Source organism: Suncus etruscus, chromosome 8 (genome assembly GCF_024139225.1).
Source record: "Suncus etruscus isolate mSunEtr1 chromosome 8, mSunEtr1.pri.cur, whole genome shotgun sequence".
Taxonomy (NCBI): domain Eukaryota; kingdom Metazoa; phylum Chordata; class Mammalia; order Eulipotyphla; family Soricidae; genus Suncus; species Suncus etruscus.
In genome coordinates, this window is record NC_064855.1 from 84,892,419 (window position 1) to 85,180,776 (window position 288,358).

At 33.4% G+C, this 288,358-nt stretch overlaps 2 non-coding genes across 2 annotated transcripts; both read left to right on the top strand.

The window, feature by feature from the left end:
• Window positions 1-51,317: 51,317 nt before the first annotated feature.
• Window positions 51,318-51,424, top strand: LOC126017048 (U6 spliceosomal RNA). The gene has a single exon (XR_007498724.1). It is a non-coding gene; the product is annotated as a U6 spliceosomal RNA (small nuclear RNA).
• Window positions 51,425-100,095: 48,671 nt separating this feature from the next.
• Window positions 100,096-100,172, top strand: LOC126017226 (small nucleolar RNA SNORD47). The gene has a single exon (XR_007498861.1). It is a non-coding gene; the product is annotated as a small nucleolar RNA SNORD47 (small nucleolar RNA).
• Window positions 100,173-288,358: the final 188,186 nt, after the last annotated feature.

Here is a 288,358-nt window from a genome sequence, read left to right on the forward strand (position 1 = left end):
TCTTTATGCATTTATTCTGTCAGAGGAATGTGTACAGAATTTATGTTGTGTATATTTAAGATCTAAGACATATTGTTTCTATGTGTATGTGTGTTAGAATTTCTATCAGAGTGAACACACATAGCCTTTACTACTCCTTATAAGCTCATGAATGTTGACATGGAAAATCAGTTTCACAAGTATATATTTCAAGAGGAGTTAGAGATTTAGACATATTTTATATGACATTATGGTAGAAAATATATATGGTAATATAGTACATCTAAATTAAGATTTCTCCTAGCAAGAATATAGGTATTACTATAAAGACTCTACCTCCATATTAGATAGTTTTCTTACAGGTTTATCATTAAGGAATTGCATGTAAAATTAGTATTAAGTTTACATAATTTAATTTTATTTAGATAGTTAAATTCTAAACTTTAAGCTCACCGTGTAAAGATGTATCAATATCATAGCATGACAAGATTGTGAGTATTCTAAATGTTGTAAATTAGCCAAGAATTAAAATGTGGAAGCAGTTTCTAAATTATCACTAAAAATGTTACATTTTTTAATCAGGCACTTGTGTAATCTCTAACCCTTAAGTATGACTTGTGCCTTGCAAGTTCATAATTAACAAGTAAGATATAACAAAATCATAAAAGTAATTCTGTGATGAGTTTACAAAACAGTAATTTCCTATTTCCTTGACTTTCCTCTCTGAGTGCAGTCAAGTACCATTTTCTGCTTTGTTAGTTTTGATTTGGTTTGTTGTTCTTGCTGCTGATTTTGTAGGTGGAGCATTCAGTGTAGTGCTCTGGGTCTATTTTGATTCTTTGCTGAGCTCCTTGCCCTGGAGGTGCTCAGGAGGCTGTGTATACTAGCTGTGATCAAACCAGATTCATAGCAAGTGACAATAAAAATTTTTATGATAATCTTGGAAAAGGCCCACATGGTAATAAATTGCTACCTTTAGTCAATCTACAAGAGGACCAAAAATCTTCAGAAACAACATGAACTAACTTGACATCAGATATTACACTACTTGAGCATTGAAATGACTCCACGGTGCTCAATATCTTGATTTATTGCTTTATAAGATATTTTGTTTCAGATGCTCCAAGTTAAATTGTATCCAGATTAATGATTCAATCATGAGACAAAGAAACAAACCATTAATTGAGAAATGTTTTGTGGTAGTTGTTGCTTAAAATTGCTAATTTTAGGTTTTATTACACTTTGCTTGTTACACATATCAACCAACATAGCCTAAATTATATACTATTTAAGTTTTATAAATCTATAAATGTGGACATACACTGTAATAATTATATTTTATTTCTCTTTGGTGATTTTTAATGGAATGTGTACATAGAAGATGATAAAGCATCTTGGGTTCTATTAATAACTCGATGCTCAAAAACATGCATGGCAAGTGCTTTAACCCTTGTACATCTTTTGTGTCCTGAAATATGCTTCTTCAAATAGAACTATCAAATCTACCAAAATTAAAGAAACAAAAAATAATCATGGTATATTTAATGAGCACCTCTATTTGAGTTGAATTTTACATATCATTTATCTACATGATACACCAACATGATATATGATGCATATTAAATCTATTCAAAATTATTAAAATGGTTCAAGGTAATTAAATAAATTATCTAAGATTATATTACTATGTATTAAAAACTTCACAACTACTGAAATAAAAACTACTTTTTTATTTTATAATTTTATTTTTTAGAATTTTTGGTCCAAACACGATGGGAGCTACTCCTGGCTATGTGCTCAGAAATCATTCCTGGCTTGGAGGACATTATGGGATGCCAGGGGATTGAACCAAACCTCTGTCAATGTCCTAGGTAAGCGTGTGCAAGGCAAAAGCCCTACCACTTGCACCACCGCTCTGGCCCCAGAAATTTTTTAATTTTTATTTATTTATTTTGTTTGTTTTGGGGACACACCCAGTGACACTCAGGGGTTACTACTGGCTACCCAGTCAGAAATCGTTCCTGGCTTGGGAGACCATATAGGATGCCAGGGGATTGAACCCAAGACCATCCTAGGTTAGCACATGAAAAGCAAACTACCTATTGCTTGCACCACTTGCTCTGGCCCCAGTATTTTATAACACTTTTTATATATTTCTACTACAACATCCTTCTACTTTTAATAGTTTATATAATTAATTTACCTTTACCATCATACTTCCATATTTTACATAAAAGCAATAAATTAATTATTTTGAAGGTGGATCTTCCAGGCAGTGCCCAAGGACCCTAGAGGTTCTTGACCAATCAGTCAGTCATTCAAACATGAGGAGGTGAGAGTGTAATGCTGCTCAGAGCCCTGCATTTTCAGGAACATCATGCACACCCTAAAGATCTCAGGGTCTTCTTTAACTACTACTATGCTGGTGGACTTCAGAGATACAGTAGGACATTTGGTAATGGGGACAGATCACAGACTAGGCATGTACCCAATACTGCAATATCTCCCAGCACTAAAAAGCTTTTAACTCTTTTATCTTTTGTTTTAGGTCACACCCTCTGATGCTAAGGGGTTACTCCTGACTATGCACTCAGAAATCACTCCTGGCTTGGGGGACCATATGGTACACCATGGGATAGAACCACAATCTATCCTATGTCAGTAGCTTGCAAGGCAAATGCCTTAAAGCTGCACCACTGCTCTGAATCCCAAAACTTTTAATTCTTAAAACGTTTTGTTGCTATACAGTTTAACTTATGAATAAATAATAGCTTTATTTAATCCTTAAAAATAATTGTATGTTTAGCCAGGAAAATAACAGAAGAGGCTACCTTTCAAATACACAAGTACCAGGTTTGGTCTCTAGCACTTTAAGTTATATCTACCACTACTGGATAGATAGATAGATAGATAGATAGATAGATAGATAGATAGATAGATAGATAGATAGATAGATAGATAGATAGATAGATAGATATAGATAGATAGATAGATATATCTATATCTATCTATATCTATATCTATATCTATCTATCTATATATATGTATATAGTGCTGAAGGTCCCTAGACAGCTTAACTTAGAAATGTCTGGCCCTCAATGACCATCTATCACTAGTTGTGGCCTCTGGGCCCTAGAGCACTGTTTGAGTGCATGACCACACACAAAAAATATTGCAACAGGTTGCATGACACAACTATGAATTTCACATAAATTGTTGTGAAAGTTACAATTATTTGAAGATTCACAAGACTCCATATGTTTTCAACAACATTTGTTTATTTATAGGTAAAGAATACAAAGCAGGGATTTCATTAGAATATAGAATAGCAGTCTCCAATTAGCCAAAGCCTCTCCTGAGTTTCTTCCAGACAGAACGTGATCAATTGCAAAAGAGGCTAAAGTGGGCAAGATTCAGCAGCCATATGTGGGAAGCAACACTTCCAACGTATATACTATTTTACAGTGAAGTCTTTCCAACAGTATGCACCGAGTTGCATCCTTTCCAGGGAAACCATAACGCACATAAATTTGAACAATAAGAAGTCATGAAAATCAGTTATAATGTGCTTGGTACATTTATCATATTTATAACATGGCTTAAATTTTTCTCAATAATCAAGTGGGAAGAGTTGGATAAAGATAAATTTAGAGATTTTACTTCCATTTGTTTATAACTTTATAGCATGAACTTAGAATCATTGACAACATTTAGTAGTCATATATCCTGGAATATTGAATATAGTGGATGCATGTGTAATTCTAACAAGACTTTTTATATCTCTTTTGAAAGAGTTATTTTTGATGTTGCAAACAAAAAGACAGATTTTCTTGTCTATAGACATCAGGACATGTAAAATTCAGTGAGCATTAGTATGATTGACTAGATATGATAATCTTGAATACAACTTTTCATATGGCTTTTAAATGCTTTAATCCATTTTATTTTATTTTTATACTTTATTTTCAAAAATAGCTAAGTAGAAATAAGCTTTATTTAAATGCATATTAATGATTAAGTAATAAATATGGAATGTATTTAAATGTATATTAGTGATTTAGAAACTCAAATACATTTTCTTTTATTTCAAGTCAATATACATGAGAGCTATCAGAAAAATTTTGAAAGGAAGTCTCCAAAAATATATTTTTGTGTAGTTTTTATTAAAATACAAATCTCCCTCCTGATCGAGTTTTTTCAAAAATGTTGAGTATTCTTAAAAATAATTAATAATTAAGTACTATACCAAATACTACTGATATTGTTTTAATATTTAGGCACTGAATATATTCATGATATTTCAATGATGTCTCATTATGTACTTATATATAATATATATATTATATATAATGAAACAAATATTTATTAAAAGTCATTTTTGGGCCCGGAGAGATAGTGGGTAAGCTGTAGGGTGTTTGCCTTGCATGCACTGACATAGGATGGACCTTGGTTTTATCCCCCGGTGTCCCATATGGTACCTCCAAGCCAGAAGCACTTTCTGAGTGATAGCCAGGAGTGACACATGAGCATCACCAGATATTGTCCAAAAACCAAAATAAATAAATAAATAAATAACAATAAAAAATAAAAGTAATTGTTTAGGAATTAGAAAAATAGTACAGTACGCAGAGCTTTAGTCTTATATGTGACCTACCAGGTTTTAATTCTCAACATGCATTATGGTCTCCCAGGCTCTACCAAGAGTTAACTCTGAGAGCAGAGCCAGAGCAAATTATGAGCTGGGTGTGGCCTACAAAGAAAAACCATCACAGATAATTAAATCTTGGGCCTATTAGTTCTACTAACAGTCATAACTCAGCTATAAAACTCAGCTTTGACATATATTTTATTTTAAGTATCATTGTGTACTATGGCCCATTTAGTTTCCAGTGGAAAGACACATTATAGATTACTTTTATCCTGTTCCTTGCAACTGTCTTTCAGGAAGCTTTCTCTAGTGAGTGCTTCTCTATAACATTTCATAGCATGGCATGTTTACATTATTTGCACAAATGTGCTAGTCTAATTTACACTTCTACAATGTATGGGTATTATCCTCATATGTTTAACACTATGTTTATTAATGTTTAAAACAGCCCATCGTAAACAAGGGTTTATGTATCTCTCAAAGCATCACCTTGAAAAATTACCTAACTTTTTTTTCTTTCATTTTTGGGTCACACCTGGCAGCACTCATGAGTTACTCCTGGCTCTATGCTCAGAAATCACTCCTGGCAGGCTCAGGGGACTATAGAGGATGCCAGGATTCAAACCTTTGCCCTTCTACGTGCAAGCCAAATGCCTTACCTCCATGCTATCTCTCCAGCCCCCTAACATTTTAAAGATAGGTTCGCTCCACTATTGAGCATTCATTTTACTTCTAAGTGTTACAAAATCGGAATATTGTATTACCAAATAAAATTTCCAAAATTTCGCTATGTTATAATATGTTCTTTTCAACATCATGGCAAGTTTCCAAAAAGTGCTATCTCTGTTTGGACCTGATTCTTCAAGACAACTCTATCATGCAGCATCACAACTACGCATGCTATTGCTACAGTTGAACACGTGTTCAATCTAGATAAATCATTTGAAACTCCTAATTGTGCTTTTTAGAAAGTCCTAATAGTGTAAATTTAACTACAACTAGCCATTATACATATACCAGAAAAATAACTAGAGGGGCCAGAGCGGTGGCACAAGCGGTAGGTCGTTTGCTTTGTGTGCACTAACCTAGGACAGATCGCAATTTGATCCCCCAGCATCCCATATGATCCAACATTCCAAGAGCAATTTCTGAGCACATAGCCAGGAGTGGCCACTAAGAGTCACTAGGTGTGCCTCACCCCCCCAAAAAATATCTAGAGGGTGTTTTTTAAGGGCCTTAAAAGAAAAGATTAGTGTGAACTTTGTATGATTCTTCTATTAGCCTCATCATAAGCCTCTATATATGATATCGAGTATTTGGTATTTATAATAAAAATATGTTTAAATAAAAATTTAATATACTTATATAAATATACACATACATATGTATATAAACTGCATAGTATTTTCAATATACCGAACAAGTTTCATAAATATAACATACTTCATAGTGCACTGAATCAATCTGGATCAAAGCACTATTATCCACAGCTTATCAAATGTCATGTAATCATAGATTTTTGAAAATCAATTAGTCATAAGATGCCATCAGAATTCATTAGCCATTTAAACATTCTCTATTTTCATTAACACACTATTACAAGTGAACAAAAAACAAAATTTAACAAATAATCCCTCTGTTAATTTTTCTAAGTGTCTTTTTTCACTATAAGAAAGATATCTATTGCAGGGGATCTTATGAGATTTGACATAGATATGTCATGTTGTTGGCATTTATTTATCAAGAAACTAATAATGACAATTCAGCATGGGAGGTGGAAGAAATGAGATCCTAAATTGGTTTGATTGATAGGAAAATAACTGTCATCTGGCAAAAGATACTAGCAGGCCAACAGGCTATTTGTGATAAAAAAAAAACCCGCAAAAAGTTTCTTTGAACCCAGCACTTTCTTGGGAAGAGAAGGACTAACCCTATGTGTGGAGAACAAGGAGGGTTAACAGACTAATAAGAGATACTTCTAGTCTGAGTGGCAAGCACAAGCAAAGAAGAATTATCTGAATACAGTAAAAACTGGTTACTCCAACAACTCCCCCTTTTTAATTTAATAAAAAATGCAGTAGAATAAAATAAAACAAAGTAATTGATGTCCCAAGGTTCTTTGCAAAGACAACAGCCCCTATCTGAAAGATAAAAAGGGTGGCTTTCTTTTTGTTTTGTTGTTGTTTTTGCATAGGCATAGCAAGATTGGGGAAATAAAACTAAGCATGTTTAACCTAACTTCTCAGTTTGTCACAGTCAGTTGTCACAGTAGGGCTTAAGTAATTAACAACCTTGGGTTTTTTTACTGATACTAATGTCGATGTCAGGGCATCATGAAGCATCTCTTGATATAATTTCACTCTTAGGTACCATGGGAAGGAAAACTATCCTGGAAGTTTTGTTGCTTTTTCCATTGTCATCAGGGTAGCATAGGAGCCCCCTTGGTACAAACTGTTTCTAAGCCAACACTAAGGCTTGCCCAAGGAGATGGTCAATTCCTGGTGATGATGCAGAAACAGTATCAGTTCCAATGATGGGACCCAAAGTACAGGGATGAATGGCTGATTTCTAGCAACTGAAGCCTAAGTCAAGTCACTATGACAAATGTTCAGGGTGGAAGGCCCCTCCACAACATAAAATTTTGGAGTTCCTATCCATATTAGATAGGAACTTCTCTCTATACTTAAGATTTTCTCATTTTATTGTGCCTATGCAAAAGGAACAATGACACAGGATAATATTGTGCATAATATTAACATACTAAAGAACCCCTATAAACTGGTTCTAGCAGAAACACAGAGCTGAAGAAATAAATATCTACTAGAATTTTCTACTAAACAAGTCCAAAGGAAGGAGGAAATACATATACATGAAAAGTACACAATAAAGAAATAACCACAGGAAAGAAATACAACTGAAGAAATATGCAAAAAAATACATAACCATTTAAGTCTTTTGAAATAGTCTAAGGAGGATAGAATCCAGAGCATAGTTTTAGCTGGCAATGTAATGTCACAGTAGAATATGGCTTGCAGAAGTCATAAATCAGGAAATGTTCCTAGAGGTAAGTGGTGTGAGCAGCAGTCCACAATAAAGAAAGGTGGGAAGGTACGGGGTGGGGAGAATGTTCTGGATCCTGAGGAGCAAAATTGTGGGTGAATTTGGCTAAATTTACCCAAAATTGATTAAATGGGACTAATAATCAATGTGGTATTAGAGAATGAAAGGAAAGAATAAAGTGGTAAGCTGGGGAGAGAAAAAAATAGAAAGACTGTATAAAACAGATACTGTCTACAATCAATACAGAGGGCATTAGACAGACATAAAGGTGGCCGCTACACATACACATACACACACACACACACACACACACACACACACACACACACACACAATGAATTTGATCAATATCTTGCAGTTGTAAAACTGACTTAGCTGGAACAGGTCAAAGTGCTTTAAAAAAGTATAAAGCTAGCAGGTCAGATGGAAACGTTTTCTAGTTCCTAGGATTCACAATTGGTGAGGATAAATTTGGCTGAAAAGCTTCATAGGTTAGATTGTGCACATAGCATTGTCAAAAAAAATCATATTGTCCAAGTCCAGCTTACTAAGTAAAGTGGTAATGACCACTATAAAAGTAGTCTACATCATAGAGTATTATACTTTGAGTCTAAAGCACTCAGTTGTTTTTCCTACAGACAGTGAGAACACATACATTATGATATTAGTAAACTAGTTTGAATAGAAAATAAGTTTCAAAATCAGGCTCATAAGTGAGCGCTGTAGCAAGAGTCTATGGTATGAGTATGCCTTCTCTAAATATACCTATAGACAAAAATACTAGATCATATTATGAAGCATGATTAAATATAAAATGAATAGTTTAAGATGTAGTATACTTGTAAAAACATTATTATAATGATCACTGTAATAAGAATCTAAAATGCTAGATCACTGTAATGAAAACTATGGCATCCAACCTATGTTTCTGTGAACCACTGTGAACCAAAACATTAGAAATTTATTATAAACATGTTGGTTTAAGACACTAAAATATTCTTAGTGTGAGCACTATAATGGGAATTCATGTGCTCCAAAAGCGTTCTGCAGATGTTTCTGTGAGAAAACATATGAGGATATTATTATAGACATGTAAAAAAGGCAGTTAGTTGAAAAACTGCTTTAATCTAAGATGCTGTGTCCATTGCTTCAGGAACCTTTGAAGTATAAAAAAGGTATAAAAGCTGCTGGAGATTTCACAAATGAGGTGGAGATTTTGAAAACTTCTTGATCATCAAATTTAAACTAGGGCCAGTGCGGTGGTTCAAGGGGTAAGGCATCTGCCTTGCCCATGCTAGCCTAGGATGGACCACAATTTGATCCCATCCAAGCCAGAAGCGATTTCTGAGCACATAGCCAGGAATAGCCCGAGTGTCTCTGGGTGTGGCCCCAAAAACCAAAAGAACCCACAAAACTTTAAGCCAGCAATTTCTTGCTGCATTTTTACAATGAATCATGTAATGATCTTTGTCCATTTAACCATCATTGTTTGAAACAGAATAAGTGTTTAATTCAGTGTTGTTCTTAGAATTCATAATGTATTCTGACAAGTCAAGATTTTCTAAAGGAAAGTCCACATAGGTCTGTGATTTTTTTCATCCACTTTTCATTGTAGGGACAAAGTTTCAGGTGCATTTGAAGCACAGGTGGAAATTTCCAAATTTTTTTTTAAAAGAATCCCTTAATGACTGCAACAAAACATCTTATAGTCTTTAATTTCTTCTTTAAAAAATAACTGAAGATAATATTGGAGCATGCTTTTATAATAGTAAATGTATATGTAGATGTAAATGGCAAAGATAAATGTGTAAAAATCTCAAATAGCTGAGATACTTTGTGACAGGTGAGACACTAGACTGTAGACATGAACTGACCTTGGAAAGGTGTAACAACTCATTAAACTACTTTTATCACTGACAAGGTTGCTCTGCAGGTTTTAAATCAAAGAGATAATCATTATGTTCCTCCTTAAATCTTTCCTGCCTATCAAATCAGATTTATTCAGGACCTCATGAAGACCATTCACCATGAATAAAAGCAGTTCATGTGAATACTGTTGACTGTGCCTTTTAAACTGGGCATTTAGCTTTCCAATGGTTATATTAAAGTCTTTTGAGTTGATATACCTGTGTTGTCCTGAGCACAAAGCTTTCATGATTTTACCAAATTATTCTGCCTCTTCCATTAAGTCCCAACTGATATGACCTGTTAATACCCTTCTTGTAATGGTTCTTGTTAAAATAATCAGACATGATTGGAGCGATAGCACACTGGGTAATGCCTTGTACAGAACTAACCTGGGCTTAATCCCTAGCAATCTATAATTCCCTGAGGTTTTACTGTTGTAGACAGGGCCATTGTCTGTTTTTAGAGATTTGGGAATGCCTATGACAGAGAAACTTTGTAGCAGGAAGATACAAACACCCTCAGCCCTTTTTTTTAAATCTATATGCCCTATACACAATAAGAGTAAGTCTCCAAAGCCACGTGGAGATAGTTTATTTGGAAAGAAATTAACATATATAGTCTCCATTTTCCATAATTATTTTGTCTAAAAACTTCTGGAGTTGGCCTAATCTCCATGTGATCATTTATGCAAAGGCATGCAAATTTATTTATTTATTTATTGCTATACATCTGGCTTGCCTTTGTATAATATAGTTAATATGATGTCAGCATGCATCTGCAGATGACTTAATTATTGTTATTACCAAATGGTCAGCATTTCATTTCCTTGAACCATTGGCCCTTGAGAGGTCAAATGAGATCTTACATAAATAATGAAAATTGAATAGGTGCATTTATTTAAAGGGCTTGTAATTGATGAAGCAAATCCTACACCAACTGGTTATGGGCTTTTAAAGAAGCAGTGAAAATTTCTGGAAATAAGCAGACAATGAAGTTGTCTGGTTCTAAGACATTGGAGAGTAAGTCAATTAAAGTAGCAAGTTCCACTTGTTGAGCGAATTTGTAATTTGTATATAGGGTTGTGGTCAGTGAGAGACCAATGATACTGCCTTTTCCTGAAGATGATCCATCAATGTAAAACATGGGGACATCAGGTATAGGGAAGAAATGGATTACTGAAGAGATTACAAAATTTGGCCTTCAGAAAAAAATCCCAGGCCTTTTCAGTGGGATGATGAAAGGCTATTTCAACTGAGAATCAGAAGTTTCTTTGAAAGAGCTCACTGAGAGTTAATATGCATTCTAGTTCCATTTTGCAATTGGTAGGACTTTAGCTTTAGGATTAAAACCTAACTAAAAGGGGGCAGAGTGTCTGCCTTGCTGGCATTAGACTAGGATGGACCACAGTTTGATTCTCCTGTGTCCCATAAGGTCCCACAAGCCAGGAACCATCTGTGAGCACATAGCCAGGAGTAACCCCTGAGTGTCACCGGGTGTGACTCTAAAAAACCCCCCCAAAAAAACCAAAAACCTAACAAAGGAAGTGCTTTGAGCTTTGCTTGGATAAAAAGTGCAGTGATCAACTCTAAGTAGGGTACACATCTTCAAGGTTGTTTGTCATGTAAATAAACCCATTTCAATAGCCCTGATAACTGAACAATACCTCCTATAGGAGAATGAGAAATTTAAAAAATTAATAGCCGTACTGTATTTTCAAGCATTAATTTGGAGAGATAGGACTTTTGGAGCCAGTCCATGAAAAAAATCCAATTCCCTTTTGTAATTTTGAGTTAAAGATATGGGGATATTTATGACTGAATATGCATCAAGGGTGCTAAATATGTTGCTAAGTCCTATTTTTTAAATCCGAAGAGAAAGGCATATCCAATTTATGTCACATAGAGTTTTTTAAAATCATTAATCATTCTTACATATTTCTAATAAATACCAAAGTTTTTTGGCGGTGTACTGAAGAACAATCCAACACATAATCCAAATATTGACATGGGGGCAAAGTGTGAATTTTTGTCCTGTGGCTACTTTTAAACCAGCAGGTAAAAAGTCATGTGATGACATATTCATGAAAATATTATAATTTTCAGTCTGTAGATCAGGCCAGCAATATGTCATTCATGTAATGTAGCAATAATGCCTGTAGAAACTTTATGTGAATTTGATTTAATATCATATCAAAAATATTAACAGATTTTGGGGGAGTTTTCCATACCCTAAGTTAAAACAGCCTATTGAATCTGCTTCTTGGGAGCTCTATTTTAGAGAAGGAACTAAAAAGGTGAAAAGCTTTCTGTCTTTGAGGTGTATGAAAATATTATGAAAATAATATTTTAAGTCAATTTCCACTAGGTCAGTTTTTTGATATATCTGCTGTTGAGAGGAAGCTAGGCTGTTATTTCCCCCATGGAAATAAGACAAAAGTTGTTCGTTACCTAACTTATTTTCAATAATAATAGTAAAAGAAAATTACAATCAGAGAGCCATCTCTCAATGTGTCCCAATATTTTATGTCCCTGAGCCAAGATTTTTAGGGACTCTAATTTTGTATTTTTCATGAGCTTCCGAAGTATCCAGATTGGAACGTTTGATTTTCTTCAATTCTAGTAGGTGTTAGGTGCTGTATCTCAGATACCCCAATTAAAAACAAGAAGCCTTTGAGCTACTAATCTAGAGGGGAGTTGTGTGAAAAGGTCAAATCTGATATGGTAATGTCATATTGGGTTGAGCTATGGATGTGGCATTTTTTCTTCCATCGTTTTTGCAAGACATGCCTCAAAGATTAAAGCAATTAGAGCCACATACAATAAGAAAGCAGCTTGTTGACATTCAGGGTCTATGCATTTTAGCAGTTTTCACTTAGAGAATAAAGAAAAAACACCACCTATTATTTCCATGCCCAAATTATACCTTGTAAAGTCCAATTATAAGGCCAAAGTAGTAAAGATACCAGAGATACCTCTGGGCTTGAATTTAACATGCTTTAAATTTTTTTCTGAATTTCAAGGGTTAACAGTGGATGTTCCTCTTTAAGCTTAGCAGTAAAGGCTATTAAAGAGTTAACAGAGGCATCAGGGTTTATACTTCCCAAACCTCCAATCCTGGGGCAATATGAGATGCTAGGTATAACATAAAGATGAAATAAAATGTAAGCTATGTTCTCACCTTTTTCAAAAGTCCATACTGTGGGCACAGAACTAAGAACTATTATTTTTCAAATATGATTAGAATCTATAATTCCTAGATGAACAATAATACCTTTAATAGTCAGACAGCTTCTCCCAATTATCAATGTTGCAGTTCCTGAAGGAATTGGCCCTTTTAAATTGGTCAGATTTTGAAGTTTAAGTGCTCTGGACTGGTATTAAGGTCAGCTTCTCAGGACTGAAAATATTAGGAGCAAAGCTGTGTTTAATGAATCTATGGCTTGCATAGACTCTAGGCCCAGATTGTAAAGCTAAAGTGTTGACAAAAGGTTCCTGATTTGTGAGGTATGGGATTGGCCAATGACACATTTTCCTGAGACTAGATTATTAAGTCTCAGCCTCAAGAGGGCAGGCCTGTGAGAAATCCTGCAGTCTCTCAACAAATGTCTCAATTTTTTTACAGTTAAACCATCTTACCTGAACTATAGGGCTCGGGTTAGACCACTTCCTCAGTTACTAGAAAAATGATAAGATTAGGACAATCTCTGACCCAATGAAATATTTTGCCACACCTTAGACAAAGTCCTGGTGGTCTTTTGATGGGAAATGTTATGGAGTCCTCCTATCATCTGGAAGGATTGCTAGATTAGTTCTGGTTCACTGCAAATTGCCTCTGTATAGATAGGTTGCTAAAACAGTCTCCAGGGCATTTATACAGGCTGTAAAACTAATTGACTCAACATTCCCATAAGCCTGTAGAAATTTCATCACATTTCCCTTCTCACTAATGAGACATAAAATAGCCTGACAATCTTCATTGGCATTTTCAAAAGATAACAGTTTTGCTGGATCTGCTGTAATTCCATGCTTTTAACTTGCCTGCAGATCACATCTGTTTGTTCCCCCCAGAAATTTTACAAATAGCTCACAAACAAACAGAAAACTTTTTGTAAAACTGCATTTAAATTCTGCAAAGTCCTCAACCTTCTTCAAGCACATGATACAATCTTCCTGATCAGTCCCAAAACAGCATGGGGTAAAGCCAATCAATTGTGGGTATTGAGAAAGCCCCTTTACCTATCAAAAGTTTATAAGACAGCTACAATATTGTAAACATCCTTCTAGAATAGCCTAGATTATTAATCTTGGTTTTAGTCAGTTAGAGAGACATAAAACTCACCTTCACTTCAGGTAATTAGGAATTCAACACAAAATAAAGAAAGTGAACCACACTGTGAGCTTGCCTTTTTAAATTGACCAAGAGGTTTTAAGTTTAAGACCATATAGATTGGAGTTTGGTTATGTTCCTGATAGGTCTGGTTTGTGAGAGTTTGGTTTATTTCACACTCTCCACATTCTTCACAGTTTCTGTGGAGGAATGGGAGATAATCTTACAGATTTATTTTTGAACTTGGAATCCTTAAAGGCTATTGCTGGCTCTTATTCTGCATTTGTCTAATCTGTTATATTAAACTCAACAGATGGCAATTCCCTTGACCTAGCACCAGTGGAGGATATCTAGTTATTGACCTCAGTGCTTTAGGCCTGAGAACATGTCACTGATGGGAATGGAACCTTATTTTCCAAAGTTGAAAACAAGAAAGTGTGGCCTAGGTTATTAATGTAATGTGAATCCCACATTATAGCATACATTAGGAGGTCTATTAGGATCAATACCAGAATGACTAATATGTAAATTACTACTTTGGTGTTTTTATATTGATTGTTGGAATAAAGAAGGTATCAATATTTGTGAAGAAAGGTCACTGTCCCTCAACCCAAAGCCAAGCTATGGTCATAATTTTGAACTAGGTCTACCTAGAATCCTTATCCAAGGAGGAATTACCCACTTGAGTAACCAGTAAATCTCCCCTAGAAATGTGGCACTTCCTTGGTGCCAGGTGTATTGGACATATCATCCTGTAGGCCTGGGAGTATTGGGAAACATGGGTCTGGAAGCAACTCTGACATAGCAAACAATTCACAAAATTTTTATGGAAACTTACACCACAAGCTATCTGTTAGCTGGCAAAACAATCTAAGCAGGCAGACTACCTGTGGTACAAAAAGGAGCTCATTCTATTTTTTTAAATTGTCTTTGAGATTATTTTTTTTCTATTGTGGGATGTCCTTACTGCAGACTCATCCATATCCTTGGATTACAGCAAGGGAAGGAACAAAAATAAAGCATTAAGCATTATTTTTACTTTCTTTTTCATTTTAATAATGTTTTAATGGAAATAATACAATAATTGAACAAATACCAAGCCCAAATCTCTCCTCAAAAAAGTATAACATATCTTAGAATTTAAACTCATGTGACAATGTGCTCCAATACTTCTAATATTTAACCATATAGGACAAACTTGAGTTTTATTTTATTCTTTATGAGAATGACATGAGATAATCTCTCTTCTTATAGTCATTTTTTAATTTTGATTTTGGGCCACTCCTGGTGACGCTAAGGGATTACTCCTGGCTATGGGCTCAAATATCGCTCCTGGCTTGGGAACCATATGGGATGCCAGGGGATCGAATGGTGGTTTGTCCTGGGTCATCTGCATGCAAGGCAAATGCCTTACACTATGCTCCGGCCCCTCTTCTTATAGTTTGTGGAGATAATCATATTTTATTTTTACTTTTACTCTTGCTAATTTCAGTTTTCTTTTGTATTTAATTTTTATCAATTTAACTATAATGTCTATTGAAATTCTCTCTTCACAACATTTTCTTCAAAATATTCATATTTTTAAAACAATAGGCTCCCTGAACTTGGTTACTTAACTACTTCCATGTCTTACAAAAATTCTCATACATTATTTCTTAAAATGAAAATTTTACATTTAGTTTTCTCATAATGGATCCATTATGATGTAAATATTGTTTCTCTTGTTGTGCTCCATATACTAGTTTGAATCCTCATTGTTTCCAATTATTATTATCAACTATCAATAGTTAATTAAGTATCATTATTAATTATAAGTTATTAATGTTTTATTAATGGTTGTAATTAATTGTTTGCTGATACTTTGTCTTGCTTATTAGATGTTTAATTTCTTTTATTCTGCTGTTGTTTCCCGCTATTAAATTTTTCAACCCAATTAATGTATTATTCAATTCTGTGATTACTGTATGGATGTTTGTTAAGCCTTCTTTAAGACTACTGTATATATATTGTAGTTCTTTCTCATTCAATTCCTCATTTAAATTAGTATCAGATTATGGTTGTTTTTTCAGGTAGACTTTAATTGGTTGTAGCAAGAACTATATATTGTCTGTTGCTTTAATCTACCAATGTTAAATAACAACTTTTTTTATTGTATGTAGTTCTTGTTGAGAGAATGGTTGGAAGCTGGGGTTCTATGTTTAATAAATCTTTCTGACAAAAGATATTGTAATAACAAGTGCCTGATTATGGCTGTAACTTCAAGTTTGAAAAGACCTGGGGAGTGACTTGGATTTCAGAGTCATGGATGCTGCTACTGGATATAACACCATGAATGAGTGAAAGTGGCAGGAAATTTGAGATTTTTGAGTTGTAGGGCCACTGGTTAATCAATTTTTGAATGGCTCTACACAGCTTCCAGCACTTCAAATCTCGGAATCTAACCATGAATAAACTTCTGTTTTTTATACCTAAGATGTTTCTATTGAATCTGTTCTGAGAAGGGTTTACTAAATTCTGGCATTCAATCCCAAATCATGCTAGAGTTTTGTACTGCCAGAGAAGTCTGACTGGACATCAGCTAACATGGAAGTACAGCAGAAAGTGGTGACCCCTGTCAGAGGTTTTTTCTGACGGCCCACAGGGTATTTTGTTATCTCTATGGTTGTGGCCTGTTTTGCACAAGGCAATACATGTACTTGCATGGGTCAGGGCTTTTTTCTAGGAGTAAGCACTCTTCATAATTGTGTCCTTCCCCAACAAATATCTTATCTATTTGCCAAGGATGAGTGGAGCTCTCCTGAGAGATTTTCCCCTGGGGTCTGTGCAGTGGAGAATGAAAAACAATAAGGCATCTACAAAACACTTGTGTCAGCAAAGATGAGTATTGCTGTCAGTTGAGAAAATCATCAAGATGACATTTACTAATGATGCAAATTCCTATTTCTATTTTACAGATTCTTATCTATGTTCCTTGTTTTATGGTTAGAATAGTAGGTTATAGTGGCAGTTATTTGCTGCAATTCTAACTACTAGCTGTACAGGTGAAAGTTAACCCTTAAGTTACTGTTCTGGTTGCTTCTTTTTATCCTCAGAGTGATTCATTTCTTGGAGGCCATATTCTCTTCAAACCATGTATTTGCTTTCCATTTGTTCCATACTATGAAATATTTGCTTAAAAATCTCCAACTCAGTTTCTTTGTATTTTGTGGATTTGTGTATAATTTGTTATTATTGAGGAGGGTGTAAACAAATTATTCACATTTTGTTGTTTTGGTCCATATGATTTTGGGGTTTATACACCAACTTTATCCTGAAATTATGTTTTTAAAATGTGTAATTATTGTACCAGAGAGATAGTACAACAGGTAAGGTGCTTGCTTTAAACAAAAAACATCCAAATTAGATCCTTGGTACTGTATATAATCTGGAACCTCAAAAAGAGTGATCCTTTAGTGCAGCGTCAGGACATTGAAACTTCCTGGCTGTGACAAGAAAAATAAAATCTCATTTTACTGCTATTCAAATTTTCAAATAATTCTTTTACAACTGGGTTTTTAGGTTTCACATATTTAATTAAAAAAATTAGAAAGTTTTGTCTAGTTAACCATAAAAGCAAGACACTATAAAGGACTTAGAATTTTATTTTTTGCATATTGCTCAACTAAAATGTTTTTCCTTTGGTATTTTGCTGGAAAATTTATGTACTAAGAGTATTCCTTTAGATGTTTCTTTTACATTTTAAAGACTCTGAATTTATTATTATATATTTTCGATCTAAAACAGATTAAATACACACATATGCTGAAAAATGTATCTAACCTCGATTCGATCAATAGTTTTGTAAGTTATACATCTACCACATTTAAATAAATAGAATGAATGAAGTCAATGAGTTTTACATACTTTAATTTTATGTATTCAAATATTCACATATAAATTTACTTATTTTTCTTCTCTGTTATTTCTTATTTATTTAAGCACTTAGGTTATAAGGATGTTAATAACACAAGGCTTTATTTTCCATAGATACAAAATAGTTCATGATTGTGTTTTTGTCATGAAACGTAAAACACCCTTCACAAGTGCACATTTCCTACCATTGATGTGCCAGTTTTCTTCCTGTCCTCCCTGACCTGCAAATGGGCAGACAGTTTCCATATGACTCTATGTGTGTGTCTCACACTTCCTCTCTTCTTGGACATTGTGGTTTGCTATATTTTTAAAAGGTACCATAACTCTAACTTTGTCTTCTTCCAGCACCCAATTCTTGTTCAAAATGATCATTTCCAGCTATAATTGTCATAGTGCTTCCTTCTCTGACCTAACTGCATTTTTCCACTATTCATGGAAAACTTGGTACCATGGACTGGTCCTCCTGACTCTTGTCCATTGTATCTGAATACTATTATAATGCTATCATTTTTAATGTATCACAAATGAGTAAATCATTCTATATTTCATTTTTCTTGACTCATGTTGCTCAACATAATATTCTCCATATCCATCCATGTATAAACAATTTGCACGACTTCATATTTTTTCTAACAGCTGCTTAGAAGTCCATTGTGTAGATGTACTACTGTTTCTTTATCCATTCTTCTGTTTCAGGCACTTGGGTTGCAAAAATCCTCAACAAAAAGCTAACAAATAGAATTCTACAATTCATCAAGCCCATATTCCTAGAAATGCTATGTTATATACATATATATAACATTTATAGTATGTATGTATCTTCCAGATCTTTGCAGATATACCATTTCAGAGCAGTTTGGGGCCAGATATCAAGACAAATAGGTGAATTTCTGGCCGAAAGGCTTGTAGTGGAGTGCAGCAGCGCAGCTAAGGGCCTAGTCTTATGTTGTCAGATTGGAACATTTAGTTTTAGCTTCATGAGGGCAGGTACTCATTTAGTATTTTTGTAGTGTTTTGTTTTGGGGCTATACTCAGTGACGCTAAGGGGTTACTCCTGACTATGTGCTCAGAAATCACTCCTGGCTTAGGGGACTATATGGGATGCCGGGGGATTGAACCATGGTGCTTCCTAGTAATCTTACTACTGAAGACTACTATCTACTTCTATTGCCTTTAGATATCTGTTAATAGCCAGCTATGTTTGTTTGTTTGTTTGTTTTGTATCCGATATAAAAGAGATCTTTCTATGTCCTTTTCCTCCTGGTAACTTTACTTAGTCATAATACTCTCCATATCCATTCAGATAGTACCACATTTAATAATTCAATCTTTTCTAAAAGCCTAATCATATTACACCACGTATTAAACAACTAAGATACTTCTTTGCATGTAAATAAAGAAAATAATAATTACAATTAACTGGTGGCTGAACTTTGAGATTTTATTTTTATCAGATTTTAGCATTTTCTGGTAACATAAAAATCCTTTACAATAAGACCCTAATTTTTTATAACTGTGAAACTAAGAAATGAAAAATATATTCCAAAATTATATTTTTATAGAAGCAATTATTTTAATTTTATAAGTGATTTTATCCACATTATTACTTAAAATCAAACTTATTTATATTTTATATTAAATACCACAGTTGTATTATAAAAATATAACTTATTTGTTCTGTATTAAAACATATGAAAATATACATATATTCATTCATATATTTATATTAAAAAGATAAAATTAGTTATTTGTCTCTAAATTTAATTTGAACTTCTTTTAAATGAATATTTTTTCAGAAGATATCAGCTTTATTCAGTGGATATGGCTGAAGCCAAAATTTTCAGAATCAGCCCCCGAAAAAAGACCTTTTAAGTAAATTTTAGTTCATTCATTTCAAAAAAATATATTGAATATATATCTAAATTTGTCTTACTTGTTTTAAAAAGCTAGTGTATACAATGATAACATTGGAAGCAAACTATGGGTCACATATTTCCTTTCTGCTTATACTATATATTACAATAATTGTCTTTGATTAAGTAAGGGTGGTTGCAACTGGTTGCAAATTCTAACTGTAACATTGGAAGTCTGGCTGCTTTAACAGGAGGCAAGTTTCTGGATTATTGCTCAATAATAACAGATTCCAACAAGTGCAATATTGACAGTCTTTAACTCTGTCCTTACCAGGTATACAGCTTCAAGAACGCAAGACAAGAAACATTTTCCTGAGTTTAATGTAACTACCCTTTTCTGACTTTTGCTCCTCTAGCCCTTTGTTCTGCAAACAATCCCATTTGAATCATTCTCTTTCTACACAACACAGTTGTTTAAAATAAACACAATTGTTTAAAATAAAGAGTAACTGTCAGTGGCCAGAGAGATAGCACAGTGAGTAGGGCTTTTGCCTAGCACCCGGCTGACTCAGGTTAGATCCTCAGCATTCCACATGGTCCTTCGAACCTGCCAGGAGTAATTTCTTAGCTCAGAGCCAGGAGGTACCCCTGAGCACTGAAGAAGCTGCCCTAAAACAAGCAAAACAACAATAAAAAAAATATTAACTATCAAATGTTAATTACAGAAAATGGAACAGTAAGCCTGTACCCCTAAAATGGGTATTTTCAATTGCTTCAATATGTTGACATTATCATTTTAAAAATGGCACATGTAGTTTCAAGCATGCAAAGGCAAAGGATGCTTATATTTGCCTTTGATGCCTGTGTTGATGTGATTAATGAAGATAAGTATGCTCTAGACTCTGAGGTTTGCATAATGCCAACAAAGATTGTGCAATGCATTGATTACTTCTTAGTATACTGAAGATTTCACTGGAAAAACATATCAGGGGATTTAATCATTAAACTCACAGACAAATTCCAATTAGAGAATGTTAGTATTCTAATGATTTAAATGAAGATAAAATATTAAAACAGGAGTAAATTAGATTCTCACACAGAAATTTATGTAAAATATTAATTTTTAAGAAATGAGGACATTAGAATAGATGCCAATAATTGCAAAATTCTTTCAAGACCTTTAAGCCTTTTTTATTAGAAAGTGACCATTTTGACCTTGGCAATATATCAGGCATGTTTTAATTTTCTACAGCAACCTTATTCTCGCAATTTGCTTTTTTAATTATATAAATATTATAATTTATGACAATTTATTTTTGTATTATTCTCCCTTAAATTTATTTTAATTTATTGCTAAAGCAGGTCTACAAATGTTATTTAAAAACAAACACAAAATAATGTCTTAAAGAAGGTAATTTATATAGTAAAGATTAATCTTTACCAACTTATATATAATCAGACATAGAGATATTATTTATAACTGTAGAAACTAGGGGCAGGTATTAGGTGGATGCAAAAAAAGGAACAGACATATTCTTGTAATAGCACAGCAAGTAGGGCATTTGTCTTGCAAGCAGCAATATGGGTTTGATCCCCGATATCCCATATGGTCCTTCGAGCCTTCTAGAGTGATTTCTGAATACAGAGACAAGAGTAACCCCTAGAGCTGCTGGGTGTGCCCACCAAAAAAAAAGTTATATATAAACATTTCAGCTTAATAGATTTTGTGGGAATGGCACAGATTCACTGTATATTTAAAATTCAATAATGAATAGACTTTGTAGATCAAAATGGTTTCAATATAATAAAATTTAACAAAAAAAAATCTAAAAATGTACATACATAAGCTTAGATCTAAGTAAACTTAACATTACAAATTTTGTAGGTTATGTTATGAATTCTGATATAAATGTTAAGAACATAGACTGACTTTTTTACTTTTGAAAGATGTTTGGATGTAATAATTCTTATTTAAAAATACTAAAACTATGGTTTTGTGCCTCCAGTTTTTGCAAGAACTGAAAAATTGGGGGTTAAATAAGTCAAGGCAGACTAAACTAAAGGTGTGGGGATATTGTGACAATACCTTCAAAAATTTAGCTACACAATTTCATTATATCTACTCTGATTTGATTTAGATAAAATGCTGACAGAAACTCCAGAATCTCCATTAGTGCAGAATACACACTTGATCAATATTTGTGGAGTTTTTGTTACTATAATAAAGGACACAGCATGGTGACATGTCTATGTCATATTCTTTACTTTTTTCTGCCATATTTTATATGTATAATAATACATGTGTTTCCCCCCGGTATGTTCCAGAGAATATATATTAAACATTTCCCTTTATAAATATACATGATCTCCCCCTGGAAAATTCCTAAATGGGCCTAGAATAATATAGTTGCTAACTCTACTTACTCTCAAGCATCATCCACTTTTCCTTTCTCCAAAGCTTATTCTAAACCTGTGTCAAGAGGACTGCTACCCAGTTATATATAGTTTTTTTTTCCAAATAAAGTCCGTTTTTCTATCTTCAAATAAAGGTCTTTTTCTTCAAATAAAGTCCTTTATTCGGACTTAATAGTTGAAGTGTGATTTTTAACATTGCTCTCTACAATTAAGCAGCATTTCCTTAGTATAAAGAAGGTTCTATCTAAATTATTAGAAAACATACCTTTATAAAATTATGCAATGTGTACACATAACATATCTGTATATATTTACCTTGAATAATGATAGGAGGAATACAAACAAATCTGTGGAAATATTTTTAAATCGTTTTTTTAAATGTTCTTCAAAACATTTATTAAAATATTTTGAAAATATATGGTCAAAACATGTAAAGTTTATTTTTTTTACTATTGGAATTGTAGAATATTAATTATACTAATAGTAATAATAATGGAATATTATTAATATCTGCTGTTCTTGATATGTGCTCACACCAGAAGATTTCATTTAAACATTGAAAATACAGTTATACTGTTTATAATGGGCAAACTGGTGAAATAATTTGATCAGACTTATAGATCTGGATACAGTATCACAGATGGCTGTTTTAAGGGCTTAGTTCTAGCTTTGTTCTCAGGGATAATTCCTGACATACTTAATGGACCATTTCTGGAATCTGGAATCAGATTCTTGTCAAGTTACACGCGAGAAATGTGCCCTAACTACTGTATTATCTCTCTGGAGTTGTGCCTAAAATAAACCATGGCATCCTGCTTGACATGCTTATTATAGGATTATTTGGATATATAATTAGGTAAACTTGTTTAGGTATTACACATGAGTATTTATTAACAATTGAGAGTATGTCAAAACTGAGCCCATTCTGCCTTTAATAATATTTTTATGGTGGTAAGGTCATAATGATGCTAAATTATGATATACACTCTTTATTCAATGTCACCGGAGTTTAATTATTCATCGAGACAAGAAATTAACATCATTTAGAAAAGAATACAATAATTGATATGACAAATGTACTCCATTTAGGAAAGAGGAGTACATCATTTGCATGTGAATAGTCGCATCTTGTGTGGCATAAGTTTGAAGATATGGATGTAGTTGTCACATGCAAGTCTAAATATTGATAGAGGAATTTAGATGGTATTGAATATTCATAAGAGGAAGTGTCAAAAAGAGCCTCTGTTGGATTTTACCTCCATTTACACGCAACTATTTGTTTTATGTATTAATTCAGACAATGTTGAAGGAGTATGTTGTACGCACACATGTCAAACACTGGAAAATTCAAAGTTTAAATAAGAGCATCACAGATTTAGTGTATATTGTTTCAGTCAAAATTAGTGATTCTTGTGGCATCTGGCATTGTGAAATGATTTTAAAGCAAAAAATCATAAAATATAGAAGATCATATGAAGTTTTCTAAATCAAGAAAAGAAAAGGAGGCAGAGAAAAAAAAATAAGAAAGACTGAGAGATAAATGTGAATCCTGAAATGTGTGTTCATTTTACTAAGGCTTTTTATGTATGTATGTATGTATGTACCTATATTTTAGTGAGCAATCATATCAAAAAATGAGACTCATTTTTTTATGCCTTTCATCACTTACTGATGAACACATAGGATTTGAATTTTATTAAAGATACCTTAAATTACTACTTCCCATAGATTCTATTAAAGAGACAAGCTTATTCTTGAAACAAGACTTCAGATATCCTTTCTATGATGTAATAGTTCAACTACCTATTAAGTTCTCTTTCCTTTCTTATTTTAGCTTTGAGCCCCTTATTTCTTTTTATTTTAAAGTCAAAGTAGATTTTCTGTTATGCTTTAATCTTACATTAAGGAGCAACTCTGTTACAGACAGTTAATAGCACCTTTCTGGCATCAGGGCTTATGAATGTTACCATATTACTATTTTTCAGAATATTCCTACTGTATATGGCAGTTTTCAAATTATTTAATCATTGGATTTAATTATTACTTAACTACTAAGTAATTAAGAATTGGAATTTACAATTTTCTTTTGAATTTATAGTTGTTGGTATTGCATTCTGTTTACAACACAAAATGAAATGTCTTAAAAGACTGGCATTCACTTTTATTTACCATTATGTTTAATAAAATATTCAAATTTCAAATAAAAAATTTAGGCATTATTTAATGGTAGATTTCTCTAATTAATTTTAATTTTTTGATTATCACTGTTAGGTGTTAAAAATCTATGATTTATGAATAAACAACCTGCTATGGCGGCATGAGATAATATGGAACATCTTGATTTCTACATTTTTCTTAAAAAGAATTAAACTATTAAAACACATCATGGCTTTAATTTACACTTATAATTTTGTGAAAATATGTGATATAAAAGCTCTATATAATAGAAAAGTATTTCCATTTCAATTGTCAAAGGAGCAGAAAAATTTCTCCAAAGGTCTATCAGAGGGTATCCAGGTTGAAAAGGTCTATCAGAGGGTAGCCAGGTTGAAAAGGGCAAAGTTAGTTTTTTAAACAAAATTTTAATTGTTACATGCATTCTTTCAAGTCAGTGAAAAACAATCACCTATCCACTCAGAAACTTAATGTTTACAGACGATACTATGCTACTATAGTTTTAGCTGGTACATAGACAAGTTGAGCTGCTGTTGAATAAATGCTTTTATTTTGGATGTGTCAAGGCCAAAATTGCATGCTTTATTTAAACGTACAGTGAGGTACCAGTTTTTTTACACTTTAAAGTAATCAAATTAATGATCTCTATAATAAAAATGTTAAAACAAATTGACAGTCAATATTTGAAATTTTAACATGATTGATCATGCTGTAGCAATTGCTCTGTTGCATTTATGTAACACCTTGATTCTGCACTCAAAAACCAGTATGTTTTTATATAAAAGTAAATTTTAAATGCTTTTAGGTTCTACAATATATCAATGATATTTGGAAATAAGAAGTTCAACAGACATTATATTCCTTTGTTATCTGTGACTAAAATAGTTTAATATAATCTCATGTGAATATAACTTTAATTTTAATAGGTATACATAATTTTATCCTTTATATCATAAATAGTTATTACAACAGAAAAAGAATGATACAAACACTTTTTCACAGTGTAATTTCTATCAAAAACTGATATATTTTAGTAACAGAGATAAAATGTCTATCTAGAGGACAGATACAAGGACAGACTACAAATAGAACTGTACTATTAGCTGACGTTACTTGCTATGACATAAACCTAATGTTTTCCTTGTCACAGATCTCTTGACGTTTTTAGCTCTCTTTTATTGGCATTACATATTAATCATATTTATAGTGAGTTTTTTCCTTAAAAATAAGGAACAAATTCTGAACATTTTCATTAAAGTTATGATATACTTTAGAACTAGAAATGACTGACAATAAATTAAAATATTGGAGGGTGTTTTTTTTTCCAGAAAATGATATCCCTGGTCAAATAGTGCAAAAAAGAAACATATTAGCCTCTTTTAAAACAAACAGAAATTCATGAAACTATTTTTTAATATGTTTGCCTAATAAGAGCACAAGATAGAGATCATCACTGCAGCTATGAAAGCTTTCTATCTGTCAGTATGCTTGCATCAATATAAATATTCAGAATTGGTTTAATATACCTGAGATTAGTAGGTGCCTTGAAAAAATTCATCCCAAGTGACATTCTGAGAATGGATAGGAAGCAGATGGTGACCTGATTAAAGACAGTAGGACAATTTATAGTAAATGTTGATGGTCTCCTTTATGTAAAATAAAGAAAATCTTTTGCTTAATTTAGATCCTTTCTCTTAGTATATGGCATTGCTCTAAATTGACTTGAGTTTTGTTGTAATCTTTATATTTTATACAGTTTAAATGTTATGAGATAGAAAACTGAATATGCAACATAGCAAAACTATGAGAGGTCATTTTTTAATAAACTTCTGATGTTAAGTGTTACCAAAGTTTTGTCTTATATATTTTTTTTGTTTTTGTTTTTGGGTCATACCCAGTGGCACTAAGGGGTAACTCCTGGCTTTGTGCTCAAAAATTGCTCCTGACAGGCTCGGGGAACCATATAGGATACCAGAAATTGAATCCTTTCTGTCCCGGGTTGGCCTCATGCAAGAGAAATGCCCTACTGCTGTGCTATCCTTCTGCCCCCATATTTAAATTTTTAATAGTTATTTAATAGTTTTAAAATAAACACATACATGCAAGCAGGTATAGACAAAGTGAAATGCATATTCTGTATCATTTTCTCTTAAGAGAGTTTCACATATTTAGTATTAATATTAGATGGTTTTATAGTTGACAACATATCTCAATCTGATACAAAAAAAATTCACCTATGTTTTTCAAGTTGACAGTTGAAAAGTTAAATTCTTGCTACATCACCAGGGTTAGAATTTCTGTTTATTGGGTCTCACTCTCATATTTTTAAAAGTTTTTCCTTTACTCTTCCTAAAAATTTAAATCAGTGCAAAAGACAATACAATTTCCCCAGAAGTTCTTTGCTTTCATTTTTTCTTCTATCTGATGATTCAGTAAGCTTGTAATTCAGTAAGAACAAGAAACAACACCAGCTGTTTTCTTGAATTACTTGTATGCTTCAGTATTTTGTTCAAGTTTTGTGCAGCAACGATTTCTAATCAAACTCTGAAGTTTAAAATTGAGAAAAAATATACATGCATATATTTTGTGCCACGAAAATGCTTTTTTAATGGTAGTTATTCCATTTTTTATTTTAAAATAATTAAAATGTACACATTTATAATAAAATGTCATCTCTGTTTCAGCGATGATTAGAAGCATTTATACTATGAATTTGGTGCACTTTTAAATATAGACTTATGAGAAATTAAAAGTATAATGAAATAATAGTGTTATGGGTGATTGTCCTTCCACTGTAACTTTACCTTGTCCTCTTTCTTTGCACCCTTGTTCTCATAATAAAAAAATAAATAAAAATAAAAAAAGAAATAATATTAAATAGTATTTTGTTTAGCCACAAAGTCTTTAGTTAATAATATACTATATGATTTTTAACTAATGACTCTACTAACTGAACTACATTACTGATTTATAAAAGCTATTATACAATATGGCATTCATAATAGATAATTTTTAGAATTGTGTTATCCTTATTTCACAGAATCATGTTATCTTAAGCCATTAAACATTCCCTTTAAAAATAAAAAATAGTCTAATCTAGATAGCCTAATAAAGTAGAATAAAAAGTAGTCAGTTGAAAAAAGTAAAAAATGTATTAAAGGAGAATGAGAAACATAGTTATTTATATGAACAGAGTAACTTAATGTATTTTAATTCATTCATTTATTATGATAATGCCAGTGATAGAACCCAGAAATCCACACATGCAGAGTGTGTTCTCTAACATTGAAACAAATTCCTGGCTTCAGAATAATGTTATTTCTTAAAAAAATAAAGTTTAGGTACCAGCAATATTACAGTGAGTCTGGCTCTTTCCTTATATATACCTAATCCAGTTTCTATCCCTAAGACACCATAAGGATTCACCATTCCTATCCATGAAGAGTGATACTTCAGCAAAGTGCCAGGAGTAAGCCTTGATCACAGCCATTTGTGACACCAAAGCCAAAAATAAACAAATAACTCAGAAACCTAGTGAAAATATAGTGTTGATTAATAATAACTTGATAATGTGGAAAAATAAAAAGTAAACTATCTCCAGATTCTATAATGGCATACTTATTTATTTCTCCAAATTAATATTAAGTGTACATTTGTCTTGCTAAATAATCAGATACTCTTAAATATTAATAGATTAATGGCTTATAAAATACTCCTGTTTGATAAGTATATGGTCCATCAAATTAATATATCACTATATATTCATAAAGACTATTTTTACATAAGAGTGTATTTATATAAGAAAATGCTATGGGGGCCGGGAAGGTGGCGCTAGAGGTAAGGTGTCTGCCTTGCAAGCGCTAGCGTAGGACGGACCTCGGTTCGATCCCCCGGCGTCCCATATGGTCCCCCCAAGCCAGGGGCGATTTCTGAGCGCATAGCCAGGAGTAACCCCTGAGCGTCAAACGGGTGTGGCCCAAAAACCAAAAAAAAAAAAAAAATAAAAGAAAATGCTATGATTCAAATAAAATATAACTTCTTGATAAACAATTATGTCCTACCTAAAGAAAGATTAAAACTATAAGGCAACATTTTGATGGACTTTAAATGACATTCATAAAAATCTTCAAAAGAGAAAAACCCTCTTGCAAAGAGAGATGGATATAGAGGTAAAAGTATAGGTATAATGAAAATTCACAGTTCTCAAGTTATTTTTAAAATGACCTCCCATATAAATATTTATATTGAATAAAGAGAGAATGTAGATTTAGAGAATAAATGAGGTTAAATTAAAATAAGAACAAAGAGTGAAAAGTGCAGAGTCACTTAAATATGGATGAGGTCCAGGTTAACTGTTTTGCCTTGTTTAATATAATACAGTTTATGCATAATAGAAATAAAAGTTTAATTTGTATACATGGAATAATGTTCTCATCTGTTGATACAACTAATGAATATTATAAAATGCTGCAGAATATTTTTCTCTTAAATGATTTCTCTAGGTGCTGGAGCAGTGGCTCAAGCAGTAGGGCATCTGCCTTGCATGTGGTAACCTAGGAAGGACTGTGGTTCGATCCCCTGGCATCCCATATGGTCCCTCAAGCCAGGAGCTATTAATGAGTTCATAGCCAGGAGTAATTCCTGAGTGTAACCGGGTGTGGCCCAAAAACGAAAAGAAAATAAAATTATTTTACTGTTTGCAGTAGGTTACTCAAAAGAGTTTCGAGAATTAATATTAAATTCCAAATTTAGACTACAATCTTAATTATACATCATAAACAAGGTAAAGGCCGCATGTCAAACAATTACTTTAAGAGCAACTTTCAATGAGTGTAAGTTCAGATTTCAATGTAGTGAAAAATTTAAAAATATATCTATTAAAGTGGGTGATATTCAGTTCTTTTGAATTGTTGTTTTGATTGTTTCTCAATTGAGAAAAATTACTGCTTCTAATTATTCCTCAAATAATGTTGCAAGAGGGATTTCATAAAATGCACAACCCAGGATCACTTACCAGCACCCTATGTAGTTCCCTGAGTCCTGCCAGTAGTAAGCACCGAGCACAAGACTAAGTGTATGTCCTGAGCAAAGCCAGGTGTGGTACCAAAAAAACACCAATATACATCACAAATGTCTTGCAGCAAACTTTTAAATTAGCAAAACATTTATTTTATATAAAACTAGAAAAAATTCCTACAAATGAGATAACTAATAATCGCAATAATAAACAATGTTATATATGATACCTAGAGTAAAGTTTTAAAGACAAATCAAATACTTAATTAACTTTGTGCTATATGCTTATCTCACTGACATTTGTTACTCATGCTTATGTTGACACTCTGGAAAAACAGACAATAGAGTATTAACATGTGAATTTTCTCTTATAATAAAGAGTTATGTTGATTAACAACATAACAAAGGAAATAATTCCTGGAGATAATAAAGATTAAGTGACATATACCTTGCATTTTCAGGCTTTGTGTACAATTTCTGGCATCCCATAACCTGATGAATACCACTAGGTATAACCCTGAAGGAAACCCAAGCACCAAAGTGGAACTCCAGAGACCCCCACACTACCAACACAAATGTGATCATGTAGCCTAGCATGTAGCAATGGATCTGAATTAGCACTCTATATAGTCACATTAACTAAATATTTCAAGAGGTCCTTGGGCCTGCTTAAAATTGATGGGTTTCGTATAACTTCCAAAGGCATATACATTTTAAATGAAAAAATACAATATGTAAACTAAATATTCTAATTAATAAACACTATATCAGAGTGAATATTTGCTTAAAATTTGTGATTTTAAATATGGTTACTAAACATTATTAAACCCAGTTCTAGAAACCATTTTTATATGAGTTCATTTAAATAATTAAATTCATTTAAATAAAAGTATATGTTTGATGATATTGTTGGATAGCTTTTATAATTAAACTCAGTTTATTTAATAATTAATTTTTGTATTTCTTTTATATTACTATTTTGATACTATGTTAATATTTTCTGGTTTTCACATATATTTGTTTTAATATTCTATATATAATGGAATATATTATTTAAACATAAGTACATATATTAAATCTATGCATATGATAATATATGCATGTATTATTCTGGAAAGCATTGGATTATAAGATAATAAGAAACAAGTACTCAGAGATGTCTGGTAAAGGAAATTGAAGAAAAATAAGTAAGATCTACAGAATGCTTGAGGTGTTCTGGATGGAAATCTAGGGTGCCCCAAATCAAAATTTATCAAAGAAAATAATTTCTGCTTGCCTATTACTGCATATCTCAGAAGACAGGTTCTAGATTCTTAGTAAACTTTAAAAAAAGAATTAAATTGGTCTTTTTGAGGTTATTTGACTCATTTCATATATATTTTCTCCCTTGTGTTTCTGTTTCATTGGATCTTTAATCAGATTACTTTAAAATGTTGTAAACCCATGTTATAATTTTACATGAAAATAAACAAAAGAAGAGAAAAGTAACTTTTCTAATCAGAAAATTTCAAATATCTTGCTACAGTAAAGGAGATGGGGACTTTGAAGGGCAGAGAAAAGAGTATAGAAATTCATCCACCTGACACAAGTAAAACAATAACCAGAAGAATTACTCAAGGGAAAGGCACTGGGGAGAAAAGGTCAGCAGCAACTCCTTAAGGGACTGCACTCTGAAAGCCTAAGATACAGTACAAGATTCTTTCATTAGTTTAAGTGTTTCAGCACAAATGACTTGTCATTACAATTTGGTTTAATCTTAGAAATTGGAGGGGCAATAGACTAAGTTAGGTCACAGTTCTTGTCACTTTAGTGCAAAAAATGGAAACAGTGGCTCTTGTAACAAGGGTCACTAAATTAGCACAGAAATGAAAGAATACAGCATTATTTTTTCTTATAAAAGTATTTTGGATGTGTACTGATTTCATTCTAGCTTTTTTTTAGTGAGATCTTGAGGCATAATACTCTACAAAACAGTTTTGGTTGAGCAATAATCGGAAAACTGACAATCAAGATCATAGGAATGTTAATAAGCATCATAGTGTAAAGACCCATGAAGAAGAAACTGACTTATTTACTCTCTAACTTTGATAACGGAGCTTAAAATTTCTCTGCTAGGATTGCAATTAAAATAGCAATAGGATGCAAGCTCAGATCATCACTATGGAGAGCATTAAGCTATAAACTATGCTTTAAACCACTCTTTAAGTTTATTTTGCTCAAAGAAATCCAGATGGTGTCATTTATATTACTCTTACAGAGTGGAAAACAATTGGTGTAACTGATAAGAAAACATGATTGATTGATCGGTGTATCCAGGTATGCTGAACCAAATGTTTGAGTCATACAGTAGTTTTTCTTTGTTGTTTTACAGTGATAGTCAGGGAAAAGAAAGCATATTAAATCACAAACAACAAACCACTCAACCCCCAAACTGCATAAATATTACAGTAGACTGAAGATGCAAATTATCTTAAACTTGTTTCTATGCTTTCAGTATAAAAATGTGACATTCATAAACAATTCTATATTCTCAGCATTGTTCTTCTGAAAGTTTAGGTTGTGGAATTGCTTTTCATCTCAAATTTCAGATCACATTTATTTTACTTACCTATTCATTTTGGCTGGCAGTGATAACATACCTATATAATATCACTTTTGGATCATGTATATTTGACAGTTTTTTGTTACTTTTCCCTATTTTTCTAACAAACTGTTCAGTATATGATGATGTACCCCTGTTGTTGGTTATGACAGTTATCAAACACTATAAAAATGATGGAAAATCAGAAAAATAGAAAATGGTTTAAGTGATCAATCAATTTAATATATAGGTAGTTGGTCCCAACCATCTGCAGCTTTCCTGGTCAAATTTAAATGTATGAATACATGTTTATTAATTAAATGATAAATATTACCTGGTGAATTATATAGCAATTTTATATTTAGTGAAGTTTAATTTAATTACTATGCAATAAAATGTCTAAATATTTTAAGAACTGTCCCATTGTAGACATAGTAATGACTCTATAATTTACATTTTTATGGACTCTTGAAGAGAATATGAAAACATAAAGAAAAATTTTACACAGAAAATAATGTACAATGATAGTATTTTTAAAATAAAAGTTTATTCAAGTCTCAAAAATGTCACCATTTAATTTTCTCTGAAACTGAGTAATAAGAATCATAAGGAAGGCCAATCATGAATATAAGGACTATTCATAAGCTCTTATGTTGCTTTCTCATATCACTGGTGCAATCAACAGGAAATTTTAGCTTTAGAGAAATAACAACAATTGTAAGGTCTGTAGGGAAGCATAATAATTACAAGTGAAATGAGTATTTTTCAGAAAAAATCCTGAGATAATTGGAAGGTTAAGTTATTAGGGTCTGCAAAATGCCCTAGTGTATATCAAAGAACAAGTATAGGTTACGCTCTACCTACATAGATTGTTAGTAATTTAATAGTCTTTTCATCTTCCCAGAGAGAATAATCATTTAGTGTTCAAGTTGAATGTGAATTGCTGCAATCTACAAAATAGGTTTCTATTTTGACATTTATTATATAATAATCATTCAATTTAAGTTTTTGTGTTGAGTTCAAGTCCCTCTTGTAACTTACAAAATCTCCATTAATTTATTTTGTTTATTATTTGTATGGAAATTCTTTATGCAGAGTGCTTTCTAGTCCCACTAGTAAATATGCCTTTCTTTACTATTCTCTTAAGACTTAAAATGTACCAGAGCTCTCAGAAATCAGATCTGAGTGAGAAAGCAGTTCTTCACTGCTCCTACTGAAAGTCTGTTTTTTTTAGCAAATATGACTTTAGGATCTTCTCTTTCAGATTGCTGAGTGAGTTTGGAATACCATTTTTGTAACTAGTTTCTATGCTGTATCATATCAACAACTAATGTGATACTGTTAAGTAATTTGGAATATTTATTCAATACAAAACATTGAATGCATTTGTACAAAATGTCTAAAGTTCTATTTTTTCTAGACATCTTGCATTTTAGCTGATTTCTATTAAGGGCTAATGCAAAATGAGACATAATATAAAATGAGATGTAATTCTCCTTATTTACAGTAAGGAAAGTATTTCCATCCTCTTTTTGATTTCCTAACATTAACTTTAGAAGCTTATAAACACTTCAAAGTACATGAAAATTACACAAGCCAGAAAGATCTGTTTGTACCTTGCTTTTTGTTAAAATTGGGATCCATGAATGACTTAGTAAGAATAAGGAAATTAATTGATAATAGAGACTTGAGAAATTTGTATGATTTACCAATTATTTTAATATTTAATGTCATAGAAATGCTATGAAAACATATGTGATTTTTAAATATTAAAAGCATCAGTTATCCTAAGACTGATTCAATTCAATTATAGTAAGATTCAAGAAAATCTTATTTATAGCCTTTAATAAACTTATTTTAAATATTTTTGGAAAATAATTCATACAAAATAGCATTAGAAATAGATGAATAAACCTATCATTTAACACAATTCATCATCATAACTTTATAATAATGCTATAGTATTAATTTAAATTATGAGAAATTAACATATTCATCTGATAACAGAAAAATAATTGAACAGAATAGAGAACTTGGAACAAATCAATACTTATGATAATGTTCTATGCAACCAATATTTTTGCAGAGATCATTGAATAAAAGATAACTATTCACTAAATTACATTGTGAATAATTATTGTTGGAAATCAATGCTCCATGAATATTTCCATATTCAACATCATCTAGGCTTTATTAATAAATGCTTGGGGCTGGTGAGGTGGCGCTAGAGGTAAGGTGTCTGCCTTGCAAGCGCTAGCCAAGGATCAGGACCATGGTTCAATCCCCCAGCGTCCCATATGGTCCCCCCAAGCCAGGGGCAATTTCTGAGCGCTTAGCCAGGAGTAACCCCTGAGCATCAAATGGGTGTGGCCAAAATAACAAAAAAAAAAACAAAAAACAAAAAAAAATGCTAAGCATGTCTTGGAAGAGATAGTGGTTAGAGAGATTTAAAGACTCATCTCTCCTGAATCCATTGGAACAATTTCCAAAAGTAGTAGTCCCAGAAATATTTTCTTCTCAAATGTTTTATTTATAGTCTGGAACAAGATCCCTTGCTATTCTCCTCAAATAAGTGAAAATATACATAAAACACTTATATTACACAAATTCAGAGTCTCATAAATCATATCATTTAGGATTTTTAGGGGTTTAATAAATAATACATAGGATCAGGGACTTGATTTGCTCAAGGACTATCTATGGTTAATCACTGTCATTTCATATGATTCCCTGAGCACTGTCAAAAATGATTCCTGTGTGCAGAACAAAGACTAAGGCTTCACAATCTCTGGGTGTTCATTCCTCCGCCCAAAATAAAAATATTAGTTAATGATTTCTCTGTGGTAATAAAAACCTCATTGCATATGGAGGTTTGTTTACTTGAACCTCACTATTTAGAATGTTCTCAGGATCTATGGTCTTTGGATTATAGTGTTAATGTTTTTCTATTAAATATGAATTTTATTAATTTTTTTCACTTGAAAATGGCTGATATCTAGAAATGTTGTGGACATTTGTAATGTTTCTCTGTTTGCTTTCAACATAGGTATGATGTTGTAATACTAAAAATGTAAATTCTCTATTGTATCATAGAACTTTCATGTTTGTACTTGCCATTTTTAGTATGCCTATGCAAAAGGGAACGTTCTCATAATATATTGCTGGTGCATTTGGGGGTAAGATTGACAGGCACAAATTCTTTTGGTGGGATTAAAGATAAATGATTACTCTCAGAGATGCTCAAGGCAAATTTCTGTCTCTATCCAGGCATAACTTCTGGTTACACCAGGACAGTTTTCCATGCCAGAGATTAAATTAGGTTCATGCAGATTCTAATTATCTAAAATCTCTGAATTATAAAAGTGTTTTGATCTTATATTTTAGAATTCTTTTTACTCTTTTGCATAGATATTGAACAGGAGTCCCATCAATATATAATAGGATGTTTTTATTCACCACACTACTGTTAATTCTTACTAATTCTAAGCTTTGTTAATAAGTTTCATGATAAGAGTAATTGATTAATCGGAGGAAGAAATGAAAAGACAATTTCTTAAAGAAGAAATACAAATCAAATCAAAAGGCACATGAAAAAAATCCACATCACTAATCATCAGGGAGATGCAAATCAAAACAACAATGAGGTACCATCTCACACCACATCACAAAGAACAAAATCAATCACAGCTGGCAGAGATGTGGGGTGAAAGGAACTCTCATTCACTACTGGTGGGAATGTCATCTACTCCATCCTTTATGAAAAATAATATGGAGATTCATCAAAAAGCTGGAAATGGAGCTTCCATAAGATCCAGCTATAGCACACCGAGGGGTATACCCTAGGAACACAAAAACGCAATACAAAAATCCCTTCCTCATACCTATATTCATTGCAGCGCTATTTACAATACCCAGTCTCTGAAAAAAAATCAAGATGCTCTTCAATAGAGGAATGGCTAAAGAAACCATGGTACATATACACAATAAAATATTATTCAGCCATCAAGAGAGACGAAGTCATGAAATTTTCCTATATATATATATACGTGGAATCTACTATGCTGAGTAAAATAAGTTACAAGGGACACACACACACAGAAAGCCTGTCTCGAATACAGATGGGGGTGGGTGAAGGCAATGGGAACAGAGGGGATGGGAATGTTGCACTGATGAAGGGGGTTTCATTTTATGACTGAAACCCAACTACAATCAGGTGTGTAATTAAGGTGATATTATTTATTTTATAAAATAAATAAAATATTTAAGTTGGCCCTAACATATCTGGGTTAACATGATCACACTGTTCAGTGTCATTTTGACTTGCATTTACTTTTAAATAAGTGTTAATGGAAACTCTTTTTATATGCTCACTCACCATTCATACATACTGTTAATAAATACCTATTTATCTTTTCTCCTATTGAAATATTTGGACCCTTGGACTATTTAGACTCTTGGTCTACAGTCACTAAATTCTGGCGATACAATGCATACAAAAATATGCATACTAGATCTTAGAAAAAGAAAAAAGTAAGGAAATAAATAAAGTCAACTTGACAATGGTGAATGATACTAGAAAATTTTTGTTGGCTATTATCTGACTGATTAAGATTTGAAAGTATCCTCCTGGAACAAAATTTGGAAAATAATGGTAAATGAATAAAATAGATTTAATATTATTAACTTTTCTTTTGTCATCCTAAACTATTTTCACATTCCTAATGGAACATAAAATATTATGTTGCTAAGTTGAGATAATTAAGAAATACTGTGGATGTTTACAAAATAATTTTGAAACATTTAATTGATGAAACACTGATTATAATGCAAAGATTGAATTTTATACAATTTTAGTTTATGTTTATATTCTATAACATGAGTTTCTTAGTTATATTAATAGTTAACACTACATTTAAAATTGTAGTTTTAAATATATTTTAATCTTTACTAAGCCCTAGACTAGACAGAGTGTCTTGGGGTATTGTTAGGAGGAAGGGTCGTGAAATTTATAAGCACTGGTTGGGTGCTTGTTAAGAGTCGTTGTGCCTTATAAACACTGCTGGGGAAGATGAACAAATAGCCAATTTTTTTTTTTTTTGGATCAGGGATTAGAGACCAAATGCTAGAACACATTTATTACATTTGAAAGGTCCTGGATTCTTGTTTGCTTTTTATTGGGGGGCTGTATCTTGTTATCATGGATAGTCATATTTATCAATCAGTCCTGGTGAAGCTCAGAAAACTATATATGATGCTGGATATCACTTCTGGATTTCTAAAGATAATATAAAAACTTAGCCTGGTATGCTGCTAGATATACTCCTTGTGACATCTGCTATTAATAAACTCAAAATTACTCTTTAATGGTTTTTATTACACCTATAACAAATCATCTGCAACAACCTTAGTTTCTTATGCATTTCTTATATATTATTTTATGATTTTGGAAGTTAAAATGTTTTACAAAATGCTAAAAAAAGATATTTTGCCAAACAAAATGCCTCCTGAGATGTATGTACAGAAGAAAAACTGTAAGGTTGCCTTGCTCAAGTTCCAAAAACTACATTTGACACAAATGAGTTTCAAAGATAATATCTATATAGATATAGATATTTATATTTATTTCTATATAATCTATTATTTATATAATAAATAGTCATGTATATAACATATATGTATATACACATATAACTAGCCTCTTATAAAAACAGAGTGATAATTAGGAGACAAGTAGTGTTGAAGAATATTGCTAGAGCTAAGCACAAACTGATAAATGGATTGATATCAGAACACTGTATGCCTGAAACTTAATTTGGTAGAATTAGTGGAATATTATATGTCTAAAACTAAACAATTAATAGCTTTGTAAATCACAGTTTTTCAAATAAATAAAAAAATAAAGTATTTTTGTAAGAAAACTTTTACAAAGTTTTTGTAACCTTGTAATTTTGTAAGAGCTACATTTAAAAAAGTTTGCTGTCAACTCTATGTAAAATTCAAATAAATATGTGGAGATAAACTCTTCCATTCTCATCCTATAAAATGTTATAACTATGAGCTATTGATTTCGCTGTTTTTCTTAGATAATATGGTCTTTTCTGCTAAATGGATTAATTGAAATTCTGACAGCACTGCTGCAACCTTTCCTGCAAAATAGTGAATACACATCACACAGATCTGCTGAATGTACTCTAAATTAACTGTAACTTCTGAATGGCCTCTTCAGTATATTTTCTTATTTGAAGTGAATAGTATATAGACTGTTCTTGTACTACATCACAAGAATTAGTTTCTTGGGATTAGCATAATGCAATTCTCTGGATCCTCCTTTCTGCTTTACTGTTTCTATGTGCCTGTTTGTTTATAAGAAAACGCTATCTTTCACTTCGATTCATTAAAGAAATGCCTAAACAGCATAGTTCTGTATAATTTTGAACATCGTTTTAAAAATTGTGCATGAGAAAACAGGATCTGTATGATTTTTATTCAGCTTTAACATTTTCCGTTGAGACATATACTAGATTTATTTCAGTCTGATTATGCCAAAATATGATCAAACTTCTATAAAAGTATGTAAAAGCAGCCACACTTTTTATTAAATAGGTTCATTTCGATAGGAATATTGTTTGTTATGGGCTAACAGGGAAGATGTTTTTCTATTTCTATTATGGAAAAATTATATCCAACTGCTCTCGAGCATTTTATTGCAAAATATAGCTCAAAATGGAAATATATTGTGTGACCTGCTGTGCATAAGTTTCCTTACCTAAACATTGTGTTCAGTGGTAGACATGAGGACCAAAGATCAACATATAGTTTGAAAAATTCAGAATATTGTTCTGAACTAATAATTAACTGCATCACATTTGGATATACACTTCTTTATACAAAACCTAGTTTGGGGCAGGTAAAGCATTTATAGCATATTAGAAATTCTTCATTTATAAAATTTTGAAAACAGCTACTAAACCCTATCTTAAAATATGCAAATACCTATATATATCATGTATTTGAAGCTACATGTCTTTTAACACATGTTTGTGCAGTTATTCTTGTCATTTATTACTGTAATACGTACAATAACATTTATCACAGATACTATGGGGAAAGTTTAGTTGATGTTTAATAAACTTACACTATATAAATATATGTATGTGTGGAATGAAAATATACTTGATAACAAAGAGTACAATCACAAAGTGATTTATAATATGTTTGATATAATTTTATTAACAGTTACCACCTGTTCTTTGCCACATATTCTGTTAAGTACTGGAAGTATATATAAGCAATTATTAATAAAAAAAGAAGACACTTAACCTGGATAGAAGAATTTGTAGTCATATGGTAAATGACATTTTAATGTCAGAATATAAAGATACTTTTTCAGAAAAGTAAATGTTATGGATGAAGCAAACACAAAAGTGTAAGGAAAGGCTGAAAATATATAAAATGGATGATTAACAAGATTTTTGTGGCATATGAAGAGATAAGAAAAAATATGAAATAATTATCTAACTAGTATAAGAATATTTCTTAAAAACACTTAGTGAAAGCATATGAAGATGGAAAAACTGACTTATGCACTTTCAGAAGCATTTATATTGCCTCTTCACTTGGGGAAATATTTTCCTTGATAATGATTTGTTAGGTTAAATAACCCAAAGAATGCTGAACTGCTTTCGTTAAATTTTTTTCTTAAAAAAACAAAGCAAAACAGTAAGACATGGAATATATTAAGCATAGTGATGATGGGTACTTTTTCATATGCTTTACAAAATTATTTATGTCATCTTTAAAAATAAAATTTCATAGGATTTATTCTATTTGAGGTTATTTTGGGGTTTTGAATCACCTTGTCAATCATGGATAGAAAATGTCTGTCGTTTTATATGTGCCTTTTACTTGTGTGCTGAGAATTAATGTATTTTTAAATATATTCTGTTATTTAAAAGTAACTGTAGTAGTTATATAAATACAGATAAAATTCAAAGTATTGGAATAAAATACACCTGTTTGGGTATATTAGAATTGTTTATGCAAGAGGTAGTTACAATCTAGACTGTCATAATATGTAATTACAAGAAAGAAAAAATCAGGATTAGGCAACATAAGCTTTTACAAACTTATGTTCAATAAGTTTGTAAAAGAAGACATTTTAGGTATAGGTGCAAAGATTTTTAGCTGTTTGCCTTGAAATGCTCTTGAAATAACCAGATGGATGTATCTCATTTGTAGCCTGTGATAGATAAGTGAAAACCTAACCTGCTGGTGCCTAAATTGTTAAGATGTGACTGAAAATTGAAAAATAGACCACGAGTCCTACAGTACTCCTTTACTCTGAAAATAATAAACCAAAGCAAACTCCAAACATAATGTTCTTCACAAGTTTTTTAAAACACACATGGATTTCTTAAAACAAAATTTCTCTCAGAGCCATATGGTCCAGATGATCATAGACAAATTGATCTAAGGTTTATTCTAAATAAATTCATGCATTCTGTGAAACTTATTATACATTTAAATAATGACCAGGCCATGAATGACAGTAGAACTCTAATCCACATGTCATGCATCATTCATTCAGAACAGTCAAAATATTGTGAACACCTAATTATTGCACCTAATTTCAATATAGAACAAATAGAAAAGCAAATAAACAAGTTTCTCAAACTGTACAGAGTGATTTTCTTCTAGTTACTGCTTCCAACTCTCTCAGGCACTCCCTCTCCAATCAGAGGATACTTGTAGCCTTCCATTTTTTTATGTTATATAATAATTGTGTTTATTTTTTCTGTCTCTCTCAATGTGTCTCTTTGAAACTCAAGTGACTGTGGAAATTATTTTTGCTTAACCTATTATTGAAATATATACTATCTGTTCTTAATTGAATATATATCATAAAATAACAATGCAAATCTACAATCTTAATCCTTGCTAAGACTTTTCCATTTATTCAACTGTAGTAAAATTAGAATTACCCTAGCCTTATATTAATATGTCCTTAATAAATTCCCCTATTTAGCAGGTACACACAGTACCCTATATGAACACTTATTGCTTAAACTTTCTTCTTATAAAGAGTGAACATAAATTTATTGACAATAATATCATTCCTAATGGTATTTGACTGAAGAACTCTACATTTGAATATTTATAAAATGAATACATATGTCAGATAAAAGAATAAATGGATAAAAGAAGTTATATATAAAGATCACTTTAGAACAAATTGTATACATATGTAGGGTGTTTTATTATGTATTTCATAAATAAAGATAAGATTCCACTTACCTGTGTATATACATTAATCACTGAAATCAATAATTTTCACAATCTCACAATATACATTTTACTCAAGAGCAATATAAGAAACTAAATGTTGTAGGACTAAAAATTATATACTAATTACTAGTTTGTGTGAACTTTTTAATCCATATTAATTTAAATACAGATTGAGAAAGTCAAAATATAATTTAATTTTATAGTTAACTTTATTTAAGTATAAGTTTTTGCTAATGCTTTTAGAGAAAATTTAAATGAGTTGTGGTGACCAAGGCCAGACTGTTGGGGAAGATGTGACGAGAACAAGTAGTGTTGATGACAGTCATACCACATTGATTTTAAGTATTTGTGCTTAGAATTTAGTTTTAATTGTTGACATTTTTAGTATTTATATTTATTATCATTGAAAAAGAAGCATGTAATAAAAAATGTATTAAAACATTCATTTAATTTTAAAGGTTTTGGGGTCAACCCATGTGTTATTTGGGGTGTTACTTATTGCTGTACGAAGTATCACTCCATCAGTGCAAAAGGAGATTAGATGTCAGGGATACTATGTTAGGTGTTCTATGTCAGGAATACAATGATAGAGATAGAGCTTTGCTTTCTTGCATGCAAAATCTAAACTTAGGCTGCTGACCTTCTCTTCATAGTCATTTAAAAAATAGGTACATATAATATACATATATTTTTTGTTTCCAGTGATGGTGAGAGAAGTCAGGATCTTACTGATGCAATGCTTGTGCACTATGCCTGAACCACATTCCAAGTATATATATAAAGCTTTAGTAATAAAAGTATTGGCTAAAGGAATGTTAACTTAGGGGGGAAATATTATAACTTAGGGGGAAATATTGCAGTATAGGTGCAATATTACAGAAGGTAAGGTGCTTGCCATTCATGGTGCCAATCCCAGTATCAAAATCTGGCACCGTATATGGTTCCCATAAATGAAAGACCAATGCACAAATCAGAAAAATTTTCCTATTTTTCTGAACGGTTTTATTCTGTTTATATATTATTTGTGAGTATTTATTGGTGCAGAACTAAAGCCTGCTGGTGATTTAGTTTCTCCTCATTTTATTGATTGCAAAGAAAACTTAAAATGACTCCTAGGCTGCCAAAAATCTTTATTGTTAACAATAATTTGTTAGCACAATAAACTATGAATATAGTTGGCTCCAATTTCAATAACAAGCATAAAAGATGATTGAATAAAAAGGCTGCTAAATAGAAAGATACAATGCACTGATAATTGGAGAAGATACTGTGCTTGAAATGTATTCAATATATACATCAGAATGAGAATAAAATCTTACAAAGTTAGATGGTTTCAGTTTCAAAGAAATTGACTTTAATGGAGCATTTATGTCATTAAACAACCTTGGTATGTACTCCTTTTGTCATTGTAAAATGCCCGATATATGCTATGCTTTAGCTAAAATAGCTATTTACAGATATTGCCATAGGCCATTTACCCTGTTAAAAGGTATGTTTTGACAGTTGATTTCCCTCAAGAATTCCATGTACCACCCTTATTAACTCCTTTCAGTCTATCAATCTTTTTGTGACTAGGAATTAGTTAGATGTGTGTTATGGAGGCAAACATGAATAGCAATAATAAAATTGCTATGATAATTAACAAACTTAAATAACAAAAAAAATCTGCTGTTTTTAGTTTCTTTAGCTTCATAAGTGAACAAAATACTTGTTAAGAGATTTCCCTTTTGCCTATTTATTTGTTCATTTTTAGCAACACCAGAAGTTACTCAGGGCTTACTTCCTATTCTGTCCCTTGTAACTAACTATATGGAGTTCCAGGGTTTGTATATCTATATGCAAGGCAAGAGCCCTAACCACTGTACACTCTTTCCAGTCACAGATTTACATTTTTCCTTTCAGACTACATGATCTTTTCTATTTACTTTGTTTTAAAATGTTGATGTACAAATGTCAAGTAAATATTATAATATTAACCATTCTTATTAATATTTTGGCTATCGTTGTTGATAAAAAAGTTTTAGCTTATGTTTTTACCAATAGCTTTACCCATATCCTAACATGAGCTCTGAAAGTGCTTGAAAAAAATAAGAAATTGCCTGTTAACTTTAAAAGTAATTTAAAGGTCTTTCCTAGCCACCATTCTATCTTTTACCATTACTCTTTGAGACCAAAGTGATATTTCAATAGTAATTTATGATTACAGGGATAACTATGCCTGAATTTTAAGTATCTATGAGGCAGAGAATTATTTTTCTTAATTTTATGCATATCTCCAGAAAAGATGTTCCATATTTTCTCTTTTTTGGGGGGTATTGGACCATACCCGGTGACACACAGGGGTCATTCCTCGCTATGCATTCAGAAATCACTCCTGGCTGGGGGGACCATATGTGACACTGGGAATCAAACCAAGTTCCTTCCTGGATCGGCAGCATGCAAAGCAAATGCTCTACCACTGTGCTATCCATAGGTCCCCCATTTTTATCTTAAAAAATGTATCCAAAATATTAAATACAGTTTTAAGGTGCCCATTACTAGAGAAGTGGACCAACAATGTAGGCTTAATGTATTATGGCTGGTAATGGATGTGTACTGTTCAAGTGTTATTGCTGCTGCTATCATAGGTATTCCAGCAATGCTAGGAGAAAATGTATTTTGTTCTAAATAACTAATACATAAATACACTTAAATCTATTAATCTTTCATAGATATTTTATGATGCATATATTAAACAACGTTTTGATATAATATTCAGTGTTCAACTTAGAAGCTCAAATAACCCTGAATATGACATCATTTGAGAGAAAGACATCAGCAGGCAATGGTCACAGTAAATAGGTTTTAAGTCTTTGAGCATAATTTGTTTTATGACAAGTTAAAGCTTTCATATCAGAGTCAATATGAGTTACTACAAAATAAAATCTTGGCAGTCTAGGCATTTAAATTTTTGTTTGAATGCCATTAAGGTAGATTTTTAAAAATATAATCACTTATGCATAAAGTAGAAGAATGTTAAAACAAGATAAAGCTTACTGACCTATTTTAACTGTATTTCAATATATATTTTGAAATGGTTTGTAATTTTATACTTATAAATACTTAACTTTTTTAACTTTATAGCTTGCTACATATAAAAGTCTCCAGTCTCACAATTTACCCATGCACAAAACACTGAAAACATACTTTTATAATATAATTTAAATTATTTTAAAATATGATTTAAAATAATGTAGCTAATTAAATTATATATACATATATCAGGAAATATATGTATATGCATATATGTATATATACACACATACATGTCATTCATGATATATGTATATATACTTAAATTATATATATTATATATATATGGAAAATGCTGAGTAGATTACAGTATATGTCCTTCATGCAAGAATTCTGGTTGTTTGCTTCTTTCAATTTTTGAGACAAAAATATGTCTCAAAAATATTTCCCATTGGGGCTGAAGTGGTGGTGCAAATAGTAAGGCATTTGCCGTGCATGTGCTAACCTAGGATAAACTGCAGTTCCATCCCCTGTGATACCAAAAGGTTTCCCAAGCCAGGAGCGATTCTGAGCACATAGCCAGGAGTAACCCCTATGCCTTATCAGGTGTGGCCCAAAGAGAAAAAAAAAAAAACGTAAGCATGATTAATTTTGAGTGAAGATATTTCATTTCTGGTAATTTCTAGAAAATAATTAGCAATACATATAAAATAAAAATAAACTATAGGATAGCTGGAGGACACTCTTAGTTATCTAAAGGTTATGTAAATTAGAAAACATTTAATATTATTTGTTTATCTTATGTATGTATACCTTCACTATGTACATCCTAAGACCTCAACATTTTTGTTATTTTAAGTCTTAGTCTTGCAAATTATTCAAACAACTTTTATTAATAATTTTAATCTAATCTAAATATAATCATTTATATATGCTTATGTAAGTTAAAGTGGTCAGTCTAACTCGGACATTTTATTATTTACTATAATTTCACATAATATCAATTAATTAATTTACTAAAATAGTGAAGGGGCAGAGTTATTACATAATAATAAGTAATGTCCTGAGTACTACCAGAAATGATCTCTACACTGGAAGTCAGCAACATACCTGGATCACTGTTTAAGCCCCAAAATAAATTAATAATACCAAAATAATTAAAATTAAATGAAAATAGTTAGTAGGAGTTTTAATGGTTTTTATATATCCATAGCTAAATTTAAAACAACATTACTGGGGGCTGGAGTGGTGGCTCTAGAGGTAAGGCATCTGCCTTGCAAGCACTAGCCTAGGACTGACCTTGGTTCGATCTCCCAGCTTCCCATATGTTCCTCCCAAACCAGAAGCTATTTCTGAGCACATAGCCAGGAGCAGGAGTAATCCCTGAGTGTCTGCAGGTGTGGCCCAAAAACAAAACAAAACAAATCAAAACAAAACACACAAATAAAACAATAAAAACAATATTACTGCAAAAATATGAATTGAGTTTTAACTTCAGTAATTTAAAAAGCAGAAATGAGGATTTTTTTCACAAATTGAGTTTGAAGGAGAATAATCCATTAATCATGCATATTTCCCTTTTGGATATAGAAAAACTCCACATATATGAAATCTTGACTTCGATATGAAAGTATGTCTTGGAATTTGATATTTCCAAAGTAACAGTGGTTCATTCCTGTCAATAATAAATAATAACAGTATCCATTAATATATATTTTGGAATTTGAAAATAGTGCCATTATACACAAAAAAATCTTTAAACTATCTTAGATAAGGTCAAAGATATCATTAAGGTGGTTCTCCTCTACAGTCATTGATCTTCAGAAAAGGTCCTCTGAGAACCTCTTGATGTATCCTGTACACCACCAGTGGTATTAGATTCTGAACACCACGAGTTAAACCCTGAGCAGTGGCCAGTGTGGCTAAGTAAAATTAAATAATTTATTGATTGATAAATATTCTATTGTGTTCCATTGAAAGACCAGAATTATCCTCATGAGTGTGAATATTATAAGTGATGATACATTTATATAATCAACACAAATTTTGAAAATATTTTAGAAAATGAATATTGTAGGTATGTTAAGTATATAAATATAAATAACATATATAAATATATATGTTAAGTATATAAATAAATATATGTTAATTATATAAAATGACCTTTTGGAAAGGTCCACAAACTTTAATAAAAACAAAATTATATTACTCCAGAAATTTATTTATTCTTTGGGAAAATATGACCTCTATGAAGAGATCATTGTGCTAGATATCAGATTGGGGTCATCTTCATGCAAGTCACCTGTCTTAAAGTCTAATCACTCAACCATAATATATTGTGAAAATATTTTCTAATTTTATGTAATACTCATTTCAATTATATGTAAAACATATTATTTATTTCATTAGTCAACTAATTTGTATTTGTATTCCCTGTAGTGGCTCCCTAGTCTATCCAAGCAAGTCTTTGCTGTAATTCAATTCTGATTGTCATTTCAAGATGGACCTTAATTGAATAGATATCATTCATTACTTCCACAGCACTATTGTGAATAGGAGGAGGATGTGGTAGCCCAGCAGGAAAGGTAGCCAGCAGGAAATTTGGTCACCACATTGAGCTCCTGGTTTCAGTTCCAAAAGCCCTCATGAAATGTATGGCATAATACACAGTATGTTTTAAAGTAAATCATAATGATAAATACAATAATCCCTTTACAATTATAATTTCTCCAATATGAAAAAAATAATTCTTGATTTTACTCATGTAAGTACTATGCTTTTTGAACTGTTACTTTGGAGATTAATTTTTGCATTTTTGAATTAATTGATTCAATGTGTCATGCATAATCAAAGTGTGTTAGAACAGAAAAAACTGCCAAAATTTTTTCAAAATTATTTCTCTGTCTACTTATAGGAATGAAGGAATACATGGTAATCTTGTGTCCTATCCAATGTTGTCTGAAACTGAGATGACATTTTAAATGTCTAGTTATTTTAAAATCATCAGTTTAACTTGCCTGAGCAATCTATGCTTATCTAGTGTCTGTAAAAATGCCTAGTACTAGATATTTTGCTTGTATCACGGGCAGAATACTCCAAGACATTTTAAAATTTCATCATCCTTATGTTGTTTTGCATGAATTTTACCCCTCCAAAAATTGTCATATAAAAATTCTTGATTTTTTAAAGTATTTCTATATTTGTCACTTCATATATTTGGGAGTAGCAACTGCAATCCACTTAAAATTTCTCTTATCAGAATACAAAACTTCTATTATGCAGAATATAGGACATTCTATTTGCACAATTTGTGAGATGTCTGAATTTCCGTTACCAAAGTTTAGTTAAGAAGAACCAGCCCTCAAAATAAAAGTTAGAAATTCATTTACAATGGTAGATAAACTATGAGAAATGGTGTGAATTGTCAAATTTGTTGCTAGCACTTCAGTCTACAAATCATTATGTAAATAACAGATGCAAACCAGTTTGTCATCAGTCACATTACTTCTGTCAGTCTGTAATTCACTGCGAATCTGTTATTCAGTACAGGCACAGACAGCAATGTATGTGATTTTATTGCCTCCTCATATCCTAGTGATAAACCAAGGTGGCATTTAAAAAAGATAATAAATAAAGCTACCCAATAAAAAGGAACGTACAGAAGTAAAATGAAAATGTTATTAGAATCAATGGAGATGCAAAATTTGACAATTAAAATACCAGCATTGTTACGAGGTGACAATTTATATATTTGCAAACAGAGAAAAGTATCAAAGACAAGCTATGTGATATTGATATATATATATACATTTATATTTAAATTGTGATATAAAAGATGGAAATGCAGTATAGAGACATACTGGGGGAAAGTTTCATAAACAGAATTTTTTAGTTATAATACAGTAGTAAAATTGAAAAAAGATAACAATTAAAATATGATATATGTTGCATGACAAAATGACAAACACTAGTGAACAAGCAAACCATATTAGGTGGGGCATTTGCCTTGCTAGTGGCTAACCGGGGTTTGATTTTCAGCATCCACAGGAGTCTGCCAGGAGTGATATCAGAGGACAGCACAAATAATAAGCCCTGAGCAATGCTGAATGTGAGATTAAACCATATACATATATATTCTTTTTTTTTTACTGCCTTTTATGTTGATGTCACTGGTGTGATGATTGGTGAGAAATGTGCCTAGTTGTACTCCTCACTCATTAGTAGATATATGGTGCTTGGTAAGGTAGATATATTAGGCCAATTATGGGATTGGTAAGAATACTCACCAAAGTTTGCATTCATTCTTAAACTGCATACACAATGCTTCCAGGATTCACATTATTTGTGATATTCATACATGCTTGTTTTAGAGATCATGGGTATGCATTTATATACTTACAGAACTCACACAATACTACTGCAGTACTCATGCTCATAGTGCCTTTGCCATACCTCCTGATTATTGTGATTGCACATATATATTTTATTTTAGTGTTCATAGTACAGATATTACCTTTTGATATGGTCCTATACACTGCCAGCTGCAGTAAGGTCAGGAATTTTGTTGTTGTTAGTTAGTTTTTTTTTTTTTTTTTTTTTTTTGCTTTTGGGCCATCCTGGTCCCACTCAGTGGTTATTCCTGGCTCTGTGCTCAGAAATTTCTCCTGGCAGGCTAGTACACCATAAAAAATGTCAGGGCTCAAACCTGGTCTGTCCTGGGTTGACTGCATGCAAGGCAAATGCCCTACCAAGTGTGCTATTGCTCCAGCCCCTGAAATTGCTTATTTTTCTGAAGATGACAGACAGGATTGCTGCTAGTGACATGGTCAGTCTATATTGTATAAACACAAAATAAAACTTCAGTTGCAAACTGGTAAACAGGTATTCTAAATAATGGGGCTTCTTTATCCTGGTCCCAATCATAATTTTTAATAAAATGAAACACTTTGATACTTCAGTATCTTTATTGATTCCTATTACAACATGCTTAATAAATAGCATTTTTGAGATATAACATTGCTTCTTCTCTATATTGTAAGCATCAAAGTGTTTAACATACTGATATAAAATAAAATTATTTAAAATCATTTAAAATTTTTTCATTTCCCCTTGATTACTATTGCTTTGAATGGCTTCAAATTTTGTAGTGTTTTTTTTTTCCTGGTCCCCACATTATAACTGGGGGATATCTTTAAATAATTTAATTTGGAATATTTTTATTTATGCTCCAAATTGAACACCTCAGCAAAATTTGCCGATTCCCTTATAAAAGATGTCAAGAATCTCATCACTTCTGACAACCTTTCATTTTTCAAAATTGGTAATAATTAAACATTGTGCCTTGACTATTTGTGAAGATTTATTATTTGTTGTCATTTTACAGACTCGGTTCTCATTAAGGATGCAAAGTAGTTTCCTTAATATTGGAAACTGTCTATGCTATTTTTTCTATTTAAACTTCTATGGCTCCCAGGTTAATCAGAGCGACTATTAAATTCCTTAATTCGGTTACAAGGCTATACAAGCTACATCCTCCTGGGCCCTTATAAAATGGCATGTCTTTACTACCTACACCATTTTCTTAAATTACATTGTTAATTTTCTGGTTTTGACCTACTGAAAACACAACATATACACTTAAGAGATTGTTATTTGTTTCTATGCATCCCTTTCTGGAAGCAAAGAATATATATAATCACAAACGTTTTTTCTTAATTATATCATTATTAAATGACAACATTCTTATAAAGCATACGTTAACTACTTAAACATGTTACCCATACTTCTATTATTACTTTCCCTTCCTCAAAAAAACATTTCCCTTTTGCTTTGTTTTATTTTGTTTTGTTTTGTTTTGTTTGCGCTCCACACCTGGCTGCTCTCAGGTGTTAATTCTAGCTCTGAATTTAGGAATTGCTCCTGGAAGGCTTGGGAGACCATATACGGATACCAGAAACTGAACCCAGGTCTGCCACATGCAAGGCAATTACTTACACACTGTGATAGCTCTGGCACCTACATATCCTTTTTATAATATACAAATATTCCCTAAATACATATTATCTTATAATATAAAAATCTCTGCATTTTAACAAACTATGAGAAAGAAGAAAATGAGGAAAAGGGAGAGTATGAGAGAAAGGAAGAATGAAAGAAAGAAAAAGAAGGAAGAGATGGAAGGAAGGAAGGAAGGAAGGAAGGAAGGAAGGAAGGAAGGAAGGAAGGAAGGAAGGAAGGAAGGAAGGAAGGAACGAAGGAACTAAGGAACGAAGGAACGAAGGAACGAAGGAACGAAGAAAGGAAGGAGAAAAAGAACAATAATCCCTGAGTCAGAACCAGGAGTAAGTCTAAGCATTATTCAATGTGGCACTCCACCAATAAAAAACGAATGAAAAAATGCACGAACCAAAATTGGCAAGCAAAGCAGAAAAATAATTTTAGATTGTTGATGCCTGAAACTTGCAATAATTGAAGTAGTAACTTTAGTGATAACTTCTTTTGCAAATGATCAAAAAATTACATCATAGTTAATTTTGTGTTTCTAGATTCCAATAGTTTAAAGATCAGAAATAAACATTAATTTATTCTTTAAATGTTTTAAAATATAGAAACTAAGTATAATAATTTCATTAAACTATGTGCAAAATGTAGGTGTGATTTTGTTTCAAAATTATTTCTGTAATATTAGATGTTGTAATCTATGTTAACTAAAACAAAATAAATATAGATTAGCAATGAAAGTGGGAAGTATTGCATAAATATGTCTTTAAATGTTTGAACATGAGTAAAGTGAATGTATTTATATTTACATTATATGTCTCTAAAAATGAGAAGCAAAGCTATTCATGTAAAATCTTCAAAAAATGCTGCAATAATTAAATAGAAGTAATTTATTATGGAGTCAGTAACTTCCCAATTATTAGAGATATTCATGTTAGATTTTGAAAACAACATCATGGAATGCATTTTAAAATAGAATGAAGTTTTATTTGCATATAAGTTTTTCATATTTATTATTTGCTGGTTCTTAAATTCTCATCTATATCAGTATTCATTAACTTTGTTCTATATTTTTCATTCTTAAAAGATCAAACATCCACTCTGAATATTTCCATAGTACTCCAATATTATTAACATGATGTCTTCTGTGCTTGCTTCGGCAGCACATATATGAAAATTGGAATGATACAGAGAAGATTAGCATGGCCCCCGTGCAAGCATGACATGCAAAATTGTGAAACATTTCTTATTTAAAAAAAAACAACATGATGCCTTTTAACAAGGTAAATAAATTGTTGCAGATTCTAGAAAAATGTATACTGCATTAGAGGAGATAAAAGCATGTTTTGATTATATTTTATTATATTATACTGAATTATACTATTATTTATACTATACTATATATAAATATACTATTATTTTAACAAGGTAAATAAACTATTGTAAATTCTAGAAGAATTTATACTTAATTAGAGGAGATAAAATTATATATTTTATTATATTACATTAGAGAGTTAAGACAGAGGAAATTTTATATTCAGCATTTCTATGGGTTTTAAATCATAAGTTTTATTATTAGATTTTTTTTAATTAGTCTTAGCTTTCTTTGTTTTTAATGCTGTAGTTATTGTAGTTCTCAGAACTTAATCCTGTATTCAGATACTGCACCCAATTACCATTGCTTTATAAAGAATGAGTTTTTGTGTGGACTACCAAGTTACAAATACTTAATAAAAGTTTGATGGAATGACCTGAAACCTGTTCAAAATTTAACAACCTAATACTGAAATTTGTTACAGTATTAAGTAGATATCATCTACATATGTCCTAATATTAGATTAATATTTTATGATATTTTACATTGTAGAAATAGGTATCTTCCTGGCTTCCTTCAAACCAAATAAGTACTTCTCATGGGTAATGATTTTTCAAAACACCATTTGCCTTAAGAGTCTATTATTGTGATTCCAATGATATATTGATGTGGAAATTAGTATGCCACATGGTTTATATAGGTTTTGAATTAACTTTCCAATACTTTGTTATGGGGAAAATATAATGGTCTATTTCCTCTGAGCACACACAGTCCATTATCCTAGACTATTATAGGACTCTATAACTTCCTATTATTTAACAAAGGAAACAAAGTAAATGAGATTCTTCTGAGCTTACTGGATCAGTGGAATAGAAAGACACTTGTAAACTCAAGTGCTTATTACTTGCTTTTCCATTTAGTATTTTTGATATTGCATGGTATATAAAATTACGCTGATTAACATTTTTCATTTGAATTATTTGATAACTTATTATACTTCAATGACATACTACAAAACTTAATAATTCCAATTGTTTAAGGGTTCTTTTTGTGTCAATATCAAAATATTAATTTAATTTTTAACTAAATATGTTGAATTTAGTATAAGATGTAAATTATATATAACAAGACAGAATTAATCAGGATTAAATGAATAAATTTCAAATATTATGTATTATATAATTATATTAAATGCATTTTAAATAAAAATGAGTCAAAATAGTAATTTAAACATATTGCAAAAGTGATGCACTTTGGCTTTAAATGCTGTATTTTAATGTAAAATATGCCACATTTTTTACTTATTCATTTTATACTTTGTAACTATGGAGCAAATATGTCAATATAATACATTTGAGGAAATCTTAATGCATAGTGCTAACATTGACAAAGTTGCCCTTTTTTGAGTCAATAAGGTATTCAAAAGGTACATTTGCCATATTAACTATTCGTATTCTGTCTCTAGTAATTTAGTCAAGAAAGAAGCAGTCGTAATAATCACATATATTTTAGTTAGAGTGATTGTTATGAGTCAATTACTCCAATCAATATACATATCAAAATCTCAGAGAAAGTTTGAAAATAAATTATGTCCCTAACCTATATGTTTTCTCTCTCCCCATTTGATGGATGAGAATGAGAAACAAAATAAGAGGATAAAGTCAAATAGAAACAAAGCTTTTATTCTGACCACAGAACTGTGGTTAACTGAGGACATAGACAGAAGATTGTGGTGTCCATAGATAGAGAACAGTGGGCAGAGTGCTTGCCTTATATGTAGTTTGACACCTTGTATTGCATGAAGTCTCCTATGTTCTTTCAGGAGTGATTCCTGAGCACAGAGCCATTCATCATAGTTGTGATCAAAAATGAAAAGAAAGAGAAGGGGCCGGGCGGTGGCGCTGGAGGTAAGGTGCCTGCCTTGCCTGCGCTAACCTAGGACGGACCGCGGTTCGATCCCCCGGCGTCCCATATGGTCCCCCAAGAAGCCAGGAGCAACTTCTGAGCGCATAGCCAGGAGTAACCCCTGAGCCTCACAGGGTGTGGCCCAAAAACCAAAAAAAAAAAAAAGAAAGAGAAGAAAGAAGAAAGAAAAGAACAAAGGAAGGAATTAAATATGAAAGAAGGGAGGGAGGGAGGAAGGAAGGAAGGAAGGAAGGAAGGAAGGAAGGAAGGAAGGAAGGAAGGAAGGAAGGAAGGAAGGAAGGAAGGAAGGAAGGAAGGAAGGAAGGAAGGTAGGAAGGAAGGAAGGAAGGTAGGAAGGAAGGAAGGAAGGGAGGGAGGGAGGGAGGGAGGGAGGGAGGGAGGGAGGGAGGGAGGGAGGGAGGGAGGGAGGGAGGGAGGGAGGGAGGGAGGAAGGACTGTGGTGACATGACATGTTTTAAAAAGGGTGATTTGGGAGCCAGAGTGGTAGTGCAGCATGCTTGACTTGCACGCGGCTGACTCAGGATGAACATTTATTTGATCCCTGGTGTCCCATATGGTTCCCAAGCCAGGATCTATTTCTGAATGCATATCCAGGAGTAACCCGTAAGTGTCACTGGGTGTGTCCCACAAAAACTCAAAAACCAAAAAAAAAAAAAAAGAGGTGATTTAAGCCAACAACTCAATAGTATTAGGAACCAATGTCCTTTCATAAAAATAAATAAATAAAATTGAGTAAATGGAATAATTTTGTTTTTGGGCAGGCAGAAATCTTGGTTTTGAGTAATATTTGTATCAAGTGAAGGGATATATATATATATATATATATATATTCACATCTATGTGTATATATATATCAGTATACAAAACATATACATGTGTAAGAATATATACATATATTGATTAGAATCTATATAAATTGAACAAATGGGAAGAAATATCAAGTCAATTAGTGTTGTATATGTAAACATTTTTATGGGATTATTATGTTACTGACCCTATCCTAGGGTGTGACCTGGCATTCTGCTCCCACCCTAGGGTGGTACCTGATTCTGCTCCCACCATTGGGTGGTATCTGATCCCACCATTGGTTGGTACCTGATTCTGGGGCATAAAAGCAAGGGTCTGTGGAAGGTGAAGGGCTCTTTTCCTGGGGCCTATTCTTAGGCCTTTTGGCTTTGGCCTCTTCACAGAATAAAGAGCTGTTTTCTTCAGAAGCCTGTTGGCTTTTTTCCCACCGCATTCACCTCAGAACCTCCAGCTGAACAGGGTAACAAATGTGTGGTCCGAGCTGGAGGAGAAAATCCTCATCCTCCATCCCTCCATCCCTCCATCAGTCAACCTTGTCAGGGGCTGATTTGCAACATAATGGCTTCTGAACAGGCTGAACCTGGACCCTCAATAACTGTAAGTGAAGTACTTCATTGGAAATTTCCTCTGCTGACCATTAAATGGTTTCTGTAGTTAGTTATGTGGATTCTGCCACCTTTTTGCATACATATTGGTTCTCTATTACACAAGTGCATTATTCCATTTTGTTTTAAACTAATTGGTTTGGATCTAAGGACAATCACTACAGTTGGATGGTTGTGGTCTATATTTCAAATGAAAATTGCATTGTCTCCAGCTGTCATAGTTTGTGGAATTTCTGTGTTGGCTCAAATTGTTACAGTGAGCATAGTTATTGGCTGGTATTTAGGAAATAGAAAGTGTAGAAATGTGAGGCTAAAACCAGTATGGATAATAAGGAAATCTTCCAACGAAAATTCAGACCAAGGTGCGGGCTGACGAATCAAGCCCCACCATCAACAATATAGGAATTTTTCCTGGAAGAAAAACAACTCGGATAGTTGAGCCTGATTCTAGCGAATCGCATGACAGTAGTGACTCAGACAATGATCAACCTTCTGTGCTAACTCCAGAAGTGAGGCCTGATTCTATTCACAAAATTGAATCGCACAACAGTGCAGATTCAGACGATGAACCACACGTATGGCCTCAGAGCTCTATTCAGAGTAATTTTGCTAATCCGGCCTCATCCCCCTTACACAGGGTAAATGTTTCTAACTATGTACCCTATCAGATGGAATAATTACATCGGTTTAAAAAAGCATGTAAAGAGTATGGTCGAAAATCACCATACAGTGGGGAGTTACTAAAACTTTGGAGTCATAACTCATCTTGACTTTGTATGATTTTAAAAGAATCTCTGAAATATGCCTGTCGTCTAAACAGTGAACTGAATGGGAAATGTACTATTCAGAAGGCATAAAAGCCAAATTATATAGCCCAGAGGTATGAAAAAACAAGTGGCAGGTGTTACTTCATCATATGAATTATTGATGGCAGAAAATCAATTTGCAAATATTCAGACACAAGGGGCTTTACCTAAAGAAATCTTAATTTTTTTGGGCCACACCCATTTGATGCTCAGAGGTTACTCCTGGCTAAGCACTCATAAATTGCCCCCTGGCTTGGGGGGACCATATGGGATGCCAGGGGCATGCGGTCCTTTCTTGGCTAGCATTTGCAAGGCAGATACCTTACCTCTAGTGCCATCTTGCTGGCCCCATGGAATCTTAAATTTAATTAGGGATATTGTATTGTCATCATGGGAAAAAAATTGATTCTAACAGCATTGGTAGAGGAAACTTTTTAAAAATTACCCAAGGCCCTTATCAGCCGTATTCAGAGTTTGTAGGTAAGATTAACAATGCACCAAATTTACAAGTTGAAGATGAGAAGATGAGAAACTTCCTCATAAACCTTGGCTTATCATAATGCAAATTCGGCCTGTAGATTAGTATTGAATACATTAAATGAAAAGGCAGATGTGAATGATTTTCTTTATGTCTGTCAGGATGTCTATGGGGAAGCCCAACCCCCACCCCACTTAGACTCGGTACAAACCTTCGCAGTTACCAAGGGAACAATGCCTTTCTACCCATGGGGACAAAGCAGTTCCCAAAAACCAGGTCTTTGCCCAAAATGCAAAAAGGGTCACCACTGGGATAAAGATTGAAGATATAGAAACCTCATTGATAATAACATAAGAAGAGGTTTCAACATAATCCCCAGGAGGCAAATCGTCTGCTACCATTGTGGAAAACAGGGGCATATCAAAATGAATCCATCTTTTTTTAAATTCAGCTCCTCAAGGACACACATACAAGATGCAGGAAAACGCCCACAGGGCCTCCCCCCCCCCCCAGGCCCTTCCAAATCAGGGCCAAAGTTCACAGACAATAATCCTTCCAAGCCCAGCCCAAGAAAATTCATCACAATAAGAGAATTAATTCATGCCACATCAGGGAGCACCGGATTAGACATATTATGCCCAGAGGACATTACAATTTACCCAGGAGCATGCCCTTACATGTTAGAAACTGGCATTGTGGGCCCACCACCCCAGATACTTTGGGTTTGATTCTTGGCAGAAGTTCCCTCAACATAAAGGTTTTATCAGTATAACTGGTGTCATTGACTCAGATTCTATGGGAGAAATCATTGTAGTTATTACCGTACCAGTTACATGGACATTTAAAAAAGGAAAAGTGATTGCCCAGATAGTAATAGTACCTTATGTCGAATTTGGGACTTCAGATAAGACTAGAATTGGAGGTTTTGGAAGCACAGGTCCAGGTGCTGCTCAAAACCCAATCTTGGCTCTGATTACTAAATTTAAAGATAAAAACCCAATGATCAAACTTCACTTGGAAGGACAACCCTTTGACCGCATACTAGATACGGGTTCTCAGGTTACCGTAATTTCTGATAAAGAACGGCCAGAAAATTGGCCTCTCCAGGAAATCCCATATTTGCTAGAAGGAATAGGAGGCCTGAGCTGTTGAGTACAAGAACTATGATATTTTATGGCCCAGAAAATCAAAAAGTGATAATTAGACCTCACATGGGCCCATTTTCACCATCCCTGTGGGGCCGTGACCTACACAAACAATGGAAAGCAGAATTCCACATCCCATTAGCTCCAGAAGAGCCCTAACCTTCTTTTGATTTAAAAACACAAAATTTTTAGTAGTGCCACTACCATAAAAGCCCCAGCACCAATAAAAATAAAATGGAAATCTGACGAACCAATTTGGATAGGTCAGTGGCCCCTTAAAACTGATAAATTAAAGGTGCTGACAGAATTAGTGGAAGAACAGCTAAGTTTAGGACATATTGAACCATCTTTTTATCAATGAAATTCACCTATATTCACTATAAAAAAGAAATCCGGTAAATGGAGACTTTTGATGGATCTTATAGCTGTAAATTTATCCATGATACCTATGGGCAAGTTGCAAACTGGTTTACTATCACCTGTAGTTATTCCAAAAAATGACCACTAATTATAATTGATCTGAAAGACAGCTTCTACCATATTCCTATCCACCCAGATGATAAAAAACGTTTTGAACTCTCAGTTCCTTCTCTCAATAATACCCATCCCTGCAGATGTTTCTAATGGACTGTTCTCCTCCAGGGCATGCTGAATTCCCCAACAATGTGCCAGTTTTTTGTAGATAAGGCTTTGAGTCCTGTTCGTGAAAAATTTCCTCAAGCCATGGTATTTCATTATACAGATGATATCTTGCTGACAATGAACAATAAAACATATTTACAGGACTTATACTCTTATGTTATTGACTGTTTACAAACATCAGGACTAAAAATAGCTTTAGAAAAAATACAGTTAATCCCACCATATCAATATTTGGGTTTTATTTTGGACCGAACGTCAATACATCCACAAAAAATTTCTATCAAAAAAGAAAACCTCAGAATGCTTAATGATTTTCAGAGACTCTTAGTTGATATAAATTGGCTCTGCCCTGAACTAGGAATCTCAAATGCAGAGTTGTCTAATATGCTTAAAACTTTGGAGGGTGACCCTGCTTTAGTTAGCCCGAGAAACAACAACAGCTGCCAAAAATGAATTGGACATCTTCTTGAACAGATTACAAAAATCGTTTCTTTTAAGATTCATCACAGGAGAAAAGGTATTTCTGTTAATTTTCCTTACTATAGAAACCTCCACAGGGGCCTTGACACAACAGGCAGGAACTTTGGAATGGTTGTATTTACATAACAAACAACCTCGCTCAGTTGTCCCCTACTTGCAATTGATTTCAGAGATTATTATTAATCTATATATCAGATCTATATCTTTACTAGGTTTTGACCCAGATATAATAGTTTTGCCAATACCAAAAAAGGAAATTGGGTCAATATTGCCTCTTAATGAATTTCTACAAAGGGCCCTCTCAGATTTCACAGGAGAAATATTCTCCCATTATCCAGCACAAAAAACTTGGGACTTTTTAAAGAAAACTCAATTTGTTATTTCTTCAATTGTTCAGGATTTCCCTGTTCCCAATGCCAAGGTTTTTTACATCTATGGATCCCAAAATAGAAAAGAAGATATAATCGGAGACAAAATTAATATGACCATAGATACCAAATATAAATCTGCACAGAAAGTTGAATTAGCAACGTTAATTTACCTATTAGAGAATGTATCTGAAACCATGAATATAGTTTCTGATTCTTTGTATGTGGTAAATTTATGTCATGTAATAGTCACTGCCTCCCTTAATGCTAATAACCCAATCATACAGAACTTACTTAAACGATTACAGCAGCTTCTTCAAAAGCGAACTGAGCCCATCTTCATCATGCATATTAGAGCCCACTTGGATCTTCCAGGACCGATGGCTCAAGAAAATAAAACTGCTGACTTTCTAGCAATGCCTATATTTAAATCACCTGTAGAGGAACATTCAGTCCTACACACAAATGCTCGCCGTTTATATGTGAATTACCAAATTCCATGGAGGCAAGCTAGAGAAATTGTAGAAAACTGCAACATATGTGCACTGTTAGCAAAAAGACTCACATAGCAGGAGCAAACCCAAGAGGCTTACAGTCTAACAAACTTTGGCAAATGGATATAACTCAAACAGATTTATTTCCAAGAAAACCTTATCTTCATGTTGTGGTGGACACTTATTCTCGGTTTATGTGGGCAATTCCTATGTCTTCTCAAAAATCTAAGGCTATTTGTAGTTTTCTTTTACAATGTTTTTCTGTGATGAGTATTCCATATTCTATAAAAACTGATAATGGGCCAGCCCATGTTAGCAAAACTTTTGAATTTTTTTTATAAAGAATGGCAGATAAGACATCTGAAATGAAGGATAGCTGGATAACTTTTCCTGAGAGGAAGGGGTTATGCCTATGTTTCTACAAATGACAACCCTCCCAAGAAATTTTGGGTTCCACTGTGCCTTCTTAGAAATCAGGCTAGCACAAATGATCAGGTTCAGATTATAAACTTCCCTTCAGAGCAAAAACAGAATACTCAAGACACTAACAACAGTAATATTGCTGAGGTCTCTGGGGCAGGGAACAAGGATTTAGCTGTCACACACCATACATTGAGTGAGACTGACGGTATTGATAAACCCTTATACTCCGAGATGCAAAAGGAAAGACAGGAACCTGTCTTAACTGGGCTCCAAAATATAGTAAACTCTTGCTACATGAACTCAATATTGCAATGCTTGTATAATAGTTCAGACTTGACTTAGTATTTTCATCAAGATCATTATAAAAAGGATATTAACAAGAAAAATCTAATGGGGCATGAAGGTAAATTAGTCAAAGACTTTGGTCAGCTCATCTAAACCATCGGAAATGGATTTCATAGATATATCCGAGATGCAAAAGGAAAGACAGGAACCTGTCTTAAATGGGCTCCAAAATATAGTAAACTCTTGCTACATGAACTCAATATTGCAATGCTTGTATAATAGTTCAGACTTGACTTAGTATTTTCACCAAGATCATTATAAAAAGGATATTAACAAGAAAAATCCAATGGGGCATGAAGATAAATTAGCCAAAGAATTTGGTCAGCTCATCAAAACCATGGGAAATGGATTTCATAGATATATCCGAGATGCAAAAGGAAAGACAGGAACCTGTCTTAAATGGGCTCCAAAATATAGTAAACTCTTGCTACATGAACTCAATATTGCAATGCTTGTATAATAGTTCAGACTTGACTTAGTATTTTCACCAAGATCATTATAAAAAGGATATTAACAAGAAAAATCCAAATGGGGCATGAAGATAAATTAGCCAAAGAATTTGGTCAGCTCATCAAAACCATGGGAAATGGATTTCATTTAACTCTGAAAGCTTCAAAGTAACAATTGGTTTACCTAATGACCAGTTTGCTGGACACAATCAGCAGGTTCCACACGAATTACTGATGTTTCTAATAGAGGGACTACATCATGACTTGCTTACTATAAATCTAATGACAGATAAAGTTACACATCCTATGAAAAATAAAAATTATGAACAATTTAGTCCAGAACAACAAAGGCTCACATATCTATTATTTATGATCTCTTTCAAGGACAATTCAAGTCTATACTACAGTGTCTCACATGCCACCAAAAGTCTGAGGTTTATGAGACATTTGTTCATTTGTCTCTGGCTGTTACATCTACAGATAAATTCACATTACAGGAATGCCTCTCTGATTTTTTTTTTTTTTGTGGAGGGAAGGGCACACTCATTTGATGCTCAGGGGTTACTCCTGGCTAAGCACTCAGAATTATCCCTGGCTTGGGGGGACCATATGGGACGCTGGGGGATCAAACCATGGTCCTTCCTTGGCTAGCACTTGCAAGGCAGACACCTTACCTCTAGGGTCACTTCACCGGCCCCCTCTCTGAATTTTTTAAAGAAGAAGAGTTAAGGGATGACAACAAAGTTCAGTGCAACAGCTGCAAAAATAGAAGGGATTTTTCAATAAAAACATATTTATGGAAACTGCCACCAGTACTTATATTACACTTGAAATGTTTTGCTTTTGATGGCAAACAAATAAAATAATTGCACATGTATGTGGATTTTTCTATAGAATACCTGAATTTAGTAGAATACACATCAGAGAATAAAGCAAGATTATGAAATACAACTTACCATCAGTGTCAAACCATTATGGTAAAGTTCACTATGACCACTGTACTTCATACTGTAAAAGTGCTGCAAAACAACACTGAATCAATTTTGATGACAAGAAGATTAAAAAAGTCCCTAATACCTTGGTGAATTCCACAGCAGCATACATTCTGTTTTATACTTCTTTAAGATCTACAATGAACACCAGATAATCATCTCACTTCCTTATCAGTTGCTATTAATGCTCTATTATTCTTTCCACAGGCATGATCAATGAATAGGATTGAAAATCATGGACCCCCAATGTGTTTCCTTGTATGGTGGATTTATGTCTTAATTTCATTATTGCTCTAGGTCTCAGTTAATCGTGAAATCTTACAATTTAATTTAGTCAAGGTTCACCTGAAAGAAAAATTTCTCATCATATTAATGTTGTTTTTTTTCTAAGTATACTCATTTAACGACTTTCACTCTTTTATTTTAACATCATTGCTTTATTTCCCTCAATTTAGGTTTTAAGACACTGACATAATGATACTTTTTAGGTGGACTTTATTCACAGCGTTTCTTGCCTATCATAGAGTTACTGTTATACAATAATTTTGTATATATACTGTTATACACTTATAGTAGAGTTTTCCATGTTTGTATTATGCATGAAATTCTCTTTCATATCTGCTCTGCTCTGCTATTAAATTTTTTTTTAATTTGAAATGATTCATCTAAACAGTTGCCGGCTATTACATTTTAAAGCGCTTTTAGTTGATTCAGCTGAATTCCTTTCTCTTTTGCTCTATTTTGGATACTTTCCAACAAATATTTTGGTATGAGTGAGTGTTATGGCCATATATTTTGTGAAGTCTGTATGTGTATGTCTTGTTCAGTGTCTGTTTGTTTTGCAAATTTTATATATAGTTCCCTTTTTCCTAACTTTATCTTCCCCAATTTAGTCTTCCTTATCCTTCCTTCTCTCTTCCTAGTCCTTAACTTTTAATTTTCAGGTTTTCCTTCACATGTGCAAATATTCTCCTTCACCCACAACTACAAGCCGCTTGATCTCGGCCTGAGGAAGAAATCCATGAATGTTGGAGTTTTGTACCATGTTTGCTTCAAACTTGTTGAAAATGAAGCCACCTGGAATTTTTGTCACAATGTAACCCCAGAAAAAAAGATCCACAGATAAGCCCACAGTCTCTGGATCCCAGTTAAACTGTACTGTCTGAATTACTTTTTTTCCATCCACATAACCAGTACAATTGTTGACCATTTCTACAATGACTACCCCAAGATTGCACTGATCCCAAAGGAAATGCAGAAGCCCAACCAATTCATGATGGCAATGATGTAATGCTTGGGGATGCCCCAACACATGGATGACTGTACTGGCCTTCCTTCTTCATTTAGCTTGATGTTATCTTCTGTACCAAGCTTCAACCCGCTTTCCCAGACCCATCCAGTGTCTTGCCGGTCTTTTCAGAGTTCCAGACTCCTCATCTTTATAGATTTGTATTGGACTCTGTAGAAATTTCACCTTTTGTATTTTTCTTATAATTGTAATCCTTTGAAATTATTTGGTACTATACTTCTTTTGACTATTATAATTAATGTTTTTCTATTTTAGTTTTTAATCTTAGGAATTGCTGTTGTATTACATTAGAGTTTTGCTTTCTTGACTTTAGGTTAGTGGGTTAGATATTGTTGTCTATAATTTCCTAAATGATGTTTTATTGTTCTCCTGATTTTTTTGCGTGGGCACATCATAGGCAAAATACTAGGTGTATAGGATGTTCTATCCATTTTGAATGGGCCCTCAAGTTGTTTATTTACACAGGGAGGTTCTTTGCCTTAGACATTTTGTTCTGGTTTGTGACTTAAGTTCCCATCTATAAATAATCGGCCATACTTGGTACATCAATTTCAGACCTCATATGAACTTCTGCCTGGACTAAGAACTTGGATTAAGTTTAGATGCCTATTGATCATCATTGCAGTGGCCCCCCACTGTGCAGGGGGTATGTGCTTCTTCCTCCAAAATAAGGGCCTAATTCAATGCCCTCAAAGATGGGCTTTCTGGTCTACCTGGACTTGAATAAAAAATGAGTCCAGAGAGATAGAATGGAGATAAGGTGTTTGCTTTTCATGAAGAAGGTCATTGGTTCGAATCCCGGTGTCTGCCAGGAGCTATTTCTGAGCGTGGAGCCAGGAGTAACTCCTGAGTGCTGCCAGGTGTGACCCAAAAACCAAATACCAAAACCACCACCAACAACAACAAATAAAGAAAATGTGCTTCTTCTCGCCTGCTACACAACTTTTCTGGCATCTCTTTGAAGGATCTACGTCTACGGATTACAATTGGGCTTTCTGATTGCCCCAGGAGCTCCTCATTGCCTATTAGATCCTTGATCATTGAATTTCCGATTGTCCATCTTCTTTTCCAAGGAAGAACTTACTTGAAATTCTTCATCTTGTATGTCATAGATCTATCATCTCAGGAGCTTTAGTTGATTCCTTGACACATGTTTTTGGCTTTAGACACCCTGTGTTTAGGTTAGAAGTTTTTCTTTCTGTGATGCGCTTATGCAAACAGCCACTCTTTTATTATTGACTAGTTTTTCCTTTAATAATTGTAGAAAATATTAATTACTTTTGTATATTTTTGTCTGGTTAATAAAAACAAAAGGCGGAATTATTGTGTATGTAAACATTTTTGGGATTATTATGTTATTGACCCTACCCTGATCATGACTGTGCCCTATCCTAAGGTGTGACCTGGCATTCTGCCCCCACCCTAGGGTGGTACCTGATGCTGCTCCCACCATTGGGTGGTATCTGATCCCACCATTGGGTGGTACCTGATTTGGGGGCATAAAAGCAAGTGTCTATGGAAGGTGAAGGGCTTTTTTTCCTAAGGCCTATTTTTAGGCCTTTTGGCTTTGGCCTCTTCACAGAATAAAGAGCTGTTTTCTTCGGAAGCCTGACTGCCTGTTGGCTTTTTTCCCACGCATTCACCTCAGAACCACCGGCTGAACAGGGTAACAAATGCATGGTCCGAGCTGGAGGAGAAAAGCCTCATCCTCCATCCCTCCATCAGTCAACCTCATCAGGGGCTGATTTGCAACAATTAGGAGCTTATATACCATATTATTGGATTGCATTTGTTAATTTTATAGAGTATTCAAAAAAATCAGTGGGGATCTTAACATCTGTTAGACTTTAATTTTCATCAAATAAACTTTACTAGATAAAAACACAATATATGAGTACCTTGTACTTAGATTTAATATAAATGATTTACACAAAAGAAAAAGTAACAGTTTGATTAATTTTTTTATTTGATTTTAGGATTTGCATATAAGATGGATTTACTTACACACATGCCATTGTGTCTATATTTTTACATTGCATAATATTTAGTACAAAAGAAGCATTATTTTCATCTTGTCTGATTAAATTATATTGTAGCATCATGCTTACATCACGTTTTCCATTGTTTTACAAGTATTATTCTTGACATTAGGAAAAATTTTTTTATTTAAACACCTTGATTACAAACATGATTGTGGTTGGGTTTCTGTCATGTAAAGAACACCCCCATCACCAGTGCACCATTCTCACCACCACTGTCCCAATTCTCCCTCTTCCCCACACCACCCTTGCCTGTACTCTACACAGGCTTTCTATTTCCCCTCATACATTCTCATTGTTAGGATAATTCTCAATGTAGTTATTTCTCTAGTTAAGCTCATCACTCTTAGTGGTGAGCTTCATGAGGTGAGCTGGAACTTCTAGCCCTCCTTTCTTTTGTCTTTAAAAATTATTGAAAAATGTCTTTCATTTTTCTTAAAACCCATAGATGAGTGAGACCATTCTGCATCTTTCTCTCTCTCTCTGACTTATTTCACTCAGCAAGTTTTTTTCAGATCTGTGTGAGTTAGTTAGTAATGGAAGAATGCCCTAAATTTATTGTTAATCAAAATATTCCAAAATTTCCAAGCTGTACATTCCTGTGTAGCTCCTGTTGCAAAGTCAAACTATGTCTAAAAAGAGAAAGGACAAAGAACTCTACTGACATCAGATTGAACAAAACATTATCATTACTCAAGGGAGTGCTTTGCGTTTTCTGTGTCTAACAGTGTATTATTATTTTTCTGCATTACCATTAATAGATTCTCTTATTAGTGAGATTACACAATAATTTGAATACCAAGTTGTTCTAATGCATAAGACTGAGATGGGTGGTTTTTACAGTGAATTTGTGGATACCATGCAGCTAAGTGGCTGTCAGGTATCAGTCAGTTCAATAAAATCTTTTATCATTGTCCCTGGGGAAGTTCAGTTCATTCTTTTGAAAATGAAAAAAAAATGTTCCCCACTCCTATTGCATATTTTGAAGCCCACCTACAAGCCATTATTCAAAGAATGAGTAATCCTGAAAATTCCTCTGGGAGCATTGTGCTGCTTACTGAACACAATACAAGACAGAAAATAACTTTTTTTCTGTGAAGAGCTGATTTTAAAAGAATATTAAAAAAAAAAACCTTTTGAGTTAGTTATATGTATGTTTGTTTATTTTACTACAAGACAGACAAATTTTAAAAGGCGTTCCTTAGCTGCAAGATTCAGTTTCAACTATCTTTTTTCAACATTGTAACTCATTTCACATTTCAACCTAATATTTTTCACCTGGGTCTTAAGCTGTTTTATGAAACTCCATAAAGTACATAGGAAATATTTAAAATTGACTGGACAGGAAGGGACTTGGGTCTGCCTTTAGCAGCAGGAAAATATATTGATGAAACAAATCTAAGATATGCTGTGTTAAAAATTGATTTTTAGCAAACCAAATCCCCTATGAATACGAATAAAAAAGATCTATCAATATTCAATCACTGAACTTGACGAGTATAGATTTTGTTCAGTTTCACAGTATGTTTTTCACAGTAATCTATAAGGAATATTACTCTAACATATTTGGATATAAATATTGTATTTCACAGTTGGGAATTACTAATAACAGATTTTTTTCTCAGAAATATTGGATTAATTTCTTCTCCATGACTCAACAGCAGCAGCCAAAGCATCCTAGTGATGATCACCACAAAGTATTAAGGTTACCTTGATTCAGGTTTTATACACCTTTCAGAATTTACAATACCAATTTACTTCCTATGTGTCTGAGCTTCATTACTTGTTGTTATCTGGGGGGCAGAGAAGAAACACATTTTAAAGATGGGTTATGTTCTATCCTTATCTTTATAGTCAAGAAATTGTTAGAAATTATATCTAATAATGACTTAAAATCAGAACAACAGTCTCTGTCACTAACTGATAATTATACTTGTGTATCATTTAGTATTTTCTAAGAACTTTTTAAGAGCACTACATTTTCTAATTTACTTTGTTCTCCCAAAAATCATATATGATAGACATTATGTTTATTCTAATTTTAGGATAGCAATAGAGGCATATGAGCATTAAATAAATTACACATAGATATATAAAGCCAGATTTTCTGACATTTCATTATATAATTTGAAAATATTTGTTCAGCTATATAGCTCCGGGGTAGAAAGAATACTTGCTTTACATGTAAGAGGTCTGAGATTTAATTCCTGTAATCACAAAAAATAAAGAAAAACAACAAGATTAACCAATTAAGCACAAGTTTTGGGGGGATTAAAAAATATAAGCATTATATACTCTATTTATAGGTAGTTGCTAAAATATTTTTCTGGAAGCTGGAGCGATAGCGCTGTGCTAGGGCATTTGCCTTGTACGCGGCTGCCCCAGGATGGACCTCGATTTGTCCCATATGGTTTCCCCAAGCCAGGAGCGATTTCTAAACACATAGCCAGGAGTAACTCTTGAGCGTCACTGGTGTGGCTCCCAAAACAAAAACAAACAAAAACAAATAAAAAACAAATAAAATACCTTTCTAAAATAGACATTCAGCTATTGGAAAAATTTTATTTGTAGTAACTAATTCTTCTCATTCTATTTAGTTGTTAAGTGTTTATTAAAATATTTATTTTAGACTTGTGAAGTCATCAATGAAGAAAAACAACAAATATTCTTACCTTCATTAAATAATGGTTTTCTTTAAAGAAGGACATTATTTCTTTTCTTCTTTTTTAGAGGAGACCAGAGGGCTTACTGCTGAACTTGTGCTCAGGAATCGCTCTTACTAGTGCTCAAGGATCAATCCCAAGTTAGAACATACATATAAGGCAATCATCATTATCCACTGTAAAATCTGCTCTCAGAAAAAGGGAGCCATGGGGGGAGGAGGGCAAGATCTTCTTTTTCATCCTTTTACAACATGTAGAAGGAAACAACATTAACCTCACAGTGAACAACTAGTGGATCCAAAACTTAAAGGTAAATTTCATCAGCTATGCCTAAAACACAAGACATAATACTATACTTATGATTCTTAGTATACAACCAAACAGCCTAACTTCATGAATGAGAGTGAATTGAAATTTAAACCAATATTAATCTATGAGTACAGCATGGAAAAGACCATTATATAATTTAATATAATTATATAACCATATGGCTTTATGGTAAATAATGTTTGTTTATTTTTAGTTTACTTTCATTAACTTTGTGTAGTATCTGTAACAATGCAGAAAATACATGAACTAATAACTTGATAGCTTTGGGATAGTCATTTTTCAAAGAAAAATTAATTTAAAATTTATTTGAAATGAAGAAGGTACTTCACTGATTTCCTCACATTTGGGGCAAGGCAGAATGACTGACTTTTGAGTATGTTGTATCATCTTCAGACATCGAGAGAAATTGTAATGAATTACTCTCTTTAATAGGATTCTGGAATAGCAAATAATATTTGATATCAAATATCAAATAATCTGTGCCTGGAATGTCTTCCTTCAGGTTTTACTCAATGAGTAATTCATTGTGTAGATTAAATAAGGGGTTTACATAATGTTGTACTGTAGTTTTGAACTGATAATTTTTTAATGTAATGGATATTTGTCTTGTTTAGATAGCAGTGGTTATTTATGTATGCTGTCCAAAGACTAGATAGAAGAGGTTGTATATTTTAGACAAATCATAAGAAGAGTCATGCATACATAAACAAAAAATAAATCTGCACAAAACTTTTTCTATGACCCAGTTTAGACTTATATTTTTATCACATTTCAATGTTTAAAAATATTTATAATCATTAGGATTTGATATTTGAAGTCTGCATGGCTTTAAGCAGCAGTTTGTTGAAGGTCTTGTGATCTCTTAGCAGCACAAACTGAGTCATTGTAGAGAACCATTTTCACATCTTTCCTCTCTATTTTTATTAGTAACCTTGAAGCTCAGAAAAAAATATCTCCTCTGTGTGAATTGACAGTGTGCCAATGACACAGTGTGAAGATTCAGTATGTAACTTTGCCCCAAGGAATTTAGCAGCTTGGAATTGAACTTTGATAAAAATGAATGGATGATTTCTTCCCAATGAGTAAAACTGATGAGCTGGCATGCAAAACATTAGAGAATGAGTCAGATGTTATATCCTTGTTGCTTCTTTGCTGTGTGACCTTGGAAAAAATCAATTAACTTCTCTGTGCCTCAGGTTCTCTATTTGTACGTATAATATAGACCCTGGTACCTAAGTCAAAAGAAAGGTGGAAGAATTAATGAGGCAATGTCTACAAAACACATTTAGTTCCATAAAGGAGAGATATGCTCTAATTATAAGCCATTATTATTGAATTAAAAAAACAGTAAAATAGAACCATTATTTTATCTCCACCTGCTTAAGTTCCTTCAACTGAAACAGTATAAGACAGAATCTTATAAAGGTTTTCTGATTTGAAAACTTTATATTTTAAATTATTTGTCCTAATTATATTAAAATGCCAAATCTTCAATATAATAAAGATATTAATTAGGAAAATATTGTCCATTGGCAATCAGTAAATTGAACTGTAGATGGTCTAATGTTTATTCTTGTATCTAGATATCAATGATCCTAATTCAGCTTAGAGAAATCATTATCTATTTAATCTTTTAAGCCTTTAAAGAGCATTTTAAGAACTCCCAAACTAAACGTTTCTACTTTTAGCAAAGCATGCTTTCACATTTAACATAATTTTCCTAGTTTAACTATACTTTTTTCATTCTCAATCAAAATGAGAATAATTTTATATATCACATTATATTTTAAGAAATTGAGTTGTATTTTTGTCTCACTATTAAATAAATATGTTTTATTCATTCTTTAAAATCCATATACTGTAAGAATCATGGTTTTAAAGAATATGCCCTCTACTAGTTTTTGTGATCAATTATATTGTTTCTTTGTAAATAACAGAATTTTCAATGTGGTTCAACTATTTACTTAACACCCAAAAATGTAAGACTAAATAATAGGGTTTTTCTCAGCTCTCATAGCTTATGTTGCATACATTTTTTCTTTTAAACCTCTAATATTTAATATCAAACAAGTGTTCAATGCATTTAATATAAATTTACATATTTAATAATTTAAAACAATATTTGAGCATGGGACAGAATTTACCAGCACCATGAAACTTGTCCATTCTGAGTTCAGAAATTCTCATTTGGCATTGAATTCTATCAATTAAGTTCACAAAGCTTCAATTTCTTATGAGCTCCAGTTATCATTTATAAAGAGTTAATATGAACAAAACAAGGTAATATGTAGTGTCTAGCATAATGTTTGTTATGTTAATGCATGTTAACTTTTTAAAATTTTAAATGAAATTAGGTTGTGTTCCATGGTCCCGATTATTTCATCAAACATATCCAGAATGTAGAGTTAGAATTTCATTTCAAGTTTATATAAAGAATAAATTCCTCTGAAATATCTTTAAGTTGGGTTTTAAGAGGACAACAAACATTTTAGAAATAATTTGTAACTTCTTCCTCTATATACAAATGAATAATTACATAAATACTTTCTATCTCTTTTACTCTACTACTCAACAATTAATTAAAAATATATGTATTTTGCATCTCTTGCAATAGTACATTGTGTAGGGCATATGTCCATATTGCCAACCATTCCCAATTTCCACTACTCAACTTTTTTTTCTTTTAGTAAATACCAAATTCTATTCTAATAAACAGAAATCCCCGGCTGGAGAGACAGTATATAACTTGTAAATTACTTAATTTTTAGCCTGCCAATCCAGTTCCTTTTTTTAAAATAATATCTTTATTTAACTACCATGATTACAAATATGTTTGTAGTTGGGTTTCAGTCATAAAAAGAACACCCCCTTCACCAGTGTAACATACACACCACCAGTGTCCCCCAAGTTCCTCCTCCCCAAAATCCTGCCTGTATGAAAGACAAGCTTTCTAGTTTTCTCACTTATTGATATTGTCATGATAGTTGCTAAGGTAGTTATTTCTCTGAATGCACTCAATACTCTTTGTTGTAAGCTTCATATTGTGAGCCAGTCCTTCCAGCGGTCCTTCATCTCTGTTGTCTCTGGACATTATTACAATAATGTCTATTATTTTTCTTAAAACCCATAAATGAGTGAGACTATTCTGTATATATCTCTCCCTCTGACTTATTTCACTCAGCATAATAGTTTCCATGTCCATCCATGTATAGAAAAATACCATGACTTCATCTATCCTGATGGCTACATAATATTCCATTGTGTATGTGTTCCACAGTTTCTTTAGCCATTCATTTGTTGAAGGGCATCTTGGTTGTTTCCAGATTCTGGCTATTGTAAATAGCACTGCAATGAAAATAGTTGTGCAGAAGGAATTTTTGTATTCGTTTTTGTATTACTAGGATATATCCTAGGAGTGTGCCATTCTCTGTGGTGTGAGGTGGTATCTCATCATTGTTTTGATTTGCATCTCCCTGATGATTAGTGATGAGGAGCATTTTTTTCATGTGCCTTTTGGCCACTTGTATTTCTTCTTTGACAAAGTATCTGTTCATTTCTTCTCCCCATTTTTTGATGGGATTAGATTTTTTTCTTCTAAAGTTCTGTCAGTGCCCTATATATTTTGAATATTAGCCCCTTATCTGATGGGTGTTGGGTGAATAATTTCTCCCACTCGATGGGTAGCTCTTGTATCGTGGGCACTATTTCTTTTGAGGTGCAGAAGCTTCTCAGCTTAATCCCATTCACATTAGTGCCATATAAACTCAAATATCTTGGAGTCAACTTGACCAAAGACGTAAAGGACCTATACAAAGAAAACTATAAAGCCTTGCTCCAAGAAATAAGAGAGGACACATGGAAATGGAAACAGATACCCTGCTCATGGATTGGCAGTGCTAACATCATTAAAATGGCAACACTCCCCAAAGCATTATACAGATTTAATGTGATGCCTCTAAAGACACCCATGACATTCTTCAGAGAAGTGGATCAAACACTTATGAAGTTTATCTGGAACAATAAACACCCTCAAATAGCTAAAGCACTCCTAGGGAAAAAGAATATGGGAGGCAATACTTTCCCCAACTTTAAACTGTACTACAAAGCAATAGTTATAAAAAAAAGCATGGTATTGGAATAAAGACAGACCTTCAGATCAGTGTAATAGGCTTGAGTTCTCAGACAATGTACCCCAGACATACAAGCACCTAATTTTTGACAAAGGAGCAAGAAACCCTAAGTGGAGCAGGGAAAACCTCTTCAACAAGTGGTGCTGGCAGAACTGGTTAGCCACTTGCAAAAAAGCGAACATAGACCCCCAGTTAACATCATGTAAGAAGGTAAAGTCCAAACGGATTAAAGACCTTGATATTAGACCTGATATCATAAGGTATATAGAACAATACGACATACGTAAAACACTCCATGACGTTGAGACTAAAGGCATCTTTCAAGAGGAAACTGCACTCTCCCCTAATGTTTTAACTTAAAATAGTATGCTATTGAAATATTTAAGCTAAATAACTAATTGATTTGGTTTTATGGTCATTTTCAGAGAAATATTCCACATGTTTTTTGTCACTAACATTGTGGGAAGATTAGGAAATCATTAATCAGTCTTTTGCCCTCTGAAACTCCACTGATACTTGATTCTTCTTAATCCTTATTTGAGGAAGTGCTCCACAATTTCTGAGCCAACTTGAATTTTCTTATGGGAGAGTTTAACCAAACTTGAGGGTAGCTCATATACAAACATGATTATGGGACAAATGTCAATGTCACAATAAAATTGGTGGAAAATGATTTCCTGAATTTAGAAAAAAATTTTCTCTAGAATATAGAAAACACTTTTTTTGAAAAAAAAATTAAGTGGGATATTAAGAGAAAGATAAATTTATGAGGAACGTAAGTAGATAAAAACGAAAAAATCAGGGAAACATGCTTGAACATTCAAAGATAATGTTTAGGAGGGGAAATCTATTTTTCTTTCCTCCATCAGCAAAAGACTGTTTTTAGTTTGCTATTTTGTTTGTTTGTTTTTTGTCTGCCTGTGTGGTTAAAGGCACTTCTACTATGTTATGTTGACTCATTTCACGAAGGAGATAACAAGTTCAGAAAATAGAATATACTTAATTAGTAGCGTTCTAGAACAAACTGAATTTGTTAGGGTTCATTTTGATCATCAAATTAGTTTCTAAGTTTCAGAGGGATTAAGGGAAGGAAGGAAAGAAAGATACAAAAAACACATTCCATTCTTTGATATTCTTATTTATTATGGATCTGCAAAATATTTGTTAAGGTTATTTGCAAAGTCAAAAACATTCTCCCTCAATCCCTGATGACAATCTGAAATGAGTGGCAATGAGCAATTTTTAAATTTAGTTTCATATAATGCCTAATTGTAACAGTTTATCCTTTATAATTGTAGGCAATTTTAATAAAAATATAATTTAACATTCTGTCAGGCAGAGATAATAGCTTTTCTTCTTTAGGGTTATTTTGAGATTAAAATAGATAAGGTAAATGATGAAAGTGTTTTGCTTCATAAAATACTTGTAAGACACTGAGGTAAAACATCACTCCTACAAAGATATATATGCATATGTAAAATATATATAATATACCATAATATGTACATATACATATATATGCACACATATATAAAACCTCTTAACATTGTCTGGTTGCTATTTTATAGAAAAGAAACTTGAAGGCCATGCAATTTTATTCATGTTATCAGGTATAATATACTTTTTGTTAAAAATGATGGTTTTAACTATAAAAACTTGTTTTTTCCATGTTTGCTTTTTTTTAGGACAGAGTTATTTTTGCAAAAACATGAAATTGTTAGACTAGCATATATGTGTATTTTTAGGATTCTCTTATATTATTTTAAACTGTCTGTCAGGAGGAATGTCCTGTCTTATTAGCCAACAATCTTCATTTTTTGGTACTATTTGAAAAAGACCTTGAATCATTTTCCTTTTGTTCTTTTCTATCCTGGCAACTCATCTAGAACTCATATAAATTATTCTGCTTATGTCAAAGCTCTGAAGATCATTCACAAAAATTTCTGTATTAAAAATAATGTATGTGTTGAGATATTAGGAAATGTTTGATTTTTGTTTATTGAGGTTTTATGTTAAAATATTATGTCATTAAAATATTTTTCTCTTAAACGGAAGATTTGTCCCTAAATTCTAAATTTAAAATTGTCTTATATGAGCAATTTAGCAAAGAATAACATTTACTTATAACCATTTTATTGATTTTATTTTTATTTTTATATATATTTTTGGTTTTTAATACCCAGTGGTACTCAGGGGTTATTCATGGCTCTGTGCTAAGGCATCATTTTTGGCAGGCTCATGGGACCATAGAGGATGCTGAAGATCAAAACTGAATTGGTCATGTGCAAACAAAACCATAACCACTGTGCTATTGCAGTGGCTTTCCATTATATTCAATTTAGATTAGAATTAATTATGTCACTAAAGTATCAGTGTTATTGTCAAAAGCCTAAAAATATTATAAGAAAATGAGATTTCGAATTCCTTTGACACCTAGATTTTTTTTAGCAAAAATTTTAGTTTTCTGGGACAAATTATTATGCTTGTCTTTTTGGCACTGTCATGCCCCATTCTAAGTCATTTCATTAACACAAACTATCTATGGGCCCATCCTGAGTCACCTTGTTAGGATGTACCATCAGTTGTAGTAAAGGGACCCTCAAATAATAACAAAGGCATTCTGATGACCTGGAAAATCCTGAGGATTCAGAAATGACCTTCCAGGAACCTGGGATCAATGTCAGTCAACTATCTTGTTACACACTAACAATATAATTTTGTAGGAAACTGAATCAATGAAGTTTTTGCAGCTTCAGATAGAGATAAGCTTTTTAAGTATCTGCATGTAAGTGGTTTTAGGACCACACTAGAGTGTTAAGAACAGGAACATTCAATACTTAGTTTGAGAAAAGATAGCTAATAAGGAATGGAAACATGTAGTTGGTAAGGAATTTAGATAAGATTGTTAACCAATTTTGATTCATTCCCTCTGGGCAACTTCTTACGGTCATTTCTTGCTTCTATAGCTAGAGAAAAGAGAATAGTACAGGACATATTTTTGTTTCTCTGTTGTTGTTTTTTTTTTAAGCAGAGAATTGTAAACATAATAAATACATAAGAAGAACTAGCAAAAAGAAAAATCATACTCATTGAAAATCTATGTTTTATTTCAGAAGTTTTGAAGTAAAGGAACTAGAGAGCCCATCAAAGAATAGTTTCATTAAGAGAGGAATAAAAGATGACAGGATTTTAAGAGATAATGGCAATTATTCTTGGATCTAGGCACAGAGCAATAGAAGACTCCCCTAATGAGATTTACCTCCATAGGACAGAGTTATAACTGTAAAGTAGCACATTTTTACTGCAAAATTAACTAGACATTGGCAACTAATCAAGTACATACATGAAATGAATGAAACCAATATTACCAATGAAAACAACAATTTCTACAGAATCAAACAATGTTGGACAGTAAACAAACATCTGAGTCAAAAGTGAAAGCATGAGAAATAAGAGAGCATCTCACTCATCACTTGGTGAGTAAACTGTGTACAATGTTCTGGATAGAATTCAATGATGATGGTGCATGAGAAGAACTGAAAGAGACCAATGAAACTTGATATTGATGGCAAAGTGGGAAGGAAGAAAAAGTGAAAACACTGAATAATCTATTGTATCATTATTTCTATCACCGTGGTATTCTTTACTTATACTCTGTAATTTCTTTATAGCCACTTGATTCTCACTGATAAAACTTCCTTTACACAATTAAGGTCGCTTTTAATAAGAAAAAAACTTTACATTTTTGATCATTTAGGAATGCTTGATTTTCTCTGTACTTCTCTGAGTTAATTTCACTTTATATAGAAATTGCTATTGACAGTTCTTTTATATCAGCACATGCAAGATTTAATGAATGAGCCAAAATGCCACACTTTTATTTTATAATTTTTCATGTTTTAAGAAAATTTGTAGTTGATTATTGAATCATGTCCTTGTAGTAGATATTCTAAGTATTTTATTTATTACAGTAATCAGGCTAAGTTGATTGCATATTTTAATCAAAGTTTGTATTTTTTGGTTCTGGTATGTCAGATGTTTTAATTGTATCCTAAAAAAAATTATATTATGTTAGGAGAGTGTTGACATTTTTAATGTTTTCAGTGGTGGCTGTTACTTTGTATAGAGACATAGATGCATAAGCTGGTTGGCATTAGTGATTTTGTGCCAATACAATTTTATTCTTTCTGATACTATTTTGCTTTCCATCTCTGCAGAACTATTTTTGGTTAATTTATTTTATCTGACATCATCAGGGAATTTTCTGTCCCTGTTGGCACCCTCTGATGGAGCAGAAAGAATTTATTCAAGGTGAATAACCATAATGTATCAGTGGGGGTGGAGAATCCCAGGCCAGACTAAAAAATTAAAAGATTTTCTTGACCAGAAGGATGATGTGGTGATACTATTTCCATTCAAATCTTCCAAGTCTCTGAACAGAGATGTGTTTTCCCCAGCACTTGAGAAAATAAAGTGACCTTTTGTTTTTTTTTGTTTTGTTTTGTTTTGTTTTGTTGGGGAGAGGTTACATGGCTGTCTTCTTTTGTTGGTTTGTTTGGCTTGTTTTTTGGTCGCACCTGGATGTTCACAGAACTTACTCCTTTGCACTCACTGGTCACTCCTAATGAGAAAAGGCACCATAAGAATATTCCCTATTTAAAAGCCTAGTTTAATGCATACAAGGCAAATACTCTTTGTGGCCCCGACTGGCTGTTTGAATCAGGTTGCAACAATGCAGGTTCATGCTTCTTCATTCCACTTGCTCATTTACCTTCAGATGTTCTCATAAGAAAATAATTTTTATGGCAGTTTATCACTTATGAACTTACATTGAAATAATATAAACACATATATATTTTTTGATATAGATATGAAAGTCAATATATAAATAAGGAATCTTTTATTACTTAAAGATAATTTTTTAAAAATGGTTGAAAACATGTATATACATATATATTCAATTATAATTTATTTTATGGTCGTAAATTTAATCATGGTTTTATTAACTGAGATAATTAATTAGAGAAAATGTGATCTCTAATTTACATGAAGAGAATGAGAAAGTAAATTAAACTGATAAAACCCTTTGCTTCATTAAACACATATTCCTGGGAGAGAAAATTGTTTTTCATATTTGTTCAAAATAATGCAATTTAAATATTTATTGCCTTTAGGCTTATTATAATATAGTAGAACAGTCTCACAAAGGTTACTTAAAATGAATATAGAAATAATCTGTAGAGAAAATAATTTTATATTTTCTATTATTTATTTATAGAAAATTGATAAACATTTAAAAAATTACATTTTGCCTGTTTACAAAGTTTATTTTTATAATACCAATACCTTCAATTAATGGTCTTTATAGTTTAACAAATTTTTGCAGGAAATTTCTTACCATGCTTAAATATAAATAAACTAGTCAAATGAATTATGCCTAAAGTTATTTCAAAAATAATAATGCTTTAATTTTATTTTTCTATAACTATTTCAAATTATTCCATTATTTCTTGTTCAGGTACATTTTGTTTAATTCTATCAATGGTGATACAGCATATGTGACTTGCCTCGTAAATGATTGAATTTATAGATGATTACTTAGCAAGTTAATAGATGAATAACAAGGGCAATAAGATAAATTTTGCCCTAGGGTAGTAAGCCTTATTAACAGAGATGCAAATCTGACACTTATAAACCAGACTTTAAACATTTTGAGAACTTGATTTTTATTTTGGCAAACTACTTGCTGCCTCCTGCATTTGTGAGGCTCTTGCTACTGCTTTCAACACTATAATTTAACACTAGGAAACTCGTCTTTCTTAATGACACCATCTTTTGAGCCAATACACTAATAGATCATGGGTTGCTGATGTTCATTAATGATGAATCACACCCATATATCATTTTCTCTGTCACGCAGGTGTTTTATCAGATTAATTTCATCGGTGCAATGACCTGTGATGATGATACATTGCTTAAGGATGGTGCAATTCAGAAAGAAATGAAATTTCGAATTAAACCTTGTGTATAGCAGTTTTCAAACTCTACTAAGAAAAGAACCAATGCATTTAATGAAATTATATAATAAATATTAAGAATAATTTATAGTGTTTATGTATAGAATAAGGCAGTTTTAATTTTTATTTCAAAATGTTTAAAAATTGCATTGAAATAGACACTATACCTTTGAGTTCCTGACATGTAAGTTTCTCTCTGGGGAAGAACAAACCAAATTCATATGGTGTCTGTAAATGGATTTTTGTGTTAAAGTAATGTTAATGGAATATTTTTTTAAGTTCTTAATTTATATATATATATATAACAAAATATTTACTTAATGTTTGCCTATTAAAATATCAAACATTTTCATATAAATTTGTTAATTTGTAAATATTTTTAAAAGTTTACTAAGTAATCTATTTAAAAAGTATGCCAAAGGATTATTAGAAATTTGGTATAAGTGAATATAATTTATTTCAATTTATGAGGTAATTTTCTTTAGATTTCTCATGGTGATGAGAAAGAATTAAAGTTATTTCCACTATACCTTTTAATTTAAATTATAATATAAATTTATAACCAGCTTTATTTTATCATTTGGGATCTTATTGCAAAATCATCGTAAAAGTAAAACCAAAAATTTAAAAGAAGAAATACTTCAGATTCCTACAAAACAAAGAAAAGGAAGCAATTAATAAATAAAAAGCCAACTTACTAACAAGAATAAACAAGCTAAGGATCACATATATGATAGATAATATTTGAAATGTTTAATGAATCCAACACTCAACAACAAAAATATAGTATCTAATGCTTGAAAGGAAACCTCAGTTAAAATGTTTCAAAGGAGACATAAAGATGGTCAACAGGGACAGATAAAAGTGTTTACTAAGACTAATCATCTAGAAAATGCACTCAAAGCCACAAATGATATTACCTCATATCTGTTAGAAATTGTATTGGTCCAATTATGTTATTATAAGCTGAGTGTAATAGTGACAGCATGGAAATACCACCACTTTCCAAAGACAAATAAATGGGTAAGTATGTATACATATGTGCATAAATATATAAACTCATACTAATAGTACTATGAAAGAAAACTTGAAAGCTTGCAGTTTATTTAAAACTTGATGTCCCCCAAATCTTGATGATCAAAAGAGTATTATTTTAAACAAAATTAATTAGATATCACTTATGTAAAGTATAAATTGAACCCTATGTTAAATACAAAACAAATAAAAAACTCTTTTCCTTCGATTACATGATATGTACTACCAGGTAGTTGTAGAATTATAGGAGAAAAGATGAGGTACAAACTAGAAATGACTAGTAGTGAAGATTCAGGGCACTTTGGCAATGGTGATTTACAGTCACTTTGTATGTGAGTGCTGCTCACATACAAAGTGGACTGTAAATCACCATTTTGCCAATTCAATGCTTTGAATTCAGCACTGTTTTAAAGTCATATAGACATAGTATATTAAATAAATTACTTATGTTATTAGTTATATAGTATTGAAGATTTTAAGAATACAGCTAATTGCATATTTCAATTTTTCTACAGTAAACAAGTTTTATTTTTCTTCAAACAAAGCAAAAACTTCCTAATGTCAGGAAATAATATTTATATTATAATTACTCTATGCAGCATAATATCTTTCAGTATTTTTGTAATCATATCTAGGTAATATAAGTACATGCCTGGTAAAAGACTGATTCTTTAAAATTGAAAATAAATGTTATTGAAATACTATTCTAACAAAAAATATATTTGCATGTTTAAGCCAGTGAACTCATTTATTGATTTAGGACTAGATGGTCATTGAGAAAACATCCATTATTTCTTTTATTTTTTTTTATTTCCTCTTGAATGTATCAAAAGAAAGAATATCATGTCTCATAAAGATGATGTCTTATATTTCTTATCCTTCATTTGTTATTACCTGACACAATTAACCATTTTATTTCATATTCCAACATATTGGGTAGTTGCCCCATGGAATAAAATTTATAGTAGTAGTAAAGGGCATATGGAACCTCTTAAATTCTTCCATTCCTGATCAGGACAATAAATCTGAAGTTATAATACATTTTTGCTTTTTTTTTTTTATTTTTTAGGCCACACACAATGACTCTCAGTTTACTCCTGGCTATGCACTCAGAGATTGCTCCTGGCTTGGGGGACCATATGGGATCCCGGGGGATTGAACCGCAGTCTGTCCTAGGTCAGCCACATGCAAGGCAAATGCCCTACCACAGCACCACCACTCCTGCCCCAGTTATAATCCATTTTAAAGAGGCTAAAATAAATTGGTGCAGAATCAAATATTAAAATTATGCAAGAATTTTATTTGCCTTATATATATTTAAAGGTCTTACCTGGTTTTAGAAAAAAATTTGGATAGTGGACTACACAAATTTTGTCAAATGACTTTCAGTCACAAATAGTGTGTTACAAGTGATAGATTTTTTTTCTGGAGCAAGATAAATAGTTCCTATTGCTTACTTTATAATTGTTGATTCAGAACATTTGTTCTTCTCAAGACTTGACAGTAATGAGAATCCAAAGCAAGAGATATATCCCTGCTGTGATAAAGTCTCATTCAGAAGTGACCCTCAAGGACAGTGAAAGAAGAATATCCTCCACAGATGATGATTGAAACAGATAGTCTATGTTAAAAACATATAGCTATATGTTTCTAGTCCCCTTTGTTTAAAAAAAGTGGAAAGTTATCTGAGATTTAAGTATTTATGAATTTGGATGTACTTTTGCACTTTTTATGGTAAAATGAACTAAATTAAATGAGGAAAAAGAAAACAATCTTAGGTAGATGCAGATAATATTGTAGTGAGATCAACTTAAAATTAATATTTTTTTCCTCTGTTACTACTCTATAGAAATGAACCCCTGGAGCTATGTAAGTAGGATGCTTCCTTATGTAGAAGTGAACCAACATCACTTTCTGCCTTCTAAATACTTGCACAAGGTATAGGACTATCAGTGGTTCATAGTACTAATGATCAACTATGCTCTTAGTTGCCATGGGTTTTCTCTATCAACACATTACTCTATTTTAATAATGAAATAGAGAATTACTATTTAAAATTATACCAGTTCCTGATTCTTAGAAGAATCTATTTTTGTTCATCAAAGTCAATCACTTGGAGGCCAAGTATATTACCTTGAGAAGGTATGTTTTTAGTTACAATTAAATCTTTAATACAAGTTTAGTGTTCTAGGTGTTACCTTTCCTGACTGTATTGTTTGTCCCTTCCAAACAATAATGATTTATACGTCAAGCCTAACCATTACTAGCAATATGAGTCCTAGTTTTTAATTCACTTTACAGAAGTATGTGACTTTGTGTTCATAATTTCTATTGAATTATCAATGAAACCCCAAATCAGTGAAGGGAATTCTGTAGAGTTTTAAAAATGCTCAGCTAAGGTATTAAATTGAATAGCCTGGGAAAATAGATGTATAAATATAAAGTTTACAACAGGCTGCTGATAAATGGAACTGTGTCCTAACAATAAATCCAAGGTCTGAGAATGGAATATGAACTTATATATTCCTATATTATAATATATGTATGTATGAGTGTGTGATTGCCTCTTTGCATGTGTATATGTGTGTGTGTTATTCTAAAATGTTCATAACTAACACTAGCTTCAAGCTCAGTAATCATTACTACCATGCCTCAGGAATTCCTAGCATGTGCTCATATATGGCATCTGGAATAGAACACAGGTTGGCTTACTACCTACTATACTATTTCTCCAACCCCAAAATAACCTTTAAAAATAAATTAACATGGACATAGAGATGTAACAGAGTTTATCACAAGTCTCAATTTAATTTAGGGTAATATTTTGTCCCCCAAGAAATGACAGTACAGCACTGGTGGCACCAAGAACCACAAGGATGAAATAGTGTAAAATCTAGGGCCAGTCAAAACAAGTAGGGCCTTCACAGTTAATACTAAGTAGTTAAATGCCACTAAAATCAAAGGAACAACTTGGATCTCATGAATAATCTCCTTGGGATACCAACATAAGTACATAAAATTAAACTTATTATTCATATGTCTTTGTCCACCTATACTTTCTTTGAGGACATTTATATTAATCATCTATTTCCCTTTATTGTTTTATGGATAGAATTTTGTTTTATTTACAGAGTCCTTCCAGTGCCTTATAATTTCTTATTTATTAATCCCTTTATCAAATTGGTGAAGAGTAAAGATATTCTCTATGTTGTATTTTTGGATCCTGGTCATCATTTTATTTGAGATGCAGTAGCTTCATAATTTAATATAACAACAATTTGTTTTTCTTTTCTTCTACTTACTTGATTAATGGCAGCCACGCTTATATTCCTCTAACTTCAGTGTCATGGATAGCTTGCCTATGTTGTCCTCTATGTTCTTTATGGATTAAGGTCTGATATTGAGGTTATTAATCTATTTTTGGTTTGACTTTTTTAGCTTACCATTATATAAAATGGTCTGAGTTCACTTTTTTTCGTTGGTCAAATAGTTATCCAATACTAGAAATTGAAGAGGTTTCCTCTATCTCATATTTTTCCTTATCTATTGAACATCAACTGATCATATATCTGAGGTTCTATTTCTGAAATTTCATTCCATTGATCTTCATGTTATTCTTATTCAGACCTGAACTTTCTAAATTACTACCACTTAAAAGCACAGTTTATAGTTGGAGAAAGTGCCTCCCATCTTAACTTTTCTAAGAATTGTTTTAATTATTCTCAGTGGAGTAGGGATTTTTATATTTATTTATTTATTTGTAAAAATAGTATGGGTACTCATATAATGACTGCATTGAATCTGTGAAATATTTGGAGAATATTGCCTTTTATTTCCTTTCGGGGTGGGGGGCTTGGTTCACACCAAGCAATACTTAGATGTTACTCCTGGATCTGGACTCAGGAATCACTCCTGCAAGGTACAGGCGAGAATATGGGATTATGAAAATTGAAGCAGAGTTAGCTAGGTGCAAGGCAAATACCCTACCTGCTGTAGAATTTCTCCTGCTCTGAGTATTGTCACTTCATTATGTTAACCTCCTAATCCAAGAACAGGGAATTTGTTTCAAATCTTTTATTTCTTGAAGTAGTGTGTGTGTGTGTGTGTGTGTGTGTGTGTGTGTGTGTGTGTGTGTTACTTTGTACTGACAGTTTTGTCTTTTTAGTTAAACTGATTCTGAGGTATTTGATTTTCTGAGGTACAACTGCCATGGGATTTTTAAAAATCCGTGCCTTTGCGAAAAAAATCTCTCTTCTCTTTCATTGTTTTCATATAGGAAACCCATAGACTTTTGCATATTAATTTTTTAGTCTGCCACTTTATTTTACAAATCTATTTCTTCTTGTGATTCTTCTTTGTGGAGCTTTAGGATTTTCTATATATAGTATCTAAAAATGGTAAAAGCTCGACTTTTTCCTTTCCTATTGGTTGTCCTTACACTTTTTTCTTGACTAGTTACCATGTCAAATATTTTCTATACTAAATGGAATAGAAATGATGAGAATAGGCAATTTTTTGTTGTGCCTAAATTTAGAGGGAATATTTTAGTTTTCATCATTAAGTATAATATTTACTGTGGGCTTAAGGTAATAGGCATTCGTTATGTGGAGAAAAAAATTAATTAAGAAGCTTAAAACAATGGAATTACGACTCAACAGGAAGAAAAGATAAAGTCAGGGAATTTGCTGATAAATAATTGATCCTGAAGTATATTTCTGAGTGAGTATATTTCAGATGAGAAGTGCACAAACAAAATGATTTTAGTCACATGCAGGTAATAGAGAAAACATGTTAATGAAATAAGTAAAAGCCCACATTCAATAGAAAGAAAGAGCAGGGGAACTCATCCTTTGGAAGCTTGCCCCTTGATTGGGGGAGGAAAAGTTGAAAAAGTCTTGGAAGTTTCCAACAATGATAATGATGGTGACTCCAAACAAGAAGTGCTGTAAAGAGGTGAAATGACATGCATGATATTCTATCAGTTATAGTGCTGTAAACCACAGTGCCTAAAACTGTGGTATATAAATCCCTGGCAACAGTAGGAAGTGCCTGTCATAGAGACAGAATGTGGGCTGCAAACATATGGGAACATTGGTGGAATGAAGTGGAAGAGATTTGTATTGGAAACATGGCCATATACTTAAAGTGAATGATGACTATCTTTTGTGATGATATTTCTATAAAAAATTTAAAAAAAACAAATATTGTTCAAGGAATGCTCCCTATTTACTAAAATAAGCCATTTTTTCTTTATTTTTATTATATACTTTAAGTTATTAACAACTCAAAGAAGCCCAGTGGCTCATGGCCTTAGAAAATGTGAATGATACAAATAATTAACTGCATAGGACATCTATTGTCACTAACCAGATTGGCCATTTCTTACTTTCAGTAGTGGATATTATCCTAATATAAAATGCTTTCTGTTCATTATTTTCATTTTCAGAAATTTTCATTCTCTAAAATTTCACTGTACTGTATCTTTGGCAATCCACTTAATATTACTGAATACTAAAAAATACATAACCTTGAAAACTAATGACTTAAAGTATGTAGGACTATACTTTAATAATATTAAAAGAAATACAGAAAATAAATATTTGTGTATATTAACAAATGAAAAATTATAAACTGCATTAAAAGACCCCAATGAGGTCAAGCTGAGTCATCATTAAAAGCTAATTTTTAGTATATTATGATTTTGTTTATTAGTCTTATCTTCCTTCTTCTAGTCTTTTAAATGCTCATTGCAATTTCTTGGAAAAGTAAGCCAAATTAATAACTGTATTATGAGTGTGTGTCTTAGACTTACTTCTTTTGTGGATGTAGGAAAAAGCTTAATCAAACTTAATGTACTTTTCCACATTTGTGGTCAAGATGTAAATATAGGTAAAATATTTTAAATAAAATGATGAAAACATAAAAGAAGAAAAAAGTTTGTATAATACCATGCTTGTATTAAACATAAGAGGAATTTACACAATTCAATAAAACAAACCCTTGATTTAGCAAAATGTTTTCATATTAAAATAACACTAAAGTATACTATGAATTAAATATATATGAAAATTATACAATGAAAATAGTATTTTAGGATTTGTTATATCAATATAACTTTTTAAAGATATATTGATAAAATTAATTCAATTCAATTAATTTAATTTAATATCTATCACAACCAAAGAAAAGCATGAGGAGAAACAATATTTAACATTTATTAAACTGCAATAATAACAAAACATTGAACTATTTATATTTATTTAAAATAATTTATAAAAATATTATATACGAAGCCTGCTGAACTCTGCTGGAACTCAGATGCCAGCACTGCTATCAGCCTGTCTTCTGTGCTGTGCTGCATTTTCGGCCTGATTTCATCCTGTGTGTGGCTCATCTGCAGATGGCTCACCTTCCCTGGAGCTTTCCCTGGAGATGAGTTTACAAGCCCAAAAAGGGAGGAGCCAGAGGAGCACAGCCACTCTGCTTCATGGCCATGCACATCATTTAGCCAATGAATACAACCACAACACGTAGAAAAAACCCACAATACAGTGTGACAATGGGGGAAACATTGCAGGCCAGCACCAGACATAGAGAATGATGATGACAACTCTGATGACTTGAACATGATCAACCAACTAGTCAGTTCTCTCTGATAAGGAGTTTAGAGTCGCAATATGGAAGATGTTCAAAGAACTTCAAAGAAAAATATAGAAGGAGAACACTAATAAGAATCAAGAGAATATTAAGATAGAAATCAGAAAACGTCCAAACTGAAATTTCAGGTCAAATAACAGGTCTGAAAAAGTCAGTAGATGAATTGAAGAAAAACATGGTTGAGCTTTCCCACGGGTTTTAACAGCAGCTGAGGATACAATTAGTAGCACTGGAATATGAAGGTGAAATAACAATTCCGATACAGCAGAAGAAATTGGAAAAAAAGCCCTTAAAGCAAATGATCAAACAATGGAAAAATTACTCTAAGAATGGGAACAGATGAAAATAGAAGTCTACAATAAGCTCAACAGAAACAACTTAATAATCATTGGAGTCCCAGAGACCCAGGAAGATAATCTCAAGGATGAATCAACAGTCAAGATATACATTAAAGAGAAACTACCAGAGCTAAAACTACATGCGACCAAAATTCTGCATGCCCAAAGAGTACCAACTAAAAGAAGACCCCAGAAAAAACCACCCCAAGACACATCCTAGTCACAATGATGAATCCCAAGATAGAGACAGAATTCTGAAGGCAGCAAGATTGAAAAGAGAAATTACATTCAAGGGGAACATCCTGAGATTTACCTGCAGACCTGTCACTGGAAACACTCAAGGCCAGAAGACAGTGGTGGGACATAGTGACAAAAATCAATGAAATAAATGCTTCGCCTAGAATACTGTATCCAGCAAAAACTAACTTTCAGGTTTGAAGGAACAATACATGGTTTCACAGGAAAAACAACAGCTCAGAAAACCGTTACAGACTCAAAACCATTCTAAAAGAAAAACTGAATGCCTACTTTAAGACAAGACTGACCAACAGACACACCAAAACTTCGATACAAAGATGGCACCACTCCCAGGGACAATTCTTTCTCTCAATGTCAATTGACTAAATGCACCAGTTAAGAGACATGGGAGTGGCTAAATGGATCAAAAAACTTAACTCCAACCATCTGCTGCCTACAAGAAGTGCACCTGGGGCCCGGAGAGATAGCACAGCGGTGTTTACCTTGCAAGCAGCTGATCCAGGACCTAAGGTGGTTGGTTCAAATCCCGGTGTCCAATATGGTACCCTGTGCCTACCAGGAGCTATTTCTGAGCAGACAACCAGGCGTAACCCCTGAGCACCACCGGTTGTGGTCCCCTCCCCACAAAAAATAAGTGCACCTGAATAGTCAGAACAAACATAGACTCAAAATAAAAGGCTGGAGGAAAATCATCCAAGCAAACAACACCCATAAGAAAGCTGGAGTGGCCATATTAATATCAGTTGATGCAAACTTTATACTTAGGAAAGTTTTTAGGCACAAAGATGGACATTTTGTATTCATCAAGGAATATGTAGAGCAGGAAGAAATTACTCTCCTAAACATATATGCACCAAATACAGGGCCAGCAAAATTTTTAATAAAATTGTTGACAAATCTGAAAAATAATATCAATAACAACACAATAATTGTTGGAGACCTCAACACGGCATTGTCAACACTTGACAGGTCAACCAGACTGAAACCCAACAAGAATATATTAGACCTGAAAAGAGAAATCGAAGAAAGAGGCCTACTAGATATATACAGGACACTCCACCTCCAGAAGTCTAGATACACATTCCTCTCTAATGTACATGAGACATTCTACAGGATAGACTACATGCTAGCACATAAAACATACCTCCATAATATCAAGAGGATAGAAATTTTGCAGGCTGCCTTTGCTGACCACAAATCCCTGTAATTATATGTGAATTACAAAGTGACACAGAAGAAAAACTTTAATATCTGGAAGTTAAACAGTCTAATACTGAATAACCAGTGGGTCTGAGATGAAATCAAAGAGAACATCAAAATCCTCCTGAAAACAAATGACAATGGAGACACAAACTATCAGAACCTATGGGACACAGCAAAAGCAGTACTGAGAGGAAAATTTATAGCTTTGCAAGCCCACATCAGGAAAGAAGGGGCATACCAGAATACCTCAATGATGCAGCTCATAGAATTAGAAAGTACTCAAAAAAGGACCCAAAAATAGGGAGACAAAAGGAAATAACAAAGCTGAGAGCAGAAATCAATGAAGTGGAAAACCGAAAAACAATCCAAAAGATCAACGAAAGCAGAAGTTGGTTCTTTGAAAAAATAAACAAGATTGATAGGCCACTGGCAAAACTAACAAAGAAAGAGAGAGAGATAAATTTGATATCTAATATTAGGAATGAAAAAGCAGAGATCACTACTGATCTGGTGATCAGAAACTACTTTTAGAAACTCTATGCCACTAAAAATGAAAACCTGGTAGATATGGACAAATATTTGGACTCATAATCTTCCATGGTTGAATGAAGAGGATGTAGCATAAATAAACACATGCATCACTATTCAGGAAATTAAGACAGTAATCAAATATCTGCCCCAAAACAAAAGTCCAGGCCCAGATGGATATACTAATGAATTCTTTCAAACCTTTCAAGAGGAACTACTACCAATACTGGCAAGTCTCTTTCATGAAATCGAAAAAACAGGAATACTTCCAAATAGCTTTTATGAAACCATAATCACCTTGATACCTAAACCAGACAGAGATGCTACCAAAAAAGAAAATTACAGACCAATATCGCTGATGAATACAGATGCAAATTCCTCAACAAAATCCTGGCAAATAGGATTCAATGCCTCATTAAGAAGATCATACACTACGATCAAGTAGGTTTAATCTCAGGAATGCAAGGATGGTTTAACATCTGTAAATCTATCAACATAATACACAACATCAACAACAAGAAAAATAGAAATCACATGATCATATCAGTAGATGCAGAGAAAGCATTTGATAAGGTCCAACACCCATTCTTGATCAAAACTATCAGCAAGATGGGAATGGAAGTAACATTTCTCAATATAGTTAAGGCCATCTACCACAAGCCAGAGGCAAATATTGTCCTCAATGGAGAAACACTGAAAGCCTTTCTTCTAAATTCTGGCACAAGACAAGGGCTGGCCCTCTCTCACCACTTCTATTCAACATAGCACTTGGAAGTACTTCCTATAGCGTTTTAGGCAAGAAAAAGATATCAAGGGAATCCAGATAGGAAAGGAAGAAGTCAAGCTCTCACTGTTTGCTGATGACATGATACTTTATTTAGAAAACCCTAAAGTCTCTACAAAAAAGGCTTCTCAAAACAATAGACTCATATATAGGCAAGGGGGCAGCTACAAAATTAACACACATAAATCAATGGACTTTCTATACACCTATAGTAATAAGAAGAAATTTGACATTAAGAAACAACCCCATTCACAACAGTGCCACACAAAACTCAAATATCTTGGAATTAATTTGACTAAAAATAGTGAAGGACCTACTACAAAGAAAACTATAAAACTCTTCCCAAGAAATAAGAGAGGACACATGGAAATGGAAGCACATACCCTGCTCATGGATTGGCAATATTAACATCATTAAAATGGCAATACTCCCCAAAGCATTGTACAGATTTAATGCGATCCCTCTAAAGATATCCATGACATTCTTCAGAGAAGTGGATCAGGCACTTTTGAAATTCATTTGGAACAATAAACACCCTAGATAGCTAAAGCAATCATTGGGAAAAAAGGAATATGGGGAGGAATTACTTTCCCAACTTTAAACTTTACTACAAAGGCAATAGCTATCAAAACAGCATGTATTGGAATAAGAGACAGGCCCTCAGATCAGTGGAATAGGCTTGAATACTCAGAGAATGTTCCTGAGACATACAATCACCTAATTTTTGATAAAGGAGCAAGAAATCCTAAATCAAGCAAAGAAAACCTCTTCAACAAGTGGTGTTGGCAGAACTGGCTAGCTACTTGCAAAAAAATTGAACTTAGACCCGCATTTAAACTCATGTATGAATGTAAAAATCCAAATGTTTTAAAAGACCTTTGATATCAGACCCGAAACCATAAGATATATAGAAAAACACGTAGGCAAAACACTCCAGGACATTGATACTACAGGCATCTTCAAGGAGGAAACTGTACTCTCCAAGCAAGTGAAAGCAGAGATTAACAGATTGGAATATATAAAACTGAGATGCTTCTGCACCTCAAAATAAATAGAACCCAGGATACAATAGCCCCCCCCACTGAGTGGTAGATTCTATTCAAGCAATACCCATCAGATAAGGGGCTAATCTCCAAAATAGACAAGGCACTCACAGAACTTTACAAGAAAAAAAACATATAATCCCATCAAAAAATGGGGAGAAGAAATGGACAGACACTTTGACAAAAAGAAATACAATTGGCCAAAAGACACATGAAAAAATGCTCCATATCACTAATCATCAGGGAGATGCAAATCAAAAAAACTATGAGGTACCACCTCACACCTCAGAGATTGGCATAAGTCACAAAGAATGTGAACAAGCAGTGTTGGTGGGGATGTGCAGAGAAAGGAACTCTTATCCACTGCTGATGGGAATGCCGTCTAGTTCAACCTTCATGGAAAGCATTATGGAGATTCCCTCCAAAAACTGGAAAATCAAAGCTCCCATATGAACGCAGCTATACCACTCCTTGGAGTATACCCTAGGAACACAAAAATACAATACAAAATTCCCTTCCTTATACCTATATTCATTGCAACACTATTTACCATAGCAAGACTCTGGAAAAAGCCAAAATACCCTTCAACTGACGAATGGCTAAAGAAACTGTGGTACATATACACAATGAAATATTATGCAGCTGTCAGGAGAGATGAAATCATGAAATTTTCCTATACATGGATGTACATGAAATCTATTATGCTGAGTGAAATACATCAGAGAGATAAAGATGCAGAATGGTCTCACTCATCAATGGGTTTTAAGAAAAATGAAAGACATTCTAGCAATAATACATTTCATACGCAAAAGAGAAAAGAGCTGAGAGTTACAGCTCACCTCCTGAAGCTCACCACAAACAGGGATGATTTTAGTTAGAGAAATAACTACATTTTGAACTGTCCTAATAATGAGAATGTATGAGGGAAATGGAAAGCCTGTCTAGAGTACAGGCGGGGTCGGGTGGGGAGGAGGGAGATTTGGGCCATCAGTGATGGGAATGTTGCACTGGTGATGGGTAGTGTTCTTTACATGACTGAAACCCAAACACAATCATGTATGTAATAAAGTTGTTTAAATAAAAAAATATTATATACAACTTTGAAACACAAATCATAAGATAACAATTTATGTGCACATATATTTAATTTTATCTATGTATGTTCTACATATATACCTATATAATATATGCAGTGAATATTTTGCATATAATTTTATATATAAGCATATTTTTCTAGGTTCTATGCTAAAAATAATATTTTGTACTGTATAGTTTATTTTAAAATTTTATATTTTGTAATATATTAGAGTATACAATTATAAAGCCTGAAGGTATTTTTATATGAAACCAGGATATTATTTGGTATGATTTATAATAATAATTGGGGTCATTGTTTAAGAAAATATGGGACAACCCCTTAAACCATATTTTGTCCTTTATGTATTAATATACTTTTGTAATTTTTGATTTGTTTTGTAGCTAAACTGTTTAATCCTATTCTTCAATATTTTATAGTCTTTCTTAAAGGAGAAACTATACCCTTACCCCAATTTTAAAATATCCCTGATTTATACTTTGATCTACTGCACATATTTTATATCATCTTTATTGCTTGTAAGAATTATACAGAAGGGAGTAATTGTTCACTGTCAGATCACAGTGTATTTCTAATCATATTCTATCAGTGACACATGTTTTACATTGTTAAGACATCCTGTCTGAAAAACAAAACTCTGGAATGGAAAGTAAAAGCCCATTCTTTAAGATGGCTTGAATTATTCATGAACACAGCACCTTGCTGGTACTTAGAATGTAATCAAAGTATAAATGATGCATGTGAATATTGTACCCAAGTTCCATACTAGATATTTCTAAGCCTTGTACAATTGTAGCTGTCTTATAAATAGCAGATAAACTTGCAACTTGGTGATAGTTTAGTCAAACTAATTAATTTTATTTTAGAATCCATGTATTATGGCAAATTATTAATAATATCCCATTAAAATGTAAATATGGTGATACTGCATAATGAATGACTATATCCTTTCAGGAAAAATAATTCATAGAGTATTAATTATATTTAGAAGAACACATTTTTATGAAATTGTCTGAATTTCCTATATGTTGTTAACTCAGTTAAAAGAAAAAGTTATTCCATTGAACTTCTCAGAGGTTTAAAGTGAAAAAAATTAATGATGTTATTATGATTACATAATTTCACATAAATTTGTCCTTCCATTAGTAAGTAGTGTTATAAAGGCATGCTATATAGTGAAATTAGTAGTAAATTTTATTGGTATGTTAATCTAATATCTACTATCTAAATCTGATATTAATATTAGATAAATGATAGGTAACACACATATTTATGTATAATTATTGTATATGTGGAAGATGATAAATATATAAATAGATGGATAAATGGATTAATATTGAACTCAATATTATAAAGGGCAAAGAAAAGTTATTTAAAACCAATAAAACTCCAAACAAAATTGACTTTAATCCATCCCTGGGTAAAATCATTTCTATTCAAAAGAGAACAAAAGAAAAATTGTGATAGAAGATGTGATAACAATTGCAAAACAATACTTAATAATTAAAGTCATTTACTCTATTAATGAAATAATTAAGTAGCAATTTTAATATTTATAATATGCATTATCAAGTTATTAGTAAAATATGTTTTGCAAATAACTAATATCTGACACTACATAGAAGATTGGAAACTAAGATTCAGGTACAGAGAAAGTAGTATATAATTTGTTTATAAGATATTACTTAATCATAAGTATAATAATGTTAAAAGTCAAAAAAACGGTTAAAGCTATATTCTGCAAAAATAAAGTAGAACTAACTCTATGGTAATCATGCTTAGTACATTTTAAAGTAAAATAACTCTAATGATAAAATGGAGTTGTTTCTAACATTAAGAATGTGTTTCTTGTGAGTCCAGAGAGATAGCATTAGATGCGTTTGCCTTGCAAGCAGCCCATCCAGGACCTAAGGTGTTTGATTCGAATCCCGGCATCCCATATGGTCCCCAGTGCCTGCCAGGAGCTATTTCTGAGCAGATAGCCAGGTGTAACCCCTGAGCGCCGCTGGGTGTGGCCCCAAAACCGAAAAAAAGAAAAAAAGAATGTGTTTCTTGGGGCTGGATCCATAAAAGTGGTAGGGTGTTTGCCTTGCTAACCTAGGACAGATTGTGGTTCGATATCCCTCGTCCCATAGGGTCCCCCAAGCCAGGAGCGATTTCTGAGAGTGTAGTCAGGAGTAACCGCTGAGCATCACTGGATGTGGCCCAAACAAACAAACAAACAAACAAAACAAATGTCTTTCCTTAGGCTCCAGTGATAGAACAGTGATACAAAAACTTGTATTGCACACAGATAACTTGGTTTTGATCACTAATATTCTAAATAGTTCTGAGAATACCACCAGAAGTAATTCCTATGTATAGCGCCAAGAGTAAGTATGAGCATTGCTGAGTAAGGCCCAAAAGTGGAATAAAAAATACAAATAAAAAGAAATATGCAACTACAGAAAAAAAATTCCACATAGCTTATTTTTATATAAGAAATGTCAGAAGAAAGACATATTGAATTATTAATAATGCATTTATAATATCAATGTCCACAATTAGTGCTTTATAAAAATTGATATGATAAATCAAATTAAAATTATTAGACATAAAGTATTTGCATACCATGATTATTAAAATAATCCTTATTGACACATACAAAATACCTGACATCTGGAAGATTTGTCTCATTTATGATTTGACCATATACTGAGCCATAAGTATAAAATTTAAACAAATTTTTAAGTTTTTAAGTTGCACAGTTAAAATCCATGCCGATGATAAAATAATAAGCAAATATGCTTACAAAAATAAAATTGGAAATTTGAAAATTAGAAGATCCAAATCTAAAGCAATCAATGTACATAGTTAGTTTAATATGTCTGTTTAGCAGATACCTAGATATTACCTAGATATTACCTAGATGTTACCTAGATGTTACCTAGATATTTGACTAGTTAGTTACCTAGATATTAAACATTTATTCTACTAATGTCTTTGGGGCTTTTTCTGAATGAAGTCAACATTTGAATGATTTTGAGTGATTTTGTTTGGATCTCTCAGTCATTTAATAAAACTTTGACATTTCCTCAACTTCTGCTTACTAAAAGGGTGTAAAATTTAGTCTTAAATGTCAAGACTTCCCAAATGTCTTTTATGTAGAATATTCACCAAAATTAATTATAAAAATGTACTTATTCATATACATTTCTGTCTATGAGCACACATGCAAAACAATTGGGAATGCTTCATTATTAACTTTTTTATAATTTTTAAATAATTTTTATTGTGATTGATGTGAATTACAAGTCTTTCACAGTAATGTTTAAAATATATAGTGACATTGAATCAGGGGTATTATTTAGTCGCTTAGAACTAGTATTTAAAAATACTTAACCAAAGTGATCAAATGTAGTGTTCTCTTATTTTTTCCATTTTTATTAATATCTTTATTTAAACATTTTGATTACAAATATGATTGTTGTTGGGTTTCAGTCATGTAAATAACACCCCTCTTCACCAGTGCAACATTCCCATCACCGATGTCCCAAATCTTCCTCCTCTCCACCTCTTGCCCACCTATATTCTAGACAGGCTTTCTACTTCCCTCATTCATTCACATTGTTATGATAGTTCTCAATGTAGTTATTTCTCTAACTGCACTCATAACTCTTTGTGGTGAGCTTCATGTCGTGAGCTGGACCTTTCAGCCTTCCTCACTTTGTCTCTAAGGATTATTGCAAAAATGTCTTTTATTTTTCTTAAAACCCATAGATGTGGGAGACTATTCTGCAGCTATCTCTCTCCCTCTGACTTATTTCACACAGCATAATGGATTCCATGTACATCCATGTATAAGAAAATTTCATGACTTCATCTCTCCTGATGGCTGTATAATATTCCATTGTATATATGTATCACATTTCTTTTGCCATTCATCTATTGAAGGACATCTCCAATGTTTCCAGAGTCTGGTTTTTGTAAATAACATGGCAATGAATATAGGTGTGAGGAAGGATTTTTTGTATTGTATTTTTGAGTTCCTAGGTTATATATCTAAGAGTGTTATAGCTGGATCGTATAAGAGCTCAATTCCCGGCTTTTGGAGGAATCTCCATATCACTTATTGTTTTGTTTTTGTTTTTATTTTGTCTGTTTGCTTTGTTTTGGAGTTACACTCAGTAGTGTTCAGGGACGAGTCCCTGTACTAGCTCCAAAGTTACTCTTGGAGTGCTCCAAAGGTAACATATCTGGTGCCAAGAAGTCAGTCTTTTTTTGGTCAAGTGCAAGACCAGCTCTTACCTTCTCTATTGTTTATCCAGAACCAAAATACAAGCATCTTTAAAACTAAAAACATGATTAAGACCATATTGAGATTCAAGAAAAATCAACCAAAATAGTTTAAATTAATAAATTTGTTCATTTTAAGACCATAATATAATTTTGTAAACATCAAAAATAAAATTATAGTAATTTTTATAATTTTATTAATCTACCTCTTCTGTTTTACTATTTATATTTCTCAAGGAAATAATGCAATATAATGGAAAATGAGAGTAGCATAAAGTACAATGTATATGATAAATACTTTGAAATTTAAAGTTATAAGAAATTTTTCATAGCAATAAAAAGGAAATGATATGATCAATAAGAATTTATAATGAGTATGGAGCACAAGGTCTTTCCTCACTCCCTGAAGAACAAATTACTTTCATAATAATTTTACATTGTCATTTCCATCAGAACACAATAAAACTGTAGAATCTATAGAATGATATAAAAATATCTTTCATGATCAAAATGTATACTAAAGATATACATTAGAATATAGATTATAGGAGACAAGACCTATGTCTCCCAAGTATTCTTTTCAGCCTGGAAATAAAGTTTAAAACTATAAAAACCTATTTGTGAAATAAAGATTCTACCTAATATTTGTCTAAACTTAAAAAAAAAATAGTGAAAATTCACCGAGACAATTAGCAGGCTAAAGTTGTAAGAAAACTATATTCCCAAAGTGCTAAAGAGAAACAAAGTATAAAATCACCCCAAACCAGATAACTTCCGACATGAGCAACAATAAAAGAATTATGTAGTGTCTGTTGAAATATGAATTAACATTACGTTTTTATTCTGAATTCTATTAAGCATAACCTGGAAGTTGATGTAAAAAATAAGGTTAAGAAAGCTGAAAGGGAGACCAGAACAATAGCCCAAGAAATTGGTTAATTTTGGACATTTCCCTTGAACACAGCTTTACCAGGTTAGATCCCCAATCACCCATATGGTCAGCTTGAGCCAACTAGGAATGATTTCTGTGCATAGTCAGGAGTAATGCCTGAGGGACTATGGGTCTGGCCAAAAACAAACAAACATAAAGAAAAACTTTAAAGCTTATTTGCAAAGGAAAACAAAGTGATAGGATTATAGGAAAATAAATGTTCTGGAATACAATTTTAGGACTACCATTAGGGCCAAATATACAGTTTAAAAGGGTTTGACACATACCTGGCATATATGAGGTCTTCAGTTTAATTGGTGACACTACAGAGCCTCTCTAGAGTAGCCAGGGGTAGGCCTAGAGGTTCTTGAGCAAGCTAGGGTGCTGCTAGTGACCCTAAGTATTACTGAATCCTGAGCAGCACCACACTGATCTTTGCCTTTCAATGAAAACTCCAGGTTAGGCTGGAAAAGCTAGATTCAGTATCAGTGGCAGCGTCCTCCATTCTTGTCCTCTCATCAAGCTGTCTCTCTTCGCAGCACCACTGGGTATTGGACCTATTGAAAAAAATATTTCTGAATTGTACTCTGCCTAAAAAAGATATCTAAGGAGATAATATGATATAATCTAAATAACTTTTTGTTTGTATTTTGGTTTCGAACCACAACCAACTGTGTTCAGGGTTGATCCTATATTTGTGCTCAGAGATAACTCTTTGTGGGACTCATGGAACTACATGGCGATTGGTGATCATACTCTGGTTGGCTGCAAGTAAGGCAAGTGAGCTACTCCTGTACTGTTCTAGACCTAAATTCAAATAGTTTTAATGGTTATCTAAGTAAAAGGAGGATCTAGTCAAAGATGTTTTAGATGTTAACTATTTTCATGAATTAAAAATCTGTGAAGGGACAAAACAACATTAATTATGAAAAATTAAGTAAGGCAAATAAAACAAAATAAAAAACTGTACCATAATTAATACAACTAAAATGTAACAGAATAAAAACACAAATAATTTAGTATTATGTTAATTTTGCAATTCTCAATTTAAGGTTAAACATTTTTTTTTATATTGGTACTCACAATTATTTGAAAGTTATTTGAAAAAAGATCATTTGAACTTTCAGACCTTAAAAGATAGTTTGCATTTCCATAAAGAAATATGGGTTAATTTGAATTATTTTTTTCTCTAAAAATCTGCTTAAATATTACAATATGTATTTTAGAGTAAAATTTATGGAGAGCTGAATTATGAACATAGAATGGGAGTTTCACAAATGTAATTTTCTACATGAATACATAATTACAGGTCAAGTTTTAAGCTGATGAGGTGATGCCACAGCAGGGTGAGGAAATGTGAAAACTCTAAAGAGCCTTTATGAAATATGCTGTAATACCCATCTAAGTGAATCTGTGGATAATCTACAAATGTCAATAGATTTCCCCATTCAAGTCCTTTGCCAGTTTAATCAGAAGATAGAACACCAAAGCTCACATTTTCTTAGTAGATAAATTCCCTAAAAATCCTTTGCAATATCCTTTCTATACTTTGTAAAAATCGCCTACTAGTTGGGCTCTAACTTTCAACAACTGTTTTAATTTGAACAGCAAAGGAAGAGAAGATAGGCTTTTTATATAGGCTGCTTCATACATATTGGCTTTGTTGGCGGGTATAGTCAAGGAAGCTGTTTTTTTTGTTTTTTTGTTTGTTTGTTTGTTTGTTTTTTGCCTTTTTGCAGCAGTAACAATGAGTTAAAGATTTAGTACTGAATTTTGAGCTTGATGAAATAGGACAAACAGCAATACCCTGCTCATATTTAAATTTGTGTGACCCTAAATCCTAGACCCAAGATTCTATAACCTATGTCAACATAAACATCCACAGAGAATTGCTACTATCTATGAAGCAGATTAGAAATGAGTATAGGAACCTTTGGGTTCTCCTTACTTATTCATAAGACTCAAAGAAGGTCTTTCTTTGTTGGGAATATTGAAAATTCTTCAGTATAAGTTAAAGAAAAGGAAATAATTTTTCTTAACAGGGTTACAGCCATAAATTTAAATATTGTTTATTATAGGAGTTAAGAAGACATCCAAAGTATGTGAGCTGGTGGATTTCTTCAGTATGCCTTTGGCTACACTGCACTTTCTTCTGAAACTTATGGGAAGTTCCATGTAGCAGGGGCCTTTCAAAGACAGATTTGGCTTTATTGAAATTTCTCCTCTAAGCAGGACAGACTCTAATGAAACACCGATAAGAAAGCCCCCTTTAGGCCCAGTAAAGCGCCTGTTAGAGCAAACACCTGCCATGTCACAATGAATCCCATTTCCTGTGCTTTCCCAGGCCTCATAAGTCAGGTCTCTCTAGTTATATAGTTACGTCCCCCTTATTACATATGTCACATCTGCAGGCCTATGTGACTGTTTAAATACTCATGCTCCCTGATAAAAAAAAAAAAATAATAGTCTCACTGCAGTGGCTCCAGAAGGCATTCCTCCTGAAACCTCTGATCTCTACTTTTGACCCTGCCCTAGGATGACCTGAGCAAGGTTGTGAACTTGCTACAGGATTTAACACCTCAGGCCATACCATTTACATCTTAAACAGTTTTAAAGACCAATTTGCTGAAGAAAAAATACTGAGTATAGTTTGAAAATAGTTTAAGCAGAAATATTCTGTGAAATAAAATAAAGCTACCTAGAAGGGGACAATGATACAATGGAATTCATATATAATATAATAAAAAAGAGACGGAAAATTTTCTATTAATGGGGAAAAATTTGCGTATATCACAAATTATTTGATGATAATAATACTGAATTATTTTGTCATTAAATATGCACATTTAATATATTTATTATATGGTTTCAAAAATATTATACAATAAAATATAAATACTTTAAGAGCTAGAAAGTTTATATAGGGGATAAAAAGCATAACTTATATTCAATTAAACCTTGTTCAATCTCCAAGACATTTAGTGTCTCCAGAGTCTGAGCATGGCCGAATCCTGTGCACAGTCAGAAATAGTCCATGAACCCTTCAGAGGGACCTAATAAGCACCATATCACACATAAGCACACACACACTAATAAAACAATACATAAATACTTCAGCCTGTAGTCACTATGTATTGGGTACTCAAAAATTTTGAAAAACAAGATTGAAGATTGTGACAGGTGACATAAAGGCCTAAGAATGAGTGTCAAGTTAAGCACATTTTGATAATAAAGACTTTTGTAAATACCAACTCAATGCATTTACTGAAAAAATATTTTTATATTCAAGTAGAAATGGAGACCCAACTAACATACTGAGCTTGTTTAATCCATTAGTGAATGAAAAGGGATATCCAGGTGACATGTACCAGAGGAATGTGTGATTATAATCAGCATGTCTCATACAAAGCCAGCTGGCAAGGAATAATTAAATATGTGTTATCTCTGGAAATTATTATTCTACAGAGTGCATATCTACCACCAAAATTCAGTAGTACAGGTTTGTAGTAATAATCTCCTCTTTGTAACTTTTTATTTGTTTGTTTGTTTGGTTTATTTCCAATATTGAGCTCAAGAAAAGCTCCTAGAGAAGCTTGATGGACTATGCTAAAAATCAAACCTGGGTACACTTTGTGTAAGACAAGTGTCTTGACAGGTATACAATTTCTTGTCCCCTATCATATGTAATTTGTTCTCTCTTAGAAAAAAAATTAATTTGACTTTGTTAAAATCTATAATTATCTTCTTAGTATTCCACATCATATTTTTCTGATACCCTTCTCTGCTATAAATTTTGTGTCTTTTTTCCATTTTATTTTGTCCAAATCTTCTTTGAGCCTGACTAAAGGCTAGTATGGCAATTTTGAATGCAAATTAAAAGGGGATATGCATGCACTCATTTATAATTTTAGTGTGATAATTTAAAATGTGTGATAACAGAAAGAGAATTTATGTATAACCATAATGACTACTGGCCTTTTGTATTAGTGTGATATGTGTAAAATGTTAATAGTTGATTCATTTGGATAAACTTCTGCCAAATGAGATAAAGTGATATTACTCAAAAACCGTTCCATTTTTATTCTGAGGTTACTTGACTTTTTAAGTGGGTGAAGTTGATTTTTCTCCATTACTAATATGTGTAACATTTGCTCTTAGGGTGTAAGAGCAATCCTGTGAACCATTGGAAAGGAAGAGTTCTGGAAGAGCCTCAACTCAAGATAGAAGCATTGTTTTAAAAGATTAATTTGACTTTTAATAAATTTGTTAAGCCATAAAAAAAAAAAAAAAAAAAAAAAAAAAAAAAAAATGTTAATAGTTGATTCATTTGGATAAACTTGTAAAATTGATATAAGTTATACATATATATTACAAAAAGTTATTATCTTAATTTTAAAATCATCAAAACTAAAACTTAACTTTTTAAATTTATGTCACTAACATAGTGACATGTACTTTCTACAGAAAGCACTGTGTAAATACAGAACATTTTCCCTACAAATATTTCTGTCCCAGTGATAATTTCAAATTTATGTTTGATGGCTAAATAATATATAAAAATTACATTTACATCAAGCTTTAATAATTTCTATGACTATGTGTTCAATACTGATATTTGTGGCAGATCTGAAATCTTTACTCAGTTATGACTTACTCTTTAAAGATTAAAAATAAAATTATTTTCCCACAATCTACAGATCTTAAAATCAACTCACTTACTTTTTGAAATATAAGTGCAGTTTGAAAGAACTTTTTAATAAAGTAAAGTTTAGCTTTAAATACATGAATACAACGTGTTTACATAAACAAATCACTTTTATGATTATAGATACATGCATTATCCAATATAAATACATACACAAACTACCAATATCAATGCCAGATATATTATTTTTATTAAAATATTTTTGAATATTTTTGTAACTGCAAATGTTTTAAATTTTTTTAAATATACATATTTTTAATCATCTCATTCTCTTAGTTTCAAAAGCCATCATCATGAGAAGTTAAAGGAATCCAAATTCCTTTAATCAACAAGCTTTTATCAACAAACTATTAAGTGCTATTAAAGGTTTGCACATGAACTTTGCATTTGCTACATCCTGCAGAAAAGGCCTCAAGAAGAATTGATAGAATTTGATATTAGTTTAAATGAATAAGGATGATGTTATGCTCAGATAAATTAAATACCTCAGTAATTTCACAAATTGACATATAATTTTTATGAATATCGTAGTTTGGTTAAATAAAATAAATTTCTGAAATGAATTACTCCCAATATTCCTAATAAAATATTTTTTTCTATTTTTGAGCTTAAAGGTAGTCAGATAAAAGCACAAATTATTACATAAAGATAGGATAATCAGTCTAAACTAAATGCTTGTGGCAAAGATAAAACATCTATGCAAGTCCTTATTAAAAACTAATGCCAGAGAAATTAAATACACAGGACAGCTCAAACATACTATTTGGATGGGAAATACTCATTTTCAAGTATGGCATAATGCAATTATACAATTTTTCTCCACTTTTGACCTAGTCCAATTCATTTGTGAAGCATCCCAGAAGTATAAATGAAGCCAGAGTCTCAGTATTACAGGGCAGGAACTATCATCTATAATTAAATTATATATTATGATAACATAATTACCCCTAAACTTGGCATTAAACAGCATGATTCACAGCATGGGGTTTTTGTCTTCTAATACGCTTGGGATGAGAATTCAGTGAAACCATTGGAGCTAAAAATAAAAGCTAACACAAGATTTTGGTCAAGAAGATAATGCTTTCCCGGTTTGTTTAAAGTAAATAGAAGGTCAAGAAGTTGAAAATATATCTTTTCATTGGGCATAGTTTTAAGTTTGGGTCAAATCTCATTGTACTCAGGGGTATTTTCAGGTATATTTCTGCACTCAGGAATCATTCCCGGAGGTTGAATCCTAGTCATTTGCAAGAAAGACAAACACCTTTAACTAATGTACAATTTTTATTGATCTAAAGATTTATTTTTTAAAAGTTTTCAATGAACTAGAACGCCAGAAAAATAGATTAATTGTTGTATTTTCATTAAATTTATGTAAATATATATTAGATATATATTTATCATATGTAAATATATAAATTATAAAAATATAAAATATATATTTATAATATATAAAATGCTTCTTCAAGAAGATGGTACTTTATGAACTAAAACACTATTATACTGTATTACTTTTGGAGCATACTTAAAATAACATAAATAATAGCATCAAAGTAAAAATGTCCCCAAATACACCAACTATGATTTTTATCAATTAACCCTTCTCATCGCGAGTTTATAATGAAACTAATTTATGCAACTACAACTATAATTTTTAAATGTGAATGATTCTTGATACAAATGCCTAAGTATGGTTTTATTTTTAAATATAACCAAATAGTTACACAAATACTTTATCTTCCATAGGTTAAATTTTACTACTTAACCATGTTTTATGCTTAGTTATAGGTTTAATTTTAAGTTGAATATTGTTTTTATTTAAAATATAGAAACATGAGCAAATGAGTTTATGACCACAGTCAGATGAAATACATTAAAAAGTAGGCATTGAAAGTGGAGCTTTTATTAAAAGCTACACACAAGTACATGTGTGGTGGTATTAGTTTATCAATGCTATGCATTTGTTCATGGATCATTCAGTTCTATGTTTTTAGGAAATGAGGTTGATAAGTTATAGTAAGTGACAATTCTGTACACACAGAGTGTACAGAAGCATAGATTTTATTCTAAACTTTTATGACAGTGAAGTTTTTTTCTGTGAAATAAAAAAATACCAATACATAAAGGAGTAAATACTTGAAGAAATAACTATAGTGATGACAGTTCCCTGTCAGGAAATAAAAAATGGTCACTTTTTTTGGACAAGCACAATAATTAAAATACTTAGTGTATGTTATGGAAAATGGTGGTACACGGGGAGCAATGGATTTAGTCAAAGGTATTTTGCTTTATATGTTTCATCTTTGATGAATTCAAATTCTAAGCAATCATTCAAAAGTGACTTATATATCTCACTAATCTATTTGTAAAATTTCACAAAAAAGAATTTATTGGTAATCTAAGAATTAGATTTTTAGAAAATTATTATAGTTAGAAGCATCTTTATGTAAAGAAATTGATCCTTAATTGATTTGCAGTAGGGTGCTTTACCACATCAAAAACAATAAAGCTCGCATAATCAATGAATATAAATAGTCCATATTTATCAGATTGGATTTTACCCTATGATTGACACAATTTATTAAAATGAACCTTGGAATTAGGTATGTCATTGTGCAATTTTAATTGTTGAAGATCCACTTAATGCAACGTTTTTAGTGTCTTTAATACATTAAATCTATGTTACAGACAACTTATACATAAATAGATAAATGATATAAAGAATAATGTGTCTAAAGTTATTCATGCTCCTTTATTTGAAACAAGCAAAACCTATAAGGCAGCACTTTAAAATCAAAAGTAAAGACATGAAGATTCTTCAGTTCTGATTCGAAAAACTTCACATTTGAAAATGCCAGGAACAGAATGATAGACTGCAGAGATTTATTTGTTTTTTACACCTAATGTCTTAAGCTGTAAATTTACTTAAAGCAAAAATAATACTGTGGAGATCTGAGACCTAATATATATTGATGATATATCTTAAATATATTTGGACAGAAAATATCCTAACCTATGTGTCTAAGTCAAAGTGAAAATTATACAGATGGAACATCTGATATATTTAACAGTAAAAGCAATTGCTTTTTCCCAAGGTTATAAAAATAATAATCAGAATTTTATAGAATTTTCTATTTTATTTAATAGTGTATTTTCTTTTGTTTAGTCATTATAATTGTTACTTGATCATTTTTCAGGATTAATTGGTACTATAGAGAATCTCATAATTGCTTATATAACAGTAGAAAATGTCATAAAATAGTAAAAAAAAAAAGAAAAGAAAAACCCAACCGATGAAACATGTTATTTTACATAAATAGCATAATTGAATATGTACTTAATATATTAAGTAAGTATATACTTATTTTACTGCTTTAAGATACAACTTTAATCAGTGTCTATTTTTGTTTAATAATTTTATACTATGGTCATATAATGCAAAATTCAAACAGTTGTATTATAAGTAATATAATTATACACCTGATAATATGTTCACAAATGTCAAATCATTCCTATTTAAATATTTTGATTCGAAACACGTTAATTATTTTTTGACTCAATCTTTGTATGACATATATAGTTTTCCAAATGTCCTTCAAGAGTCAGGCATCTGCTGCTAGTTCATTTTGATGAAGGTGAGTTACTTTACATCATCTGGAAGGGAGTTGTGCTATTCTTAGTTGTTATAACCAGCTGCATTACTGAAAGCAGCCTCTGTCCTTACACATTATAGATGGATAGCTTCAGATAAGAAAAAGCTATCTTGGTGAATGGTGGCCAGAATTTTGATGTTTCTGTCTTGTAGGTGATAGGGTTATCATTCACATCTCTAGGTGATTTGGGAAGATGGCTGTCTGGAGCAATAGATAAAGGCTCATTGGACTGTTGCAGAGAAAAAGAAATTCAGGAGAAGCATGTGAATTCATTACAAAGAAACAAGTACCATAGTTTTCAAGCTAAAGGGCGAAAATAGAAATAAAGATGTGAAAAATCACTTGCATTTTCTTTTTTGATAATATGTGTGGTGTTATTGGATTATACAAAGAGATAAATATAAGAAGGATATATTGAACTTCTTGGTTATTTTCTTTTAATCACTGGTATGACAACATATTTATAATAAACTTAAAAAGTAAGACATAAAATTATATTAACTATAAATGATAAAAAGGTTATAGTATATAATATAAATTCTATTTATAAAAGACTAGAGAGGTCAAAAGTGCTTCAATCATTATTATTTCTATAAAATTCTTACAATTCATTTTTATATAGTATGATTATTTAAAGAAAATTATCACCTAATGGTCACTTGGAATATTTAAATTACACACAAATATAAACTATTTCTTTTTTTTTGAATTTCTCTTTTTTATTTATATATTTATTTTTTGGTTTTTGGGTCACACCCGGCAGCAGTCAGCTGGTTACTAGCTCTATGCTCAGAAATTGCCCCTGGCAGGCACAGGGGACTATATGGGATGCTGGAATTCGAACCACCATCCTTCAGCATGAAAGGCAAACGCCTTAACTCCATGCTATCTCTCCAGCCCCAAACTATTTCTTTATTAAATATTTTTTAATGTATAGAAAAGAGTAATTAGTTGAGAATATAAAATCTGGGGCTGGAGAGATAGCACAGCGATAGGGCGTTTTCTTTGCATGCAGAAGGACAGTAGTTCGAATCGCAAATGTCCCCCGAGCCTGCCAGAGATGATTTCTGAGTGTAGTGCCAGGAGTAACCCCTGAACGCTGTCGGGTGTGACCCAAAAACCCAAAACCAAAAAATATATATATAGAGAGAGAGAGAATATAAAATCAAATCAGTGTTGGAAATATAAAAACAAAACTGCAATGAATATTTTAGATGAAATATTACTCTTTAAATTACAAGAATTGTGGACTTAACTTAGAAGTGTAAATTTTAGAAATTGAATTTATTTTGTTTTTGGCTTTCTTGACATAAAAATACAATGGATTTTCTTCCTTATTCATGAATATTATAGACAATATCATATCTATAGGTCATGTTTAGAATTTTACAAATCGAAGTCTGGCTAAAATAGTAAAATCAGATTATTCTACTAATTTTGCAGAAATAGTTGTTTTTTTTTTTTTTGTTTTGTTTTTGGTAAGGAAGAAACCCTTAGAATCAAAGCCTTGTTCTTACCTCCACTAGTTCTATGGCCCTTGAGAAGCCTTCAAGTTTTTATTAAGCTTCATTTACTACTGTTTAAGAAATAAATGAGAATGTATGAGGGAAATATAAATCCTATCTAGAGTACAGGTGAAGGTAGGGTGGTGAGAAGGGAGATTTGGGACATTGGAGATGGGAATGTTGTACTGGTGATGGGTGGTGTTCTTTACATTGCTGAAACCTAAACACATCATGTATGTAATCAAGTTGTTTAAATAAAATATATATTAAACAAAAAAAAAGAAAATAAAAATGTTTTAACCATCGGCTTAGGTTTTTTAATTAAAAAGCATTATTATAAAGTGCTCGGAAGAGTGCCTGGAAAACAAAAAAATTTATAAGAATTATTTCATATTGCATGTGCTTTATTTCAACATATTGAATGGTGACATTCTAAGTTATTTGAAAATAAAATATAAAGAACTAAGGGTGGTAGAGTAAGACCTTTCTTGACTCGGCCCAGTGGCCTGTAGACCCTTTGGCCAGTGGGTTTAAAGGTTCTGGAGTGATGGTGGGGAAATTCACAAAGCAGTCAGATAAAGTTTAGGAGACAGATAGTTTTATTACATGGGCCTAAACGCCATGTGCGTTTCTCCACATGGCTTCTAAGCTAAGCATTATAAAGCAGCCTTCTTTAACTGCCCTCCATCCATCCTACTGTGTATGCCCTCGCACCTCCCTCCCTCCAGACAAAACCTTATTACAACCATAGATCCCTCCCAGCTGTGAGTGGGTCTGACATCCATTAATAACATCCAGGTGTTATTAGCATATGGAATTGGGGGGAAGGGTAACATTTCCCCCTTTCTTGTTAAGAAACAAAAAATAATGAGAAAGGTTAGCTTTTGTTTTTCTGCCAAAGGCAGAAAATCTAATATAACCCAAAGCAACCAAATTTGAAGTGCACACAATTAAAATATCAACCTTTTCTACCATATCTTATAGATATCACAACATTTTTACCTAGACTTCTCAGATCTCTCCCCCCAATTCCTATGCTAATACCACCTGAATGGTCATACCCACTAACAGCTGGGAAGGGTCTGATGTAGGTAATTAAGTTGTTTAATGGGGAAGGGGGAGAGGGCATACCAGATAGGATGGGTGGAGGGCAGTGAAGGAGACTGCTTAAAAAGCTTAGCATAGAGGCTATGTGGAGAAATGCACATGGCATTTAGGGCCATGAAATAAAGCTAGGTATTTCCTGAATCCTCAACTGACTGACTTTAGATCATTTCTCAGCAGTTACTCTGCAACCTTCAGACCCTCCAACCGAAGGGGCTACAGGTGCCTGGCAAAGCCAAGAAAAGCCTCACACTACCAACCCTAGGACTTTATATTTTATTTTTAAACAGCATTAAATACCATGATTTCCATAAATAATTACTCTGTGCCATTTATATAACAGAAAAAGCAACTAAGAGACTCTAAAATAATAAGTTTGTTACTTAAAAAATTAACACCATCCTTTTCTTTAAATACTGCATATTCTTCCTCAGCAAATTCTAATGTTAACATAAATTTTTTACTTATTATTTATTGTGTTTTGGGGACACACCTGGTCGCAGTGTGGTTACTCCTGGTTTTGTGCTCAAAAAATTGTTCATGGCAGGCTTGGGGAACCATGCTAAATGCCTGGGATCAAACCCGGGTCCTCCAGGTCAGCAGTATGTAAGGCAAATGCTCTCCCACTATAATATTATTCTGAATCCTTTTAACATCAATTTAAATAGTTTGTGATATTTAAGATAATGGAATGTTGGACTTGCCCAGTTTAGTCCTGGTTTATACTGTCTGCAGAGATTTTCTAAAATTAATGCTTATTAAAGATGTCTTTAATCAAACAAAATTTGTACAATCTCCTAAATATTATTTTAATTTAATATTTAAAATATGTTGAGATCCTTTGTTTTAGGAGTTGACATTGTGTATATATATTTGATATTATAAAGGTACTCTCAGCACTGTAACCATAAACATTATGATTATTATTTATTTACTTTTTGGTTTTTGGGTCACATCATGCAGCACACAGGGGTTACTCCTGGCTTTATGCTCAGAAATCACTCCTGGCAGGCTCGGGTGGACCATATGGGATGCCCGGATTCGAACCACCACCCTTCTGCATGCACGGCAAACACTTTATCTCCATGCTATCTCTCCGGCCCCAAACATTTTTCTTATAAAATTTTTTTCTTTGCCAAAAATATATCCAAGATATAATAACTCAGTAAAAAAAAGTATGCTACTTCCAAACTTTTGTTTATATATACATACATATATATTGTTTTTGGGTCACACTCGGCTGTTCTCAAGGGTTACTTCGGGCTCTACACTCAGAAATCACTTCTGGCAGGCTCGGGGAACCATACGGAATGCCGGGATTTGAATCACTATCCTTCTACATGCAAGGCAAATGCCCTACCTCCATGATATCTCTCCTGCCCATATTTTATATTGTTTAATACATTTACAATTTGTTTATCATGATGAAATTGAGTTGCTTTCCAACATGTTTTCGGGTACATGTCTTTCATGCTATAATTGTATAATACTATTGTTAGCAAAAATACACTCAAAACAAAAATTTATCTATGACAAATTGAAAAATATGGACATTGCTTTCTATTTTATCAATAGAATGAACAATATAGTGTTAAGTAATCAAATTCTGCATCTCAAAAAGTCCTTTCTCCAAAATATATTTGAGAGAAATTTATTTTAGAATTTGTATTATTAATAAAAAACTTGCAGATTTATTTATTTTTTTTTTGGTTTTTGGGCCACACCCGTTTGACGCTCAGGGGTTACTCCTGGCTAAGTGCTCAGAAATCGCCCCTGGCTTGGGGGGATCATATGGGATGCGAGGGGATCGAACCGTGGTCCTGCAGTCCTTCCTTGGCTAGTGCTTGCAAGGCAGACACCTTACCTCCAGCGCCACCTACCCGGCCCCTAAACTTGCAGATTTATATATGTACCAAATATATAATGTATTTTGTGTTAAAGAATAATTGCAGTTTTTTTCCTATCCTACTAATGTTTACTTGTGTTATATCACCTAGATCAGATCCTTATATGAGTGTCAATTTACAATTATGAATATATCTAATAAGGCAAAATAGTGTCTTCTTATTAAGTGCCAATGATACATTCATCAGAAAATCATTACCAAATTACAGAAAAGAAAGTTGCCTTTTACCTATGATTATATTACTAATAAATGAAAATAATGGTAGTTCACCTATTCACATTCTCAGCCTTTTTTCTTATTATATGGTAACTCTATTCTTAAAATTAAATAAATCTTCATGAGCATTTAGTCTCATAATCATACTAAATTATTAGAATGAGGCAGATATTAATATTTCTAATGTGCCTTTCTAATGAAAAATATCTCTCTAATTTTACACCTGAATACTTGTTATCTCAAATATATTAAAGTTATTTTGAGGAAATATTATGAGATGCTTTACTTCCTAATGTTAAAAGTTTTTTTTCTTTTTCTTTCTTAATTTTATTGTGGCTGAAGTTAGTTACAAATCTTTCACAGTAATATTTAAGGTATATAGTGACAATGAATCAGGGGCGTTCCCACCACTAGTGTTGTCCTCCTTCCACCACTGTTCCAAGCATGCATCTCCTCTCTCCCTCCTTTACCCCCCAAAATACTAGTGTAACAGGTCCCCACTTGTATAGCTTGCTGCAGGTAAGGTATAGATTCTGTTGTAGTTGATTTGGGTTTGATGTTCAGGTCTGATCATTTTTTATTTCCACTAAATATTCATGCAAGTGTCTGAACCTAGTACCATCCATTATTCCCCTTCAATATATGAGGCTGAACAAAATGATTCAAGTAACGTGGTTCTGTTGAAGATATAGGAAAAGAACAAGGAAAAGAAAAAAAAAGAACTAAGAGGAGTCCCTCTAGGTGTTAAAAATATTAATGTAGAAGAGGAAGGGGGCGGAGAGATAGCATGGAGTTAGAGCATTTGCCTTGTATGCAGGACAATGGTTCGAATCCCAGCATCATATATGGTACCCCAAACCTGCCAGGAGCAACTCTTTCCATTTGAAATACTTAGAGTTTATAAGTGAGATGCAGCAAAACTAATTTATCTGTTAACAAAATGTTAAAAGAAAGCATTTTAATATATGACCATGAACATACTTTATTCTAAAAAGTGAAATGACAAAGAAATTGTCTTCTTTCAAATTCATAAAATGATAGTTTTGTAGCTCCAGCTGTAATTGTGTTTTAGCTCCTGTATACTCATTCTGCTAGAGAAACTGGTCAAAATAAAGTCTTATTAATGAGAACAATACCTTTTGTTTGTTTTGTTAGTTTTTTTTTAGTGTTATCTAAACAGTGTCCCAGGCAGTCAATTGATTTCTATAAAAAGAAAACTACTTTGTTAACTGTTACAAAATTTTTTAAAGACTTGGAACTCATTGGAGAATTTTTTTGGCACCTTGGTAACACCTTTTAATCTGTAGTTTTAGTTTTTTAAAGATAAGCAAGTTGAATATCCTGTAGAGAGATAAAGCATTATTTGGCTTAACAGTGCTATCATCTCTGCAAAAGATCTTAAAATGGGGATAAAGTATAAAATATAAGGTTCATTAAAGGAAACAAAATTAAAAAACTTGTCATATTCACCTGTTTATTTCTTATCCCCAAATTTAGCCCTATTCTTATACAAAAATTTAGTTCCTCTCAAAATCTTATTACCAAACCCCAATGCTTTTCCTGATCTCCCTTTTCATCTATTATTCACAGTTGCTTCATTTCCACTGTCTTGAAATAACTGTGTCCACATCCACTGTAATTGAGAGATTCATCCTGCCTGCAAAATGAATATATAGGAAAATATATAATTTGCAGATCAGAACAAAGCTAGATTTTGTTTATTTAATCCATGCACTGGTAAGAAGGGAATGAAAATGCTCACCAGAAAACATTGTTATCAGATTTGAATAAAATATTATACTTGACAAATTTTGCTGAATATATATTTAATAAATTTATATGGAATCTTTATTTTATTGCTTTGCTTTAATTATATTTATATATTACATATTTCTTGGAATTTGTTTTCTTAAATATTAATATTAAGTGTCCATAGTGATTTCTATAGCTGTAAGTAGAATCATTGGTATATACATTTTAATAACTTCCTTTTCTGCTTCTGTATCTATGAATCTTTTTTATTTATATGCTTGCAAATGTCAGAAAAGTACAGTAACAAAAATTTGTAAGTACTAACAACAAATCATTACCTTGTTAAAATAACTGAAACTTAGTCAAACTTGAACAATGAAGCATTGATTTGCAACTTTTTCAGCAGAATTCTTTGACCAAAGCTCATTTCCAATTACCTCTGGAATGCAACAAGGTTAAATAAACAAAAACGAGGAAGGATATCACATCCACATCTGTGATAATTAGAATGGAAATCAGTTATGTTCTTAGTGGAGATTTATTTAAGCACTCATTAATAACGTTTTAATTCCTGGATATCTGTAACAGGCAGTTTTGTGTTCTCTCTCTCTCTCTCTCTCTCTCTCTCTCTCTCTCTCTCTCTCTCTCTCTCTCTCTCTCTCTCTCTCTCTCCATCTCTCTCTCTCCCTCTCCCTCTCTCTCTCCCTCTCTCTCTCCCTTTTTCATTTTTTTAAATTTTGGCCACACCCAGTGGTACTTTGAAATGAGTTCTATCTAGCTCTATGCTCATGGGTAGCACTCAGCGTCATTTGTGGTGCTTGGATATGAATGAGGGTGGCCACATACAAGGAAAACATTTAATCCCTGCAAAATCTATCCTTTTCCTACTTTGATTTTTGACTGAGTAGAACACCAAGCTTCTGAGCACGGATGCTTATGCACAAAGCTTACTAGACATTGTTTGAGACTACAAATGGCTAATTATTTCAGATTTTTCAAACTCAAACAGCTGCATTTAATTTATTTTTTGGAAATCATGTTCTCCAGCAGTGCTATGGACTTGGTGCTGTGGACTTAAATGAAATTATACTCCCAAAATTATCTGAGCTGGTGACGTAGTTCTACTGTTTCAGTATATGTATGAACCAAAGATCTAAACAGTGATGCTTAGACTCAACAGTGTTAATGTCTATTGAGATTATACCTGCTTTGCTCAAGGAAATCTCAGCACCAAGATGTGCTGCTAGGGATATATAGAGCTGGGGATACAATTTGGGACATTGGCAGATCCAAGGACTACTAAGGGATGTATTCCTTTCAACTGCCTCCATGAATCTTTTATTTTAATGCTTCTTATAAATCTGTACAAGATATAAATTGCTTATATAAAATCAATTTAATAAATTATATTTGCGATAGATAACAGAAATTACAGTGCTCTGAGTTTATCTCTTGCTCTCTGATTAGGGGTGAGTCTTTGGCATGCTTGAAGATCTATGTGAGAACCCAAGAGAAAACTCAGGTTACCTGCACAAAAGACAAGAACCTGCCTTTTGCGTTTTCTGTAAAATTCCAAATGGTATAAAACAAGTTATCAGTGAAGACAAGTGTTTTACCAAATCTTAATACTATAACAAATTTTCAGTCTCATTGGCTTGAGAAAACTTTCATTTTTACATTTGTTCTTTTCTACATTATAACATTCATAATTGGCGTCAGTAATATTTTAGTTTGTTTTCAACTTTAAATATATAATAAAAAGGTACACTGGTACTTTTGATATTTTCCTTTCTCACTTAATACTATTGGTGATACAGTCATATAATACACATCAATGATTAAATTAGCAGGTATCTTATTCATCATAAAATTGTATATTTTAAATAAATCATTAATTTTCAAGGCCTATTGTTTTAAACACAGTATTATGATAAATGTTTAAACAGTTAGGATAGAGAAAAAGACCACAGAATAGCTTACTTATAAAATAAATTAAATGATTATATAACCCAAACGAACAATGAACAGCCCAGCAATATATCCACAAAAATTCAAGAAAAATAGAATTTAAGTTTAGAAATAATGTCAGAATTTTCAGTTTGGTAAGGTTGCACTTTCAACTTAGTACTTTGTAACTTTAGAATCACTTTTTGGAGTATGTAAAGCAATGTCATATTTCTATTTATTTATTTATTTATTTATTTATTTATTTATTTATTTATTTAGGACTTACTTCTGACTCTGTGCTATTATTGTTCTTGGCACTACTGAGGGAATCAAGTGGAATGCCAGTGATCAAGCCCAACTTGGCATCATGCCAGGCTAATATCCTACCCACTATTTTATTGTTCTGACCCTGTTAATTTTTATAATAGTTTGGTTAATAGTGTTACAATAGTATTCCAATTTTCTGATATTAATGAAACCATCTTCATCAAAAACTTTGTGATCTTACACTTAATAACTAATTCACCTTCTCCTGTTCTACATTCTTTACATTCTATAATCTATTACTTGTATATTGACATTTATGGTTTTATTGCATACTGTTACCTCTCAGCACCACCTATGTGCTCCTGATCCCCCCCTTCTCTACTTGTGCTTTGTTCTCACTATCAAGAATGATCTCTGAGCATGAAGTGAGGAGTAAGCCCTAAACATTGCTGAATATGGTCCCCCAAACAATAAATAAATAAATAAATAAATAAAGCCCGTTATTTCCCCTGTTCTCTTCCCCTAAGCCTGGATTACTCAAAACTTTATTCTATTATCCAATGTTTATTGATTGATATTTTATACATGCTTGACTTATTTCTCTATATACCACAGCTGAGTGAGAGCATCCTAATTTGGTCCCTCAAAGGATGCATTTCTTTTTTTTTTGTTTTGTTTTGTTTTGTTTTTTGGGCCACACCAGTTGATGCTTAGGGTTATTCCTGGCTATGCACTCAGAAACTGCTCTTGGCTTGGGGGACCATATGGGGTGACAGGGGATCAAACTGATGTCCATACTAGGTTAGCATGTGCAAGGCAAATTCCCTACCACTTATGCCGTGGCTCCAGCACCAAAGGTTGCATTTCTTAAAAATTTCACCTTGTATCGTCTTGAGCTTTGTGGAAAAACTAACATTTAGATTAGATCATAGCTATGATTAGTGTCACATTATAGATTTACATGTAGCTTTATTGTATAGTATTTTATATGTATTTCTAAATACTTTGATTAATTATAAGACCACTGCTCATAACAATAAGTGTCTAAGTACAAATAAACATCACATATGTGCTCCCAATCTCAGCTTTTCAGACTATCATTCCACTACTTATTTTGATGGATTTTTATATTCAGATGTGTTTGCATAAATAGTATATTATTAATTGATTATTTTTGTTTTTCTATAATAGCTGTCAAATTTGAACAAATTTCCCAGCAAACATTTCACTTGACCCTATTTAATGCTGAGAATTTTGCAAAAATATTTCTCAATATAATACTTTTATTGTACATTTTTTCTATGTATACCTTTCCTGAAACTGTAGCCTGTTTTCCTGTTTTTCATTCTCTTAATATAGTGGATTTTTTATTCAGAGAAAACATTATAAAATGCTAATCTAATCTAAGACCTATATGTGTGTACATATATTTATATGTATGTATATTCTGATTTTGCTGATTTATCTAAAATTGCTTTGTCATGCTCACAGCTCAAGAATATCTCCTTTATTTCTAGAAACCTTAAGTTTTCCATCTAGCTCTGGAATTATAGAAGTGGAGAGTTGAGAGTAGGTTTTGTAGTAACTGTTCTTTTCCCTGAGGACAGAGAATTTCCACTACAAAAATTTTGAAGGTATATTTTTTGTGCTTATCCTGAACTATGAAGTTTTTTTTTAATAGAAGAGGGAATGAGGTCCACAAAATTTCATGATTATCTTCTCTGTCAGTACTAAATGAAGCTTCAAAAGTTTCAAGAAATTCATGAAAGATAGTAAAATGCATGTCAGGGCTATGGCATAAAAGTGACTACATATTTTAACATTAGCAAATTATGATGATTTCTAATTACAACTATCAAATGGAATAATCCTCTTCATACTATCTACTGGAATCTTCCTATTAGCAATACATTTTTATATTTTCTTACCTCAACCCTGTCCAATTTTTTTTTTTTTGGTTTTTGGGTCACACCTGGCAGTGCTCAGGGGTTATTCCTGGCTCCAGGCTCAGAAATTGCTCCTGGCAGGCACAGGGGACCATATGGGGCGCCGGGATTCGAACCGATGACCTCCTGCATGAAAGGCAAACGCCTTACCTCCATGCTATCTCTCCGGCCCCAACCCTGTCCAATTTTGATGCACATCTTTTTATATTTATTTTTGTTTATGGGACCATACCCAGCATTCATAGGCTTATTCCCAGTTATAGCTTTATATTTGAAATTCTCCAGATTGGGCACTGTGATTGACATGCAGGTGGCACAAATAGAATCAGCATTAGGTGCACAAAAAATAAAGGCCTTACCTGTTGTCCTCTTAGGACTCATGTTCACAGAATTTGAAGCACCTTTACCAAATCTTTCCATATGGTGATTATTTTGATTTCCAATCAAATAATTATGATATGTTGTGTTAAAATCAACCTCATTGATTTTGAGGAAGATCATGATGTATTTTCACTTCTAGACAGTTTTAAGTTACTTTCTTATTCATTATAACTGCATTATTCTCTTTCACTAATAGACACACTCCCTTTTATTTCTTTAAATTTATTAAATTACAAACATGATCATTTCTTCTTAATATCTAATATAGTGATTTAGTCTACTCAAATGTTTTTCTACTCAAATTAAATGATACAAGATCTGATATAGTTCGTTTAATTATAATCAGAACTTAGTATTTACATTAATATTATAATTTCTCTGTGAACTATGTGTGATTAAAATAGTTTCTTACATTTTAAATGACTTCGTTTTTATTAGAATTGGCATAAAATTTTATAATAAATGGCCAGAAAAAAATAAAAATTGATGGTTTATATGCCTACTAACTTGACTTAAAATATTTTATTTGGGTGAGAGATGTAAAATGTTTGTCTCGAATAAGGCGGGGGGGGGGGGAGTGAGATTGGAGACATTGGTGATGGAAATGTTGCACTGGTGAAGGAAGGTGTTCTTTTTATGACTGAAACCAAATACAAACATGTTTTTAATCAAGGTGCTTAAATAAAGATAATGTCTGCCATAGAAGTAGGCAGTGGAGAAGTGGAAGGTAAGCTGGCTATTTGGTAGCTAGAAATGTGCACTGATGACAGATATAAAAAGATCAAAATCTTTTCCCTTGTCACTCAAGTGACTTTCCTAAGTTGGGTTATCATTTTCCTTCTTTTCAAAGTATTTAACTTAAGGATTGAATTAAAAGTTTGGTTCACATTCTTAGTAGACTATCTTTAATATGATAGACATTTTATGACTAAAACTCAGTCATGAAAAACTTTCTGAGTATCTCACAGTGATTGTAATAAAATATTTAAAAACACAATTATCAGCATGTGGTCTTATAAAATAACAGGGAGTAAAGGAATAATGTGAAAATTATTTTTAAGAGAAATAATGAGTACCTTTTTAATTTTTGAATGTTTCTAATAGAAGAAAACTATATTCCCAGTTTTATATGAAATATACTCTTGTATTTTAAGAAACTTATTTTTCAGAATTTAAAATATTTTAGTTATCTGTATGTGAGCATGTATGAACATGAATACAATTACTTTGAAATAACCGAGCACACACACTTTTACCAGGTTTCCTTAACTTATATGCCTGATAACAGTTCTTTGTTGCAGAGCATTGTCAAGGAAAAAATAATTTTTATCTTTAGTGTTCGATAGTTCCTGTTGAAATTTTTCATGTAAAGTGATTCATTTCTTGTCACTTATGGGTTGAGTCATCAACATTGAATCTTAGACTGATCCCTAATGTGGATTTGATCATTTGATAATCTTGAAGAAAGGACTGGGAAAGAAAGGGGCAATTCTTTTTCAGAGCATATTTGGCTCTTTACTTTATTTCTGAAATTCTTCTATCTTAATCACTTACCTCACTAATCAGATATCTTGTTATTTCTGTCTTAAAGTCATTGCACCCAGTAAATAGCATCTGTTTTTTGCTCAATATATTTGTGATAAAGGCCAGGACCGAGTGATTGGTACATCCAATTAATTCGAAGGCAAAGCTCTTCCCTGACACATAAAATCACAATCAATTCATCACTCCACAAAACATTTTATCAGGTCAAAGTCTTATCCTCATCTAATGAGGAAAAAAAACCAGCATTGGTGCTAATTATCTTTATAATTTAGCAGGCCAGAAAGTTTATATAAAGTGTAAAGCAACATCCTAGAATGAGTGAGTCACCATCATTTTCTTAACTATTTTCAAGTACAAGGATGTTGTGCAGAGGGATTTTTGTCCTGCAGTGTCTAAACCAGATCAGACAACAGGCACACATCCAGGAAATGCATTTTCTAAGAAAGTTGTGGAGGAGCTGCAAAAGTAAAGATGTTTTGTTGTATTGTCACTTATTTGTTTCTTTCTCCATCTAATTCATTAATGCCTGATTATTTCTGGTTTTCTAAGGCCTAAACTTTCACCTAGATATGCAAAAAATCAAAATCTTTTTCCTTGTCACTCAAGTGACTTCCCTAACTTTGGGGAAACATTTTGCTTCTTTTCAAATTATTTCTAGGATTTAACTTAAGAATTGAATTAGTAGTTTGGTTCACATTCTTAGTAGACTATCTTTAATATGATCAATCTAAATAATAATTAAAGATTGAAGAAAAGCAAAGGCCATTTGGCTAAAGTTAAACAAAATCTATGATAATATAGCAAATAAATGGTTTAAAAGTTATTAGCTTATAGGGACGGGAAGGTGGTGCTACAGGTTAGGTGTCTGCCTTGCAAGCAGATGGACCGCGGTTCTATCCCCCGGTGTCCCATATGGTCCCCCCAAGCCAGGGGTAATTTCTGAGCACATAGCCAGGAGTAACCCCTGAGCGTCAAACGGGTGTGGCCCAAAAAACAAAAACAAAAAAAGTTATTAGCTTATAAAGTTACTTATGCAGAATCTCAGATATAAAATTTTCATAAAAAATAAACTGAATAGGTGTATTTCTCAAGGGTTTGGAGAAGTAATTACTTTTTATTCTAGGTATTGAAAAATTGATAACTAGGGAAGACAAGAGACTTAGACTAAAATTTGAATCAAGGGGGCTGGAGAGATAGCATGGAGGTAAAGCTATAGTTGGCATCCAATTTATGCTGTTCTCCCTTTATATCTTGACCTACTAGACATTGTTCTATCCCAGTTACTTAGTGCAGAGTCTAAAAGCAATGAGGACTAAGATCCAATTAGATTTATTTTATTTTTCAATTTTATTTGTTCAAATTTTAATCATTCTTGTTTTATATACATGCCCAGAGTGCTCAGGAACTACTTCCAGATCAGAGCTTGGGAGATGTTCCTGACAATGTTTAGAAGATCATAACTTACTGAGGATTAAACTCAAGGCTTCAGTAAACAAAACATTTATTCCAGCCATATAGGTACCTCCTGTGTCCCAGCCATTATTAGAATTACTTCAACACGAGTTCCTAAGCAGCAACGAAGGTCTGTGTGTCCTCAGCACAATAGAAGCTCTCAGACAATATTAAATGTTAATTTCTGATTAATTCCAAGATCTACTATACATATATACATTTTGCAGTTGCCACCTGACACTTGGGAAAATAATCCCTATCCAAGTTCCTTCCCAGAAAGCATGGAGAAACACACATAATGGGAAGAAAGAAAACCTGAACTAAGATGAAATATCAAGAAGACAAGCCTAGAGGAACTAAAAATTATATATAACTACATATAACTTGACAAAACAAGAAAATATTCAAGTACAGTGCTAAAGATACTGAAATAAGTTATCAGAAAGAAAGAGTATCAGAAAAAGAATGAGAAAGATCCAAATAAACCAGTATCCTCTCCCTAAGAAATACACACGGATTTTCTAAGAATGGGAAGAATGTCATTTGAAATAGAAACATATCTAAAACCTGTAAACTATAGAATAAGAAAGTGGTAATAGGAACACAGAAAAAACTCAAGATTTAGTTGATTTAAAACAGGTCATAAGGTTATGGTTTTAGTTGGACTCCTCTTGGTAAGCCTATAACAAAAATACTTAGAAAGGAAATGAAAACCAATCACTAATGAAAGGGCAGTTAACACAGTAAGAAAGGGGAAAATAACACAGTACCAGCGATACTGAGATAAGAAACATAAACTGCTTAGAAAAATATTAGTAAATTTTTATTCACCACTTAATTAAAGGTCAATGACCTAAATGATACAATAAATCATAGGGAACATGAAGAACAAAAACAAAACCTGGCATAATGTTTTCAGGAGACCCACTAGGGCCTCAAAGATAACATACATTCAAAGTAAATGAGCTACTAAGTATACGAACTGTTAGGCTAATAAATCTACATAGAAATATTAGATTAGGTCACCTACGAAAAAGCTAACTTAATATGAAGATAGGAGTATGCAACTCCCAAGGATCCAAATGGAGTTTCCTTATCACTTTTTAAAAAATTACCCCATCTTGAATCATCCATCATAATTAGGCCAGCAGATGACTTTCTCTCTCTGTCTCTGTCTCTCTCTCTGTCTCATCTCTCTCTCTCTCACACACAGACACATACACATACACACACACTCACCACACACACACACACACACACACACACACACACACACACACACACACAACAGTTTATCTTTCCAGTAGTCAGTATTTATCTTATTTTGAATGTGTGAAAACTAAATAAGTTAGCCTAGGAGATACTAAGTGGCTAAATCACAGTTCAATTTTCTTGGCAACCATGAGGCTATAAATTTTTTCTCACTGACTCTGCATACAAGTTCAATACTGACATCTCTGTTCTTTGTGTCTGACAGATGTGCTGTCTGTAGTTCCCAAAGCTCTGAGCTATTTTTAACTGCATCGGTTTATCCATATTGAATCTAGGTTAGCCATGTGCTTGTTTCCAGATTAGCAGGAAAATGACTGTAATGTTAAAGATGGGATTAAGAAAGTCCTAAAACGCCTATCTTTTAATCACGAGGCCATGGATTTGATCACTGGCTCAAGTGCATGCACCTGCCAACTCTCAACCTGGAAGTTCTTGTGACTGTGATCTTCAGTGTCTGCAAGCAATTTCAGGTTGCACCAGGAAGGTGGGTGGGGACATTGCATTTTAAAAGGGTGTGAAGCACTGATGACCACTGAAACAAAAAAAAAAAAGTAAAAAAAAAATAATTATGACTGTTTTCATATTTGTGACACTGATGCAATGAGTGAGATTTTCCTTGAGCAACACATTTATCATTGATTCACAGAGTACCACAATCAGTGAGAACAACACAATCAAGTATATGCAATCCATGGTCATTGCAACAATGCTACCAAACAAGGGAAAGGAAGGGAGGAAATAAATAAGAATAATAATGAATGCAAAAAGAGTTTGCATTGTCACATGTATGGCACAGGTAGTAAATAAAGGAATGAGTAATATTGTTATTTGAAATTGTTATGTATAAAATTATTATTTTAAATACAATGACTGAAGAAAGGAAATACTATTACTGTCTCTCTATATAATGAAGAACCTAAAAGAAGCTATTTGGAAATATTTTTGTGTACTCCATGGAAATTACAATATATATTTACATTCTATCATATATTATCTTTCTTATGAAAGCATAATGATACAACTTTTTGCATATAAATACCAGAAATTATTTGACTTAAAATGAATACATTATAATATGGGTAAATGTTATGTAGATTAACACAATTTTATCTTTGCACTGGATGTCAAATACTTATAAGTCAAGTGGAGGTCTCCCTCTATCATGTAAGTATTCCAGATTTATAGCAAACACTTTATAATATAGACTTGTTTATGGCTTTAGGCGATAAATATTTGCATTTAAAAAAGATTCTCTCTAAAATTAAGCAGATCTCTATTCAATCCCTGTCCATTTATATGAATATGTGTGTGTGTTTTAGTTTTTAGAGTTCACTAAGCTGGAAATTTATATAATGTTCAGAAGATCGTGTTATACTGAGTATCAAATCCAGGACCTTGAACAAAATACACGTACTTAACTATTTTAAAACACATCCCCAGTTTTTAAAGGACAAATAATATGTAGTCACTTAATATTGACATGGTTGTAACAGACTAACTAATGCAACCTGAACAGCATAAATCTGAATGATATTCTATGATGTCTAAATATCATAATTGATCAATAAATAAATATAGAATAGGGAAATAAGAGTTCAATGTTGAAGTACTAGAATTAATGTTCAAATGTATCTTTTTTGTCATTTTTCCCCTACATTTTGTTAGGACAGGATTTTTTGGAGGGCAACACCCAACGGTGCTCAGAGGTTACACTTAGCTCTGCACTCAGAAATTGCTCCTGGCTGGCATGGGGACCATATGGGATGCCAGAGATCAAACCTCTGTCCTACCTGGTTAAGCTGCATGCAAGGCAAGTGCCCTTCCACTGTGCTACTAATCCAGCCCAGGACTGGACTTTTGTAAATTTTGGGGAGGTGGTTACAACTGGCAGCACTCAGGGTTTACTCCTGGCTCTACACTCAGAAATCATCTCCGGCAAGCTCGGGAGACCATATGGGATGCCAGGATTTGAACCACCCTCCTTCAGCATGCAAGGCAAACCACCCTACTGCTGTGCTAAATCTCTGGCCCGTAAAAAAATTTTAGGATAATTTAAGAGACTAAATTTCTATTTTGAATATAATTTTGCTTTCAGAGATGAACATAAACACACATATGTATAATCCGTATTTTAGATGTATATATATAAATGTATCATAAATTATTATAATAAGGAGTTATGCAAAATATGAGCTTTATAAATCTATTCATAATTTCAGACAATTAATTTTTTAATTTATATTCTTTTTTTATTTTTTATAATTATTTTATTTTGACTAAAGTGGATTACATATCTTTCACAGTAATATTTTAGGTACATATTGACATTAGATCAGGGGAATTCCCACCACCAAAGTTGTCCTCCCTCCAGCCCTGTTCCCAGCATGCATCCCATATTTCTCTCCCTTACCCCCCCCCCCCGGGCTGCTAGTGTAAGTGATTCCCTCTGTGTCTATCTTGTTGTAGATTGGGTATCGATTCTGTTGTTGTTGAATTTTTATTAAGTCCTATCACTTTTATTACTACTTAGTGATCATACAACTGTTTGGTCTTGGTGCCCTCCATTGTTTCCCCCTCAAATTGAAACGCAGATCAAGTTGGTTCAAGTTATGTGGTTCTATTTGAGGAAAAGAAAAATTAATAAATAAAATGGGGGTAAGAATCAAACAAGCAAATAATGGGTGGAGTCCTTCTAGAGGCTATAAATATTAATTTGAGAAAAGAAAAGTAAAAAGAAAGAGAAACACATCAACAGGGGCCGAGAGATAGCATGCAGGTAAGGCATTTGCCTTGTATGCAGAAGAACAGTGGTTTAAATCCTGGCATTCCCCCAGTTGCCAGGAATGAATTCTGAGCATAGAGCCAGGAGTAACCCAGAGTACTGCCTGGTGAGAATCAAACACAAAACAAAACAAACAAAAAGAAAAGAAAAAAGAAACACATCAACAATATAAAAAGAAAAATCATACCAAAAAAATAAAAAAATGCACCACAGCAATAAAGACAAACATCACACACTAACCACGGTCTTGAAATAAAAACAAAACAAAGTGCAAAAAATGAAAACAACAACATCAATAATAACACCCCCAAAATATATATATATATATATATATATATATTTTTTTTTTTTTTTGGTTTTTGGTTTTTGGTCACACCCGGTGGTGCTCAGGGGTTATTCCTGGCTGTCTGCTCAGAAATAGCTCCTGGCAGGCATGGGGGACCATATGGGACACCGGGATTCGAACCAACCACCTTTGGTCCTGGATCGGCTGCTTGCAAGGCAAACGCCGCTGTGCTATCTCTCCGGGTCCACCCAAAAAATATTTTGTGCAGCTTTTTTTTCTGCCCTGACACCTTAAAGAAAAACTTCAGACAATTTCTTAAATTCCCTTGACTTAAATATTATCAATAGTAAATATGAGAGCATCCTTTTCATATAGAAGCTGAAAAAGTTTCAATTGAATTTTTTTAATAAGATAATTCATTAAATCCTTTAAGAACAGTATGAAACTTCAATAATCACATCTGATATAACATTTTTGCTATGTATTTAGGACAAAATTAGAAAGTGTTTTAATTCTTTCAAATGTCAATTATAATTTGTTAACATAATAAAGAAGTCATCATCATTTTATTATTTTATTTGTTCTCATTATTTTGTCTTTACATATGCATAAAATTTAATTTGTTTTGCATAATAGTTTCAATTTTTATCTAAGTAAAACATATCCTATCTCTTTCTAGTTTATTATTCACGTTTTTTCAGTTTTTTCTCTGATTTTTCTTTATCATTTGAGAAATTTTTTTCTAATAGTCTTATTTTTTGTAAATAAGGGGCTTTTTGAAAAATTTTATAAAATATTATATGAATGTTAAAGAAGAAAATTATCATAGATATAAAAATATCTTTAAAATACTAAATATTATAAACTATATACAGTTCCCTACATATACATGCATATACAATATATAAACACAAATATATATACTAGTTCATATTTACATATATACACATAGCATATACATATAAATATGTATTAATAGAGGCTTAACTTTTTTGAAGACCAAGTCAATTTATTCTGAAAATGAAAAAGAAACCTGTCAATATTGTAGTCACTTCTACTAAAAATAAGACTGTAAGAAGTAACCCTTACGTGTTGATTATACTACTTAATGAAAAAAGTTCAGGCTATATTTTTGTGAAATTGTCATACAACTAATAATTCTGTGATATTGTTATTTGGGCCACTAAAGATGGTGAGACAAACATCTTTCAATTATATGTGAAATTTTCTTGCCTCTTCCCTAATCCATTCCAAGCACATTTAAAGTTTTTGTCAAATATTAATATCTTTTTTTGTGAAAAAGAAAATTCTTATATTATTACCTATTTAAATAAAAATTATGGTAGCAATTTCTCTTTCACTGTGTTCTCTATTCCTTTGTTTATTGTAGACAAAATACTAATGAAAATTATGTAATTCAATATGACATATTTGAGGTTTTAGTATTTGAACATGTTTTCTAATTTTATAGATAAGTTTGAAACATAAAAGTTTGTTTACTAATTCAGTCAGAAACCTAATTCTAAGCCGCTGGCTTTTAAATGTCTTCTGTGACTTTTGTTGCTTTGTGACAGTTACAGCAGATATTTTAACTCATCATGCAGTGTAATTGGCACTTTGCCACAATTACTAAACCCTGCAATGGATTGTTAGCTCTAGGGAACTGCCAGGATAAAGTAAATCTTTTTCAAACTCCAAGTAATTAACAGAAATGTTTACAAAGGGGAAAAAGTGGTATATCAAAGTTTCCTTTTAAACATCAGTAGTTAGGATTTGAACTTGCTTTGAGATTTAATATTTCAATAGATATGCTACAATCCAATTGTATGAATATCTTTCTTCTGTATAAATCTTGTCAGCCCTTTCTCAATTAGCTAGATCATGTCATTGTATTTGTGAGTATACACAGAATAGCATTCATAACAACTGTATTGTTTTCTGTAACTGAGTGTAAGGAGACAGGGAAGGATAAGAACTATTTAATTAAGTATTATTGAGTTTGTATAAAAACTGCTTAAGTAGATGTGTGAAAAGAGTGGTCAATGACAGTATGAAACTTTTCAAGATCTATTTTGAATAATTACTAAGGATTAACTGGATTAAAGTTCATTGAAACTTTTCTTATAAGCAGTAGCAGGATCAAAGTAGATTTTGAATTCCTCAAATTTTCTTTTTTCTCAAAAGCACAATTATTTATAAGTTCTGATAACACTCAGAAAATTTATCTAAAATTAAGCACATAGAATCACAGTACCTATATTTTACTTCACAGAAGAAAAAAAAGTGTTTTTGTTTGTTTTTGTTTTGTTTTGGAATTTGGGCCACACCAATGACACCCAGGGGTTACTCCTGGCTCTGTGCTCAGAATCTGTTCCTGGCTTGGGGGACCATATGGGACACCAGGGATGGAACCCAGATCATTTCTGGGTCAGTTGCTTGCAAGATAAATGCCCTACTGCTGAGCTATCTCTCCAGCCCCAGGAGCTATCACTTGCAATATTTATTATTATTGAAAATTTTCAGACTTTTTGCCCTTTTTTTAAATATTGAGTTTTCAAATTTAATTTACTCATGAAACATTTTTTACTTCAAATTCAGCTTGTAAGTATTAATTTTCTCTTATATCATCTTAGTTTTCTTAAAAAAGAGGCTATGACTTTTATTTACTTGGTAAAATATGCTCTATAAAGCAAGAAAACTTTTAGTTGAAGTTGCTTATTTGCTATTTTATTAAATTTCTTACACTCATAAAAACCTTATATTATGCACAGATCTTATAAATTTAATTAAAATTTTTCTATATGGGCCAGAGCGGTGGTGCAAGTGGTAGGGTATCTGCTTTGCACATGGCTAACCTAGGACGGACCGTGGTTCGATCTCTCAACTTCTCATATGGTCCCCCAAGCCAGGAGCGATTTCTGAGCGCATAGCCAGGAGTAACCCCTGAGCATCACCGGGTGTGGCCCAAAAACAAACAAAATAATGCTATAAAATATACCAAAGAAACACAAAAACAAAAAAGTTCTATTCCATTAGTTTAAAAGTATAATTGAATGCTAAAAAACCCACAATTTAGGTTTAGCTGAATTTTCTATTATGTAGATGTAGCTGGGTTTTTTTATATACACTGATTTTAAGCGAAATAGTTAGAAGCATACAACTTCTTATTAGTAAATGTATATATGAAAAAGTCTGGAAACCACAAATCTTGATGTGCAAATGCTGGTGAATTTGATCACAGTTGGTGGGATAGTCATCTGGCTCATACTGCAGAAAGCAGTACAGAACTTTTTCAAAAAAGTGATTATAGAACTATCATATAACCCAGGGTTTCCACTTCTTGACATCTAACTCCAAAACTCAACAACAAATTTGAAAGAATATTTATGCATCTGTATGTTTGAAATGCTTAGTAAAATAGTCAATATATGGAGACATACCAATTGCCCAGTATAGATGAATGTATCAAGAATGTGATATACATTAAATATAACATACATATATATGTATATGTTCAGTAGAATATTGTGCATCCATAGGAAGATTCTGTGAACTCATCTAAAGGATACCATGCTCAATGAAATCTGAAGATGAATATACAGAAAGGTCGCTCACACATATATAATATAAAAATACATTGTAAGAAAGCAACAAATATCAAAAGCAATGGAATATAAAGTTTGTTTATAGAACTAAGTTTATATGCAGATGACAGGATTGGTAGGTTGTCTTTGGAAAATTGGGTAAAAGTGATGAGACAATGTTTATGGTGGAAGTGATGTTGGAATGATACATTATTAAAGTATAATGAGCAGTATTATAAATCAGAATACCTCAACAAAATGAGTATACCTTAATTTACAGAAATCTTATAAGAAAAATCATACAGTTACCATTTATAATTTAGTTTGCATAAGAATAATATAGATGTACTTATAATTTCCATTCTCAGGACACTATAGCAATACCTAGTCATCAAAATTAAAGGTATCTATTCTTTAGAGAAATGTTTTGTGCCTTTTATCTCAAACATAAAAAGTTTTCCATTATTTTTTCATTTATGTTGAATAGCAGCAGTAAAATTATTCTATAAAATAAAAATCTATTTTAACCCTTTAAATTAGCATATTTGGACAAGAAATATATAATTCTCCATTCTTTTATATTAACAATAACTATGCCTTTTCTCAATAAAGTATAGAAATTTCTGATAGACTGAGATACTCCTGCATAAGATTTATGACAGGGATAATAAAAAGGGGCATATTTTAAGTTCAGAGCTCAAATGTATTTTTACCCAAGCTGTGCCAGCACTCATACTAGAAATAATACATAACAATACCTAACAATATCTAACTGACAATACTTACCTGACAATCAGTTGTCATGCAAGGAGTTGGAACATATACTAGTAAAATATAGAAATAACATATAAAACAGATTTGGTAGAGAAAACCAATGAATCTTAAAGTACACTGTACCTTAGTCTTTAAACATCATAAAATTTAAAAAATATTAAGATATTTAAGATGATATTAAGAGTTTTTAAACAAAATGTTTTACATCCTAATAAAATTTTCCAATCAAAGAGAACCATTCTCAAGAAAGACATAAGAATGTCCATGTGGAATATAGAACACTGATCTGTTTGTTTTGTTTTATTTTGTTTATTTTTAGGCCACAGCTGGGGTCACTCATGTTATTTCTGGCTCTACATACAGAAATTACTCCTGGCTGTGCTGGGGAAACCATATGTGATGCTGGAGATTGAACCCGGTTTGGCTGCATGTAAGACAAACACACTTCCTGATGTGCTATCACTAAAGCACCAGAAAAACTATTCTGCATCACTGGTCTTTAGGAAAGTCAAAAGAACAATGAGTGATCGTATCACCTTACTGAGTAGGACTGGCACACATCAAAAAGAATGAGAGCAACAGAGGATGGAACGTAGTTCAATCCCCTTTTGTCCCATATGCTGCCCCAAGCCAGGAGTGATTTCTGAGCCTAAAATTGAAAAGGAAAAATAAAGAATAAGAGCAATAAGTGCTGGCAAGGATATGGATAAAAACATTCTTACCCACTTTTGATGTGAATGTCAGCTGTTTCAATCATTTTAAAAATAGATACTTCTTAAACACTAAGAATTGAGCCAATGAACTCACTCATGGAGTCAATAGTATCATATTTTGACATCTTAAGATCCCCAAAAATCAGCACTGATAAGATATTTGAAACACTATATAAATTACCCTAGACAATAAAGACAATTTTAGGGAAAATGTACTAGAAAAGTTAACTACATAAAAAGCATTTGATTTTTATAGGTATACACAAAACATAAACATATGTAAAATGGAATATTACTTAGCTATAACAAAATGTCAGAATTATGCAATTTGTCACTATGTGGATGAAACTTGAGAATAATACATAGAATGAAGTCTGTCAAAAGATAGACATACCCAGGCTTCATTTATCTCATGCGGAACATATGAAGTCAGGGGAAGGGAACAACACATGGACCAAGGCAATAGAATCAAAGAAATCATCTACAGAAAGGAGATTCCCAAGGCAGAAAGATATGAGTAATATTGTGGTGATATTAAAGCACATGGGACCTCTAGATTGTGATAGAAAGAAATATGTCCTTTTGTAGAGTGTCTATTAATGGATAAAATGCATAATGTTATGCACAAAACCTTACCATTATATTATTGAAAAACTGTAACTCGTGGTGCCAAAAAAAATTATAAAGAAATGGGGCTGGTGTGGTGGCACTAGAGGTAAGGTGCCTGTCTTGCCTGCGCTTGTCTAGGACGAACCGCGGTTCGATCCCTCGGTGTCCCATATGGTCCCCCAAGCCAGGAGCGACTTCTGAGTGCATAGCCAGGAGTGAACCCTGAGCGTTACCAGGTGTGGCCCAATAACAAAAAAAAAAAAAAAAAAAAAAAGAAATGAAGTCAGGGACTGAGAGGTGGCGCTAGAGGTAAAGTGTCTGCCTTGCAAGTACTAGCCTCGACAGACTGCGGTTTGATCCCCCAACGTTCTCCCAAGCCAGGAGCAATTTCTGTGTGCATAGCCAGGAGTAACCCCTGAGTGTCAACGAGTGTGGCCCCAAAACAAAACAAAATATAAATAAATGAAGTAATGTTTTGTGGACTGAAAGTCTAATCTTTTATCAGACTACATATCATTGTGAACAACTTGGTAGTGAACTTTTGAAGAGGGGTTTTAAAAGTCTTGTAAATAGTTCAACCTATTCTTTCTGGTATTTTGGGTCTATGCCTGACAGTCTTCAGAGGCTATCACTAGCCTCTTGATCTATGATCACCATTGAGTGATGTCAAAATATTATGTGGAATTGGGAATTAAACCTGAATATTATCCATGCATCCAATATTTTGAGCTTTATCCCATGTCTCTAACAATTTTTGAATTGAAATGTTGAAAAAATAACTCCAATTAAATCAATTATAAGTGGCTCCTCTGACTTTTGAAGACTGTATATTTGTTTGAATTATCTGTTGTCCAGATTATAGAACATTTTTATTTCAGACTAAAGGGAGTTCTACAATTTGTCTAAGAGTTGATCAATAAGATCTCTGAAACATGAGGTCAGAGAAAACATGTGTTGATCAATATTTAAAGTTCCAATTATGTGTTAATTTGGTTACATTTGGGGAAAGTGTTTGTGACACTTTGTCCACAATTGTAATAAGAGAAGATGGAGCGATTTACTTTCCTATTCCCCTAACTTTTAAAATGGTTAATGGTACTCATATTCAACAAAGTAAAGACTGCTATCTACTCTAGCTGAGAATATCCCCTTGATGGATAAACCAGGAATTTGTTGTTTGTGTTATGGGGAGAAAAGGCTCATAGCAATCCAAAATTGACATTTAGTTTTTGTCATTTTAAAGAGCTTGTGAGTAGAAGAGATGTTATTTTACTTCCTGATGGACTGGGGTGGGGTGAGAAGGTGGGGAGAACATTTTTCAAACTCATGTCTCTCCATAATATGAATATGTATTTGATATGATCAATGCAAATTACTCTTTCCTCTTTGACTTATGAAAACTTTCCTCTCCTTTATTCATAATAAATTAAGATTTATGGCAATGAGGCTTGGGGGATTTAAAATAAAGAGGAAAACAGGGAGAATGAAAAGAACTCAAACTTTCAGTCTGCGGCCAGGCGGTGGCGCAAGAGGTAAGGTGCCTGCCTTGCCTGCGCTGGCCTTGGACGGACCGCAGTTCGATCCCCCGGTCCGATCCCCCGGCGTCCCATATGGTCCCCCAAGCCAGGAGCAACTTCTGAGCGCATAGCCAGGAGTAACCCCTGAGCATTACCGGCTGTGGCCCAAAAACCAAAAAAAAAAAAAAAAAAAAAAAAAAACTTTCAGTCACTTCAAAATCAACATGTAGGATTAATAAACAATATAAAAATAACAAAAATATTGGAGCTGGAGTGTTAGCACAGTGAGTAGAGCCTGTGCCTTGCATGCAACTAGCCAGTGTTTTATTCTTTGTATCCCATGAGGTCCCCAAAGCCTGCCATGAGTGATTTCTGAGCACAGAGCCTGGAGTAACCTTTGAGTGCCTCCTGGTGTGGCCAAAGCCAAAACAATCAAACAAAACACACACACACACACACACACACACACACACACAAATACCACCAGAACTTGAAATGTTTTATTATGCAGGTTTTAATTGTGGAGTAGTAGTGGGTATGGCTGGCAAATGATATTGTCTATGGGGTAATAAGATTCCTTTTGCCATTTAGTTTATTATAGTATTGTTGCTATTATAATTTTTCTTATTAATTTATTAGACAACAAAAATTCCAACTAAACAAGTCTTTCAGCTCAAGAGCAGGCAAATATAGAACATAAAGATTAATTGCCCTAATAGATGGTTGAATCAGTTTTTTAAGCAGAATCCTATATGCATGTTCATTAGTTTTTAAATATTGGTTGTCTTCTCAACATTATTATTAATTTGTACTATTTATTTAGATGCATAAATCTATCTTAAAGTGCATGTCAATATTTATATAGATAGGAATGCAATATAATACTAGATCCATTATAGCATTAAAGTTTATGTCTGAATACAGATAGAATAAAAAACCAAGTGATATTACTCTATTTTATAATTTACCATGCTTCAATCCATAGCACCACATATTTTCCCCTCAAGCACCAACAGAATTAATCCTGAGTATATTACTAGGAGTACACTCTAAGTATTGCCCAGTGTGAGACTAAAAACAAAACAAAATAAATAATAATTAAATTATATTTATGTGGAAATACTTTGCTGTTATGATACAGCATATTCCATAAGTTATCTAAGAGTTGGGTTGTTGTAAGATTGTCTCATGTTTTAATATGTGTTATCTGCATATTTGTAAAAGTGGCTAAAGTTCATAAAACCAGATTTGTCTTTAAATTAGAAAAATTACTTTCTTGATTAAAAAGAATCTATATTGAATTTTTCCATATAATATGATTTTAAATTAGAAAAATAACTCAAAGTCAGAGAGTTGACATAGGTATAACTGGCTCTGCTACAATTGATATAGATGTATACAATTTATATGTACACAATATATCTTAATTAGTATACTGTAACAGACCATTTAGTTACTACTAAACCAAGAATAGAAAACTCTAGAATTCCAGTCCCCCACCTCTAAATTGGTCAAATACCAGTTGAACCCTATGGACAAGAATCATAGTCAGTTGTAAGTTTAAGCAACTAATATCACAATTCTAAAGGGACCAAAAGCTAAAAGACTCCTTAGAAGAGCTGAATTAATCATTAATTTAAAACTTTTTTTTAAATTTTTATTGTGACCAAAGTGCATTACGAATCTTTCACTGCATCATTTATGGTACATAGTGACAATGAATGAGGGGCATTCCCACCACCAGTGCTGTCCTCCCTCTGCCCCTGTTCCCAGTATGCATCCCATATCTCCCTCCTCTACCCCCCAGTATGCTAGTGCAACTGGTCTCCACTTTACAGCTTATTGTAGATTGAGCATCTATTCCACCATCATTGGAGATAAAAAGGATAAGAAAAAGGGGAGAAAAAATTTGGTGACAACTACCAAAAAAAGAAAGAAGAAAGAGAAAAAAAAAGAAAAGAAAAATGGAAGAAAAAAATGGACTGGGCAAATAAAAATAAAAATAAATCTCTAAATAATAACCAGAAGAGTGAAAAGGGAAGAGAAAAGTGGAAGAAAAAAGAGAAGGAAAATAAATTCAAAAATTAACAAATCAAAATAAAACAAGAAAAAGTATGGGTGCTGGAGTGGTAGGGTTTGGGGTTCCCCCCACTTTTTTTTTTTTTGCATAGGCAAGTATGCATTGGGGAAGAAAGGGAATTCCCGTGGCCTAAGAGATTCAGGGTTTCTTCATCTTTCAAGCATACCATCATGGGATCAATCCCTGGCTCCATATATACTCATTAATCCCATCCCAAAGACTTTTTTGTGATGCCAGGAAAGTTTCCTCTTGGTTGTGTGTGAGAAAATTAAGCCACTGTAACTAGCAATCTTGGTATTTGCGAAGGTTATAGGTCAGGGTCTAGGATAGAGTCTCTAGGTTCTAGAGGTTCCCATCCATTGTTGTTGTTGTGTTCAGTCTTCTGTAACACTTGCTCCCTGTTTTCGCCTAGGATATTATGGATCCAAAGGTTCTGCTCAGTCTCTGTTGTCCAATTTGGACCTCTGCAATAAGACATCTTGTTGTTTTTGTTGTTGTCTATGTGTCCTGGGCTACAGCCTAGGGTAGGGTTTTCCTTATTAGTCCTAAGGTAGGCTCTGTTCAGTCACGGTTGTCAAAGTCAGTTTTCTGTTGTTGGTGCTCTTATTCTAAGGGATTTAATAAATATTTCAATATATATATTTAAAGGATGCTATAAAATTTTCTAATATAAAATGTACTGCTTACAGCTTTTATTCATTTAGTTTGGTTTACAACTGTGAAATAGGCTAGTTGGTCTTATTTGCAGTTTATTTGTAGTTGGTGGCTTAAGGGTCAGTAGTTTGTCTTCATAATTTCACTCAGAATACAATATCTTTCCTCATCCTTTTATTGGCAAGTAATTGGTATAACAGGAAAACATAAAACATCTTATTCTGTTTTCTTTCTTGGAGGTTATAAGAAATAAAGACACAGCAATAATTAAAGCCAAATATTAATCAGACTACTTTTATTATTCAAAATTATAGAATCAATATCGAAAGTGCAATGTTGACTACTTTCTTAATTAAATCTCTGCAGTCCACAGAACACTTTAAGAGTGCTGGTCTTCAAAAGACAGGCAGAGTTATAGTTGAACATCGGCCAGAGTTTTTATAATAAATGTTTTGTGAGAAAAAAAGATCAAGTTAGTTTACTCCATCCAACTGTGGAATTATCTGTATCATAATGAATACACAGTATTGTCAGATTTTTTTGAATACAAAACATTATAATCTGTTTTTAAGTCATATTTTAGTAGATAAAAACTATAGAGAAGAATGGGGCACTGAATCCATGAATCAATAGATGTTCTTCAAGATTCGTCTTTGTTTTTATGTGATTTTGAAGAGTTAGTTTATGATGTCCAAGTGTGTTTAAAAGAGAAACAAATTTCTTTCAAGTACTGGACTTCCAAAGTTTTGTATTCCTAACCAGCTAGCTCTCTGACAAGGTAATTTTCATTTTTAAATAGTTATATGAATAGTCTATAGTCTGTAAACATAAACTATAAAAAGAATTATAAGTAGATGAATATTTATCTACTTGAGGTCTATCATATTTTTATCTATGTTATGTCTAAGCCAAAGATTCTGAGAATGTGCATGATTTGATATCCTATATAGGAAGTTATCTTCACATAAGTTTTTTTATGAGTCATATATGTGAGACATATAAGTAATTTTATTCACATACTTAACATCTGTTCTATTTATAAATAGGTCTTCAAGGTTAAATAAGCTGGGTCACCATATGAATTAGATAAATATTTTGTAGGTCAATGATTGTCATGTGTTTTCTTACAGGAGTAAAATCTATAGATTTACTCTGTAGTGTTTTTCTTCAGTATTTCACTATTTGCATGAATGATTTAGAAAAAAAATTACCTGAGTCAGAATAGACTTCTTTCACAAAGTCTGCCCCTTTTTCCTGAGTTATCTACAGTAGGACCTCTCACTCATCTTATGAGAAATATATTAGTCTACTAAAAAATATACATTAGAAATGAGTAAGTGCCCCCATTCATTGTTAATTTATAATAAAATACAACACTAATGTTTTATGACAGTTTCTGTATTAAATTTATTACAATAAATAATTTATTAAAATATTAAAACAACTCTAAGATAATTGGTAAAATAATTCTATCATTTTCAAAATGTTTTGAAGTTAATTCTAAATATATGTATAAAAAGAAAAATTATATTAAATTTTGGACACATTAGTCATTGAAAACTTCACACATAATATTACTGTGACAAGGTAAGTGTTAAAAAAGAAAAACCACTGGCATGTTGATGACAAAAAATTTATATGGTTATATAAATGTTCTAATGTGTTGAGAAGAAAATAAGGAACATACTAACAGAAAATAGTTGACATATTTGCGTTCCCAATTTATAAAAGAAAAAAATAATCAAGAAATACACAGACAACAATGAAAAACAATAGAAAACACCTTTCAGCACTAGATTTTTAATATTGGCTCAGTAATTTATAATTAGTTAATTATTTATTTAAAATTAATTTATGTCAAATCTATATAAAATTAATTTATATTTTGGGGGCACACCTGGTGACACTCGGGGGTTACTCCTGGCTATGTGCTCAGAAATTACTCCTAGGTTGGGGGACCATATGGGATGCTGGGACGCTGGGGGATTGAACCGCAGTCTATCTCATACCAATTTTTTATATAACAAAACAATAACAATGAATGGCTAAATAATTTCACAAAAATATATGTAACTGGTAATGGTTGAACTCCAAAATGACATAAATTAGAAACTTTTGTAGTTCTACCAGAGCCATAAAATTATGGCTCAATTGTTTTAAGACTGTAATACACAAAAGGAAAAAGTTTATGCATTCTAGAAGAGATTAATCTACCTGCTAACGATGATTTAACATTACGCCCAATGAACATTTAAATATGCTTTGTTTATTTTGTTTGGGGGCCTCACCAGTTGTGCTTATTGGTTACTCCTGGCTCTGTGAGCAGAAATCGCTTGTGGCAGGCTCAGAGGATTATATGAAATGTCAGGTATCAAAAATGGGGAAGCCACATGCAAGGCAAAAGCCCTATTTGCAGTACAATCACTCTACTTATTTTTAATTGTTTTGCTTAAGTACTATGGTTATAGAATTGTTCATAGTTTAAGTCATAGAATGTACCCCACCCTTAGGAAATGCACATTTCAAATGTGAATTAAACATATTGAATATGGCTTGAGATAGAATGTTGAATCCACATATTCAAAGTTTATTACTGACTCTGTACTCAGAAATCAGTCCCAGCAGTGCCAAAGATCAAAAGAAATTTTGCCTTGTTTAAATAAAGTAAATTACTTACTCTTGGTACTAACTCTTTGGCCTCAGTACTTGTGGAGATGTAAAATTTTGTGTGTGTTCTTTTTATAAATGAGAACACTGATGTTTTTTTTTATTTTGACTAAAATTCTAAATTCTCTTTCAAATTTTTTCTTTGTCTCCCATTTGGAGAACAGCTTAATTGTTCACAAACTCTTACTAACTTTTTTTTCGGCCACACCCATTTGATACTCAGGGGTTACTCCTGGCTAAGCGCTCAGAAATTGTCCCTGGTTTGGGGATACCATATGGGACGCTGGGGGATCTAACCGCGGTCTTTCTGTGGCTAGTACTTGCAAAGCAGACACCTTACCTCTAGTGCCACCTCACCGGCCCCTATTAACTTTCTAATTTTAGTTGTGAAATAGTTATCTAAAATGACAAGGAAATGTATTTACTTAAGGAATTTACTTGGGAAAATATTTCTTTAACTTTTAGATGTGTTATAGTAGAATTCATTATTAGTCTATTATTTTGTGACAGAACAGTGCAATTGCTTAGATTCACTTAATCCTCTTAATAACTACACAAAACACGTTAATATTTTATCCTTAATTTCAAGATAAGAAATTTGGATCTAGAGAAGTAAGAAATTTTCCAAAGTTAGTGGTTGGAGAGATAGCACAACGGTAGAGTGTTTTCCTTGCACGTTGCTGACCCAGGATGGACTTTGGTTCAATCCCCAGAATTCCATATGGTCCCCCAAGCCAGGAGTAACCCCTGAGCATCACCAGGGTGTCACAACCCCCAAAGAGAGATTTTCCAAGGTTATAAAATAAGAAATTAAAAGAGCTGAAGATTTTCAGAGCAGAGTCAAAAGCTTACTCCTATTCTCTTCAGTCTGTAAATTCTTGACTCATCTTATGAAATGCTAATAGTCCTCTAGATAGTGAGTTTGTATTTTTCTACAAGTCTATAGTTAGTATTTTTCATAATTATTATTGCAAGTATTTATATTTGATATGAATGTTTTAATTTGTTTAACTCTTTCAGTGGTAATATTTTACATTTTTATGTTTTCATATTTTTAGTTATATTTTGTAAACTGAAGGCATTATTGTGCTGAGTTATTCATTTATGGCATCCTAGTAATTAGTCATATTAAGAAGACATTAATAGAGCTCAAAGGTTATAAAGGCAACAGCTGTTTAGATATTAGATTCATGTACTGGTATTCTTGTGAATATTAGTTCCACTGGTTTCAAAAGACAAAAATAAATTATTTCTGAGGCTTTAGTCATCACATTAAACATCCTGAGATTGTTACAGGGACAGTTGTAGAGCAAATCTTTGTAAAAAGAACTTCCTCTGAGATCCGTCAATGACTTTATACAGCTAAAAATAAATAGAAATTTACTTGTGACTTTAAAAAAATGTAATTTGAAATCAGCTTATACTTTTAGAAATAGGAAGGAACAAATACATGATAGAGAAATAGACCAGATACACCATTCTATATTTATGAAGAAGCTATAGTGGAATGAAAATGTATATTGGCATAATAATTCTTTGGTATTTTAGAGGTTTGTAAAACAGCACTGAACTTAGTTTAGGAAAGAAACTTCTAATCTTATCTGAAATAACTTGAATTATTGGTACAGATACATTTCTAGTGAGTTTAGAAATATAATTTTTATTATAAGTTACTAAATATTATGAATAGAAGAGGTAATTTATGCTTCTGATAATAAATACACTAACTAATAGCAGTATAATATTTTAAGTTTACAACAACAAAGCACATATATAATTTTAAATATATTTCACTAGATATTATATCAATTTAGGAAAGTCTGGGCAAACATAGCTGGAATGTTGAACTTCAAATCACTTTAAGAATGTCAAATTAAGTAATATTAGAAGAATATTATAGTTCTATAGATTTAGAACTTGCTTTAAAGCTTACTTATATCTATGATTGGAGAATGAATACACACAAATAAAAATAATTTAATAAAAATTATGAGCTCAAAAATCTTAATATCCATTTTCTAACTTATTTTAAATAAGTACACATACAATAACTATCTTACATAAATATAACTTTGCATAGTTATATTCAAAGTATAACTGTGAATAATTGCTTTGGTTTTTAAAAATTATATTACTTATTTGTATACTGAAAGATGATTGGTTCTTTAGTAATAAATCTTGATACTTGTCTGATGACAATTTCTTGATACTTGTCTCATTTTCATAAATTTAGTAATGTAGTAGAATTGTGTTTGTAATTAGTTTATCATATTTATAGTAAAAATAAGCTATAATAATTTTATGATAAATTATTATGCTATGTCTAATAACTTTTTTAAACATCTCTAAATGAATGACTTTGATAGAGTATGCATGTAGACCTCAAGCGACATTAAGACAAGGTAAATTAAAGTTGCCTATTAAAATTATTTTTAAGTAATATATTTAAGCACCATGATTACAAACATGGTTGTAATTTGGTTTCAGGCATAAAAAGAATACCCCCTTTTACCAGTTGAACATTCTCATCACCAATTAAACCAAAATAATTATATTGACAATAATTAGAACTTTCTAGAATGAATCAATAAGTCATTAAATATGGAAGGAGAATCAGCTAATAATTAGTTGTAAAATAGGGTTCATTATGCACTTAATACCACTGATTGAATTCAGGTGGGTATTATATGTGAATAAATGTATTTTGTTTTATTTATTTTATTTTGAAGCAGACATAAATGGCATGACAAATTAAATATACTTATCTTGTGACAATTTACTTTGAAATTTACCGACGTTTTTATGTCAACATAAATGCTATCTGCTCCAATTTAAGTCCAGAAAATTCTGCTGCTCATGATGATGTAAGTTTATCCCCTGCATATTGATATTTCAATGTGACAGAGTAATTTGAGAAGGAAAAGAAGTTTGGTAATAAAGTTGAAAACAATTTCTTTCAGATTTATTCATATCCCTCTACTTCAAATACAAATTAATAGAAATTATTTGGCTTATAAAATACAACATCTTTACCATACCATTTTTTTAAATTTAAACAACTTTATTACATACATGATTGTGTTTGGGTTTCAGTCATGTAAAGAACACCACCCATCACCAGTGCAAATTTCCCATCACCAATGTCCCAAGTCTCCCTCCTCCTCACCCAACCCCCACCTGTACTCTAGACAGGCTTTCTATTTCCCTCGTACATTAACATTATTAGGATAGTTCAAAACGTAGTTATTTTTCTAACTAAACTCATCCCTTTTTGTGGTGAACTTCACGAGGTGAGCTGTTACTTCCAGCTCTTTTCCTTTCGTGTCTGAAAGTTGTTATTGCAAGAATGTCTTTCATTTTTCTTAAAACCCATAGATGAGTGAAACCATTCTGCGTCTTTCTCTCTCTCTCTGACTTATTTTACTCAGCATAATAGATTCCATGCACATCCATGTATAGGAAAATTTCATGAATTCATCTCTCCTGACAGCTGCATAATATTCCATTGTGTATATGTACCACAGTTTCTTTAGCCATTCATCTGTTGAAGGGTATCTTGGCTGTTTCCAGAGTCTTGCTATGGTATATAATGCTGCAATGAATATAGGTGTAAGGAAGGGATTTTTGTATTGTATTTTTGTGTTCCTAGGGTATATTCCTAGGAGTGGTATAGCTGGGTCATATGGGAGCTCGATTTTCAGTTTTTGGAGGAATCTCCATATTGCTTTCCATAAAGGTTGAACTAGATGGCATTCCCACTAGCAGCGGATAAGAGTTCCTTTCTCTCCACATCCAACACTGCTTGTTCTCATTCTTTGTGATGTGTGCCATTCTCTGGGGTGTGAGGTGGTACCTCATAGTTGTTTTGATTTGCATCTCCCTGATGAACCTTTCTCAATATAGTTAAGACCATGTACCACAAGCCAGAGGCAATACAATACCGTGTTTTAGAAAAAAATTAAACATCAAACTTACTAGTCTAAAGTCAATATGTAGGTAGGGTAAATTTAATTTCTGTGTTTTGAATCTGGTTTCATGCTTTTTCTTTTTTTTTCAGATTCTAGAAGTTACTGAAAATAACTTTTCAAATTGTTCCTCTTTTCTTTCTGAACTCTAAGTGCATGTTCATCATATTATTGCCTTCTTTCTAATTTAATTCAGCTCATATGCAATCCCTAAACTACTTCCACAATTTTGTTAATTTTTTACAGCTATAGTTAACTTTGTACTTCCAAAAATTTATAGCTTTTCTTCCTGCAATTATAACAAATTAACCTATACTTAGTGGTATTTAACAACCTAAAATTTTTTCTTGTAGTTCACGAGGTTATAAAAGTAATAAAATATTTATCAGAAGGGCTACATTATTTTTGCTGATTTAGAGAAAGAGTTTTAATTCTTGTATTTTATTCCTAGATTTATAATAATCTGCATTCCTTGTATTGTTTATTACCAATTCTTACATAACTCAAATTTGGTACTTCTAGCATCTATTCTCTACTACTATCTCTCATTTTCTTGGGTTTCTTCTACAATGACATATTTCAAACATCTGAATAAATCAGGATAGTTTTCTTATCTGATTTATAAGTTAATCAAATCTGCAAACACAAATAGGCTCAGGTATGTCCGCACCATATGTGGATTTTGTCCTGAGAAATAAGGGGCAAATACATATGTTTCTCATTTACTATTCATGGCCCATCTGTCTGCATCATATTGCATAAGAATACTGTTACAAATATACAAATGGGCCTTTAAAATAAATTTTTGGAGTCAGAACAATAACATAGTGAGTAGGATGTTTGCTTTATGTGTTTCAACCTATGTTCATTCCTGACATCCCATATGGTTCCCCAAGACAGCCAGAAGTAATATCTAAGTGCAGATGTAGGAAGCTAGGAGTAAAACCTGAGCACCACTGGGTGTAAGCCAACATCAAAAAACATAACAAAAGAAAACAAAACATGAGCTCCCAGAACAGGTCAGAGTGCATGCAGGAGGTTGCTGACTATGGCGGGTGGAAAGAAGCCATTCTAGGGAACTTTGAGCTCCAGGAACAGGCCCGAGTGAGTGCAGGATGTTGCAGACTGGAGCGGGTGGAAAGCGGCCATTCAAGGGAACCTGGCTCCCGGAACAGGCCAGAGTAGGTGCAGAAAGTCACCGACTAGGACAGGTGGAAAGCGGCCATTCAAGGAACCTTGAGCTCCCAGAACAGGCCAGAGTGGGTGCAGGAGGTCATCGACGAGGGCGGGTGGAAAGCGGCCATTCAAGGGAACCTTGAGCTCCTGGAACAGGCCAGAGTGAGGGCAGGAGGTCGCTGACTGGAGCGAGTGGAAAGTGGCCATTCTAGGGAACCTTGAGCTCCCAGAACAGGCCAGAGTGGGTGCAGGAGGTTGCAGACTGGAGCGGGTGGAAAGCGGCCATTCAAGGGAACCTGGCTCCTGGAACAGGCCAGATTGGGTGCAGAAGGTCACCGACTAGGGCGTGTGAAAAGCAGCCATTCAAGTGAACCTTGAGCTCCTGGAAAAGGCCAGAGTGGGTGCAGGAGGTCACTGATTAGGGCGGGTGGAAAGCGGCCATTCTAGGGAACCTTGAGCTCCCAGAACAGGCCAGAGTGGGTGCAGGAGGTCACTGACGAGGGCGGGTGGAAAACGGCCATTCTAGGGAACCTTGAGGTCCAAGAAGAGGCCAGAGTGGGTGCAGGAGGTCGCCGACTAGGGTGAGTGGAAAGTGGCCATTCAAGGGAACAGGAACAGGCCAGAGAGTGAACCTGCACTGTCTGGCTTGAAGGGAGTGGTGATTGGTCAGGCTGGACTGAGGATGAGGGAAGGTCCAAAACTCAGGGACATTACCCAACATACTCATGTAGAGCCACATCCCGAGAAGAGACCCAGCCCCACACCACAGGTGGCAAAAGTGAGCTGAAACCTGAAGGCACTGCACTCCAAGCCAATAAATGCAAAGAAAGATGGGCAAACCAAGGAAAACATTAAAAACAGGGAAGATGGAATGAAATCAGAACAAGTTCCCAAATCCACCAAATGCGCAGAACCAAGAGAGGAAGACCTAAAAGCAGCCATGAGAATAGAATTCCAAGCTATGCTATAAGAAATGAAAGACACACTGGCCAGAGATTAAAATAAATCAATAGATGAACAAATTAACCAATTTAAACAAGAACTCCTACAAAATATAAGACATCATACAATCAAAATTAAAAGAAATTTATAAAACCATAGAAAGCCAGAAGAGCAGAATCGCACAGATCGAGAATCACATAGAACAACTTTAAGATAAACTGCAAACAAAAGACAACAAAGAAGCCAACAAAAAAATAGAAGGAAAAACACTGGAAGTAAAAGTCTGGTATTTAATGAACAAAGACAAAGGAAACAATCTAAGAAGTGTAGGTATACCAGAACGGGAGGAAACCATGAAAGGGGAAGAACAATTAGTCAGGGAGATAATAGCGGAAAATTTTCCCACGCTCTGGAAAGACACATCTGAGTAAATCCAGGAGGTTAAAAGAGTCCCCAACAAAATAGACCCTAACAAACCAACTTCAAGACACATAGTAATTCAAATGGTAAGAAACAAAGAGAAAGGTGACCTACTTAAAGAATTAAGGGAGAAAAAAACCCTCACATACAAAAGAAGGAACATTAGAATCAAACAGATCTCCCATATGAAATACTTCAAGCAAGAAGATAGTGGAATGACATATTTAAACAAATGAATGAAAGAAATTTTCAACCTAGAGTCCACTATCCAGCAAAACTCTTATTCATATGAGGGGAAAGACTAAAATCATTCTCAAACAAAAATGAACTTGCACTATTTGTGTAAACAAAATTGACCCTAAATGACCTACTCAGAGATGAATTATACAATCCAAACCCCTGATTGTAACAACCACCCTAAGTAACACAACTGCATAACAGCCCTCTCTGTCAATAATCTCCTTAAATGTTAATGGACTAAACTCTCCCATTAAAAGACACATAATAGATAACTGGATTAGAAAACATAAACCAGATTTTTGCTTCCTACAAGAAGCACACCTACAAGTACAAGATAGACGAGGGTTAGAATAAAAGGATGGAAATCAATTATCCAGGCAAATGGAAACAAAAAAAAGGCAGGGACGGCCATTATTATATCTGACCAAATTGCGTTCAACCTCAATAAAGTGATCAGAGACAAAGAGGGTCACTACTTACTGATCAGGGGAACACTATACCAAAAAGTGCTAATGCTGGTTAACATAAACACACCTAATTCAGAGCCAGCAATATATGTACGACAACTGCTTGCAAAACTGGAGAAACACATGAAGGGAAATGTGATAGTAGTGGGACACCTTAATACTCCACTATCACCACTAGACAGATCCACCAGGCAGAAAACTAACAAAGAAATAAGAGCCCTAAATGAAAAATTAGAAGAACTAGGACTCGTAGACTTATATAGGGCCCACCACTCCCAGAAAGCAGAATACACATTCTTCTCAAGTCCACATGGAACCTTCTCCAGAATAGACCATGCCTTAGGATACAAATCTAACCTGCATAAAATCACAAAGGTAAGGATCATTAGAAGCAAACTGTCAGACCACTATGCAACAGAAGTCAAAATTGACTGTACAAAGAAACAATGGAGAAAATCCAACACCTGGAGATTAAACAACATGCTTCTCAAAAATAGCTGGATCAAAGAGATACTCAAGGAAGAAAAAAAAGATTCCTTGAGAAAAACGAAAATAAAGAAACAACTTATCAAAACTTGTGGGACACAGCAAAAACAGTAATCGGGGGAAACTCATAGCAATACAATCCTATGTCAGGAAAGAGGAAAATGACAAAATTAGCAGCTTAAAGGACCATCTTACGGATCTGGAACAACAGCAACAGAGAAACACAAACACAAACAGAAGACACGAAATAATAAAAACCAGAGCAGAAATAAACAACATAGAAACTAAGAAAACAATACAGAAAATCAATGAGACCAGGAGTTGGTTTTTTGAAAGAATAAACAAGATAGACAAATCACTGGCAAGACTCACCAAAAATAGAGGGAAAACATCAAAATAAGCAGGATCACAAATGAAAGGGGAGAGATTACAAAAAATCCAACACATCATAAGGACATATTATGAACAACTATACTCAGGCTAGAGAACCTAGAAGAAAGTGATAGATTCATGGAAAAATACCAGCTTCCAAGCCTAGAAAAGGAGGATTTAGAAAGCCTAAACAGGCCAATCACATTGGAGGAAATTGAAACAGTAATTAAGAAACTCCCCAAGAACAAAAGTCCAGACCCATATGGTTTTACAGATGAACTCTATCAAACATTCCAAGAAGAATTACTTCCACTGATCCACAGGCTCTTCCAAACCATTGTAAAGGCAGGAATCCTCCCCTATTCCTTTTATGAGGCCAATATCACTCTGATTCCCAAAGAGGGCAAAGATACCACCAAGAAAGAAAACTACAGACCAATCTCACTAATGAACATAGATGCAATAATACTCAACAAAATCTTAGCGAACTGAATCCAGCACTGCATCAAAAAGATTATACACCATGTCCAAGTGGGTTTCATCCCACGGATGCAAGGCTGGTTCAACATATGCAAATCAATCAACATCATACACCACATCAATAATAAAAAAGACAAAAACCACATGATCATATCAATTGATGCAGAGAAGGCATTTGACAAAATTCAACACCCATTCATGTTGAAAACACTAAGCAAAATAGGTCTGGAAGGAACCTTTTTCAAGATAGTTACAGATATCTATGAAAAGCCCACAGTAACATTATCCCTAATGGTGACAAACAAAGCATTCCCACTAAGGTCAGGAATTAGGCAAGGATGTCCACTCTCTCCACTCTTATTCAACATAGTCTTAGAAGTCCTAGCAATATTAATCAGACAAAAGAAGAGAGTCAAAGGAATTCAAATAGTGAAAGAAGAATTAAAACTTTCTCTTTTTGCAGATGACATGATGATATACATGAAAAACCCTAAAGAGTCCACAGTAAAACTCTTAGAAACAATAAACCAATACAGCAAAGTGGCTAGTTACAAAGTCAATACACAAAAGACAGTAGCATTTCTCTATACAAATAACAAAATAGAAGAGAGAGAGATTAAGAATACAACTCCACTTAAAATAGTATCAAAAAACATCAAGTACCTAGGAATCAACCTTACAAGAAAAGTGAAGGACTTATACCTGGCAAACTTCAAAACACTTCAGAAAGAAATTGAAGAGGATCTTGGGAAATGAAAGAACATACCATATTTATGGGTAGGTAGAATCAACATAGTCAAAATGACCATCCTACCCAAACTCCTATATAGATTTATTGCAATCCCCATCCAAATTCAGACATCATTCTTTCAAGACTTAGAACAATCAATCATAAAATTTATCTGGAACCACAAAAGACCCGGATAGCCAAACACATACTAAAAAACAGGAAGCTGGGTGGCATCGCCTTACCTAATCTGAAGCTATATTATAAAGCCATAATGATTAAACAGCATGGTACTGTTACAAAGACAGAGCCTCAGACCAGTGGGTTAGAACAGAATTTCCAGACATAAGCCCCCAGATATACAGTCAACTGATATTTGACAAAAGAGCCAAGAACTTGAAATGAGACAAAGAAAATCTTTTTAACAAATGGTGTTGGTACAACTGGAAAACCACATGCAAGAAATTCAAAATTGACCCATACCTCACTCCTTATACAAAAATCAACTCAAAATGGATCAAAGACGTCAAAATTAGACCATAATCTATAAAGTTTATAGAGAAGAAAATAGGTAGAACACTCGAAGATCTACATATCAAAAAGGTCTTTGAGGATGGAGCACCAATGGCAAGAACATAAACAAATGGGACTACATCAAACTAAAAAGCTTCTGCATGGCAAAAGAAACCCTACTTAACACAAGAAGACAGTTAACTTACTGGGAAAAAAATCTTTTCACCATTCATATCAGATAAAGGGCTGATATCCAGAATATACAAAACACTCAGAAAGCTGAGCCCCCCAAAACCAAATAAAGCCATAAAAATGGAAGATGAAATGAATAGACACTTCTCTGAGGAAGACAGAAAGATGGCCAACAAACACATGAAAACATGGTCACCTTCACTCATCATTAGGGAAATCCAAATAAGGACAACAATGAGGTACCTCCTTACACCAGTGAGGATGGCTCTCATCAAAAATAATAGGAACAATATATATTGACAGGAATGCTGCATGAAAGGCACTCTCATCCACTGCAGAATTGAGCTGCCATTTGACCCAGCAATTGCTCTCCTAGGACATTCATTCCAAGGTATGTGTGCACCCCACTATTTATCGCAGCACTCAGTATAATAGCCAAGTCTTGGAACCAACCTCCATGTCCAACAACAGATGAGTGGATCATTAAGATGTGGTATCTATACACAATGGAATACTACATGGCAGTCAGAAATGATACAATCACAGACTTTGCAGCAACGTGGATGGACCTAGAACATTATGTTAAATGAAGTAAGCCAGAAGATGAAAGATAAACACAGAATAATAGCATTATTCTGAAGCACCTAGAACATACACCTTATAGACAACTAATACTCAACAATCAAATAACAGGGTTTAACAGGGTTGAAACCCCAAACACTGTAACAGTCAACATATACCGGAGAGCAGTGCCCAAAACACATGAAAGAGGAACAACACAAACTCTTGACTACACACTATACCACAAAAAAAACCCAGCAACAGCAGAAACAGCAGCATAGAAAGACCAGGTAAGTAATCAGCCTTCTACTACAAAGGCCCATAATAAGCCTTTAGGGATCTTATCCAGGATTACAGGTAAAGGATACCATGGGAAACCACTGACTCCAACGGAAGCATGCCATAAAAATATATTTTAATGCCTTAATCTTTCTATACTTAAAATAACCTCTCAGCTTTTCTGTCTACAGGCATTCTTGGATACAAAGGGTGGACAAATTAAGATTGCATCTCTGGGCTCAATCACACGAGATACCATATCCAGCTTGCACTATGAGAATGTCCTGATAAAACTCTTTAAGATTCCCTTTGTTCCTATATAATACCTTCATTTAGGACTTGAAGCACTTGACCACCCAAACCACTGAAGCAGCAACTGTGACCTATAGATTTATACTACAGGCCCTACTCATCGAACACACTCAAACAAACTAGTATTCCCTCGCTCTTTTTTCTTTCCTGCCCCTTCCATATACTTTCCCCTTTCACCCCTTTGAAAATTCGACTATCCCTTCTCCCCACAATCCCATCCAGATTTTCCACATTAAAACTCTTCACCCTCAGTTCCTATTCCCACCCCAGCATCAAGAATGACGTCCTACCCCAGCGAACCAGTACCCAGCACCCAAGCAAGGGGAAAACAAGTCAAACCCACACCTAGCCCCCTACAAGAAAAGGCAACCAACTCCTCTGCTGACTCATGCTGCGTGTTCCTCCTTACCAACCCTTCCTAACATGGACTGTAACTTGAAACTGGACTTAGCTATAAAAGTATCCCCGATGCAAGAACTCTTCCCAAGACCTCCCTGCCACAAATCTTTTGCCAATCTCAAGAAGGTCAGGTTGGGATATTAAAAGGTGCCTGGGAACGCACACACCACAAAAAAATCTCAAAAGACAATGGGAAAACCTATACTACCATCATAAGTATAAGATATGTATTACACTAACTCTTTACCTGCTTTTCTCCAAATGCAAGATACTTTATTGCATCACCTTGTTCCTTTAATTAATTTTTACTTCATTTCTTAAAAATATTTTTTCTTGTCATATATATATGTGAGCACATATATTTTTATTTCTATTTTTATCTTTATGGGTGTGTGACATGTTTTTGTTTTCTTCTCTCTCCACCCTCAAATGCACCAGCAATATAATGAAGCACCATTTCTCCCTGCAAAGGCACACTAAAAAAGGGGGAAATCTTACATATAAAAATGAGCTCTTAATTATTAGGCATAAGAACTCATACTTGTTTACAATACAGGGGTATTTCTCACCTTGAAAATATGTCACATGGACCCAACTTAGACCCTGGTGATTAGACACCAACTTTCCAGCCTTGAACCCTGGACCACAGACATAGAATCTACACACTTCTTCACAACAGCCACAGGAAACACATCCCAACCGGGACATCCTTAATAGTGCTTGGACACCAACAAGTGCCAGCCCTAATATGATACCCTGACAACGAGGAAAATGGGAACAACTTGACCTAAGAGCAAGTTATCCTACCTCACCAGCTAATGATAAGACAAAATCAGAAGACTTGTCACCCTTTTGTCTATCCAAATGCCAAGATCGCAATTTATAGATGACTGGCTGACAGAACCATTGCCAGACTGTATGTATCCTGTGACCAATAAAAAAGCCCTAGTCTAGGGTGTGAGCTACGACCTGCATAACAACTATGATCCCTAGTTCCAGAGGTCTGTCTGAGACTATTGCAATAAAGGGGACTTTTGGAAACATAACGGAAGACACTATCCCAGGCCCCTTCCTAGGATCAACGCAAAGACCAGGACCACCAACCACAGAAAACGGATTAAAATAACACTGAGGGAACAGAACTCTAGACTCACAAAGAAAGACATAATCATAAGTTCAACTCCTTGACTCGTGCAGATACCAAGACCTCTAGATACAGAGGTCTGATGTTATCACCCAGGACAAAGAAGTCTTCCATACACCACAAAAGCACCAAGGGGAGAGTAAATGAACCTGAAAGGAGTATATAGTTAATCCCATGACAATATACTTCAAGGGTGGAGAAACCCTGTATCTCTCAGGCACAGGAAATTCCTTTTCGAATGACCCCAATATTTACTGTGCATCTGCAGGAGGGAAAAAAAGCACAAAACAATTTTTTTATTATTATATACTTATCTATTTTTTGTTGATTTTCATTGTTGTGGTTTGGCTATTGAAGTGGATGTCTCCATTTATATTTATTTATTTATTTTCTTCTTTTCTTTTCTTATGTGCTCTGCCACATTTTTTTTATCTCAATACCATGGCTTTTATATGGTGCTTACCTTTTTGTTTTGTTTTGTTTTGTTTGCTTGTTTTGGAATGCTCACTGGATATTTTATTTGACAGTTCTTTATGTACTGTTGTGGTGTTTCACCTTCTTTTTCCCCTTCATCTCTCAAACCAAGGATGAAAGACTCTAGAAGGACTCTGCCTATTTCAGAGTATCTGATTCTTTTTTTCTTTTTTTTTTTTATCCAGGTTATTACTTTTCTTCAAACAAAACCACATAACTTGAACTATCTAGTCCCACCTCCCAATTGGGGGGGGGGATAAGGGAGGTACCAAGACCAAATAGGTGTAAGACCACTAGATAGTAAGCTAGGCACAGAGGGGACCACTTATTCTAGCAGCCCCAGGGTTAAGAGAAGAGGATATGGGAAGAAGGACGAGAACGGAGTTGGAGGGAGGACAATTCGGTGATGGGAATTCCCCTGATTTTATGTTAATATGTACCTAAAATATTATTGTCAATGATATGTAAGCCACTATGATTAAAATAAAAATTATATTTAATAAAAAAGAAAACAAACAAAACCAAATGCAAAAAACAAGAATATATAAAATATATAAGAAATAAATGCACCATTACATTAGAGTAGAAAGTGAGCATTTTGGGAACACCATTATTTGAGCTATTGTAATCATATCTCCAAATTATTTTGTAAATTATTTTTTTAAAATTAAATTTAAATATGTGGAACAATTTAGAAAGTAAGCTGACATGGTCAATATTTTACAATAAATAAATAATATTACTTTGTGTGACGAATATACAAAGAATTAAATATGAAAGACAGCAAATGGCATAATTGAATGTTCATGCAATGAGAGAATGAAAGTAAACAAATTAATATTTAGAATATAAATGAAAATTTAATTAGCAGAATAAACTAATTAATTTGTTTTATCATACTAATATAATTACTAATATTTTGTTTAGAAACCAGTGACAATATATCAAAGGTATATATTGAATGCTAAAATAACTATGATACAGAAAGCATCCATAGTTTCTTCTGTGAAATATTTAACAATGATTTTAAGTAGTAAAAATTTTACATTATCTAATAGTGTAACAACACTATTAGGGTTTTCACTCATACATAAGTTCAGTTTTGATCATCTGTGTATATAAAATTGGATTTCTTGTTTGATTTTTCTTTTTGTATTGTTGTGGTGATTCTCTTCTTTTTTCCCTTTTTTCTCTCAAAACTGATGTTTAGATCCTCTAAGGACTCTGCCCACTTTCGGCCTGTGTCATTTTTACCCCCATTTTATTTCTTGTCTTTTCTTTTTTTTTTTCAAACAGAACCACATAACTGGAACCATCTTGCTCTTCCCTCAAATTGAGAGGGAATTAACAGAGGGTACCAAGTCCAAACAACTGTATGATCATTAAATAGTAATCAAAATGATCAGACTTACACACCAAATCCAAAGCTAGTGACAACAGAATTGATACCCATTCTACAACAAGCTAGATACAGAGGGGATCACTTATACTAGCAGCCCGGGGGTAAGGGAGGGGGTTATCGGTTGCATTCTGGGAATGAGGGTGGAGGGTGGTGGGAATTCCCCTGATTCAATGCTAATATGTACCAAAATATTACTCTGAAAGATATGTAATCCTCTTTAATCAAAAATAAAAAATTATAATTAAAAAAAACTGATAATATGTGGGTGGAGGGCACAGGGTCATATTCAGAAGTGTCTGAAGTTATACATAGTATGTCTGTCTCCTCTGCCCTGGCACCTGCAAGAACTGTATGCTAATACTTAAGCCTCAGCTTCATAACTTTCTCTAAATGTGACAAGATGATAATAGTTGTCAATAAAAGTATTATCACTTAATTTTGATATAAAATCAATTCAATTCAAGATTTTTATTAAAACTGACATTGGAACCAGAAAACATATAATCCTTTGATGGTCATTACTACATGCATGCCTTTTATTGATGCACAGTATATGTATATGTATATATATATATTAATTTTTATTTTGATCATAGTGACTTACATATCTTTCACATTAGTATTTTAGGAACATATTGACATTGAATCAGGAGAATATCCATCACCAAATTTGTCCTCCCTCTTCCCTGTTTTCTTTCTGCAACCCGTATCCCCCACCATCACCCCCCAGGCTGCTAGAGTAGGAGGTCCCCTCTTTGTCTAGCTTACTATCAGTGATCATACATCATACATCTGTTTCTCCCTCTATTTGAGAGGCTAACCTAGATAAATCGAGTTAAGTGGTTTTGTTTGTGGGAAAGAAAGTTAATAGAATGGGGTAAAGATTAAGCAAAAAGAAAGAAAAAAATTTTAAAAAATTAATTAAAATATGCTGAAAATGGGCGGAGTCCTTCTAGTGGCTATCAGTCTCAGTTTGAGAGAGGATATGAAAAAGGTAATTGAAACACCATAACAATACAAAAATAAATGTCAAATTAAATATCCAGTGAACCCTACAGCAATAAAGAGAAGAAACACACAATAGTCTCGGTTCTGAATTCATATCATGCCAGAATGCAAAAAGAAAGAGAAAGATAAGATAAAATAATATAAAATAAAAAAGGAGACATCAACTTCAATATCTACATCAAAATAAGGACATCAAAAAATCAATCAATAAATATATATGTGGAAAAATGTTTATTTTGTGCTTTTTTTTTTTCCTTTTTTCCCCCTACATAGGCACAGTAATTATTGGGGATATTGTAGAGGGAATTCCCTTGGCCTAGGAGATACAGGGTTTCTTCATCCCTGAATATACTGTCATGGGATTAACTATTGATTCCTTGCATGATCATTTACTCTCCCCTCGAAGCTCCCCTTGGTGCTTTTGTGGTGTATGGAAGACTTCTGCTTTGTCATGGATGGTAAAAGCAACATAATGACCAAGAACACCAACTACAGAAGATGAATTAAAACGACACTGAAGAAGCAGAACTGCTAGAACCACAAAGAAAGCCTTCATCATAAGCTCCATTCCTTGAGCTGTACAGTCACCAAGATCTCTAGATACAGAGGACTGATTTAACCATCCATGACGACACAGTATATTTTTAATTAAATAATTTTTATAAAGGAATATGCATTTTAGTTTTTGCTATCCAAATAGTTGTTATAAATGATAAAAAATGCAAGAGAAATTTAAATACATGCTACTTTTGCCTTATTCTAAATAATAATATAATTTATAATACATAGTAGATGATGCTTATGCAAACATTATTTGAAAAATTAGCATGTCAATTTATCTACTCATTACTTTTTTCTGAAAATTTACTCCCAATTCACTATGTCAGTGTTTGGTATTAATTTCTTGAAAACCACTATAAAAAGTTTGATTTAAAAAGATAGATTTGAGGCCGGAGAAATAGCATAGCGGAAGGGTGTTTGATTTCATGCGGAAGGACAGTGGTTCAAATCCTGGCATCCCATATGGTCTCCCCCGAGCCTGCTGGAGACAATTTCTGAGCATAGAGCCAGAAGTATCCCCTGAGCACTGCCGGGTGTGATCCAAAATATATATTTAATAAAAGATTATTTTATTTATTATTTATTTATTTATTTATTTATTTAATAAAAAGATTATTTTTACATGTTTGTGGTGGGAGCTTTTCAAAATTGATTATAAAAAGTCTTAAGATGGGGGCCGGAGCCAGCTGTTTTGCATGCAGCTGATCCAGGATGGACCCTGCTCTATTCCCAACTTCTCATATGGTCTCCAGAGTCAGGAGCGATTTTTGAGCTCATAGCCAGAAGTAAACTCTGAGGGTCACAGGGTGTGGCCCAAAAAGGAAAAAAAAAAGTCTTAATATTTGCTGACCTCCTATGGAGATGTAATCAAAATTAAAATATGATATTATATAGCATACATTAGCAAAAATTATTATTATTATTATTATTGTTTTGTTTTTTTGGGTCACACCTAGAGGATATTGTTGGCTCTGAGCTCAAAAGTGGCTTCTGACAAGGCTGGGGGATCATATGGGATCCCAAGATTCGAACCCTTTTATGTTGTCGGCGTTCAAGACAAAAGCCTTATTGCTGTGCTGTCGCTCTCCAGCTTTTTTTTTCTTCTTCTATTTTTGGTATTTGAAGGAATTATTTTAACAATTTTTAAATATTTTTTAAAATGTATAGTTTGTAACCGGACAAAATAGCTTATATGTGTCTCCCTATACACACACACACACACACACACACACACACACACACACACACACGAACACCTGGATCACCAGCTACAAAATTCATATAACTTGTACGCTACAAACTGCATTTGTTTTGATGAGTGATAATATAAAGAAACTTTAAATCACAGTTTTTCTTTTTTTTTTCTTTAGCAGCCAACAAAATGTCATATTTTTCTTTATGAGGATATTGTTATTTTTTAAATATATATATATTATATATATTTTTTATATTTGTTTATTTTCACTGTAAATAAATGTTCTTTTAAATTTTGAAGAACATAATCTAATCTACAATTTTATTTTAAATTCATTTTCTACAAGACATTCCTGTAAATGCTCTTGGCCATGTTACTGTGTATCAAAATATGCCAGAGTTTCTAAAATGTATTCTTTACAGAATACATTGCAATTGGGAGTAGAAAATAAAGATAGGGATATCTATTTGTTAACCCTTCAGTGTTTCTAGTTTATGGTTCACAATTAAAAGGAGGTCCAGGACATATAGTAAGGGCACTTGCCTTACCTGCATTCAGCCTGGGTTCAAAAACCCAGAATCCTATATTGTTTCAGCATTGCTGTAAGAAGTGATTTCTGAATAGTCTCAGAAATAAGTCTGAAATAGTGTCAGGTATGGCTTAAATCACTCCTACCCCCCAAAAAAACATAAGAAAACATTGAAAACTTACTTAATCTCATATATTTTGATCAAAAAATGTATTACAGTTTTATTGTATGAATTCACTGTTCTGTATATGGTGAAAGGAAGCATTTTATTAAAATATTATTTTATTTTACTATCCTAATCTTAAATTATTATTATAGTACTTAGTCCTATAGGGAAAATATTAAATATTACAAATTTAAAACATTTTTTCATTTTTATTTTGGTCTTAGTTTTAGATTATATATACTAATAGAAAAAAGTCATAGGATTGAGCATTTGATATCATTTTGATTTTCTACCTTATCATTTTTTATTTGAGTATTTAATGCAAGAGTTCATTTGTCTGAAAGAAAGCATTGTGACTAAAGTAAAAGTAAATTTCAAAAGTAGGAAAAGTAGAAAAACTAATCAAAATATGATATTCAACATTTAGAGAAATTATTTTATATCCCATATAAACTAAAGGGAATTAAAGTTGAAAATTAAATGATATATTTTAATGGTATGCTCTTAATTTATATTTTCCCATTTTAACTTTATCCAAAATCTCAGATAAATACCTCCTCCCAAATACTGACATCAAACATAAAATTTTGAACTTGGTTAAACCAATAATTTAAAAGATAAATGCCATGTATAATTGATTTTATTCTAATATACTTTGAGTTCAGTGTGATGTTATGACCTTCAACTGTAGTCTTGTGACTGTTCCCTATTATCAGTTTGAAGCACTAGATTAAAACATGACCTTTAACAATTACCAAAAGAGATCATCTGTGTTTTCTCTATTCAAGGAGTTATAGGTTCTTTTAACCTTTGAAGAGAACTTTTATTCATCCGGTGTTATTTAAAAGCCCGGATGACTTTTTGAGACCCTTTTAATTCTAAAGAGGGGAGATATTTAAAGAAGAACAAGGTAAGTATGAAAATTAAATATTAGGTAATCAGTGTATAGACTCTTGTTTATGATATATGCAAAAGTGTGTGAATGTTCAGTATTACTGCAAATTGATGTCAATTTGAAAAAGCCAAAGCCCTTGAGAGAGAAATAAAGCCCCACAAATCTGTTGAGCTTCTGGATATTACCAAAGAAACCTCTGATGATACATTGGAATTACGGTTTCTCAGACTACAGAAAGGGAAATGTCTTAGTTTTTTACACTCACCATAAATATACAGAGGTTGAAAAGTTACAACATATTAATAATTCATATTTTTAAAAAAATGACAATAATTACTTGGATCTCAATAGAAATTAATTGATATATATTTGCTGTAATAATCAGTAATACTTTAGAATACTTATTTATTTAGCTTATTAAGTAACTTATTACTGTTTTCTATTATCTTTATACTTACACTGCTATGCTGCTTAACCATTTCTACCACTTCAATGGCCACTCTCTCCCTCCGCCGCTGCCTCAAGATATCTTTTCCTTATCACTCTTTGAAGCCAAAGATTAATGTTCTCTAGCCTTATTGAAGTTAATTTTCTGTCTCTCACTTTGATGCTGTATATACTACATATGAGTAAGACAATTTGATGATTGTCATTTTCCTTCTAATTCACTTTACATTGTATGAAAATCTCCAGCTATATCCAGGAGTAGCAAATTGCACAATTTTATATTTAAATATAAAATGGTTGAGTCTCTCAAAAATGTATGAACTTGGACCCTAAATATAGTACAATGACTAAAATGCTTGCCTTGCATGTATTCTACTTGGGATCAATCATCTGCACTCCTTATATTCCCATGAGTCTACTATTTCTTTCTTCCATACTGAGCCAAGCGTAAGTTCTAAGTACTGTCCCAATCCAAAAACAAATAAAAAGGTGAACTAAACTTAAAATACTGAGCTATATAAAATATCCTGATTATATGTAAAAATGATTGAGAAATTACCACTTTATAATTCTGTGTAGCCTAGGAAATATTATTATATGACCTTCCTTAAACGATGAAGCAGAATAGTTATAAAATATGATGAAGCAAATAAAAATTGTAAGTACATAACAAATAAATATTTTTGTGAGTATAAAATTAAATGATTGATTTATACAGTATTTACTTTTGAAAACATCTTTATGAAACATAACATTCTGTAAAGAGATCATTTTGAGGAATATGGAACAACACTATTGTACTTCAAATAACTTAGAAACCAAATATACACAAATAAAATTTTATGTTGGATATATAGTACAAGGATTGTGGCAGCTTTTTATCCTTTTTCTAAACCCAACCAAAATCCCAGCGCCACATGGTCCCCTGAACACAAACCTAGGAGTAGCACTGATGTTGTGGCCCTAAAAACTTGCATAAAATAAGAAAACAAATATGAATTTGCAAAAGTCAACATTTTATAAAAATATTAATAAATTTAGAGATATAGTAAACAAAGAAAAATAGAAATATCACTCTCCTAGAGAGATTGCTGGGGAAAAATGTCATTTGGGCAGCCTTAAACAACAAAGATGATACTGGAAGAAGCTACACGATGGAGTTCAAAGAGACAGGAGTCTGGCAGTGATTAGCACATGGATTTGGACTCCCAGCAGGGTTGAGAATGCAGTGCTGGCTTATCTTTACCACTGATCTTGTGGACATGAATATTAGCCATGAAAGAGTGAGCAGGGGTAAGATTAATTTAGACTGAAGGGCTCCCCAATTTGACCAAATGGGGTGGTAACATAGCTATGACACACTGAATATGAGACCATTAGCATTGGCTTTGAGGATGGTGAGCAGTGTTACATCTACAAGGAGATTATCAGGGAGTGGTACCCTTACTTAATTCTATGGTGGGACATTGAACTATTAGTGCTGTTCAGACCTATCTTTGCAGGGTAGCTCATGGGTCAGGATATTGGTGCAGAAGAAGTGAGCAGGGACAAGGCTTAGCAAGGCAAGAAGGCCTATTAATGTGGCAATACAAGTAGGGTGGCACAGCCATGAGACAACTAGAAGTAACAAGGAGTTCAGGGAGTGGTATTGCCATTGCCAGAAGACTGGTGTGTTATTCTGACTTGGAGTACCAAAGAGATGGGAAGGAAACCACTGTGAAGAAGCAACAAAGATATCTTTGCTGAGAAGTTCCCGTATTTAAACTGTACATGCACTCACATCCTGGACACCAGCTAAAAGACACCCAAATAAAAGATTCCAAGGCACATTCTAGTCACAATGATAAAAAACACAGACATGGATAGAATAATGAAAGAACAAGATTAAATAATGGAAATCACATACAAAAAAGGCATCTTTAAATTTTACAGCAGATTTATCACACACAAGACACCAGGCCTGAAGGCATTGACAGAATATAGTGAAAAAGCTCAATGAAATGAATGCCTCTCCAAGATATTTCAACCAGCCAGACTTACACTCAGGTTTAAAGGAAGGATACCCTGATACATTGGATAAATGATAGCTCAGGAACTTTGTAGACTCAAAGCTAAAATTTAACAACAACAACAACAAAAAAAACTGAAGTGTCTACTTTAAAGGAAGAAAAACCCCACAAACACTACAAAGTGATGGCACAATACCCTATTAAAATTATCTTTCATAACTTTAACAGAATAAATGAACAAATGAAGAGAAACAGAATAGAAAAATGAATCAGAAAATTAAATCTAACATTCACTGCTTGAAAAAAACACATTTGAATATTCAGAGCAAACACAGACTCAAAGTCAAAGGTTAGTGGACAATCCTTCAAGTAAATAATTTCATTAAAATGTTTGGTCTGGCTATATTATTGCCAGGCATCACAGAGCTCAGTCTTAAACTGTTAAAGAAACAGAGAGGGTAATTTCTTATTAAACAAGGAACATACACATCAAGAAGAAATCACACTCCTAAACATATATCTACCCAATGAGGGGCCATCATAATATTTGAAACATATGCAGATAGACTTAAAAAAAACACCAATAGCAAACTAATAATAATGAAATGCTTCAACATCACTCTATCGCCTCTTGATAGATCAAGCAAGCTAAAAATTAACTTATATTCATCTAGATTTTGATGTGAGAAAAGGGCTTTGTAGACATATTAGAGATTTCCATTTTTGAGAAGTTGAATACACGCCCTTCTCTAAAGCACATGGGACACTCTATTAGACCATATGCTGGAACATAAAACATACTTCTACAAAATCAAGATGATAGAAATTATAACAACAATCTCAAATCATAATGCACTGAAAATACTAGATTATAAACAGACATAGAGAAGTAACGTTAACCCCAGGAAATTAAACAGCTCAATTCTGAATAAGCAGCGGATCAGATAATACATCAAGGAGGAAATCAAAGAATTTCTGGAAACAAAATGAGAATGAAAACATGGATTATAATAATTTGTGGGACACAAAAATATTTCATACTTTTGCAAACATTCATTACCAAGGAATAAAGAGCCTACATAAATAACTTAGTGGCACAGCTTATGAAACTGGAAAATGATCAGAAAAATGAGCCAAAAGTAGACAGGCAGAAGAAAATAATAAAACTTAGAGCAGAAATTAATGAACTGAAGACCCATAAAACAACCCAAGAGATTAATGACATCAAAAGCTGCTTATTTTAAAAATTAAACAAGATCAATAAACCATTAGCAAAACTCACAGAGAAAGGTCAAGGGAGAAACTTTATTAACAGAATCAGAATTTAAATTGAGGATGTTACTACAGATACTACAGAAAATAGAAAGGGTAATCAGAGATTACTCTGAGAAACTTTATGCCACAAATCAAGAGAACTAGGAATAAGTGAATAAATTTTTAGACTCCTTTAACCTCCCAAATTTGAACCAGGACTATCTCAACTACATGAATAGATCTATCACAAGCAAGGAAATTAAAATGGTAAACAAAAGACTACCCAAATATAAAAGCTCAGTCCATTCACTAGTGAATATTTTTTTAAATCTTTAAATGGACCTACTGTCAATCCTCTCAGACTCTTCCAGGATATTGAAGAAACAAAAACACTTCCAAATAGTTTCTATAAAGCTAACATAACCAGATACCAATAGCAGACAGAGGCATCACAAAAAAGGGATTTACAAGCCAATATTACTAATAAATACAGATGGAAAGATACTCAACAAAATATTAGCAAATAGAATCCAGAACTCATCATGAAGGTTACATACCATTACCAAGTAGGATTCATTCCAGAGATGCAAGAAAGTTTTTTTTTCTTTTGGTTTTTGGGTCACACCCGGCAGCGTTTAAGGGTTACTCCTGGCTCTATGCTCAGAAATTGCTCCTGGTAGGCTCAAGAGACCATATAAGATGCTGGGATTCAAACCTCCATCCATCTGCATGCAAGGGAAATGCCTTACCTCCATGCTCTCTCTCTGGCCTCACAAGAAAGTTTTAACATGAAACTCAATCAATATAATAACCATGTCATCATAAAAAAAAGAATATAGTAATATCAATAGATAAAAAGAAAGCATTTTTCAAGGTTCGGCACCCATTCATGTTAAAAACTCTATTTGGAAATTCACATCAGTAGGGCAGTTGCCTTGCATGCCGGCTGACCTGGGACGGATCAGGGTTCGATTCCCCAAATCCAATATGGTCTCTCGAACATTCTAGGAAGGATTTCTTAATGCAGAGCCAGGAGTAACCCCAGAGTGCCACTGGGTGTGGCCCAAAAATCAAAAAAGTAAAAAAAAAGAAAACATAGTCTTTAAGAAAAAAAAAAAAGCCTTTCTCTAAGATCTGGCACAAGACAAGCCTTAATCTTGTAGAGACATAGCTATAAGTCTTCTACTGTCCCTTAAAGGTGTGGACTTCAGTTATAAGACTCCCTCCCTCCCATATAGCGCTAATGGAAGACATTTGGAACTGGAATATTTATAGCCAGTGCATGCCTGTTGGCCTGGATGAAAGTCTACTGGCCTGTGGGGCCAGATGTCTGGACAGCTTCACTGGCTTACTGGCCAGCTGACTTTCCTACTTGCCAGCCCAATACCACCGTGAATCATGTCCAGAGAAAGCCTGCTACCCTGCTTGACTCACTGTGTGCATAGTAAGGCAATTTAGTGAGATAATTCTTTGTCCCATGCTTTCTCTTGATCCAGACTTTCAAACTTTATCTCACACTCTCTCTCTCATTAAATATAACATTTTGGCATCCAAGCTCCAGACTCTCTTTCCCCCACCTTTCTCTCTCTCCACTACTCTTCTATTCAAGTTCTTGCCATAGCAATTTGGCAAAAAAAAAAAAAAAAAAAATTATCAAGGACATCCTGTTAGGAATGGAAGAAGTCGAATTTTCACTCTTTGCAGAAGACATGATGTTATATTTAGAAAATACTAAAGCACTAAATAATAAATACAAAAAATTATGTAAATAGGGGCCTAAGTGATGGCACAGTGGTAGGGCCTTTGCCTTGCATGCAGCAGACACAGTTCAATCGCCAGGCATCCCATAGGATTCACCAAGACAGGAGTGATTTCTGAGCTCATATTCAGGAGTAACTCCTGAGCATCATTGGGTGTGGCCCCCAAAATAAAATATTCTGAAAACAATATATTATATGGTATAAATTATATATCACAAACTAATATGCAAAATTAATATCAATATACAAAATTAATATGCAAAAAGATAAATTTTCTACATATAAATAATAAAAGACAAAGATATATATATAAATAAATAAATTCACATTCACAATTGTTAATCAAGTACCTGGGAGTCAACTAAACTAAAGAGATGGAGTCAACTAAAGATGTGGAAAACCTATACAAAGAAAATTAAAAAAAAAAACACTCTGTTAAAGAAATAAAAGAGAACACACCAAAAAATAAGAACATATACCCTTTTTATAAATTGGCATGATCAACATCATTAAAATGGCAAGACTTCCATAGTATTATACATATTTAATGCTATCTCTATAAGAATACTAATGACAACACAAAAAAATTGATCAAACACTCCTAAAATGCATATGGAGCACAATAGTACCTAAATAAATCTTTGGGAAAAGAAGATGGGAGGAATTACTTTCTCTACCTTAAACTGTAAAATAATCCAATAGTCATTAAAACAGAATATTATTAGAATACAAACAGACCCTATGACCAATATAACTGACTTCAATATTCTAAGATAAAACTACAGATTAATTAATCAATTAATCTTTAATAAAGGAGCAAGAAATAAAAATTGCAGCAAGGAAATGCTCTTCAATAAGTGTTATTGTAAAAGCGGTCATCTATATCCAATAAAGCAAACTGACACCTCTTTAAAGCTTTGCACAAAGTCAAATCACAATGGATTAAAGATATGGCCAGAGAGATAACACAGGGGTAGAGTATTTGTCTTGCACGCAGCCTACCTAGGATGGATGGTGGTTCAAATACCAGTATCAAAATATCCCCTGATCACCTTCAGGTGTGACTCAAAAACCACACACACACACACACACACACACACACGATTAAAGACTTTGAGATCATACCAGAAAACATAAGGTTCATAGAAGAAAAGATAGGCAGAACACTCCATGAGACTTAAGTTAAAGGTATTTTAAAGAAATACAATTTTCCATACAAGTGGAAGCAAAGATACACAAAGAGGACTAAATTAAACTGAAAAGGTGCTGAATCTCAAAGAAAATTATGACTTGGAGACAAATATTATCCACAAAATGTGAGAAACTAATCAGCCAATACCCATCTGATAAGGAACTAATACTAAGATAAATAAGGTTCTGGTAGAACTCTTGTAGAAAAAAAAATCTAAGACATCCAAAAATGGGGAAAACTAATGAACAAATATTTCCTCAAAGTGGGCAAACAGATGGGAAGAAAACAGATGTACAAGAAAAATGTACATAAAAAATGTACTACATCACAAACCATCACAGGAATACAAATGAAAATAATGAAATATTTTTCATACCACAGAGACTTGCAAATATCATACAGAACAAGAACAACCAGTGCTGGTACAATGTGGGGAGAAAGAAACTTTCATTCACTGCTATTGAGAATGCCAACTAGTTCATTAAAAAAAAAAAAAAAAAAGTACTGTGGCGGGAATTGGACTTTCTGTGGCAAATGCACCAGGGCTCCAGAACATAAAAACCGGCTAGCTTTTGTAGAAGCCGGGTCCCCTGTTTGTGACATCAAGCTGGGAAAATCCACGAAACTAAGCCTGCCCAGAGTTGCCCAACTGTGAAAAACTGTGAGTGCTACCTGTGTATGTATGTCTACTGTCCTCTTGCGTGAAACTCTTGGGAGTGAGCCAAAAAGAGGCTCCAGAAAACTCGCTCTCCCAGAGGCCATTCTCAGGGCGGGACTCCAGAACATAAAAATTGGCTACCATTTGCAGAAGCCGGGTCCCCTGTTTGTGACATGAGGCTGGGAAAATCCAAAAAAATACACCTGCCCAGTGGGGCCCAACTGTGAAAAATTGTGAGTGCTACCTGTGTATGTCTGTCTACTGTCCTCTTGCGTGAAACTCTTGGGAGTGGGCCAAAAAGAGGCTCCAGCAGAGCGCTGCTGTGCACTCATTCTATGAAAAGAACACGATCACAACAAGAAGAAAAAATCACACTAAGAACTGTGCTATATCACAGAAGCAAGCATTTCTCTCCGGACTTTCTTCTCTGTTGCATGCTCGGGCAAAAGATTTGAACCAGTGTGAGGCTTTATCCACGGAGGACTCCCCTCCCTTAGAGGCAAGTCAGCCCATCCAGGAAGGGCGGAGCCAGAGGAGTGTGCTTCCTGCATCATATAGCCAATGAATACCACCACAACACGTAGAAAAACCCACAATACAAGTGTGACAATGGGGAAACAACGCAGGCCAGCATCAGACATAGAGAATGAAGATGACAATTCTGAGGACGAGATAATGACCAACCAACTAATCAACCTCTCAGATAAAGACTTTAGACTAGCAATATGTAAGATGCTCAATGGACTCGAAGAAACCATGGATCGAGTTGAACAGAACACTAATAAGAACCAAGAAAATATGAAGACAGAAATCACAAAACTCCAAACTGAAATAACATGTCAACTAACAGGTCTGAAAAAGTCAGTAAACGAAGTAAATGAGAAAAAGGATAAGCTCTGGGACAGGGTATCAAAAGCTGAGAATAGACGTGGTGCTGTGGAAGATAAGATATATAATAATTCCATACAGCAGGAGAGATTGGAAAAAAAAAACTTAAAGCAAATGAGCAGACAATGGAAAAATTAGTCAAAGAATGGGAACGGATGAAAATAGAAGTCTACAATAAGATCAACAGAACAACTTAAGAATCATTGGAGTCCCAGAGACCCAGGAAGAAAATTTCCAGGAAGAATCAACGGTCAAGAACATCATTAAAGAGAAACTTCCAGAGCTAAGGAATATATGTGATCAAATCCTGCATGCTCGAAGAGTACCAACCAAAAGAGACCCCAGAAAAACCACCCCAAGACACATCCTAGTCACAATGACAAATCCCACAGATAGAGACAGAATTGTGAAAACAGCAAGAACAAAAGGGGAAATTACGTTCAAGCAAGCATCCATGAGATTTACAGCAGACCTGTCACCAGAAACACTCAATGCCAGAAAGCAGTGGTGGGATATTGTGACAAGACTGAATGAAATAAATGCTTCACCCAGGATACTATAACCAGCAAAACTCACTTTCCGGTTTGACGGAAGAATACATGGTTTCACAGACAAAAAAACAGCTCAGAAACTTTACAGACACAAAACCAGTCTTAAGAGAAAAACTGAAAGACCAAATTTAAGACAAGACTAACCAAAAGACACACAAAATTTTGATATAAAGATGGCATTAAATCCCAGGACAATTCTTTCTCTCAATGTCAATGGACTAAATGCACTAGTCAAGAGACACAGAGTGGCTAAATGGGTCAAAAACCTCAATCCAACCTTCTCCTGCCTACAAGAAACGCACCTGAATAGTCAGAACAAACATAGACTCAAAATAAAAGGCTGGAGAAAAATTATCCAAGCAAACAACACCATAAAAAAGCTGAATCGGCCATACTAATATCAGATAATGCAAACTTTATACTCAGGAATGTTAAAAGGGACAAAGATGGACATTTTATATTAATCGAGGTGTATGTAGAGCAGGAAGAAATAACTCTCCTAAACATATATGCACCGAATGAGGGCCCAGCAAAATATTTAATACAACTGTTGATAAATCTGAAAAATAATATCAATAACAACACAATAATTGTGGGGGACCTTAATATGGCTTTGTGAACACTGAGTAGGTCAACCAGATTGAAACCCAACAAGAACATACTAGACCTGAAGAGAGAAATGGAAGAAAGAGGCCTAGTGGATATATATAGAACACTCCATCCCCAGAAACCTGGGTACACATTCTTCTCCAATGTACATGGGACATTCTCCAGGATAGAATACATGCTGGCACATAAAACATACCTCCATAATATCAAGAGGATAGAAATTTTGCAGACTACCTTCGCTGACCACAAGGCTCTGAAATTATTTGTGAATTCCAAAGGGACTCAGAAGAATAACTTTAACACCTAGAAGTTAAAAAACAGTCTCATACTCAATAACCAGTGGGTCTGAGATAAAATCAAGGAGGAAATCAGAAGATTCCTGGTAAGAAATGACAATAAAGACACAAACTATCAGAACTTATGGGACACAGCAAAAGCAGTACAGAGAGAAAAATTTATAGCTTTGCAAGCACACATTAGGAAGGAAGAAGGAGCTTACCTGAGTAGCTTAATGACACAGCTAATAGAACTAGAAAGTGCTCAACAAAAGGACCCAAAAATAGGAAGACAGAAGGAAATAACAAAGCTGAGAGCAGAAATCAATGAAGTGAAAACCCAAAAAACAATCTTAAAGATCAACGAAAGCAGAAGTTTGTTCTTTGAAAAAGTAAACAAGATTGATAGACCACTGGCAAACCTAACAAAGAAAGAGAGAGAGAGAGAAATGTGATAACTCGTATTAGGAATGAAAAAGGAGAGATCACTACTGATATGACAGAGATTCAAAGGGTAATCAGAAACAACTTTGAGAAACTCTATGCCACAAAAATGAGAACCTGGAAGAAATGGATAAATTCTTGGACTCTTATAATCTTCCACATTTGAAGGAAGAGGATATAGCATATCTAAAAACCCCCATCACCATTGATGAAATTAAAACGGTAATCAAAAGGCTGCCCAAAAACAAAAGCCCAGGCCCAGATGAATTCACTAATGAATTCTTTCAAACTTTCCAAGAGGAACTACTACCAATCCTGGCAAAAATTTTCATAAAATTGAACAAACAGAAACACTTCCAAATAGCTTTAATGAAGCCAACATCACCTTGATACCTAAACCAGACAGAGACGCTACAAAAAAAGAAAATTACAGAACAATATCGCTGATGAATGCAGATGCAAAGATCCTCAACAAAATCCTGGCAAATAGGATTCAATGCCTCATTAAGAAGATCATCCACTACGATCAAGTAGGTTTCATCCCAGGAATGCAAGGATGGTTTAACATCCGTAAATCTATCTACATAATACACAACATCAATAACAAGAAAAATAAAAACTACATGATCATATCAATAGATGCAGAGAAAGCATTTGATAAGGTCCAACACCTATTCTTGATGAAAACTCTCAGCAAGATGGGAATGGAAGGAACCTTTATCAATATAGTTAAGGCCATCTACCAGAAGCCAGTAGAAAATATTATCCTCAATGGAGAAAAACTAAAAGCCTTCCCTCTAAATTCTGGCCCAAGACAAGTCTGTCCTTTCTCACCACTCCTATTCAACATAGCACTGGAAGTACTTGCTATAGCGATTAGGCAAGAAAAAGATATCAAGGGAATCCAGATAGGAAAGGAAGAAGTCAAGCTCTCACTGGTTGCAGATGACATGATACTCTACTTAGAAAACCCTAAAGACTCTACCAAAAAGCTTCTAGAAACAATAGACTCATATAGCAAGGTGGCAGGTTACAAAATTAACACATAAAAATCAATGTCCTTTCTATACAATAGTAATAAGAATAAAATGGACATTAAGAAAACAACCCCATTCACAATAATGCCACACATACTCAAGTATCTTGGAATCAACTTGACTAAATATGTGAAGGACCTATACAAAGAAAACTATAAAACTCTGCTCCAAGAAATAAGAGAGGACACAAAGAAATGGAAATGCATACCCTGCTCATGGATTGGCAGGATTAACATAATCAAAATGGCAACACTCCCCAAGGCATTATACAGATTTAATGTGATCCCTCTAAAGATACCCATGACATTCTTCAAAGAAGTGGATCAGGCACTTTTGAAATTCATTTGGAACAATAAACACCCTCAAATAGCTAAAGCAATCATTGGGAAAAAGAATTTGGGAGGAATTACTTTCCCCAACTTTAAACTGTACTACAAAGCAATAGTTATCAAAACAGCATGATATTGGAATAAAGACAGGCCCTCAGATCAGTGGAATAGGCTTGAATACTCAGAAAATGTTCCCCAGACATATAATCACCTAATTTTTGATAAAGGAGCAGGAAATCCTAAATGGAGCAGGGAAAGCCTCTTCAACAAGTGGTGTTGGCACAATTGGATAGCCACTTGCAAAAAATTGAACTTAGACCCCCAGCTAACATCATGTACGAAGGTAAAATCCAAATGGATTAAAGACCTCGATATCAGCCCCAAAACCATAAGATATATAGAACAGCACATAGGCAAAACACTCCAGGACATTACAGGCATCTTGAAGGAGGAAACTGCACTCTCCAAGCAAGTGAAAACATAGATTAACAGATGGGAATATATTAAGCTGAGAAGCTTCTGCATCTCAAAGGAATTAGTGCCCAGGATACAAGAGCCACCCACTGAGTGGGAGAAACTATTCACCCAATACCCACCAGATAAGGGGCTAATCTCCAAAATATACAAGGCACTGACAGAACTATACAAGAAAAAAACATCTAATCCCATCTAAAAAACAGGGAGAAGAAATGAATAGACACTTTGACAAAGAAGAAATACAAATGGCCAAAAGACACATGAAAAAGTGCTCCACATCACTAATCATCAGGGAGATGCAAATCAAAACAACAATGAGATACCACCTCACACCACAGAGAATGGCACACATCACAAAGAATGAGAATAAACAGTGTCGGCGCAGATGTGGGGAGAAAGGAACTCTTATCCACTGTTGGTGGGAATGCCATCTAGTTCAACCTTTATGGAAAGCGATATGGAGATTCCTCCCAAAACTGGAAATCGAGCTCCCATACAATCCAGCTATACCACTCCTAGGAATATACCTTAGGAACACAAAAATACAATACAAAAATCCCTTCCTTACACCTATATTCATTGCAGCACTATTTACCATAGCAAGACTCTGGAAACAACCAAGATGCCCTTCAACAGACGAATGGCTAAAGAAACTGTGGTACATATACACAATGGAATATTATGCAGCTGTCAGGAGAGATGAAGTCATGAAATTTTCCTATACATGGATGTACACGGAATCTATTATGCTGAGTGAAATAAGTCAGAGAGAGAGAGAGAAAAAATGCAGAATGGTCTCACTCATCTATGGGTTTTAAGAAAAATGAAAGACATTCTTGCAATAATAATTTTAAGACACAAAAGAGAAAAGAGCTGGAAGTTCCAGCTCACCTCAAGAAGCTCACCACAAAGAGTGATGAGTTTAGTTAGAGAAATAACTACATTTTGAACTGTCCTAATAATGAGAATGTATGAGGGAAATGGAGAGACTGTTTAGAGTACAGGCGGGCGTTGGGTGGGGAGGAGGGAGACTTGGGACATTGGTGATGGGAATGTTGCACTGATGATGGGGGGTGTTCTTTACATGACTGAAACCCAAACACAATCATGTATGTAATCAAGATGTTTAAATAAAAAAATTAAATAAAAAAAATTTTTAAAAAGGGGCTCAACAGATAGTACAGCAAGTATGGTGCTTTCCTTGAACACAGACGATCCAGGAATGATCCCTGAGCACAGAATTAGGAATAAGTACTTAGCACATTTGGATGTGGTTCAAGAACCAAAAAAAATGCTGTTTCTTGTGCTTCAAATAAATTTTATATATGATATGAAAAAAACAAATATAGGTATTCCTCAAAAAACTAAAAATTGAGATTCCATAAGATCTTCAAGGGATACACCCTAACAATTCAATATTACCATGCAGAAAAACTGTCTGCATTCCTATGTTTGTTACTACCCTATTGACAATAGCCATAATATAGGTACAACTCAAATTCCTGAGAGCTAAATGTTCCCAAGAAGTTGGCTAAAGTAACAGTGATCCATCTACACAATGTAATACTATGCAGCTGTTAGGGAAAATGAAGTATTGAAATTTCCTTATACATGGATGGATGTGGAAATTTTTATGTTAAGTGAAATGAATCAAACAGAGATGTCTAGTCATAGAATATACTTATTCACTTTTGGGTATAAGAAAAAAAATATCTCATTGTAATTATATCAGAAGCAATAGATTTTGAGGGGGCAGAGAAGACCAGTACCTGGTAGGAAGCTTGTCAAAAACTGTAGAGCAATATATTTAGGGTAGAGAAGGCACCTCTAAAACAATGATAGTTAACTGATCATTCTGGACAATACTTGGTGTTGAAAGGAGATAAAGTGAAATCCATAGTACTCGTTATTAACAGCAGTGTAAACCATATGCATAAAAATAAATAAATAAATAAAGTGAGAGAAAAATGATTACTTGCTAAAGAGCTGGCAGGAGGGGTCCTGTAGCCAAAGCTGTTTACATTTCATGGAGCCCTAGAAAACACAGCAAGGTGCTTCTGGTTAATGCTACTAATGGTGCTTATTAGGTCCTGTAGGGTGCTTATCCCAGTCCATTGGCATTTACAGGAAGGCATCCTCACCCATTAAATATACATAAACATTTATATAGTAGCATAAGTAATGTAACTACATATACTTGAAATATAAAGAAAATATTTTAGGTGTAATTTTCAGAAATAAGATATATAATTTTGATAAGTAAAATATAATTTTCTTCATAAAGGTAACACAGGATTTTATTAAATGTCATATAGAATTTTCTAAAATCTTGCAAGTAAAGTTATGGAATAGATAGATGTGAAAAAATGTAGCTTAACCCATTTCATTATAAAAATTACAGTCTGTATGAAGAAAAAGGAAAGAAGAAAGAAAGAATGAAAGAAAAAAGAAAGAAAGAAAGAAAGAAAGAAAGAAAAAGGAGAACAAGAAAGAAAGAAACGAGAGAAATAAAGAAAGAAAAAGAAGAAAAAGTAAGGAAGGAAGAAAAAGAAAGAAAAAGAAAAAGAAAGAAGACAGAAAAAGAGGAAGAAATAAAGAAAAATTAAGGAAGAGAAAAGGAAGGAAGAAAGAAGATAGAAAGAAAAAAAACAAAAATAATGAAGAAAGGAATAAAAGAGAGAAAGAAAAAAAAGAAAGAAAGAAGAAAGGAAAGAAAGAAAGAACAAAAGAAGAGAGATAGGAAGAACTAAAGAAAAAAGAAAGAAAGAAAAAGAGAAAGGAAGAAAAAAAGAAGGATAAAGGTAAAGAAAGAAAGAAAAAGGGAGAGAAAGAGAAAGAAGAGAAACAAAGAAAAAAGAAATAAATAACAAAAGATAGAAAGAACAAGAAATAGAAAGAAAGAGGAAATCGAAAAAAGAAAGAAAGAAAAAGAAAGAAGGAAAATAGTTTGAGAAAGAAAAAAGGAAAAGAATGAAAAAAGAAAAGGGAAAGAAAAAAGTAATGAAAAAGAAAGAAAGAAAGAAGAAAGGAGAAGAGAAAGAAAGAAACAAAGAAAAAATAAAAAGAAGGAAGAAAGAAAGGGAAAAAACAGAAAGAGAAACTAAAGAAGGAAGAAATAGAGAAAGAGACGGAAATAGAAAAAGGGAAAGAAAGAAAGAAAGAAAAGAAAGAGAAGGAAAAGAGGCAGAGAAAGAGGAAGAAAGAAAAATAAAGAATAAAAAAAGAAAGAAGAAAAATGAAAAAAAAAACAGAAAGAAAGAAGTAAAAAAGAAGGAAAAAGAAAGAAAAGAGAGAGAAAAAGAAGAGAAAGGAGAGAATGAAAAGAGAAAAAGAAAGAAGGAAAAGAAAAAGCAGGAGAGAAAAAGAAAGAGAAAAAAGAAGGACAAAGAACAAAAAGAGAAGAGAAAGAAAAAGAAAGAATGAAGAAAGGAAAAGAAAAGAGAGAGAAAGAGTAAAGAGAAAGAAGTAAAGGGGAAGAACGAGAGAGAAAGAGAAAGAGAAAGAAAGAAAGAGAAAGAAAGAATGAATGAAAGAAAGAAAGGAGAAAGAAAGGAAAGGGAAACGAAGAGAAAGAGCAAGAAGAGAAAGGAAAAAAGAAAGAAAAAAAGAAAGAAAGGAAAAAGGAGAAAGACAGAAAAAAGGGAGAGAAAGAAAAAGATACAAAATAGAGAAAGAAGAAAGAAAAGAAAAAGAAGCAAAGAAAAAACTAAAGAAAGAAGAAATAGAGAAAGAAATTAGAGAGAAAAGTGAAAGAAAAAGAGAAAGACAAGAGAAAGAAAAAAGAAAGAAAAAGAAAGCAAGAAAAAGAAAAAGGGAGAGAAAGAAAGATAGAAGGAAGAAAGGAAGAAAAAAGAAAGAAAAACAGAAAGAAAGACAAATAAAGAAGAAAGAAAGAGAAAGAAAGAAAGAAAGAAAGAAAGAAAGAAAGAAAGAAAGAAAGAAAGAAAGAAAGAAAGAAAGAGAGAAGAAAGAAGAAAGAAAGAAAGATAGAAAAAAGAAAGAAAGAAGAAGAAAGAAGAAAGAAAGAAAAGTGGAGGAGAAAAACCTTTGGTGGAGATTGATTATATGTGGACTTGGTTAGAAGTATTATTGTAATTTTAGGCACTACTCCTGAGTGCATATGATCCCAGTTCAATAATGGGCACCAATATATCTTCATCACCTCTAGTTTAGAACCAGGATAAACCCTAAGCACTGCTAAGTGTGTATTCCCCGCTATCCCCCCTAAAAGAACTTGGGTATATAGATTGTAACAATGTCTGTAAATGATAAAATTCAATTATATTAAACTCATTTTGCAATTTAATTCTTAGAAGAGAGTTCACTTTTTAGATAAAATCTTCTCAAAGTTTTCTCACATGGTCGAAGGAACTAAGTAAATCTGTGTAGTTATCTTTGAATATTCCAGCTTTATGACCTAAGTATCTCTCAAGTGTTCCACTCTTCCATAAGATTCAATGCATAAAAGTGGTAAGTGTAGGCGGAGCACACTCACTGAGTCATATTATTTTTCTTCAATGCCTCACAACATAATATTTATCTCTATTTCTAACGCTGTCCAAATTAGCCAAAAAGTTTGAAGCTATTGTATATAGAACTTTTCCATAAACAAAGAAATCTAGCACAAATAACATCAGATCAAATCAAACAACATAGTTCTGTCTAGAGCAATTGTACCAAGTGTAGAGCCCTTGCGTTTGTCACCCCAAGATTCAACAGGAGTGATTCCCTAATGCACAACTAGAAGTAAACCATGAGAATACCCAGGAGTGACCAGCAAAACTAAATAGAGTAAACTAATAATAATTATTATTATTAATGGTCATAATAAAATGAATGAATAACATCAAATCTTATGAGTTGAGAAGTATCTTTAGACTATCTGCCACTCCCAGTAGAACAGGAATTCTGCTGAGCCGGCCCACGGCTCACAGTTATTCATGGTCGTGGAAAGGACTCTTGCCTGAAAGAAAGAAGGGTGGGAGAAAAAGGGACACCAAGTCAAGGATTCTGATCAGTTGTCAATTTTATTTCAAGCAAGCAGGGCTTGAACAATAGTGGATGGTTACATAATGTGTGGGTTACATGACAACGCAATCTCTATGTGTATTCATAAAAATCACAATGCTCTGCCCGCATACCTCCTGCAAGTACATACAGTGTTATAACAAGCCCTTATTGTGTGGTCAAAGATTCTTGCATGGCAATCTGCTGTCAACTCTGCCTCATTTGAGGCAGGTACAGTCTTAATTCTGATTAGGGCAATGGCTGAAGTACAAAATATGTTTGTTCGAGGCAAAATGGGCTTGTACTTATGCTAAGTGTATATTTCAGAAGGATCTGGCTCCAACAATTCCCCCTTTCTTATATAAGTAAAAAGAAGTGCAATATCAATGTACAGAAATGCCTGGCGATGTGCCCTGTCTTAGGTTATCTGGGGGGTACCCTAAGTGGCACCGAGATAGGAGAAGGTTGGGCCTTCTACTGTTAGGGAACCCAGGACTAATCCCGTCTTTGGCAAACACTGCAGCCTAATCTACCACATTTCGGAGTGGGCAGCCATGTGCTCCCAGTTCCTCAAAATTCAATTGTACCTGAGGATGGGTAGCCAGTTTTTGATAATGTACAGCAATACATTTTTTGGTAGCATTATTCACTTGACTTTTGACAAAATCTGTCAATTTTTTAAATGGCCATGAGTCGAAGGAGATGAGACAGAGAAAACACAATACTGGACCCAAAATAGTGAGAAGGAGAGTGGTCAACCACGGAGAGGCAGAAAACCAATTTTGATACCAAGATTCACTTTGCTCTCTCTCTCTTTGTCTTTCTTCCAACCTTAATTCCAATTGTTTAACACTGTCTCTAACCAGACCCAATTTATCTTTAAAGAAGCAAATTTCTTCCTTTAGGGCAGTACATAAATTCCCCCCTCTTTCAGAAAGAAATAAGTAATAACAGTTTCTGCTCTATCAAAACTCAAACCTAAAACAACAGCAAGAGTAATAGCAGTAATAGGTACACACTTATGTCTAAACATAGTAATCTTCTTATCCCAAAGCAAATCATCATTAGATCTAATGGTTAATTTAGGCATTAACAAAACTAAAACAAAATAATCATGATAAGCAAGAATCATTTCAGTAACAATATGGGGGGAAAGTCCAATGGAGCAAACAAAATAAGTGAAGTTGGGGGCTTGATAAAGATGGAAGAGTTGGACAGGGGGGCTCATTTGCAGTCAAAGTAAGCAAAGTCCCACGCCCATGACCTGTCTCAAAGGTATGCCTTGATGCATCTCAGCTCCCAGGTAGTTCAGCATGGTCGTTGGTAGCAGTGGGTGTGCTGAAGGTTGCGATTCTTTCGTAGAAGGGCTGCAAGGCAGAGTATCAAATCCAGCATTCCCCTTAGGCAGAGTCTGTCAAAAACAGGTCCGGTAAGAATGGTGGGTTGAAGGACTGGGTGGGTGACACAGGGGCAGCAGCAGGGGTGGCAGGCTCTTTTGAGGTGGATGAAGACACGTCTGCAAGAGGTCTATAAGGAAACGGCTTGGCAGGAGACAAAAAGGTTACTTGGGAGGTTCTTTTATTATTATTATTATTATTATTATTATTATTGTTGTTGTTGTTGTTGTTGTTGTTGTTGTTGTTGCTGTTATCATTATTATTTTACAATAAATTTTTTCATAAATTTAATTCTTCATATATAAAAAATAGGAGTTTACTTAGTCTTCTGGCCTTGGTTTACAGGCAGAAGACACCAGCAATTTACAATAAACAAATTATTTCTGAATACCAGGAGAATGCTGACTGACTTCTGTCAGACTTTAGACTTTAAAGAATTTTATAATTAACAATTGCCAATTTTTCAAAAACTTTTAAACTGAACCTTAATGATTCTTCTTAAACTTCTTAGTTATTTTCTTAAACCTTGATGCTTCTCTCTCTAGCTACATGTCCATATTTTTCTGGCCTTGACTAATGGTAGGAAAGCTGGATGATTGCAAAGTCCAGAGATTCTCCAGGGAAAATTTATCCCCGATGGCTATTGAAAAATCTGGCGTTTACGATCCCCACACCCTCTGCCATGTTCCCAGAAGGACAAAGCCAGCTTAACACATAATTTTTAACACATGATCTTTAGTTGCAGGATGCCACAGTCTGTCAGCTGCTAAGTGACCATACTGACCAAGTTGTGAAAAAATTAATTGAAATCTCAAAAATAGATAGGGCTTTGAAAATTGTATTTTATCATGAAATGTATAAAGTATAATTTGTAAAATCATAAATTCCTGTATATATATGCCAAAATATCCAAATTAAATGTATTAATAACTTTATATTCAATAGATTACTATTACAAAATCACGATTCTCGTGATAGGGAGTACATCATATTCATTTGGCATTTCTACTGATTCTTCCTTCACTATTTAATATGTGATAATCAATATTTAATAAAAATAAGTCATGCTGTCATATTGGATACTGAGAATTTATCTGTAGATTTTTCTTGTTTTTTAGAAAATTTCCAGTTACAACTAATTTTATAATTTGTCACATTTATTGATACTTATGTCAAATTTAAAGTCAGCACAGTTTCATAAAGAAAAGTTTCATAAAGAAGGCCCCCCTCAATATCTTGGTCAGCATCAATCTTATGACTTGAAGTGAAAAAAATTCTTGGAGATATTGTATGAATTTTTCTTACTGAAGAAACTGATTTAGTTTTTTTTGTTTTTGGTTGCTTTTTTAGAATATAATATTGTTATAAAAATGAAAACATACAGTAATTTTCATATTATCTATTTAGAGACACTAATTTTGAAATTTTGAATTCTATTTACAAAGTAATAAAAAAATCCTCTACCCTTTACTAAGTGTTCAATTTTAAATCTATCTAATATTAGATAGATGTGTGATAGCACAGTGATAGGATGTTTGCCTTGCATGCAGCCTACTCAGGACTGACCAGGGTTCAATGATTGATATCCCATATGGTCTACCAAACATCCCAAGAGTGATTTTTAAGCAAAGAGATCCAGGAGCAATCCCTGAGTGTCACTGAGTGTCGCCCAACCACTCACAAAATTATGAATTAAACATGTTATACTTTTACAATAAAACGGAATGCTAATTACTGTAATATAATATTTTCCCATAAAATTGTGCATTTTATAAAATAGTACATTTAAATTCACTATTCATTATTAATGCTAAATAATAAAAAATCTATTAAACATAATTTTTTTCACAATATAAGATCACAATGATGTCATAGTAATAATGTATTTGATCATGCTTACTTCTTATTTATTTATAAATTATATAAAATCACATGCACACATACAAATATAATGCTATTAATACAGAAACAGCATGTTCCTGCCTCTCTCAAATAGAATTGTGAATTTCAGTGAAAATATTTTAGAGATAATTTAAGCTAGTTTCTTTAGAAAGATGACATCCCTAAAATTATTTTCTTAATGTTTATCTATTTAAGTCAAAGAGAGAAGATTCACAACTTACATAAAACTGCATAAGGAAATACCTGGTCAACAATTTTATCAGAGGGATATGTCAAATTACCTAAAAATTATTTTACCCTTTTGCAAACACCATCCTAAATAACTTGAGATATAAAATGACATTTAAAAGTAAAAGAGAAAATGGAAAGTGAAAATGGTAAGAGGAAATATGCATTTCTTTTGCTGATATTTAACACTATCACTTTTCTTAATTACCCATGACATTTCACCAATTCACCCATTATACCATGTACTCTCCTAGAGCCTAGTTAAGGTAAAAAATGGGGCCATTTACTTTTAAGACTAATGCCCATTGTTGTCCTTAGATGAATCCAAACTTTTAGTGTTGATGCTAACTCTAATATAGAAGCAGATTGCACCACCTGTCTTGTAAGTGGCTGAGTTCATAGCAGAAATTGTTGTAAATGTACTACTGAAGAACAATTATTCTCTGAGATTACATGAGGCAGTCAGATCTTTGTATATCAACATTTAGGATAAGTAAGATTTTGTAAAAGAAAATCCTATATACAGTTTAGGTTTTTGCTTTATAAATTTGAACTTGAAAGAACATCAAGAATTATGCAAATCCTCAATTAACTTGGAAGAAAATCTTCAATAACTACTCAAAAGTCTACCTAGATTCTGCTGATGCTATTTATGAAGAGCTATTATCTTTATTGCTTTATTCACTTCATTTTTACCCACAGATATCTTTACCAGTATTTAAATATTGCCTTTAGTTCTGCAACATTCCACATCTTTGTTTAATGTAAGCATAGCATATCTTATGCAATGTGACCATTACATTAATATTTTTGCCTATAAAAAAAAAAACAAAATTTTGTGCTGTTTGTAGGAGTAGCTTTAACTTTTCATTAACCATAAGATATAAAATGTGTCACCTATCATACATATATATTAAGATACATTTCATTAAATAGTTATAATTTACTATTCAGAATATTAACTTGTATTGTATTAGATTTATTGAGTAGAATAGTAAAGCCAGATATTTGATAGTTACCATGCATTTGAGATTTTTAAAAGACATGTTTGCCTTTTTAAGGAGAATTAGAATTTTGATGAAATAAACCATCTGGGTTAAGATATGATATTTTCAGAAAAAGGCAGGTCATTTCATAGCATGGTACAAAGGTTAAGAAACTTGCTTGCATGTCTGGCAGGCCAGTTTTATCCCTGGAATCCTGTATCTTCTCTTCACCCCAAAAAGGAATAAATCCTTACTGCAGAGCAAGGAGTACCCCTAAGGACAGCCAGGGGTAGACCAGAAACCAACACAATAAACAAAAAAAAATTGATTGAATAAAAATGCAAATTTCCCTTTGTGTCATTTGAATATTTAAATTAATTTAATATTGTTTACCTGTTCTATAAATTGAAATGCTATTAAAAATGATATTAGCATAGACCGAGTAGACACTCAAGTAAAATTGTATATGTAGTAATATATTAATTGCTCTTACTCAAATACTTTATGCACATAACCATATGTCTACTAGAATTATATTAAATGAAAAATAAATGTATCAAAACTTAATTTAGAAACACAGTTGGGCATGTCTGAGTTCAGCCAACTCTATAGACATACTTTTTTCAAAAGTGATGAAGTCTAATCTAAGAAAAACTTGGGTGCATTTCCTTCTCAGCTGAATACCATAAATCTTGGAGGAATAAACAGGCTAACTCCCCTGCCAAAGTCACACCAATTACACCAGCTACACAAAGCACCCACAACCACCACTTCACCAAGGGCTCAGCTTGACCTCCCATTTCTGCAGAGATGCCAAACCATCAAAAACTCCAGGTATACCAATAGCTGTGCTTAAATATCTAGGACTTTGTTGGAGCACTTCCTGTTAACTTCTTATACTTCTGAAAGGCTTGGCAGCCAAAATCATACCCTGCAAAAGCCAAACTATTAGCCACACAGCTTGAAATTTCTGGACCTGTTGCCACAGATGCAGCCACATAACAACTCCAAATATTCCTCAATATTGTCATCTCAGTAGGAACACCAATTTAGACATCAGTGTGAATGGAAAGCCATCTACTGTTGATACACAAATGTCTGTGGTTGTACTACCAAAATCTCTGTTCTTCTGACAGTGGCAGTATTATTTAACTCCCTCTATTCCTTCAAGATTTTAATTCCACAAATTAATTTAGCATGGTACATCTGAATAAAACTTTATATATCGACAGACATATTATACAGGTGTGCCATACCAAGTGATAATAATTTTGATGCATCAATAACACAATAAATTGGGTAAAAATAATATAAATGGTGTAATTACCTATTCACACCTTTTGAAAATAACATAATGCTCCCTTGTATACAGAAATCATTCCTGCCATGCTTAAGGGTCTATAGATGATGCAGGGGATTGAACCCTGTTAGGTACATGCAGGCAAATGCCCTAACCCACTGTGCTATTATTCTGTGCCCCCATTAACATATTCTTAATTAGAAAATGGGCATATCTTGGGAACCTTCTACAAATAATCAAAGTTTTTAATCAAGAGAAACATATTATTGAGCATTAAAATCTTTCCTGTTTTCATTAAACTATCACGATTATAACACTGTCTATGATAACACTGTCTATATATATATATATATATATATCATTCTAACACCACACTCACCATAAAGTATTTCTTCCCTTTACTAATGTCCCAAGAACAATTCCCAACTAGCTTCCCATCCCCACCCTGTACTTCCACATCAATTCAGCTTCAGAGACAAATTCTCCTTTCTTGTATTCAATGGGAGTTTTGAAACTTTAATATTATTAAGTTTTGATTGCCACTTTTTTTCATTACTGTAAAACAGTACTATATGAAGAAATTATTTTTATATCTTGTCTTAGTGCTCCCAAATCAATAACATTTTCTGGATCAAAGAAGTTTAAAATTCAGTCTTTTGCACATTAACTTCTATGTAGCTTTCTAGTACATACTAGTTTGATCTTGAGAGCTTTTGGTTTCAAGTTGTTTTCCATCTTTTATTTCTTTCTTTTCTTTTCCTTTCTTTTCTCTTCTCTTTTCTTCTTTTCTTTTTTCTTTTTTTTGTTTTTTGGGCCACAACCGGTGACACTCAGGGGTCACTCCTGGCTATGAGCTCAACAATTGCTCCTGGCCTAGGGGGCCATATGGAATTCTGGGGATTTGAATCGCGGTCAGTCCTAGGTAAGCGTGTAAAGGCAAACACCCTACCATTTGTGCCACTGCTCCAGCCCCTTTTCATCTTTTATGACAAAGTCCAGAACATGCTTAGCAAAGAGTGCTTTAATTTAACTGCACTTACCATTCTAATAGGAAGTGTGAATGTAACACTGACATCTTACATTATAGAGAACTTTATAGCTTATGCCATGCAAGGGTGTGGATCATTTTTGAAGGGTAAATTGTCTCATAGCAACTTGTACTAGGCAATTTTCTAGAATTCATGTCAGATATCACACTTTCATTTTTGAATATTATGTTTTTGACCAGCACGAGGAACTACTTTTAGTATACTAACTGGCTGAAAATTTAACATTTTTTTATTTTGATTTTTAAATCATGTGATATACTTTTTCAACTTTCTACAGGACCCATGATAACACATCCAAGCTGTGTGCATATAAAGATAAAGTTTGAAAGTCAAAAATCAAATTTTGACTTTTTATTTTGGAGAGATAGCTGGGATCAGGGGAATGTGTGTTACATTCCTTGCATATTCAAACAATTATTACCCAGTGGTTTATTCCTCCAACTTCTAGCACCAGCATAAAGAGTTTAACCTTGAATACCAGAAGCAAGTAGGGAGTAATAAATTAGCATTTAAAAATTGCTGGCAATTATCCCCATTTTTGATGTTGCAACTTCAGAAATCATATAATAGTAACAATAATAATAATAATAATTGTAGGAATAATCAGCAGGCATTTTAAAGTCACTTATACTTGTAAGATAGTAGTGTACACATTTTGAATATAAAAAGAATCAATCTCCAAACTAAATAAAAAAAGACATGCCACAAACTTCTGTATTTGATTGTTTACCTCTGGGTAAAAATAGAGAAAAATGACTATTTTTAACTCATAACAATAGCCTGTTGTCGATGGACAGAAAAATCAAGTCCAGAGGTTGCCTGAAGACATGACAGCTCTTTGATGCTATCACAGCATCAGAATAAGAGGTGAGGAGAAAAAGAAGGCATGATAAAAGAGATATAAGTTCAGATGAATAAAGAAACATGCAAAGGGTAAATTGAATTGGATTATGGTTATATTTACATATTTAACAACTCCCACTAAGTATTTAATAGTTTTAATTTATTAAGAAATTATTCATACAGAACTGTATTATGTATATTATAATATTGTTTCACCATGATTTTGAATTTAAGATATAAATTGATATAGCTCTTTATAAACAAAAATGCTGAATTTAATAGTCTTAAATATTGTTGTTGGTTAGAGAGATTACCTTTTCCCCAGAAGAACAGACATTTATAAAGTGGCTTAGGTGAGTAGAGAGGAGATAAATGGCAATCTTGAGAAAGAAATCTTCCGATTCCTTCTCTACACATGTTGGTAATCATGAGAAATGTTTAGGAATGTTTGGACTGATGAGAGTCCATTATGAGCATATGTCCAGTACAGACATTATTGTAATCTCTCCAGCCACATGAGGTGGTCCTCAGAAGTTATGTGGATTTATTTCTATTCTTTTTGGGGATATAAACTCTGATTCTGGGCATTAAATTCTACCACTATATTTTTTGGGAAGTTGTGAAATTCATGCTGGAGAGCTCTTCTTAGCAATGTAAAGACACTTTTAAAACTTGCCCAGTCTTTCCAGGTTTGTCTCCTTCCCTTTCAGAAGAGAACCACAAGGAAGTATAAATTGTGAAGAAAATTAAGTTGTTTATATGGAAATAAGTAGAGATGCATGCTGGCAGGTTCTGAGATTATGTTCCCCATAGGATCTTCTCACAGATTTTTAAAAGTCCTGGTCAAAAAAAAAAAAAGTCCTGGTCAAAGCGAAGTCTTTCCATGGGTGGCCAAGAAGTAAAGGTGGGTCAAGCAGAAAGGTGGAAGTGCTGCTTTATTCCAGGCTATCTTTCTGACTCTCCTCTTTTAAGGATACCTACTACAGAAACCACAGAACAAAATTATAAAATATTGGGTAGTGATTGAAGAAAATTAGCATCTTTCTATTTCTTTGTTTATTAGAATAAATATATAAACCTGGCACATCTTAATAAAATTATATATCAATTATAATTTGAGCAACCCAAAATAATAAACCATGCAATTGTTAAAATTTTCTGTTTACCTTACATTATCAGCCATTATGTTTGTCCTATGTATTATTGTCCTTCTATTTATACCAAACTTGCCTGCCAAAATATTACCTGGGTGTGCCTTTAAATAAAAATTCAAAAAGATAAGAAGTTAAAAATAAAAAAGCAAATACATTGCATTCTTACTCCATTATTCACAGTAGTAATTCCACTAGTCCTCTCCTTATTGAATCATTTTAATACAGATATTTTATGAAAAATAAAAACTTGTGGCTACTATACAGTCAATGTAATTTAGTTTACTATTGAATTATATATGTAATCTATAAGTGGGAAGCAACAGTTCACCCACTATAGGGCAATATATAATACTGAACACAATTGATCAACTCATTAGTGTGATAAACTCATTAGTGTTGATGTATTACCAAATAGAATGTTTTTCTTTTTGCATAGAGTATATAGAAAATACACACACATGAAATTTGCACAAGACTTTTTGACTGCAATATATTCACTATAATTTTCTCAATAGATACAATTGAATTATAAAAGAAGCTTAATCAGTTATTGGAGATGATCTGAGAATGCAAATAAATTAGACATGATAGTCCTTATAAGTGTTTCATGTTTATAAAACATTTTTATGTTTTTAAACTCTCACCTTAGAAATATATAACGGATCATGAAGCCATGCAAGAAATACAACACTTAGTATTCTAACCATTCATAAAATTTTGGGCCATGGTATTAGAAGACTACATACAAACTTAATGGTGCTTTTGAATTGAGGGTAAAGTTTAAAAATACAATTTTGAAAGCTAACAGAGTTGGAAAATATATCAAAATTTGGAAGACACTTGACCATATCACCAAGAGTCCAATTTTTCTCAGCACCCAGCGTTGACCCCAAAGTGCTAAGGTGAGTTAGATAAAAATACCTGATGTCAGTCAAGGGGAATAGCTTGATTGCTCAGCCATCCTTTGCAATTGCCCACAGTAACAGGTAGAGGTGAAATGGTGTGCATAGCAAAGTCATGAAGATTGATGGCACCCGCTGCTTCCAAATCTACCCTATCTGCATGCAAACCACTTGACACATGAACTGATGGAAAACAAAGAGTGTTTGCCCAGGAAAAGTGCTTCAGCAAGCTTAATTTCCATATCCATTTGCACAGCAAAAGCAAGATCTAATAGGTCCCAGAGAAATCAGCAAAGCCATGATAAGAATTCAAAGCCACAAACTAAATAAAAAGAGATTATTAGCTACATTGCAGTAGGCAAACAGTAAAGTCTTAAGTGATCAATACTTGACAAGAGACATGCCACAAACTTCATGTATAGGTCAGGCTCACACACCGTTTTTTTAAATAAATCGACTGACTCCTGGACAAGGCACATAAAATGTCACTTTTTATCTTTCAGTTGATATTTTCCTACAAGAGGAAAAAACCTATCTATTCAACTCCCTGAGAGATTTGATAGAAAAGATAGTCACTCCTGATATCAGGTTTAAAGGGGAAAACTGCAATCAAGTGGAAATTTTTGTCAGTACCTTAATCTCTGATTTGTAGAAGGTTTTGCTTTGGGATATTTGGTATGTCTGAGGATTGCCACCAAAGAGCCCTTCTGTTCTTTAATGGCTGCACTAAATCTTAACAAACGTGAGCATGAAAACTATTGTGCTGCACTTGTGAGGCATATATCAAAGTAATATTTTTTAAAGCTCAGGAAGGCAGTTGAATCATGCATGCTCTTTATGGGGCTCTGATCAGGCTGATAAAGGCAGTTCAGCCTCAATAAATGCTTTTTAAGTGAATGTTTTGGAAAGTGAATAGGAAATTCAAAGCTCAAACTGTTGCCAAACTGCTCCCACTGCACTTTGATCACTTTGTTTCTGACATTTTGTTGAAAATGTCTTGTTTTTATTAAAATGTTGGCATCTAGAGACCAAGAAAGTTAACAGTAGTCACTGAAAATATAATATATAGTAAATCATGGAATGACATGACTTATTAAGTACTTTGTACACATTCCTTAAAAAAGAAAACTATTCCCCAGTGGGGTCACACATAGCTTTAGACTTGTATGGGAAAAAGTTCATATTGTTAAAAAAAAATAACAGGTACAAAAGATAAATCAAATAATAGCGTTTTGTCTTCGGTGAAAAGCAAAAGAAGTCAATACAGCTTTAGTATACAAAAGATTATGAATAGTGTAAGACATACAATGAATTAAAAAAATCTGAATAATTATGCATTTTGTGCAGTATTTCAGTTACAATCACAAAACATATCTTTATATTGAAGGACAAAATTAATAGAATATTATGACCCTCATACATGTTCACAGCCAAGAGAGTGCTTTAATCATTAGTAATGAAGATTTTTCAAATAATAGTCTCATATATTAAATATATGTGCATACAATGAAGGAGTTGCCCTTATCAGATTGTATAGTATTTATACAAACCTAATTAATATTATATAATTAATTAAAATACAACTCAAATAGAAACACATGCATTCATAGAAATCAAGAGGATGCTTTTATCATACACTTAGACATATATTAAATGCATAGCCTAATATTATAGATTACTGTGAAATAAACTATTATTTGTACAGGGGCCTGACTGATAATATAGTGGTTAGGGCACTTGTCTTGCACATGGCCACCCTGGGTTTTATCTCCAGCATTCCATATTTTCCCACAAGCCCACCAGGAATGATGAATGAATGCAGAGCCGAGAAGTAATGACTAAGTTCACTAGGTATGGCCTCAAAGACAAAACAAATCATTTCTACATTAAAAAAAATTCAAAGTAATTTAGTTTTTTTCTTTTAAGTTTAAGTTGATGGCTTCTAGAATAAGTTAACGTTCAGTTTAGATATTCCTTATGCCTCACTTCCATATCCCACACAGTGCTCTCCAATGTATATGCAGATTCAGCAAGTGTACTACCTCAGCAGTGGTGCAAGCAGTAGGGCACTTGCCTTGCATTCGCTAACCTAGGACAAACAGCAGTTCGATCTTCCAGTGTCTCATATGGTCCTCCAAAGCCAGGAGTGTTTTCTGAAAGCATAGCCAGGAGGAACCCCTGAGTGTCACTGAATGTGGCCCAAAAAACAAACAAACAAAAAAAAAAAAAAACAAAAAAATGCTTACCACAAAGAGTGGTGAGTTCAGTTAGGGAAATAACTACATTGACAACTATCATGACAATGGTAGTGAGTGAAATAAGATGGTTGTCTCAAAGACAGGCAAGGGGTGGGGGAAGAGAGAAGCGGAGGGAATTGGTGGTTGGAAGGTTGCAATGGTGAAGGGGGTATTCATTTTTATAACTGAAACCCAACAACAAACATGTTTGTAATCATGGTGCTTAAATAAATTAAAAAATTTAAATAAATTTCAAAAGAAAATAATCATTCAAGTAAGGAGCATTTGTCTTTGGTGGTTTTTAATATTAATAATATTCAGGCAGCAGAAGAAAATATATGGACATAGAAATATTCTTATCTCTGAAGTACAAAATTCTCCAGGAGAGAGGAAATGCATGTTAATAAACAACAAATCAAGACTTCAAGAAATAGAACTGGAATAAGGTGCTTGCTTTTTATACTACTGACTCTGATTTTATACCAGTGCAATTCAATATATTATCATCAACCTGTGCAAAATCAGAAGTAAACTTTAGCATCACCACATGTGTCCACTCACCTATCGGTCCAAGTAAGAGAAGATTCATTATAAAATTATTAGTTAGTGTGCAAATTTATAGGTAACTATAGATAATAAATTTTCCCTAGATGGTCCTTGGAATCTGCTTTTTACAAATAAATTGGTTTTTCTGGCCTCTTTAGATCAAAACAAGAAGCTGAAATGTTTCAGTTCAACAAGAATTATTTATTCTCTTTATATTTAACTCAAAAAATCTTTAAATTTATGTCTCATGCACACAATTTTTTCCACTAGCTACTGTCAAACAAAAGTAAAAAATAATATTATAATGGAGATATCTAAACGTTCGTATCTTGAGGAAGATTAACATACAGATCCTCAGATGTTTCAATGTTGCATCTCTTTGACATTATAGCTTTTTTATTTTAAAGATCAGTGGATTCATGTTATTGGCTGGACCAGAGCAGACAGAAACAGAAGCTTCTACTAGTAGTAAGGTAACCAGAGTTGCCTCTTTTCTTAATCCTTATTAATATCCAGTCTATTTTACCATCCGAGTCATCACAGTCTGTATTGTCTGCGTATACTTTATAATTAGGTTAGCTACATGTTGTCTGATTTGATGTTCAATGTTCATCATTGCTGATTCTCCATGGTTTGCTACTCTGTGCTCTAAATCCTTGCTGCTGTTGACTTTTCGTATGTGTGATTCTGTGTGCATGTATGTTTGTGCATGAGAGAGAAAGAGAGAAAGAAAAAGCTACTCTTTAGCATTTTCCGTTTGTACATTACTTATACACATGTTTAACCATAATTTATCTGAGTTTAAATCCTGTGGGACTTAATATGATTAGTCTGATTTTTCAGGTTATGTGGCTCCATTCCCCCCATAAACAATAATACCCAAACAAACAAACAAACAGATAAATTACTGTTGCAGGTGCGGCACTCAGATTCTGTCATTGAACAGCCAAAATTGAAAGTAACTGATTGGCTATATTGAGTGGTCAGATTTAGGAAAGACATTATTTAAGATGAGAAAAAGAGGAAAAAATGGATGAAAATTTAAGATTGTAGGAGGGGAGACCTGAAAAGAGATTCTAGAGAATGGCAGATGATTTTCACCTTTCATACCTTTTTAACAAAGCTAAGGGCATATTTTTTGTTGTTGTTGAGTTTAAAGCAGGCAGACGAGTTATAAGTGGAAAAAAATGTGGCAATAATTATCCTCCAGTATCCTGTCATTTAGGCCATCCAGTCCTCTAGGTTATCAGGAAAAGACTAAGTTATCTATGTTATTCAGCAACACTAAGGCCCATCAGTATAATATATTATACCAATAATTTATTTTCTAAAGCTATATTCCTAATCCATTCTGCTTACTTCATGTGTGATTCTATCACTCATTTGCTTTCTGTTTTAGTCAAATTACATATATAATCTAGCATTGCCTATTTATGACAAACTGCATTTTTATATATAAAACAAATAATTTCATTATCTTAGCAAATGATATTTGTATAGATAAGAGAAGGATTCCTTTCACATCCTAAATGGATAGTAACGCAAAACCTCTAGTGGAGATTCAACACTGGAGAAATACTCAAGTTGTTAAGAAGTTTTATTTTGCATGAGATCACACCAAAAAATGAGAGAGGGACAACAGACAAAAGGGAATCCAGGAATGAAGCCAAACTCATTATACATACCAGGCTTTCAGATTTAAAAAAATAGAAATTGGCCTACCCATTTGATTGTGCCCAATGCTAATTTTAAATGGATAATATCTCTTTGAGCAACTCATTCTTGGGTTCTTTAGTGCTCAGTTCTCATGAAGAAGAGGTTCTGAAGTAAGGAGACAAAGCTTCCAGTTCAAGTCATCTTAATGGACCCTTTCTCACTTTTCTCTATGATAAACCTTCTGGGACCAAGGCAACCATAACTTTTATAGAAAATACATGGTTGGTGAAGAGGAGGTTAAGACACATTTTTTTTTTTTGATTTTTGGGTTACATCTGGCAGTGTTCAGAGGCTACTCCTGGCGCTCTACACTCAGAAATATCTCCTGGCTAGCTCAGAGGACCATATGGGATGCTAGGACTCAAACTACTGTCCTTCTGTGTGCAAGGCAAATGCCTTACCTCCATGCTATATCTCAGGCCCCCACACACATATCTTAATATACCATCACACTACAATTCTGAGTTATAGACAATTTAAATGTATTTGAAGCTGAAAAGTAAAGTGATAATTTTTAAGAACTGGAAACAATGGGGGCCGGAGAGATAGCATGGAGGTAAGGCGTTTGCCTTTCATGCAGGAGGTCATCGGTTCAAATCCCGGCGCCCCATATGGTCCCCTGTGCCTGCCAGGAGCAATTTCTGAGCATGGAGCCAGGAAAAAACCCTGAGCACTGCCGGCTGTGACCCAAAAACCACAAAAAAAAAAAAAAGAACTGGAAACAATTAATAAATAGACTATAAATGAAATAGATAGGGGAATGCCAAATTACATATATTTTTAGACTTAAAGAAAATTTTTGAAAAATGGAAATGAGAAAAAGAACTTATCCACAGGATGTCTGTAGTCTCAGAATTTTATCCTTTCTGCTTCCAAACATTCCATTTCTATGCTGATGTAGCAGCCTAAAGAGATCAAAGTAGATTGATGAAGCTAAGCCTACATGTCTATATAGCAATATCTACTTCATTTTCTATATAATTTTTATCTTTCCCTTACATTTTCTTAAATTTTCCCTGCATCAGCTCTACCTTAATTCAAGCATGCAATTCCTGTTTTACCTAGTTACCTTATTCTCCCTACAAATGCTTCTTTGAGCCAGAATGATTACTAGGTTCCCAAAATAACTGTTTTTTTAGTTTTTATGTGATTATGTAAAATATTTTCCTATTGATAATAGCAATCTTTTCACAACTATAATAATAAGCTGTATTTATAGTGGGAAAGTGGGAGGCTCACTGGTTGGGGGAAAAGTAACTAATCAAACTTTTTGTTTGATTGGTTGGTTGTTTGGGGCCATACCTAATGACACTCCTGGCTTTGCTCTCAGAAATCGCTTCTGGTTAGGGGGACCATATGGGACCCAGGGGATTGAACCAGGTCCTTCCTGAATCTGCCACAAGCAAAGCAAATGTCAAACAGATGTGCTATCAATCTGGGCCCTAATCAAACTTTTGTATGAATTTATTTACTCAAGGTAGCCCACAACTCTGACTTAAAATTATGTTTTTGTTCCTTCATAAAGTGAATATTTTTGTCATGTATAACTTTCTAATACATGCATATATACATATATATGTATATATATGTATATTACAGCTCCTTAATAAGAATCATAAATGCTTTAGGGCAAAGGCATCAATGTTTTCCTAATTTACACAAGTTAAATTAATTAATAATTACATAATTATAGCACATATTAAAATTCATGGAGATAGCCTTTTATTTTATAATGTTGAGTGGGTAGCAATTTGGAACAAAGTTTACACAGAAAATTGGGTGCAGCTGCCAGAATTTAGACTCTGGGTGAACAACCAGAAGCAGAGGTGCTGTGAAGAATAAGAAAACAAGACAAAAAGATAGACATAAGAGAGTAATTAAGAATCAGGGAGCTGCCAGTCCCATGGACTGAGAGCATTGACGGTCCACCGTGTACAGTATTTATCGTATAGTATTTATCAACCAGAAAAGACAGGCCTATACCTACCTACTTCTAATCAAGCCTAAACTTGTCTCTACTTCTCAAAAAAGTTAGGTATGGAAGAGGAAAAGTAAATTCAAAGTCTCTGTAGATTGTCTTCTTCTAGGAGAAGTGGCAGGGCAAAAGAGTGAATACAGACACCCCTCAGGACATTTGGTAATTTAGAAATTAAATTTCCTAAATCTGGTGATCTAGATGGAGGTGAGTGAGGAAAAAAATATCAAGTTATTTTCTCTGTAGGTATTTAAATATATTATCTTTAAATGTGACTGAAATTCAAAGTAGGGTCCAATATTGAAAGCATAATTTAGGTGAAATCTTAAACAAGAGTTGAGACACAATGAGTTAAATCCAAGAAACATAATAACTGAAACTAGTAGAAACTGAAGTTTGAATTTTGAATGCATATTAATTTCTGACATTGCTTTAAGGTTATACTGTAGTCATGGTATTCTCTATCTTCTTGCTATAAAGTCATATGTATTTTTCCTGAGAAATATATTATTATATTCTTCCAAATATGTCTAAAACAATGTTCTAAGTAGAACATTTAGACAGAAATATATTTAAGTATATGAGAAAATAAACTAAAGTGAATTGTAAGTAGGACAAAAGAACAGAGAGATATGCAATGCGTTATTGGAAAATGGTAACAGATGTCTGCTGGGAGGGGCTGCATGGCACAGGCAATAATTGAGGTAGAAATTAGATATGATAGAAAATATGACATGATATTAAAGAAAAGGGAAAAATAAGAAGACAAAAATTAAAGATATTGAGATAAAAGGCATATTATTATGATCATATATATTTAATTAAAAATTTAAAATAAAATGAAATTACATGTCTAGATAATGGTGAGGCATATTATAGCAATCTTTGCATAAATGAAGGCACAAAGCACATATAAAAACAGCCACAGATAATACATCTTAAATTTCAAGTAATAAAAAAATATATATATATATATACATACACATATGAGTATACATGTATACACATATAAAGTCAGGTTGTAATTCTCTCAGTTTATAATTCTTTACTTTTAAGAATATGATGGAAAAATGTATTCAGAAACTTAAAATATTGAGAGTAATAATTTGTATAGACACAAATACTATGCAAGTACCAGTTATCAAACAACTGTCTCTCATCCAGGGTCCTTTCCTATTTTGATGACTTACAAACATCTCAAAGACGTGATTTCACTATAAAATAAATTGCTAATTTTATTACACAAATCTGTTTGACTTGTAGCCTGCTGGTGATGGCAGTTATCTGACCCTTGAAGATACTCTTACTTAGATCCATTAACTAGTCACAAACCATCAATATGTTTACCAAATATAGTCAGTAAACTGCTAAAACATAGCAGCTATAATAATCCTTTTATAAATTACACTGAACAAGAGTGATAGTTTCCTGAAACCCTTTATAATAAAGATTTGCATTTTACTCATTAGAGATATATTTTTTTCCTTCTTTAACTTACTGTTATAGCAACCGGTTCTTATTTTATTCAGGATAATTCTTCTCTACATGTGGTTGTTCCTTTTGGATGGAAAGTACCTCTGGATTGGCCCTCTACTGTTACCTGTCCTCCTATTTGGTGGTGTTCCTACTCTTCCCAATAAAGATTACAGGTCAGAGAGACTTCTGTCCATCTTCTGTCCCAAATCTAGCCTGTCTTCCTATCAGTACTCTTTGCCTGCTTGCAGATATATTGTGGTAGAAGATCCTGAACCTTTTTTTTTTCAATCTCACTAATCTTGTGTGAATTATTTCCTATATCAGTGTTTCTTCCAGACCAGTGTTTCTCAATCCCCACTAGAATTGGGGCATGTGGTTTTCACTACACCCGGTGCCAAAAAAACAAACAAACAAACAAACAAACAAAAAAACCTTTTCACCTATGAGTGAGATGTTCCTTGGAGTGATTTTGCTGTTATTCAAGTAGATAATCCCATCTTTAATAAACAATCTAGCTATTGTTTGGCTCAAAATTATGAAAATGGTTTTGCTTTGGATCAAGGGACTCTGAGCCTTCTGCATGGATAATCTTACCTTCTTTTTTTTCAAATACTTGATATAACATAAACAAAAGTAGTAATTTGCATATAAGTCATTCTGGTTTTGTTCCAAGTAGGCATTATAATTTTTATACATACACAGGCCAAGATGTCCAAAATGCTTTCTACTCTAGAAAATAAAAGACTTTCCAGTAATGACATGTGTTAAAAAAAAAAAAAAGCCTTGAGGCAAGTAATCAAACACCCATTACTGGCCAGAGGAATCACCAATTGAGATGAATATAAGAGATAAAACAAATACTGAAAATGAGCCAGCATCAGCTTTATGGAAACTAAGTCCAAAAATGACTCAGGGGCAGGAGAGATAACATGGAGGTAGGGCGTTTGCTTTGCATGCATAAGGACCATGGTTTAAATGCCGGCATCCCATATGGTCCCCTGAGCATGCCAGGATAACCCCTGAGCTCTGCTGGGCGTGTCCCCAATCCCCCCCAAATAACTCAGTAAGAATAATTTCCTCACCTTCTACACCGCAACTTAAGAGAAAGGGCCAGAAATATTGTTGCCTGTGTTCCCTCCCATCAAGAATACAAACCAAACCCCAGCCTATGTAGGCTTTTTGGGTTGACTTAACAAGGCTTGTTCACAGTTTTGGTCAATTTCCCTGTTTTGTATTGAATTTCTTACTACTTGGAATACAGTTGGGCTTTGAACCCTTCAGGACTTTTATATATTGGCCAAGACATATCTGAGTGCTTCTCATTTTTGCAATAGAAAACTTTTTCTGACAAAGCTAAAACCAAGCTTCATACTCTAACCTAACTCATACAGGGAGGTCAATTTCTGAAATTCAGCTGTCCTATGAGCTTTTCATAGGGGAGGGGGCGTATTCAGACCCTAACAGGTAGGCGGCTTTACCCCATACTATTTTAGAACTGATTCATGAGATTGCATTGTGTGCTTGGGAGAAATTTGATGCAGACACAGAAATGAATGGTAGTTTTAGAAAGATTTTTCAGGGCACATTAGAGACTTCTGCAGAATTCTTGGGGAAATTAATGACTGCTATTTAGAGGCAGATTTAGAGTAAGGAAGGAAAATAGTATGTGATAAAATGTTAGCTTTTGAGCATGCCAATGCGGACTGCCAGGTGATCTTACATCCCCTTAGACAAAGAGAAGATATAATGGTGTTTCTGTGGGCTTGTAGAAATGTTGGTTCCATAGAACATAGGCTTTTATACAGGCTCATGGAATTGCTATAGTGGCCTATTTTGTGTAAAGACAAACTTGGGAGTAAAACAGAACAGTTAAGGCTATTTCTTTAGAGAATATAGAAGCTCACTCCCAACTGGTTCACCATTATTTAATCACAGAACTGGTAAAGAATTTCACTGGACAAGAGATTCTTTCTCATCTTTAATATCTCAAGAAACTCCAGCCTCACGAATCCAGGCCAGATATTTTAAATGTGAAAATATGGAACATTTTCATAAAGACTGCAGGCTTCTCCCTGGATTTGCCCCCTCAAGGCCTAGCAAGGCCTAGACATTATTAATCTATCTCAAGAAACCAAATGAGGTGCCATTCACAGACCTCACAAAATCAGGGAACATTATCATCAGTAATTCTGTTTCCTGACCCAAGCCAAGAGACCTCGGATCAATAGACTCATTAAAACATGCTCCTAAGGGGAGCTGTCCTTTAGATATCTTTTTTTCTTGAGACTTTGACTTTAATATTAGCCCATTTCATTACAAGTTAAAATCTTCCATAAAATGACCAATCCCCTCCAGACACTGTATACTTGCTAATGAAGATATACATTATGACTATTAAAATATTTCTCTTCACCTGGGACTTATAGTTTCTTACTACATTGGAGAAATAATTCTTATTTCTATTCCAACTGTTTGGATTTTTGAGAAGGTAAAAAATGTGGCTCAGATGTTATTACTGTTACTATACTCATCTATCACTCAAAGATACTGATTCCTTTTGTTATCCCTAGAAATTCTGATTGCCTTATGATCAGAAGATTTGGAAGGTATGTTTGGCATGGATGCAAAGGTCTCTGTGATATATTTAAAACTATAGCCTCACAATTAGACCTTGCCTGGAGGGAATAGATGGTGTTTTGTTTTTATCCTCTTTCTGACAAAGAGCTAGGCAAATGAAATGCATCGGCCTTAAGCACCATCAAGCTACTTTACTACCATATATAGGTTCCAATATCTCTAAACCTCTGGATCCACGATTTGCATAGACAATGAAGAGTTGTGTAAGACATTCCATGACTAGCCCACTCCCAAGCAAGTGGCTCAGAGGTTTCACCTTTTAATTGGGGCCTTTGTGATATATCCCTATCCATTGAAAGTTGAATGGGTACAGATATACTCTATCCCTACCAATACCCAGTGGCCAATGAGGTATATAAAATTAGAAGCAATAAAAAAATGATACAGAACAGTTTAAATTGGGACATAGAGACATCGTTTTCTGACTGGAATTCTCCAGTTTTCTTGTCATTCAAAAGATGTCATGCAGATGAAAGCTTCTAATGGATCTATGAACTATTCACACAATCAAAGTTCCCTTGGGGACACACCATCCCCCACCTTCCCTCCACTTTAGCAATTCTGAAAGACTGGGGTTTAATTATACTGATTTAGACAGTTTTTACAATATTCCTATACATCCCAATGTCAGAAACTGCTTTGTATTCTTAGTTTCTTCTCTCAACAATATGACTCCCATTTGATAATGTCAATGAAATGTTTTACTTTAGGGCATAGATAACTCACTCTGAATGTGTCCATATTTTAAAGTGGTCTTATGCACTGCTTTCAAGGATTTTCCCCAATATTATATCATTCATTTATATATGATATATTATTAGTATGTTCTACAGACAAAGAGCTTTAATTTCTTTTTTTTTCTTTTTTTTGGGGGGGGTTGGGCCACACCCAGCGATCTCAGAAATAGCTCCTGGCTTGGGGGACTCTATGGGATGCCAGGGGATTGAACAGTGGTCTGTCCTACATTAGTCATGTGCAAGGCGAACACCCTACTGCTGTTCCACCTCTCCGGCACCAGAGAGCTTCCATTTATTTATTTATTTATTTATTTATTTATTTAAAAACCTTGATTACATACATGATTGTGTTTGGGTTTCAGTCATGTAAAGAACACCACCCATCATCAGTGCAACATTCCTATCACCAATGTCCCAAGTCTCCCTCCTCCCCGCCCGACCCCCGCCTGTACTCTAAACAGGCTGTCCATTTCCCTCATACATTCTCATTATTAGGACAGTTCAAAATGTAGTTATTTCTCTAACTAAACTCATCACTCTTTGTGGTGAGCTTCCTGAGGTGAGCTGGAACTTACAGCTCTTTTCTCTTTTGTGTCTGAAACTTATTATTGCAAGAATGTCTTTCATTTTTCTTAAAACCCATAGATGAGTGAGACAATTCTGCGTTTTTCTCTCTCTCTCTGACTTATTTCACTCAGCATAATAGATTCCGTGTACATCCATGTATAGGAAAATTTCATGATTTCATCTCTCCTAACAGCTGCATAATATTCCATTGTGTATATGTACCACAGTTTCTTTAGCCATTCGTCTGTTGAAGGGCATCTTGGTTGTTTCCAGAGTCTTGCTATGGTAAATAGTGCTGCAATGAATATAGGTGTAAAGAAGGAGTTTTTGTATTGTATTTTGTATTCCTAGGTTATATTCCTAGGAGTGGTATAGCTGGATCTTATGGGAGCTAGATTTCCAGTTTTTGGAGGAATCTCCATATCGCTTTCCATAAAGGTTGGACTAGACGGCATTCCCACCAGCAGTGGATAAGAGTTCCTTTCTCTCCACATCCCCACCAACACTGTTTATTCTCATTCTTTGTGATTTGTGCCATTCTCTGGGGTGTGAGGTGGTATCTCATCGTTGTTTAGATTTGCATATCCCTGATGATTAGTGATGTGGAGCACTTTTTCATGTGTCTTTTGGCCATTTGTATTTCTTCTTTGTCAAAGTGTCTTTTCATTTCTTCTCCCTATTTTTTGATGGGAGTAGATGTTTTTTTCTTGTAAAGTTCTGTCAGTGCCTTGTATATTTTGGAGATTAGCCCCTTATCTGATGGGTATTGGGTGAATAGTTTTTCCCACTCAGTGGGTGGCTCTTGTATCCTGGGCACTATTTCCTTTGAGGTGCAGAAGCTTCTCAGCTTAATATATTCCCATCTGTTAAACTCTGCTTTCACTTGCTTGGAGAGGGCAGTTTCCTCCTTGAAGATTCCTCTAATGTCCTGGAGTGTTTTGCCTATGTGCTGTTCTATATATCTTATGGTTTTGGGGCTGATATCGAGGTCTTTAATCCATTTGGATTTTACCTTCGTACATGATGTTAGCTGGGGGTATAAGTTTAATTTTTTGCATGTGGCTATCCAATTGTGCCAACACCACTTGTTGAAGAGGCTTTCCCTGCTCCATTTAGGATTTCCTGCTCCTTTATCAAAAATTAGGTGTTTGTATGTCTGGGGAACATTTTCTGAGTATTCAAGCCTATTCCACTGATCTGAGGGCCTGTCCTTATTCCAATACCATGCTGTTTTGAAAACTATTGATTTGTAGTACAGTTTAAAGTTGGGGAAAGTAATTCCTCCCATATTCTTTTTCCCAATGATTGCTTTAGCTATTCGAGGGTGTTTATTGTTCCAAATAAATTTCAAAAGTGCCTTATCCACTTATTTAAAGAATGTCATGGGTATCTTTAGAGGGATAGCATTAAATCTGTATAATGCCTTGGGGAGTATTGACATTTTGATGATATTAATCCTGTCAATCCATGAGCAGGGTATGTGTTTCCATTTTTGTGTGTCCTCTCTTATTTCTTGGAGCAGAGTTTTATAGTTTTCTTTGTATAGGTCCTTCACATTTTTAGTCAAGTTGATTCCAAGATATTTGAGTATGTGTGGCACTATTGTAAATGGAGTTGTTTTCTTAATGTCCATTTCATCCTTATTACTATTGGTGTATAGGAAGGTCATTGATTTTTGTGTGTTAATTTTGTAGCCTGCCACCTTGCTATATGAGTCTATTGTTTCTAGAAGCTATTTGGTAGAGTCTTTAGGGTTTTCTAAGTAGAGTATCATGTCATCTGCAAACAGTGAGAGCTTGACTTCTTCCTTTCCTATCTGGATTCCCTTGATATCTTTTTCTTGCATAATCGCTATAGCAAGTACTTCCAGTGCTATGTTGAATAGGAGTGGTGAGAGAGGACAGCCTTGTCTTGTGCCAGAATTTAGAGGGAATGCTTTTAGTTTTTCTCCATTGAGGATAATATTTGTCACTGGCTTGTGGTAGATGGCCTTAACTATATTGAGAAAGGTTCCTTCCATTCCCATCTTGCTGAGAATTTTGATCAAGAATGGGTGTTGTACCTTATCAAATGCTTTCTCTGCATCTATTGATATGATCATGTGGTTTTTATTTTTCTTGTTATTGATGTTGTGTATTATTTTGATAGATTTACGGATGTTAAACCATCCTTGCATTCCTGGGATGAAACCTACTTGATTGTAGTGGATGATCTTCTTAATGAGGCATTGAATACTATTTGCCAGGATTTTGTTGAGGATCTTTGCATTTGCATTCTTCAGCGATATTGGTCTGTAATTTTCTTTTTTTATAGCATCTCTGTCTGGTTTAGGTATCAAGGTGATGTTGGCTTCATTAAAGCTATTTGGAAGTGTTTCCGTTTGTTCAATTTCATGAAAGATTCTTGCCAGGATTGGTAGTAGTTCCTCTTGGAAAGTTTGAAAGAATTCATTAGTGAATCCATCTGGGCCTGGGCTTTTGTTTTTGGGCAGACACTTGATTACCATTTAATTTCATTAATGGTGATGGGGGTGTTTAGATATGCTATATCCTCTTCCTTCAAATGTGGAAGATTATAAGAGTCCAAGAATTTATCCATTTCTTCCAGGTTCTCATTTTTGGTGGCGTAGAGTTTCTCAAAGTAGTTTCTGATTACCCTTTGAATCTCTGTCATATCAGTAGTGATCTCTCCTTTTTCATTCCTAATACAATTTATCACGTTTCTCTCTCTCTTTTTCTTTGTTAGGTTTGCCAGTGGTCTATCTATCTTGTTTATTTTTTCAAAGAACTAACTTCTGCTTTCGTTGATCTTTTGGATTGTTTTTTGGGTTTCCACTTCATTGATTTCTGCTCTCAGCTTTGTTATTTTCTTCTGTCTTACTATTCTTGGGTCCTTTTGTTTAGCACTTTCTAGTTCTATTAGCTGTGTCATTAAGCTACTCAGGTAAGCTCCTTCTTCCTTCCTGATGTGTGCATGCAAAGCTATAAATTTTCCTCTCAGTACTGCTTTTGCTGTGTCACATAAGTTCTGATAGTTTGTGTCTTTATTGTCATTTGTTTCCAGGAACCTTTTGATTTCATCTCGGACCCACTGGTTATTGAGTATGAGGCTGTTTAACTTCTAGGTGTTAAAGTTATTCTTCTGAGTCCCTTTGGAATTCACAAATAATTTCAGAGCCTTGTGGTCAGCGAAGGTAGTCTGCAAAATTTCTATCCTCTTGATATTAGGGAGGTATGTCTTATGTGCCAGCATGTAGTCTATCCTGGAGAATGTCCCATGTACATTGGAGAAGAATGTGAATACAAGTTCCTGGGGATGGAGTGTCCTATATATATATATATATATATATATATATATATATATATATCCACTAGGCCTCTTTCTTCCATTTCTCTCCTCAGGTCTAGTATATTTTTGTTGGGTTTCAGTCTGGTTGACCTATTCAATGTTGACAAAGCCGTGTTGCGGTCTCCCACAATTATTGTGTTGTTATTTATATTATTTTTCAGATTTGTCAACAGTTGTATTAAATATTTTGCTGGCCCCTCATTCGGTGCATATATGTTTAGGAGAGTGATTTCTTCCTGCTCTACATACCCCTTGATTAATATAAAATGTCCATCTTTGTCCCTTACAACCTTCCTGAGTATAAAGTTTGCATTATCTGATATTAGTATGGCCACTCCAGCTTTTTTGTGGGTGTTGTTTGCTTGGATAATTTTTCTCCAGCCTTTTATTTTGAGTCTATGTTTGTTCTGACTATTCAGGTGCGTTTCTTGTAGGAAGCAGAAGGTTGGATAGAGTTTTTTGATCCATTTGGCCACTCTTTGTCTCTTGACTGGTGCATTTAGTCCATTGACGTTGAGAGAAAGAATTGTCCTGGGATTTAATGCCATCTTTATATCGAAATTTGGTGTGTCTTTTGGTTAGTCTTGTCTTAAATTAGGTCTTTTAGTTTTTCTCTTAATACTGGTTTTGTGTCTGTAAAGTTTCTGAGCTGTTTTTTGTCTGTGAAACCATGTATTCTTCCATCAAAGCAGAAAGTGAATTTTGCTGGGTATAATATTCTGGGTGAAGCATTCATTTCATTAATCTTGTCACAATATCCCACCACTGCTTTCTGGCATTGAGTGTTTCTGGTGACAGGTCTGCTGTAAATCTCAAGGATGCTTGCTTGAACATAATTTCCCCTTTTGATCTTGCTGTTTTCAGAATTCTGTCTCTATCTGTGGGACTTGTCATTGTGACTAGGATGTGTCTTGGGGTGGTTTTTCTGGGGTCTCTTTTGGTTGGTACTCTTCGAGCATGCAGGATTTGATCACATATATTCCTTAGCTCTGGAAGTTTCTCTTTAATGATGTTCTTGACCGTTGATTCTTCCTGGAAATTTTCTTCCTGGGTCTCTGGGACTCCAATGATTCTTAAGTTATTTCTGTTGATCTTATTGTAGACTTCTATTTTCATCTGTTCCCATTCTTTGACTAATTTTTCCAATGTCTGCTCATTTGCTTTAAGTTTTTTTTCAAATCTCTCCTGCTGTATAAAATTGTTATGTATCTCATCTTCCACAGCACCAAGTCTATTCTCAGCTTCTGATACCCTGTCCCAGAGCTTATCCATTTTGTCATTCACTTCGTTTACTGACTTTTTCAGGCCTGTTAGTTGACAAGTTATTTCAGTTTGGAGTTTTGTGATTTCTGTCTTCACATTTTCTTGGTTTTTATTAGTGTTCTGTTCAACTCGATCCATGGTTTCTTTGAGTTCTTTGAGCATCTTCCATATTGCTAGTCTAAAGTCCTTATCTGAGAGGTTGATTAGTTGGTTGGTCATTATCTGGTCATCAGAATTGTCATCTTCATTCTCTATGTCTGATGCTGGCCTGCGTTGTTTCCCCATTGTCACACTTGTATTGTGGGTTTTCCTACGTGTTGTGGTGGTATTCATTGGCTATATGATGCAGGCAGCACACTCCTCTGGCTCCGCCCTTTCTGGATGGGCCAACTTGCCTCTAAGGGAGGGGAGTCCTCAGTGGATGAAGCCTCTCACAGGATCAAATCTTAGGCCCGAGCATGCAACAGAGAAGACAGTCTGGAGAGAAATGCTTGCATCTGTGATATAGCACAGTTCTTAGTGTGACTTTTTCTTCTTGCGATGGTGTTCTTTTCTTAGAAAGAGTGCATGGCCACGTAGCGAAGCAAAGCAGCCGTGCTCTGCTGGAGCGTCTTTCGCCCCACTCCCAAGAGTTTCTCGCAAGAGGATAGTAGACAGACATACACAGGTAGAACTCACAGGTTTTCACAGTTGGGCCCCACTGGGCAGGCGTATTTTCGTGGATTTTCCCCGCCTGATGTCACAAACAGGGGACCCGGCTGCTGCAAAAGCTGCCGGTTTTTCTGTTCTGGAGTCCCGCCCAGAAGATGGCCTCTGGGAGAGCAAGTCTGCTGGAGCGTCTTTCGCCCCACTCCCAAGAGTTTCACGCAAGAGGACAGTAGACAGACATACAGAGGTAGAACTCACAGGTTTTCACAGTAGGGCCCCACTGGGCAGGCGTATTTTCGTGGATTTTCCCCGCCTGATGTCACAAACAGGGGACACGGCTGCTGCTGGCGTCCCACCCAGAAGATGGCCTCTGAGAGAGAGAGCTTCCATTTTGTATGATTATGCCATCATTTGCCTGCCAGGCACTGACCTAAAAAATAAGAGGAAAAAAATCAAACTTTTAACCCATGTTAATATTTGGGCTTCATTTTGGAGTGTACATTGGTATGCTTTCAGAAACTATCTATTTATCAAAAAACATAATAACTCAATAATTTTTAAAACTAGACATGACTTTATTAGATCCAACCTTCCCTTGGGACTCCAACCTCTGAGTTCAGCAATTTATTCCACACTGTGGATGGTGACTCATTCAAAAAAGAGGTCCAGACATTTAACTCAAGTAGCAAAAAATATTTATATTTTTACATGGACAGGCAAAGTCCTATCTTTCCAGGTTTACACTTGTAAATAAAGTCTGTCTACTAATTTTTGCTACTTGCCTGACACCAACAGCAGTTATTACTTAGTTATTTGACATTAGAATGGATTTATTTATACAACAAACAACCTCACACATTTGTTCAGTACATAGAATTAATTGTCCCTCTCATATCAAAGCAAGACACAAAGTAATTTATTAGTTTCAAATCCTAAAGTTATATTATTGCCAATTTCAAATAAAGACAGTAGCCCCTCTGTGACATTTTTTTTCAAAGAGCTGTAGATGACTTCTTAAGCAAATCTCTTCTCATTCAAATGCTGGAAAATCCTCTGATATTTTTTTTCAGAAAAAATGCATTTTTAATATCTTTAATAATCCATTCCTCCCCTATACATGACTCCTCGTGTTTTATATTGATAGAAAATTATCAGAGAAATGTGGCCCCTCACCAACAACACCAGTGCTTACAAAGTAAAAGTCTGGTAAACAAGTGGAACTTGTTATTTAATTCACTTAGTCTCCCATGTTTCAGAACCATGCACGATGGTGAATTTCATAATTTTTGCCATCAGCCTGTTCCCTGGAATTGTCACTGCCTCTTTAAATGCCCATACATGGTGGTTCAGGATTCACTTCATCATTTATAAGCCCTTATACAAAAGTGCTCTGAGTCAATTCTGGATTTTCAGGCTGATGGCTCAAGGAAATAAAACTGCTAACCATTTATCCATGCCAATATTTAAGTACCCACAGAAGAACATGCATACAAAAGCCAGCCATCTTCATTGCACTATCATATTCCATGAATGCAGACAGAAATATTATTTATAAATATACCATTTCTGGGCCTTTGCAAAAATTCACATGTATCAGGGAGCAATTCCTGTAGTTTTCAGACAAGTTTTACAAATGTTACAAAATGTTACAAATTGATGTTAACTTCTTTCCAAAGAAACCCTATACAATATAGCTGTGGTTACTTACACACATTTTATGTGGGTCATACATATTACTTCTAAGAACTGAGGCTGCCTTTATCCTCCTATTGCATTGGGCATTCCCCAATCCATAAAAATGGACAATGGCCCTGCATACACTAGTAAAACCATTCAATCATTATGCAAGGAAATTGCAAATCAAACATATGACTGGGATGCTATACAACCCTCAAGGTCCTAACATATTTGAGATCACAGAACCTTCAAAACTCAATTATTAAAATACAGTGAATGAGGCATGCCCCTGATGGACCTTTAACCTTACTATTTTTAGGAACTTTCTTGAATTTACCTCAAGATAGCCCACTGAGCTCCTTAAAGACACTTTCAAGAGAATTCACATTTGACATAATTAATTTACCTATCTGAGTAAAAAAATGATAATAAATGGGTTACTGGTAAGTTTCTCATTCTATGGAAATAAAATGCTATATTTCCACACATTATATCCCCACTAAGAAACTCTGGATCCTACTACACCTTGTCAGAAGCAGGATTCTCATGAACATGAACCCCGGACATTGGTGCACATGAAGAAATCCTCCAAATTGAAGCTCTCATGCATTCCCTCAGACCCAACATAGACTACTCAAGAGGACAAAATTAAAAAATCAAATGAGATCTGAAACAGGTAACTGGAACAGCAAGCCCTCTAAGCCAAAGACCACCCGAGATGGCAAATGATGATTTCCAGAATATCAGTTCTATTGATGAAGGAACAAGTCCAACTCCTCTATAATGTAGGAATCACTTGTAACATGAACACAGTATTACAATTTCTGTGTTTTACTCCAGATTTGACTGATTATATTAACCAGAATTATTATGGATTATATTAAAAGCTCAAATCTACTGGGACATAAAAACAAAGTGGTAGAACAATTTGGCAAAATTATGAAAGGACTTTAGGCAGTATAGCATAAGTATATCAGCCTGAAAGACCTTAAGAAAACCATTGGGAAGCCAGTTCACAGAGCTCAGTCAACAAGATCCACATGAACTACTTCTATTTCTAATGAATGGTCTTCATGATGACCTGCATAAAGCTTATAGGAAGAAAAAAAACATAAAGGTAAAAATATTGATCATCTAATTGACTAATTATAATGATTATCTAATTGAAAAAGATTGGCAGAAATAGTAACATCTCAATGAGTCTATTATTGCTAAACTTCCTAAGGCCAGATCAAATCCATAGTCTAGTGCCTCACATATCACAAAAAGTCTTGAACATTTGAAATTTTTATGCATTTATTCTTGGCATTTATTCATTGGCATCCACAGGAAAATGGATTCTGCATGATTTCCTCTTTATTTTTTTTAAAGAAGAACTGATAGAAAATAATAGGTATTATTGCAAGTCACTGCAATACACAGCACTATTCGTTAAACAAGGACAAAAAACAGGAAACTGCAAACTGTGTTTCAAATACAGGTTAAATACTTTTTCTAAGATGGCAAGCAGATGCGAAAAATTACAGACTGACATGGACTATCTCTTATAAAACTTTGACTCGCCACAGTATGCTATGGATTCTAAGAACAACCCTGAAGAATACAACTTATTCTCAGTTCTGAATCATTATGGTAACTTAAACAAATGTCATTGTTGGGCCCGGAGAGATAGCACAGCGGTGTTTGCCTTGCAAGCAGCCGATCCAGGACCAAAGGTGGTTCGTTCGAATCCCGGTGTCCCATAAGGTCCTCCGTGCCTGCCAGGAGCTATTTCTGAGCAGACAGCCAGGAGTAACCCCTGAGCACTGCCGGGTGTGGCCCAAAAACAAAAAAAAAACAAAAAACAAAACAAAAAAAAAAAAAACAAATGTCATTGCACAACTTCTTGTAAAAATGCAGCAAGACCATGCTGTTCGAAATTTAATGATCAAAAAGTTTAAGAAATCTCCGTGGGTCTTTAGAAAATTATATTCTTTTTGATGCTTCAAAGAAATATGCAGCAACAGAGCTGCTTAGATAAAAGCAGTTTTTCATATAACTACACTTATAGATATGTGTAGTAATGTTCTAATGCTTTTAGACACAGAAACAGCTGAAGAATAATTTGGGATAATATATACCCCAACTACAGTGCTCACCATAAGAATTTTTAAGTGGGCCCAGAGAGATAGCACAGCGGCGTTTGCCTTGCAAGCAGCCGATCCAGGACCAAAGGTGGTTGGTTTGAATCCCGGTGTCCCATATGGTTACCTGTGCCTGCCAGGAGCTATTTCTGAGCAGACAGCAGGAGTAACCCCTGAGCACTGCCGGGTGTGGCCCAAAAACCAAAAAAAAAAAAAAAAATTCAAATGACAACTTTAAACAAACATGTTTACAATAACTTTCTAATATTTTGTTCACAGAGGTCATTGGAAAAGACAGTTGGATACCAAATTTCACTAAATAGTTCTCTATTCTGTTAGACTTTTATTACATTGCTCATTATATAATATTCTTAACAAATATTCAATGTCTTAAGCTAATCATTTTATTTTGATCATGCCTGCTAATATGCTCTAATGTTTCTCTCCACAGATATATTTGTATGTTGTACACTTTTACTATATAAACTTACTATCTACTCTTCTACAGTACTCATTCACGAGAATTTTTTAGCAATCTATTTTCAAGTTAAGCAAGTTTGCAATGATATCCTAGTGCCTTTGTTCTAATACTTCCCAAAGAAAAGACCTGGATGCTCTAGACTGTAATACTATACACCATGATGTGGACTTTTTATAGTGCTCATTACAATATTATTCAGTAATTCTGGAAAACTGTTTCGTGCTTTACTGCAGATCAGGACTTTGTAAGGCTGATTGGTTTTAGAATGTTTTATGCACAATCTAACCTATGACGCTTTTTTAGACAAGTTTACACTCACCAGCTGGAATTATTTTTTTTCAATATGACAAGCTGTCTATATTTTTTAAGTACTTTGATCCATTATATCTGGGATAGTTTGAGACTGTAAACTATTGATTAATATTGTCTGTGTGTGTGTGTGTGTGTGTGTGTGTGTGTGACGGCTATGTATATATCCATCTAAAGTCTGTCTGTACTATACATATTGGCTGTCTATATTACATATAACCCTTCCTCTTTACCCCTCCCATTACAAATCCTTTTATAGGGTATAGCATTTTTCTATCAACCCATATTTGTTATTCTCCCTATTTAACAAATTTTACCTTCAGATCTTCACATAATACTACCCAGATCATTTTCTCAACATCATCTCTTTCACTTCTCTTGCTGGGGACTGCTACTCACAACCAGATTTGGCTTTTGAGAAAGCCTTAGTTATAAGACATATCCTGATCCATGACTTTTGTGAACCAATTTTTAGACTGCCATAAGACCATGCTGTTGGCTAAAGCTGTGTCCTGAATTCTATTTTCCTCAGGCTCTTTCAAAAGACTTACTTCATTTTGTATGGAAATTTGGGACATAATTTACTTTGTTTTATCTGATTTCTCTGCTTTTTTCTATGAAATAAAACAGGGAGAGTTATTGGAGTATTCAGTTATTACTTTACTTAGGATAATTATTTTTTTGCATGTGCTTATTCCTTCTGAGTGTGAAGTATCTCTGGATTGATATCCTACCCCTACCTGTTCTCCATTCTTGAGCTAACTTTGTATAGTTCTTTCACTTTGGCAATCATTGACTAAAAGTGAATTCAGTTTTCCAGAATTTTACTAAGACATACAATCAGGCTGAATTTTTGTAAGGGTTAATTCTATACTTGAAAGAGGAGAATTCCTTTTTTCTAAGAACAGAATTCCCATGTTCTTGGAGTATCTGCTGAAACTCTCCTAAATTAATAATACAGTTAATTTTAAACTCTATTAAATTCCTTAAGAAATTTGTTTTTTTAAAGGGTATACCATATCAGTAGTTCAAATGGGGATAAAATGCAAATTTGGTTTAAGGATTTATATTTTGTAATTTCTCTGATTAAATAGGTGCAACAAAGCCATAATAACTCACCATTTGTAGAGCCAACATATGAACCAGTGTAGACTAGATTTCTAGAAATAATAACATATATGACCCTTTAATTTTTTTAGGATTCAGAGTCAAAGGATGAAACCACACAATTGAAATAAAGCAAAGCAAAGCTTTAAGCTTTATTCCATCTACCAGCAAACTACAAACTGATCGATCAGTGCCATCATCCATAGGAGGCGACTTCACTCAGGGGTCATAAACAGGATATATATGGAAAGAAGCAGGAAGATTTGACCTTTAAGTTTATTCACTATTGTCCAGGTGGGGTGTCTCTATTATGTTTCATCATGTTTTTTTTTTTAATGGCTAGATATCTAGGATGGTATATTGTGGTTTATGGGGCCTTGGGGTATGTGTTATTATTGTTCGAATAAAAAGTTAACCTTTAAATGGAAACTTAGCCTTATTAGCCTTAAATGGAAATAACTTTACTTTGACAAAATGGAGTCTCTTCTCTAGGCTTCACAATTTCATTCAGGAAGCCATGACCATTTAATAATGGCTTTTAAGGAAATGATTTTGAGAAAATTGGATGTCCACATGCCAAAAAAAAAATAGTACTTGAAATCTCAACTAATATATGGTGTAAGAATGTGTTGTTAGTAGCTCAATAAAGCAGGTAGAGGAAAGTAATTTTGCCTCTCTGTACAACCCGCTTAGACCATCAGTGTTCATAAAAGGTCTGGCCTAGATCAAGTCAGTCCTAACCTAGGCATTTTGGGTTCATTGCCTTTGCCTCAAGACAAGAATTTCAGGAGAAGCTTTCATAGTTAAGAAAGGTAGTTTTCTTTTATGAAACTTGTTTAGAAAGATGTGAGGGAAGAGATATTGTGAAATGTATCTTCAAGATAGAACACAGGTTTCTCCAGCGTGGAAATATGATAGCAATGAAAGAAAAAAAAAAAAAGATAAGTGCTTGAGAGAGAACAAGTGCCTAAAGACGCCACATGACCCCACATGACTTTTTAAAATAAGCTTTTATTTTTACAATATTTCAAATGTTCTCTTTTTACAGGAATTATGCATAAATAAACATCTATCTTGATATTGTCACAAGAAAGTCTAGCGCTGTTGATAGACTTTTTATATCTCATGATTCTTCTGTAAAGTTTTCTCTTTTGAAGAGTCCACTTTTCTCTGAATAGAGCCTTAGATTTCTGTATTTAGAGGAAGCCTGATTTTCGCTTCTCCCAACAGAAGAGGATATGCATACCAAGGGGATATATTTATCCTGTCGGGCTATTTTGTTCATGGAAATTTTATGATTATTCAAAAAGATATTACCAGGGTCCCCTTCATTATCTTCCTACACCAAATATACCTGAGACCATATTTAAAAATATGAATCCAACATTGATGAATATCTAAATTTAAAGGTAAATTGCAAAATTCTTAAAGAAAATAGGAAATATAGTATTTTTAGAATAGTTATTTGTCTTCCTATCTTTTCTTTCTTCCTTCTTTCTTTCTCTTTCTCTTTCTTTCTTTCTTTCTTTTTCTCTTTCTTTCTTTCTTTCTTTCTTTCTTTCTTTCTTTCTTCTTTCTTTCTTTCTTTCTTCTTCTTCTTTCTTTCTTTCTTTCTCTTTCTTTCTCTTTCTTTCTTTCTTTCTTTCTTTCTTTCTTTCTTTCTTTCTTTCTTTCTTTCTTTCTTTCTTTCTTTCTTTCTTTCTTTCTTTCTTTCTTTCTATCTATATATGAAAATTTAGCTCAAAATGTTTTACTCAGTGTAGCTATTTTGTTATTGTGTACTTAATTGCCATGCTTAACATTTTTTAGCTCTTAACTTGAAATTGCACTTCTTGTTGAAACCCACACTATCTTTTTTAAATTTTTTTGTCTCTTTGGGCCACATACAATGATGCGCAAGGGTTACTTTTGGCTATGCACTCACAAATTGCTCCTGGCTTGGGGGACTATATGGGATGCCAGAAGATCAAACCGCAGTCCACCCTAGGATATCACTGGCAAGACAGACACCTTACCACTTGCGTTTCCACTCTAGACCCAGCCCACACTAACTTTTGTTTAATTTATAAGACCAAAATAATTATTTTACTTCTTTTTAAAAAAAATGTTTTGTTTTGTTTTGTAGTCATTCTTGGCAGTGCTCAGGAGTTACTCCTGGCTCTGAGCTAATAAAGCACTCCTGGCAGGGTCAGAGAACCATATGGGATGTCAGGGATCAAATCTAGGTTCATCCTGGGTAGGTCGCATGCAATGAAAACACCCTATAGCTGTGCTATCATTCTAGTCCTTAGGATTTTTGTATTTTATTTTTTAATATTTCTTCAATTTTAAAAATGTATATTAGTTGTTTGTTTTTGTGGTGTAAAGAGTTTGAAGTTTGCTTGGGGTTTTTGGGGGAGGGACATTTTCATATGACTAGTCAAGAATAACTTTCAACTCTCTGCTTAGATATTTCTTTTCACTCAGAAAGATATATGTGTTTACAGGGAAGAAATATGAGTTATCTTCACACCAGGCAAGAACCCTACATTCTGTACTATTGTTCATTCCCTTACTCTATTTTTATAGAGCACATTTTTAATATATTATCTAATTTTAATTTTATCTTTTTACCTTAGTATCCTTAGTAAAATATCCTCAAAAGATATGTTTATTTTTTAAAGTATTCAATGTATACTATTAAAATTATTTACAATAAATATATATATATATATATTTTTTTTTTTTTGTGGTTTTTGGGTCACACCCGGCAGTGCTCAGGGGTTTTTCCTGGCTCCAGGCTCAGAAATTGCTCCTGGCAGGCACAGGGGACCATATGGGACGCCGGGATTCGAACCGATGACCTCCTGCATGAAAGGCAAATGCCTTACCTCCATGCTATCTTTCCGGCCCCAATAAATATATATTGAATGAACTAAATACTAAACACTAAATACCATACTTCTCAGAAAATCAACTAGCATTGACTTTTACTTACCAATATCACTTGACTAATAAATATGGGAAAACATTTTCTTTCTAATTTTTGAGAGATGTATATAGAAATATATAATTAACCAATATTGCATTTGTTACTCTTTAATGGCTAAAAAATATATGGAGTCATAAATTATAGATCATGGGTTTCTCTTTCTAGAAAACCCTTGTTAATTTGGAGTATATGAATATTCTAAAAATAAGATCTTCCATTCTTCACTCTCTTTGACTTACAATATTTTTTAGTCCTACCAACTGGGTTGAAAATAATAAATATTGATCTAGTTATCTATAGAGTAACCATACACTTTCCCATGTTCATTGACTTTGGGGAAATGCCTATTTTTAATAATTTGTAGAAGAAGAATATTTTATCAAGGCGAACTTTAAGAATGGAGATTCACTTGTTTACTGAATCAAAATTAGCCTCTGTGGGTGTTGAATTGAAATCAAATTTTTGTTAAATAGGGCCCCAAGAAATCAATTGTAACCAGCAGTTAATGACCAGTTTGCTAACAGCTTGAGGCAAAGCCAAGGGCAGTTAACACTCCAACAAATTAGTTGTTAACTGTGCTAATGACTGATTTTGCAGAGATTATTGCTATTATAAACAGTCATCAATCCTGCTTTACCACTGAGTCTAGAAAAGTTTGCAGCCAAAATAAAAGACTTTTATATCCCCAGTTTAATACTCTGAATTCTAGTTAACATGATAATCCAAAATTACATAATGCTAAAATTTTCTGCTTTGCCAGGAGTAAAAGTAATAAACATTCCTTTTATTCTTTTTTCTTATTTGTACCACTATTATAAGAACAAAAGATTTCTGGAAGCCACTTTTGATAATTAGTAGGAAAATATAATAACAGATATGAAATATATAAATTTTGAGCGTGCAGCCATCATTAATTGAATATGCATTTAGAAATCATCAACTAGGAATTTTCTCTGCTGTCCTATCATCAATGATATGTATTTTTCATGACTCTAATTTATTTAAAATAAAATTTTACATGTAAAGAAAGAACATCACCAAATGATATTGGGCAAAGTACAGTAATTTTGTACATCAGCATTGTAAATGTTAACACAATTGTGACCATTTACTCAAACTACATCAAGTAAAACCTACATAAATAAAATTACCAGCTTCTATAAAAGGAAAAAGTTTCATAGCTACTTTGCTATTTCAAATTTCACCAAAAAAGTAATTGAATAAATTTGGTTTTTATAAGATCAACTTAAATTTTGGGACACTTAAGATCTAGAAAATTAAACAACAGAATATATACATTGTGCATATTATTTTAAATTTAATTCCTACTTTATTTGCAGATGAAATTAACATATTATTCCTGTAATTTGAATTTGTAGTTAAAGGCATATTGATGGATTTACCAAGTCTTTACTGTATTTTAAAATGATCTGGTAATGATGATTTAAAGAAGAATATTTGGGGTCTTTCCACATCTGGCAAATCTCAGGGTTTACTCCTGGCTCTGCCCTCAGATCACTACTGGCAGTTTGGAGGTACAGATAGGATTTTGGTGATCAAACCTGGTCATCTAATGGAAGGCATGTCCCTACTCACTGTGCTATAGTCCTGTTTTATATATTTTTAAACTTTAAAATATGTTGTACTGTAGAGTTCAGAAGACCATAGTTATAGTGTTAAATTATTGTTAGTTTTATTTTATTGTCAGGTCTCTGAAGTAATTTTTATTTTTTTATCTTTTATTGTAAGAAATTATTCAAGAGACAAAATTGATTAACATATTGAGGTAAACTGACATAACATAATATATAACATAACATAACATACAATTAATATAATATAATAATACATGTAAGTCAAAGAACATTTCTAAATAAAACACAATTTTTTATCATAATGACTTATATATATATTTCACAATAGTGTTTTAGATACATATTAACATTGAATCAGGGGAATATTCATCACCCCCAGTGTTGCCCTCCCTTCATTCCTTTTCCCAAGTATATATGCCTTTCTTTCTCCTTTATCTCCCAGAATGCTAGTTTAACTAAAAGCATATATGTTAACATTAATGTAAGCCATTTTTTTTGCAGTTCCAGATATTTTTACTAGTGGTTTCTTGTTGTATCAAATAATTAAAGATGGTGGTGGATGGCGATGGATGGAAGTGGATGGTGAAGGATTTCTCTCTGCCATCCCAGGCCACGTGGCTTCGCAAGCCCCATTCAGCCAGCGGGTCCCAGGCCCAGGTGAATGGTGGAATCAGACTCATCCAGAGACAGGCATCAGGAAGCATCAGCTTTATTCATCCCTATCCACCACATGTGTGTGGCCTATCTCATAACCTTTCAAGCATTCAGCCATTCTTAGCTACCCTGCATCTTAATTCCTTTCAGCCATCTTCCTTTGACCTCCATCCTGGTCAAAGACCAAAAGAGGCAAAAACCCAAAAGCCAGCAGGGCAGAACCTTAATCCCCTGGCTCAAAGGCTTATCTACCTTTTCCAAGACCCCTCCCAGGAATGGGCAGGGTCTTGCAGGTAAGGTCACACATAATATCTGGTTCCCAAGACCCCTCCCAGAAATGGGTGGGTCTCAGGTAGCTACACCTAAATCCAGGGTGGAGTTACATTTCCCCCTTCTGTGAAATATAAAAGAGCCTTTTGTAATTCTGACTCCATCTTTAGCCAAAGGTGGGTTAATATTTTCATACACCAACATAATAGTGAAAATTAACATACCAGCCCTTTTCAAAAACATAATATTTTTGCAAAATATACTATACACCCGTAACTTAAAATTTTCTTAATGCTTTTCTACCAAGCACTATTCCGGAACTTTTATGTTCCTATACTTTTAAACTATATTGGGGGAACTTTCTGTTCCTATTAACCTTCCCTACACACAAGTACTACAGCATAAATGCATAACATACATTTTAAAAACAGGCTAAGTACATTAAAATACACACAGTAAAACATTTTGCAATTGAAAATATTAGCTATGGAAAACAAAACAGTTAAATTATAAAGAAAATGACTAATTAAGACAAAGATGCAGGTGGTTAGAAATCAGATCTTTAAATGGGCTAAACTGTTATTACTTCCTTTTTTATTTCTTTTTTTAAACCACTAACTAACTAAAACTTATCCCATCACCAACTATGAGTAAAATATATGACTACCCGCTTAGTCCCTACACCTAAAGTCCAGATGCTGGTTTGTCCCACGTTGATCTCACCACGTGGCTTCCTTCCATAGTTCCAGGCCCCGCAGACAGTTTGCTCGCACTGTTGTTGACCATGTGGTTCCAGGTCCGCAGCTGGTCTGATCGTGCTGTTTCACTTTTCTGATTTGGAGGGCGGATCCCAGGCTCACTGCTTTTCTCCCCTCCGGGTGGCACTTTGGAAGCTGCCGCAACACAACTTGTTTGCAGTTTTATTTTCCCCCTGCAGGGCATGTCTGGATGTTGAGTTCAAACTAAAAGTCCAGTCCGAAATTTCCAAAGTCGAAATGCAAATTCAAGCCGAAGGTTGTTCTCAGAAAATCAATCCACTTTAAATACAGTTTTTTTTTTCTTCTCTGTTTCCAATCTAGGCTTTTAATCAGTTTTTGAGGAGGCCGAGGTTTGTTTATTGTAACAAAGTATCAGTCCTAGGCCTCGGCCTGGGATGGAGGTGATGCAAGCTTCCACCTCCCTTGTTTCATTTGCCCTTCTGCCCCCAGAAGGGGTGTAGGCCATATTTGAAAATGGCTTCACGTGGTAGCCCACGGTTTTGGGCTCACTGCAACTGAAAAAAGCCAAAATGAAACTGAAAAGCAGAAATCTCACCATAATCACTGTTTTCTTGGGTCCAGGTTTCAGGTCCCTGTTCGGGCTCCAGATGTTGTATCAAATAATTAAAGATGGTGGTGGATGGCGATGGATGGAAATGGATGGTGAAGGATTTCTCTCTGCCATCCCAGGCCACGTGGCTCTGCAAGCCCCATTCAGCCGGCAGGTCCCAGGCCCAGGTGAATGGCGGAATCAGACTCATCAAGAGACAGGCATCAGGAAGCATCAGCTTTATTCATCCCTATCCACCACATGTGTGTGGCCTATCTCATAACCTTTCAAGCATTCAGCCATTCTTTGACCTTTCAGCCATCTTCCTTTGACCTCCATCCTGGTCAAAGACCAAAAGAAGCAAAAACCCAAATGCCAGAGAGCCCAGCAGGGCAGAACCTTAATCCCCTGGCTCAAAGGCTTATCTACCTTTTCCAAGACCCCTCCCAGGAATGGGCGGGGTCTTGCAGGTAAGGTCAAACATAATATCTGGTTCCCAAGACCCCTCCCAGAAATGGGTGAGTCTCAGGTAGCTACACCTAAATCCAGGGTGGAGTTACAGTTTCTTAAAAGTTTAGAGTCCAAGGAACACTGTATAAACAATGTTAGAGTGGCAATTATTGTTTGCATGGGCCCACCAAAGTATGGGGGTCGTGGAAAGGAAAAACTTTTGGCCTAAGTACAAGGAGACTTTACCCTGAAGTTTCCTGACATAAGACCATTTCTAGGCTCCAAGCAAACTAGTTTGTCCGATCCCAATCATTGTCTGTAGTGCCTATACAGTTATATTTTTCACAGTCTGTTGTTGGTATCATGTTTCTGTATTGAAGGTCCTGGAATCTGTATATCCTATATTGAAGTCAGGATGGCGAGGAGCGGCGTCTAATTTCAACTCACAATTAAAGGGCAATGCAGAAAGCCCTGTCCAGTATGCAGGTCGTTGTTGTTGTTTAAATCTTCTCAGTGTTAAGGGAAGACTCTTTTAAGTAAATTGATGTCAGAGCAGCAGTAGGGTCTTCCCTGGTAGAGGATTGCTTCCAGGTGATTTCATAGACAACTTTGGATGTTTTGTAGATGGCTTCCCTGGTTCAGGGGTGACTGTAAAATGCCCAAACCTCTGAGGTCTCTGAAGTATTTTGAATGAAATAATTATTTGGGAAATTAAAACATTTTTTGAAAGCTATTGAATAAAATATATATTTACTTTATTCCATATATTCTGCATTTCAACCATGTTTTATTTGACAATATAGGATCTTGATTATATATAGTGCTAAATGTAAACTCTATCATTAATAAAATTAAAATTAAATGATATTAAATCCCCAAACAATTGAGAGATAATTAGAGTTTACTAGAGCAATAATAAATCTTACTGTATTTTTGATGAGTACAAAATAAATAAGCAAAATATTGTCTCATCTAAATCTGTCTTGACTCACCAGTTTTTAATCTGCTTACTGTTCTCTGATACAATTTAAATATATGTTAAATTCTATTTGAATAATTTATTCAAAATATGTATTTAATTCAATATTGTCTCAAGGATTATTTTGGAAAAAAATATTTTCTAGAGCTAGAAAAAACCTTAGGGTATGCTGTTTGCATTGCATGCTACCAGTCCTAGTTTGGATCCCCAGCAGCATCTCAGATGTTATATTAAATACATAAATTGGAATGACTCATAAGCACTAGTAGGTATGGAACAAAAAGGCACATAATAAACATTAAAAACAGGAGCCAGAGAGATAGCATAGAGGTAGGGTGTTTGCTTTGCATGCATAAGGATGGTGGTTTGAAACCTTGCATCTCATATGGTCCCTGAGCCTGCCAGAAGCGATTTCTGAGCATAGAGCCAGGAGTAACCCCTAAGCTCTGCCGGGTGTGACCCCCCAAAAAAACAAAACAAATAAACAAACAAACAAACAAACAAATACTTTGGGGCCCGAGAGACAAAACAGCAGTATGGCGTTTGCCTTGCAAGCAGCCATCCAAGACAGATGGTAGTTTAAATTCCAGCATCCCATATGGTCCCCCCCATGCCTGTCAGGAGCTATTTCTGAAAACAGAGCCAGGAGTAACTACTACCCTGAACACTGCGAGGTGTGACACAAAGGAACAAAATAAAACAAAAAATATTTTACTTAATCTTTTAACATTGAACTTAATTTAAAAGGTATAATATTATCTTTAATTTTAGAATATCACAAGAAAAAAATAAGCATTTTGTTTAAAATTACTTTCAATTTATTTTATAATCTCAATATAGAAAACATATTTATTTTTATATCCTCAATAAAGCACTATAATATATGCCAATCTTCAATTTTTACCATTGTACTCTATTGTAATTATTCTATATCCATTCAAAATTATGTAAGTTTTAGGTATTCAAAATGATAGTTGATAACACTTATTGATCAATGTTTCCAACAGTGAAGTCCATATTTTAATATTTTTAAAGATATTTGTTGGTATTGTTGCTGCTATTTTGTTTTGTTTTGGGGTTACTTATGGCTCTGTGCTCAGAAACCACTCCTGGCAGGCTCCAGGGACCATATGAGATGCCAGGAATTGAACCTGGGTCCATTGTGAGTCTGCCATGTGCAAGGCAAATGCCCTAACACTGTGCTATTTCCCCAGTTCCAGTATTTTATTTTGATAATTTTATTTACATGGTGAGCACAGTCAATTTTATGCATTCAATAGAAAATTAAATATAGTTACCATATATTATACTAGAACCCATAACTTATTCAGCCTATATTTGAATGTTTATATGTTTTAATCATGCATTACTTGTCATTGTCAGATTTATTTTACTAAATTATTTTACTCAAGGTTAATTCATGTCACACTGACACAATCTCCTTATTTGAATTGTTAAACAATATTCCACTTATCTAGTCATACTATTGTACATTCAGGTTTTTTCAATATTGTGGCTGTGTGTTTTGCTAGACAAAAAGTATAAATTTATTCTCAAAGTATTTATTCATTTATCATTTATTTATTTTTCTGAGCTGTATTTAGTGGTTAACTACAGGATGAGATTATAACTATTTTTATTTTTGGTGGATGCTCAATGCTATCTTTTGTAGTAAGTGAACCAAATTACTGTATCAATGACAGTGCTCCTCTGTTTCCTTTCCATCTTATTCTTACCAGTATTTTTTTTCCTTCTCATTTATGAAGTTGTCCTCATTAATGGGTGATAACCAGTCATTGTGTGTTTGATATTTAATGTCAAGCTCTTTTTCATGTACTTCACACACACAAACATATATATATATATATATATATATTCTTTAAAAAATCTTGTTATTTGTTAATTTTAAAGCCATCTTGTTCATTAATAGTTATTCGGGTGTATGCTTATTCAAGCTCCTTATCAAGTACAGTTTGTAAACACCTCTCCTATTGCATAGCATACTTTTCATTTTGTTGAGATGTATGTTTACTTGTTTTTGCGTTAGGCTTTTGTTTTTTATTTTTTAGATTTTTATGCCATTAAAAAGTGCTTTGCTGACAATGGAGAAACCTATACTTCCATCATAAGTACTAGACCTGTACACAGTACCTCTCTACCTGCTTTTCCCCCAAATGTAAGATAGTCTATTGCATCATTTTGTTCCTTTAATTACCTTGTTATTTCATTTTTTATATATTTATGTGAGCACATATAGTTTTATTTTTATTTTTTTAAATATTTTTTTGGGGAGTGTGACCTGCTCTGCTTTCTTCTCTTTTCACCCCCAAAAGCATTGGCAATATAATGTAGCACCATTTCCCCCTGCAAAGACACACTAAAAAAAGGGGAAATCTTATGTACTAAAACGAGCTCTTATCTACTAGGGATAAGAACTCATACTTGTTTACTATACAGGGACATCTCCCACCCTGAAAATTGTCATGTGGACCCAACTCAGACCCCAGGTGATTAGACATCATTCGTCCAGCTTTGAATCCTGGATCCCAGACAGAAATAACACAGTTCTTCACAACAGCTACAGAAAACAAATCCCATCTGGGACATCCTTAATACTGCTGGGACACATCAAGTGCCAGCTCTAAAGTGATATCCTGACAACGAGGAAAATGCGATCAACTTGACCTAAGAGCGGGTTATCCTACCCCTCTAGCTAACGGTAAGACAAAATCAGAAGACTTGACACCCTTTGGTCCGTCCAAAAGCCAAGATTGCGATCTACAGATGACTGGCTGAGAGAACCATGACCGTACTATATGTATCTTGGGACCAATAATAAAAAAGCCCTAGTCTAGAGTTTGTCTATGGCCTGCACAACAACCATGATCTCCAGTTCCAAAGGTCTGTCTGAGAAAATTGCAACGGAATGGGTCTTCTGGAAACATCCTAGGATAAATGCAAAGACCAAGACCACCAACCACAGAAGAAGGATTAAAATGACACTGAGGGAGAAGAACTTCTAGAACCACAAAGAAAGACTTCATCATAAGTTCCACCCCTTGACTTGTGTAGATACCGAGATCTTTAGATACAGAAATCTGACTTTATCACCCAGGACGGAGCAGAAGAATTCTTCCAAACAGCACGAAAGCACCAAGGAGAGAGTAAATGAACCTGTACGGAGTCTATAGTTAATCCCATGACAATATTCTCCAAGGGTGGAGAAACCCTGTAGCTCTTAGGCCGAGGGAATTCCTCTTTGAATGACCCCAAGATTTACTGTGCCTGTGCAGGAGGGAAAGAAAAAGAAAGCACAAAACAATTTTTTCTCCTTTTTTATTTATCTATCTAGTTTTGTCGATTTCATTGTTTTGATGTGGTTACTGAACTTGTTGTCTTCATTTATATTTATATATTTATTTTCTTCCTTTCTTTTCTTACTTTATGTGCTCTGCCTTGTTTTTATTTCAAGATCGTGGCTCTTATGTGGTGCTTACCTTTATTCTTGGAGTGCTCACTGGATATTTTATTTGACACTCCTTTTTGTACTGTTGGGGTGATTCACCTTTCTCCCCTTTGTCTCTCAAACCGATGACGAGAGCCTCTAGGACTCTGCCCATTTCTGGCGTATTTGATTTTTACCCCAGTTTATTACTTTCTCTTCTTCAAACAAAACCATGTAACTTTATCTATCTAGTCCCGCCTCTCAGTTACAGGAGGAAATAGGAAAGCTACCAAGACCAAACAAGTGTAAGACCACTAGGTAGCAAGTATTCTTGCAGCCCCGGGGGTGAGGGAGGAAGATATGGGAGGTAGGATGGGAAGGGAGGTGTAGGGAAAAAAATTCGGTGATTGGAATCCCCCTGATATTAAGTTAACATGTACCTAAAATAATGTCAACACTATGTACGCCACTATGATCAAAATAAAAATGATATTAAAAAAAGTGCTTTGCTGCCGGAGAGATAGCATGGAGGTAAGGCGTTTGCCTGACATGCAGAAGGTCGGTGGTTCAAATCCCAGCATTCCATATGATCCCTGAGCCTGCCAGGAGGATTTCTGATTGTAGAGCCAGGAGTAACCCCTGAGCTCTTCCTGGTGTAACCCAAAAACAAACAAACAAAACAAAACAAAAAGTGTTTTGCTAAAAATAATAAAGCTATTAGTGCATTTGTTTTACACATGGCAACAGGAGCTTTAATCCAAGCACATTTTACCCATCTCTAAATTCTACCAGGATTGATCAAAATTAGAAGAAAGCCCTGAGGTTCATGTGGCCCTCAACAAACAAACAAACAAACAAACAAAACAATGTATACCCACACTGAAAAAAATTCCTTGATTCATGTGAAAGAGACTCATTTTCTTTAGCACTCATAGTTTCAGTCAATTATATTCCATTTAAAATTATTTTTGGAATGTATAATTGAGAAGTTATTATTGTTCATATATAAGAATATTAAGTTTCACAAGTCCCATTTATTAAGAGTATTTTCATCATTCCTGGTTTCTCTGTAAATAGTAGTTGACAAAAATTATCAATATACTGCTTTTGGCATTTAAAGTATCTGTTTTTTCATATCTGGATACATTTACATAAATGTGTTCCTGTTATTTTTCTTACAGTGATGATTTTTTATTTGAAGCACAATTAATTATAAAAATACAAAGTTATTTATGATTGTTTCAGGTGTACAATATTAACACCAATCTGGATCTTCACCAATGTCCAACTCTTTTTATTAATGTCCCTGGTTTCACTCTGTATCAATCAAGTCTGCCTTTATGGCATACTCATTTTTCTTTTTCTTTTTTTTTTCTAGTAGGCATGGTCATTTAAAATACAGTTACCGATAGGATATCACACATATCACTTTACATGCTTTCAGCAATCAATTCTCCTCTAGAATGACTACTTCCTTCTATCACTGCCTGTGGTTTCTTCAGTGATCTATCCCACTTCTGTGCTCATCATTCAGAAAATAATTTTATTTTTTTAACGATTTTTACTCAACTTTATATTATTTTTCAATATTTGTGAGTATTGATTTTATTTTAAATTTCAATTGTAACAGATTTATTTTTATAAAAATATATTATCTCTAGCAATTTGGTCAATTATTTTATTCTACTGTTTTGTTTGACATTGGTTTTATACCTGTATTTCATAGGACTATTGTCTTTGGGACAATCAGAGTGTATTACAGTATTGATATGGTGCATAATATTGAAGTTATGGCCTCTAACAAGTTATGCAAATAATATATGAATAAAAATGAATGACAAGCTTAGGAGCATATGCACTTTTCATATTCAAATACATCTGTTTTTTTCTGACTCACAGACACTTCAGTTTTTATCTTCTCTCATCTGTGATAGTTACTCAAACGTAACTAGAGGCCAAAATAAATTTATTTAAATTTGAATTTAAATTTGTTCCACAGAATTTGTCAATTCTTAAGGTTATTTCTAAATATTTTCTTGTATATTTCTTATATTTATTTGTTTAAAATTTTGTGCCATGATGCTATGAAAGTACAATTATTCAAAACACAAATAAGAAAAAATACTCAATCACTAAGATTTAAACAAAAGGTGTTATGGAATATTTATGGAAGAATGTTAGATGTGACATGGTGGTTGTTTTTTGTGTTGAGGCAGTGAATGAATGTAAATATTATTTAGTGGTATTATGAATTATGAGAATTTTATGAAAATACAAAATGATAAAGGGAATATACTTGCCTTATATTTTATTTTATGCATTCGTTGTATTTTAAAAAATTAAAAATTTTAAACATTTTATCTAGTAGATTTTTATGTGGTATGAAATGTAGTTATTTAAGTAAAATTCTTGAATAAATTTTAGTTACTAAAATTACATATGAATTGGATAGATTCATATTGAATTAATTTGAAATTATAGATTATCACAAGATATAGTTACTCTATTTTAAAGATCAGAATATACTAGATAAATAGAAGACTTACAATTTTTACTATCTTATGAAATTATCAAGTGAAGTATTCCAAGAAGACTTAAAAACACTTAAATTCAGAAATTGGATGGGTTGCCTTAGAATGTGTATAATCCATATTTTTATACCAGAAAATCAGCAACCATAAGATAATCAAATATAGATGGAGATGAGGAGTTGTAATTTCATATAACTCTATTACAATAGTTAAGTAAGTATTGTAATCATATACACCCTCACTTAGAAATAAAGTAGTTTATATTATATGGAATGTATCATCTAAAACAATGAAACAAACATATTCCTTGAAACTATGGCTAAAAGAATACAGAGAAAATTAGTAATAAAAGTGCTGGAGTAAAATAAACAAAAACAACAGCTGTATAGTTCAGAGATATATGTGGGTAAAGTGTTTTTGTCCTTACTTACTACTGACCTGGTTTTATACACTTATAAATAACAGGTATAATATTTCTAGCACAGATCCATGTAATGCTTGTTGTGGTTTTCAAACAAAATATAAGTAAACAAACAAAAGTCAATAATTAAAAGTGAATACTAAGATTTAAGCTTAATTTAGTTAAGTAAAATTTAAGCTGACTCTAAACTTGACTTAATAAAAATTTATTTCTTATAAAATGTAAGTAATAAATAATTATGCAACTTTAGTGAAAACCACAGTGTGAGAGAGAGAGAGACAGAGAGACACAGAGACAGAGACAGAGACAGAGAGACAGAGAGAGAGAGAGAGACAGAGGGAGGAGAGACAGAGAGAAAGAAATACAGAAATACAGAGACAGTGAGAGTGACTAAAGTAGAATGCTTGCCCATACTGGAGGCGGAGGGTGGAAGGAAGAGGCAGCAGAGAATGAGAAACTGTTGATTTTGATGACAGAAAATATGTGAACTGGTTCAGATTGTAAATTGCATGACTATAACTCAATCATGAACAACTTTATCTTAAATAAATGTACTGTAGTATGAAAAACCTTGTAAACATGTTGTTAAATTAAAATTTAAAAAATATATAGAAAGATTATATATTACATATGCACTTGCATATATATATTGTATAGATATTTATGAGATGAGTTTACAAAATTTGTGTTCCTAGCATTTTAATTATTCTTTTTAAGATCAAAAGACTGTAAAAATTTTATATGTTTAAGATACCAAACATTCTTATTTTGTTTGTTTGTTTTTGGGGCACACCCGACTGTGCTCAGGGGTTACTCCTGGCTATCTGCTCAGAAATAGCTCCTGGCAGGCACGGGGAACCATATGGGACGCCAGGATTTAAACCAACCACCTTAGGTCCTGGATTGGTTGTTTGCAAGGCAAACACAGCTCTGCTATTTCTCTGGCCCCACCAAATATTCTTTTTTTCACCTCTGTTAATGATATTCTATATTGTTATACTCATTACTTTTAATAGTCTAGCATTATAAATACTATATAGAAATATGTAATACCTCAGGATTTGGGGGATATAATCTTACATATACTTCAGCTATCCCTTAAATACAGAACTCATTTAATATAAAAAATAAAAATTAAATTTTGATGTCATATTCTGTGGTTAAAGAGAACTAAAGAAAAACTTTATAATAAATATAAATGCAGACTATTCTAATTTGTATATAATTTAATTGCTATATGGCTAATTTTCTTTGCCATATTCTCTTTTATTGATACATTATTTAATTGTTATATTGTATTATCCCCCCCATTGTATTATTTTGTTGAATGTAAGTCAGTGTTACATTTTTTCCTTGTCATTTGAGGGACTGAAACATAGAAACAACATCCAACACTGCATCTTGAAAACATCACTACTGAAATATTAGGGCAGATTGTCACCATAGAAAAATGGATTATCTATCTAGGTAATAGTGTCATTCATCTAGATTTGAAGTCTGTTCAGGTGTTCATAATATAAGAACTAATTTTTTCTCCCTGAGACACCAAACATCTAGATTAAAATGAGATAAAAAATGACGACTGACTCAGATGCATTTATAGGTACAAAGTTATATAAAATATAATTTTCCACTACAGTATTTGTGGTAGAAATAATTTTATGGTTATAATATTTGAATGTTTACAATTAGATTAGTATTTTTAAATTTAAACATTTACTATATAAATTAAGATTAAATAATATAATTTTCTAGAAAGCAATTACTTCAGTATTTAGTCTTTATTTGGTCAATTTCACACTTGGCTATATTAAGGGATCATTCCTATTCTGGGGAGACTATACGGGATGTCTGGAATCAAATCCTAATTTGCTGCATGCAAGGCAAACACTTGGCCTGCTGCTCTCTCTCTCTCTGACTGCTAATTTGTCATTTTTGTTGTAAATACTTTAGTCACTCTTCACAGTCTAAATGGAATATTCTTACTCTTGATCACATTTTTGTACACTTACTGGTATTTTATTTCTTAGAAAGATAATGAAAATAAATAATAATCACTATTAAGCCCTTAGAATCATCTATGTCTGTCACCTAATTATTTATACAAGCGTAGCTTACTGCTCTATTGATGTTGTTTATTCCCCCAAATAGGAATTTATTGAACACATGAAGAAAACATAATATTGTTTATAATAATTATATTGTTTATAATAACAATATAAAATACTATCTCTAAGCTATGTAAAATTATCATTTGATCATGGCCATTCTTCATTGTATTCCTCCAAATCTTTCTTTAAAGTTCCAGTTTCTCTGTTAAATATAAAGATTTCTATTTGTAAATTATTGCCATTTTTGGCTGCAGTTTCAAGTATAAAGCTACTTGAAAACATTTATATATATGCATTTATATCTTTTATAGACCCATGTCTTACCATGTTTATTTTGGTTGTGTCATATTATGTTTGCTTTGATTTTGTAAAAATAATTCTATAATCTCCCTCTCTCTCTCTCTCTCTCTCTCTCTCTCTCTCTCTCTCTCTCTCTCTCTCTCTCTCTCTCTCTCTCTCTCTCTCTCTTTGGTTTTTGGGTCACACCCAGCAGCGCTCAGGTATTACTCCTGACTTTACGCTCAGAAATCGCTCCTGGCAGACTCCGGGGACGATATGGGACACTGGGATTTGAACCATCGTCCTTCTGCATGCAAGGCAAATGCCTTACGTCCATGCTATCTCTCCGGTCCCAATTTTGAAATCTCTTCAAAAAAGTTTTGTGCTCAATCAATTTGGATGTAAATATGATCTAGTATAAGACAATTTTTAATATATATACATACATATATACATACACAGTCTAGTAGCCATTAAGATAAAACTGAGAGCATACATGTGCAATTATAAACTCATTAAACCTATAGAGTTTGTTTAATTTTGAGACCACACCACATGATGATCATGGGTTACTCTTGACACTATACTTAAGAATCACTACAGTGGTGCTCAGGGGACCAATGAAAAGCAATTGGATTGATTCTCGATTTACTGTATCCAAGACAAGCACCCTACCTGTCATACTATCTCCCCTGTTCCAAACCTAGAAACTAAAACATTTGTTTTAAAACACCAGTGCCTTACTTTATGATATGAATGTTATCATGTATGTATGTATATGTATGTTATATGTATGTTAATAAGTATAGTTATCCCCTTTGTATTACCCTTTGTTATCCCTTCAAATAAATCTTCATACCATTTTAAATAAATTTAGAATAACATTTTTTGCATCTTTCCACAAGTAACTCGCTTATTTACTTAATTTTATATATTCATACCTGGTAGAGAGCTTGCCCAACAATGTAGGACTGATGGTTCAGTGTTCAGGATTTGTGGTATCTGAGTCTTCATGGTACTGGAATCAACATTGCCATTTAGAATTGCTTGTGAGTCTCCAGACAATGCCGAATTCAGCAACGTAAGACTACTCATGCAGTATGTAGTGTTGGTAATCATACTCCTAATCTTACACTTCCTAGGCCTGATTTGTTCACTTTGAACCATATTCCTAACTTCAGTTATTTATTTAAATATAAATTTCAGTTGTGTCTTGGAAAACAGGAATTTTCTTTGAGGAGACAAAATTCTACATCATACTCTTTGGCTAATAATACTAAAACCCATGATAATAGAAACATACTTTTAGTATGGTTACTATATTCAGCTTTACCTGCATTCAATAAGTATGCAAATTTTAGTGACCCTGGAAAATCTTAGATTCTTGGGGAAAACCACATGTATTTAGTAGCTCAAATGTCCCTTCATTTACTTTCCTAACTCTAATCCTAACCTACTACTATATTAGCATAGTAATCATAAATATACAATTCCTATATTCTCTATCATATGTTTTCTGATGATAGTAAAATTTCTTCACTAGTATTCTCAGTTCATAAAAATATTGCTTAACTCCGAGACATACTGGTTATGCTAAACTTTTCTTTCTTTATTCTCATTCAATCAAATAATTAATTCTACTTTACCAAATTACTGGAACTTCCAGGCATGAATTCCTTCCATCAAATTAACTACAGTGTTCTTTGCAAGAAAACACAGAGACACGTAATGTATTCACAAACAGCTGTTATCATATGTTAATTTCAAGAAAGTAAGGGAAATAAATTGACTGCTAGGGCCCTACAGTTGATTCAATATGAGTTACCAGGTTAACTTCACAGGAAAGTTACCTAAGCAGTCAACACAATGTTTTACATTTCTTTATTGAATCCAATCCAATGCATTAATTTATCAAAAATATTTGTAAATGAAAACAATGTTATAGATACAAAAATATACATATATGTGTATGTTTATAAGTTGAAGAGAAACAAGTTGTAATGCTCTATCATTCTTTGCAGCCTGTGGTGCCATGCAACTATAGTACCATGTATCTCATGAGTATAGATTTATTTCCATATGATTAAGATGTATGGAAATTTAATAAAACTAAAAGATAGTACATAGTAAATAGCTTATCCTTTCCATCAAATCTATAACTTGATTTAAGCTTATAAAGCAAGATATAAATTTCTAAAAAATCAAGCCACCATGCAACCCAATTTTATACTTTCTTACTTATATTATTTTCTTGTAATTTCCTACAGTTTGTGTTGAAAATGATACAGAGGAAGGAAAGATATAACACATCCTATAAATACTATGCTTTGTTCAGTTCTTGAATCTCCAATGAGTTTAAAATAGAATGTTGTTTTTATATGCACATACCATTAATAATTGAGTTACTTTAGTGCAACAGTTGCATTTTTAATGATATATACTTGTTCTTAAAGAGATATTGTACAATACGCAGTATAAAATAATTCATGTCAATATCTTGTGTATTTAAGAATACAGCAAATTGCAAAAAACTAAAGCTATACACATCAAGAAAATCTTAGAAGAAAATGGGAATGTTGCACTAGTAAAGAGAGGTATTCTTTTTTATAACTGAAACTCAACTACAAACATGTTTGAAATCATGATGCTTAAATAAAAATTTTATTTAAAAATAAAATGAATAAAATTATTTTTTATTTTGGTACATTTAGAATAATGCTTTTGTGACCTTTTGATAAAGATAATATTCAATTATCATTATGATCAGCACAGCTCTGCACATTAGTACATCATGATAAATTATAATGGGACAAATACACTTTCATTATATATTATATTTTTAAAGTAAAGGCCTTTAAATAATGTTGTCCCTCTTATCTGCCTAACAAAATTACCCTTTTTTCTACTACAACTTTTCAGTCAGTCTTGATACTTTGGTTGATGTTTACTGGTTTAATATTACTTAATTTCTTTGGGTTTTAATGTATGCCTATATATTTAAACATAAGCAATTAATTTATATATTTTTAAATTATACTTTAAAATAGACTTATTTTTAATAATCTTGTTAGCAAAATATGCTTTAAAAATGACCAGTTACATTTTGCTGCAACAAAAATCATATTTATTTTAGCTGAATAATTTCCATTGGGTTTATATACATCTTTTTTCCATTGAAAAATCATAAGTAATTATGTGCTTATTTTTCTATATTTTATAGCCATTATAAATATTTATTTAATACAAGTGGCTCAAAAACTGTTTTGTTTAAATCTTTTTTTCAACTACTCGATCCCATCTACTCTTCTTCCACCATACTCTGAATAGGAAAGTAGAGCAGAATTTGGAAGTTGAGGGTACTATAAATAATATAGTTAGTGAATAACAAAATATGAATTTAAAAATAAGTATGCCTACTTTTGTTCATTGCAGTGCTTAGTACAATAACCGGAGTATGGAAATAAACTAATTGTACAAAAACAAATGAATAAATAATTAAACAATACTTTAAGAAAACATGAAACTATTTTACTTTATGTAAAATGGATAAAATCAGAATGTATCATACTGAGTAAAGAAAAGGGAAAAATTGCTAGTCATACTCATCTGGTGAGACAAAATAAGGGAAAAGTAGATACAGAACACTGATATACCCTGACCTTAAGTGACAATACTTATTTTTGTACACTGGGAAAACTGGAACATTGGCGGCAACAATGACAAGAATATTGGTGACAACAGTGTCAGTAGTGAAGGGTTGTAAGCTTTGTAAGTAGTAGTCAGCTACCACTTTGTTGGTGCTAGGTGCAAAAACTTTACACTTTAATACAGTAGAAATTGGCTCTCATGCTGTCTATAAAGAGTCTATAAAAAGTGACCAACTATAATACAAATTTAAAAATAGGTGAAACCAAGGAAAACTAAATAAAAATACCATAAAACCTAATGAATAACATATATGTTACAAAATTAAAATATAGGATGCCATGTGTTATAACTGAAGCTAAATTAATAGTTATATTAAGTATAATAAAAATTATTAGTTTTAATTTTTGACATCATTATACTAAAAATATTAAGATGAGGGCTGGAAAATTTACAGTAGGTAGGGAATTTACATTTTACTGACTAGCTCTTCTTATAATCTCCAAGACCCAAACAAGAGTGATCCCTATATGCAGATCAAAGAATCCCTGAGCACTACTGAACATAGCCCCCAAACTAAAGCAAAAGCAACATAAATAATAATAGTAGTAAGAGTGACGTAATTATATATTTAACAACTATACTTGTTTATATGCTATATAGTGTAAGAAATAAAATTAATCATTTCTTTATGTATAACTTTATTATATATCATTTTATTTATGAGAAATGGAAATGGCGATAATATACCCACTATGCTTTAAGCATAGCATCAAAGATAATTTTGAAGAATTAATAACATTTTCTGCCATGGAATCAACATTCTACATTTGCCATCTTGAAAATTCTTATATTTTACATAAGAATATACACCAATATGAGTGCATTAAACACTTTTGTTTTTATTTTAATATTTCACATATATTTACTTATAAAGTAAGAAAATATGGCATATAAAGAAATGAATCTAGTGTAAAATGGAACAAAACTGCTTGAGGCATCTTTTTTATAAAAGTGTATCTTTGAGGAATAGAAAATTTATTCCAAGATCTTTAATTAAATCAGACCCAGAAATGTTGTGGGATATTAATGAGTCTGAGTTGCTCTTATCTTATTTTTGACCTTCAAGTAAGACATTATTTTTCTATGTAATGCCAATATAAATGTTGATATATAAAAAATGATTTTATTTTGAAAAAAAATATGCCATGATGTATTCTATTAATTTTGACTTTTTTCACTTTAAAAATGATATGTTACACTTAGTTTGAGTAAACTATATATTATCATTCTTCAACATATTATTTTTCATGATTTTCTATTAAGAGAATTTTGGATTAGAGATACAGAATATCAACTTAAATTTTAAGTCATATTTTGTGTATGAATGACAACCTAATATCATCAAATATTATTATATCTGGTATAAAATTGGTATCAGATGAGCGCTTTGAGAGAAAATGTGAGCTTGTCAATCTAAATCCCTTTTTTCCCACTATAACTTGGCTATTTTAGAAATTTGTTGACATACAAGCATCAGTTAAAATAATTTTAATTTTAAAAACTTTTATATAATTCCACGACAAGACATTAGTCTTTATTATAAAATGTGAATTTTTATTATCACAATATTTCTTTACTAATTTGAAATTTACCCAAGTTTTGGTACTATTTAGCTCTTTATATAACGAGCTATATGAAGATAGGTACTATATGAAATGATTGCTTTTTGTCCCCTAAGCTAATACAATGGTAATTTATACCAAGCCCTATGTTTGAAAGTAAAGCAAATCTACCTAAAAATTACTTGCCTATTAAAACACATAAATTTTATACATAGTATCTATTATCTTTAGCTCCATAAACTGTTGACCCACTATACAAGATCAGTTAAACTAAAAGGCATGGTAATTACTAGAACTTTAAATATTCAGCCTCTGACAGGTGGGAATACTGCACTAGTCCAAGAACCCAATAATTTTATATCAATTTAATTGCAATTTGTTGAAGATAAATTCTCTACACTGGAATAGGTAATGTGATTCTGACACTTACTGACACTCATAAAACAAAGGTGACATTCCAATGAACATTTTTTTATTTTTCCTGCTCCAGTTTATAAATATTCTTTTTTTTTTTTTTTCATAATAGGCATCTTTTTTTTTTTGTTTTTTTTTTTTTAAATATTACCTTTTATAAATTTTTTTAACACCACCCATCACCAGTGCAACATTCCCATCACCAATGTCCCAAGTCTCCCTCCTCCCCACCCGACCCCCACCTGTACTCTAAACAGGTTCTCAATTTCCCTCATACATTCTCATTATTAGGACAGTTCAAAATGTAGTTATTTATCCAACTAAACTCATCACTCTTTGTGATGAGCTTCCTGAGGTGAGCTGGAACTTCCAGCTCTTTTCTCTTTTGTGTCTGAAAGTTATTATTGCAAGAATGTCTTTCATTTTTCTTAAAACCCATAAATGTGTGAGACCATTCTGCGTTTTTCTCTCTCTCTCTGACTTATTTCACTCAGCATAATAGATTCCGTGTACATCCATGTATAGGAAAATTTCATGACTTCATCTCTCCTGACAGCTGCATAATATTCCATTGTGTATATGTACCACAGTTTCTTTAGCCATTCGTCTGTTGAAGGGCATCTTGGTTGTTTCCAGAGTCTTGCTATGGTAAATAGTGCTGCAATGAATATAGGTGTAAGGAAGGGGTTTTTGTATTGTATTTTTGTGTTCCTAGGGTATATTCCTAGGAGTGGTATAGCTGGATCGTATGGGAGCTCGATTTCCAGTTTTTGGAGAAATCTCCATATCGCTTTCCATAAAGGTTGAACTAGACGGCATTCCCACCAGCAGTGGATAAGAGTTCCTTTCTCCCCACATCCCCGCCAACACTGTTTATTCTCATTCTTTGTGATGTGTGCCATTCTCTGTGGTGTGAGGTGGTATCTCATAGTTGTTTTGATTTGCATCTCCCTGATGATTAGTGATGTGGAGCACTTTTTCATGTGTCTTTTGGCCATCTGTATTTCTTCTTTGTCAAAGTGTCTGTTCATTTCTTCTCCCCATTTTTTGATGGGATTAGATGTTTTTTTCTTGTAAAGTTCTGTCAGTGCCTTGTATATTTTGGAGATTAGCCCCTTATCTGATGGATATTGGGTGAATAGTTTCTCCCAGTCAGTGGGTGGCTCTTGTATCTTTGGCACTATTTCCTTTGAGGTGCAGAAGCTTCTCAGCTTAATATATTCCCATCTGTTAATTTCTGCTTTCACTTGCTTGGAGAGTGCAGTTTCTTCCTTGAAGATGCCTTTAGCCTCAATGTCCTGGAGTGTTTTACCTACGTATTGTTCTATATATCTTATGGTTTTGGGGCTGATATCGAGGTCTTTAATCCATTTGGATTTTACCTTCGTACATGATGTTAGCTGGGGGTCTAAGTTCAATTTTTTGCAAGTGGCTACCCAGTTTTGCCAACACCACTTGTTGAAGAGGCTTTCTTTGTTCCATTTAGGATTTTTTGCTCCTTTATCAAAAATTAGGTGATTGTATGTCTGGGGAACATTCTCTGAGTATTCAAGCTTATTCCACTGATCTGAGGGCCTGTCTTTATTCCAATACCATGCTGTTTTGATAACTATTGCTTTGTAGTAAAGTTTAAAGTTGGGGAAAATAATTCCTCCCATATTCTTTTTCCCAATGATTGCTTTAGCTATTCGAGGGTGTTTATTGTTCCAAATAAATTTCAAAAGTACCTGGTCCACTTCTTTGAAGAATGTCATGGGTATCTTTAGGGGGATCGCATTAAATCTGTACAGTGCTTTGGGGAGTATTGCCATTTTAATGATGTTAATCCTGCCAATCCATGAGCAGGGTATATGCTTCCATTTCCGCGTGTCCTCTCTTATTTCTTGGAGCAGAGTTTTATAGTTTTCCTTGTATAGGTCCTTCACATTTTTAATCAAGTTGATTCCAAGATATTTGAGTTTGTGTGACACTATAGTGAATGGAGTTGTTTTCTTAATGTCCATTTCTTCCTTATTAGTATTGGTGTATAGAAAGGCCATTGATTTTTGTGTGTTAATTTTGTAGCCTGCCACCTTGCTATATGAGTCTATTGTTTCTAGAAGCTTTTTGATAGAGTCTTTGGGGTTTTCTAAGTAGAGTATCATGTCATCTGCAAACAGTGAGAGCTTGACTTCTTCCTTTCCTATCTGGATTCCCTTGATATCCTTTTCTTGCCTAATCGCTATAGCGAGTACTTCCAGTGCTATGTTGAATAGGAGTGGTGAGAGAGGACAGCCTTGTCTTGTGCCAGAATTTAGAGGAAAGGCTTTCAGTTTTTCTCCATTGAGGACAATATTTGCCTCTGGTTTGTAGTAGATGGCCTTAACTATATTGAGAAAGGTTCCTTCCATTCCCATCTTGCTGAGAGTTTTGATCAAGAATGGGTGTTGGACCTTGTCAAATGCTTTCTCTGCGTCGATTGATATGATCATGTGATTTTTATTTTTCTTGCTATTGATGTTGTGTATTATGTTGATAGATTTACGGATGTTAAACCAGCCTTGCATTCCTGGAATGAAACCTACTTGATCGTAGTGGATGATCTTCTTAATGAGGCATTGAATCCTATTTGCCAGGATTTTGTTGAAGATCTTTGCATCTGCATTCATCAGCGATATTGGTCTGTAATTTTCTTTTTTCGTAGCATCTCTGTCTGGTTTAGGTATCAAGGTAATGTTGGCTTCATAAAAGCTATTTGGAAGTTTTCCTGTTTTTTCAATTTCATGAAAGAGTCTTGCCAGGATTGGTAGTAGTTCCTCTTGAAAGGTTTGAAAGAATTCATTAGTAAATCCATCTGGACCTGGGCTTTTGTTTTTGGGCAGACATTTGATTACTTTCTTAATTTCGTCAATAGTAATGGGTGTGTTTAGATATGCTACATCCTCTTCATTCAATCATGGAAGATTATAAGAGTCCAAAAATTTATCCATTTCTTCCAGGTTTTCATTTTTAGTGGCATAGAGTTTCTCAAAGTAGTTTCTGATTATCGTTTGAATCTCTACCATATCAGTAGTGATCTCTCCTTTTTCATTCCTAATACGAGTTATCAAATTTCTCTCTCTTTCTTTCTTTGTTAGTTTTGCCAGTGGTCTATCAATCTTGTTTATTTTTTCAAAGAACCAACTTCTGCTTTCGTTGATCTTTTGGATGGTTTTTCTGGTTTCCACTTGATTGATTTCTGCTCTCAGCTTTGTTATTTCCTTCTGCCTCCCTATTTTTGGATCCTTTTGTTGAGCACTTTCTAATTCTATGAGCTGCGTCATTAAGCTATTCAGGTATGTCCCTTCTTCTTTCCTGATGTGTGATTGCAAAGCTATAAATTTTCCTCTCAGTACTGCTTTTGCTGTGTCCCATAGGTTCTGATAATTTGTGTCTCCATTGTCATTTGTTTTCAGGAAGGTTTTGATTTCCTCTTTGATTTCATCTCGGACCCACTGATTATTCAGTATGAGGCTATTTAACTTCCAGGTGTTAAATTTTTTCTTCTGTGTCCCTTTGTAGTTTATATATAATTTCAGGGCTTTGTGGTCAGCAAAGGCAGCCTGCAAAATTTCTATCCTCTTGATATTATGGAGATATGTTTTGTGTGCTAACATGTAGTCTATCCTAGAGAATGTCCCATGTACATTAGAGAAAAATGTGTATCCAGGCTTCTGGGGGTGGAGTGTCCTGTATATATCTACTAGGCCTCTTACTTACATTTCTCTCCTCAGGTCTAGTATATTCTTGTTGGGTTTCAGTCTGGTTGACCTGTCTAGTGTTGACAATGCCGTGTTGAGGTCTCCCACAATTATTGTGTTGTTATTAATATTATTTTTCAGATTTGTCAACAGTTGTATTAAATATTTTGCTGGCCCCTCATTCGGTGCATATATGTTTAGGAGGGTGATTTCTTCCTGCTGTACATATCCCTTGATAAATACAAAATGTCCATCTTTGTCCCTTACAACTTTCCTAAGTATAAAGTTTGCATCATCTGATATTAATATGGCCACTCCTGCTTTTTTTTGGGTGTTGTTTGCTTGGATGATTTTCCTCCAGCCTTTTATTTTGAGTCTATGTTTGTTCTGACTATTCAGGTGCGTTTCTTGTAGGCAGCAGAAGGTTGGATTGAGTTTTTTGATCCATTTAGCCACTCTGTGTCTCTTAACTGGTGCATTTAGTCCATTGACATTGAGAGAAAGAATTGTCCTGGGAGTTAGTGCCATCTTTATATTAAAGTTTGGTGTGTCTGTTGGTAAGCCTTGTCTTAAAGTATGCCGTTCAGTTTTTCTTTTAAGAATGGTTTTGAGTCTGTGAAGTTTTTGAGCTGTTGTTTGTCTGTGAAACTATGTATTGTTCCTTCAAACCTGAAAGTGAGTTTTGCTGGGTGCAGTATTCTAGGCGAAGCATTTATTTCATTGAGTTTTGTCACTATGTCCCACCACTGCCTTCTGGCCTTGAGTGTTTCTGGCGACAGGTCTGCAGTAAATCTCAAGGATGTTCCCTTAAATGTAATTTCTCTTTTCGATCTTGCTGCTTTCAGAATTCTGTCTCTATCTATGGGATTCGTCATTGTGACTAGGATGTGTCTTGGGGTGTTTTTTCTGGGGTCTTTTTTAGTTGGCACTCTTCGGGCATGCAGGATTTGATCACATGTATTCATTATCTCTGGTAGTTTCTCTTTAATGATGTTCTTGACTGTTGATTCTTCCCGAAGATTTTCTTCCTGAGTCTCTGGGACTCCAATGATTCTTAAGTTGTTTCTGTTGAGCTTATCATAGACTTCTATTTTTATCTGTTCCCATTCTTTGAGTAATTTTTCCATTGTTTGATCATTTGCTTTGAGGCTTTTTTCCAATTTCTTCTGCTGTATGTAATTGTTATGTATCTCATCTTCCAGTGTACTGATTCTATCCTCAGCTGCTGTTAACCTGTGGGAAATCTCAAACATGTTTTTCTTCAATTCATCTACTGAGTTTCTCAGACCTGTTATTTGATCTGAAATTTCCGTTTGGAGTTTTCTCATTTCTATCTTCATATTCTCCTGATTCTTTTTAGTTTTCTCTTCTATACTTTGTTTGAGTTCTTTGAACATGTTCCATATTGCAACTCTAAACTCCTTATCTGAGAGACTGACTAGGTGGTTGATCATGTTCAAGTCATCAGAGTTGCCATCTTCATTCTCTATGTCTGGCACTGGCCCGTGTTGTTTCCCCATTGTCACACTAGTACTGCGTGTTTTTCTACGTGTTGTGATTGTATTCATTGGCTAAATGCTGTGCACCGTCGCGAAGGGGAGCGGAGCAACCGTGCTCCTCTGGCTTCTCCCTTTCTGTCGACTCACCTCCACGGAAGGCTCACAGGAAGGCAGGCTGGCAGATGGGCCCCACCCAGGATGAAATCAGGCCAAAAATGCAGGACAGCAGAGTAGAGAGGCAGAAGGGTGCTGGCATCTAAGATCCAGTGAAGTTCAGTGGCTCCTCCCTTTCTGGGCGTGTCGACTCACCTCCACGGAAGGCTCACGGGAAGGCAGACTCCCCGGAAAGTTCACAGGAAGGCAGGCTGGCTGATGAGCTGCACCAAGGGTGAAATCAGGCCGAAAATGCAGGACAGCAGAGTAGAGAGGCAGAAGGGTGCTGGCATCTGAGATCCAGCAGAGTTCGGTCTATAAATATTCTTATATCCTGCATTTAAAAATGATAGAATGAGCCCCCTCAATATACAACATGTTTGCGACTAATACTACTCAGCTTCAATAACAAAAATACAAAAAATAATGAGTAGAGAACCTGAACTAATAATTCTTCAAAGAAGTTTGCATATAGTTAAAAGCATGTAAAACTGTTCATCTCCTCTGAATAATAGGGAAATATAAAGTTGACAATAAGATATCTCATAGTAGTAAAAAAAAAGAGAGCTCATATTAAAAAAGACTGAAAACTGAAAGTATAGAAAAGCAGAAATAAAAAAATAAAAAAGAAAAGCAGAAATCCTTTAACACATTTTGTTGTGCTGTTTTCTGGTTGATTTTTATGGAGTACAAAACTACTACATGATATAGGAAATCCATTACTTAATATACATACTAAAACATAGAAATATTACTTCTTAAAATATCATGCACATAGGTATTTAAATAATGTGACAGTCAAGATTTGGAAGCAACTCATATACAAAATAAATGAGTAGATTAAAAAATCCATATAATGGTGGAAAAACCTCGAATCTCTTCGGCCAAGAAAATTCCCTTTCTTACTTCTCCAATACTTACATTACCTATGCCAAAAAAGGGGGGAATGCATACAAACTTGCCACACAAGCATTCCTTCTTTGTTTTTTTTTTCTTTTTCTCTTTTTTCTTTTTTTTCTTTTTTTCCTTTCTTTTTCACTCTTGTGGTTATTTTTAGTGTGTTGTTTTTATTGTTGTTGTTGCTGGGTGCTTTTTTATTTATATTTTGGGGGTAATTTTGGTATTTTTATTTACTGTCTTTTTTTTTAACTGTTGGGGTTTTTGTTATTTTTTTCTTCTTTTTTTCTTCTTCCAGCAGAACAACAGAACTTGCATCATCTTGTTCTGCCTCATGAATTGAGGGGTAAAATGAACAGTACCAGAACCAAATGTCGTATGAACATTGAGTGGTATTAAAAATGACCAGACTTAAACACCAAACCCAAAGTCAACAAAAACACAACTGATACCCTATCTACAACAAACTATACAGAGAGGGGAACAGTTACACTAGTTCTCTGGAGGCAAAGGAGGGAGATATGGGAGACATGCTGGGGAAAGGGGTGAAGGGAGGACAACCATGATAGTCGGAATGGCCCTGAGTCATTGTCTCTATGTACCTTTAATATTTCTGTAAAAGATTTGTTATTCACTTTTGGTCACAATAAAAGTTATTATTAAAAATGCATAAAAGTTACCTTTTTATTTAAAGAATAGTAGCTGAAAAATGGAAATTAAAACAAAATGCTCTCAATATTTGAAAAGTTAGTTCCAATTGTGAAGTATTTTGTGTGGGAGGCCCATGTTTATTTCCTGACACATCCTGGTCTCTTGAGCTACCCTGAGTTGTAGCGCTTGTAGTTCAAAAGTATTGACAGGTTTGCACGGAACTTCCAGGCAAAGTAAAACATCACAATATCTATCTATCTATCTATCTATCTATCTATCTATCTATCTATCTATCTATCTATCTATCTATCTATTAAAATATCTAGCTATCAAAATATCAGGCCCACACCAGCATACCTTATTATCACTGAGAATAACACCCAGGTTTGAAGGATCACAGGAAATTCCTTCCAGAAAAAAAGTCTTTTATAATGCATCAGATACTAATCAGCTATAAAAATAGTATAAAATAATAAAAATCAAGAAAATTGTCACAACTTGAATGGATCTCTATAGTATCACATTGGCTGAAGTAAGTCAGAAGGAGAGGAAAAGATACAGAATGACTTCTCAGCTATGTTAAGTATAAAGAAACATATAAGGGAATAACATTGTCAAGTGCAACAGAAGCCCAGAAACTCTAGAAAACCATTTGATTGCTGGGATGGGATTGGGTAGAGTGAAGTGTTGGAATATTAAATACATTAAATTATACCATGAAAGTGTCACTAATCACTATACCAAAAAAGAAAAAAAAAACTTAGTAGTAAACCTCAGAAAGGAGATAAGGGGCTGTACTCTGACATCTATTGGAGAAGAAAAGAAAAATGCACCATTTCAGATGCAGGACCCTGGATTTTTTTTTTCCTGGCACTTCATTTATGATCCCCTATTCAATAGTGGAAGTTACCTATTTACACTAAGTCAAGACCATCCCACTGTTACTCTTGAGTGTCATTTAGAACAAAACACAGTGAAAATGAGAGATAGGAAGAAAAAAGAAAGAGAAAGAAAGAAAGAAAGAAAGAAAGAAAGAAAGAAAGAAAGAAAGAAAGAAAGAAAGAAAGAAAGAAAGAAAGAAAGAAAGAAAGAAAGAAAGAAAGAAAGAAAGAAAGAAAGAAAGAAAGAAAAAAGAAAAAGAAAAAGAAAGAAAGGTAATAAAGAAAGAGGTAAGAAAGAAAGAAAGAAAGAAAGAAAGAAAGAAAAAAGAAAAAGAAAAAGAAAGAAAGGTAATAAAGAAAGAGGTAAGAAAGAAAGAAAGAAAGAAAAAAGAAGAAAAGAAAGAAAGAAAAAAAGAAAAAAAGAAAGAAAGAAAGAAAGAAATAAAGAAAGAAAGAAAGAAAGAAAGGAAGGAAGGAAGGAAGAAAGGAAGAAAGAAAGAAGGAAGGAAGGACAGAAAAAAGAAAGAGAAAGAAAAAAAGAAAGAAAGGAATGAAAGGAAGGAAAACAAAAGGAAGGAAAGTAGAAATAAAGAAAGAAGGAAGGAAGAAAGAAGAAAGAAAAAGAACAAAAGAGAAAGAAAAAGAAATAAAAGAACAAAAGAAAAAACTTTTTATTCAAAAAGTAACTCAAACAGACATTGACTTTAAAACAAATAATAAAATACATTAAAATGCATCGAGTACAATCAACAGAATATTGATATGACAGTTGTATTTGTAAATTCAACTTCACTGAATTTGCTACACGAACAAGCAACTTAGAAATTGCAAATGATATGCATGCATTATAGATCCAATAAGAGGATTATATTCAAATGCACAAAAAATTCAAGACTTTACAGTATAAAATCCAAGTCAATCAAAAAACAGACAAACTATATACATATAATTTATTCTAAAGAAAATATATAAATAAACCATACTTAAGAAAAAATTCAAAAATTACTTATCACTAGGGAAAAGAAACACAAAACAAAATACCAGTAAAATCTAATATATGTGGAAATGGACTATATGTAAGATATTCAAAATAACAAATAACATTGAAATTATGAAGGAAAGGGAACACTGCTGTACTTGTAGTGGGAGTACAGGTTTATATAACCTGTATGGAAAAGTGTATGACAATGTCTTAAAAAACAGAAATTCGGGGCAGGAGAGAACACAGCTGCGTTTGCCTTGCAAGCAGCCAACCCAGGACCTAAGGTGGTTGGTTCGAATCCAGGAATCCCATATGTTCCCTGGTGCCTGCCAGGAGCTATTTCTGAGCTGATAGCCAGAGCTGATAGTAATCCCGGAGCACTGCCAGGTGTGGCCCCAAAACAAAACAAAACAAAACAAAACAAAACAAAACAAAACAAAAACAAAAAAACCCCAGAAGTTTGTAAAAGAATGATTTTGTTTTAAACCATTTTGTTGAGGCTTTTGATTTACAATACTATTAACTATTACAATTTTCTGCACACATCTTTCTAATGCCAGACCTATTACCACATAGAAAATTTCCCTATTATTTTCAGAACAGTATTAGTTATGATAGATGAAAGAGAACCAGCTTAAATGCCCATTAGCAGATGATTAGACAAAGAAATGTCATTGTGCTAATGTATATATCCATATGCATATATACTTATTTATATATAATATGTGTGTAAGTAAACTCTAAAATTTAAAGAAAGATGAAATTAGGGCCAGAGTGATAGCACAGCGTTAGGGGTTTTGCCTTTTATTCTGCCTACCTGGGACAGACCCGGTTTTGATCACTGAATCTCATATGGTCCCCTGAGCCTGCCAGGAGAGATTTCTGAGCACTGAACTAGGCGTAATCCTTGAACGCCCCTCGGTGTGGCCCCCAAACAAAAAATAAATAAATAAATAATGAATTACTAAAATGATGGAATTAGATCATTGGTACAGAAAAAATGCAAAACTATATTTAAAATATAGTAATGAAAAATAAATATTAAATTACAGAGAAATTCTACTTCTGATAGCATCCAAAACATAAAATATGTAGAGATAATTTTAAGGATATGTATATTATTAAACACTATAAAATTTGTCAAAAAAAGAACACCTACATAATGGAAGATTATACTACATGAATGTGAGATTGAAACATGATACAAAAGACTTCATTTGTTAAGATAACGATACTTTCTAAATTAATCGCCTGTTACAAGACAATCTCTATCAAATTTTCAGCCGGTATCTGCACAGAATGGCAAATTGATCCCAATACTCTGATTATATTAATGAGTTTCTCTTTTTTTTTTTTTTTTTTTCGGTTTTTTTTTTTTTTTTTGTTTTTGGGCCACACCCGACTGTGCTCAGGGGTTACTCCTGGCTGTCTGCTCAGAAATAGCTCCTGGCAGGCACGGGGGACCATATGGGACACCAGGATTCGAACCAACCACCTTTGGTCCTGGATCGGCTGCTTGCAAGGCAAACGCCACTGTGCTATCTCTCCATATATTAATGAGTTTCTATAAGAATCAGAGAGATGCTGAAGTGCACACAGTGGGAGGACTTGCATTTTTTAAATTCCTAAGCCCTAACAACTTTAAAAATAAAGCTTGTAATATTGGTATGGTAAGAGTCATTTAGTTTTCTGAAATAAAATTGAATTTCCAGAATATAACAAATTATGAAATACATAAGTTACTTCATGTTTCAAGTGTACATTTTTGACAAGGTGACAAAATAATCCTATAGGGAAAATGGTAAATTCTTATAATGTCAAGCTTTGTTTTTATTTTACAGAAAATCTTATCATATTTGATATTTTTGGTAACTGTAAAAATAGCAGCTAACTGTTGCTATCTACATAATTAATCATGTTGTCATGACCAATTACTTATTGATATTTAAGGTAAATATAGACCTTTAAAAAGCAAAGTGAGCTGAGCAAATTAAAGTGAACAAATAGTTTGCTTGTTTGTTTATGGGTCACACTCAGCAGTGCACAAAGCATACTTTAGTTCAATTTCAAAAAACCTTTTTGGGTTGACTACATGCAAGGCAAACACTCTATCATCATTTGTTCTAAAGGATTAAACTGTTGCTCCTAACAAGGTACAGCTAATTTTCTTAAATAAGTACATCTTGAATCATTTGAGTCAACATATTTTTGTAATTGTTAAATTTAACATTTGTAATGATTTTCCAGTTTTTTTTCTTTTTATGGATGAATAAATTTTCAGGAATCCTTACACTAGTCATATTTTCGTATAGATTGATTTTTAAGATATGTATATCTCTGAATATTTTAATATTTAAAAATAGTACTGCCATTTTGCAAAGTAGTACAGTGATGACAGGCTTGATTTTGAACTAGACTGCCATAATTCATGTAGAATCATGATCAAGATCAAGGAATAAAAGGGTTTTGGTAGTTTTATAAGGATCATATAGGGTTCACCCACAATCATAGGACAGTGTGTAGTGCACTAGCCTTACACATAGAAGACCAAGGTTTACCAGTTCCAACCCCTGCCAGAATGGAGGGCACAACCATGAGTAAGTCATAAGCATCACCAAGTATGACCCAAATAAATTAATCATCATCATCATCATAATATAATTATGTAAAGCAACAGTATTCAAAAATATGCTTAAATATTGGCTATAAGTGAGATAAACCACTTATAAAATCAGGTATTAATGGAACTACAAAATTGTGACACAGTAATATCAATAGTTTAATTTAGTGAATTTGTAATGTGTTTGGGGATCACTATTTATTTGTTTAGGCAATGAGATAAACATAATCTTCAGTAAGAGTTATTGCAGTTAGTAGGGTGCTTGCTTTGCATGCTGAAGACTCATGCTTGATCCAGAGCACAAAAATGACTCCTTGAATATCACCCAATATTGATACGAGAAAAAAGTCAAGAGTAAATGCCTACCAGGACAGGTGTGAATCCTCCCACACACATGAAAACCCTTTCACACCCATATAAATTATTATTTCACCTAATACATATTGAGCACAATCTTTGGGGAGGGGGAGACTTGGGCCATACCAGGTGTTCAGAGCTTACTTATAACTCTGCATTTAATGGTCAGTCTTTGTGGACTCAGAGAAACATATGGGATCTCAAGATCAAAACTGGTTCAGCCAATCACAAGGCAAGGAACCTTCTAACTCCTACTATCATTTAAGCCCCTGAGGATACATTTTTAAAATATTAAGAGCTATTTAAAAATTTTTGACAACACCATCTTCTTAATATTTTTCAGATAACATTATTTGCATAACAATAATGACAGCTATTAAAGGTAATTTTCATTAATTTTTATTCTATGGAATTTAGCATGTACTTTGTTGTTATAATAGTAGTTATCACTCTAGATTAATATTTAAATATAGCTTAGTTAATTGGCATTTGAAAAAAAAGTTGATACCTTTTTTCAATAGTGGAGCATTACTTGTCTGATTTAATATTATTAACATTAGGACAGATAATATCTTGTTTATAAAATATTCGACTTTTGTGGAAATAATTTTACCCTAATCTGAAACCATATAATGCAATAATATTTATTTCTAAACCATGAAAAGGTAAAATTCTTTATGACCTCTGCTTCATTAAGGATATCCTCATATGCACTAAAAATTGTGATGTGTAATGCAAATAGTTTCAACAAAATATTGAAGTATATAGTTGTCTCTTCTGGAGAGAATACTCTAAAGACAAAAATGCTTTAATGCATCTAAATAAAAGATTGAGACCTAAAATATTATGTAGTTTGTTCGATACATCTCAAACTGTTAAACTGTTACTTCAGCAATTTACAGTACTTTATTTGTAAAGTTGTCTAGCACTATTTATGTTAACCAATAAAGATTTGAGATAATAAAAATCTGTAGATAGAATACTTCTCAATATAGAAAATACATTTATGCACAGCCAAGGGATATTAAAGATAATATCATTATGCAAAACCTAACAAATCATGGTTTGTTTTATAGAAAAAATATTTTTAAAAATTATATTGTTTGAAGAAAATACTATCTATATTATCTAAACCATTTCACTTAATATAGTCCACAAATGTTAAAGTAAAAAAGAAATGACTTATTATTTTTCAGAAATTTGGAAATAGAATTTTTAGCAATTGGAGGACTTTTGTAAAATAATTATAAACATTTTATTAAAAGTAATTTAAAGTTACAAGCTATAGTTAACTTTTGAAATGATAAACTATACTACAAAGTAAAAATATTCAAATAGATGTATAATTTAAATTATGTGTATCTAATTATATTTTTGTATATGTTATAGATCACAATTTACACTCATAAAATATGGTCTAATTTTCATAATAAATTTATAATACCATTACTCTTATCATATTTGGGTTTCTAAGACTACGCTGACAACATAGATGAGTTTTTGATTAATTTAATTTATGAACAAAAGGTAGGAGGTGCAAAAGCTATACTCCATTTGAGGACATGGTGCCATAGCAACTCATTTTTTAAAAAAATTCATAATACCTAAAAATGTTATATTCACAATATATTCAGTAGTTAAAAATTGGAGGTATTTAATTTTAATATTAATTTATGTTCCTATATGACAGAGATATTTTTCTCTAATCCTCTTTTGTTAAAAATTTATTGGATATAAGATGATAAATTATAATAATTATAATAACATGTATTCAAACTATATATTTCAAACACACACAACAATACTATTATAGTATTTTAGAAAGTATGTAACCTAAACTTTCTCATACATTTTGGTTTGATCCTACATCATACTTTTAGGAGTTAAAATTATAATGGATAGAATAACTGAATAAGCAAATTACTAATGAACAAATATCATTTACTAAACATCTGTTTAGGGTACTATTATGCTATGGTGCTTATATATCATATTAGTTGATTAAATTCTTCAGCATCTAGTGAATCCTTTAATTAAAATTTCCAATAACATTCTGATTCAAATATATCTGACCTTACAAATAATTGAGAAGGCATTAACAAAGACACCAAATATTCTCCATTATTACATATTTTAAGAAATTAGTTGAATGTAAACTGTTATTTTATTTTTCACAATGGCTATATCCAAAATATTTTACTATAATATATTTAACTTTTATAGGTAACAAAAGATTGGTTTAATCAATATCCTTGGATTAACAAGGAATGAAATTTTAAAAACACCTTTATTTTATAGAAATCATTTATTTTTATTTTTATTTTCACAGTAAGCTAAATATAGCCTCTTCTTAATCCTCACAATCTCTAAATTTGATATTATATAGAAAGTATTGAGGTTGCAAAATGCAAGGGTCTAAGGCCCCTACATAGCTGAGTTAAACAGGGAGATTATCATTTGGTTTCTAGAGAGATCCAAAGGAAACAGACTGATACTTAAATAGGAAGATATAATATAAAACTTGATGCTCAGTAAAACAATTAGATATACTTTTGAATGATACTTAAGATAAATGAAAAGACTAACTACCAAGAATTTTGTGTGATTTCAAGAAACTATAGTAGAACAGGAAAGAGATTATTTTCTGGAGTCTCTAAAAAAATAATTGTTTTGATACCTAATTCATATTGAATTTCAGACATACAGGAATGTAAGCTATTAAGTCTATATTAATTTAAGCCATTCAACTTTCGTGATTTGCAACTAAAATAATAGGAATTCAAATACATAGGTTTTTAGAATTGTTTTTATTTTGTAAACAATTATTTTCAAATATAAAACCAAATCTGTTTCCTTGGCTTGCTGTATTAAGATCTAATGTATAATTTAAGTGGGGGACTATAATATTTGATGAGCAAAGAGTTCTGATTTATCTAAGGTGTCTGGTAAATCATGTGCATTTAGGCAATTTTTGAACTTTTTTTCCAAAAATTATTATAATAATTTTATCTATACAGTTAAATGTGTATATAAATGCTCAGGAGTTATTCTTGAATATTCACTATGGAATTAGTTCAGGAGGTTTTCAGGGGAACCTATCTGATGTTCAGTTATAAAATAAGGTTGGCAGTGTGCGAGGTAAACACTACTGACTGTACTATCTCTCAGCTCCAAGAGTCCTTGAACAATGGTCAGGCAGGAGATTTTAGACAGCCCAGTCAAAAGTAATATGTTACCATCTTTTTTCTATATAAAAAATTAGATTTAAAATATTAATACTCTTCCATAATTTCAATTAATGCTTTTTATATTATTCCTTATGACATATTAGAATAGCACTTCAATGCATATTTTCCTGACAATATACAAATAGATAGTAAATGATAATTAAATATGCAAGATTCCCTTGTGTATGCAATAATGAATAACTATTAAGACAATTTTCTTTGAAAAATTTATTAAAAAACATAATGTTGAACATTTCAAAAGGCTAGTATTTTGCATTTTTTGTAAGCAAGAAAATCAAGTACAGGAATTTCTCTTAATATATTTCCTCTTAGTAACTATAGCTGTTGAATTTTTTTCTTTGTTTCTAAAATGCGCTAGTCACTGGCTTTTCTGAAAATCATCTCTATTAACACAGTGTAGCAAGAATGTGACAATTTTATACATAGGCTAGTTATCAGTCCACTTTTTATAAGAGCCTCTGTAAATATAATCCTGCTAACAATGCTTACATATAATTTGTTGCTTAATGATAAACTGACATGTTTAAATATTGGTAAATTAATTCTTAAATATTGTGTTACATGATATAAATTATATTGCACAAATATTCTTGGTTTTTTTTAGATAATTTCATTGTCATAAAATTATAAGTTTTGTTGCAATGATTAGACTCTAAATAGAAATTTTGGTAACTATTATGTTCATAAATATAATAGATTAAATAACTGAGTTAAAATGTTCTTATATTTCTCTTCCAATATGGTATTAACATACATTAAGTTATTTCACAAAGAAATACAATTTTGTTTCATCATATTAAAATATTATTTAGTTTTAATCCTACATATGAATAATTTGGAATGAGAAGGCACTCAATTTATAAAGTGTAAAAGTAGGCCTGAAAAAAAAAAGCACAAATCATTATTTTTTATATATATTATTTTATTTTCATTTATTATTATTATTTTTATTTACCCATCTATTTTTGGTCAATTTCTCTGTTTGGGTGTGATAATTGAAGTTGTCCCCAGTTATACTTATTCTTTCTCTTCCTTTCTGTTCTTCCTTTGTATGCTATGCCATGTTTCCTATATCAAGACCATGACATTTTTTTGTTTGTTTGCTTGTTTTGTTTTGTTTTGTGTTTGTTTTGGTGGGTTTTTATTTTTTTTTTGTTTTTTTTTTGTTTGTTTTGTTTTGTTTTGTTTTGTTTTGGTGCTTGTGCTTATTGTTGGAGTTCTCACGGGATATTTGACACTTCTTTTTGTACTGGTGGAATGTTTCACCTTTTTTCTCTCCTTCATTTCTCAAACCGATGTTGAGAGCCTCTGGAAGAATTCCACTTATTTTCGGCATATTAGACTTTTACCCCAGTTTATTACTTTTCTCTCCTTTAAACAAAACCACGTAACTTGAACTAGCTAGTCCTGCCCCCCCAATTAGAGGGGGAAACAAGGGAGACACCAGGACCAAATAGGTGCAAGACTACTATGCAGTAGGCTAGATACAGAGGAGACCACACATCCTAGCTACCCTGGGGGTGAGGGAAGAGGATATGGGTGGTAGGACAAAAACGGAGGTGTAGGGAGGACAATTTGGTGATGGGAATTCCCCCTGATTTTATGTAAATATGTACCTAAAATATCATTGTCAACAATATGTAAGCCACTATGATCAAAAATAAATAAAGAAAAAAAAAAAGTAGGCCTGGAGATACAACCTAAAGAATTTGCGGTTTCAGATACACTAGTCCTGACTGACAACTCTAAGACCTTTTTGAAATGGGGGTTAGCAAAATTAACTTTTAGCCTGAAGTCACAGCAGGACAAAAACCATATCAAAGACCCTCTGAAAGAAATGGCCCAGCTCTATAAATTAACCACATCAAACTGCAAAGCCAACATATTTGTTACATATATATATATTGTGTAGGTAATGTAAGAACTCAAATTTCATAGTAGTTTTAGGCATTAGAATTACCAAGGTTAATGAACTTTAATAGTGACATTGAAGGATCAATCAGCATCAATCACCACCCAGTAAAACTTTAGACAATAAATTTAGTCACAACTCTAGGATGTATAATATTTATTATAAATTTAGCACTTAGTGATTTAAGTTTTGATAATTCCACTTACTCTTGTATTGTAGTAAATATGTGCATGTAAAGGGAAAGGATAGAGTGGTCTATGAGAAACTGAGAATGTAACACTGGAGTGAAATTGATTTTTGAACATTAAATGCCTCAACAACAGTATTAAAAAGATGGTGAATCATATTGTTATAACACAAATGAAAAAAGTTATAAGTTTAAAATTTAAGAACAGCAACAACAAAATTATTTGGGCCTTATTACCTATACTCTTTGGTGCTCTGAACATGCTGAAAATGGCTAAGCTCTGATATTGAGCCAAAAGTAGACCCTGAAGTCTGTAAGATGTGACTTCATTCCCCAGTACCTTAATACATCTATAATATATGAAACTAAAATATAATTTTGTGAAGCAAATCTCAAAAATATGCATTTATATTTATTACCAAAAGTTCATTTCTTTGAAAAGTAAATTTCTCAAAGAAAAGCAAATGTGTCATCTACCAAACAGATAGACTGAAACCAGTGTCCACTCTGGATTCTGAAGAGGCATCTTCACACCCAGGTCAATAAGTCCTTCTGTAAAGGAAACCAAAGAGTCAACAGGAGAGTTTTTTTGGATTTCATCCAACAACACAGTCCCAAGAAACTTATGTAGGCAGATAGACCAGTGGTGGAATCAACTTTGTGACTCAGAAAATCTATTTTTACACCAATGTTAGTGAGCCTCAAGTAGAGCTGTTCAGATTTGTTCTACAGTCACAAGTGTCCTACAGTCAATAAGCTATGCCATAGTACATCTGGAACACTACCACACTGCAACAGTTATAATGGAAAAACAACACGAAACTCGCAATTAGGGAATTAAAATGGTAGTATCAGTCTCCTCTCTGATTAATACTTTATATAGGAAATGTTGAGGATATTCAAATAGCTCAAGGAAATCATGGAACAAACAGTCAATATAACTTAAGAGGATATGAGAGCAGAAAAAAGAAAACATCAAACAGATATTTAAAAAATAATTGATAGGTATACTGAAAAAGTTGCTGGAAGGTAAGTTACTTACCAGATGAGTAACAGCTATGAGAAAAGATTAAGTGAGCTCAAACAGAAGATAGAAAAAAAAATCCTCCCAATAAATGAACAGAAAGCAAACAGATTTTGGGAAAAGATTAAACAGAAACAACATAAGAATCACCAGAGTCCCTTAGAACTAGGATGAAAGCCATTATGAAGAAACCACAGTCAAAGACATAATTCCTGAGAATTCCCAGAACTAAATGCTTGCCTACACCCATACTATGGATACCTAATTGTAGCAGCTAAAAATGTCCAAAGAAAAAATATCAAAAGAAATATTCTAGTAACAATGATGCCAGTTATAATTATAGAAAGAATACTGAACAAAGCAAGATAAAAAACCATACATAATAGCTTGTGCAGATTTATCACATGCAATTCTCCAGTTTAAATGCAGTGGTGTTTTATAGTGAAAATTTCAAAGAAATGAATGTCTTACCAAAAATACTTCACCTAGCAAAACTCTCATATAAAATAGAAGGAATGATACACAAAATCATGGATAAACAACACCTCAGGAACCGTCTAGACTCAGTACCAACTTTAGAAGAAGAATGGAGAGCCGGAGAGATAGCATGTAGGTAAGGCGTTTGCCTTGCATGCAGAATGTCATTGGTTTGAAAACTCAGCATCCCATGGTCCCCCGACCTGCCATGAGTGATTTCTGAGTGTGAGCCAGGAGTACCCCTACGCACTGCCAGATGTGACCCAAAAACCTAAAAAATAAAAAGAATGGAGGGAGGCACTTTAAAGTAAGACAACCCCCCAATACACCAAACTTCTATAAAAATTAAATACACAATTCCAAGCCATTAATCTTTCTCAATGTCAGTGAATTAAATGTACCTATTATGAGAATTCAAGCTCAAAAGTTTCATTTCTTAAAAAATACTAAAGTACATATAATATGTATGATATATAATATATTATAATAATATAATATAAGGAATAAATTGCACTCTTAAATATACATAAGCCCATAAAGACCAGTTGATCTTTTCTTCTGTACATTTGGTGGCTTCAAATACAGATTGATGTCTAAGTTTGTATATTTCTATGGGATGACATTATTAAACATAATGAGTTGTCATGCTATTCATGAATTACAAGCACTATTATTGACACAGAGACTTTTTTTGGGGGGTGGCATGCTTTTAGCTGCCAGGGATTTGGTTTTATGACAAGGTAGGGGAGAGTGTCCATACTCACTCCTAAAAAGTTCTGGTTATATCAGCTCAAGTCCTGGCATACATGGAGTTTAGGTCAGATTTTTCTATGCAGAGAAAAATAAAGAAGTAATGAATCTGGACCACTAACAGAGCATTAATTTTGAGGTATGGGCAAAATAGGTGAAGTAGCTTTGGGCGAGCCAGGAAGTCACCTATCCTTTCCTCCCAAGCCAGCTTCCAACTGTATGGCCAATTTACCCATAATTTCTTTTGGTTGTCAGCAGTTTCATATCAATAATATTTATGTGTATGTTATGTTGGCAATATCATTTAAAAATAATTTAACTGTAAAAATTAAAAAGGCATCTCAAAAAACAATTTAAAGGAAAAAGAAAAGAAAATGAATCATTTCCACTTAAATATGTATTTATGTTATTGTTACACTTAGATAAACTTCGTGTTTCTGAACAAAAATAAAAATTCTTCTACACCATTCATTATTTTAGTTTTGTGTATTAATGCCCTGAATTTTATATGAAGCACCTTTTCTATATATATTTTTTTCTATGATTGAGGTGGTAGTTGTTTTTATGTATTTCAGCAATAATTTACATTATTTCCTGGGTAAGGAACAATTAAAATTAATTATTTAATGTTTTTTCTCAATGTAGCTTTAATTTACATTGCATAAATACTTTAAAACACTTTGAGGCATGAACTAAGTAAAGGGTAGTTAATTTTCTTTGTGTTACTGATATTTACCATGCTAGTCTCTGGCCAAACTTGATCTACCTTTAATTCTTTCATGAATACTTGCAAACATATACCATGCATTTCATATTTGAAAAATTCTATTCATTAGTATAGCAAGTTTATTTAAAGAGAAGGGTTCTGAACTTAAGTACATTGAATTTAACCTTTAATTTATCATGGATTTAACTGTATAGTCCCTTTAGAAATAAAATTGTGTTTTGATTGAATGCATCTCGAAAGAATGGTTTGCTAAATAATAAAACACTGATAGTATATTTAATGTATCTTTCACAAAGTATGACATTTGGAAAATAATTTAATAAGTATCATTACTTTTAATAATTTATTTTGTAATCTATATTTTGAAAAGACAGGGTATCCAAGGCATAGAAAGTAACCATTATGAAAGAAATTATTTTTTATTATTAGATCCTCATTATTCCATAAGTTTTTCAGAGGCAGATTATTGAGGAAACAAATTTTACACACAAAAAATGGTATTAGAGGGACCGGAGAGATAGCACAGCGGTGTTTGCCTTGCAAGCAGCTGATCAGAACTAAGGTGGTTGGTTCGAATCCCCTGCGTCCCATATAGTCCCCCATGCCTGCCAGGAGCTATTTCTGAGCAGATAGCCAGGAGTAACCCCTGAGCAAAGCCGGGTGTGGCCCCAAAACAAAAACAAAACAATCTCCCCCCAAAAAGATGGTATTAGAAAAAGATTTGAAAATATATGACTCCATAATGTAGTTAAAGTAACAGGTGTGGTATGAATGGAGTCATATCTAGAAAGTATACTCACATTATAAACTTCAGACACATTTATCTGTGCTTTGTTTTACCCCCAAAGATTTAAGATTAATTGTATGAAGCATTGCTAAAAGAAACAAGCAGTATTAATCTGATCAAGATGACTCCAAGGTGAAAAACAGGGAATAAAATGTCAGATCACCTCCAGCATTTGAGCAGGAGTCTGAATTTATATTGTAAAATTATCTTATGTCCCAGTGTTCTGAAATCATATTCCCTAGAAATTTTATTATATATTGATTCTCCTTTATTTTTACTAGTCCACTATTTTTGGATCTCTGTGTCTAGTACTGTGACCAGAGACTTCATGTTTATTATGCTTTCTATTGGGAACAGTATATCTTTCCTAAATAAAAAATGACTATATATATGCATATATATACACATACATACATACATACATATATATGTGTGTGTGTTATCAGTTACCTCAATTCTTCCACTTTCCAAAGTGGCCTTTAATACCACATTCTATTAATTAATTTAACAGTTACCATGAAACCTCTCAAAATTTTATTTTTAAAATATTGGTATATTTTTTAAAATTGTGCTTACACCATAACCTTTTTTACTGACCACCTTACTATAGAAATGGCTTTATAGTTTGTTGAATGTTTTACTTTAAGTTACATTTAAATTATAATTTCACACCTACTATAAGAAAATGTGTCTTTAGTTTTAATAGGTCTTTTTAAAATGTCAGAGACCATAGCATTAATGTCCAATTCAAAGCAGTATATATTTTTTTGTTTGTTTGTTATTTGAGCCACACCATCAGGGCTCACGGGTTACTTCTGGCTCTGAGCTCAGGAAGCATTATTAGCAGGCTCTATGAGACCAATTGGATACCAGAAACCAAACCTGATTCTGTAGCTTGCAAGGCAAATACCTTACCCATTGTGCTATCGCTCTGGGACCACAAATTAAATGTTTTGGAACTTCCATATGGTTATTATAAAAACAAAAAACTGTATGCCTTGCTTAACATTGTTATTTTGTTTTGATTTCCTAGGGTTTTATATCTTGGGCCACACCCAATAACACTTTGGGGCTTTCCTTTCTTTTTTTTTTTAACTTTTTTTTATTTAAACACCTTGATTACATACATGATTGTGTTTGGGTTTCAGTCATGTAAATAACACCACCCATCACCAGTGCAACATTCCCATCACCAATGTCCCAAGTCTCCCTCCTCCCCACCCAACGCCCGCCTGTACTCTAAACAGGCTCTCCATTTCCCTCATACATTCTCATTATTAGGACAGTTCAAAATGTAGTTATTTCCCTAACTAAACTCATCACTCTTTGTGGTGAGCTTCCTGAGGTGAGCTGGAACTTCCAGCTCTTTTCTCTTTTGTGTCTGAAAATTATTATTGCAAGAATGTCTTTCATTTTTCTTAAAACCATAGATGAGTGAGACCATTCTGGTTTCTCTCTCTCTCTCTCTCTCTCTCTCTCTCTCTCTCTATCTCTTCTCTCTCTCTCTCTCTCTCTCTCTCTCTCTCTCTGACTTATTTCACTCAGCATAATAGATTCTGTGTACATCCATGTATAGGAAAATTTCATGACTTCATCTCTCCTGACAGCTGCATAATATTCCATCGTGTATATGTACCACAGTTTCTTTAGCCATTTGTCTGTTGAAGGGCATCTTGGTTTTTCCAGAGTCTTGCTATGGTAAATAGTGCTGCAATGAATATAGGTGTAAGGAAGGGGTTTTTGTATTGTATTTTTGTGTTCCTAGGGTATATTTCTAGGAGTGGTATAGCTGGATCGTATGGGAGCTTGATTTCCAGTTTTTGGAGGAATCTCCATATCGCTTTCCTTTCTATACACAACTCAGTGGGGTTGAGTACTTGGTTTCTGCTCAAAATAGCTTCTGTTCTTTCCAAAAACTTTGAGATGATTCACTATTTCTAAACAGCACTTCTTAACATGACAGAGTAAAATTAGTCTTTTCCCACCTTCGACTAAGTATCTATAACTTCTTTCTAAAATGTATGCATGTATGTAAAGAAAAATTAAAAAACTAGTAATTTGCATTTTTTTTTTTTTTTGGTTTTTGGGCCACACCCGGTAACGCTCAGGGGTTACTCCTGGCTATGCGCTCAGAAGTCGCTCCTGGCTTGGGGGACCATATGGGACGCCGGGGGATCGAACCGAGGTCCGTCTCCTAGGCTAGCGCAGGTAAGGCAGGCACCTTACCTCCAGCGCCACCGCCCGGCCCCAGTAATTTGCATTTTTAATAACAAATTAAAATTAATTTTAAATAATATGCATAGATTCATTACTAATAAACAATCATATATATCTTGGAAATGTATCTCTTCTAAGGTAAATATGATCTCTTTATTTAAAATGCTATTTTAGGTGTCAGAGCAATGGCACAGTGGTAGGGCATTTGCCTTGTACTCAGCTGACCTAGAACAAACTGTGGTTTGTTTTCCTGTGTCCCCTATGGTACCCGTGCCAGGAGCAGTTTCTGAACAACTAGGCAGAAATAACCCCTGAGAGTCACCAGGGTTGGCCCACAAACCAAAAAAATATTCTGTTTAATTATTTATTCCTCATAAAAGCAAATGATTAAAACAATATTTGTTTTACTACAATACTTTCAGCTCAATTATAATATATAATAATCATTTTATAGTGTTTAACTTTGATTCCTTTGTACTCATTTTTTAACAGAAAACACTTTTAAAGTTCTTCAAATATCTATGCCATGGCAATTTTTTTTGCTAAAATCATGATGTCTTTCTATAAACTTATGTTTTATAACTTACTTATTTGATAAACATTTAATCCTCATTATGACCCACTTTTTTCAACCCCTAGGTCCTCATGTAAATAGCAATGGATCCAATATAGAAGAGATATAAAAATCACATGGTGAATCTAATTATTAAATGTAAAGTGTACTGCAAAAGAGAATGCTGGTGTCAAGACGATTTTATGAGGAGAGTCAAACAGAAGACCCTCTTAAATCCTTTAGTTAATTAATCTAGGATAGAAGCCAGGAATAGAGTAAATTAGAAAGAGTCATAAAAAATCCTAGTGTGGAGATCTAGAACAAAATACAGTTTGCTGCATTATAAAGTAGTTAGGTTCTCCTGTGCCCACAATATGTGAGAGGGAGATTGGAAAGAGATAAAGTGGTAATTGAAGACAGGTACCAGATGGTGCTGGTAAGACCATGGATAAGGTTTGAGTTTAGTCTAAGTATAATGTTAGTTTTGAAAGTAAGATTCCTTTGATTTCAAGTTATAGGAGCTAAAGAAATTCAAGGCTAACAATGTAGCAGGAACTCAGGAAATGGAGCAGGAATTAAGATCTAAATAAAGTGACATTCCTGTCTTTTCATCTTTGATATTTTCAGTGAATCTGTTCTCCTCAATCAATATTCATATTTTATAAAAAAAAACTTCTGTTATGTTCCTTTGGGGTCTTAGTCATACAAGTATCACAAATGCCATAGTAAAAATACTATCATGAGACTAACCCCCACACTCACCCTATGCCACACCTGCATCCCTTTATCCTGGTTTCTCTCCTCTCTCTCTCTTCTTCTCTCTCTCCTCTCCTCTCTCTCTCTCTCTCTATCCTCTCTTTCTCTCTCACCTTCCCTTGTGTTTCTAAAAATTTATAGAAAACATTACATTGTTGAGATATAGTGTAAGTCCCAACAATAAAAAAGCAAATAACCAAATATTCTATATAATTTATACTTTCTAAATACTATTTTTATGTCTGTTTCCTAAGCAATAGTATCAAGTGAACATAAGATTCGTTTTCATACCAATTTTAGAAACAAACTATAGTTAAAACATACAATGTTTTGCCCTACAGTCATCAGTGAGCTTTTGGCAGAGGACACAGTTCTATTTTAGAGATGAATTATCTCCATACTCATGAATGCAATGAAGTTTTATAGGATGAAATGAAGTCAAAGGATTAATGATGATACCCTCAGCATCCCAGGACTTCATTATATTTTTAAATGATTCTGTGTTGACTTATTATAAATTTTTAACAACTTATTAAAATGTTATCAATGCAAATGTATATATAACAATTGACTTCACTAATATTTAGTTTTTTTAAATTTTCCTGCTTATTTTTGAGAATAAAATAAAGAAGGATCTCGATTATAACCAATTATTGCACACATATCACTGCAGTATCATAAACATGGAACAAATTTATTTGATTATAAACCTCAATTTTATTCTCCCTATACTACTTCATAATTTTTTGTTTCTGGGGGCCACACCCGGTGACACTCAGGGGTTACTCCTGGCTATGAAACTCAGAAATCACTCCTGGCTTGGGGTCATATGGGACTCTGGGGGATTGAACCGTGGTCCATTTAGTTTAGTGCGTGCAAGGCAAATGTCCTAAGGCCTGACGCACTGCTCCTGGCCCCATATCTCTATAAATAAAAGAATTCAAGAAATATTCATACTAGTATTATACATTCTTCTAAAACATTTTAATGATAAATTTTTTTTTTGGTTTACTGGGTCACACCCAGCAGGGCTAAGGGGTTTCTCCTGGCTCTACTCTCAGAAATCACTCCTGGTAAGCTTCGGGGGGACCATATAGGATGCAGGAATATCGTACCACCGACCTTCTGCATGCAAGGCAAATGCCTTGCCTTCATGCTATCTCTCCCAACCTCAAATAATACGTTTTTCAATTGTGATACATAAAAAAGCACAAAATATTCCCATACCTGTAATTACATAATTTTGAAAAAGAGAAAAAAATACTGCTTATCTTTCTCAGAACATAGTAAAACTCCTATAGTCTTAGATTGATTTATTTTTTGTAATTTATGGAATACTCAAAGTGAATAGAATATTGTCTTCAAGATATTTGTATGCTGTATGAAATTAAAACTATATCATGTCTCACACCTTCCCTAACAGTCAAACCAAATGAATCAGGGACCTTTATATCCGACTTGGATTTTAAATCTTACATTGAGGAACATATATGAAGAATGCTTTCTATATACATAGACCTCAAAAAGGTCTTTAAACAATATGATACCCATTGGTAAGACTATGTAGTCGAAAACTAAACAAATGGCATGACAGTAAACTAAAAAGTCCCTGTTTCATATAAGAAACATGGGTGAAAAATAAAAGACAGATGAATGACAATAAATATGTGCACTCAATACATCAAAATAAATGTCTAATTTCTAAGAGTATATAAGACATACTTCAGGAAGATCAAAAGAAAATCAAACACTCTCAAAATCCTATAAAAATGGGGATTTGGGATCCCAGAGCTATAGCACAGCAGGTAGGTCTGCTTTGCCTCGTGGTCAACTTGCGTTCAGTATTGGCATCCCATATGGTCCTCTGAACCTGCCAGGAGTGATTCCTGAGCACAAGAGCCCTGGAATATACAACAAAGGAATATTGAACAATTCTAATAATTGTTCAAGCCATACAATTTACTGCAATATGGATGTAATGGTAAGAAGAAGATGTAATGAAGTAAGAAGAGTGATAAATGCAGGATGTTATTGTCTTAGTTGTTGTATTTAGATTAACTGGTAAGTAAGAAGAGTGATAAATGCAGGATGTTATTGTCTTAGTTGTTGTATTTAGATTAACTGGTTGAATAAATACAATGGTTTAAGGGGGAAGGTGACTTGATCATACTTGTTCCCTAAGTATAGGGAGGAGAAGGAATGAAAGTGGAGAGGAAGAGAAGAGACAGCATGAGAGCAAACAGGTGGCAGGATCTCAAGGAGATTTAGGTATTTTGGTGTATTAAAGAGTGATAAGATTATCATTACCTTTCCAAACCACATGGTCAGAAACATAAAATTAATGATACCTCAACTTTAACAACAGAACTTATAAATGTAGCTGTCAAGATGGCAAAATTGTTAACAGGATATTGACACTAGCAGTGTGATTGTATGTTTAAAACTTAGCTATTAACACTAAGTAAATCATGGTGCTTTAATAAAATTAAATACATGGAAAAATTGAAGAAATAAAACCTACTTTCCTTTCTTTTACTTTTAACCCTTGAGTGATTAACATGCTAACAACCAAATTAAGGAACTCAAATTCTTATTTTTTAGTTATATTCTCTCCATGTTTTTTGCCCTGATTAATTTGAGAATTTATTTTATATCCCAAATATATCACAGAAAAGTTATTTCCGAACTTTTGCAGCACCATTATTTTACATAGACGTCTAACTTCATGCCTTTTTCCTCCACTAATTCTCTTAATATACCTAGCTATTTCCACTTCTCAAGCTCATCTGGACCTATTGTTAGTCTCTATTAATTTATTTTTAGAAGATTTTTTTCCTGAAATTTTTTTTGCATCATGTATGTTTTCTTGAATATTTTACTCAAGGAATTGATCATTTTTCCTTGCCTAATCTATTAAAAATAAATGTTTCCTTGCTAATTCCATAAATTTTCACAATTTAAAAAAATGTTTTGCATTCTCCTTCCACTGAAATCCTCTCTCTTGTTCTCTGACACTTATACAGACTGAGTCCTATAAAAGATAGGCCAGCCAGGAATATCTCTTTTCTGACTTTTAGGCATCTTTAGCTCTTTAACACATCTAACTGAAGATCAAATTAAGGAGAATAATAAATTTAAATTTTGATGCCCTCTAGAGCTCTGCTTTCATATGTTGCTGAAAGTAGCTATGTTCTTGATAATACTATAGAATTCAAAATACATTTACACTGAAGTCAGTATGGGAAAATATTTCTGGTTTTAGTGTCCTACAGTAGATTTTAATATGTAAGATAACTTTATGTTATTTATTTTCTAAGTAATTCTACTAATTTTGATTTTTAAAATAACACAGGTTGAATGTGCCTTTGGAATAAAGGCACACTATAAAGAACTGAGATGCATGCTGTCCTAACACAATACTTTCTAGAACAGTATTCTTATCTATTTCTACATACATTGGCCAATTAAAATATTTCACTTATTGGGGCTAGAGCAATAGTACAGTGGTAGGAAGTTTGCCATTCATGTGGCTGACCCAGGATGGACCTCCATTTGATCCATGGAGTCTCATATGGTCCACCAAGCCAGGAGCAATTTCTGAGTACATAGCCAGGAGTAACCCTTGAGCATCAACAGGTGTGGCCCAAAAACTCCCCCAAATATTTTTGTTTTGTTTATTGTCATATTCACATATTCACATTTCAGATGTTAAAGTGAATATCTGAGTAATTATAAAATATTAGTTCAAATAATACAATTAGAAGACATTTGGCATATTGCAATATTTTATAAGGTAATAAGATGTTGGATTACTGGGTCCTACTTTACTCAATATTCATTTTCTATTCTTGGGTGTGGTCTGGTAATTGGATTACTGGGTCCCTCTCTAGTTAGTATTACTTCTCCATACTAGGGTGTGGTCTGTTTCTTGTTAAGAAAAGCCCAGATTTCAGGAAAACTATTCCTTTCTATGCATTCCTAGGTCTTTCTGCATCAAGCATCTTTTCTTCTTAGTAGCAGAATGCTGGTGTGTTGGGATTCTTGGTTTGAATGTTGGAATTCCTAAACTCGTTCTTGCCCCTTTTCACTTTGTGGATTATTTTCTGTGTCTATATTTGCTTAAAAAGAACCACATCTCTCTAGGTCTTAGTTTTGGATCCTGATGTTTTCATCACAATAATCATAAATATTATATATATATTTATAGTACATAATTTTATGTAAAGGTCTATATGTATGGCAGTTTATGTAAAGGTCTATACACACTTCACATTAAATAAAACTTTTTGTTTGTTTGTTTTGTTTTTATTTTTGGGCCACACCTGGGGCACTCACAGGTTACTCTTGGATCTTTGCTCAGAAATTGCTCTTGGCATGCTTGGGGGACCATATGGAATGCAGGGAATTTAACATGGCTCAGCCTCATGCAAGACAAATGCCCTATCCATTGTGCTATTTTACTGGCCTCTAAACAAAATTGTTAACTATAGTATAGTATAGTATAATCTATTCATTCAGTTTTTTAGAACCAATGCTTGAGGACTTTAAATTCTTTCAAGTGTGTTTTAGCTATCTCAGCAAATCCACTATGTATGAATATTAAGATAAATATTTCTACACAAAAAATGTCATGTAAGGCCTGTATATGTAAATTGAATGAAATCACTGTATAGCTCTTGTCAAAGCTTATATTTTATAACAATCATGTTTAATTTCTCACAGGTATACTATAATACAACAAAATATTTTTTCAATTACTTTAAGGACAATGAAATCAGTATTTTATTGTGTAGGTATTTGCACTTTGATTTGAACCATAAAATCCATAGTTTACCATGATGATAATGCTATAAATAAAAATATTTTGTTAGGTATTTTTAATAAAATTTATAGACAGTAAAAGCTTTCTTTTGCTTTAAACAAAACATAATAGGAAATTTTTGCTCTCAACTGCCCATTTCCCTTAGTGGTGAAGAGTTTATTGATAGCATTTTGACTGTTATTTTAATTAAATTCACAAAAAATTAAAGCATGTACATGCTATAATCTTCATGTTTTCACAAAATTAGATTGCCATCTATATAAATTTAAATTAGTAAGATTCTGCTTTGTGCTAACCCCATTAATATGGATAAGGCAGTTTTGTAAGTGTCAGGTAAGACTGATTTTATCTTGCATATTGTAAAACAGTCTCAACTAGGAAACTCTGAGATTGGAGATCCAGGTAGCAAATTAGATTGATGTGCTGTCCTCGATATAATGGCATTTTCATTTCTGAACCCTACTAAGTCCAAAACAAAACCATTTTTTATAGTTGTTGAAATCCTAAGAGAAATGAGTTCAGGTGGTCTCTACTTAGTTTCTCATGTACAAAGGGACACATCAAAAAAGCTGTCATAGACTGATAGTAATTTATCATTTTCACTTTTAAGAAGCCAGGGAATTACAAGCATGGAACTAACCTCTTCAAAAAATGAGTATTTCTAGAAGAATCCTTTTTCTTTTAGCTTCAGCAACAATTTTCTATATTGTTTAAATAATTCCTTCATAAAAAATTAAAAAAATCACATTTTATCTGGGTAGAGTATTAACATGAAATTTCTATTTAAAATAAAAACGTCACTTATAAACATAGTTTATAGTAAATGTAGCATAAATGATTTTATTAGAATTAGTTAAGCATATTATAAATCTGACAGGTGACCAAACTTAAATCAAGTTTTCTTAAACGTTTTAGCCATTGAGGTAAAATCTAGACTAATAATATACAGAAACACTTGTATATATTAATGTCCTTAGCTTTAAAAATATTACGTGAATTGCCTTTATATAAGAAAATTAAAGTTTGGGGCCAGGAAGGTGGCGCTAGAGGTAAGGTGTCTGCCTTGCAAGTGCTAGCTTAGGACGGACAGTGGTTTGATCCCCCGGCATCCCATATGGTCCCCCCAAGCCAGGGACGATTTCTGAGTGCATAGCCAGGAGTGTCAAATGGGTGTGGCCCAAAAACCAAAAAAGAAAAGAAAGAAAATTAAAGTTTAAAAATATTATTTTAATATAAACAATTTGGTAAAATATAAGTTTTATGTATTCATGTGTGTGATATTTTTATAGTAATGTGGATGATTATTTGCCTTCAAGTATATTGTGGCATACTAAAGTCATGGGGATATAAAATGACAGTGTGTGACACACAAGAAAAGTATCAGAATTTGAATCATTTCAGTGATGTGGGTTATAGGAATAATATATTTTAATTTGTCAACATGTTTTCTGGTCTTTCCCCAATACTGATTAACCAAAAGTGATTTTATCAGGCAAGAAATCGAAAGCATTTAATATATAATATAAAATTAAAAAATAATTATTATGACATGCTACATTTCTATTTTGAGTACAAGAAATATAGGAATATATTCACATAATCAATATCAAAATCAAATAAACAAAATCAATGAAAAATGAAGTCAAGGGATGTTTAAAAGTAATAGCTATTATGTTGAAAAGGCTACAGATAATTTTAAATTTCACTCTTGTTAATGCTGAATTAGATAATTTTAATAGAACTTATTATGATGATCATGTTAAAGAATGTGTTGAATAACACATTAGAAGTATTCTTATATAAAATCTGTAATTTAGAGTAAAACAGCCTAGTTGATAATTTACTGTATTTCAGTTAAAAAATCTAAGTATGTCTTGTGGCATTGTTCCTCTTTTGCATAGGCACATTTAAATGTGAAAAGATTACAAATACAAACAAGTTCTTATTTAATAGAGTTGGGAACACAAACTTTGTAATGCAGTTTGGCCTTATACCCTACATTGGCAAAATGACTTGGCTCAGGAGAATGGACATTGCCCATATACCCCTGAACCATGGGTACCATCTATGGAAACAACCACAATTGTCTATCTATAACAATACTCTGAAGCAAACCTCTACCAGGGAAGACCCTACCACTGCTCTGGCATTGACTTACTCCAAAGAGTTCTCTCTTAACACCCAGACAATTTAGCAACAGCAACAACCTGCTTGCAGGGCAAGTCTCTCCGCATTTAATGGTGAGGTGAAATTAGAGGACTCTGCACATCAGCCTGACTTCGATGAAGGAAATACACAGAAACCAGAATCTTTAACTACAGGAACCTGACACCACCAACTGATGTGTGGAAAAAGTTTCACCTGAACCACAGAATATCTCTGGGGTTGGGCTGCTTGATATGCCTGGAGCCCAGAGTCAGTCTTGTGCCAGAAAACTTCAGGGGGAGGCCTCCTTGTAATTAAACCAAGGCTTCCACCCCCCCCCATTTCCCCCATATTTTGCTGGGCCTATGCAAACAACGTCGATTGCCATTCGCACATGATTACACTGTAGCTTACTAAACTTAAAAAAAAAAAATAACTGTAGTAAAATGCCTGTCTTGAATACAGCCAGGGGACGGGAAGGAGGGAGGAAAGAATTGGTGGTGGGAATGTTGCACTGGTAAAGAGGTTGTATTCTGATTATGACTGAAACTCAACTACAATCATGCTTGTAATCTTGCTGCTTAAATCAAGAATTTATATTTATAAAAGCTATACATTTCTCTTCAAATAAAACTTTAATAGCATTTAAGAAAATCTGAGAATGCAAGTAGTTAAAAGCATAAATTTTTAAAATACACTATAAATTTAATACATTGTTTAATCTATGTACATTGGGGCTTGAGATGTGGTTCAGTGAGAGAATATAAAATTCACATATGTAAAACCCTGAGTTTAGTGCCAGGCATTGCAAAAATAATAACAATGATGTATACTGGAATATGTGTTATTATTTTTTCAAGTATGGGTTTGTTCAAATATATTTTATTTTGTCACATTTTACCAAAGAGTTTTTATTATTACTATTTTTACTTTGTTCAATTTATAAGTAGTTTTCCTCATGCTAATATGTATTTGAGTCATACCTACCAGTGTTCAGTAGTTATCACTCGTGGTGTTTGAGGATCTATATGTGATGCTGCATGCCAGGCAAGTGAGTTACCCACTAAAAGATCACTCATGCTCCAATTAGCATTTTATTAATTTTTTATTTACTTTTTGTTTGTTTGTTTTTTGGGCCACACCCATTTGATTCTCAGGGGTTACTCCTGGCTAAGTGCTCAGAAATTGCCCATGGCTTGGGGGGACCATATGGGACGCTGGGGCTGTCCTTCCTTGGCTAGCACTTGCAAGGCAGACACCTTACCTCTAGCGCCACCTTACTGGCCCCGCATTTTTTTTATTAAAAAAGAACATCAATAGTTATTTTTAGATAATGAGTCCAAAAATTATGTAAATAAATAATAAATAGATCTAATCTCAGAATAAATTTAGGTAAAATAATCTTCCACAAAAATTAGTCTACCTGTATGAAATTTAAAAAAATCAATAAAATATAATGCTCAAACCTTAAATATCCTAGAAATCATGACATATATTTATTTAGAAGTTACTAAAACAAAAGAAATCTCTCTTAAAATTCAGGGTTTTTTTGGGGGGCAGAGAAAAGCATGGAGGTATAATATTTGCCTTGCATGCAGAAGGTCGATGGTTCAAATCCCAACATCCCATATGCTTCCCAGAGCCTGCCAGAAGCGATTTCTGAGCTTAGAGCCAGGAGCCACCCTGTGCGCTGCTGGGTGTGACCCAAAAAACAAAAACAAAAAAATAAATTCTGTTTTTACAAAAGAAAAAAGTTCCTATATATTCCAGACTACTGTGAGTTACATTCACTGTAAAAGAGCTGAATTTAAATATTCAGCAGAGTATTTTTAATTTTTAAGTTATTGGCAACAATATAAAAGACATCATGATTACCTTTAATATTCTGTTTACATTTAACCCAAAGAGTATTACAAGGTGTGCATTTATTTTACAACTGTCTTTTCATAATATCTGAGTTTTTTGTGATCCAAACACCATATTAGCATCAACATCTAGGCTGGAGATATAGCACAGTGGTAGGGGATTTGCCTTGCATGTTGAAGACTGAATTTGATCCTCGACATTCTATATGGTCCCTCAAGCCTTCCAGGAGTGATTTCTAAACACAGAGCTAGAAGGAACACCTGAGTACTGCTGGCTGTGCAATACACTCCCACAAAAAAATTTAAAAATGTGCTGTTACATAAATGTCATATTATGAAACATAAGGAAATAAAGCATTTGCCCTGAATTCACTTTATATACTAATGAGGTCAGAAAATAGCATAATCAAAGTGATGTCATTCCATATAAATTGTGGAATGTTCATTTCTAAATTTTTATATGCACAGAAAGAATTATATATGAAATTATTTTCTAGTAGAACAATATTTATCCTCAATTTCTATAAATAATATTCTACTCTCTTGGATACGTTGAATAGTATATACCTAAAAAAGATATAATACTATCAAAAAAATTAAAAATTTCAATGCTATGAAATAATAGAAATCTAAAATTAAATTAGTCATCTGCTTTTTTTAAGTTGGTCAATTTGAAACAAAATTGTTCTCAAAAATGTATTTATATGCATTTATTTACCTTTCTATTTTTACTATTTGCTTCACACTTAACTCTATACTCAGGAATTATTTATGGGAGTGCTCCTGAAACTATTTAGGATGCTAGGGATTGAACCCAAGTCTGGCACAAGCAATCATGTACAAGTACAAGTACAACCATTGTACTAATTCTCTAGCCTTAAGATTATCAAACTTTTTTTTTTTTTGTGGTTTTTGGGTCACACCCGGCAGCACTCAGGGGTTATTCCTGGTTCCATGCTCAGAAATTGCTCCTGGCAGGCACGGGGGACCATATGGGACACCAGGATTCGAACTGATGACCTCCTGCATGAAAGGCAAACACCTTACCTCCATGCTATCTCTCCGGGCCCAAGATTCTCAAACTTTTTAAAATAAAAATATACTCTGCTATATTTGGAATAATATATGTATGACAAAAGGCACTGATAAATTAAATAACTGACTAAAGTTGAATGCTTAAATTTATAATATTGTACAATTAATAGTGATAGCATCGAACATTCCCTGTGATTTGACTACTGTTTTTACTCAAATCTGAGATAAACTTTGTCATAATAATACTTCACTCCAGGAAATTCTTTCCATTATATTATTAAAATGGACAAAGTAAGTGGTCAATATTATTGTTCATTGCTTTAGGGAATAAAAACATTTCTTTTCAAATAATTTTCTCATGAGATTCTCTGGTTCTATGATTCAAACACTGGTTTTTGCTCGTTTGTTTAGTTTTGTTTGGGGTCTGTGCCAGATAGTATTCAGAGTTTATTCCTGGCTCTGTTTGTGAATCTTTCCTGGGACCTATACAGTTATGAAAAAGAGGCAGCTACATACAATGTGTTTTGACTTCTCCATCTTGGACAACTAGTTTCTCTCCAATTGGTCAAAAAGCACACAGTTTGACAACTGTTTTCTTAGAAAAATCATCTTAAAATGTATACCATTACGTGACAATAGATTCTAATTCTTTTTGTTACAATACTTCCAGTAGTCTCATACCTTGAGTAACCAAGTTAAATCCAAGAAAATGATGGTATAAAACCTTCTAAATACCTTTTTTTCAATTTTCAATATATTTTTATTTGGGAGGGGATCGGGCCACACCCGGTGATACTCAAGGGTTACTCCTGGCTAGGTGCTCAGAAATCCCTCCTATCTTGGGGGACTATATGTAATGCCGGAGAAGTGAACTGTGGTTCATCCTAGGCTAGAGCAGACAAGGTAGATCCCTTACAGCTTGTGCCACCTCAATTTCCTCCAGCCCCTCAATTTCAAATTTTGAAAAAATTAGAAAATGCTGATGAAATACAATGCTATTTATTGTTATAAATTTATGCATTTCACATAACTTTAATCAGCAAATATTTTTTGTCATTGTTAACCTAACAGTTGGGTAGTCAAGAGTAGACAACCCATATGTTTTGCCAAAATGTCAACAAGACTGAATATACTTTTAGGAAAATGCTTTGCCAGAAGCCCCTACATCTCTTACCTGGAGTGATTTTCTGATCATGAATATAAAATAAGTCCTACTTTGGTCCTGAGCACCTATTTCCTTTCATTAAATTTCCAAATTCTGTTATAATCCTGCTTTCGGGAAGTAAAAGAAATATTTTTAAAGCAATTTTCTACTTATCTCACCAATTTTAGAATTCTATTCCTTGATCTTAGGTCTGTAAAAATCTCTTTTTACAAACAGCATCATCATTTATCTCTTGGACTGTCTTTCCTACTTTCTGTTGTTAGTTTATTGGACCTTCATAGACAAGAAGATAAGAATAGATCTAATAAATCTGTCTCTTCAGCAAGTTCAAAGGGGCCACAAGTCCCAAAGGTCTTGTCAAACTGGCATCTTTATAGGACAAGTTTGCCTTCTGTTAACCAATGTTTCTAAATGACAAAATTTTACCTAACTTGTAGTTGTAAAATGGTAAATATCTCATATAAGCATAATTATCTCAGAAAAATATAGTAGAACAAGAGCCAAATTGAACAAAATTAATTACTAATAGAAAATGCTTTCCCTTTGAAATTTTTAGGCTATTTCCAAAATAAGTTAAAGTCCAACTTTTTAAAAATCTATTTAAAAGATAAAATTGCACAAAAAATATAACTTATTTTTTTATTTAGAGCCTGCATTGTTTACTTTTAAATTTCTGACTATCTAAATTATAGTGCCTAGGTATGTGGTTAAATATTCCAGTGTGGTTTTGTTAAGTGATAGGTTAGAGTACAAAATTTGGTTAAGGGATTAACTATAAAACTAATCTTGCTGTGAAAATAGAAAGAATAGGCCTAGGAACAGCCAATTTCAGAAACCAGACCCAGAGGTGAATACGTATTACACCCATATAAGGCTTAAGAATAGCTGACAGGCGGTTAACCAACAGATAGCTGGATGGCTCCCCCCACACCCTGGGTCTTGGGCTGAAACCCACCCAGCTGTCTACCTGCTGTTACATTTGAACTGTCAACTACCTGAGTCCCAGCCTAGTACTAGGAACTACTAATTTTGAAGATCTGCTACGCAAATATGGGATTCCCCCAGACTGAGGCCCGATATCCTTCTTGTGTGTTGAGGTAGAATTGCCATATGAAGGGTGGCAGAATCTAAGATTTGGAATTTACAATAATCCCGATGTTGATGTTAGAATTTAGTATGTTAGATAGGTTAGTATGTCTTTGTTAAGGAATAATATTAGAGATAACATTTCTTTGGCTTCTGTAGTCTGCATGCATAAGAATCAATGACCTCTAAGAGTAGAGACACTTAGCCCCCACAGAGAAGGGAGATTGGGAAAACTATCTTACTCACCATGACAGGGGTGAGTACGCCTAAAAGCCTCCATGTTTTTATCAAGGAATGGGTTCTTGGAACTTATCTTGCTACACCACCAGAGTGTGATTCCATAGCTGAGTAACCCTGCCATGCGGAGTCCCTCATTTAAAGCCGTGGAACAAGGGACCCTAGCATCCTTTCTCAATAAAGCTCACTGTGTGACTTGCATTGCTGTGTGCTCTGTTTCTTTCAAGACAAAAACCAGCTCATATCCTAATAGTTTGTGTATGAATTTGGATGAAATTAGTATTTAAATTGGTTGACTTTTCGTACAATATTGCTCTGATTAATGTGGGTAAATCTTATCTAATCAGTTTGACTTCTGTGAGATAATTTTGAGGATCCTTGATAGCGAGAGTGCTAAAGCCCTCCCTGTTGATTTGGCAAGTGCATGGTGATTAAGACAGGTTAAAGGAAAACTTACATGGTCATATTAGTCTCTCAAGTAGCCATCAAGCTGATCTGAGATCTTCTAAATTTAAGCTAAGTGGGAACCAATCCCTGCCAGCTGAGTTGTTGTTGAGCCACAAACTCAGGATAATATGAGGAATATTTCCGTAGAAAAATGAAAGAAAGTTCTATTCTCCAGACAGATTTCCTATGCTCGCTATCAAGAAATAATAAAATGGCTTTGTTTATGCAATATATATGTAGATATTTATATTTCAAATGTATATAATTATATTCCAACTTTGAATTCTTGTTGATATTTCATATTATTATGGTTTTTGCTCTTGTTTGTTGAGGCATCTTCAGACCTTGGATATTCAGCCTCTATGAATGAGTTCTACCATCCTTTACAGTCTAATAGGCATCAGTTTATATATTATCAAAAGTCCTTCAAGCCTAAAAAGTACACTTTTGAGCATGAAAATCCACACTCATTAGATTATAGACTGGTTTATTATTCAATTTTCAGGAGGTCCTTACCTACTGGCATATTATGAGTTGAACCAATCTCTAGACAAATTTGATTCCTTTGAGCAGGAGAAAATTAAGCAGACAACATATTTTATACAAAAATATATCTGTGGTGGTATTCTGGTTTCTCCAACCTGCTGTTTTATTCTAATTATGTTTTTATCTATGTATATATCTATTTAACAATCTATCCATCCAACAATCACCTGTGTATCACCTATATATTAATTTATCATCATCTATCGATCTATTTATCAATCTATCCACACATACACATACATAGGCACATATACATATACATTTTCTTTTGATGTGAGTCTCTGGGAAGACCCAAATACTATAGAACTTCTGTATATTTGCTTGCACTATGCAATCGAAGAAACTGAAGAATGATCTGCTGGAACTGGCACTAAAGTGAGTCAGCTATTTGCATTTTATCTGACCACTAAGTGAGGCTCAAAAGTCAAACTAAAAAAAAAAAAAGGCAGAAAAATCTGGAGAAAGACTGTTGGTAAAATTGAAGTACTTTGGATTGCTCTACCTGTGAAGTCTCTGCCCTGCTGTGCTTCTTCTGAGGAAACTGAGGGCCTGAAGGGAGCCTGGCCCTGTGCTTCTCTGTCTTTTCTGAATTCTTGAAGCTCTCCTCAGAGCCCTGGGAAGTGAACCCCCCCAAAAAAAACTGCATTCTGAATCTACCCAATGAGCAAGTGAGTAAGAAATGACTGACTGTGGGGATTGCCAGGTGGAGTGCAGATTGCTCTACTAGCGGAGTCTCTTCCCTGCTGTGCTTCTTCTGAGGAAACAGAGGACCTGAAGGGAGCCCTATTCTGTGCTTCTCTGTCTTTTCTGAATCCCTGAAGCTCTCCTCAGAGCCCTGGGAAGCGAACCACCAAAAAACTGCATTCTGAAGCTACCCAGTGAGTGAGTAAGTGAGTGAGTGAGTAAGAAAAGGCTGACTTTAGAAGCCCAGAAAAGGGAAGTGGCTGTACTCTGCTGGAACTCAGATGCCTGTCTTCTGTGCTGTGCTCCATTTTTGGCCTGATTTCATCCTGTGTGTGGCTCATCTGCAGATGTTTGCCTTCCCTGGAGCCTTCCCTGGAGGTAAGCTTACATGCCCAGAAAGGGGAAGCAACTGAACTCTGCTGAAACTCAGATGCCAGCACCCCTATCTGCCTGTCTTCTGTGCTATGCTACATTTTCGGCCTGATTTCATCCTGTGTGTGGCTCATCTGCAGATGGCTCACCTTCCGTGGAGGTGAGTTTACAAACCTAGAAAGAGTGGAGCCAGAGGAGCACTGTTCCACTTTGCTTCCCAGCCGTGCACATCATTTAGCCAATGAATACAACCAGAACACATAGAAAAACCAACAATACAAGAGTGACAATGGAGAAACAACGCATGCCAGTGCCAGACATAGAGAATGATGACAGCTCTGATGAGTTGAACATGACCAACTAGTCAGAGTCTCAAATAAGATGTTTAGAGTTGCAATATGGAAGATGTTCAAAGAACTCAAAGAAAGAATAGAAGAGAACACTAATAAGAATCAAGAGAATATGAAGATAGAAATCAGAAAACTCCAAACTGAAATTTCAGGTCAAATAACAGGTCTGAAAAACTCAGTAGATGAATTGAAGAAAAACATGGTTGAGCTTTCACATGGGTTAATGGCAGCTGAGGATAGAATTAGTACACTGGAAGATGAGATGGATAACAATTCCATACAGCAAAAGAAATTGGAAAAAAGCCTTAAAGCAAATGATCAAACAATGGAAAATTTACTCAAAGAATGGGAACAGATGAAAATAGAAGTCTATGATAAGCTCAACAGAAACAACATAAGAATCATTGGAGTCCCAGAGACCCAGGAAGAAAATCTCCAGGAAGAATCAATGGTCAAGAACATCTTAAAGAGAATCTACCAGAGCTAATGAATACATGTGATCAAATTCTGCATGCCCGAAGAGTACCAAATGAAAGAGACCCCAGAAAAAACACCCCAAGACACATACTAGTCACAATGATGGATCCCACAGATAGAGATAGAATTCTGAAAGCAGCAAGATCGAAAAGAAAAATTACATTCAAGGGAACATCCTTGAGATTTACTGCAGACCTCTCACCGGAAACAGTCAAGGCCAGAAGGCAGTGGTGGGACATAGTGACAAAACTCAATAAAATAAATGCTACACCTAGAATACTGCACCCAGCAAAACTCACTTTCAGGTTGAAAGGAACAATACATAGTTTCACAGACAAACAAAAGCTCAGAAACTTTACAGACTCAAAACCATTCTTAAAAGAAAAACTAAATATCCTATTTTAAGACTAGATTGACCAAAAACAGACACACCAAACTTTGATATAAACATGGCACTAACTATCAGGACAATTCTTTCTCTCAATATCAATGGACTAAATGCACCAGTTAAGAGACACAGAGTGGCTAAATGGATCAAAAAACTAAATCCAACCTTCTGCTGCCTACAAGAAACGCACCTGAATAGTCAGAACAAACATAGACTCAAAATAAAAGGCTGGAGGAAAATCTTCCAAGCAAACAATACCCATAAAAAAGCTGGAGTGGCCATACTAATATCAGATGATGCAAATTTTATACTTAGGAAAGTTGTAAGGGACAAAGATGGACATTTTGTATTAATCAAGGAATATGTACAGCAGGAAAAAAATCACTCTCCTAAACATATACGCACCGAATGAGAGGCCAGCAAAATATCTAATACAATTGTTGACAAATCTGAAAAATATCAATAACAACACAAGAAATGTGGAAGACTTCAACACGGCATTGTCTACACTTGACAGGTCAACCAGACTGAAACCCAACAAGAATATACTAGACCTGAGGAGAGAAATGGAAGAAAGAGGCCTAGTAGATATATATACAGCACACTCCACCCCCTGAAGCCCAGATACACACTCTTCTCTAATGTACATGGGACATTCTTCAGAATAGACTACATGCTAGCACATAAAACATATCTTCATAATATCAAGAGGATAGAAATTTTACAGGCTACCTTCGCTGACCACAAAGCCCTGAAATTATGTGAACTATAAAGGGACACAGAGGAAAAACTTTAATACCTGGAAGTTAAACAATTTAATACTGAATAACCAGTGGGTCTCAGATGAAATCAAGGAGGAAATCAAAACCTTCCTGAAAACAAATGATATTGGAGACACAAACTATCACAACCTATGGGACACAGCAAAAGCAGTACTGAGAGGAAAATTTATAGCTTTGCAAGCACACATCAGGAAAGAAGAACAGGCATACCAGAATAGATTAATGATGCCACTCATAGAATTAGAAAGTACTCAACAAAAGGACCTAAAAATAGGGATACAGAAGGAAATAACAAAGCTGAGAGCAGAAATCAATGAAGTGGAAACCGAAAAACAATCCGAAAGATCAACAAAAGCAGAAGTTGGTTCTTTGAAAAAATAAACAATATTGATAGACCACTGGCAAAACTAACAAAGAAAGAGAGAGAGAGAAACTTGATAACATATTAGGAATGAAAAAAGAAGAGATCACTACTGCTATGGTAGAGATCCAAAGGGTAATCAAAAACTACTTTGAGAAACTCTATGCCACTAAAAATGAAAACCTGGAAGAAATGGATAAATTTTTGGACTCTTATAATCTTCCACAGTTGAATAAAGAGGATGTAGCATATCTAAACAAACCCATAACTATTTAGGAAATTAAGACAGTAATCAAATGTCTGCCCAAACACAAAAGTCCAGGCCCAGATGGATTTACTAATGAATTCTTTCAAACCTTTCAAGGGAACTTCTACAATCCTGACAAAAGTCTTTCATGAAATCAAAAAAACAGGAACACTTCCAAATAGCTTATATGAAGCCAACATCACCTTGAGACCTAAACCAGACAGACATGCTACCAAAAAAGAAAATTACAGACCAATATCGCTGATGAATACAGATGCAAGTATCCTCAACAAAATTCTGGCAAATAGGATTCAATGCCTCATTAAGAAGATCATCCACTATGATCAAGTAGGTTTCATCCCAGGATGCAAGGCTGGTTTAACAGCCGTAAATCTATCAACATCATACACAACAACAACAACAACAACAAAAGAAAAAAAGAAATCACATGATCATATCAGTAGACGCAGAGAAAGCATTTGATAAGGTCCAACACCCATTCTTGATCAAAACTCTCAGCAAGATGGGAATGGAAGGAACCTTTCTCAATCTAGTTGAAGCCATCTACCACAAGCCAATGGCAAATATTATACTCAATGGAGAAAAACTAAAAGCCTTTCCTCTAAATTTGGGTACAAGACAAGGCTGTCTGCTCTCACCACTCCTCTTCAACATAGTACTGGAAGTTCTTGCTATAGCGATGAGGCAAGAAAAAGATATCAACGGAATCCAGATAGGAAAGGAAGAAGTCAAGCTCTCGCTGTTTGCAGATGACATGATATTCAACCTAGAAAACCCTAAAGTCTCTATAAAAAATCTTCTAGAAACAATAGACTCATATAGCAAGGTGGCAGGCTATAAAATTAACACACACAAATCAATGGCCTTTCTATGCACCAATAGTAATAAGGAAGAAATAAACATTAAGAAAACAACCCCATTCACAATAGTGCCACACAAACTCACATATCTTGGAATCAACTTGACTAAAAATGTGAAGGACCTATACAAAGAAAACTACAAAACTCTGCTCCAAGAAATAAGAGAGGACAAGCAGAAATGGAAGCACATATCCTGCTCATGGATTGGCAGGATTAACACCATTAAAATGACAACACTCCCCAAAGCTATGTACAGATTTAATATGATCCCTCTAAAGCAGGGGTCCTCAAACTTTTTAAACAGGGGGGCAGTTCACTGTCCCTCAGACCGTTGGAGGGTATAACTATAGTAAAAACAAAACTTATGTAAGAATTCTTATGCACACTGCATATATCTTACTTTGCAATGAAGAAGCAAAACATACAAATATAATATGTGGTTTGGGGACCATAGTTTGAGGACCACTGCTTTATAGATACACATGACTTTCCTCAAAGAAGTGGATCAGGCACTTTTGAAATTCATTTTGAACAGTAAACACCCTAGAAGTAATAAAGCAATCATTGGGAAAAAGAATATGGGAGGAATTACTTTTCCTACTTTAAACTGTACTATAAAAGCAATAGTTATCAAAACAGCATGGTATTGAAATAAAGACAGGCCTTCAGATCAGTGGAAAAGGCTTGAATACTCAGAGAATGTTCCCCAGACATACAATCACCTAATTTTTGATAAAGGAGCAAGAAATCCTAAATAGAGCAAAAAAAGCCTCTTCAACAAGTGATGTTGGCACAACTGGCTAGACACTTTCAAAAAATTGAACTTAGACCCGCAGCTAACATCATGTACAAAGGTTAAATCCAAATGGATAAAAGACCTCGATATCAGACCTGAAACCATAAGATATATAGAACAACACGTAGGTAAAACACTCCAGGACATTGAGACTAAAGGCATCTTCAAGAAGGAAACTGCACTCTTCAAGCAAGTGAAAGCAGAGATTAACAGATGGAAATATATTAAGCTGAGAAGCTTCTGCACCTCAAAAGAAATAGCATCCAGGATACAAGAGCCCCCCACTGAGTCGGAGAAAATATTCACCCAATACCCATCAGTCAAGGGCTAATCTCCAAAATATACAAGGCACTGACAGAAATTTACAAGAATAAATCATCTAATCCCATCAAAAATTGGGGAGAAGAAATGGACAGACACTTTGACAAAGAAGAAATACAAATGGCCAAAAGACACATGAAAAAATTCTCCACATCACTAATTATCAGGGAGATGCAGATCAAGACAACTGAGGTACCACCTCACACCCCAGAGATTGGCACACATCACAAAGAATGAAAACGAGCAGTGTTGGCGGGGATGTGGAGAGAAAGGAACTCTTATGCACTGCTGGTGGGAATGCCGTCTAGTTCAACCTTTATGGAAAGCAATATGGAGATTCCTCCAAAAACTGGAAATCAAGCTCCCATATGACCCAGCTATACCACTCCTAGGAATATACCCTAGGAACACAAAAATAGAATATAAAAATCCCTTCCTTACACCTATATTCATTGCAGCACTATTTACCATAGCAAGACTCTGGAAGCAGCCAAGATACCCTTCAACAGATGAATGGCTAAAGAAACTGTGGTACATATACACAATGGAATATTATGCAGCTGTCAAGAGAGATGAAGTCATGAAATTTTCCTATACATGGATGTACATGGAATCTATTATGCTGAGTGAAATAAGTCAGAGAGAGAGAGAGAAGGACGCAGAATGGTCTCACTCATTTATGGGTTTTAAGAAAAATGAAAGACGTTCTTGCAATAACATTCAGATACAAAAGAGAAAGCTGGAAGTTACAGCTCACCTCAGGAAGCTCACCACAAACAGGGATGAGTTTAGTTAGAGAAATAACTACGTTTTGAACTATCCTAATATTGAGAATGTACGAGGAAAATAGAAAGCCTGTCTAGGGTACATGCGGGTGTTGGGTGGGGAGGAGGGAGATTTGGGCCATTGGTGATGGGAATGTTGCACTGGTAATGGGTGGTGTTCTTTACATGACTGAAACCCAAACACAATCATGTATGTAATAAAGTTGTTTAAATAAAAATTTAAAAAATAAAGTACTTTTATTATTTAATTATTTATTATTTATCTATTTATTTATTTATATTTGGGGGGCATACCTGTTGATGCTCCAGGGTTACTCCTGGTTATGCTCTCAGAAATTATTCCTGACTTGGAGGGACCATATGGGATGCCAGGGGATTGATCCGCAGTCTGTCCTAGGCTAGCTCTTGCAAGGTTGATGCCTTATGTCTAGCGCCACCACTCTGACCCCTAAAATCGTAGTACTTTTAAAGGAAACTAAACACTTATTCCAGGTATCCCTTTCTAGTTTTCGTGAGATTTGATTTACCTTTTATGAAACAATACTGAAGAAAGAGTAATTGATGCCATATAGAAAATTAAAAATAGACTTGGAAGCATATTTTCTATTGTAATATACATAAAAATTTAATACTAGTATATTTATTTTGAGAATGAATGTTTTGTCAAATAATTTCCTATAGGTTTCTATTTTTAGATATTTAGAATTTTTTATTCTTAAAAAATTTGAAGTATGATTATTTTATTTATATCTAAATTGAGTTTTAAGAAGTTCTTGGAATATTTTGTGGTCCAAACTTTCTATTAATATTGAAAATCTTGATGTTGAATGTCTTAAAGTTTAGGTAAACTTATACAAATATATATTAAGCTTGCATTTATTTCTAAGCAAGACTGCAATGTGTTATCAATAATTCAAAACCTTAAAATATGGCATAGTTTTGATCAGTCATAATACCCTTATTACACACATATATATTTAATAAAAAAGATGCTCATCTTTTCAATAAGCACTCCAGGTTCTTAATATAAAATAAAATATAAATTACTGTTCTTTATGATTCTTAACTTCAGCAGCATTTATTTTCCACTACTGCATAAGTAAACATATTTTAGAGTTTTATGAATGAATTTCTACATGTATTTGTAATAATACTCTTAAAGTTAATTAAGTACTAATATTACCTTAAAGTTAATTAACTACTTACAACTTTGTTTCTTGTAAAGTTCTAAAATAATTCTATAATATTATTTCTCAGAGGATTTATAAGACTGTCCATTTTTTCACAAGTCCCAACTAAGACCTTAATCATCTTAAATTTGTCCATGATTCTTCTCATATGCAGTATTTACAATTTTAATTATGTTCACTGCTTTTGTTATGACTAGCATGGATTTCATTGAGTTAATAACTCAAAAGGAACATAATGATTTATAAAAAAGTTTTACATTTTCAAAAATTTTGGATATAGCTATATATAAATATATTCAGTATATAATATATCCTAATAAGGGACTGTAGAGCACCTTACAGAATTTACAGCAAGGAAGACAATTATCTTTCACGAAGATGCCCTGGATTTTATTTTCAGCAGTCCATATGGTTTAAAGTCCCTGGGTTTTGTAAGGAATGATTCCTGAGTGCAGAACAAGGAGACCTATGCACTACCAGGTATGACCATAAAATAAAAAGCACAAAGCGTCCACAATCCAGGAACAATTTCTAGATGCATAGCCAGGAGTAACCCCTGAGCATCAGCTGGTATGGCCCCAAAACAAACAAACAAACAAACAAACAAAAAAGCTCACATAAGCACAGTATTGGCTTAATATTGTGATTTTATATTTTAAACTGGTACTCAAAATATATTTACATGATATAACTAAATTCCATAATAAATGGGTATTTTTAAAGTCACTTTTTATCATTATAGTGATGAACATTTAGTGACTAAACCCTCAGTAGAAACAAACATTTTGAATATCTTAAAATGTATCTCAGTGCACTTAGTGCAGCCTAATATATATAAATTTATAATTATGTATATCTAAAATCATATAATATAATGCAATGCTAATTCAATAAACAAAATATAATTTTAGTAGCTTACTATGCTTCATAAATGCTATCCAGATAAGAATTATTTGTGTATTACTCAATTTAATAAATCATCAAAGAGTTCTTATTATAGTAGTTCTTTGAAAGCTATGACAAAACTCTACATACTTTTCTTTATATCAACAGCAACTTTATCCAAATAAAGGAACCTATTAATATTTACAAGCATCAATGTAATTACTTAAATAATTTATTTTTGAATAATCACAAAATGAGTAAAAAGTTGATAATATACTACAAATATAATTGTAACCCCCAAATAGTTTTTTTATTGACATATATTGACAAAAATATTGACAAATATTGTTTATTCACTAGTCATTTGCTTAAAATTTTTTCAAGACTTATAAAAAAGTCAAACTAATATTTCACATCCTTATATAAAAAAGAAAATCTTGTGCCTATCTGATTGTTCTCAGAGGTCACTGCTGAAATTTTTGAGAGGACCATATGTGTTGATATGTAATGAACAAGACAAATTCCTTATGCCTTAATCTATAGTTAGTACAGATAACAGAACATCATTAATATCATATAACCTAAAATATAGTAGAGATAATATTAATTAATTAATAGTTAATGTAGAAACATACATAGGTCTCAAGTAGTTTGTGAATTCATGATTATTTGAAGTAATTATCAATGCTTTAATATCAAGAATTCTAATTCATAATTAATAATATATTAAATACCTGTTGATGAACTGATACTAACAATATTTTTTATTTAATATGGTTATTTAAACACCATGGTTAAAACATGTTTGAATGTGAATTTCAGTGATAAAAAAGACACCTCCCTTACCAGTAAAACCTTCCCGCTACAAATGCCCCCAATCTCCCTTCTGCCTCACTTCCTGCTTGTCTTCAAGACAGGCTTTCTATTTCTATCACTCGTTATGATTGTCATGATAGTTGTTGATGTAGTTATTTCTCTAACTGCACTCACCAATCTTTCTGGTAAGCTTCATATCATAAGCTGGTCCTTCTAAATCTCATTTCTATTATCTCTGGGTATTATTATCATACTGTTTATTATTTTTTCTTAAATCCCACAGATGAATGAGAGTATTATGTGTCTGTTTCTCTCCCTCTCACTTATTTCACTCAGCATAATAGTTTCCATGCCCATCCATGTATAGGAAAATGTTATGAATTCATTTTTCCTGACAGCTGCAGAGTATTTCATTGTGTGTATATATAATGTACCACATTTTGTTTTTAGCCACTCATTCATTGTCGGGCATCTGGGTTATTTCCAGATTCTGGCTATTATAAATAGCACTGCAAAGAACATAGGTGTGCAGAGGGCATTTTTGTATTGTGTTTATGTGTTCTTAGGTATATCCCTAAGAGTGGTATTGCTGGACATTTGGGAGCTCAGTTTCCAGGTTTTTGTTAAATCTCCATATTGTTTTCCATAAAGGCTGAACTAGACAGCATTCCCACCAGCAGTGGATGAGAGGTCATTTCTTCCCACACTCTCACCAGCACAGAACTTTGTGATGTGTACCAGTCTCTGTGATATGAGATGGTACCTCATTGTTGTTTGATTTGCATCTCTCTGGTAATCAGTGATGTGGAGCATTTTTTTCATGTGTCTTTTGGCCATTTGTACTTCTTCTTTGAGGAAATGTCTGTTCATTTCTTCTCCCCATTTTTTTGATGAGGTTAGATGATTTTTTCTTGATAAGTTACATCAGTAACTTGTATATATTAGATATTAATCCTTTATCTGATGAGTATAGAGAGAATAGTCTCTCCCATTCTGCGGTGACCTTTGTATTCCCCTCACTATTTTCACTGAGGTACAGAATCTTCTCAGTATAATCTAATACCATTTATTTATCTCTGTTTCGACTTGTTTGGACAGAGGTGTTTTGTCCTTGATGATACCTTTAGTCTCAATGCCATGTTTTACCTACGTGTTCTTCTATATATTGTATGATTGCAAGCCTGATATCAAAGTCTTTAATCCTTTTGGATCTGAACTTTCTGCATTGTATTAGATGGAGGTACGAGATTGCTTTGTTTTTTTCTCCATGTGGCTGATTAGTTATCTCAACACCACTTGTTAAAGAGGATTTCCTTACTCCATTTTTTAGTTTTTGCCTTTTTAACAAAAATATATATTAAATATATTGCAAATATTACCAATCTTCACCAAAAGTAAAGTAAATTCAAAGTAAAGGGTTTAGGTAATAATTATGAAAGATATCAACTTTAATTAAGATGGTGAAAACCTGGGTTATAGAGACTGTAGAGCTAGCAACCTTCTTGCCTTGAATGTGGTCAACTTGAGTTTGATCCATGGCACATTTATTACTTGGGCCCACAGACTACCAGAGCCAGAAGTAAACCCTCAGTACTATTGGAATGACTTCCCCAAAATAAAAGGTGTTGACAAACTTCACACTCAAAAATAAACAATTCTTTAAAATATTCAAACAAGCTATTATAAAACACAGTAGTGATTGGTAACACACCTAACTATAGAAACACTAATAAATCTGCGTTCCTTGTTTTGTTTTAATTTTGGGGCCACACCTGGAGGCACTCAGGGGCTACTCCTGGCTCTAAGCTCAGAAATTGCTCCTGCAGACTCGGGGAACCATACGGGATGCCAGGAATCAAACCCAGGTCTGTCCCAGGTTAGCCAAATGCAAGGCAAATGCCCTACAGCTATGCTATCTCTCCAGCCGATAAATCTGGAAATACATAAAAATTCATCTTTGATACTGTGAGATGAATCATTCACTGCCTTTCTTATGACCACACCCCATAAAACAATGATGTAACTTATAATTATTTTACGGTGACTTTTCTACTAATCAGGATCTATTATGATATTATAAAGAATATAATAAATAAATGTTCTAAGGGATACCCACTTTGTATATAAATTATCATGACCATTATTCTCATAGACCTTGATGGAAGATGAATAAGAATACCAGTCTTTTGTGATTTTCAGTATATTTAAATGAGCTTCATAGCATACTCTCTGGAAGGAATATTAAATAGTTCTTAATCATTGCCTGTTAACTTCCAGGATGGATAGCAACTTTAACCTGACACAGAGCTACTGATTTAATGTCAGTAAAAACTGTTACGTAATTCATAACTGGGATTTCCAGTATAAAACTCCAGAGAAAGGAGCAATAAATTGTGCATGTATGGCATGACAGAGAATTATAAAACCTTAACCATAAATATTAGAGTTCAAATTAGAACCAATCTACTGAACAGTTAGGAAAAATAAATGTAAATCTAAAAGTAAAGTTGTAAGTCACTATATGAATCTTAAAATTTTATTATCTAATATATCGCATTGGTTTTCACATCAAAGAAAATAACTCCTGCTATTTACCTACTACTAACTGTTTAGTAACTGGAAAAGATATGCATATAAGAATATCACTTTGCTTATATACGCTGCTCTAATAAAGGTCTTCCAAATACTGCAAGGAAGTCATACAAAAACATGGTCTTAAATACCAAGAGGTGCTATAGAAAAGTTGTCAGCAAAAAAAATATGACATCCTATTTCAAAAGGCATAAAATAGACATATATGTCTTTTAAATATTTTTGTGTATTTTCTTTAAAAGCTATAAATCTTTCTAAATATTCTTTTATAGTGACGATTCTATCCACTTTATCTTGTCTTCTTTTGTGAGCTGTTCAATAAGGAATTTTGGTGGAAGAGTCCCTCAGTTTAATGCTTATGATTGAACCATGTCATGGGGATTGTTGGACTTGTTCTTATGGCCTCCATATGCTCCGATAACGCCACGTAGCATTGTTCCTTGTTTGCATAGACACATTAAAAAAGGAAAATACTATACATACAAATAAGTTATTTTCTATTAGAGATCAGAACACACAAATCTCGTAGTGCAATGGGGCCTTACACCCTGAACATTGATATAATGACCTGGCACAGGCCTCAGAAGAATGGGCATCCTCCATTCACCTCTGAGCCAGGGAAGGTATCTATGAAACATCCAAGGTTTTTTATAACACCCGGAAGCAATCCTCTACCAGGGAGACACTACCACGGCTCTGACATCGTCCTGATCAAAAGAGACTTCCCTTAAAACTAAGAAGACTTGACAACAACAATGACCTATTTACAGGACAGGGTTCTCTGCATTGCCCTTTAATTGTGAGGTGAAATGAGAGGAGGCTCTGCACCATCCTGACTGCAATATAGGATATGCAGATTCCAGGATCTTTAATACAGAAACATGATACCAACAAAAGAGACTGCATGAAAAATAAAAGTGTATTGGCACTACAGACAATGACCTGGATTGGACAAACTAGTTTTCCTGGAGCCTAGAGTTGGTCTAATGCCAGGAAACTTCAGGGGTAGGGTCTCATTGTATTTAGGCCAAAGCTTTTCCATTCCATGTCCCTTATATTATGGTGGGCCTATGCAAACAATAATTGCCACCCTAATACCGTTTTTACTGTGTTCCTTTGACTCTAATCCTTAAGAAAAACAAACCACTTATACTTTTGAGGTTAACTTAAACTAATATGCATGTGCATGAAAATGTAAAAAAGCACTTTGCCTTCAATGTTTAAGGAGTTACATAAGTGTTATGTCTTTAGAATACTTTGTGTGCTGCTAAGAAATATTATGTCCTACAATCTGGGGACTTGAGGGACAAAGCAATTGTACATAGGTTTTGTTTATTTTTCTTAATGTTCTTTGGCTGAAAGTACAAAGTTAAGATATCAGCAATAGGACTACTGAAAATTCTGTTTATGGGTGGGTGATTGTCCTTCCACTGTAACTTTACCTTGTCCTCTTTCTTTGCATCTTTGTTCTCATAATTAAAAATAAAAAAATAATAAAAAATATGATATCCTGTAGACATCTGTATCGATGCACATATAAGCAAAATTCAAAGTGTTTGTCTTAGAAATCATAAATTTTCAATTAAAAGATGTAGAAATTCTACTTCTGAGACTCCATCTAAATAGAAAAGACACTGAAGAATTATATTTACTTCCATGTAATTTAAAGTATAATAAAAAAACCAAGTAGAGACACATCCTATATCTCTATTAATGATGAATAGATAGAAGGTTGGGAACATTGTGGGGCAACAGATTGAATACATGTTAGTAAAGCCATATGTTTACATGTATGCACATATTTATGTATATTAAAAGTTATAATCACAAAGTTGCTAGATACTTTTAAAATGATTATATATATGAGAAAAAATCTCTCATAAAAAGACTATTAAACACATAGATACTATTTAAGACAATCATGGTGTACTTTAAGTTGAGCAAGTTAATTTTGGTGAAAAAACAAGTAAAATTAAAGATGATATAAACCATTTAGGATAAGAAATATATTAATGTAGGAAAAAATCAGTGAAGTATAAATCACGAAGGAGAGAGTTGAAACTGTTTATTTAGCATAACACTAAAATCAAAATATGAAGGAAAGTTCACCAATGTAATATGATTTCAACTTCCATTTTCTCACTATTTCTCTTTAAATTAGGTTTATTCATATCTTCTTTCACATTTTAGAATTTTATTAAGAATTTAAATGAATCATAACCTACAATTGTGCTTTAAATAATAGTACTGCATGTAACAAACAAAACTATATTTCTTAATTAAGTGTACAATAATTCATTATATATAATTATATTCAAATATTTTTCCTTTTATTCTTGTACTCACCTCGTTCTCTTAATCAAACTCTGAATGGAAAGCTGATAAATAGGTGGAAATAGTAGATCCATTAGACCTAAAATTCAAAACAATAGAAAGAACTGGTATTGTTTCTCACCAAATAATTGTCAAACAGCACCAAAATTTGAAGTGAGAATTTATGCAGAGTAAAATTTTCTCTTTTCTGTATTTATCTCAGCCCAATGGTACACTAGAGTCATACAATATTCTCAGGATGGAAATACAGATGATGTTATTATAAAGGAATACAACGAAAAATATATCATCTTTCTATCTTAATTTATTGTGGAAAAGGGAGAAATTCCAAAACACATGCATTGATAAAAAAATAAATCAGCTAATGGTCAACATTGATAAAAATTCTTAGGAGAAATATTAAGAGATTATTTTGAATTGTGGAAGAATATTGTTAAGTGGCATTGGTGAGAGAAAGAAATCTGGTGACCTTCTTAATGGTTAAGCATGTGGTATGCAATAAACCCAGATTCCCAAATATGCTCTAAAGGATTATGCAGATCAAAGAAAAGCAAGGCAAAGAGAACGCTATTTTGAAACATTCAAAAAAACTCTGGTATTTGTTTCCCTCTTTGATAGAATAAGAGGAATTCATGATGTTTTTTGTCAACTGTTAGAAGCACAATTTTGAAGCAAAAAGAAATTCCAGAGAGCCGGAACAGTGGTGCAGGCTGTAGGGCCTTTACCTTGCAAGTGCTGACCTAGGATGGACCACGGTTAGATCCCATATGATCCACCCAAGCCATCAGCAATTTCTGAGAGCATAGCCAGGTATTACCCCTGAGCATCACTGTGTGTGGACCAAAAAAACAAAGCAAACAAAAAAGAAATTCCAGAATAAATGAGTCTGTATATATCATTTACTTTAATTAATACCCAGTTATATTATATAACTAATAGTGTCCCAATCATTTATTGATCATTTTTCTTTCTTTCTTTTTTATTTTTTTGGGTTTTGGGTCACACCCTGCAGTGCTCCGTGTTTACTCCTGGCTCTACACTCAGAAATAGCTATTGACAGGCTCTGTGGACCATGTGGGAAGCCAGGATTTGAACCATCATTCTTCTGCATGCAAGTCAAACACACTACTTCCATGCTATCTCTCTGGCCCCTATTGACCATCTTTCTAATGGTATTCAGTATGATGTACTACATTTATGAAAATATAAAACTTTTCATAACTCTTTCAGACAGCACAAAACTTGCAAAGGTATTAATCACATTATTGGGGATTAAACTAAAGTTATGTATGTTTATTATTGGGCATTTTATATTTGTGATTTTAATAGGTGGGCTCACATAAAATGTATAATAAGAAATCATTTGAAAAATATTTCCTTATGATCCATTTCAGTTATGAAATATGGCACACACTTTTCTGCTCTCATGTAAGTAATACAGTCACATAGTGTATAGGCCATGGAGATCTCAGAACTTCCAACGTTAGAATGAATCATTCTAACAAGTTGGCAAATTGAAAGCAATAAGAGCAAAAAAGTTTCATGTTTTTACCAAGGTTCAAGTAGAATTTAATGTTCTGATTAAACTCGTGTTTCAATCATATTAATATTTTTATTAAAAATAGATGTAGTGACTTTTCTGATCCAATAGAATTCTCTAGTCCCAGCGTCTTCTATAAAGCTAGCCATCTCAGAATGCCGAGTTGAAGGAAAAGATTACAAGGATATTATTACGATGTGAATTTGAATTGCTGTTTTGATTTCTCTTTTAAAAGAGTAATTTATCTAGAGCAGTTTTATCTGTCAGATTCTAATCAATTTCCATTATTGTTAAGGAATAAATTGTTCATATTTTATTTAATATGTCATGAAATATTTTGACATAGAATGAGTCTTCTTTCTCTAAAAATCTTCAGTATCATCAATTTATTATTATTATCACGATCATCAACATAAAATCTGAGAACAAAGCAGTGAGAAGTCATATTTGACATTGTCATTTATATGCATTTTAAAGTAAAAATAATATATCTCTGCCTAATTTCAAAAGAAAGGGGAAAGAGTGATCTTGATAGGCATTGTAAAGATGTCCTTTTGTATGAAAATAGTAACTCAAAAGAATGCAATGTTTACTGTTTTTTAGGTAGTGCATCCACAATACTTAAATATTATGCGTGCATTACTGTCTTGTTAGATTTTTCAAATAAAAACTATCTTTACATATTTAATACCATTTGTGACTATTTTTCCCATCTATTGTTACTAGTTAAAGTTGTATAAATATGTATATAGGAAAATATGTAAAACAATTTATTTCAAAACATCATTTGTGATTACTGAAAAGTCGCTTTTTCATTTGCTGTAATCTTTCTATTGTAGCACTGCTTCCTTAGAGGAAGCCATGTTCCTTTATAAAGACAAATATTGAATGTTGCCAAGATAGCTTGCCCTGAAGCCATTTCCCTTTATTTGTATGCTTATCTTAAAATGCCAATTGACAGAAACTCTAGAGACATACCCAAATCTGCTTATGGATGTTTTATTTGCCAAGGAAATTGTTGTGTTTGAAGTGAAAGATGGAGGGGAAACAGTTGGATGCAACATTTGCTAATGCTAATGAAGAAAATCTGGAAGTAATGATACAATTGACATAAATATCAACAGTTCCCCTTTGTATTTGTTGATTTTTCAAAGAATAAAGTTGAGGAAACTGCTATATTCTAGAGTCAGAGAATATGGCTTTCTGACTTTGGTCAAGACCCCAAAGTGAATTTATTTCCAGTGTTAAATAATGGCTTTTATTTCATTATGTAGTATGTTTTGTTATTTAACTAATGACCATTTAAAACATCTAAGTAAAATTAAAAATACTTTAAATAAATCTTTAGCTATTTGCATTTTAAATTTAAAATATATTATTTATTTTAAAAAATAAATTCTTTAATTGAATTGCCATGAGATATACAATTACAAAAGTGTTCTTGATTGAGATTCCATGTCCAACACCCATCATCAGTGACCATTTTCTTTCTTTCTTCCTTTCTTTCTTTCTTTCTTTCTTTCTTTCTTTCTTTCTTTCTTTCTTTCTTTCTTTCTTTCTTTCTTTCTTTCTTTCTTTCTTTCTTTCTTTCTTTCTTCTTTCTTTCTTTCTTCTTTCTTTCTTTCTTTCTTTCTTTCTTTCTTTCTTTCTTTCTTTCTTTCTTTCTTTCTTTCTTTCTTTCTTTCTTTCTTTCTTTCTTTCTTTCTTTCTTTCTTTCTTTCTTTCTTTCTTTCTTTCTTTCTTTCTTTCTTTCTTTCTTTCTTTCTTTCTTTCTTTCTTTCTTTCTTTCTTTCTTTCTTTCTTTCTTTCTTTCTTTCTTTCTTTTTTTTTTTTTTGCCACACCCAGCCAAGTTTAGGCATTTGAATCATTTTTCTGGTTCTACACTCAGAAATCACTTCTTATACTTCAGGAACCATATGGGATGCCTGGGAATGTCTGCACTTGGGCTGTGTGCAAGGTAAACAAACACACTACCTGCTGTACTATTGTTTCAGACTCACTAATGGCCATTTCTTTCCACCACTGTTACCAGTTTTCCTACCTCCCTCTAACCTGTTGTCCCACTCCCTGTGTCTATGGCAAGCAATTCTCTCTCTCTCTCTCTCTCTCTCTCTCTCTCTCTCTCTCCTCTTTCTCTCTCTAACTCTCTCCTATTTTCTTTTTTTCTTTTAGACTCAGATTTTCAATACTGTTTCTCTTTATCTCTCTTATTTTCTTCTAGACTCTGAGATTTCAATATTGTTACTTTCTCTTATCTCGCCTATTTTCTTTTATTTTTTTAGACTGTGATTTTCAATATTGTTATTTAAGGGGTATCATATTGTGCATAGCACTCTATCACCTTTCAGAACTTAGGTCTTGTCCAGAGTGGTTGTTTCCAACTATTGGCATAGTGGCCCCTGTACTAGCAGCATTTCCCTTCTATTCTGGCAAGCTACTTAACATGAACTAATCCTCCTGGTCCTCAACTTTATTGTCTTTGAGGTAGTATTACCACACTATATATATATATGTATATATATTTGTTTTAATATCCCACAAATTAATGCAATCATTATTTATCCTTCTGTCTCTGTCATTTTGCTAAGCAAATCCATATGTACCCATGATATGGAATTTTTACTTAGATACATACAATTGTGTATTTTGGGGACTTTCATTATTTTGTTTGTTTGTGGGTCATACCCAGTAGCACCCAGAGGTTATTCTTGGCTCTTTAGTCAGAAATTACTACAGCCAGAGATCAGGAACATATGGGAGGGCATTTTTTAAAATAAAATCCACCTCTGTTCCTAGCATTTATTCCATATCTTCCTCCTTTACCCCCCGGGGTTGCTAATAAGTGGTCTCCTCTGTGTCTAGCATCTAATAGATTGGATGTCGAATCTGTTGTCATTGACTTTGGATTTGGTATTTAAGTCTGATCATTTTTTCACTTCTATTTAATGTTCATACAACTGCCTGGCCTTTGTACCCTCTTTTATTTTCCCCTCAATTTGTGAGGAGAAACAAGATGGTTCAAATTATGTGGTTCTGTTTGAAGGAAAGAAAAAAAATAAAATAAAATGGGGAAAAAATCAAACAATCCAAAAATGGGAGGAGTCCTTTTACAGGTTATGAATATCAGTTTAAGAGAAGAAAGGGAAAAAGGGAGTAACATAACAATACTAAAAAAAAGTTTAAAAAATCAAAACACAACATTATGAAAACACCACAGCAATAAAGACACCAATCACACAAAAACCATGGTCATGATATAAAAAAACAAAACAAAGCACACACAAAAAAAAAAAAAAAGAAAAGAAAACCCATTGTGTATGGGGGGGGGGCAAGCAACAAACAACTACAATAGCAATACCAAAAAAGGAAAAAAAAAGTTAATTTGTGCTTCTCTTTTTTTTTTCTTGCATAGGCATAGTAAATATTAGAAAGGAAATTGCCTTGGCCTAAGAGATATAGGGTTTCTCCGTCCTTGAAGTATACTGTCATGGGAATAACTACAGGCTCTATACATGTTATTTTATTCTTTCCTTGGTCTTTTGGTGGTGTCTGGAATCTTTCCGCTCCATTATGGATGATAAAATCCTGCTTCTGTAGCTAGAGATCTCGGTATTTGCACAGGTCAAAGGATGGGGCCTAGGATGGAGTCTCTATGGTTCAGAGTTCTGTTCCATCAGTGTTGTTTTAATCTTCTGTAGTTGGTGGTCTTGGTTTTTGCCCCAATCCTAGGATGAAGCATAAGATAGTCTTTCCTTAAGTTTTCAGTAGATCTGCTCTGTTGCAGTTGTCTCAGTCAGACCTCTGGAGTTAGAGATCTTGATTGTTGTATAGATCATAGGCCAAGGCCTCGAATAGCATCTTTTGTTTATTGGTCTCAGGATAAGTTCTGCCCCGTCATGTTTATCACAGTCAGTCTTCTGTAGATATTGAAGTTGGCTTTTGTACCACTCAAAGAATGACAGGTCTTCTGAATTCATCTTAGCATTAGGAGGTGAGGTAAGAAAACTTGCTCTTAGACCAAATTGTTTCCATTTCCTCATTATGAGGATGTCATAACAGAGTGTCAGAACAGTATTAAGAACAGTATGAAGAATGTTCCAGATTCTCTCCTTCCCTGCTCAGGGGTGATCTCTCTCTCTCTCTCTCTCTCTCTCTCTCTCTCTCTCTCTGTCTCTGTCTCTCTCTCTCTCTGTCTCTCTGTCTGTCTGTCTGTCTCTCTCTCTCTCTCTCTCTCTCTCTCTGTCTCTCTCTCTCTCTGTCTCTCTGTCTGTCTGTCTGTCTCTCTCTCTCTCTCTCTCTCAAAAATAAAATAAAACAATGTTCCAGAGGGAGTTTGGTTCCTGGAACTGTTGTGGAGAACTGTGTCAGTTCTATGTCTGAGATCTAGAGTTCAGGGTTGAAAGTCACAGTCTAATCACATGGAGTCCAAATTGGAACCACATGACCTATGTTCAAGATAGGAGGTGCCCATGTATTGTAAAGTATATGAGTTCCTATCCCTAGTAGATAAGAGATTGTTTTGATATGTACAATTTCCCCTTTTTTCTAGTATGCCTTTGCAAGAAGAAATGGCAGTATAGTATATTGCTTGTGCATTTAGAGGTAAGAGTGTCAGGCTCCATCATCTCTGTGCCATGGTTTTGACCTGAGCTATTATCCTCGGCATGACTTTTTCTTTTAGGTTTTTGTATCAAGCAGAACCTAAAAAGGTGGAGTTAAGGAAGAAGAGAAAACAGAAATGAGACTATATATATATATATATATATATATATATATATATATATATATATATATATATATCTGTGTATATATATTTATATATATCTGTGTATATGTGTATATACTCACATATATAAAGGAAAAATAAATAAAAATAAATTTTAAAAATATTAATGGAACAAACTGATGCAGGAGACTACCTTACATTTGGGGATAAACAGGTTAAGAGGTAGTATTATATAGATCTTAACTTATAAAGGAAATATAGGCTTCCCATTGTCTTTTGAGATTTTTTTGTGGGGATGAAAATCCAGAGCACATTTCATCACACATCCTGGTCTTGTTGAGATTGAGAAATGATTTGCAGCAGAAAGGGCTTGGGTAGAGTTCTTGCACTAGGTAACCTTTTGGAGCTGAGTTCTGTATCAAACAACAGTCCACATTTGGGGGTGGGGGTGAGAAGGAGGGCCACAGAGCATGAGTCAGCATGGGTGTTGGTTATATATTCTTGATGGGGCCGAGATGTGAGGCTGGGTTGGATGCATGCTGAAAACAGAAATGGAGAGAGGACAACATTTTGGTGGGAATGCCCCTGATTCAATGTCACTATGTACCTAAAAAATTACTGTGAAAGATTTGTAATCCACTTTGGTCAAAATAAAAGTTAAATATATATAGGACACTATTTTAATGCCCATTTTATTCAATTTTTGTATAATTTTCAATTTGTATTACTTTCTCACCATATCCTAACAGGCATTTAGTTTGGCAAAATGTAAAGTATTCCATAATTATCAGATAAAGGTCTGATTTTGTTATCATTTTTTCCTTCTATATAAAATGTAATGTCATTTTTCATAATATTGGATTTACTATTGATTGAACTTTAGTACTATTCTTTTAGTGAATATATTTAGAGATTTGAAAGTAACCAAGAGATTATCGATTCTTTTTTACTTTAGATAAGCATGAGGAAGTTCAGTTATTGAATAAAAATGCAGTGCTAGTTTTCCAAAACCTTAATATTTATGTGGATCCTTAAATTTATTAAGGCATAGTCATGCATATATAAAAATGTATACCCTGACAAAATATTAAAAATCTCATACATTAAATGATAATCTATAGCAATAAAACAATGAAACACTCAACAGGAACATGTATTTATTTCAGAGTCATGTGTCTATATTGTGCATTAATTAGCATTATTTTCTTTGCTTATTATAGATTTTAAGGTGCCTAGCCAGAAATTTCTCATAATTTGGTTTTTAAAGTTTATCAAGAGTTAATGGGACTGGGGCGATAGCACAGTATATTGCCTTTGCCTTTCATAAGCCAACTTGGGTTCAATTCCTGGTATCTCGTATGGTCTCATGAGCCTGCCAGGAACAGAGATTGGGAAGACACCTGAGCGCTACAAAATGTGGCTACAACCCCTCTCCTTAAATAGTTAATACTCATTTTCCAGGTCTTACCCTTTTGAATGTATTGAATAAAGACAGATAGATGATTCATCATTCTCTATAGAGAACCAAATTAAAGGCTAAATGGGCAACTAGTCATTTAACAATAGCAGTATCAATGTTCACAAGTGAGTAGAGATTTCACACTGCATTCAAGATTCCTTACATTTTTCTCTAAAATTTTATCGTTGGCACAACACAGTGCCCTATGAATGACTGTTCAAGAGCATTCTTCAAACAGAGGTAAGTAAGATTAGTCTCCTAAATTCATGCAGAATATAGGGGGCGTGTGCACATATTCTCAAAAATGAATGATCTGAGAATTACAAACCTACTTTCTGACTAGATAGACACCGTAAATAAAGAAGCTAAAATATCTATATGTTTCATTTAACTTTAAATTCTAAAAAGTGTAAGTTTCTATTTACTCTACATGAATGTGACTTTAGAGATTTCAGAATTGTGATGAGTGTTTTAAACACAACAAAGTAAGTAGCAAAACACAAATAGCTCCACCAAAGAAATTGAGTTTGGATTAAAGACAATAAGAATAGGACAAAGAAAGAAGTCACGTGTTGTGTATTTTTTGTAATATTGTTTTTGCCTGTCGTCCCACCTGGATTTACCAGGTGGGGGCCATTAAGAAAATAATAAAATAGCTTGTTGGGGAGTCTTAAGGGGCTTTTTTGTCAGAGCTGACGGCTGATTCGGTTTGCTTTTTGGAGCTGGCTACAGACTGACAAAAGACTCTCTTTGCTGAACTTTTGGTCCCCTAATCTTTTGTCTGTGTTGATTGTTTACTCCGGATATTATTACCAAGGTCTCCCCCAAAAGGGGGGGGCAGAAGAATGGGATTTAATTTATCTTTTTGGGAGCTATTTGTGGACTCAGAAATAATCAATAAGGAGTTCAAATTCCACCAACAGTCAAGATGTTCATTACAGTGATTTTTTTTGGGGGGAAAGCATGGTAATATTCAGGGATTACTCCTAGATTGTCATTCTGGGACCATTCCTAGTGAGATAAAAGGTCCATGTATAATGCCTGAATGATACCCAGGTTTGCTGTTCTCAGGCCAAGTGACCAACCAGCTATTCTATCACTTTGACCACAAATAAAAATTTGGGTCATATAAAATATATACATATTTCACATATTTGAATAAATATACTAAATGTGAAGGGGAAGAAAGTTCAAGATAGATAGTCAGAGAGAGATGAAGAAAAGAGAGAATACTGCTTCATTAAAGAAAAATAATATACAACCCAGGATGAGGTGTAAGTGAATCTCAAAATGGGAATGTACATGAATATTTAATAAAAATGTTAAATTGTAGAATTCTCCCAAAATATTAAATCTAAACACAATATATCAAAATAAGTTAGAATATTGACATCTGGGGCCGGGCGGTGGCGCTGGAGGTAAGGTGCCTGCCTTACCTGCGCTAGCCTAGGAGACGGACCGCGGTTCGATCCCCCGGCGTCCCATATGGTCCCCCAAGCCAGGAGCGACTTCTGAGCGCATAGCCAGGAGTAACCCCTGAGCGTTACCGGGTGTGGCCCAAAAACCAAAAAAAAAAACAAACAAACAAACAAAAAAAAAAGAATATTGACATCTATCGAGATCAAAGAAAACATATCTAGTTGTCTGGAGAGATAGCATGGAGGTAAGGTGTTTGCCTTGCATGCAGAAGGACAATGGTTCAAATCCCAGCATCCCATATGGTTTCCCAAATCTGCCAGGAGCGATTTCTGAGCTTAGAGCTAGGAGTAACCCCTGAGCGTCATCGGTTATGACCCAAAAACCAAAATAAGAAAGAAAACATATCTAGTTTCAAACTTATATATCAGTAATAAAATAGAAGAATGTGAGTTTTGAAGGGGACTACATGGCATTAATAATCCTTTTTATTGTTCTTTTGTTGTTGGAGTCACACCCAATGATGTTCAAGGGCTGCTCATAGCTATATGCTCATAAACCACTCTTTGCTTGGGAACCATATGGGAAGCCCGGGATTGTCATATATCAGTCACGTGCAAGGTAAATGTTTTACCATTGCGCTATTGCTCTGGCCCTGTCCTTCTTG